Source organism: Narcine bancroftii, chromosome 2 (assembly GCF_036971445.1).
Source record: "Narcine bancroftii isolate sNarBan1 chromosome 2, sNarBan1.hap1, whole genome shotgun sequence".
Lineage (NCBI taxonomy): Eukaryota > Metazoa > Chordata > Chondrichthyes > Torpediniformes > Narcinidae > Narcine > Narcine bancroftii.
This window is the reverse complement of record NC_091470.1, coordinates 28,147,235-28,435,592: the sequence shown is the minus strand read 5'-3', so window position 1 is coordinate 28,435,592 and position 288,358 is coordinate 28,147,235. Positions and strand designations below refer to the sequence as shown.

Sequence of the window (288,358 nt, the reverse complement as noted above, 5' to 3'; positions counted from 1 at the left end):
ACTTCCCAGGTCAGATGCTCCGACAGCCCTGACGGTAGATGCCTTGGTGATCGGCGGAGTTTTGGAGCAGCAGATCGAAGGAAGTTAGCAGCTGCTGGCTTTCTTCAACAAACATCTGCGGCCTCCGGAACTGAAGCACAGCAGTTTCAACAGAGAACTACTGGCACTGTACTTAGCCATCCAGCACTTAAGGTACTTCCTGGAGGGCAGGTCCTTCTTCATGACTTCCACAAATCACAAGTCCCTGACTTTCACCTTGGCTAAGATCTTGGACACCTGGTCAGCCCGCCAGCAATGACGCCTGTCTTACATCTTGGAGTACACCACAGATGTAAGGCACGTCTCTGGCAAGGACAATGTAGTGGCCAACACACTGACCACAAAAAGCATCAACATGGTATCAAGGGGAGTGGTCTTCATGCCATTGGCGAAGGCACAGCGATGAGGATATGCCCCAATACAGGACTGCCATATCGGGACTGCAGCTCCAGGAGATCCCAGTTGGAACAGGTAACTCCACCCTCCTGTGCCATGTGGCCACTTGGGTCACATCAGACCCAACGTCCTAGCATCTTGGAGATGACAGGCTTTTGACTCCATCCACAGACTGGCTCACCCATCCAACAGGACCACAATTCGGCAGGTGATCAGCAAATACATGTAACATCGATTGCCGAAACAGGTTAGCAGGTGGGTGAAGGCATGCACTCAGTGCCAAACAACCAAGGTACAGCAACCCACCAAGAACCCCCCCCCAGCACTTTGAACCCACAGAATGGAGGGTCAACTACATCCATGTGAACATGATAGGACGCTTGCCGGTATCCTGGGGTTTCTGCTATCTGTTCATGATGGTAGATCAGGTGGCCAGAAGCAGTCCAGCTGGCAGACACATCCACAACCTCATGCGCGTCCTGGACGGCACGGTTCAGGTTACTGTCCCACATCACATCTGACAGAGTGGCCTGGTTCACCTCCAGTCTGTGGTCTGACCTCGCCAGCCTGTGGAGGCCCAGCTGCATCACACAACAGCTTATCACCCACAGTCCAATGGGTTGGTGGAGCGCTTCCACAGGCACCTCAATACAGCACTTATGACCAGACTCCAAAATGGTGCTGGCCTTGCTGTGCAGCCAACAGACTGTTATGCAGGAAAGTACCTGCGCACGGGAAACCCACTTTTGTTTTGCATGGTGTGATGTCAGCCAAGAAAGGCCATGGCAAGAACAGTGCAAGTATAAAAGTCGGGCTTGAGTCTAATAAATCTCCGAGCTTAACCTGACTTCACTACATTTGGGCGTCTTCTTTTGAGTAGCGCGCGGCTAGAATCTTGAAATAGTTGACTGACTGTCCGACCACCTTCCAGCCTGAGACATTAGGCCTTTTCACACAAGCAGGTTAACTGGGAAATTTACCCGGTTACCTACCTGGGAATTGTGCGGTGTGAAAAGGTCAGACCGGGCAAGCCGCTCAAAATTGACTGGGTTCCGAGACCTGAACGGAGCGTTTTCTCGGAGCCCAGCCGATTTCACCTACCAATCCCCTTCTGGCAGTGGGAAAGCACAAATTGCCTAGCAGGTAAGCTTCGTGATGTCAGCGCCTGCGTGTGTACGTCACATCCTATGCTCGAGTGTGGGCAACATATCATTGTTAACTATGTTAATTGAGGCACAGAATTGCAGGGCCCGCATCCATAAATCCATCCTGTTAGCCATTACAACTGCGTGATTCGACTTCCAGTGGGACTTCTTATGAGTGAGCAACGTGTCACTCACGACGTCATCACTGGGGGTGACACCCTCCCTTAAAATACATGGTTGCTGTATTTCCAGGTAAGTAAGGCTGCTGTGTAAAAGGCCTAGGAGGTGCAGATTTTCCCAGGAACTTTACCCAGGTCCTAGGATGGTCGCCTAGATTTGGCAGTGTGAAAAGGCCTAATGGTTCTTCATGGTGGCTGGGTCAATCTTCGACCACACAAATGATAGCAGTTCAATTAAGCTTGTCTACGCCCTCCTCATGCTAAATAGGAATGGGCAGTTCAAAGAAAAAAAGAGTTTCTCGCTCTTCGTGCCATTGAACTGTTGCTGTTTGTTGCTGCAATTGTAAATCCATCAAGTAACTATTTGCAGAAAACTGGAGATGCTGAAGATGTGAAGTGATATTTTTTTTTCTGCTAATATTTTGTGTAACTTTCATCTATGTCTCAGCCAGTGATGAGAAAAGGGTGCTATTTCTCAGTGTTGTTTTCCGAGATCAGTCATGCTTTAGAGATATTTCAAATCACCTGTACAGTCCTATCATGTCAGTCTTCAATTTGTTTCTCTTCATGTGATGCGGACCATGTCTTAAGCCAATTAAAGATTAGTGGTGGACTGGCCCATATCAGAGGTGCTGAAATACAAACCAGTATTTCAGTCGGTGATTTTGCTCCTCTTTACAAACATCTCACATCAGGCCCAAACTTCAGGACCTAATTTAATTTAAAATATTTCTTTGTAATATTAATGCATGAACAGTTAACAATATAACAATTAAAATAAAAAGAAGAAATATATATTGATTGTTTTCTTAATTCTGTGCGGACTAGAGGGGCCGAGATGGCCTGTTTCCGTACTGTAATTGTTGTATGGCTACGCAACAATCGATAACGTCTTGGTTCATCAGTTGCATTACTGAAGAGAGTTAGGATCATCTAGGCTGAACTCCTTCTCTGAACTTCCAAGAGGGAGAATCATTCCAAAACAAATGGAGTCAGATGAGTGTATTTGGGTAAAATGGGCTTGAGGGCCGGAAGGGTTAGTTACTTTGCTGAATCTCTATAAAAATCCGAAGTCATTCCAAATTTTCTGACCTTTTTTTGTTTAACAACTGTAATTCCATCAAAATGGCACCTAAAAGCTTGAGACAGGAAGTGCCCTGGTTTACATCCAGTAAAATAAATGAATGGAAAACCTGGGACACCTCACTGTGTGAATGGATCTTGGATTTATTTTTCTCCAGACCCCAATCAGTAAGGATTGGTAAGAACATCCCATCCACAACCTCTAACAGTAATATATCACCAGAGGTCTGCAGGCTTGGCTCAACTAGCTTTACACCTATGACTGTGTGGATCAGTACGACATCAACACCATTTACGAATTTACTAACAATATCACGGTAGTATGAAAAGGAGCGATGAGTCAGCTACTGGAGTGAGATTGAAAAATTGGCTGATTGGTATATAAACAAAATCCTTGTACTCAATGTCACCAAAACTAAGGAGCTCATTGTGGATTTTAGGAAGGGAAAACCAGAGGTGTACAATGCAGTGATTATTGTGGATCAGGGGGTAATAGGTTGAGCAAATTTAAATTCCTGGGAGTTGCTATCGAGGAGGACCTTTCCTGATCTCAACATAGTAATGTGATCATGAAGAAAGGGCATCAACACCTCTACTTCTTCAAGAATTTGTGCCCGTTCAGTAGGGCATCAGAAACCTCTGCAAATTCCTACAGATGTGTGGTGGAAAAAGTGCTGACCAGCAGAATTGCAGTCTGGTTTGGAGGCACCACTAAGCGGAAAGGCCTACGAAAGGTCTTGGACACAGTCCAGTACATCTCATCAAGACTCTCCTCACCATTGAGAATATTGACATGGAATGCTGCTCTACGAGAATAGCAACAATCATCAACGATCCAAATTTCTCTCTTTTGCATACATATCAACTTGAGTACAGTAATTTTGCACAACCGATAACAAAAACAAAACTCCGCCTGGCCCACAGGACAAAAAATCTCAGAGTTATATATGATGTAAGTATTCTGACAATAAATCTGAACTTTGAATTTTACAGCCTTACAGCCTGGGTACTGCAACTCAGTACCACTCTGCACCAGAAGAGAGTATGTATGAATCTGACCAGATTATGTACTTGATTATATTCAATGCCTTGATAATCTTGTACAGGACCTGCTCATTTTTTTTCCAGTGAGGAGACAAATTATTGCAGAGTGGTTTTATCCTTACAATGTTCTTTCTTGAATTAATCTTATAAAAAGTGCACAGACAATGTAGTTATGATCAAGTTCATTGATACAATAATTATCATTGTGGTTTTTTTTGTAGATTTTGATACGATGATTAGATAAACAGATAAAATATCTTTGAAGATGATAAGATCCTTGATGTGGAATTGATCCTCATCAGAAGGTAGCAGTGTGGATTAGGCTGCTAACGGTCATGGTTTACTCCTTTAAAATCTCTTCATCGCACTTCATGAGCATAATTAAAAATGAATCAAAGAACACGATTTGAATGATACTGAATACTGACTTTATTAAAAGTGGGGAAACGAAGACATCTGAAGAATAAGTAACAAAAAATCTCTGATTAATTAAGTCACATTTATTTCCTTAAAAGAAAACTCAAAGGGAGCACATAGACACTATTGAGATTAATAGTTCATTTGGGATTCAGATCATTCATTTATTTTATCTGATCTGATTAAAAATTTGTCTCCAAATTAAATAAAATTATATCCCCCAAAATGATTTACAGCCTTCTGGAATAACAAATAAAATTCATTAGAAATTCAAAGTTGATTTAAAAGATTGCACTTCCCTTGAAGAAAATATCTGCCAAACAAAATTATATTCAGGTTATTCCTGCACACTAAAATTCCAAGGGTGTTTTTTTTTTGCCTCAGATCAATATACATAATTACAAAATCCAATCTGAACGGTGCTCAAAACAGAAATCCACCATTAATATAATGCATGATTGCAAATGGTGTAAAATAATGTTGTATTAATCAAGCATTGATTGCCAGTGGCTTTAATCAATGATATGATACTCAACTGAGAAGTTCCAAAAAGCTGTGTAAGATGGAAATATTGCCGTAATTGAAGGGAGATTGGAGTTAATTGCATTTCCGTTCAGCGGGAATGAGTCAGGAGGTTTGTGAAGCTGGTAACACTTTAAACAGGGGGCCAGTTTTAATGCATTGGGGCAGGTAAACAAATTAATCTCAACAGGAGACTTGGTTCATTTGGTTTGTTAAAGCAGCAGTGCTATATTTTAACAAGGTTTTAAAAAAAAGAACTTCTGCAGATATTATGGTTAAAAATTTCCAATGTGACCTGTTAAGTTTCTGTGGCACATTTTTGCAATGCATTTTGATGACATTTCTATTTTTAACCCCAAGTGGTATGGGACGCCATGAAATGTAATCATTTGTATGAAAGGAGGTGAATCCAAGTTGAAGTTTATTGACACATGTACCAAGGTATAATGAGAAAATTTGCTTTCTGAGCAGTCCAACTAGATATCCCATGCATAGTACAAGTAACACATGGTGTATAAGTGCAGAGTTATAGAGAGAGATCTCTCAGTAGCCATCCATTTCAATTCCCCATCCCATTCCCTTGCTGACAAATCTTTCCATGGTCTCATGCACTGCTAGACTGAGACCACCCACAAATTGGAGGAACAAGACCCCATGTTCCATCTGGGCACCCTCAAACCAGATGGAATTCTGGCTTGCGTAAACCACCCCTCCATCCCCCATCTCCCTTCCTTGTATTTCTCTCTCTTTCTCTCTCTTGTGCTCTCTTCCCTTTTCCCTCTATCTCCTTTCACAGAGCCAAAATCAATTCTCACCTTTCCTCATCATATCTAATTAAAACCTTTTGTTTGTTGGTCTGGACTCCTCCCCCTTCCATTCATCCCCCCCCCCCTTTCTCTCCCAGTCTTCATTCAGACACCCACCTGCTGTTTGCTTTATACCTCAAAGAAGGGCTGAAACATCAGTAATATATCTTCCATGGATGCTGAGAGACTGGCTTCTGCTTTGTGTTTTTACAGAGCAGATACAGTATAAGTTTACTAGTGTGAAGTTCATTCAGGCGTCCCATGATAGCAGAAAAGAAACTGCCCTTGAATCTAGTAAAAGATGTGATCTCATTCTCCTGAATCTTCTTCCTGACGGGTGGAGAATGTGGCCGAAATGGGATGTCCTTTTTTTTATGTTAACTGCTCATCAGTAGGCAATGGAAAGTATAAATGGTTTACGGAGAGAAGATTGTGTGATGGGGGCTTCTCAAAAAGGGAACCAAAAGGTAAAAAAAAACATTATTTGGTGGCAAAGATAAGCAAGTTTGTTTGTTCTAAGACAACAGGATGCCTCCTTAAACATTGATCTGCCATACAGTCAATCCTCTGAATCCGAATCATGCTCTATCCATTTGAACTGTCATCTCCACCCAATCATGAAACCTAATTGTTCCTTTTTTTTCAGAACTGTTAGGTCATCAGATGATGCTGGCAAACACACACCTTAAATATTGTCCCACCAGGGCCTAGTTGACTGATCACTACTGATGAGCTATTTACATTTCTTTATTTGTTCACATGTCTTCATATTTTCTTGAGTACAGTTTTTCAGCTCCACGAATAAGAGGTAATTCTGCCTCGCCTGCAGGTAAAAGGATGTCAGAGTTGTATGTGACGTCATTTATATTTTCTGACAATAAATCTGAACTTCAAACTTTATTCGAATTGGATGAGAAGAGGGGAAAAGAACACACATTGAACAGATTGGTGATTGCTATGAATGAGGTGCAGGATATCTGTGGATCTCTTAAAGCCGATACATACAGAAATGGGGATAAATTTGTTGATCAAACAATTGGGTGGGTTTTTTTTTCACTGCAGGCAGCAAGTAGCAAGTGGCTACTCTTCTGTTTCATCTTAAAGTGATTTTGTTTGTCACTCATGGAAACTTCTACAGATGTGATTGAACAACTGAAATTGCCATCGTGTTAAGATAACCAACAGAGCCAGGCCCATCTCCTGTCCACTGAATGCATCTTTGAGAATTGCTGCCTCAAGAAGGCAGTGGACATCATAAAGGACCCCCACCACCCTGGTCACAACCTCTTCTCATTGCTACCTTCGAGCAGAAGGTACAGAACCCTGAAGACCAGCACCTCTGGATTCAAGAAGAGTTTCTTTCCGACAGCTGTCAGGTACTTGAACCTTGTTACACTAATCATGGACTGCTCCAACACTACAGAAGGACGGTCTGCACTATTGCAAAGTCTTTTTTCTTCCATTTAGATCACTGAATATTTAATATTTATTTTTCTATTTATTGTCTCTTTTTAATTTAATGAAGTGTTATCTTTTTTTAGTTTTTTGGAGTTGTTTTTTTTATACAAGGTACTTAAGCACCTCAAGCAAATAAGAATTTCAATTTATATATTGTATATATATATATATATATATATATATACAAAATATAAGGCGAATAGCATGTTTGGAAGACTACACAAAAGAGTCTGGAAAACCAATCACCTGAAGAAACACACAAAAATCAGTGTGTACAGAGCCGTTGTCATACCCACACTCCTGTTCGGCTCCGAATCATGGGTCCTCTACCGGCATCACCTACGGCTTCTAGAATGCTTCCATCAGCGCTGTCTCCGCTCCATCCTCAACATTCATTGGAATGACTTCATCACCAACATCGAAGTACTCGAGCTGGCAGAGTCCGCCAGCATCGAATCCACGCTGCTGAAGACCCAACTGCGCTGGGTGGGTCACATCTCCAGAATGGAGGACCATCGCCTTCCCAAGATCGTGTTCTATGGCGAGCTCTCCACAGGCCACCGAGACAGAGGTGCACCAAAGAAGAGGGTCAAGGACTGCTTAAAGAAATCTCTTGGTGCCTGCCACATTGACCACCGCCAGTGGGCTGATCTCGCCTCCAACCGTGCATCTTGGCGCCTCACAGTTCGGCGGGCAGCAACCTCCTTTGAAGAAGACCGCAGAGCCCACCTCACTGACAAAAGACAAAGGAGAAAAAACCCAACACCCAACCCCAACCCACCCATTTTCCCTTGCAATCGCTGCCACCGTGCCTGCCTGTCCCGCATCGGACTTGTCAGTCACCAACGAGCCTGCAGCAGAAGTGGACATACCCCTCCATAAATCTTCGTCCGTGAAGCCAAGCCAAAGAAAGAAAGAAAAGAAGAAATGTACATGACAATAAACCCATTATGATTATCAGTTTTTTTATTGACTAGAAAAATATTATATAGTTAAGTGTGCTTTTTTCATAGCAAATCAAGAGTACGCATTAATGTAACAATACAATAACAATAAAAAGTACATACATATATCAATTACATAATACAATTACATATATGCAGCTAGATGTATTCTGTGTACCATTAAATTTTGCAAAAGGCTCAAGTGTGTCATGCAACCTTTTAATATTTCTAAACATAATAAAATAAAGACAATTAAAATAGAATAATTATTGGGATGGATTGCACTTAGTTGAACTTGTGATTATGGATGACCATTTCTGAACACTTCCAGAGGTCAGGTGTTAACTTCAGACTTAGTCTTCCCAATCATACTCAGCTAAGAGATCGAATGCACATCATTGCTGGCCCCTTAACATAATTTCAGCCACAGCTCTGAGTTAGAATGACCCTTTTCATTTGAACACGGTTACCTACCACTATTAAAAAAAAATAAGTGAGGCTATGTGGCATGTTTTTAGAAACCGGCATTTTTTTTTTCACTAGCATTTCTCAGTCAAACCTTATTGATAAACACATTAAATTGTCATAATGAAAATCCCATTCCATCACTTTGACATGTTTCAGTGGTGTCTAAATGTCCTTGTTCACCAGAAACATTATAAAGTGGTGGAGCCGCAGAAGGCCACAAGGCTGGTCGGTGTGCTTACATTGCACTGGGTGAAGCCTACCGCCATTTCACAGCCCACTTTGCCTTTGAGGCAGGCTGCAGCAGCAAAATCTCAAGAACATTGAGACTCAGAATGCTCTAAAAGCTTAGTGCGCCTGCAGGGATGTAACTGGGTATGATCAAAAGGCATGAATTGGTTCAAACACAATTCTGACCGCATTTTTTTCAAGCTTATTGTGACAGATCGATGGATAGTATCAAGAACATTGATTAGACAAATGTTTAATTCTTCAATAATAAATAGCATCATTATCTTCAATAATAACAGTAATAAGCCCTAACTCTCCAAGGACATTCAGCAAATTTGGTGATTCATTCGTAATTAAATGATAGCAATAGAGTGATTTAATAGAAGTAATTCTCTTTTGTTTGCAATTTACCTCAATAATCCATTTAGCATATGCTTCCCTTCATTATAAGTCTCTTTTCAGGGCAAACAAAGAAAAGATTTTTGAATATCATGTGTACATGACATGAAATTGATGCTTGAATAATTAGCCTGAAAGTGTTTTCATAACAGTGAAATTAAACAGGTAATCCTTAGTTTTATTCCTGCATTGTTGTTTTAAGTCCCTTTTCATAATAAACTGAAAGATGCAAAGTGACCCTGGTGCTCTTAGATGACTGGGCATGCGCTGCCAGCACTGAACGAACATATTTCCAAAGTGGGTTGAAATAAATGTCATGGATAAAGGCAGGCTTAAATGACTCTCTTCCAAAATGTTGGCAGCAGGATTTAGAAAAAAAGAAAACGAGAAAGTTCAATTGTGAATTTAAATTACAGAATCAGTGTCAAATACAATCCCGCCCACAAAGCACAAAATAATGGAGAGTTGAGAAAAAGGGATTAAAAATATAGAAACAAAAGCGAGGTACAAATTGCTGGTCGATTAACATCTGCAGCAATAATGGATTGCCGATGTTTGATTTTTGTGCACTGTAACAGAACTGTAAATTGCCTACCTTTAGGAAGCAGTACAAATAGAAAGAGAGAAGGTAACTCTACTTACAAAATCAGGGCTGGGGAATTGTATACTATGAGATAATGGGTGTTCCACCTTTCCAGAAGTTGTCCGAAAGAGTAGGATTCCAGGGAGTCTTTGAAATACATGTGCTGCAGGAAGAAAGATCAAGAGAGAAAGTTAGAGAGAGCAAGTCTAAGCTTTGTGTTCTTTCACTGTCTATAGAAGAGGTTTGAGCATTGTCAAACTGAAACAATCAAAATTTTAGAAAGCTATCTTAGTTGATGTGTTTACTACCAAATAGAACAGTTGGTGAAGACAGTTATCAGAGCTAAGAAAATGATGTTGATCCATTGGTTAAAGTGAGCTAAAGATGAGCAAATGGAATTTAACTCTTACAAGTATGAGGTGTTTGGGTAATTTAAACCAGGGCAGGACTTTCAGAGAAAAAGATAAGCAATTGGAGAGAATTGTGGAACATGGAGAACTTAGGCCACAGAGCAATAGCTCAATGAAAGCAGGTCCTCTACATACGATGGCTGGACTTACGATTTTTCGAAGTTGCGATGGTATGCTAGCACTAGATTCGATTATTTAATTTTTTTTCCAGTGTGGAACAGAAGGTATTCAACAGTTAATTATAAAATAGGCTTTGTCTTGGATAGATTTGCCCAGCTGTAGGCTATGGTAAGTGGTCTGAGCACATTTAAGGTAGGTTGGGCTATAGTAAGTGCTGTATTCCTTTTCGACTTATAATTTTCCTGATTACCATATAACCATTTACGGAGCGGAAACAGGCCATGTCGACCTTTCAAGTCAGCACCGGTTCATTAGAACGACTCCACTAGGTCAACCAAAATGCTTCCCTGCAGTTCTTCGGGAAGGGTGATCAGGGTCCGCATTCTGCCTGGTCTGTTTATGATGCTCGCCTCGCTTCAACATAGCAAATGTCCTCTGGCCTAGATAACCAGGGAGGTGTGTAGAAATATCACCATGGGTTTATCGGAATAAAACCCCATCGTGAATTAGAAGAGCATCTGTATAAGCTGGGTTTTGACAATAGCAGAGAAGCAGAGCACATGCCATTATGAATGTTGATAATTCAGCAATGCTAAAGCTGATCATTATTTGGAAAAGACGGTAAAAGACTATTCATCAGGTTACACAACCTGGAGTAACAAATCCTAAGAGGACATCCTAAACAATATGTACTTATATGGAAAAAGGATTTAGCAAGTGTGTTTGAATGTTCTCGAAAGCTGTAAGTTTATCTGTACAAATATACAACCTAGAAAGAGTGGAGAGCACAAACTTCCTTTATTTGCATAGAAAGGACAATCTATCCTGGACCCACAACACATCTTCATTAATCAGGAAGGTGCAACAGCATTTACACTACCAAGGAAGTTGAGGAAGGCAGGTCTACTGTTCCCCACCTTGACAACATTTAATAGGAAAGCAATTACAAGTAATTGGTACGGTGGCTGCAAAACATCAGACCAGAAGTCAATACAGAGAGGCATCAAAATAGTTGAGAAGATCAATGGGGTCTCCCTATCCTCTCTTGATGACATTTACCAGGAGCTGTGCTTAAAGAGGGCTCAAAGTATTATTGAGGACCCTCTCCATCCAGCACACAGTATCGTTGACCCACTCCCATCAATAAGGAGCACCAAAATCAAGATTTTCAGGCTGGCGAAAAGCTTCTACCTGTAGGTTTGGGATTGATAAACAGTATCCTATCACCAAGTAAATCAGCCCAAAATATTTATATACTTTTATTTTAAATTATATCTTTATGAATTTATGTGATTTTTATGTGTTTTGGATTACGTGTGTGTGTGTGTGCACCGTTGTCCGGACAAATGCTATTTCCTCTAGTTGTATATGTACAGTCAGATGATCATGAATTTGAAATTGAAATTTGTTGGAGCATCTCAGCCTAACTAGACAGAAAACTGTTTCTCCAGCCATTTGGCAGTTTCTTGTGTGGGATTGTTAACAAGTTCAGTGGGTTCAAAGAGCAATGAATCTGGACACAGGCTGAGCATAGGAAAGATATTTATTAAAACACACACAAGGGAATTGTAACAGGGATAACACACACTAATACTCTCAATCACCCAATACAGTATAATCAGTCACATCAGACTTAACACTACCAATACCAGCAACTGTGTACAGACTAATAACAACCAAGGATTACAATATGCTACCCACTGTTCCTTGGCTCCAATGCCATCTATTGAACAACAGCCTTGATCTCTATGTAGTGAAAACCTTACCAATGACTCGCTAGCGTTGTCTCCAGTTCACGACTTGAAGTGGAGCAGGGTTTGTCTCAGGACCAAAGAGCAAAAAAGAAAGAACTACTCCACATGAAGGAATTCAAAGAACAGTAAGCTGGAGGGTCCAGTCCACATAATCACCAGGTGATTAAACGGGCCAGTGGTCAGTTGGGCAACAATAGTTGAGTGGTGTCCAATCTTGATTGACAGGTGATGCGACTTCCGAGAGTTCCCAACAGAAGGGTCACATGACCCTCCACAATTCATACTCCCACCAGGTTCCAGACGGAGAGATCACATGACACTCCACAAACCACATTCCCACCACATTCCAAACAGAGAGATCACATAACCCTCCATAATTCACACTCCCACCAAATTCCAGATGGAAAGGACACATGACACTCCATACCCTACACTACACAGCTTGTTATGTGCTTTTTGTAACAAAAATTAGTCTGCAGTTGATTAAAACTCGTCTCTGATATATTGTTCCACTATCGATGGTTCTTATTAAAAACCAAGATGAAATAATTAATTCCATCAGTTAACATGTGGATGGTCATTCCATAAAACACACAGAACAGCTACTTTTTTAACATTTGTAATTGGTCAGCTGAAGAAGTTAAATGGAAAGCATAATTCCAAAATCTAACCAGCATCAGATAAAAATATAATTACCTTAAATATATATACAAATTTCAGGTCTCACAATACTCTTTGTGTTCCATTTATAGAATTATTTTTGGTACAGTCTTAATGCTGAAAGAATTTTGCTTTTTATGTGTTTAGAAATCCAAAAGAGTGTAGTTTACTTCTCTGTTACTTAAGGACATCTACCCTCAGATGTTTCAACCAGCTGCAATAAAGGTTTACTTCTTGATATTTCATCCTGATGTTAAGGTCCTTTTCTTTACCATTGGCCCTTATAATTTCATGCACCTCCCATAAATCATCCTACCCTTAATTCTAACTGTAAATCCTAACCTGGTCAACAGTCTCCTCAGGCTTGTCATTTAGATTCCCACTTGGGGCTTGCGACAGGGAGGGTGTAGAGAGGAAACCTTGGCTCTCCACAGACACCATGGCACAAAATTTTCATTCCTCTCCAAGTGGCTGTACAGTTTTCATCAATAATGAAAACAATAATCAATTCTCTCCTGTCCTGTAACTGATTAAATATTGCAATCTTCTTCAGAACTTGAAATCCTCGAATACTGTAATACCCACACAGAAATGCTGGAGGAATTCAGCAGGTCTCACAGCGTCCACAGGAGGTAAACATATATAGCAAACATTTTGGGCCTGAGCCCTTCAAGGTATGAAGAAAATGCAGGCTGGCACCTGAAATAAAAGTCTGGGGGAAAGGGCAGAAAGAGCAGGAGGAGGAGTATAGGCCAAAAGATAAAAAGTGGCTAATTAGACATAGATAGGACAGGAGAGGAAAGATGAGAATTGATCGGGGAGGGGACGGCTCTGTGAAAGCAGAGCTGAAGTAATGAGACAGAGGGAAAAGGAAGGAGAGAGAGAGAGAGAGAGAGAAAGCTGAAGGAAAGGAGAAATAGGGGAGGAAGTGCAGTGGCAATGGAAACAAAAGGAGTCAATGTCAATGCCATCCAGCCAGAGAGTGTCTAGATGAAACATGAAATGTTGTTCCTCCAATCTGCTTGTGGCCCCAGTCTGGCAGTGCATGAGGCTATAGACAGACACATTGGCAGTGGAAAGGGGAAAGAAATTGAAATGGGTTGTTACTGGGAAATCCCTGCTACTACATCAGTCAGCCAAGGTGCTCAACTAAGCATTCTTCCAGTCTATGTCCAGCCTCTTTTTACACCTTCTCGTTCAAAATTCACTGTTCCCCAGGGCCTTCTGCATCTAATGTCATATTTCTCTTATGTATCATTCTTCGGACAGTGGATTATCCGCTCTTCGTGCTCTCTTCCATTTGTTCTTGATCCTTGGAAACAATTTCTAATGCTATAAATTTCACTGCTGTGGACATTCTCTGCAAGAGTTATGTTGATTGAACACTAAAATGCATTTATTGACTAACTTCTCTCTGGATATCTACTCCCACATTCTGCCCAGATACAGACTGATCTCAGCTGATTTAGGCTTATTCCTTGTATTCCATGGGTGTAACTGCTGCCAGATCTCATGTCCAGCTTTCCACTTCAGCATTAACTTTACTCATTCAATAAATATATAAACATGATCTCATTATACTCAGGAGATGAAATTTAATATAAAATGAAGGAATTATAGAAGGAAGGCATCAGGCCCATCGAATCAAAGTACAGCAGTGCAATTGGCATGTTCAGTTCAGTTGCATAATGAACTGGAGTATAAACACAGAAATGCCAGAGGAAATCGGCAGGTCTTGCTCCGCCAATACGAAGTAAAGATTTTACTACTGACGTTTCAGGTCTGACCCTTCCTCAAGGTATGAGTAAAAAAAAGAGGCATCATTTTTAAAAGGCAAGGGAAAAGGGAAGAATGGGAGGGGGAGGAGTACAGGCCAACAGTGCTCCCATTGCGGCGCCCCTCATCGAAGAGACTGGACATAGGTTGGGAGATCACTTTGTTGAGCACCTCAGCTCTGTAGACTGCAATAGCATGAATCTCCCAGTAGTCACGTTTTCAATTCTCCACCCCATCCCCTTGCTGACATGCCTGTCAATGGTCTCATGCTCTACCAGACTGAGACCACCTGCAAATTGGAGGGATAAAACCTCATATTCCACCTGGACACCCTCCAACTGGGTGAACATTGATTTCTCCGGTTTTCCCATCCAGCTCTGTCTCTCTCTCTCTTTTCCTATTTTCTCTCTGACTCCTTTCACTGAGCCAAACTTTTAATATCGATGCCGGTCTTCTTTTACTCATACCTCAAGGAATTGCAAAATCCTGCTGGAGCCTCTTCAGCACCCTCAGCAAAGCCACCATGCCCTTCCTTTAATGCAGCAACCAAAATTGCAGGCAATACTCCAAGTGGAATCAAACAAAAGTTTGTACAGCTGCAACATGACTTGCCCCCTTTAATACCTGATCACTCTATCCATTTTTGTGAAGTTTTGATCTGCAGCCCAAGATTCCTCTGCTCGTGAATGTTCTTCAGGATTCTGCCATTTACTGTCTACCTTTAATTTTGCATTTAACATTCCAAATTACATCAGCTCACATTAGTCCGAATTAAACTTCATCTGCCATTTCTTTGTTGATGATTCCAAATGATCTATATCCTGATATATCATCTCATAATCTTCCCCAATATCTTCACAGTAACTAATTTTTGTGTCAACTGCAAACTTCCCAAATCACCTACATTTTCATCCAAATCATTAATACATTATTTTTCTCTTCCATGGATCACTGACTTGCAGTTAGCTCACTTAACCCTACTGTCTTTGTAAAATGAATGAATAACATGAGCTCCAGACATCTGGTAACTCATCTGTTGCTAAAGAAGACATGTGATAGTACAGATTCTATCACCAATGTGTATATGTACAGATTATAGTGTAGGATGACTGTGATTGGCTGAGAGTGTAGCCACGCCTACTGGCAGGCCTTAAAGGATTGTTCCTAGCCAGACCAGGTCATTCTGGACTGGTCGGCCTACATGTGATATGCTCCAGTCTTTTAGTTAAAAGCCTTGGTTTGGATCAACAAGTCTTTGGTTCTTTCGAAGCAGTCTACAATTTTATTAACTAAAAAGTTTTGAAGGGATGGAGCATATGCTACGGCTGGAACGCCTTGACATTGACCCACAGTCAGCTGCCTCTCAGCCAATCACAGTCATCCTACACTACAATCTGTACATATACACATTGGTGATAAAATCTGTATTATCACAAGACACAACTATCTCTATCAGGGGAATGCAAAAGCTGCAGATGCTGGAATCTTTAGCAGACAAAGAATTGCTGGATGAACTCAGCAGGTCAAACAGCATCCACAGATAGAGAGAGTCGGTCAATTTATTCAGGTTTACCATGGGGTACTGGTTGTATCACTGTCTGGTATGAAGGTGACAAGACACAGGACAGGAAACGTTTACAGAGAGTTTTGAACTCAGCAAGCGCCATCATGTGAACCAACCTCCTCTCCATTCAGGACATCTACAAGAGACAGTGTCTCAAGAAGGCAGCCTTTAACCTCAAGGACCCACACTAGCCAGGCCATGGCCTTTTCTCACTGCTACCATCAGGAAGGAAGTACAGGACCCAATGACCAGATTTTTCCCTCCTTTTTTCCTTCTTAAGTATTTTTCTACACCATCTACATTCTTCAAGATCTCGTCTACAATTTGGACTACAATTTCTCTATCCTGTGAATTTAAGTGTCATGCCTGTATTCATGTTTATAATGGAGAGAATCTCAAAAGTCTGCAGATGCTGTGATTGTAGGAAAAACACAGACATGCTGCAGGATCTCAGCAGGTCTTGCAGCGTCCATAGGAGATATATCACTGTCGTTTCAGGACTGAGCTCTTCATCGAGTTACGAGTCAAAGAAGACCGGCATCGATATTAAAAGTTTGGCTCAGTGAAAGGAGTCAGAGGGAAAATAGGAAAAGAGAGAGAGAGAGAGCTGGATGGGAAAAACGGAGAAATCAATGTTCATCCAGTTTGAGGGTGTCCAGATGGAATATGAGGTTTTATCACTCCAATTTGCAGGTGGTCTCAGTCTGGTAGAGCATGAGACCATTGACAGACATGTCAGCAAGGGGATGGGGTGAAGAATTGAAATACGTGACTACTGGGAGATTCATGCTATTGCAGTCTACAGAGCTGAGGTGCTCAACAAAGCGATCTCCCAACCTATGTCCAGTCTCTCCGATGAGGGGCGCCGCAATGGGAGCGCTGTTTGTCTGTACTCCTCCCCCTCCCATTCTTCCCTTTTCCCTTACCTTTTAAAAATGATGCCTCTTTTTTTTACTCATACCTTGAGGAAGGGTCAGACCTGAAACGTCAGTAGTAAAATCTTTACTTCGTATTGGCTGAGCGAGACCTGCCGAATTCCTCTGGCATTTCTGTGTTTATACTCCAGTTCATTATGCAACTGAACTGAACATGCCAATTGCACTGCTGTACTTTGATTCAATAGGCCTGATGCCTCCCTTCTATAATTCCTTCATTTTATATTAAATCTCATCTCTTGGGTATAATGAGATCATGTTTATATATTTATTGAATGAGTAAAGTTAATGTTGAAATGGATAGCTGGACATGAGATCTGGCAGCAGTTACACCCATGGAATACAAGGAATAAGCCTAAATCAGCTGAGATCAGTCTGTATCTGGGCAGAATGTGGGAGTAGATATCCAGAGAGAAGTTAGTCAATAAATGCATTTTAGTGTTCAATCAACATAACTCTTGCAGAGAATGTCCACAGCAGTGAAATTTATAGCATTAGAAATTGTTTCCAAGAATCAAGAACAAATAGAAGAGTATTAGCCACAAGGAGGGGTGACCAGAGAGAAGCAAATAAAACTGTGTAAGTCTGTTCCTCAGAACACATGAGCAGGCAGGGATCAGAGCAACATGGAACTTTTGCAGGCAGATGGGATCAGTGTAGATTGGATTCATGATCAGGGCAGATATTGTGAGTCCGTGCTATTCTGTTACATGAATAAATTAAAATAAAACTGGTGACTACTCAGTGGCTTGGAAATTGAATATCTGAATATAATGTTCTGGAGTCAGCAAGATTGATGGAAATTACATTGGCCATTCACATTCCTGCTGTGAGACCCTGTTTCCTCAGGCTTCACAGATGTCAAGATAGACTGATGATGTCATCCTTGGGGAGGCTGAGGGGAGGTCCATGTAGTTTTGACTGGAAGCTAACTTGCAGTACATCAGACCACAAAGCTTTGCATAGGTTAAAAGGCAACAGATTGCACGGAGAAGTTATGCTGCGCCTCATTTTACCTACAAAAAAAATGATTAGACACGATCCATTTTATTGTATTCAAATTCATTGTGACATATACGGAAAACAATTTAATTTTTTTAATTTAATTTTGTCATTCAGGACGGTAGCAGGCCATTTTAGCCCAGGAGTCCATGCTGCCCAATTACACACAATTACCAAACAAACCATATAACCATGTAACCATTTACGGAGCGGAAAAGGCCATGTTGGCCTTTCGAGTCTGCACTGGTTCACTAGAACAACTCCACTAGCTCAAACCTCCCACTCACCGCCAATAACCCTCCAACCCCCTGACTTCCGTGGACACATTCAACCTTCTCTTAAATGACTGAAGGGACCCTGACGCAACTATCACATTCGGAAGTTCATTCCATTCTGCCACCACTCGCTGAGTGAAAAAGCCACCTCCAATATTTCTCCTAAAGTGTTGCCCCCTTACCCTTAACTCATGGCCTCTTGTTCCAACCTCCCCTGCCTTCAGGGGAAAGAGTCTGTTTATGTCTAGTCTGTCTATTCCTTTTATAATTTTAAATAACTCCATCAAGTCCCCTCTCAGATGTCTACGTTCCCAGTCTCTTTAATCTCTCCCTGTAATCCAGATGCTGTAAGCCAGGCAACATCCTTGTAAACCTTCTCTGCACCCTCTCCACCTTATCTATATATTCTATAATTTGGAGACCAGAACGGAGCACAGTGCCCCAAACAAGTCCTCACCAATGACTTAAACAGCTGCAGCAAACCCCAGAACTTTTCGAAAGGTGGGAGGAAACCAGAGCTCCTGTTAAAAACCCACGCAGACATGGGGAGAATGTATAAATTCCTTCCAGACACCGCGGGATTCGAACCCTGGTCCTGATCACTGGCGCTTTAAAGTTAATCAACTCGGCCACCCGCAAGTTCAAAAGTGAGAGAGCCTTACACCCTAAGATGGAGAGGTCTGGAACTAAGTGCTTGAATGAATGGCAGATGCAGAATCTCTCAGGAAGGTACCTGGAGCAATCTCTTGAAGTGCTCCAATGGTGAAACTGCACGTCATGTAACTGAGAGTCATAGAGACAGACAATATAAAAGCTGGCCTTATGGTCCACCGAATATATACTGACCATTATGTTTATCAATGCTAATCCTATTTGCCTGCATTAATTCTATATCCCACAAAGTCCTGCTCATTCAAGGACCTGGAAACAGAAGAGTCTGCAGGCGCTGGAATTTGGAGCAAAAAACAATTTGCTGGTGGAACTCAGTGGGTTAATTGACAATTAATTCACTATCCCGTCCACTGACACTGTTCAGTCAATTGAGTTCATCCACCAGATTGTTGTTTGCTAATTCAAATAGCTGCTCTGGAGCCTATTAAATGATGCATCTGTAATTAGGGTCAGTCCAGAGAATTATTTTTCAGTTGGTATGCCCAAGCTGAGTCTGAACAGGAATATGTCAGTAGAGCAATGGTGGGATAGTGTGTATGGTGACAGATAGTGGGTTCTGAGGGAGCAACAATGAAAGTTTGAGAAGTTATTTTATGAAATGCCTGAGCTATAACTACAACATGTACCATTAACTAAATATATCTACATTTCTCTGTGACCTCTGCTTGACAAAATTATTGAAATCAAAGAACATTGTCTCTCTCTTTTTCAACATTAACCGAATGACGGATTCCCACTAGTATAGTCCTTTCACATCAAATCAATCTTTTATCTTAACCAAAACCTTCACAATTCAGCTTTCATTGCCATTAACATCAGATCACTGAGTGTTATTATCATTACCTTGGATAAAGAGGAATGGAGAAGTGTTCAACTCACAAAAAAAACATTTTAGTCATATATTCATAGGGTGTAAAAATTGATTTCTAAGAGATAAGATGAAAGATCAGTGTTTAATGACTCGAAATGCAGGATTAGAATGTTACCTTCAATAAATTAAGCAATCAATGCACAGAATAGGATGCTTGATCATCTAATGTGATGCCAATGTCCTGCTCCAATGGTATATTCAGATGTAAATCCAGTCCACCGAATAGAATAAAGTACAGAAACAGGACCTTCAGCGCAACTGGTGCATACTGTCCACTTTTGCCAAACTTTTGGCCCATATCCCCCTCCACCTTTCATATGCACATCCCTGTATAAATGACTCATAAACACTCCAATTATATTCACCTCTCCCACCTCCTCTGGCAGCTAGCTCCACCTACCTACCACTCTCTGCCTCTCCCTTTCAATCCTTCTTGTCCCACCTTGCACTGATGTCTTCTATTTTTAGACTCTCCAGCTCCCGCAGAAAGACTGTGACCATTCATCTCTGAAGGTCAACCCTCAACCTCATGAACTTTGAACACCTCAAAACATAGTCAAAATGAAACTTGAAATTTTCACTGCCAAGAAGTATTACCAAGTTTAGGTCTACACAGTCAAGTTTCTGCTCCCTTATTTTTCTTATCATTTTGAAGCATTCTCTAGAAATAGACTGCACATTTGCATTCACTTTGCATAACGGACAGTTGGGTGCACAAACCAAAACATGGTCCCACAGTGACTGACCATTCGAGGCAGGAGGACAAATTCTATTCCCAATATATCGCAGGCTATCTTTCCCAAAGAGTCCACTATCCAACAATATCAACACCATTCAGTCTATCCTTTATCCCAAAATGTCTGATTTACTCCTATTTAAACATATCCCTTCCTATATTTCAACTGTACTTGGATAAGAATTCATCACAATATGTAAACTCCATCAGTTCTGGGCTCCTGAGACTCCCTTGTCCACCCATTCAATGCCATAACTTCAAATACCCATGCTGAGAGTTGGAATATCTTTTCAATATTGTTCTCCTTTCATTCGTTCTTTAAATCCTCTGCGACATTCTCCCATTCTTCAGTTTATTTTATTTGTGTGGGACTGTCCGTTTAAGGCAACAGATTTAACAAACTTTTCAGGTTCTGGAAAGTAACTGTGAACTAGCAGCAGGCTTTGAAGGCAGAATGTTCCGATAGTTGATACATTTGCAGAGTGAAATGAAGAAGCCCTGGAGAAGCCATGTGACCATCTTATTGTAAAGACAGGGCACAGTTTGCTCAGGGGGCCACTTTTAAGTAGGCAACACAAGAGTAAAGAGCTCTTTGACCTCCTTTGTGGGAATGAGAAACCCACTTGATCCCAATGTGTGGTTATAGACAAACTGTCAGATTTCCTTCTGTTAGTTATTGAGAAACAAGAAGATTTCTTCATGACCAAAAAGAGTGAAGGTTACTTTTGGTTCAGCTGACCCATGAAAAGGTTCTACTTGCAGAAGAAAAACTACACTTCGATGGTGACCCGAGTGAGAGTCACCTGAGTTTGGCTGACCCACGAAACTTTGTGAGAATCACTTGCTTTTGTGTCCACTACACCAAAGTAGAAAGGAATTTTTGTTGGCACTCATCTACAAAGAACACTTCATTGAAAAATTTCAACAAGGGTTTTGTGAGTTAACACATTCTGTCACCATGGTCTCTTTCACCCATTTCATGAATTGCTTATTTCATCTAAAGCCTGTGTGCCTGATCCATCTAAAGACTGTGTGCCACATTCAGCTAAGGCCTGTGTGCCTGATCCATCTAAAGCCTGTGTGCTGCATTCATCTAAGGCCTGTGCGTCGCATCAATTTCAAGCCCACGTATCACCCCTGAATTTCTGAAACTGAACTTTGAACTGCCTTCCGAGAATTGGGCCTTGAGTGACTTGGGGTACCCCACACACACCCCCTAGTAGAGTAAATCAGACATTTTGGGATAAAGGACAGACTGAATGGTGTTGATTTTGTAGGATAGTGGACTCTTTGGGAAAGACAGCCTGCAATATATTGGGAATGGAATTTGTCCTCCTGCCTCGAATGGTCAGTCACTATGTGCATAGTTGGGGGTTAAGTTAGATATGTTTAGATAAATTTAGTGTAGATAAGTATAAATCAATTAGATGAGGTGTTATATTATTGTTAATTAATTGTAAACATATTATTTTAAATATAACATTGTCTGGGCTGCTGTCTAAAACGTAACACCCCAACTGCCTTTTTCATTCCCGAACAATTTAATTCCTTGAACATCTTAAACAAATCCAAACTGTTATTGAAAATCATTTGAGAACAAATCCTGACAAGAATCGTTTTTTTTTGAGGATTTTGCCTCCCTTTTTTGTCCTTTTCATTTCCTGCAGGAGCTTTCTGTTGAGTTATCTTACTCAGAACATTGTTCCTCCACATAAACTGGTAAACCGTGGAAGTTATTTGAATTAGTTGACTACTATCCCCATTGTGGGACAGCAGTGCCCCTAGGGTGGTATGATTAGCTAGCTGCTAGTGTAAGGCTATTACAACACCAGCAACCCAGGTTAGAATCTGACACTGTCTGTAAGAAGTTTGTACATTCTACACGTGTTTGCGTGGGTTTCCTCCAGGTGCTCCAGTTTCCTCCCACCGTTCAAAACAAAAGTACACAAGTTAATTGGTGTATTTGGGCGGCATGGGGTCATGATCTGGAAGGGCCTGTAACCATGTTGTAACTCCAAATTAAATTTAAAACACTGTCAAAAGGGCTCAATTTACTTTGAAATATTTTATTCAGCTCTCCTCAATGCAAGCTCCTGCTTAAATCAATCACCTTAATCACATCTCATGTGCAAAATCTGTGCAGCATTCATTGTAAGCAACAATAATTATTTTTCTTCCTGCAGTACTCTTCTTCCAAATTGGGTTTTATACTTAACATGATTATTTGGCTGAATCTATAAAAACACCCTTGAGACGTAAAGTTCATCCCAGCAGTGTATTGCTTGTAACTAAAGTTTTATGCTGCTGTGCACTGTACATGTCAAGATCATTTATTTGTATGTCAGTGAGATCAATTTCTGACTGCCTCTCTTAACTGGTGGTTTACAAAATATTCACGCATGTCACTTTAAAGGCCAATCTTTCCGAAGCTGGCCAAACAGGAAAGTTCAAATCACTTAAAAACTATGTACTGTGCCCCATTAATATTTACTCAACATTACCTTGTTTCCAACCCAATATATAACTTGTATCTTAGTGAAGTAAAGCACCTAAAATGCTTTCAGGGTATTTTCACCAAAATGAAATGCACTGAGTTCAGGGGAGGTGATCAAAATATGAATCGGAGAGGTAAAGAGTGACTTTAAAGAGCATTTTAAAAGAGCTGGAGGATGTGAGACAGAATTCTAGAATTTAGAGCTTTAGCCTGATCATCACATGGGAGAGATTTGTTGGTTCCTGGACACAAAATTATCCCTTTTAATCAGCCATGTCAAGTGTATTGCCGAAGAAACTTACCCCATCAGGGTTTTCCAGGTGATAACCTCTTTCTTTCAAGTCACCACAGAGTTCCTTTTTGTTTCCCTTATTTCAAGTGAAATAGTAGGTAGCCAGTCCTCTCCTCTTGAATGAACAACAAGGGCTTTGACCAGATTGAACTCACAGCCCATCTTCCAAATAGGGTTTTTCCACAAGCTTGCCAGCTTGTCCTTTTGCAGTCCCAGATGCTGCTGTTGACTGTAACACTGCAGAACTGCTCTCTCTCTCTCTCTCTCTCTCTCTCTCTCTCTCTCTCTCTCTCTCTCTCTCTCTCTCTCTCTCTCTCTCTCTCTCTCTCTCTCTCTCTCTCTCTCTCTCCTCTCTCTCTCTCTCTCACCTGACCCTCTTAGAACAGCAAGCTACACTCCCAGACAGCCTGTGACTCCGAACTACTCCTCTGATTTCTTTCATGTGTTGCTTTTCAAAACAACAATCCATTAGTGAAGTCTCTTGGGCATTCTCCAAAGTTTTTGCAAAGGCCTGCAGGAGTCATCCTGTCTGGCTTGAGCAGAGCTCTAGTATTTTAAATGAGATCTGTTTTGATGTGTTTGTAAGTGACCTGCACTAAAAAACCTACCCCAACTTATCACCCAAAAACATATCTATATACAATACAAACACAACATTATCTGTCACAGTGTAAGTTGTGATGTGGGCAGCAGTGTTCCAGATAGGTTCAGAGCACAGTTCCTGATACTTCACGGAGTGAGTCAAGACAAACAGGAGAGAGTTAGAAATATCAAAAGTTCCAGTTAAGAACATAAGAAATAGGAGCAGGATTCGGCCATCTGGCCCGTCAAGCCCGCTCCACCATTCAATAGATCATGGTTGATCTGATCATTGACTCAACTCCACCAACCTGCCTTTTCCCATATCTCTTACAATTCCTTTTTTATGTAAAAATCTATCTAATTAAAACTTAATATGTTTAATGAAGTAGCCTCAACCTCTTTCAAGTAGAGAATTCCACAGATACACTTCTCTCTGGGGAAAAAAGTTTCTCCTCATCTCCATCCTAAATCTACTCCCCTGTATCTTGAGGCTGTGTCCCTGAATTCTGGTCTCACCTACCAGTGAAAACAATTGTCCTGCCTGTATCTTATCCATCCCTTTCATAATTTTATATGTTTCTCTAAGATCTCCTCTCATTCTTCTCAATTCAAGTGAGTATAATCCCATCAATGTAATCTCTCCTCATAGGTCTACACCCTCATCTCTGGGATCAATCTGTGTCAGCGTGCAGGAGGGAGATTGAAAACTTGGCTGAATGCTGTGCTAACAAGGCCAGTAAATCCTTCCACATATATGAAGACCAAAACTCCAAGTGCGGCCTCACATTGTATAGTTGAGGGCTTCACAATTCGCGTCACATTATTTCTAGCCAATTTCAAAGCAAAATTTGAAAGCTCAGATTTTTTGTCAGAGTACATCATAACAACCCTAAGATTTTTTGTTCTCTGCAGGCCAGGCAGGCTTTCTACATCAGTAGTACAAAAAAAAAATATTCAAGAAAAGATAGGTATACAAAAGTGAGAAATCAAAGAAAAAAATGGAAACAGTCTGTGCATTATAGAAAATGAATATTCAACATTAACTAATATGCAAAATAAGAGTTCTTTAAAGAGTCTCTGATTATGTTTGTAGTTAAGGAATCTGATGGTGGAGGGGTAGCAATTGTTCCTGAACTGATGGTACAAGTCTTGTGGCACGTGCAACTCTTTCAAGTTGGAAGCAGTGAGAACAGAGCATGTGGTATGGATCCTGGATGTGAACTGCTGCTCTCCGATGGCAGGATTCCATGTAAATTGTGGAGAGAGTTTTGCCTGTGATGTACTAGGCTACACGCACTATTCTTTGCAAGACTTTTTGCTCAGAGGTATTGATGCAGCCAGTCAACACACTTTCTAAAACACATTTATGGAGGTTTGCTGAAGTTTCCGATGTCATACCAAACTTCTGCACACTCCTGAAGAAGTAGAGATGCTGACGTGCTTTCTTCATGATGACATTAATGTGCTGGGTTCCAGGAAAGGTCCTCCGAGTTAGTGACTCCCAGGAATTTAAATTTGCTCACCCTCTTCACCTCTGATTTCCCAATAATCAATGGGACATGCATCTCTAGATTTCCCTTCATTAATTCAACAATCACCTTCCTGGTGTCGTCTGGAAGTTTGTAGATGGTGTTATTATCATACCAAGGCACACAGTCATAGAAATAAAGAGAGTAGAGCAGGGGCTAAGAACACAACTCTGTTCTACTCTCTTTACATTACTGATGGAGATTGTGGAGGAGATGTTCTTACCAATCCTCAAAGATTGTTGTCTGGAGGTGAGGATATCTAGAATTCAATTACAGAGTAAACTCCAAGACTTGGAGCTTGGTGATCAGTTTTGAGGGGAAGATGGTGCTGTGTGCCAAACTGTAGTCAATAAAGAGCATTTTGATGTATGAATCTTTGCAGTCCAGGTGTTTCAGGGCTTTATGTAGAGCCAATGTGATGGCATCTGTCTTAGACCCATTCCTGCAGTAGGCAGATTGGAACAGATATATGTCATTATTCAGACAGGAGCTAATTTGCTTCAACACCAGCCTTTCAAAACACTTCATCACTGTGGATGTGAGTGGCACTAGCTGGTAGTCATTTAGACAGGTTACTACACTCTTCTCTGGCACAGGTGCAATTGAGGCCAGAGTGAGATGTTGAAGATATCAGGGAATACATTGGCAAGATGGTCAGCACAGGTTTTGCATCCTCAGCTGGATTGAATGTCTTCCTTGGACTCATTCTCCTGAAGGCAGCCCGCACATCATCCTCGGACACTGACAGTAGAGGATTATCAGGGGACAGTCCTTAATGCGACCAGACGTTGTAAGTGTAATTCCTGGTAATTAAGATCAGCTCTCTATTGGGCAGCCAATTGGCTCTGTTAAGCTTTGGTCCCATTATCTGAGTCAATTAAAAAGCCTAGAATAGCTTTAATTGTAAAATGGGGAGTTCTTAGCAATCATAGAAAATACAAAGTACCTGTATATGATTGATTAGGGTCACTTCAATATATTTAAAAAAATAGAAGCTTTGAGATAAAACATGCTTTGTCATAATTAAAGGATGAAAAGGAAAATATTTACAAAAATTGCATAACTCTTGAAACACAAAATAGCTCTGGTGACCTAAATGGCCTCCTCCCATGCTTTTTGATGCTATGATAAAATTATTGCTCTGTCTAAGAAAAATCATTTGTTGATATCATGTAGTACAGCAACTAAAGGCCAGAATAATTCCTGACTGGCCAACAATTCAAATGAATTCCATTGTAGTCTCACATCCACTTACCTTTGATGGCTGATCGATTCCCAACGACCTCTACTTTATGGAGTGGAGCAGGTTGCATACGACAATGTAAGCTTCAAATAGCAGAAACGGAGACCTGTACCAGATCATCTCAATTGCCCTGTTGCTAGTTACCTTTGCCATTTTTTTCCCATCTGGCCAGCAGAGGCACTTAAAATATAATAAACGGTGTGAAACATACAGTAAAGATAGCCTAAGGCCACTACAGGATCTGCATCAAATGGGGGAATGAGCCAAGGAATGCATTTGGAATTTAGCTCAGACAAATGAAATGGATATATCTTAGAAAGTTAAAGCCAGGAAAGTGAATGGTAGTGCACTTGGTGGTGGTGGTGCAGGAGGGGGGGGGGGGGGGGTAGTGGGGGGTGGGTGTTATAGAACTGAGAGACTAAGGGGTACAAGCACCTAGTTCTTGAGAGTGGTAGTGCAGGCAGAGAAGTTGGTGAAGAAGGTGAATGTCAGGGTTGTCTTCGTTGGACTGAGCACTGAGTACAAGACTTGGAAGACCCTGTTACATCTGTATAGGACATTGGTGAGATGACACCTGGAATATTATGTGCAGTTCTGGTCGCCATATTATTGGAAGGGAGTGATTAAGATAAAGAGGGCTCAGAAAACATTCACAAGAATGTTGCCAGATCTGGAAGATTTGAATTATAAAGAGGGACTGGAGAGGCTGGCACTATCTTCCTTGGAATGAAAGACATATGACCTCAAGGAGGTCTATAAAATCATGAAGGAGATATATAAGATGGATTCTCACTCTTTTACTCCTGGGGTAGAGGAGTGTAAAAACTAGAGACCATATATTTAAGGTAAAAAAGGGGAAGATTTCAAGGAGACCTGAGAGACAAGTCCTTCACACAGAGATTGGTGGATGTGTGGAACAAGCTAACTGAGGAAATGGTGAATTGAGTACATAGAACATTACAGCACAGTGCAGGCCCTTCAGCCCTCGATGTTGTGCCGACCAACATATTCCTATCAAAAAATATAAATAATAATCCCTTCCTACCTTGTAACCTTCTTTCATCCATGTGCCTAAGTGTCAGTGACAACACTAGGGTTGGTGTCACCCAGTGCTATAACTCATGGAGTCACCTTCACCTCCCCCCTCACCTCACCCACCCATGGACCTCCTCCCAGAATACTGTAGACCTCCATAAAGTAACCGTTCGTCCTTCTTCGCTCCAAGGAGAAAAGTTCCAGCTCTGCTAACCTTGCCTCATTTTCCATTCCAGACAACAACCTGGTAAATCTCTGCAACCCTCTCCATAGCTTCCACATCCTTCCTATAATTAGGATCTTCCTACAATTGCGATGTTTCAAAGACATTTACCCATTTACGTAGTTAAGAAAAGTTTGGAGGGATGTGGGCTAATTGCAGGCAAAAGGGAATCTCTGGGGCAGGACACCTTGGACAAGTTGGACTGAAGATCCTGCTGTATAACCCTGTGACTCCACTTAATTAGCTCAATAAATACAAGGTGAAATTAAGAAAGTATTCACTAATCATTTAATATTTCATTATTCCATTCAAGTGATCGAGGTTGTGCAAGATATCTTATTTATGAAGAGTGTTAAGCTGAGAGACCAGATGTGAAATCATAATTCAGGGGCATTTACTTTTATCCTCCAATTCATTCAAAGCTTACGCTCTTCAATGAACAGTCATCAAAATAATGAATGCACTGACCCATAGGAAACATTTGATGATTCTCTTCTGACCTGCCATCCAGAGCAGAATTCATTTGGATCAAAACTTTATCAGTGAAACATGTATTTTGTTTTTTCAATTTAGTATGGAATTATGGGAATACACAATCCCAGAAATGAAATTAAGGGTAGGACAGGCAGATGTTCTGGGGTATAGAGGTTTCAGGCAGATAGAAGGGAATGTAGAAGAGAAGGGAGAGTCACCACATTTAGTGGGGAAAATATAACATCAGTGAGGATGTGCTGGAGAACTGCGCATCACACTAACTTGCTGGAGAAACTCAGCAGGTCGCACACCATCCATAAGAAGTAAAGGGGCCCCAACGGTTCAAGCCTGGGACCCTTTGTCAGGCATAAGAAAAACAGGAAGGCCTCTGAATAAAAAGGAGGGGTAGCAGGGAGGAGGAGAGGAGCGGAGGGAGGAAGGGGAGGGGTAAGAGGAGCACAGAGCAATCTTCTTTGGCTTGGCTTCGCGGACGAAGATTTATGGAGGGGGTAAAAAGTCCACGTCAGCTGCAGGCTCGTTTGTGGCTGACAAGTCCGATGCGGGACAGGCAGACACGATTGCAGCGGTTGCAAGGGAAAATTGGTTGGTTGGGGTTGGGTGTTGGGTTTTTCCTCCTTTGCCTTTTGTCAGTGAGGTGGGAGCAATAGGTAAGAGGTAAAAGGCACAAAATGCTGGAGAAGCTCCAGCAAGTCAATCAGTGTCCTTTATGTAGCAAAGGTAAAGATACCTAAAGGAGATCATTTTGTGGAGCACCCTCGCTCTGTCCGGTGCAATAGTAAGGACTGAGAGATCGTTTCATTGAGCACCTTCGCTTTGTCGGCTGCAATAACAAGGACCTCCCAGTGGCCAACCATTTTAATTCCACACACCATTCTGAAATAAACAGAATGCTGCAAATACTCAACAGGTAGCATCTATGGTGAGATTTTTTTAAAAACACTGAGTTCATGATACCATGTCTAACCACAGTATAAATTACTTAAGCCTGAAGCTGCTTTCTGACACTCACTGGCTTGAAGCAAAGTTCAAGCATTCAATGTTCAGTGATTACACCATATTTCTGACCCTATCATTACACAATCAGCGCATCACATACAACTTTCTGTCATGCGTAGGCCTTTCAAGGTAAGTAATTAAGCAACAAATTCGGAGAAAAGAAAACTTCAGAAAACCCATTGATTTCCCACAGATCCCTTTAATTTTCAATCAAATGTAATTTAAAGATTAATTTTTGTTTGGCCAATAGTCATTTGCTTTGCAATCAGTTTTGTGGGATGCATGCTCCAAGAGGAATTCAGCTGCTTAACTAAAGTACAAACTACTTGAACCAGAGAATTGATTCATCTGAGTCAATGTATTACACAAGGTTTTAAAGTTAAAGTCATCCAATGCAAATTCAGATAAATTAAAAGAAAAGAGAGAAAGAATTGAATTTACCTCTTACCTTTCACAATTCTGGATGTCTTCACGTGCTTTCAGGTTCAAGTTCAAGACTATTGTCATCCAACTGTGAATATGGAACCAGATGTAGCAGTGTTTTTACTGACCACAGTGCACACACATACTTTCTTCTTTCTTCATTGGCTTGGCTTCGCGGACGAAGATTTATGGAGCAGTAAAGTCCACGTCAGCTGCAGGCTCGATTGTGGCTGACAATTCCGATGCGGGACAGGCAGACACGGTTGCAGCGGTTGCAAGGGAAAATTGGTGGGTTGGGGTTGGGTGTTGGGTTTTTCCTCCTTTGTCTTTTGACAGTGAGGTGGGCTCTGCGGTCTTCTTCAAAGGAGGTTGCTGCCCGCCGAACTGTGAGGCGCCAAGATGGACGGTTTGAGCCGATATCAGCCCATTGGCGGTGGTCAATATGGCAGGCACCAAGAGCTTTCTTTAGGCAGTCCTTGTACCTCTTCTTTGGTGCACCTCTGTCTCTGTGGCCCATGGAGAGCTCACCATATAACACGATCTTGGGAAGGCGATGGACCTCCATTCTGGAGACGTGACCTACCCAGCGCAGTTTGATCTTCAGCAGCGTGGATTCGATGCTGTCGGCCTCTGCTATCTTGAGTACTTCGATGTTGGAGATGAAGTCGCTCCAATGAATGTTGAGGATGGAGCGGAGACAACGCTGGTGGAAGCGTTCTAGGAGCCGTAGGTGATGCCGGTAAAGGACCCATGATTCGGAATTGAACAGGAGTGTGGGTATGACAACGGCTCTGTATACCCTAATCTTTGTGAGGATTTTCAGTTGGTTGTTTTTCCAGACTCTTTTGTGTAGTCTTCCAAAGGCGCTATTTGCCATGGCGAGTCTGTTGTCTATCTCGTTGTCGATCCTTGCATCCGATGAAATGGTGCAACCGAGATAGGTAAACTGGTTGACCGTTTTGAGTTTTGTGTGCCCGATGGAGATGTGGGGGGCTGGTAGTCATGGTGGGGAGCTGGCTGATGGAGGACCTCAGTTTTCTTCAGGCTGACTTCCAGGCCAAACATTTTTGGCAGTTTCCGCACATACACACACAATATAAAGTACATAATACAGTAAAATCCCCAGTATCCATCACCTGTGGGGATTGGTGGATGACAGATATGCAAATTTCCCAGTTCACAAGATCAAAGATATAGGAACAGAAGCAAGCCAACTGGCCCATCGTGTCTATTCTGATATTCTAATCATGAGCTGATCCATCCACTCACTCAGCCCTACTCCCTGACTTTCTCCCCGTAACCTATGATGCCCTGACCTAATCAAATACTTGGCAATCTCTTCTGTAAATACACCCAATGACCTTGCTTCCGCAGCTGCCTGTGGCAACAAGTTCCACAGAATCGCGACCCTCTGACTAAAGACATTTTACCACATCTCTGGTTTAAATTGATGCCATTTTGTCCTGAAATTATGCCTTCTTGTCCTAGAATCCCCTATGATGGAGAACATCCTTATCATATTTACCCTATGCGGGCCTTTCAGTATTGAAAATTCCTCCATAAGGTTCGCCCTCATCCTTCTGTATTCCAACGAATACAGTCCAAGAATCAATAATCAAATCATTCCTCATGTACTAATCATTTCATACCTAGTATTATTCTCTGAATCATCTCTTAAAACCAACACATCTTTTCTCAACAATGGTGCCCAAATCTGTACACAATACTCAAAGTGAGGTCCCCCCTGTTCTTTATAGAGTGGCAATATGACATCCCTGCTCTTGTATGCTATCCCTCTAGAAATAAGTGCCAACATTGCACTTGCCTTCTTCAGCACTGGAGGTCAACCTTTAAGGTATTCTTCAGAAGGACTCCTTTGCACCTTGGAATTTTTAATTTCTCCCCATCTAAATAATTCTCTGTCCATCTATTTCTTAAACCAAAATTCATGACTACACATTTTCCAACATTGTATTTAATCTGCCATTCTATGCCCGTTCTCCTAATCTATGCAAGACACTTTGCAGCTTTTCGGTACCCTCAACACCACGTCCCCTACCACCTATTTTGGTACCATCTGAAAACTTAGACACAAAGCCATCTATTCCATAATCCAAATCATTTATATACAATGTAAAAAGAAGCAGTCCCAACAATGACCCCTGCAGAACACCACTGGTAACCGGCAGCCATCCAGAATAGTAACTCTTCATTCCTTCCCTCTATTTCCTGCCTACCAACCAATGCTCTTCCCATGCTAGTATCTTTCCTGTAATTCCATGGGCTTATTTAGCTGCCTTAAGTGTGGCACCTTGTCAAAGGCCTTTTGAATATAAATATTTACTTACTTTCTACAAGTGAAGATCCTCACAACAAACTTGTCCTTTGGAACATGCCTTGTTTCCATAAGCAATATTGAAATAATGTCGAGACCATTTGTAGGCATTGAACATTGGCTGGGATAAGGAAACAAATTCTCTGCTCTTCTTTGACTTGTATATTATGCAACCCTGAGAGGGCACGGGCACTCAGTCTGACTTTAAAGAGAGCAAGAGTGCTATAATTGAAACTTGGGAACAATCCAGCTACAAAGCAAAAGCTAGATTCAGAAAGATCGGAAAGTATACTCTACAAAAGAACATTAGTAAACTGGCAGAATGGTAGATCAACACAGATAAATGTAAAGCAGTATATTTTCGTAGGATGAATAGAGAGGTAAATTCCTTAAGGATCAAAGTCTAGATAATGTAAACAAACATTTGTACAAATGCACCAATCAGCATAGATTCACCAGACCACGTTAAGGAATCAAGCCAGACTCCAGGATCACCCAAAGGAAACCCACATGGTCATGGGGAGAATGGACAAATTCCTTACTAACAGCGTCAGATTGAAACCTGGGTCACTGGTGCTATAATAGCATTGTGCTCCACTAACTGTTAGTTGGGAAATTGCACTGTGTTCTGATCACCATATTATATAATGGACAAAGAGGCATTGGAGTAGGTGCAGAAAAAAAAAATTAGAAGGATGATACCAAAAATTGCACTGGCATATAGAGTCATGGAGTGATACAGCACTAGACAGGCTCTTCAGCCCAACTCGTCCACTGATGGCCCACTGTTGGCATTCTAGGCTAGCCCCATTTCATTGCATTTGCTCCATATTCTTCTCATGGTTACAATTAGAATCTAACCCCATTCTATCCATAAAGCTGTTCAAATATCTTTTGAATGGCAATATTTTGCCCACTTCTATGGTGTCCTCTGGCAGCTTGTCCAGAAAAGAACCATCCACAGAATGAAAAGGTTACCCCTCAGTTCCCTCTTAAATCTCTCCCCTCTCACCATAAACCTACCACTTTAGTTCGAGAATCGTCTTCCTGAGAAAAAGACTGTGAACATACACCTTATCTGTTCTGTTTGTGATTTTATATAGTTCTCATCCTTCTACACTCTAGGAGAAACTATTGAATTAATCAGGGTCTATTGGATAACTTAGTACAGAAATATTCTATTATTCAGCCATGTGTCATATGGATTGATGGAGTCTCAGAATGAAATCAACCAGACCATTTCTACTTCTCTGCAGAATTGCCATAACTCCGATTTCTATGACAGTCTTCTACGATCTCTTCAGTTATTTGATAAGCAAAGCTAAATAAATAATAGTTCTCACACAAGCAACTGTTAACTACATCCTCGAACTCAGTAAATTACACCTCACTGCTCCCGTTACTATTGCAAAACAGACAGCTTGGCTTAGCTCTCACCAATCAAAATCAAAGAGACGGTTTTTAAATGTCTAAAGAATTGGTTTGTTGATAAGGAGGTCTGTACACTTGAACATTTCCCCTGCCTTTCATCCACATATAAATTTCTTACTATTTAAATAGCAGTCTATGCAGAGATCAACCAATTCAATTTGTTTTGGTCCTCTTAAGGTAGAACCCAACACCCAGATTTTGTCTGGGGCAGTAGTCTGAGGGTTAAATCCCACTCCATGTTATTTTTAAAAAGAAATACAGAGCATCCTCAGACCTAGAGCATAGCAAGATGAAAGGAAACTTAATAGAGGTCTACAAGATGATGAGATGCATAGATAAGGTGAACAGCCAGTGCCTGTCTCCCAGCGCATATTCCTTGCTTCCCAAGGAAGAGCAAACACCAGAGGATGTGAGTACAAAGTGAAGGGAAGTTATGCTTTCAGGTCAAGATCATGCATTTTGGCAGAGAAAACTATTCTATCAGCGCAAGATCTCACCCAGCTTCAGGCTGAACTGGGAATGATGACTGCCTTTGTGGCATGTTGGTCACCACTCATTGACAGTATAAAGGTTTCTTTTTTGTGTGTGTGTTGGGTAAGAAGTCATATCCCACTTAAAGAAGTTCCCACTATTCCTGGCATTTGAAAAAGATAATAGTCGTTAACAGCACACTTCAGGAGCCAATTAACCCACCAACCAGCAGGATTTTGGGGGTGGGATCCAGAAAGGAAATGTATGCAGTGGTTGGTAGGAACTCTTTGCAGTCAACACCAGAGGTCAGGATTGAAATCAGGCATCAGCTCAACCAGCTGTGTCAATTACAGTTTTTAGACTGCAGACATGTAACGGCACAATCAATGAATTTTTTTCCCCTACACGAGCAGTCTAAAAAGGAATGCACAGGAATTTTGAGTCAATTCCTGCCCTGCGATTTATCCTGCAGGACCTCTACATCTTTTTGGAGGAAATTGTACCGGAAAAATCCATTGACAGTAATCCACTCTACTGTATATCCAACCATCGGGACTTTTGCGCTCAGGTACTTGCAGTTTCAAAAGGCACCCAGTGTGAATGACCACATGGGCAGTAATTGTGTTAATTTTTTTTAGGAGTTTACCTGACTTTGCAGTCTTAAAAAAAACATTAAAATCTCACACTAAATGCCAAGGTGAAATGAAGGATGACAAAGAAAAGGTTTGACATGATAGACTCAAAGTAATAGCAAGCTATAACAGAAACGCTGTAAAAATGAATAGAAAAGCAATGATCCAGTAGAAGCAATTCTGGCCATTAAGATCCTTGCTACCCAATTACTCCCAATTAACTTTCCATCAGAACTTACCCTTTGAAAAGTGCTCATTGTTGTAAAGTCAAGCAGCCAACATGTACACATGACTTTCAGAAACAGCCACAGATAATGACTACATCGTCAACATTTAAGTAAGGGATATATGAAGGCCAGCACCTCTGGGAGGAGCAGTACAATGAAATCTCACTGTGAATGCAGGCCTGCTTGGTTAGTGTGACATTATTACAGCAGCAGTGACCCTGGTTTGAATCTGACACTGAATAAGGCGTTTGTATATTCTCCTCATAACCTGCATGGATTTTCCTTGAGTGCTCCGATTTCCCCTCACCCTCCAAAACCTACAGACTTGTATGTTAATTGGATGTAATTGGGCAACATGGGTCTTAATGACCAGATATGGCTTTGACAGTGTGGTAAATAATAGTTTAAAAATGTAAATTTTAAAAATATAACATGGAGTGGGATTTATTCCTCAGGCGAGGCGAGTACTCACAGAATTAGTGGTGACAATGTACGTTGGAATGGTGACAGGTCATGCCTTAATATATAATTGGAACATGATACCTTGTAATACATAAGTGCTGGAGAAACTTACCAGGTTGCTCAACATCCAGAGGAATTAAAAGGCCACCAACATTTTGGGCCAGAGCTCTTCATCAGGAATGTTAGGTTTTATTCCTACGGTGTATGAGTAACATAATGCCAACATCAAGTTCTGAAATCTGCTTACAACAAGTACATAGCAGGATGCACGTTATGGAATATACAATTTATTTTTTTCTTAATACATGAAGCAAAAAGCTAAAATATTTTGATATTTTGGAATGCAATTTGTATTTTTGGATTACAATATAATTCCCCCCAAAACAATTTAAAAAAAATCAAAAACAGATTGGAGACACTTTGGGCCTTTCTAGTAATCTTCTCATATCCATCTACAAAGTCAGCACGGGCTTGAGGAGCTGTCTTTGTTTCCTAATATAAATCAATGAAAATTTTTGGTAAAATCTTTCCTTGACGTCTTTGAGATACTTGCTCATTAGCATGTCCTGATTCATTAATACTGGGGTTGGAACCAGTCTGAGCTCATCCTGGACCGACTGACTAAACTGGGATGGTGTTGTTGGCTTCTTCTTTAAAACAAGAGAAGCAATCAGAAATGCTCCCAGAATGGGATATTCCTATTGAGTCCCCTCCTAACTGGCGGACAACGGTAGAGACGTTTATTGAAGTGATCTTGCGAAAGTAAACCCTTGGGTGTATAATTACATCTGCTCTGATTGTGATCTGATATTGTTCATTCAATTTGTCCAAATTCCCAAATTCTGTTCAAGAGGCCATGATCCTGGTACTTCAAAAGAATGAAGAACATCTGATGTGAATTATGAAAATATCTTGACTTAATGTTTTAACATTCATTCCACTCCTTTCTGACATAGCATAAGTTTTTCCTATGGTACTGAAACTTCTGTATTGCCGTCTTTAACATTTGAATTTCAATTCCAAACTACTTGCATGTCTGCAAAATGTAGCAAATTCGGAAACTGAAAATCAAAAATGCATAGATTTATAGATTATGCATTGGCAGACAAAAGGTGAGAGCTTAGAACCTAAATTAAACCTTTGCAGTTTTGTGTGCTATTTTTGTTATATAAGCTGAAGTATGTTGAACATCTTGAATAATTGTGATTCAGCAGCTTTCAATCTTCTCTTTGCTTTTAAAGAGCTTGTTTGATTTCTTACAATAAATGCCTGCCTGTATTGAATTTAATGCAATATTCACATCCAAGAAAAAATGGATGGAACTTTCAAAACAACAAGAAAATGTGTTAATAATTTTATTCGAAGGAAATTTCTGATTGTAGACCTCACCATATTTTCCAAGGTGTGGAATTTCAGAAAGAACCAATGGTTATACAGACAGATTTTTCATCGGCCATTTCATAGAAATCCTAGAGGTTAACAAATTCCACAAGCAGCATTTGTTCTTCGTAAGAGAATGGCATGGATAGCATGGCATTTAGCGCAATGCTGTTGCATTGCCAGCGATCGGGAGCATGGTTCGAATCCTGCGTTACCTGTAAGGAGTTTCTCCATTCTCCCTGTGTCTGCATGGGATTTCTCCAGGGGGGTTCTGGTTTATTCCGCTGTCCAAAGCGTACCACGAGTTGTCGGTATATTTGGTGTGATTGGGCAGCACGGCCTCGCGGCCTGTTACTGTTCTGCATGTCTAAATTTAACAAAAAGAAACCTGTGGCTGTGGTGGGCCTGAGCTAATTGTCCTGCTCACATCTATGTTACAATGTTTAATTATTATACCCATCTTAGTCAGTTGACGCAGGATGCGAACAAACCAGTGCAATACACAATATTAATGTATTTCAGTGTGTTCATGAATAAAAACTAGCTCACAGATATCAAGGAAAAATCATGAATCAAAATTTACAATGGCTTAAATGAGGACACAAGGACAGCCTCTCAAGTGTGTACTGCAGTGATTGCTGATTTGATCTTTGGCCTTAACTCCATTTTCCTTCCTAAGCTCCATGACCATTATTCCCACGTCAACCATGGATACAGGAAAACCCCTGTCATCTGGAATTCAAGCAACTGGCAGCCTGAAGCAACAGGCAAAACTAAAAACCTTGGAAAATAAATAGTTAAAAAAAAATGAAGTTTAAAATTGGCGCAGCTCACTGTTAGTTCACCAGTCATACAACATTCAATCTCAAGCAACCAGACAACTCATTTATCCTGCGTCTACCAATCCCCGTAAGTGCCAGATATTGTATTCTCCGTATAACTCTTTCAGCCTTAAATAGACAATGATGTAACTTTCAAAACCCTCCAAGATATAGAATTCCAAAGAGATACAGTACACAACCTTTAGAGAGAAGAGATATCATCACATTTCAATCTGATATGGTTGGCTCTTAACTGGAAACTAGACGTCCTGTTCCAGAATTTCCCACAGACGTAAACAACCTCACAGATCCTGTGAAGTCATATGATTCAGTGAGGCTTCACAGACTGTTTTAATCAGATAATTTCTCATTTTTCAGGAAATGTTGAACCATACTGATTAAAATTTCCAATTGTCACAGGAATCAAGACTCTAAATTACATCATCTCTTATTTCCTCATAAAATACAGACAAAACAGTTATTGTCTCACCAAAGCTGTTAACAATTGCAGCAAGATACTCTAACTCTACCATTCTAACCCATTTGAAAAAAAAAGGCTTCTTACTTGCATGTTAATTCTGTGTTTCTTATGTGAAGTCATCCAGGTTTAATACCCTGACTTCATTTACATATGTTACCCATGCTTCTGTGAAACTTCAGTGTGCCTGGAAAGGATAACAACATATGGGGGTACTGCTACAAAGACTGTGGAACAGGAAGGCACACAGACGCACGTGGAACTTGTCTATTCACCAATTCCTTATGGTGCTGTGCACCTCCACGATACATCATTACATGTGTCACAGGTTCAATTAAGTGAACCATACTGGTTTCCCCCTTTTGAAAGCAATGATTTACTTATTTTCAATTTTCATCTCTGTTTATGGACTTAATCTATCCACATGTTTTCATCTCAAAGGAATAAATAATTCTTATTGCATTCACTTCTTGACTTGAGATCAGGTCCTGACTGAATTCATTTAAATCTTGTGTTGTTCCTTTATACACTTGTGATTCTATCTCCCTTTTGTAAAGATGTCTTATGGTGCCACACTTCCAGCTATTGCTCCAACATCCCATACAGAAGTGTCACATTTGCTCGGTAATGTTAATGCATGAAAGACGTTTGGAGGATCGATATTGATACTGATAGAAAGAACCTTATTTCCACATTCTCAACTTTTAGACTTTTACAGTCTCACACAGTACAGTCTCATGCTAATATGGTAAATATTAAACATTACATCCCCAGGTCATAGAAAGGTTATTATTAAAAGTTTTATAAGCAAATAAAAGGTTTAGTGACATCTAAGCTGAAAATGGTAAAATAATTCTGGATATAATGGCATTGGGTCAACTTCATTCCCGAATATGGGGCATGATTTTTCACCAGTCTGTAAAATACAAGTGGACACACTCCCCTGTGTTTTTGTCCTGTTGACTCATCATACCCCCTCCTTCTAACATTGTTCCTACGCAGCAGGCCAACATGGCTATCGCACGTCAGCTCTGTGGTGCATCCATAAGCAGCAATGCCCAAGGCAACAGCAAAGCTCCCTAGGATCCTAAATGATCAGTGAGCCACCTTAAGAACGATATTCCCATGCTTTTAGAAGGGCGAAATGCCTCTCCAATTGTTTCCGGGCATTGATGATGAGTCATGTTATCTTCATGTGCCTGCAGCACTTAATCCTCCCTACCTTTCCACAATATAGCCGAGTGCCATTTCACAATTCAGGAGGACTGGTCTGTGACCTTTCTGAGTGACTGTTAAAATAGGAATCTTTAAAAGTCTGGTTTGCAAATGCTGATGTGGTGTAAGTAATGTTATCCATGTGATCAGTTAGGAATGTTACTCACTGCTAAGGGATTAAGGGAATTCCTCAGTTTTCTCCTCTTTTAAGATGGAGAGTTCATAAAATCATTTTCTGTGCTGAACCCCCATGCATGCCATTCTGTCCTTATTTTCCCTTTATGTACCTGGGCTCCACACTCCAATGCTATACCTATTAAGAGCAAAGAGCATATTATAAAACAAAATAAACAAATTAAAGCATCATCTCTTGTTTTTGTACCTTCTTCAGTGATGTTGTTCATGCAGTATTTTCCTTATATCTTTTATTTTATTCCCCAGCTCATTGAACTCTCCGGCAGAGGTTGAAATGAATCCATGGTCCTGTCTCCGTAATCTTGATGGCAGTGGGTGTAGGCAAGATCACCTGGTGATCTTGTCATGGCTGTTTCCACATTCTTTTAAACTTCTTCGCGTGCAACAAGTCTTCAGGATTGATCTGCAGTTTGATGTCTTCCACTGTGCTTCCTGCTTCAGAATAATCCGACCTGACACCCAATATTAGTTCCTTTCAGGTACTTTTTAAATTCTTCTTCCAAACTTCTCAACTTAACTCATTACTATTGGTACTGACATCACCCTTCCAGTGATCATCTCACGCGGAGTGTAAAGGATACATCTATTTCAACTGTTTCTCATGAGAGCTAACGGTAAGTATCATACCATTACAAACCTGTTTGCAGACTTTTAGACCATTTGGTTTTCAGGCACTTTCTACTAGGCCAGCTAATTGTGAATGACACACGCAAGTGAATTTCTGTCTAATTTCCATAATTCTACACCACGTGTCTGAAGTTCATTTGCAAAATGAGGTCCTTTATCACTGACACACTCCAAACCTTGGAAGGATTTCTTTTGCAAGCACTTTTCTACTTTTTTGGCTTTTCCAATTAGGGCAGAAAATGCTTCAACTCACCTCGAGAATTTATACATTATTACGACGTAGTAGCATTTTTCCCTTCTGAATGTTAGACCATTGTAGAGGTTGTCGAAAGAACCAAAGACTTGTTGATCCAAACCAAGGCTTTTATTAGCATAAGACAGGAGCTCTTCACAGGTGGTCGACCAGTCCGGAATGATCCGACCTGGCTAGGGACACAACCCTTTAAGGCCCAGACAGTAGGCGTGGCTTAGCTCTCAGCCAATCACAGTAAGCACAGTCATTATACTCTAGATACTGAAACTATATACATTGGTGATAGGTCTAGACTATCACAACCATGTCTATGTAGTCCACTACTAGGTGAGTAAATTAATCCACCAGTGGTGGCACACAGCTTGGTGTGGTAGGAATTTCTCTCATTGCGATTGTTTCCTGGCAAATTTGACATCTCGCATATTCAGACAATTTTGGTCTAAACCAAGTGTTCAGAATTTCATTCATCATCTCCCCTTTTGCAGAGTGGCTCACTCCATAAGCTACTCTGCAGATTACCTGTATTAATGAGTTCAGCGCCACAATTTTCCCTGCCTTAATTTGTCCCCATAGGCCTACTTATTTGTCCAGGGTGCACCATAGAACCATAGAACCCTACAGCACAGAAAACAGGCCATTTGGCTCTTCTAGTCTGTGCCCACCATTATTCAGCCAGTTCCAATAACCTGCTCCCATTCCATACCCTCCAGACCTCTCCCGTCCATGTATCTATCTTTTCTTTGGCTTGGCTTCGTGGACGAAGATTTATGGAGGGGGTAAAAGTCCACCTCAGCTGCAGGCTCGATTGTGGCTGACCAGTCCGATGCGGGACAGGCAGACACGGTTGCAGCGGCTGCAGGGGAAAATTGGTTGGTTGGGGTTGGGTGTTGGGTTTTTCCTCCTTTGCCTTTTGTCAGTGAGGTGGGCTCTGTGGTCTTATTCAAAGGAAGTTGCTGCCCGCCAAACTGTGAGGCGCCAAGATGCACGGTTTGAGGCGATATCAGCCCACTGGCGGTGGTCAATGTGGCAGGCACCAAGAGATTTCTTTAGACAGTCCTTGTACCTCTTCTTTGGTGCACCTCTGTCTTGGTGGCCAGTGGAGAGCTCGCCATATAACACGATCTTGGGAGGGCGATGGTCCTCCATTCTGGAGACGTGACTCACCCAGCACAACTGGATCTTCAGCAGCGTGGACTCGATGCTGTCGGCCTCTGCTATCTCGAGTACTTCGATGTTAGGGATGAAGTCGCTCCAATGAATTTTTAGGATGGAGCGGAGACAACGCTGGTGGAAGCGTTCTAGGAGCCGTAGGTGATGCCGGTAGAGGACCCATGATTCGGAGCCGAACAGGAGTGTGGGTATGACAATGGCTCTGTATACGCTAATCTTTGTGAGGTTTTTTAGTTGGTTGTTTTTCCAGACTCTTTTGTGTAGTCTTCCAAAGGCACTATTTGCCTTGGAGAGTCTGTTGTCTATCTCGTCGATCCTTGCATCTGATGAAATGGTGCATCCGAGATAGGTAAACTGGTTGACCGTTTTGAGTTTTGTGTGCCCGATGGAGATGTTGGGGGGCTGGTAGTCATGGTGGGGAGCTGGCTGATGGAGGACCTCAGTTTTCTTCAGGCTGACTTCCAGGCCAAACATTTTGGCAGTTTCCGCAAAACAGGACGTCAAGCGCTGAAGAGCTGGCTCTGAATGGGCAACTAAAGCGGCATCGTCTGCAAAGAGTAGTTCACGGACAAGTTTCTCTTGTGTCTTGGTGTGAGCTTGCAGGCGCCTCAGATTGAAGAGACTGCCATCCGTGCGGTACCGGATGTAAACAGCGTCTTCATTGTTGAGGTCTTTCATGGCTTGGTTCAGCATCGTGCTGAAGAAGATAGCAAAGAGGGTTGGTGCAAGAACGCAGCCTTGCTTCACGCCATTGTTAATGGAGAAGGGTTCAGAGAGCTCATTGCTGTATCTGACCCGATCTTGTTGGTTTTCGTGCAGTTGGATAACCATGTTGAGGAACTTTGGGGGGCATCCGATGCGCTCTAGTATTTGCCAAAGCCCTTTCCTGCTCACGGTGTCGAAGGCTTTGGTGAGGTCAACAAAGGTGATGTAGAGTCCTTTGTTTTGTTCTCTGCACTTTTCTTGGAGCTGTCTGAGGGCAAAGACCATGTCAGTAGTTCCTCTGTTTGCGCAAAAGCCGCTCTGTGATTCTGGGAGAATATTCTCGGCGACACTAGGTATTATTCTATTTAGGAGAATCCTGGCGAAGATTTTGCCTGCAATGGAGAGCAGCGTGATTCCCCTGTAGTTTGAGCACTCTGATTTCTCGCCTTTGTTTTTGTACAGGGTGATGATGATGGCATCACGAAGGTCCTGAGGCAGTTTTCCTTGGTCCCAACAAAGCTTGAAAAACTCATGCAGTTTGACATGCAGAGTTTTGCTGCCAGCCTTCCAGACCTCTGGGGGGATTCCATCCATACCTGCTGCTTTTCCACTTTTCAGTTGTTCAATTGCCTTATATGTCTCATCCTGGGTGAGGACCTCATCCAGCTCTAGCCTTAGGGGCTGTTGAGGGAGCTGGAGCAAGGCGGAATCTTGGACTGAGCGGTTGGCACTGAAAAGAGATTGGAAGTGTTCTGACCATCGGTTGAGGATGGAGATCTTGTCGCTGAGGAGGACTTTGCCGTCTGAGCTGCGTAGCGGGCTTTGGACTTGGGGTGAGGTGCCGTACACAGCCTTTAGAGCCTCGTAGAAACCCCTGAAGTCGCCAATGTCCGCGCTGAGCTGGGTTCACTTGGTGAGGCTAGTCCACCACTCATTTTGGATCTCCCGGAGTTTGCGCTGAAGATGGCTGCATGCGTGACGGAAGGCTTGTTTCTTCTCTGGACAGGACGGCTTTGTAAGGTGAGCCTGGTGGGCAGCTCGCTTCTTTGCCAGAAGCTCCTGGATTTCCTGGCTGTTATCGTCGAACCAGTCCTTGTTTTTCCTGGAGGAAAAACTCAAGATCGAGTCTACAACCACCACATCAGATTCCCCATTCCCACCACTCTCTGAGTGAAGGAGTTCCCTCTCAACCTTTCCCCTTTCACCCTAAAGCCGTAGCCTCTTGTATTTATATCTCCTAATCTCAGTGGAAAGAGCTCACTCACCCTTTGCTTTTCCAGTCTTGTTTCTCACTAACTATTGTGGCCTGTTGTGCTTCCATCAAATCCTGTTTGATTTGCCTGAGGGCAGTACTCCTGCCAGTGTTGAAAACTCTCAGCTGCAATTTTTGTAGCCTTGTCAGGTGTAGACACTGGATCAGTGCCTTGTGTGTGTGCTGAACATTCTACTACTGCCAATTTGGATGGAAGTTTCATGGCCTCAAGCAAATCTCTAATTTCATGCATGTTTCTAATAGGGTTTCCTTCTGCAGTGAGAAACCACTCCTTGTCTAAACCAAACCATATGCAGAATCAGTGTAGGTGTTGGTGTTTGCCTCTTGCACAGTCTGCATGCCTTCGCCAATGGCAGAGGTGCCCATTTCCTGAATTCAATTGATCAACAATCCAGTAATTCCAGGTGTATGTATATTCAACGTTTGCACATCCTGCCTTCCTCACCCCTGTCTCTTGGTGGATAAAGGATGATTCATCCACAGACAACACTCTGACTGGATCTTGCAGCAGGTCTGTATAGAGGTCATCTCTGGCTTGGAAGTGTTATTGCCTGACACTCACCTTCTCCATCATCTGATGCCATCATCAATTCTGCTGGGTTGACAGTCTTACACTTCACAATTGTCAAACCGGATGTGTCAGCAGTGCTTTGTTGCCCATTATTCTTCTGTGCATGAGAGATGATTTTCCTCTGCTCAACAGTGTGTGAAATGTACAGGGTAACTTTCTGGCCGGCTGTTATTAGGGATGGCCTTGCGGCTGCTGCCAACTCTCTCAAAAAGGACGCAGTCCTCTCTTGACTGTGTCCATGTGCATGCTATGAAACACCACAGATTTGTATCTTTGAATTTCATTCGGGCTAAGATTATACATTGCAAATCTCTGTTCCTCTGCGCTGTAAAGAAATAGAAAGGCTTACAATAGTCTAGGAGTCCCACGTGGATGCCTTTTGCAGACCTTCAGGACAAATTCTCGGTTTTCCACGTGGGTCCAGTTCACATTCTGGGCATCGTCTTGCCATGCACAAGTCTCTGAATGCCATTTCTGCAGTCACAAATCCACTGTCATTCCCCAAAAAACTTTGCATTTCTTTCACCGCCTTTGGTTTTGGCTGCTCATGACGGTCCTGGGAGATCTGCTTGACTCCCTTATCTAGAACATGCCCAGGGTCGTTTATTTGTTCCCAGTAGAACTGGAGCTACGCTTTGCAAACTTTATGTCCTTTCACACACAGCATCTTAAGAAGAACCTTGCTATCTTCCCTGAATGCAGTAAGAGATGGGCTACCCAGCAGTAGATTATCTAGGTACTGGATTAGTACGCCCTGCGTATCTTTAATTTGCCTTTCTGACCTACTCTGGTGTTGGCTTTTATGTTACAGAAAATGGTGTTGATGAATTGAATATACATCAGGCTTAATGTCCTGTTCTCTGGCCAGAGGTTCGGATCTTTCTTTGTCCATTTCCTCCACTTATTCTTTGTCTGGCCATAGCCTGTCTAGAACAAACCCTTCATGTAGCGAAACACAAAAGTCTGCTGACACTGTGATTGTAGTAAAACATAGAAATACTGCAGGAACTCAGCAGGTCTTCCAGTGATTGCAGGATAGAGGGCAAATAAAAGCTCACATTCGACTGGAGGGAGAATGTATGCTTTTATTAGCTTACAACACAGGTAGGGTTCATGAACAAGCTTGAGAGGGGTTCTTGGTTTAGGGGGGTAAACCTGGGTTATATATGGGCCCCCAGGGGGATGAACCTGGAGGCAGGACCAGTCGTTAGTACAGCACACTTCTAGTGAATCCCAGCTCACTACAATATATAACTGACGATTTGGGTCTGAACCCTTTCTCAAGGTTTGAGCAAAATAACAGAAAAGGCTTCTGCATTATAAGACTGGTGAAAAGGGAAGATTAGTGGGGGAGGAGTGGAGATGAACAGATGAAAAGTGTTCATTGGATATGATAAGAGGACAAGAGAGAGGGTGCAGTTTGGGTCTGTGAATGCAGACCTGGGTTGAAGGAGACAGAGGGTAAAGTTCTGGGCACCTTCCAACCAGATGGAATTAACATCAACTTCTCCATCAACTTCTCCAGTGTCCATTTGCCAAACCCCACCCCACCCCAATTTTCCCCTATGTCTCCTTTCCTCCTGCTCTGTCTCTCTCTCTCCCCATCTCTCTGTTTCTCTGTCTCTCTCCCCTTCTTCCTCCATCACCTTTCTCAAAAGTTATCTCCCTCCCCAATCAATTCTCACCTTCCCTCTCTCCTGTCCTCTGACTGTATCCAAATGGCACCTTTTGTCCGATGGTCTGTACTCTTCCCCCTTCCATTCTTTCCTTTTCACCAGTCTTCTAATTCAGAAGCCTACCTTGAAGAATGACTCAGACCCAAAATGTCAATAATATATCTTTACCCACTGTGGGCACTTCAAGACCTGCTGAGTTCCTCCAGCATTTCTGTGTTTTTATAAATTCTGCATGTGCTCAGCAGGGGTTACCAGTTCTGGTATTTTTTTCCTGAATTCATTCTGCACCAATTACATTTTTGACAGACATTGGAGCTTAAATCATGTACAGAGGTAATCAGCCCTTGCTTACTCCCGACTCTATGAGGCCCTCTGATGTATTATATCCCCCAAATGTCCCCTTAACTCTTTCTTGTTTGGTGTTCTCTTTATTTTACTTCCTTTTTGTTCTTTTTTTTTCTTTCTACTTCCCATTTTTTGGAAAATTTTATTTAACGATTTTATAAAACATTACAGAAAAGGAAATGAAATATGCAAATTTAAAAAACCAGTGTAAAATACTCTCCCCCTCTACTAGACTATACTATCCCAAACCCCTCCCCAACCTCAGAGCCTTAAAAAAATTTTGAGCATTAAGGTTCGTTAATCAAAGTGCCAACTCATTTACTTAAAATCTATAGTCCTACATTCCAGATATAAACTCCACATTTTAACATAAAAAGAATAATTATTTCACAAATTATATTATTTTTTCCAAGTATAAACACGATTGTAGTTCATTGTGCCATCTTTGTATATTCAATTCTACATAATTTTTCCAAGTAACAGCTATACATTTTCTTGACAGCTTGCCCTAACCGCACAAATGCCACTTGTGATTTGTCAGCCAACCCAACATTCATATAACCCATTAAACACATCATTGGATCCAATTGAAAATCAATTTTGAATAAATATCTCAAAAATTTTATAACTTTTTCCCAAAAGGATTTAGCTTCCTTACATGTCCATGCAGAATTCATAAAGGTACCTGTCCTTTCCCCACATCTAAAACACAAATCTGATAAACTAAATCCTTATTTCTTCAACTTCTCAGGAGTCAAATACAATTGATGAATAAAATTATAATTAACCATATTATATCTCACTTAATTAATTTTGCAACACTATCAGTACATATATTTGACCATTTTTCCATTTTTTTGAGGTTGATTCCGGGGAAGGGATCGCTTTGCTCACAGCTTCTAAGCAGCCCAAGATTCTACCTACCACTTTGTTAAGCCTAGTTCAGTAGTGGGCACAGCCCACGATTTACCCTGCTTGGGCCTAGTTCAGTGTTACAACCCACGATGCACCTTGTATGGCCGAATTCACTGGTTATAACATACTATGTACCCTGTGTGGGGCTAGTTTAGTGGTCATGACTCATGATTCGTCCTTCTTAGGGCTAGTTCAGTGGTGGTTACATTTCATGATTGCATCCTCGAGCTTTGCTTTGAGGTTTGCCTGGAAGTTTCCTCTCACTTCGTTTGACTGCAAGTTTCCAACATTGAACCTCTTTCTGGGGGCTTTACTGTTCCTGGATTTTGGCTTGAAGTGAAGGTTGAGCTTGCAGCGAACCAGCCGGTGTTCAGTGTGGCATTCCGCACTGGGCATGACCCTGGTGTGGAGCACATCTCGTTTGTCTCTTTCTCGCACCAGGACGTAGTCCAGGAGGTGCCAGTGTTTGGATCGGGGATGCATCCAGGTAGTCTTCAGGCTGTCCCTCTGCTGAAAAAGGATGTTTGTAATGACAAGCCGCTGTTCTGTGCAGACCTCCAACAGGAGGCGTCCATTGTCATTGCACTTGCCAACACCATGCTTGCCCAGGATTCCTGCACATCTCCATCGGGCACACAAAACTCAAAACGATCACCTATCTCGGCTGCACCATTTCATCGGATGCAAGAATCGACAACGAGATAAACAACAGACTCGCCAAGGCAAATAGCGCCTTTGGAAGACTACACAAAAGAGTCTGGAAAAACAACCAACTGAAAAACCTCACAAAGATTAGCGTATTCAGAGCCGTTGTCATACCCACACTCCTGTTCGGCTCTGAATCATGGGTCCTCTACCGGCATCACCTACGTCTCCTAGAACGCTTCCACCAGCGTTGTCTTCGCTCCATCCTCAACATTCATTGGAGCGACTTTATCTCCAACATCAAAGTACTCGAGATGGCAGAGACAACAGCATCGAATCCACGCTGCTGAAGATCAAACTGCGCTGGGTAGGTTACGTCTCCAGAATGGAGGACCATCGCCTTCCCAAGATCGTGTTATATGGCGAGCTCTCCACTGGCCACCAAGACAGAGGTGCACCAAAGAAGAGGTACAAGGACTGCCTAAAGAAAGCTCTTGGTGCCTGCCACATTGACCACCACCAGTGGGCTGATATCGCCTCAAACCATGCATCTTGGCGCCTCACAGTTCGGCAGGCAGCAACCTCCTTTGAAGAAGACTGCAGAGCCCACCTCACTGACAAAAGAAAAAGGAGGTAAAACCCAACACCCAACCCCAACCAACCAATTTTCCCTTGCAACCGTTGCAAACGTGTCTGCCTGTCCCGCATCGGACTTGTCAGCCACAAACGAGCCTGCAGCTGACGTGGATTTTACCCCTCCATAAATCTTCATCCGCAAAACCAAGCCAAAGAAAAGAAAAAATAAACATTTCATGATTTCCCTATTTTTTTTCCTTCAAAACACTTTTCTTCTCCTATTCTCTTATTCACTCACTCTCTACATCATCTCTCATCTCCCATCACATTTTTTGTTCCAATTTTCAAGTACACCTCTCAGCCATTAATTCATCAACTTGACTCCTGGTTTTTAAATTCTTAATTATACACTCACCCACGGAAGTTCATCAGTCGCAAAAGAATGCATCGGACCGCGTGGCACCTCCTTCACACCCTTTTATGCCAAAGCTGTCATCTCATCCTAATTTGGCCTGTTATCTACTGGAGGAACCCCACAATCCGTAAGCCTTCTTCCACAGCCTCACTGAGATATTGGACTCCTATCTATCTCACCAAAGTTGTGAAGGATCAATATTAACATCTCATTCAGATTCTGGGGTGAGATTTAATTAGCAGACTACTCTCCCGAGGAATGAAGGACCCAGACGTATCCTCTTGACCCAATTCCCTTTATTTGATGCAGAAGCTTTTGGGAGGTCCGTCCTTTATGCAAAGGATCGAGGAGCTTTCCAAACAGACATATGCATGTTTCACATTCTCTATGAGATTAACCCATCACAAAATGGTCTCCTCCTATGTAGTAAACCTTATCCCATCAGCATTAAGCTACACAATCCACGCTGTTGAAGATCCAACTGCGCTGGGTAGGTCACGTCTCCAGAATGGAGAAGATCGTGTTATATGGCGAGCTCTTCACTGGCCATCATGTCAGAGGTGCACCAAAGAAGAGGTACAAGGACTGCCTAAAGAAATCTCTTGGTGCCTGCCACATTGACCACCGCTAGTGGGCTGATATCGCCTCAAACCGTGCATCTTGGTGCCTCACATTTCGGCGGGCTGCAACCTCCTTTGAAGAAGACCGCAGAGCCCACCTCAATGACAAAAGACAAAGGAGGAAAAACCCAACACCCAACCCCAACCAACAAATTTTCCCTTGCAACCGCTGCAACCGTGTCTGCCTGTCCCGCATCGGACTTGTCAGCCACAAACGATCCTGCAGCTGACGTGGACATTTACCCCTCCATAAATCTTCATCCACGAAGCCAAGCCAAAGAAAGAAGAAAGAAGAAGAAGACACAATGTCCATCTACATGTTGTGCCATATTGTGGACCAATCACAGGCAAGTGATCACATTCAGATTTCAGATTTATGTCAGCGTGCATACATGACATCACATACAACCCTGCGATTCTTTTTCCTGCAGCAAGGCAGAATTATAACTTATTGGCAGTTCAAGAAAAAACTCTGTACATAATGCACACATGGAAACAAATAAAGAAATGTTAACTAATTGACTGCAGTACAGAGAGGATGAACAAAGTGCAAATTTCAGGGTCCTTAAATGAATCCCTGATTGAGTTTACTGATGGTGGAGGGGTAGTAGCTAAACCTGGTGGTGCGTGTCTTGTGGCATCTATACCTCTTTCCTGATGGTAGCAGTGAGAATGGAACATGTGCTGGGTGGTGTGGATCCTTGATGATTGCTGCTGCTCTCCGATGGCAGTGTTCCCTGCAGATGTTATCAGTGCTGGGGAGGGTTTTGGCTGTGATGTCTGAGGCTACTTCACTACCTTTCAAAGGATTTTTCACTCGGGGATATTGGTGTCCATATACCATGCCAGTCAGCACACTTCCCAACACACATCTGTAGAAATTTGCCAATGTCATACCAAACCATTACAAACTTCTGAGGAAGGCACTAATATGCTTTCTTCATAATGCCATTAGTGTGTTGGATCCAGGAAAGATCGTCCGAGATAGTGACTCCCAAGAACTTAAATTTGTTCTACCTCCCCTCAGGCATTTTACATTTTTGAGGCTATTGTTGCCAGGCAACACATGTCCTGAAGACACCAACTGTACTTGGATATCTGCAATCATCCCAGCATAAGCATTAATTAAGTTGTTATTAATGTTTTTATATACATATCTGTTAATTAATTAGTGTTAATTATTTTGATGTATTAATCAATATCAATCTAAACGAGAAAGACCCTTATTTCCACATATATCTTGGTATTTAATCTCTCTCTCTCTCTCTCTCGCTCTCTCTTTCTCATCAGTGTCCAGCCTCAATGACCACCACCCTGTGGCACACATGTCTACCGTCATGAAGTGCTTTGAGAGTCTCGCTGTTGGGCACATCAACTCTTGCTGTGTCTCCCTCAGTGGACCCCCTGCAGTTCACATATTAAATGCAACAGCTTTACAGACAATGCCATCGCCACTACCCTCCATCTAGCCCTCACCCAGCTGGAAAATAAGGACACGTATGTTCAAATACTGTTAAATACACTTCTAAAACCATTACACTGAAGATGCCCCCCCCCCCCCCCCCCACCCAGGGCTGTGTGCTGCTTAGTCCATTGCTGTTCATTCTGCTGACTCATGACGGTGCAGCAACACACACCTTGAACTACATCATCCAGTTCGCTGATGATATGACCTTGGTGGACCTTACCAGCAAGGATGAGTCAGCGTACAGAGATGAGGTTCAGTCACTAATGGATTAGCGCAGAGCCAACAACCTGTATCTGAATGTTAATAAATCAAAAGAAAAGGTTGTCGACTTCAGGATGGCCCGGGGATCACTCTCCGTTGACCATTGATGGTTTTACTGTTGAGATTGTCAGGAGTACCAAGTTTCTTGGTGTGCAATTGGTGGAGAATTTCACTTGGTCCCTCAACGACAGCTCAATAGCCAGGAAAGCCCAGCAGCGCCGCTACTTCCTGCGAAGGCTGAGGAAAGTTCATCTTCCACCCTCCATCCTCACTGCATTCTACATAGGATGTATTGAGAGTATTCTGAGTAATGGCATCACCACCTGCTTTGGAATCTGTACCATCTCACTGTGAGACCCTGCAGAGGATAGTGAGGTCAGTGGAGTATATTATTGGGGCCTCTCTTCCTATCAACACATGATGCATGTGGCGGTCAAATAAGGACTTTTCACACCCTTCTGGTAAACCTTTCTCACTTCTGCTATCTGGAAGGAGGTACCATAGCATTCGGGCCCACACATCCAGTTTGTTCCCCCAAGCCATCAGGCTCCTCATTTCCTAAAATGGCTTGTTGCAAAACTTTGAAACCCCTGTAACCTTTATATCCCCTTTATTGAAACTCTCAAGAATATCCTACTTGTACTAGACAACCAGAGTGAAATAAATTCTTCTCATCGCTGCCCTAGATTTTGAAACTGTGACCCCAGTTTCTAGATTCCCACACAATTTCCATCAAAACTCGAAAAGTGAAGATACGACAATTATTTTTAAGGGAAGGAAGGAGAGAACAAAATGAATATCTGTGAAAGGGAACAATTTAAAGGTATTATTGTTAAAATTACTTTTTAAAAAAAAAAATTCAGAGTGAGACAAAAGAAGCATAAATAAATAGGTTGGATGATACAGCCATATCTGCATAATTAGGTGGGAAAAAAAGTAGTTACTGTAAATTGCCAAATTAAATAACGACTCTCAAGGGCTGTAATGGACTCAGGGGGAAGATAAAATGTGGTTCTCGAACTTATGTTGGACATCTTTGGAATAACATAGGCTGAACACAGAGTTGCTGGGAAGCAAAGGATTTAAAGTGAGAGGTGGCTGGAATCTCACTGTGGATGAAATGATTGTGTTCAGTGAAGCAGTCACTCAGTCTGCTTTTGATTTCTCTAACTTAGAAGTCGCCATGTTACGAATGCTGAATACATTGCACTGAATGGAAAGAAGTGCAAATGAATTGCTGCTTCATTTGGAAGGATTGTTTAGATCATCCATTCTCAATGGGGGGGAGGGGGGCTACAGCCTCCCTGTGGGACAAATCACCTTTAAGTAAAAGCCTTGTTTTCTTTTCACCTCGTGCAAAAGAAATATGTTTTAATGTAGTGGGTAACAGAGAAGTGCGGGGAAAAAAATTGACTGCTTCACAGGGAAGGGGGCCCATAAGCTTTGAGCAGAGTCTTGGTTGGGGAGGGGGGTTGTGGGATGGGGTGGGCATAAATGAGAATGACTGGATTGGATCTGTGGGAAATGAGAAGCAAAAAGTAAAAGTGTTGCATGTCCAACAATTGGATGGGGAAGTGCTATGAGAATGGGTAGGCAGATGGAGATGGAAGAGTGGACTAGGAAATCGCAGAGCAAAGAGTCTCTTTGAAATACTGAATGAGTAGCAATGGGGAGTCATTTATTATAGATGATTATCAAGTGCAATGCAAAGTGAGGATAAGGGGAACCTTGCCCTTGTTCATCACAGTCAATGAAGCTGAAGCAAAATAGGTTTTTTTTTGCAAATTATTTTTGCTTACTTGCACTGAAGTCCACTCCCTTAAGTTAGCATCATGTGTACTAACAGAGCAGTATGGAAAAGGCCCAGGGGTATAGTCGTACTCACAGTTCCTAAAGCCTGGCTTCAATCCTAACCTCCATCACTCTTTGAGTGGAGATTGTATGTGAAGGTGTGTGTTGCCTTTGTTTGCTTCAGTTTCCACCCACTATGCAAAGACCAATTGGTAGATTAACTAGTCATTGTAAATTGCCCTTATTCTAGAGCTAAGTGTTAGAGGAATGTTGATGGGAATGTGGAGAGCATTGGCTGCAAGAAGCATTAGTGGAGGAAATGGATTGCACTGTTAGTTGGCCTAGACTCGTTGGGCTGGTGTGTATGACTCATTTATGTACTCACCAGCTCCTCATTACTACACAGGGATTCATCTCATTGCTTAGATCGTACATTTATTGCTGGTAATGCAAAAATTATAATCCTGCTATTAAAAAAAGTTGAAATGATTAGCAATAGAAAAGTAGAAATTGCAAATATACCAGGAACGTGGTAAAATTACATTCTGATCACTCAAAATTTGATTAATCTTATAAACTAAATTTGCACACACAGATCATTACGGAACAGTCTGGTAGCTGGTTCGGAGTTCAGTAAAAATTATTGGAGGACTTTTTTTTCTTATCAGTGATGATCACTGCTGAGCAATCGATTTCCACCACTCTTCACCATCAACATCACAATTGATTCAATTGAAAATGTTACTTGGTTTATTCTAAATTTGTGGAGAACATTAATCTGTGCCAAGTGTGAAAATAACAGGCCCATGAAATGCATTATTTTTTTTTAACAGGGAAAGCATTTTAAGGCTTTTGTTCTGTTAAAGTGATTTCCTCTTGAACTTTCCCTCATTTCAGAAAGACAATGGTTTTTATTTAATATATATCTGAGAAGGCTGTAGAAGCTTTGGTGTCCAAATCCATAGATTTCTCAAGGTTGCCGCACAGGTTGATAGGATAGTTAAGAAATATGCTGGCCTTCATTGGTCGGGAGATTGAGTTCAAGTGCTGTGAGTTAATGGAACATAGCACATTACAGCACAGTATAGGCCCTTCACCCCTCAATGTTGTGCCAACATTTATATATTCCTTACAAAAAGAAATACTAAACCCTTCCTATGTCCTAACCCCTATTTTTTCATCCATGTGCCTGTTTAAGAATCTCTTAAATGTTTCTGCCTCCACCACTACCCCAGACAAGTCATTCTAGACACCCAAACTCACTGTATAATAACTTACCATTGATGTCACCTCTAAATGTTTCTTTCTTCATTTTGTATGGATGTCCTCTGGTGTTTGCTATTCCCGCCCTGGAAATAAAAGCATTGGCCATCTACCTTTACTATGCCCCTCAAAATATTGTGGACCTCCATTAAGTAACCGCTCATCCTTCTTCATTCCAGAGAAAAGCCCTAACACTGTTAACTTTGCTTCATGAGACTTATTCTCCAAATCCAGGCAACATCCTGGTAAATCTCATATGCACTTTCTCCATAACTTCCACATCCTTCCAAAAATGAGGTGACCAGAACTGAACACAATACTCTAAATGTGGTCTCACCATAGATTTGTAGAGTTGCAAATGATCTTTTGACCCTTGAACTCAATTCCCCTACTAATCAAGCCCAGAAACCCATAGGTTTTCTGAACTATCCTATCAACCTCTGCAGCTATCTTGAGAGATGTATGGATTTGGTCCCTCTGTTCCTCTACATTCCTAAGTATCCAACCATTAACCCTGTACTCAGCCTTCAGGTTTGACCTTCCAAAATACACCTCACACATCAGGATTGAACTCCATCTGCCACTTTTTCACCCAACACTGCATCCTGTCTATATCCTTTTGTAACCTACCACAACCACAACTCCTACAACCTTCTTCATCTCGGCCATTTCTAAAATGCAGAAGGAGCAGTAATGTTGTGGTTCCATAAGACTTGAGTTAGTCCTCAATGAGAATATTGTGTTCAGTCCAATTGCACCATTATAACATGCATATGCAAGCTTTGAAGAGGGAGCAGAGGGGATTTACCTGGATTGGAGAATCATGAAGCAAGGCTGAATGAGCTGGGGCTTTACACTTTGGAGGGAAAAAGGATAAAAGGTGACTTAATAGAGGTTTACAAGATTATGAGGAAAAGATAAGGTGGACATCCAGCTCCTTTTCCAAGGGAAAGTGTAGAAAATACCAGAGGACATCTGTACAAGGTGAGAGGAAGAAAGTTTAGAGCATATATCAGGCATAAGGTTTTTACACAGAAAGTAGTGAGTGCCTGGAATGCCTTGCCAGGGGTGGTGGTAGAACCTGTCACAACAAGGACATTTAAAAGACTCTTATACAGGCACATGGATGTAAGAAAAATAGAGGGTTGTTGGTGTGAGGTGGAAAAGGTTTATTTTATAGAGTAGGTTTATATAGGTTGCACAACATTGTGGGCTATCATTGGTAACGTTTCATGATCTATGTTCTAAGCTGATACAATTAGAATGCTCAAGAGATGTGGATGAGAAAGATTAAAGGGTATGGAGAAAATGCAGGCAAATGAGACTAGCCCAGAATGCCAACTTGGTCAGCATGGATTAGCTGAGCCGAAGGGCCATGTTGCTGAGCCGAAGGGCCATGTTGCATGACTTGAGGACTCTATGACTAAGTGGTTGAGATCAAGAATATAGCAAGGGTGAAAATGTTTCCATAAACCATTTTGCCTATTTCTCTCTGTGGCACATCGTTAGGAGACTTATAATGTCCACTGATGTAATTGAATAAATATCCTTCTTTTGATTTCTGTTGATATTGTGTATATCCAATTATACTTCCTTTGCAAAAGTATACTGCTAAAAATATTGAACTCATGAAACCAAGTGAATATATTGAAACACTGTTTTTTCCAAAGAACTTTCTATTAAGTTGTGGAAGATTAGATTTTTTTGATATATGTATGATCCGAGGTTATGCAGGCATAGTGATGGAAGGAAAAGGTAGTTCAGTTAATAATGACTTGAAAAGACAATTTGGATAAATATTTGAAGGGAGGAGAAGGTCCCCTGTGTCTGCAGGGGATGCTCCACTTGCACTCACACCTCCTCCCTCATCACCATTTTGGACCCCAAACAGTCCTTCCAAGTGAAGCAACTTTTTGCTTGTGAATCTGCGGGGGTTATCTACTCCATCTGATCCTCCCGTTATGGAGATACAGGTTGGAGATTGGGAGATTGCTTTGTTGAGCTCCTCGGCTCTGTCTGCCCCAATAGCATGGATGTCCCAGTGGTCCTTATTTCAATTCCCCATCCCAATTCCTTGCTGACATGTCTATCCCTGTCACTGCCAGACTGAGGCCACTCATAAGTTGGAGAAACAGCACGTCATCTTCCATCCTTGTACCAACCAACTGGATGGCATAAACATCGACCTTTGGCTTTCATTAACCAGCCCTACCCACCCACTCACTTCTTCCTCCATTGCCTTTCCCCAGCTCTGTCTTTTTCCATTTTCCCTCTGTCTCCTTTCACACAACCAAAATTAATTCTCATCTCTCCTCCTTTTATTGGTAAGGGCTCCTCCCCCAGACAACACTGTCTCATTTCTGACCTTTCCTATTTTTTTTTGCTTAAAAAAGGGCTCAGGTGCGAAATGTCAGCAATCTTCCTTTATCTTCTGTGGATGCAGCAAGATTGGCTGAGTTCCTCCAGTTTTTCAAAATGTTTTTATTTGTATTGTGACAAAGTATTTTGAGGTGGCTTGGGAGGAATTGCTAGAGCAGCTTGAGCACAAACACATTTCAAAACACAGAATATTTGCAGGACTTTTGCAGAGTGCTTTTTGCAGAAAGAGCCACCAAGTTGCAGCATACAGCTGGCCTGGGAGATCATGTGATCTTTGCAGGCAGGTGGAGAGCAGTTTTGCTCTCAGAGAAGGAGGGAGTGAAACAGAGAGGAAAGACACAGAAATCGGTTCCAGAAGGACAAAGCTGGCAAATCTTTAGAAGGCTGTCTGGTCAAAGGAGACTAGCTGTCTGAGGTGATCTGAAAGAAAAAGGATCAGGTCACCTGAAGGGGACAAGTTTCATCAGCAAGACTGATTGGAAAGGAATCAGGTGTGTATGTCCTGGAACAGAAGGAATCTCTCTCTGAAAACCAGCAAGAACCCTCCTGAGCGGTAACCATTTGCCTGTTAAGCACCAAAGACTGGTGAACTTTGTTAATGCTAACTTCTGTGCACAGTACAAGAATTGCCTGCAACCTGTGAGATTGGACTGTGATCCAAAGAAGTTTTCTAATCTTAAATATACATTACACACACCTGCGCTTAGTATTAAAGGGGGGATTAAGTAGGTTAGATAGGTTAAGTAAGTCGGTTAAGTAATAAGTTAAAGTTTAATTCTGTTTTCTTGTTCATTATAATTAAAAACTACTTGTTTTGTAGTGCATATCTATCGCTGCTGGTTTTGGGTGTCCTCTGGACTCCATAACAGAATACTTGAAGGGAATTTGCTTGCAAATCAGAGAGAAAAGGTAAATGGGATTATTGCATAGATGCCCCTAGGATCTGTACAGATAGTGGTGGGTTGAATGACTTCTCCATATGTTGAAACATTCAATCCAAGGGAAGAGGACAGGAATGCATTTTAAGAGCTTCCAGAACAATTCCCAGATCTTTACTTTCACCAGTGAGTTGCATGGACCAAAAATAAGAGTTGGAGATTTGGGACTGGGAAATTGCACACTACAAAATAATTGTACACAACAGAAGGATTTGCATGTGAAAAGCAACAGGACACTAGCATGTCTACACATAGAGTAATAAGTAAGTACACTCACTCAAAGCAGTAATTCTTAGAAATATTTTTGACATGAAGTGTTATCTCTGTTTTTCTTCCCGTACATGAAGCCTGATCCCTTGAGTACTCCCATTATTTTATTTTACATGATGGCACCCTTACCTCTGAGTTTGTTAATTTAGGTTTCAGAGAAATTAAATGCAAGCTTAACAGTCCAGCACAATACTGAGAGAGTGTTAGACCATAAGAACTTAAGAAATGGGGCAGGAGGAGGCCATCTGTCCCATTGAACCTACTTCACCACTCAATGAGATCATGGCTAATGTCGGACTCTGGCTTTACCTTACTCTTAATTTAGTCTATGTGTAGTCTGAGTCCAGCGCGTTCTTTGAATGAAGTGATAGGAGAAGGTATTCGGTTCAACAATCAATTTATTACACAGCACAAGAATAAAACTTAACAGAGCTCTGGGTCAGTCATTAGTTCATAGGTCACCTGCACAGTGAGCTACTCCCCAAGACTGACCCCTATTGTCCAGTTGGTTCAGTTTATATAGATCAACCTTATCATACAGAACAAAAGTTGGCTTCCTTTGCTAGATTTCATTATCATACAGAACAAAAGTTGTCTTCCTTTGCTAGATCTTTTTGCATAAGGGTTATCACAAGTTTGCAGATATCTGGGGTGTAGCACTCCCATCTTAATCCTCCAGGCCAGACTATCCTGTTGTGTTGATCAGAAATTAATTCATCCCTAGATATTTCTAATCACCATTCTGTTCTTGTCTGGCCAATTTCTGCTGTTCTCTTTAACACCTCCTCCTGCCTTAATCTTCCTCCTAGACTGGTTTTCCATTCCCTTTGTTTCTTGCAGGCCATTCTTTGTTCTGATCTGGCCTGTGTCTCCTGTGCTACTCACCACCTCCTTTAGTTTGAGCATTCCTCCTAAATCGTTTTATGCATTTCCTCTCCCTGTATTTTGGAGAGACAATTTTGCTCAGCCAACTTTGCTCCATGCTGTGATTGCCACTTAATCACATTCCTTTTTCCCTGAACCATGCAGTAAATATACACTTATTAATTAATCATTTATTTCATACTGTTTTAACCCCTAGATTCCAACACTAATCTGGCCATGGACCATTGCCACCTACCTGCCTTATTCCCCATGATCCTTCATTCCCCATAAAACAAAATCTATCTAACTCTGCCTTCAATATATTTAATGAGGCACCATCGACTGATTCCTTGGGCAGAGCATTCCAGATTTTGATTATTCTCTGGGAAAACCAGTCCCTCCTCAACTCCATCTACTCTCCCAAATCTTAAAAATATGTGTCCTGGTTCTGGTCTTACAGTGGAAACAATTGAATAGTGGCATAGTTAGCAAAACACAATTACAGGACCAGCGACCCGGGTTTGAATCTGGCAATGTTTGTAAGGTGCTTGTATGAATTCCCCATGACCTGCCTGGATTTTCTCTGGTTTTCTCTCACCCTCCAGAACAAACAGTGTCTTTGGTTAGTTGGGCGTAATTAAGTGGCAGAGGTTCAAATGGCCGGAATTGGCTTCTACTGTGTTGTGAATAAAATTTAAATTTAAAATAATTGAAATTTTCCTGCCTTTTTTTTTAATTTATCCCTTTCCTCATTTTACATGTTTGTACAAAATCCCCTCTCATTCTTCTCATTATAGTTCCAAGGAAGTTCTCTCCTCATAGGCTAACGCCCTCATCTTTAGAATCAACCTGATAAACCTCCTCTACATCACCTGCAAAGCCAGGGTATCCTTTCTCAAGTAAGGAGAGCAGAATTGCGATCAATATTCCAGGTGTGACCTCACTAGTAGCACATACAGTCCCAACAGGTCCTTCCTTTTAAATCAGTGATTCTCAACCTTTATATTTCCACTCACTTTAAGTATTCCCTATGCCCTAAGTGCTCTGTGATTAGTACGGGATTGCTTAAGATGGTAAGTGGATGGAAATAAAAAGTTTGAAAATCACTGTTTTAATCGTACTTAATTGACTGGTTATGTGCACAGTTTCATAACTCCAAAGAAAATGGTCCAATAACAATTTTTCTCAAGCAAAATATTTCAGTAACAATTGGGTCTAGAGCAGTGCCTCTCAACCTTCCCTTCCCACTTACATGCCACCTTAAGCACTCCCACAGAGCACCGATGGCATAGGGATTACTTAAAGTGGTACGTGAGTGGAAAGAAAAAGGATGAGAACCACGGCACTAGATGCTTGAAAGAATATCACTGATGGCTTCAGGAAGGGACTGGGCACCAGTGGAAAGAAAAAGGTTAAGAACCACTGTTTTAAATTCAATCCCTCTAGCAATGAATATCAATGTTTCATTTGCCTTCTCGATTACCTGTTACACTTGTAAACCAACCTTTTGCGATTTATGCACCAAACCTCGCAAGCCCATCTACACAACAAGATGATGCTATTATTCACAATTTAAATTGTAAATTGAACTTTTATAATTTTCCTTTCAAAGAAGATGACCTCACATCGATGGTATTAGCTTAAACAGGGGCCTCTCAGCAACATATGAAATATTACTGGCTGTGATGCATTTTGGGATACCTCAAAAGGATGAAAAGATACTGTATAATTATAAGCCTTTTGTTTACCTTTGTACCTTTTTGGGGTTAGATCCAATGACATAATTTTGAAAAACCACTATCGCTAATACCCTGGCACTTACCAATCCACTGTTTATCGCAAATAAGAAGATTATCTGGCTAGTACATTAGTACAGCTGCTGACTGGAGATGTTTGTGTGTAAATTAAGTTGTTTTCTATATAGCAACAATAATACACTTCAAAACTGAAATATTATTGGCTGTGATGAATTTTAGCACATCATAAAAAGATGTATAAATGCAATCCTTTCTTTTACATCCTAATGTGAACATTTCTAGTATTACAGATGGTATTGTTCTATTTAACACATTGTACTGAATCTGTTTGTGATATTTTTCTCTATTTAAAATAAACTTTTTTTCTCTATTTGAACCCTATACCTTTTTTTTTACAATTTATCGTGCATCTCAATAGGTGATGAATGTATATCTCTTTGGTTTAGTCTTGCTGCATTCATGTTTCAGAATGTGCAAAAAAAACAAGGCAAATATCTTGGGTAAATTACTCTTTCAGCTGTTATTATAATAAACAAAGATAACAATCTTGATCAATCAATACGTGGCAGCTCCAAGAACCATCAAAAAGTATTTTTTAACCAAGAGAGGGGGAGTAGCAACACTATAGCAAAAATTGCAGGATTAATGACAGCCTATACTACTGACAGATATATCATTGCATTTTCCTTTTAATGGATCTCGCTTATCATTGTGTCAATATATCTCACCCTGACTGAAGCGTTTGCTTCAATGTTGGATGCATTAACCCTCAAAATACTATTGTTATTTAAATGTATCTCAAAGGGTTGGCAATTTGGTATTTGACATCCAAAGTCCTAATGTTCATCCCCGGTCAACTCATCATATTACAAAGCAATAAGCATGACGCCTGATCCTCACCGTCTACTTTAACTCATCAGTGCACTCAAAAGCGAGAGTTGCTGTGGCCTCATCATTTTATTTACATGCATATTGGTCCCTGAAATGCTAGTGGAATGCTTAAGTGTCTCGTTAAATGAACATCACTCATTCTCAACATATCACATTTGGAGTATTGAGCTCAATTCTGGCCGCTCAGATGTCATTAAATTGGAAAAGATGCAAAGTAGATTCATGAGTAGGTTACCGGTACTGGATATGAGGAGAGGCAGGATGGGCTGGGACCTTTCACCTTGGAGTGCAGCAAGCTGAGGGGTGAACGTATTGAGTCACAAAATCTCCATAGGCGTGTACATAAGGTAAATAGCCACACCCTTTTCCCCAGAGTAGTGGAATCGAAAGCGAGAGGGCGTAGATTCAAGTGGGAGTGGAAAGATTTAAAAGGACCTGAGAGGACACTTTTGCACACAGCGGATGGTGGGTGGGTTGGATGAGTTGAGGGAGGAAGTGGTAGAGCCAGGCACAATTGCAACATTTAAAAGGAATTTGAACAGGTACATGGAGAGGAAAGGTTGAGAGAGATATGGGCCGAACACAAGCAAATTGAAGTAACCATATAACCATATAACCACTTACAGCACAGAACAGGCCAGTTCGGCCCTACTAGTCCATGCCGTAGCAAATCCCCACCCTCCTAGTCCCACTGACCAGCACCCGGTCCATACCCCTCTAGTCCCCTCCTATCCATGTAACGATCCACTCTTTCCTTAAATGTAACCAATGATCCCGCCTCGACCACGTCTGCCGGAAGCACATTCCACATCCCTACCACCCTCTGTGTAAAGAAATTTCCCCTCATGTTCCCCTTATAATTTTCCCCCTTCAATCTTAAACCATGTCCTCTAGTTTGAATCTCCCCCTTTCTTAATTGAAAAAGCCTATCCACATTTACTCTGTCTGTCCCTTTTAAAATCTTGAACACCTCTATCAAGTCCCCTCTCAATCTTCTACGCTCCAGAGGAAAAACTCCCCAGTCTGCACAACCTTTCCCTGTAACTCAGACCCTGAAATCCTGTCAACATTCTCGTGAACCTTCTCTGCACTCTCTCTCTAGTAACTTGAACAGGGTGGACTGATGGCCGTACTCTATGGCTCCACAACAACAGACTTTTCGGTTCCTTGATTTAACTATTTATTTCTTCACATCAATACATTTCTTTTCACTTTTCTCAGTATTTCTACCTTGTATTTTTCTTTCAGCAATGTTACAGGCTCTTCTGGTCCATGAGCTCATGCTGCCCAAATACATCCATGTGACCAATTACCCTCTGACCCCGTACATTTTGAAGAGAGGAAGGAAACTGGAGCACCCAGAGGAAATCCAAATGGACGTAGGGAGAACGTACAAAATCCTTAGAGACAGCACTAGATTCGAACCCAGTAATAGCATTAACTTTGTTCTACAGGGTAAATTATTGAATACTTCACTGAAATGTATTCATATTAAATACATGAATTAATCTTGCCATTTAAAAAAAATATTTAATTTATGTTTCAAATTTGCTTCCATTTCAAATCCATATCTTGATGGATTTGAAATTATATCCTCTGCCTCTGTCTCAGTTACTAATTCTCTAATAAATCCTGAATGAAAAGATCTTGTCACAGTTCCGTCTTTTAAATTGGTGATCAGAAATTGTCAAGGACTTCACCATCACCTCCCTTGACATCTCCACTGCCTCTAAATTGTCAGGTTGCATATCTGACATTCAGTTACATTATAACTGTTTGTCACAAATTTCCTGCAACGCAGAATGATGTCATTCAACCCACTGGATCTAGCTGCCTCCCACAAGATCAAGCCTGTCAGTCTCTTGTCTTGTCCTCCTGTGGCCTGCAACTTATTTTCTCACATGCCCACCATCCCTCTTGAACATTTTGACACCTAATGACACAATGGGTAGCCAATTAACCAATCAGTGCTCTTTGCAAAGTGGAGGGAAGCCACATCACCTAGGGGAATCTCATTTAGTCACAGGGAGATCATGCAATTTCAACACCAAAAACTACTGAGGTCAGAATCAAACCCAGCTCCCTGGAGCTGTGAGGCAGAAGCATTAAGTGCTGCACCTCCTTCTTCCTGCAACACCATCTCTGATCAAGATTATAGAAATCTGTTCAGAAAAAAAAAGAAGAATTCACTCCCCAAAGCAACCTTATTGCGGCCAATGCAACCCAACCTGTGGGTTTATAGCACCAAGCTATGCCGACCATCACAGGCTGCAAAACAAAATCAGGAGGGATTGCAGGCAACTATGCATCCCTCTCTGACAAGTTCAATGTATTCTGTGCTCACATTGAACAGATGGCCAGAACGTCACCCTCAATGGTCTCGTGCACATCAGTACCTGCACCTAAGGTCACAACCATAGGCGTTGGATTGGCCTTCCTGGGAGGGATCCCTGAAAATTGTCTTCTTGGGATGGATAGCATACAAAACAAAGCTTTTTAATGCATTTGAATACACATGACAATAACATAATTCATGTAACCTTTTTTTCATGTCTTGGCCTGTATCAGATTTAGCAAGGCAGTAGTCTTGTATTGCCCTGCGAACAAGGGGTGTTTATTATGCTGTGTGTATTTATTATGTCCCTGAGCAATACAACATTTAGAAAGAACCAACTTGAACAAAACAACAAGGGATTTAAATATTCTTCAAAACTAATTCAACACATAACTATAGGGTGCCTCTGCCTTAGGGTGGGGATCCAGATTTTAGGGGGAATGATTGCCTATCTCCTAGACTTTAGCAAGATCTTTGAATGGACCTTAGTAAGGCCCTTGACCAAGTCCCTCATGACATGTTAGACCAGAAGGTTTGATCACCTCGGATTCAATTTGAATCAAAACTGGCTTGGGGAAGGAGTCAGAGAGTGGTGGTAGAAGTTGGCTTTTCTGATTGGAGCCATGTGACCAGCAGTGTGATACAAGGGCTAGTACTGGCTCCACTGTTTGTTATCAGTATTCACAATTTACAGTTCACAATTTAGATGGCAATGCAGTTAACAACAGGAACCCTGTTTTGCCAACAACAGGAACAAGGTCAGCTGGGTGAGTGGACAAGGGGTGGCAAATATAATGTAATTAAGACAAGTGTGAGGTGTTGCACCTTGGTAAGTCAAACCAAGTTTGTGCTTCTACGGCAGTAATTCTCAACCTTTTTCTTTCCACTCACATACCACTATAAGTATTTCCTATGCCATCAGTGCTCAGTGATTAGCAAGGGATTGCTTTAAGGTGGGATGTGGCTGGAAAGAAAAAATTTGAAAACCACTGTTTTAATCATACCTAATGGACTCATTATGCACCCGGTTTCCAAAAGAAATGGGCCAATGACAATTTTTCTCAAGCAACATATTTCAGTAACAATTGAGTCTACAGCAGTGCTTCTCAACCTTCCCTTCCCACTCATATACCACCTTAAGCCTTAAGCACTCCCTTACTAATCACAGAGCACCGATGGCATAGGGATTACTTAAAGTGGTACATGAGTGGAAAGTAAAAGGTTGAGAACCACTATTATACAGTGAATGGTAGTGCAATGGAGATGTATTGTAGAGAAGAGAGACCAAGAGATACAGGTACATAGTTCCTCAAAGTGATGACTCAGGTGGATGGGGTTGGGGGTGGGGGGGAACTCATTTGGCAATCTCTTCTTTGTTGGGCAGGATATTGAGTACAAAACCTGGGACTTCATGATAAAACTGTACCATCACAGGATTAGTGAGACCTCACTTGGAGTACTGTGTGCAGTTCTGGTCATCCAGCTATAGGAAGGATATTAATTAGTTGTAAAGGACACAGAGATTCATAATGATATTGCCAGGAGTGATAGGCTTGCATAATGGGGAATATTGGATAAAATGGATCTTTATTCCCTAGAATTTAGGATGCTGATGGGTGCCTTGACGGAGATTTATAAAATCATAAGAAATATGGATGCAATGAATATTCATCATCTTTTTTTTACTGCATAGACAATTCTAAAACTGGAGGGAAGGTGAGAAAGGAGAGATCCAAGTGGGACCTGATTGGGATAATTTTCACTCAAAAGGTGGCCTGTATCTGGAGCTGCCAGAGTGAACGATAGAACCAAGCACAATTTTGACATTCAAAAGGGCACCATGTCTTTGTGGTGAGGCACAAATACCATCTACCAATTTGACGACGACACCACTGTCAAGAGTGAGATAGATTAGCAAGTTGTGTGGTGTCACAACAACGTTGCACTCAATGTTAGCAAAACTAAGGATCTGATTATGGACTTTGGCAGGGGGATATCAGGAGAGCATAGCAGTGGAAAAGCTTATAAACTTCAAATTCTTGGGTGTCAACATCTCTAAAGATCTATCCTGGGCCTCCATGTCGATGCATCCATGAAAACGTCTCCCCAGGATCTATACTTCATGAGGAGTTTAAAGAGATTCGGTAAGTCACCCAAGACTCTTGCAAAATTCTGCAAGTGTACTGCGGAGAGCCTTCTGCCTGGTCGCATCATGGTCTGATATGGAGGTTCCAATGCGCAGGACAAGAATTGACTACAGAGAGTTGTGAACTCAGCCACTTCCACCATGGGTATCAGTCTTCACTCCATCAAGGATATCTGTAAGAGACGGTGTCTGAAGAAAGTAGCCTCTATCTTCAAGGACCCCCACTATCCAGGCCCATACCATCTTCACATGCCTACCATCAGGAAAGAGGTACAAGAGCCTGAAAACAAACATCCAATGGTACCAAAACACCTTCTTCCCTCTGCTATCAGATTTCTGAACAGACAATGAACCACAGACACTACTTCGCTTTCTCTTCTTTTGCACTAAATTGATTTATTTATTTTTCAAAATATAATTTTTAGCAATATTTGCAACAAAACAACAAATTTCCTGACAATAAATTTGGATTGTGATTCATTTAGATGGGTCTATGGATGGGAAAAGTTTAGAAAGATATGGACCAAAGACAGTGAATAGGATTAACCCAGAATGGTCAGTATGGGTGAATTAGGCTGGAGTGCCTATTCTATACTGTACAACTCTATAACTCCATCTCCATTTTATCTCCTGGCATTGTTCTTGTATCAGTTCATCTGTCAAAATTCTGATCCTCACTTCTGTTGCCTCTTGACTATTTCCATCTCCTGTTGGCTGTTCCCATGCACTGTGGGGTAACTTTATTGGGTAATCTTTGGCTTGGCTTCGCGGACGAAGATTTATGGAGGGGGTAAATGTCCACGTCAGCTGCAGGCTCGTTTGTGGCTGACAAGTCCGATGCGGGACAGGCAGACACGGTTGCAGCGGTTGCAGGGGAAAATTGGTTGGTTGGGGTTGGGTGTTGGGTTTTTCCTCCTTTGCCTTTTGTCAGTGAGGTGGGCTCTGCGGTCTTCTTCAAAGGAGGTTGCTGCCCGCCGAACTGTGAGGCGCTAAGATGCACGGTTTGAGGCGATATCAGCCCACTGGCGGTGGTCAATGTGGCAGGCACCAAGAGATTTATTTAGGCAGTCCTTGTACCTTTTCTTTGGTGCACCTCTGTCACGGTGGCCAGTGGAGAGCTCGCCATAAAACACGATTGGGTAATAGTTTATAGTTTACCCAAAAATTCACCAGCTGATGTCTTCAATCACACAGTGTCCCACTCACCCATACCCTCTTTGCACAGAGATACACCAAGGAAGTTAATGTAATACTGTCCTTTCTTGCAAGTGGTTGGGAGTATAAAGTTAGCAAGTACTGATGGAACTTCATGGGCTGCAGCAGAGACCTCACCCTGGAGTTGTGCATCCATTTTACAGTCATCAACAGATAGAGCAAAGAAACAGGCCATTCTGCTCACTAAGTCCGTTATTTATCATTAATCACATATTTACACAAATCATACATTAATCCCACTTTCTTTATTCTTCTCACATTCTCATCAACTCCCTTCAGATTCTAGCTCTCACCAACGTATTTGCAACAATATACAGTGGCCAATTCACCTTACAACTCTCATGTCTTCGCTGTAATTTACAGTGGCTGATTCCCTTGCCACCATGCTTTTGGGACGTGGAACACCAGAACCTCGAGGAGAACCCACACATCACAGAAAGGTCATGAAAATGACACACTATCAGGACTGGAGCCCAGTAGAGAGAACCTGGGTTGCTGGATCTGTGATGCCCAGCAATACACGTCACATAACAGCCTGACCTTCTATGTCTTAAGAAATGATGAGAAATATGTCTTTTTATCAGTCCTAAAAGGCAAAAAGACCTGCCAAAAGCAGTCCAGTATTTGGTAGCATCATGAATGTTTCCCAAGTGCTTCAGTTGCCACTAAAAGTGCAGGGTGTCCTTCAAGTGAAAGGAACTTGAAGGAGATACACAAGAGTCTGCGGGAACTGCAATCTGAAGCTAAACCCACTCTGCAGGAGGAGCTGAATGGGCCAAGCACCATCAGTGAGAGAGGAACTGAATGGGCCAAGCACCATCTGTGAGAGAGGAACTGAATGGGTCAAGCACCATCAGTGAGAGAGGAATAATGGAGTCTTAATAAGTATCGTTAAAGGACTTCAGCTCGAAATGTCGACCAGGCTTCTTCTCCCATTGATGCTGGTGAGTTCCTCCATGAGAGGGTGGTTGGAGTGAAATGGTCTCATACATTGGACAAAAACGTTGGATTAAAAAAGATAGAACCATTCTGAGGGATTAGATGCTGTGGGGTCAATAAACTTCTATCAATGCAGGCTCTACATCCTCGTCACAGCAATCTGACAAACATTTGAAGGTCACTTCTGGAGGCTGAATCAGACCATTCAATCCCATGGTAGGTTTGAGACCCATTTCTTTACAATTACACAGATAACCTACTCCAAACATTAACATTGCCTGCCAAGTTGACTAGCTTTATAAATGTATTTTCCGAAAAACAAGAGACAGTGGAGCTATTGAGAGCTGTAAACAGTGTCTGTGTTTTATATGCCCACACAAACCTATCACTGCTTTATTTTGTGTGCTTGAAACAACTACATTCCTAAAAGGATTAACTACATGTTTTTCTTTCTTTTTTACCCTCAATTACTTTAGTTAATTGATATGGATCAGAATGTCTTGTTACATTATCACAATAAATATTCTTCAGATAACAATATTATAGGTTACAAAACAGATATCTGTATAAATGACAAGATAATAAAATATTATCTGCATAATTATCTTTAGTAATACAATATCATGTTAAAATAGATTACAATGAGAACATTCAGTTCTGCTTGAAGTCTGCTTTGATATAATGAAAATGGAATTACTTTAATATATGGTTGTAATCTATAAATTGGAATCATTGTCTGAGATAAGAGTTCTCCCTCACTGGTTGGTTTATTCAGTTTCAGGATAAAGTACCATCTGGGCACTCTCGAATAACATCGACCTCCAGTTTCTGCTTGCCTACTCTCCCTTCCCCGTCACTGTCTTCTTTCCTCCAGCTCTCCACCCTCTTCCCTCTCCAGTCACAGAGCCACATCCCCTCCCCCCTTCCTTGTTTCCTGTTATGCCCTCCCTCCCTTACCCACCTACCCATGGGACTGTGCTCATCCCCCAGCACCGTTTTATTCAGGCACCTGCCTACATTTTGTGATATATTGATGAAGGGCTCAAGCCCGAAATGTTGCTTATGTTTCTTTACTACATTATTTGACCTGCTGAATTTCTTCAGCACTGTGCATTTTAATTTAATGACGGTGCCTAAAGACTTTGTGTTTTACTTCACTTACAAGACAGGACAGTATGCATGTCATTTTCAAATATACTAAGTTTGGTGCAGAAACTTTATGAGAGAGAGAAAAAAAAACATGATACACAGATAGCATGCATTTGAGGAAGGGACACAAAGGGATGCTTCCGAAAATTAATATATCGGGAAGCCTACGAGATTTTGAAGGTAATCTCTTAAAGAGGACATGTGTTAGGAACATTAATACTAGAAAATATCTTTGATGTTGGAAGATTTACAACATGGGCTCTTAATTTCAGGTCCTGAACCAGGGATGAGATATAGTGAGAGGAAAAGAGTTTACACACGGTGGGAACAAGTTACTTCAGAAGCCAATGACAGAAGCTTTCTACTCATCTGGTTGCACTAAATTTTAAATTAAAATTCTAAAATTTAGACATAAAGCACAGTAACAGGCTATTTCGGCCCATGAGTCCATGCCACCCAATTTACACTCAATTAACCTACACCTCTGGTACATTTCATATGGTGAGAGGAAATTGGAGTCCCTGGTGAAAACCCACGCAAACACTGGGAGAACATAGAAACTCCTTATAAAAGACACTGGATTTGAACCCAGGTCACTGGCTTTGTAATAGCTTTGCACAATGCTAACGGTGTAGTATCTTGTCAGATAATCTAAAATGAAGTTAGACTAACCGGCCTACAATCTCCTGTTTTTTCCTATCTCCTTCTTAAGGCATGATGGCCACGTGATATAGCAAAGTAATCCCCTTGAATCTGAATGGAAATGCTGATTAATTAGTAATATGCAGGCTCCTTCTCAAACTCTAGTCAAGTCAAATCAAATGCATTATCATCTGCTTGTGCAAGTACAATGCGATGAAGCAGTGTTCTCTGGTCCTCAGTGCAAAGCATGCAAGCCTACAACCAGACATACACACACACACACACACACACACACACACACACACACACACACACACACACACACACACACACACACACACACACACACACACACACACAACAAAAAAATATATATGCAGGACAAGTATTCATAGATACAGACAAATAAATAAATATTGTTTCATGATTATGAGAGTTTTGGATGGTAAGTATGAGCAGTTTCTTTGGTCCTTCAGCGATCTCACTGCCCATGGGAAGTAGAGCCTTGATTGACCAAGCTCTGAAGTGATGCATTCCCATCCTCAACCAATTGAATGCACTTATTAACTTCTTACGGTGCATTCTGTGCATCTATAAAGATCAGACAACTTATAATATGGTATCCAGCGTCGATCATTTGCTTGAGATGCCACATATTTGTGACCCACTTCATGCCTTCAACTTGAGTGCTGGGCAAATGATAAAGATACATAACCATCGTTTCTAGGCCTGAGTCCTTCATCCATATCTTAATGAAGAACTGCATATGACCCACTGAGTTTCTCCAGCAAATTTTTGTGTAAACTACAATCAGGGCATCTGCAGATTTTCTCGTTTAACAGTTGGGCCATTGATTTTAGTGAGATAAAATTTCAAATTTTGCGCTTCTGCTCCTGTAAGGCCTGTTTTCAATGTACCAACGAAAGATTCATGGTACTAAACTGCAAACTCTGAACACACCAAGCTATTTTCAAGGTTTTGTTCCATAATAGGCAATCTAATGTCTAAAAATAATGCTTTTGGTATCTAATTTGCTATTTTCATGTCTTTGAGATATTCTATAAATGAACGGCATCATAGAACTTGTGGAGGTTGTAGGTGTAAATCTTTGGCGTAAACATGCCACACAAAGTATATTTATTGCAATTATTTGTCATCACCAATAAGATGCTTATGTCTGCAAGTTAAGAAAAAAAAATCTTTTGAAGTTACAAGATTAATGATGTTTGATGTTGACCATTTATCATGAAAGAGGATAAAATGATGCAATTAAAATATTTAATTTTAATTTATGGCTCTTTTAAAATGAATGCAAATGCATTACAAGGGTTTTGTACACGTTTCAAATATTTTATAACCAAAACAGCATTTCACATCGCCTTGAAGCACCTTCATGCATAACTCTTTAAAAACTAACTCCACAAATTAGTATTAAAGACGCAGAACTTATTGTACAACTAATAAAGATAATCTGATGGCAGATTATTGATTGAATTTACTAGAAGAAAAACATTTTCACATGGTGAAAGCATTGAGAGTAGACTTGATTTTGAGCTATATCATTCAATGGATGGTGGGAAATCAGTAACTAACAACACATTCATCAATATTTAAATCCTTGGAAGTTAATAGAAATCCAAATAGAGTTAAAAATGTCAGTGTCATCAAATCAGTGGTGAGGACACATTTAGCTTTGTGTAGACAATAGCACAATGCCATTACAGCACCAGGCACCGGGTGAATCCCATGCTGTCTTTGTATATTTTCCTTGTGTCTACATAGCAGTGGGGGAGAGTGTCTATTGGTGGTCGAGAGCAGTCAGAGGGGAGCTGTTAATGGTGCCATATCCGGCACCCATCAGAGGAGGCCACGTGGGTGTTCTGGGGGCCCTTGAACCTGCTGTCAACCACACTCCACCTCCGGACACTGTTGTCACCCATGATGCACCTATACTGCACTCCCACCACCCTTCATCCCCCCCCACCCCCCCCCAGAGTACTGTAACGGAGATGACAGACCAACCCCTTAGGCTGCTCAGGGCGCCACGGCTGCACCCCAACTTTTATCACGTCATTCACTGCAGCACATGAGACACCCCTGATAGACTTGACCTGTAAAATATGTACATGTGTAGATATTTGTTTTGGTTTCCTTTTTTTTCTCACTCCGCGGGATTCTTAAAAAGGAGAGGTGAATGTGGTAAACTACTTTTATACTGTGATTGGCTACTGGTGGCCAGACACGCTGAGACAGATCCTACCCATAACTCCTTTGCATGCTCCCCATTCACCCTGCCTTGATCAGTCGATGAGGTTGGCCGCTGCTGAAGCTTATAGTCAATAAAAGCCCATCAGTTTCACAACCTCAGTCTTTTGTGGTAACTGAAGATGCCTCAGTGTGCTTCTTCCAAGTGCTCCAGTTTCAAAACATACGGGGTTGTATATTAATTCAGGTAACTGGATGGCACAGGCTCATGGACCGAAGGGGCTTGTCACTGTGCTGTGTGCCTAATTTTTTTTAAAAAGAGAGCAGCATTAAATGGGTCATATGGCTGTAATGGAAAGGCTTTTTAAAAAATATCTAAGCTTTATGGCCCAGAGCTACTTAAATGGATTAAGAAACAACTGTAAGTAAACTGTGCCTTCCCTTTTGTCCACAAGTCTCACACATCTAGAAAGAAGCAGCGGCATTTTCTCCACGTATAAATTCATCCCGAAAGCTTTTGGAGCCATTAAATTGTTGCCGAATTAAAACATTCTTCATATTTCAAACCCAGAACTATTCACATGAATAGTTCCTCCCAGAGGACCCCAAAACCCAGCAGCAATAGAAATTCACCAAGACAAATGGTTACTAAAACAAAAGTTGCTTTTAATTATCTTTAAACATGAAAACAGGATCAAACTTTAACTTATTATTATTAACTTAACCCCCTTCTAATTCTAAGTGCACGTGTACGTAATGTGTATATAAGTTCAGAAAAGTTCTTTAATTCACAGTCCAATCTCACTTCTCTCTCCTCCAAGTTCACCAGTATCAGGCAATTCTTATTCTGTGCATAGAATTTAACATTTATAAAGTTCACCAGGCTTTGGTGCTTGAAAAGTAAATGGTTACCACTCAAGAAGGTTCTTGTTGATTTTCAGAGAGAGATTTGTTGTTCATTGCATACAAACTGATTCCTTCTGATCAGCCACGTAAGTGTCTTGCCAAATAAACTTGCTCCATCAGGATTTTCCAGATGATAACCTCTTTCTTTCAGGTCACCACAGAGTTCCTTTTTGTTTCCCTTATTTCAAGTGAAACATTATGCAGCCAGGCCTCTCTTCTTGGATGGACCATGTAATGATAGTGAACATGATTGCAAGGCAACTAGCAAGACCTTACTGTTTGATTAGATTTGGCTCCCAGCAAGGGGCTGAAACAGAGTATGCTGGATCTATAATGGAGACTTGAAGCCTCATGGTATGCCTCATAACAACTTTGAAGTGAGGAACCTTTTCCTTCATCCATGTATTGTCTTAAGAACTCACACATACAGATACAGGATTAAACATGGTGTCGGAAGTGAGATGAATGAAATTAGAAGGAAATATTTTAAAAGGTAAAATCTAAAGTCAGTAACTGATCAATGAAGAGAAGCTAACACAGTGAAAAATGCAAGGATTACATCCACCAGCGAAATTTCAGCTGACAGGTAATGTGTCTGAAAATTGGAATAGATTTAAACAGCATTTTGGATTTTATTTATTGGCAGTCAGAGCTGACAAGAAAAGTGATAAAGTGAAAGCATCAGTTTTCTTACGTCTTGTGGGTGTTGAAGCATTGGAGGTGTATAATAAATTCACATTTTCTGCTGAAGGAGACAAAATGAAACTGGAATATATAATGGAACAGTTTGAGGCATACTACATACCTAAACGTAACATGACATTTGACAGGTACAGATTTTTCACATGTGTACAGAAAATGGAAGAAAGTATTGATCAGTATGTGAAACAGAAACAAAACGTGTGAATTTGGTGGACTGGCTGATAAAAGATAGACTTGTTTGTGGTATTCCAGATAATAGTCCAAGCGAAAGACTGGTTAGAGAGCAAATTCTAGACCTGGAAAAAGCCATAGCACTCTGTAGAGCTGCATAAACTGTAAGATGGCAGGCAAAAGAGCTGTTCAGTGAAACTAGCTGCAACATGGATGTAGTGAGCAAGAACAGAAATGAACCAGTTAACAAAAAGTGTGCCCAAGTGGAAAGAGAGGTGTGACTAGTGAACAAAACTGAAAGGGACAATCGAAAGCCATGTCGTCGATGCAGTACACACCTACCAAAAAAGTGTCCAGCATATGGTAAAACATGCAATATGTATAAAACAAGCAAACCGTATGTTGTGACTGAAAAGAAGAAAGAAAATAGAGATGGATGTTGAGATTAAAAGTGAATGACATATTCTTCTTCTTTGGCTTGGCTTCGTGGACGAAGATTTATGGAGGGGTAATGTCCACGTCAGCTGCAGGCTCGTTTGTGGCTGACAAGTCCGATGCGGGACAGGCAGACACAGTTGCAGCAGTATACATATACATTTCGGTTAAATTGGATACTGGAGCACAAATTAATGTAATATCAGAGACTGATTTTAAAAAAATTTAGACTGATTCAGAAGATGTATGGAACAAAAGTGAAGGTGACAGGATATTCAGGTACTGATATACCAGTGCAAGCGGAATGTGTGGTTAAAGTGGATCAGACTTCTACCAGAGCATGCTGGATACCGCACCACGCCACTCAGTATACTATGTCACCAGCATAACTCCTTACAGGACATAAACTCAGATTAAACCTACCCATTCAGGAGAACCTCCTAAAAACAAAAGAGGGGGAGAAAGTGAAAAAGTTCAAAGAACAACAAAAAGAAAAGCAAAAGTATTACTCTGACAGAGGAACAAAAAACCTAATGGAACTCCACACTGGTGATCAACTAAGGCTAAGACAAAACAAACTTATGGACTCAGAAGGGAACTGTCCTCATTGAAGTCCAACCAAGATCATACACCATTCAGACAGATGAAGGTGCTGTTCTGCAAAGAAATTGTCGAGATCTTCAAATGGGACCAGCCACAGTAGATGCAAAGACAAATACTGTTGAACAACCTGAATACACATCTGAGAAGGCAACAACTCAGATTCAAGGACAATCAATCAGGAAATCATCAAGACATGTGAATCCTCCTAAGAGACTCATTGAGCAAATTTAAAGACACCTGTTATAGAATGAAGTAGTGTTATCTTATTCGCTCTTCAAGTTTTAATGTATGTAAATGTAAGCACACAAAACAAGTTTTAAAAATGTTAACAATTTTGATAATAATAAAAATGTAAGTTCTTGGTGTTAAAGTTAACATTGCAGAGTTGAACAAAGAAAATATGTTAGTTGAAAGTAAACTACTTTTGTTTTAAGAAAGGGAGATGTAATGATAGAGATCATGGTTGCAAGGCAACTAGCAATGCCTTACTGTTTGATTACACTTGGCTGCCAGCAGGGGGGTTGACTCACAGTATGCTGGATCTGTAATGGAGACTTGCAGCCTCATGGCATACCTCATAACAACTTTAAAATAAAGAACCTTTTCCTTCATCCATGTGTTGTCTTAAGAACTGACACATATGAATACAAGATGAAACAGACCACAAGGGCTTTGACCAGGCTGAAGTAAGAACTCACAACCCGTCTTCAAAATGGGGTTTTTCACAGGCTTGCCAGCTTGTCCTGTTCCAGTCCCATCTGCTGCTGCTGAACTGTAGAATTCAATTCTCTCTCTCTCTCTCTCTCTCTCTCTCTCTCTTTCTCTCTCTCTCTCTCTCTCTCTCTCCCCCTCACTTTCTCTCTCTCTCTCAGAGTAAGCCACATGACCCTCTTAGAACAGCAAACTGCATTCAAACAGACTACGGCACCGGACCCAATCTTCTGAGTTTGTTCATCTGTTGCTTTCCAAAACATTAATCCATTACTCCCTAGCCTATCCATTTAATACCTACTTGTGAAATACTTATAGGCAATCTTCAAAGTTTTTGCAAAGGCACTCAGAGCCTGGATTGTCTGGCTTGAGCCGAGCTCTGCCATTTTAAATGAGATCTGTTTTGAATTGTTTGTATCTGTGTGTGACCTAACTAAAAACCCCACAATTTATCTTCCAAAAGCATACCTATATACAATATAAAATATAACATAATCTGTCACATGACTATGCTCTCAATTCATCGAACTGCAGCATTAGATAATAGATGCAGAAACTAAATCACTGACACAGGAGTGGAAAGAAAAGATTTCATTAGTGGTTTTTAGACTGCAGGCATGTAACGGCACAATCAATGAAATTTGGCATTACATGGACAGTCTAAAAAGGAAAGTGCAGGAATTTTTAGTCAATTCCAGAACTGCAATTTATCCTGCAGGACCCCTTCTACATTTTGGGGGAAGCCTGCAGTCTAAATTGCACTGCAAAACTAACCTCATGAATTTGACGTTCTGCTGACGATGCAGTCCATGTTGCTCCACGTAAAAGCACCAGGACTAGTGTGCACAGGAACTTAAGGTGTAAAGTGTAAATGACCACAAGGTGAGTAATTGTGGTAAAATTTATGTTAAATTTTCCATGATAATTTTTCTGACATTGCTGTCTAAAAAACACCATTGTCTTACGAACAGACAACATTAGGATAAACAAATTTCAGATTCTGGAATCTTGAGCAAGCATTGAGCTGCTGGTTGAACTGAAAGGGTCAGGCAGTGTCTATGGATAGAAATAGTCAGTCAACCACTTCAAGCTTAAAAGCTCCAAACTCAGCCATCTGTTGAGAATGTATTTTCACCAAAGTATTAAACCTAGTACCAAGTTCAGTCATAATCTTGAATAATACCTGCACACAACAAGTAGAGAAATGGAGGAGAATGGTGAAGGGATGAGATAAAGCAGATTTTTGTACTCTCCTAGTGACTTGTAAAGGAGGTCAGGCACAGAGAAATTTACACCTCTGAATGATCTTTGAGATTAATTATGATCAGAGTTAAGTGTGAGCAATATTTAAAGTTAAAGGTCAATGTGCCAGCAAATGACAGACAGAAGGAATGACCTAGACTGACAAAAATGGGTTACTTCCGGTGATCATGTGCGAGTTGTTTTCAGAGTAGAAAGAAGTAAGTGTAAGTTGAAGAAACAGCTGTGAGTTAAATCTGTGAAAATCCATTAGAGCATACAATTTATATCTAGCATGTTTTTTTGTAAATTACATATCTTAAAATCTTTAGCAATTTCTTCTCATATCCAGCTGGATTGCATACACACCAGGCCTCAGTTGTACAGGACAAAGACCTTGTAATATTATTATAGTAGTAGCTTTAACTCAGTCCTAATAGATAATTTAGAGACTTCTAAGTTGTGTGCTCCATGAACTCGAACTCCTTCTACTCCACCTGGACTTGTGTACCCTGGATTTCATTCATTCAGGTGCCTTGCCATTCAGCATGGACGATCATGTCTCTCCATCCGTCATGATCTCTGACTCTCCGAATTGCAGTTGTTGCCTCCCCTGTTCTCCTTCGGACTAAGACCGTAGTCAATGTTGAGTTCATGATTATACAAGGGAAAAAACACTGAAGTGGTTTCCAGTTGCCTTCTTCAGTTACATTGTCCATATTGGACGGGTCACCCTGCCCATTGATTGGCAGATTCATCTGCCCAGCATTTTTAGTTTTACAACCATAAATTCCAACTTGTAGAATCTGCTTGTAAAGACCATCCATCACCTATGGCTTCACATGATCACGATTGTGAAGTTAAACAGGTACTACACCTTGTCCAAGGGTGACCTGCAGGCTATTGGATGGAAGGAGCGCCTTAGACCTCCTTTTGCTGAGCAATTGTGCATCACCAACACGGAACAGTGGATTTAGGATAAGTCGAAGAGCTGGCTGTCCTTCCTTTTTGACTTACCTTTGCCCAAATTTCATGAAGCAAAAAATCATCAACTTCTATCTGATAATGATTCAAGTTTTTAGGCAGAAATATGAACACTCAAGATTGAGCATTTTCATTTATGCTACTGAGTGTGAGCATGTGAGTTTATTGTCATATGCATGAATATGCAATGCACAGATGAAGCAAGCTTCCTACGTGCCAGCACACAAGTGTGTAAGGTACTCCAATAATAATAGAGTAAATTAAGAAGCATGAATTGCCTATGGTTACATCAAATGGTGTGAGCAGATTTGATATAATTAATCCTTTGGTATCCATTCATTTAATCTAAAACAGGCAGCTAACCCACAAGGGAGGGGAAAAATGCAAGCCAGTCATTTACCTGTAGTAACGTGGTCATGTTTATTTCATTGTTGTAGATTAAAAATAGACTAGTAAATAATATTCTAAGTTTTGAATAGTGTGACAAAACTACGCAAAAACAATAATTCCCGTTGATCTCAAACAGCCAGCAATTCTGTTTGTTTACACAAGACACTTGTTGACTCCACTTAAATTTGGGATAAGGCAGTTTCTTTTTCCCCTTTATTTGCCCATGTGCTCCATAGTTTTAAATTTATAATCAAACAATTGACATGTAATTAAAGAGCACATTATTCAAGGTGATTTTTATACGTTTTGGTTTGACCACGCAGAAATGACAGCACTTTTTATACATGGTCTCCTCATTTCAGGTCACCATTATATTTGGGACATTTGCTTCATAGGTATTTGTGAGTGCTCGGGTACATTTAATTGCTTCATTGGTGCAGGAATAAGAGAGCTCGGCTTGCTTCCAAGCTTTTGATCACCATTGGAGTGTGTAGTTGCCATCTTTTCAACACGAGGGCCAGAGTTGTGCAATGAAAGTCAAAGAAGTCAACTAAGAGGCTGAAAAACAAGAAAATAAACAGTAAAAGACATCACCCAAACCTTAGGATTACCAAAATCAATGATTTGGAATATCATTAAGAAGAAAGAGTTAACTGGGGAACTCAGTAATCACAAAGGAACTGGTATTCCAAGGAAGACCTCCACTGTTGATGACGGAAGAATTTTCATCATAATGAAGAAAAATCCGCAAACACATGTTTGACAGATTAGAAAAAATCTTCAAGAGGCTGGTGTGGATATGTCAATGGCTACTATCTGCAGAAGACTTCATTAACAAAAGTACAGAGGCTACATTATAAGATGCAAACCATGGAAAAGGTGGCATGCTTTGGATCTTGGGCAGTTCCTTTAGGCCTCCACAATTTGCCCTTGTTATCATTCTGATACAGGTTAATCTTGGTCTCACCTGTCCATAAGACCTTTTTTTCAGAATTCTGCAAGCTCCTTTAAATACTTCTTGACAAACTGTAATCTGGCCATCTTTTCTGTGGCAAACTAGTAGTTTGCATCAAATTTCTAAACTGGAGAACATCAGCCACTTATTAATCAATGAAGTAGCTCCTTACTTTCTCTTTTATACTTCTCATTGACTTAGGATTGGTCATCAATGCAGTTTATCTGAGATGAACATAAATGACCAGATGGTGAGAGATTGCTTCTGATGGCCTCCCTGTTTCCTGTAGCCCAATTTTCAGCTACCTGGTAAGATTTATTCCTTATCCAGTGAGAAGGGATTAAGCAGGTTGTGCTTGTACTCCACTGAGGGGATCTCATTGCAACACAAAAGTCTAATGGGGCTTGTAAGCATAGATGCTGGTGTAATATTTACCCTGAGTCACAATCTCTCGATAAGATGTTGGCCATGAAGGACAGAATTAAGAAGGTTATTTACACAAAAAGTGATAAATATTTGAATGTTGTTCCCAAGTGAATTGTTGAGGATCAGTGAGTATATTTGACAACTGTCAAAAGGTTTTTTTTTGGTATTAAGGAAATCAAAGCATATGGGTTAGTACAGGAATGGAGCATTGGGATAAAAGAACAGTCATGCTCAAAACAAACCGTGAATATGACACGAGTGACCAAAGGGTCTACTCTTACTTCTAGTTCTTATGCTCTTATGACCTTATAGATCACAGAGTTTGCTTCCTTTTGTATGAACTACTCCTAGGGTCACACAGTGCCATAACCATCAACTGTTGGTTGAAGACTATCAGCTGTAATCTAGATGTTGAAATTTGACAGGCATATGCTGTCCTTGACTGAATAATAGAAGTTTGTATGTTCTGACGTAGATAACTACTTGCTCAAGATCACATCAATCTATTTGTGCCCCTGGTCTCAATGGAAGAAAAACATGATTTGTAGCTTTTCCCTCGCGGTATGGTGGAAGATGAAACAAGAGCATACTTTTGAGTGGCTCAGTTAGCGTAGCAGTTAGTGCAATGCTATTACAGCGCCAATAACCCGGGTTCGAATCCAGCACTATCTGTAAGGAGTTTGTACATACTCCCTGTGTCTGAGTGGGTTTCCTCTTAATGCTCTAGTTGTCTCCCACCTTTCAAAATTAGGCAGCAAGAGCTTGTTGGATAGAAGGTCCTGTTACCGAGCTCGATGTCTAAATTTAAAAAGCAACACTTAAAATGTTTAAATGTAAAAAAATTGATATTTGAAAGAATGCATTCCAAATTACTTTATTTTCATTTTGTATTGTGTGTGGTACATCTGAATAAACGTGAGATCTAGAATCTGGCTGGGTGGTGCAAGAGCAACAATCGTGAAACACAAATTTCTGCAGACAATGAGATACAGCAGAAATCTTGAAGGAACTCAGCCAGTCTGGCAGCGTCCTTAGTAGGTAAAGATGTATCACCGATGTTTTGGACCTGAGCCCTTCTTCAAGGTATACTGATTTCACAGTTGTTTACATTCCTTTATTTGTTTAAATGTATACTTATCTTCTTGAGTACAGTTTGATGCACGACCAATAAGTAGTAATTCTGCCTGGCCCACAGGAAAAAGAATCTCAGGATTTTATGTGATGTCATTTATGCACTCTGACAATCAATCTGAACTTTGAACTTTGGTTACATCACGGTCTAGTTTGCTAATTTCAATTGTCCAGGACTGCAGAAGGTTGCTGAAGGTAGCAAATGTAGTGAGGTTGATCACAGGCTCTGATCTCCCATCCATTAAAGACATCTAGAAGGAAGCCAACATCATAAAGAACCCTCATTCCTCTGATCACCACCTCTTCTCACTGATGCCTTCAGCCAGAATTTCAGCACTTATATGCTCTTTTCCTTGAATCTACCTTTGTTACTCAATCAGGTATGTTTTTTTTAAACTGCAATGTTGGGAAAAAAATGGAGAAAATTACCATAATTAACACCTGTGTGATGGTTCAGACTGGGTGCCTTTTTAGACTGCATATTTTAGACTTTTTAGACTGCATATTGGTTGGATCAGTGGAGCCTTGGCAGTTGGATGTGGAGTAGAGTGGATGACCATCAACAAAAGTTTCTGGTATGATTTACACTGCAGGCTTCCAACAAAATGTTGTTGGGGTCCTACAGGATAAATCGCGGTGAGGGAATTGACTCAAAATTCCTGCACATTCTTTTTTAGACTGCCCCTGTAAGGGCAAAATTCTTTGATTGTGATCTTACATGGCTGCAGTCTAAAAACCACAATGAACTGCCCTGACAAAACAAGGGGACTGTCTGCATGATTGCAACACCATCTTTTCTTTTCTTCTCTGGCATTATGGTAACTGTGAATATTTATGATCTATCATTTGTATTTATTATCTCTTGTTAATTTAATGTATAAGAATGTAGATTTTTGTGACGTACCTGTTCCTCTTCAGCAAGTAATAATTTCAGTGCTTAATGTATTTAACAATATCACTATCAGATATCTCTGCAATTTCTGCATTATATTCCCCTGGACACGAACAAGCTGCAGCTGTGCTTACAATGCACTGCCAACAAAGATGGGATGGAAAACAAGAAGCTATCCACAGAAATGAAAATCTCGAGTTAAAATTCACAATTAGTCAGAACAGCAGTAACCTTGGCATAATGATAAAATGTGTGAGCTCTTCAGTTCCTATTGGAACAGATGGAGATGTTCTTCAGGGCAATCCATGCTATAGATATTGGGAACAATGGAAAAAGTATGACAGCTCCTAATAAAACTGTACAACAGTGCAGAAAAGCAATCTTACTGACACAGATAGGATCAGATATGAATGTCACTTTGGCAGATCTCCTGGTGCCAGGCAACAAAAGATGAGATGATAGTAAGATTGCAGAATCATTTTAATCTTAGAAAGCTATAAAATCAGAAGCAGATGAGAAGGTCAGAGATGTGATTGGCAAGCTGTTTAAATACGGAGTCCTTCCACTGAAGTACAGATACTTCCTTTAATCAAGCGGCGTGAGCAAGTATTTTTAGACCTACAGCATGGTAACAGGCCCTTCTAGCCCATGAACCCATCCTGCTCAAATACCCAATTAACCTACAATGGTCATATACTTTGAACTGTGGGAGGAAACTGGAGCACGTGGAGGAAACCTACGCAGAAACGGGGAGAATATACAAACTCCTTGGAGATAGTGCCGGGTTCGAACTCGGGTTTTCAGCCCTGTCGTAGCATTATGCCAACCACTACACTAATCACCCTGTCCTGGGGGCACTACTGTCCCAGAATGGGCACAATTGTCAACTAATTCAAGTAACTTTCTCGGTTTACATGTTTACGTGGAGGTAAAATGTTCTGAGTAAGACTACCCATCCGCAGGAAATGAAAAGGACAAAAAGGGAGGTAAAATTCTCAAAAGAAAAAAATTATTCTTGTCAGGATTTATTCTTGAATGATTTTCAAAAACAGCTTGGATTTCTTTAAGATGTTCAAAGAATTAAATTATTCCAGAATGAAAAGACAGTTGGAGGATTTTAAAAACATCACAGAAACATGAAAGGTGAAGCATTTTGAAAAAGCTATTCCTACTCTCAGGGTAGATATTTGAGGTTGTGGCAGCGGAACAGGGGGAACAAGAGAGTCTCAGGAAGCCAGAATTGATGGAGTTTGGATATCGTGGTGATGAGCCCGTGCTGCCCCCAATGCGCCAATGAACTTACAATCCACATATGCCTTGAAGGGTGGGAGGGAAGTCACACAGTCACGAGGAGAATGTACAAACTCCTTACGGACAGTGCCGGATTCGAACTCTTGGTTGCTGGCACTATAATAGCGTTGCTAACCGCTATGTGTCTTCACAACTGTGTAAATAAAAACTAAGTTCTTAGGTGCACCTGACTTAGTGTTCAAGCACGGATGTAAAATCACTACATAAATCGAATGGAGGTTTCAAAATGTTGGTGCATATAATAGCAGTGCCATAACTGAACATGGGCAAATTGCGAGGGGAGAGGTCTGAGCTCAATGTTAAGATAAAGTTGTACGAGTACATCTTGTGCGAAAGATAAGATGGGCATGAAAATTTGCTATTGGTGTGTAATGAAATATACTAGTTTAGAGCAAATGTAAAACAAAAGAGAATATACCCGGAGTGCATAAGTCTGGCATGCAAAGCCATGTAGGTTATAAGGGTGACACTTATTACAGAAAATTACATCAGGGCAATTTGGGAGCAGATGAACAACATGATGAGCAAAGCTTAAATTGCATAAATGACACCCATAGCAATAATGGTAAATGCAGCAATTTTAAAATTAAAGTGAAAGTTAATGATCAGTACACTAATATGTTTATTGATAGAAATATGTTCCTCTGCGCATTCAGTGAGCATACCATTAACAAAAATACACTAAATCTAAAGTAGGGTAAAATTGATGTGTAATTTCTCATAATAATCAAAGAGTGATACTACCAAACATGGTGGTTTCCAACCGCAATACATCAACCCCAAAACATTGAGGCGCGGAACCCACACAGGGTGCGGGAAACTGCGGTCAAAAGACTCGCAGCAGGCTGCGGAGATTTGGATCTTGAGCTCAGGTTGCCAATGGTTTGAACTGAGGACTCTGTGACTGCAGAGGCTGGAGGAGCGCTGGAGGCAAATCTGTGACTGGGGGAGACTCTTATTTGCTTCTCTTTCTCCGACAGTAAAGGGTGCCAGGCAATTCCTGCTGATCGCGAATCTTTGTCTGTTTTAAGGCAGAATAAAGTCAATTTTGTGTAATATTACACCTGCTTTTATTACATGACCCTAAAGGAATCTTAAATCACTTCAATTAGAAAAAGAAAATAGGGAGAATGTAAAAAGGTGAACATTTTGCAATCAGATCTAGACGAGCTTGTGAGTGGCAATGTACTGACATGTTTAAGAAATAGTATACCAACATTCAAGAACTTAAAGTTCACAGCTGAATCAAATCAAATGGCCACAGGCTAAATCTGTCCAAAGGAGAAGTTGAACAAATTGATACAAAACAATGTACTGTGGAGAACAGAGCAGAGTATTTAAATTACATTATAAGTTGCCGGGGCCAGGCGCGGAATGCCCCAGGCTGGTGTGGGAAGGGAGTGAAGAGATAGCTGGGGCAGTAGCTATAATGTTTCAATCCTCTTTGGCTGCGGGGGAGGTGATGGAGGATTGGAGAAAAGCAAATGTAGACCCCTTGTTTAGAAAAGGTAATAGGCAGAATCCTTGGAATTATAGACTGATGAGTCTTAAGTCAGTGATATGCAAACTAATTGAAAAGATTCTTAAGGATTGGATCTATGAGCATTTGGAGCACTACAATCTACTAAAGGAGAGTCCGCATGGCTTTGTGAAGGAAAGGTCATGCTTCACGAGTCTAATTGAGTTTTTGAGGTAACAAAATAAATTGATGAGGGTAGGGCTGTAGATGTGGTCTACATGAAATTTAGCAAGACATTTGACATGGTCCCCCACAAGAGACCCATCCAGAAAGTCATGAGGCAAGGGATCAGTGGAGCCTTGGCAGTGTGGAATAAAATTTGGCTTGTAGGAAGAAAGCGGAGAGTAGTAGTGGAAGGAAAATATTCTGCCTGGAGATTGGTGATGAGTGGAGGGGCCACAAGGATCTGTTCAGGGACGCCTGCTCTTTGGGATTTTTATAAATGACATGGATGAAGAGATGGAAGGATGGGTCAGTAAGTTTGTAGACGACACAAAGGTTGGAGGAGCTGTGGATTTGGCTGAAGGTTTTTTTAAGGTTACACAAAGGTTGGAGGAGTTGTGGATTGGGGTGAATGTTGTCGAAGGTTACAAGAAGATATAGACAGGATGTAGAGTTAGGCAGAAAAGTGATAGATGGAGTTCAATCCAGATAAGTGTGAGGTGATGCATCTTGGACAAACCAGAAGGCTGAATACTGGGTTAATGGTGTGGTGGTACACCACCGGCCTACTGCAGGGGGCAACCTCTGTACCTGAAGGAGTGTAAGGGGACGGACAACACCTGGCCGGCTGCCAATCAGTTGGCCTGAATGGATCAAGCCCCACCCAGTCGGGTGTCAATCACCCTCCGGGATATAAGCCTGTGCCGGCCTCTTGAGGCCTCACACTGAGTTGCTGCAGCCACAGCCAGCCTGGCTCTGTGGAAGTCTTTGTGGATTAAAACCTGTTGTAGAGTCTTTACCTTGTGTATGTCTGATTCTATCCAACAGCGCAGCACAACTGGTCAGTTACTTAATGGACAGAGGGACCTGCAAGGTCATTGCACAGTTTGATAGGATATTTAAGAAAGCTGATGGGAGAGGGAATTCAAGAGTTGGGAGGTCATGTTACAACTCTACAAACCTTTGGTAAGACCACACTTTGAGCATTGTGTTCAGTTATGGTCACTTCATTATAGAAAGGATGTGGAAGCTATGGAGAAGGTGCAAACAGATTTACCAGGATGTTGGCTGGATTGGAAAACATGTCTTAGGAGGCAAGGTTTAGCAGAGATGTGACTTTTCTCTTCAGAGCGTAGAAGGATGAGAGGAGACTTGATTGAGGTCTACAAGATTAAGAGAGGCATAGATAGGGTGGACAGATGGCACCTTTTTCTCAGGGCCGGATCAGTAAACACCAAAGGATATATGTACAAATTTAAGGAAGGAAAGTTTAGGGAAGACATGAGAGGTAAGTTTTTTTTTACACAGAAAGTTATGGGTCCCTGAAATGTCTTGCCAGGGATGGTGGTGGAGGATGAAACATTAGGGGCATTTAAGAGACTCTTAGGCAGACACATGGATGAAATAAAAATAGAGGGTTATGGGATAGGGAGAGTTTACTACATTTTTTCTTAGATAGGAATATATGGGTTGGCATAACATCAAGGGCCAAACAGCCTGTACTGTGCTGTATTGTTCTATGTTCTATATGTTATGCCCATTGCAGGTGAGATTGTCTGGCTTTGTGATAGCTATAATGGTAAAGCTCGCGGAATCAAAGATGCTGAATTATGTCCATGCCACCTATATCGGTCGATTTGTTTGCTAAAACCTTTATCAAATATAACCTGGTATGAAGGTTCCAATGCACAGGACAGGAAAAGCCTGCAGAGAGTTGTAAACTTGACCAGTGCCATCATGGGCATTAGTCTTCACTCCATTAAAGAGGTGGTGTCTCAAGAAAGCAGCCTCAAGTTCCCTCACCACCCAGGCAATGTCCTTTTCTCACTTCAACCATCAGGAACGAGGTACAGGAGCCTGAAGTTGAACACCCAACAGAACAGAAGCAGTTTCATCCCCTCCACTATCAGATTTCTGAATGGACAATGAACCATACACACTACCAAACTTTTTCTCTTCTTTTGAACTAATTAATTTCTTTAAACAGTATACTTACAAAAATATAATTTATATCAATCTTTACACCTGTAATGCACAATAATGCTGCCACAAATCAACGAGTTTTGTCACACATGTTCATGACAATAAATTCTGATTCTGATTTGATTTGGGTGGTATGGTTAGTGTAGCAGTTAGCACAATGGTTTTGTGTGCCAGCGACCTGTTTTCAAACCCAATGCTGTGAGTTTATATGTTCACCCCAAGTCTGCATGGGTTTCCTTCAGGTGCTCTGATTTCCTCCCATCAGTTCAAAACGTACAAGGGTTGTAGGTTAATTAGGTTTAATGGAGCAGCATGAGCTCGAGGGCCAGAATGGCCTTTTACCATGCTGAATTTCTAAAAGAAAGAATGTCAACACCCACTCACCACAAACACCTTTTCAACTATTTATTCATTCACAAGTTATTTTCTGATTGTAAATTATTGCCGAAGTATTTCAAGCCATCGTGGGCAAGTTATTGTGAGGAGTCCAACAGTTTATACATAACCAAGATGATATTTTGATTGGAACTGCAACAGAAAGGAAAACTCATGTTTTAAAGTGATGCTTATTGTTTGAAGAATACTGGATATATAGTAATCTCTAAATTCCTCTTTAGGATGTACTCAAATTAATGGCCTCCACATTGGTGTGGATAGAAAGCCATCGATGGATTGATTGAAGAAGTTGGGAAAGGGCTTTAAGTTGAATCCAAAAGCTCTTTGATCACATTTACTGGCACCAATACTTATATTTATACAGTAAAACTCCTGGTATCCATCACCTATTGGGATTGGTAGATGCCGGTTAATTTGCCAGTTGCTTGAGATTGTGTGTTGCGTGATCAGCAAACTGACTACTAGAGGGTGGCAATTTTAATCTTTCATATATTTTACCTATTAATTTTCTGCAATTTTTTTTGCCAGTTGCTTGAGGCTGCTGGTTGCTTGAATTCTGGATAATGGGGATTTTACTGTATTTAACTTTGTTCAACTTTTTCAAAATATAGAAGTTGTAATTTTTAAACAATCTAACCAAACCTGAGTAGAAATTTTGATAAAAAATACATAATTTAGTACCGATATCTGATGGTTTTCTGAATATAAACTCCAGCTCTGGGACTCAGCAATGATTTTGAATGGATTGCTTGTGTTTTGGATCCATTTATGAATTCAAGCCAAGCCACTTTCTCCAAATATACCTTTCTGATTACACTGGACATCAATATTTTTCATAATGTTTGCTTCCTGAAAAACAATTGGGGATTATGATAGAGAACTTCAAGCTGAACACAAAGATAATTTCAGATTTGCTATATTACATAGAAAGTTGGAGAAACATTAAATTAACTGATTGAATTTTGCATGTTTAATCACATTGGATTAGTTCTGTTACAGGCCCAGAGGACCCCAAAACCCAATAGCAATAGATATTCACCAAGACAAATGTTGTTTTTAATTTTCTTTAAACATAAAAAACAGGATCAAACTTTAACTTATTACTATTAACTTAACCCCCTTCTAATTACATAGGAACATAAGAAGTAGGAACAGGAGTAGGCCAAAAATGGCCCATCGAGCCTGCTCCGCAATTCAATATGATCATGGCTGATCTAATTTATGACCTAACTCCACCTACCTGCCTTCTCCCCATATCCCCTAATTCCTCTATCATGTAAAAATTTATCTAACCGAATTTTAAATATGTCTAATGAAGCAGCCTCAACCACTTGCCTGGTTAAAGAATTCCAAACATTCACTACTCTCTGGGAAAAACTATTTTTCCTCATCTCTGTCCTAAATCTACTCCCCCGAATCTTGAGACTGTGTCCTCTCATTTTGGTTTCCCCGGCCTGCTCAAAAAACCTTCCTATCCATACCCTTCATAATCCTATATGTTTCTATAAGATCTCCTCTCATTCTTCTGAACTCGAGCGAATACAATCCTAGACGATTTAAGCTTTCATCATAAGTCAACCCCTTCATCCCAGGAATCAACCTAGTAAACCTCCTCTGGACCGTTTCCAAAGACAGTATATCCTTCCTCAAATATGGAGACCAGAACTGGACACAGTACTCCAGGTGTGGTCTCACCAGTACCTTATACAGTTGCAACATTACTTCCCTACTCCTGATTTCAATTCCTCTAGCGATGAAGGCCAACATTCCATTTGCCTTCTTAATAACCTGCTGCACCTGCAACCTAACTTTTTGCGATTCATGAACAAGCACTCCCAAGTCCCTCTGCACAACAGCATGCTCTAGTTTTTCACCCTTTAAGTGATATTCAGCTCTTCTATTTTTCTTGCCAAAGTGGATAATCTCACACTTACTAACATTGTACTCCATCTGCCAGACCTTTGCCCACTCATCCAGCTTAACTATATCCCTCTGCAGACTCTCCACATCCTCATTACAATTTGCTCTTCCACTCAATTTGGTGTCATCCACAAACTTGGCTACACTACATTTTGTCCCCTCCTCCAGGTCATCAATATAAATGATGAACAGTTGTGGGCCTAACACTGACCCCTGCGGCACCCCATTTACCACTCTCTGCCAACCTGAAAAACTCCCATTTATCCCCACTCTCTGCCTCCTGTCAGACAACCAATTTTCAATCCAGACCAATATACTTCCCACTTTCCTGTAACTTACTGGTAAGTGCGGCACCTTATCAAAAGCTTTCTGGAAATCCAAATATACAACATCAACCTGTTCCCCTCTATCTACCGCATCCATTATATCCTCAAAGAATCCTAACAAGTTTGTCAAACAAGATCTTCCCTTTCCAAAACCATGTTGCGTCTGCCTGATTGAACCCTTACGTTCCAAAAGTTTTACTATTTCATCTTTAATGACAGCTTCAAGCATTTTTCCAATAACAGACGTCAAGCTAATTGGCCGATAATTTCCCGCCTTCTGCCTATATCCCTTCTTAAAAAGTGGCGTGACATTTGCTGTCTTCCCGTCTGCCGGGATCTGCCCAGAATCCAAGGAATTTTGGTCTATGACCACCAATGCATCAACTATAACTTCTGCCATTTCCTTCAGAACCCTTGGATGCATATCATCAGGACCAGGTGATTTGTCTGGCTTTAGTCCCATTAGTTTCTCCATCACTACTTCCTTTGTAACAACTATTTTATCAAGGCCCTCCCCAACATTCGCATCCTTAACTCCGCACTTGGGCATGCTGGACGTGTCTTCCACCGTGAAGACTGACACAAAATATTTGTTTAATGCCGCGGCCATTTCCTCATTTTTTGCTACCAGTTTTCCTTTCTCATCCTCCAAGGGTCCTATGTTAACTCTGGCCACCCTCTTCCATTTTATATATTTACAACATTTATAAAATTCTAAGTGCACATGTATTTAATGTGTATATAAGTTCAGAAAAGTTCTTTGATTCACAGTCCAATCTCACTTCTCACACCTCCAAGTTTACCAGTATCAGGCAATTCTTATACCGTGCACATTTTTGAATTTTCACTAGGCTCTGGTAGAAACGGGTAAATGGTTATGGCTCAGTAAGGTTCTTGTCTTTTTTTTCAGAAAGAGAGCTTTGTTGCTTGTTGGACACACACAAACTGATAGCTTCAGTGCCTTGCTGCAGATCACCACAGAGTTCCTTTTAGTTTAACTTATTTCAGGTGAAGCATTAGACAGCCTGTCCTCTCCTCTTGCATGAACCACAAGGCCTTTGATCAGGCTGAACCAAGCACTCACAACCCATCTTCCAAATGGGGTCTCTCTCTCTCTCTCTCTCTCTCTCTCTCTCTCTCTCTCTCTCTCTCTCTCTCTCTCTCTCTCTCTCTCACTCTCTCTCTCTCACTCATTCAGAGTCTCTTTGGTCTCCTCTCTTCTTGTGAACCACATGACCTTCTTAGCACTGCAAACTGTATCCAGATTGTAGAACCCTTCATCTATTGCTTCCAAAACAATAATCCATTATTCCACAGCATGTCAAATTAACACCTACTTGTGAAGTCCTTCAGCAAAGCAGTTTCCATTGTCTTTTCAAAGACACTGGGCCTGGAGTGCCTGGTTGGAGCATTTTAAATGAGATCCATTTTGTGTTGGTTTGTTTGTGACCTACACTAAAACCCCTCGACAATTTATCTCCTTTAAAACATATCTATATGCAATATAAAATATGATATAATCCGACACAATTCAACTGATCTAAAACTGTCCTGCCGCTAATTTTTGTTTGTCCTCAGTATATGATGCTTCTCGTGTCAATGTCCAACAAGAGTCAGCCAGCATTGATGGATTCCAGTTGCCCTGATACCACTTTTCCATGGTCGCAATGTCCTGGTGAAACCTTTCAATATGTTCGACGCTGACTGCACGAGGATCAGCCGGGGAGAGACATCCAAGTGCGAATGCGGAAAATGAATTTTCAATGACATGCTGCATTTCACTGTTTTGTAGGCTTGAAGCTTGTTAAAAATATGACAGAAAATCATGAAAAAGAAGGTTATATCTAAAAAAATTATATGTGATAGAGAAAGGCAGTTTTAATGATCATCCGCCTAAAATCCATAAAGTGTTCAGGAAGCAAAGTTGTTGTCCAGTGTTATAGTAAAATAAAAATTGTTGCAGAGAGTTTCTGTGGAGCACTTATAATTTGATATGCTGTGCAAGAGCTCCTTAAGTACATGGTCTGTAATGTGGCTTCAAAATAATCAGGCCTCATGGCTATCAGTCATTCATTTCTAAGCTATACTTAAACTGTGACATTTTCTAAAACCCACAGACGTCCATAACTGAATATTTCATTTATGTGGATTTTGCAACATGTTATTCATGATGACACCTTAAATCATTGCACACGGCTGCCAACAGTCTAACTAGGGTTTCAAGAAATATTGCAGCCATCTTATTATTATTCAGCTTCTGTCAGTCCTGTCAATTATAATTGCGACATCATATTGCTAAATGTGCCTTTTCTTTTGCAAAATGGTCAGGTGTTTAGCTTTTTGTTCCAGTTGTGGTAAAACTTGTGGCTGCGAGTTTTAATCAACTTTGTCCAAGGTCTCTCTCTATATTAGTGCAGGATAAAACATTATTAAACGTTCTTTCATTGAAACAACCAAGATTTACTTTTAGTCATTATGAAAATTAAGATGAGAAGATGAAACAATTAGTACTTGAAATTGCATGAAACCACTTTGGATGCCAGGAAGGAGAAACCATATTCATACAAGTTTCTTTCAGAAGGTGAGCTCTTTTCATTGTATCTTACAGCCGATGGAGACATTTTTAACTTTAGGAAATGTGGCACCTAATTGGTCTTTTACAATGTCCACAAAGAATAGCTAAATATATTCATTGGACAATCTGCTTTTCAGGATCAGGATAGATATTGTCCAAAAAACTAGGTACCCCAATATTTCGAGGGGGTATAGATAGATAAATGCAAACAGACTTTTTTCCACTGAGATTGGTTGAAACAAGAACGAGAGGACAGAGGTGAAGGGTGAAAGGTGAAATGTTTGAAGAGAACAATGGGGGAACTTCACTCAGAGAGAGATGAGAGTGTGGAACAAGTTGCAGGTGGAAGTGGTGAATGCCGGTTCGGTTTCAATATTTAAGAGAAAATTGGATAGGTACATGGGTGGGAGGGGTATGGAAGACAATGGTCTAGATGCAGGTTAATGAAACTAGGCTGAATAATAGTCCATAATGGACTAGGTGGACCAAAGGGCCCATTTCTATGCTGTAGTGTTCTATCACTCCATAACTCTAACCCAGTGGTTTTCAACCTTTTTCTTTCCACTCACATACCACTTTAAGTAATCCCTATACCATCGGTCTCTGTGGTTAGTAAGGGATTGCTTAAGGTGGTATATGAGTGAGAAATAAATGGTTGAGAATCACTACCCAATTGTTACTGAAGTATATTGCTTGAGAAAAATTGCCATTGGCTCATTTCCTTTGGAGATATGAAACCGTACACATAACAAGTCAATTAGATATAATTCAAAGCTTTTTCTTTCCATCCACATATCACCTTAAGCAATCCCTTACTAATCTGATGGCATAGAGAATACTTAAAGAGGTATGAGAGTGGAAAGAAAAAGGTTAAGGACTACTGATCTAACCTTAAAGTAGCACAACATGGAGCCACGCAGATATTTTCCTTAGTTTGTTGGATTTTGATTCAATTTTGGAAAGAATAATTCATCAGAACAGTTTGTAAAATATTTTACAGAAAATTCATTTTAAAATTATATTATTGAAAGCTGATAATGCAAAGAGATTATATTTCTGGAACTACAGTAAAGAGAGCAAATTAAATTTACTTTTAATTATCAATTGCATGATCTATGTTTAAGAATATAAGAGAGAAGGAAACTTCTTTGTTATATTTTAATGATTAGAAAAGAGAAAAATATTTTTTTCATTACCCAGAGTGAGGTAAGCATTTGGAAGTACTCCCTGAGAAAGCAGTAAATCCAATACCTATTTCAGATTGAAAATATGCCTCGATCTGTTGCTGAAGGACTGTGACCTTCAAGACTTGGAATCTATTTATAGAATATGCAATATGATTGGGTAAGGTGTTTATTGATATGACTATTCCAGGCGTGATGGCCAGAAGGCCATTGTTCTGTGTTTTATCCTCGACGATTATTTGAGAAATTTATAGTGTTACACAATGGTTCGGAATATAAATATATATGGGATCCACAGAGAGTTGATGGTTTGTATACCAAATTGACTAGAAGACAGAGAATTGTGATGGGACAGTGCTAGTCTGGATAGAACTTTGTGACTGATGGTGTTCTGCAGGGATGTGTCTTGGGATACCTATAAGTGATTTGGAAAGTGGGTGGGGAAGTAAATTTGCAGGTGACACAAAGATTGGTGAGATGTGGACAGTGTAGAGTTTTAACAAAAAAAAATACAACTCTTCCCAGTTTAATTCCAAATATGAGCAGAAAAATGGCAGATGGAGATTAATACAATTGTGAGGTGTTTTTCTTTGGAAGGTCAAATGCCAGGGAAAAATATACAGTTAAGACTTGAAATCTTAAAAACATAATGAGCAGGAGAATCTAGGAGTCCAAGTCCATAGAATCTTGAAATTGGTGACACCAGCAGATAGACTAGTATAGAATACTTGCCTTCATTGTGCAGGACAAATATTATAAGATTAAGAAAGTCATGTTTTAGCTAAATAAGACTGGTTGGGCCATATCATTGCGTGCAGTAGTGGATTACAGGAAGGTAAGGCCACAGAAGAGGTTTACAAGAATGCTGCCTGGATTAGAGGGTACAAACGTCGGAGAGAAGTTGGACCAACTTTGAGTTTCTTTCTGAGGGAGACCTGATGGATGTTTATAAAATTCTGAGAAACATAGATGAGGTAGTCTGTCACAGTCATTTTCCCAGGGTAAAAATATCATCCAGTAGAGGACATAAGATGATAGTGTGGTTGGGGGATGGAGGTAGGGGGGAACAGAAGAAGTTTAAGGAGATGTGCGGAGCAATTAGGGCAGCATGGTTAGTGGTTAGCGCAGCACTGTTACAGTGCCAGCGATCGGGCCCGGGGTTCAAATCCCACCCTGTCTGTAAAGAGATTGTATGTTCTCCTCATGTCTGCATGGGTTTTCCCTGGGGGATTCGATTCCCTCCCACCATTCTAAATGTACTGGGGTTGTGGGTCAAATGGGTGTAATTGTGCAGCATGGGCTCATGGGCCGAAGGGGGCTGTCACCGATCTGTAGGTCTAAATTAGAAAGAACATTATATTTAACTTTTTTTAAAAATTAAATTATTTTTTGCTGAGAGTGGTAGATGTCAGGAACTGGTGGCTAAGGATTGTGATGGAAGCAAATATAATGGGAGCATTTTAGATTGATCCACAAATGTACATGCAGTAGAGTTTGATTTAATTTGGGCATCATGTTCATTGCAGACATCATGGGCTGAAGGGTCTGCTCCTGAGCTGTAATGTATGTTCCACATTCTAAAGCAACACCATGTGAAAGCCTAATGCGATGGCTGCCACACTTGCCCCCCTTGCCCGACAACAGGATGGATTTTCTTAGTTTGCTGTCTGGTCTCTGACGCCATCATTAGCCAGATTCATCCTGTAAATGCATTCCACACAATGAGCATATCGGGACTTTTAATCAACTGATGCCACGGAAATAAACCCAAGATTCTTTCAACCATTTGAGGTTACAAGGTCTACTGGATTAGAAGCTACTTTGGCTCATCCTTGCCTCTATCAAAGTTGCTGTACAGTATAATGCAGACACGATATTCTTTGTATAGTACAATCAATGGCAGACAATGAATTACGCTCTTGTGCTCTTTTCATGTCAGCTTTTGTTAATATTATTTTGCAAGTCGTGAATTCCTGACCTCATCCAATCATCCTTAAATATAGCTGAAGAAAGGGTAGTGCTCTTTCCAGGTACAAAGTGGTTTATTATCTGAAGCATGCACAATAACAAATATATTTTAATCCAGGGTCCTCTTAAAAGTTTGTGTATGGTTTACTAATCAGCTACATGCATTTTCCAAGTGAGACAGCAGTAATACAAGGAAATGTGCTTTTTAGTTTTCCATTCTAATTTTCACATCATCGTTTCTTAACAATTGAGTGGGGGTGGGGGGGAGATTGGAATACCAGACTTCGATCATTTACACATTGACCAATTGTATCCTCTAATGGTGCCCATCAAGGAAACCAATCTGCAGTCAATTTAATGCAACAGTGGCTGTGGGATCAGACAGAACCAAAGAACTCTGCAGCACAGAAAAAAGACCATTCGACCTTTCTAGTCTGTGTTGACCATTGCTGCAATAGTCCCATTGACCTGATCCTATTCCATAACCCCCACCCAGACCTCTCCCATCCATGTAGTTATCCAATTTATTCTTAAAACTTAAGATCGAGCCCACATTCACCACATCAGATGGCAGTTTGTTCCACACTCCAACCATTCACTGAGTGAAGAATTTTCCCCTAATGTTGCCGCTAAACCTTTCCCTTTTCATATTAAAGTTATGACATCTCATATTTATCTCCCCCAATCTAAGTGGAAAAAGCCTGCTTGCATCCATTATGTTTATGCCTCTCATATCTTGTAAACCTCCATCAAATCTTCCCTCATTTTTTCACTCCAAGGAATAAAGTCCTAACCTGTTTAATATTTCCCTGTAACTCAATGCCTGAAGACCCAGAAACACCCCAGTAAATCTTCTTTGCACTCTTTCAATCTTCTTGATATTCTTCCTGTAGTTAGATGACCAGAACTGCACACAATATTCCAAATTTGGCCTTACCAATGTCTTAAACAACTTCAACATTACATCCCAATTCCTCAACTCAGTACTGTGATTTATAAAGGCTAAGATGCCAAAAAGCTTTCTTTATAACCCTGTCCAACTGTGATGCCACCTTCAATGAATTATGTATCTGTATTCCAAGATCTCTTTGAACCTCCTCAGTGCCCTACCATGTCCTACCTTGGTTTGCCTTTCCAAAATCCAACACTTCACACTTGTCTGCTTTAAACTCCATCTGCCATTTTTTGGTCCATTCTTTCAATTGGTCCAGATTCCTCTGCAAGCTTCGAAAATCTTCCTCACTGTCCACAACACCTCCTATCTTTGTGTCATCAGCAAGCTTGGTGATCCAATTTCCCCCATTATCATCCAGATCATTGATATAGACAACAAACAACAAAAGTCCCAACACAGATCTCTGAGCCACACCACTAGCCACAGGCCTCCAGCCTGTGAAGCAACCATCTACTACCACTCTTTCTATTCCTCCCACACAACCAATTTCAAATCTAGTTTACAGCCTCTTCATGGATACCTAAGTGTCTTAACCTTCTGAACTAACCTCCCATGTGGGACGTTGTCAAAGGCTTTATTGAAGTCCATGTAGACAGCATCCCCAACCTTTCCTTCATCTACATTCTTGGAACCTCCTAAAGAAACAGATCAAGATTCGTTATACTTGACCTACCACTCACAAAGCCATGCCGACTGTCATTATTCACCCCATGGCTGTCCAAAAACCTTTCTACTTCTGGCTCTCTATTCCTTAGGATGATGATGGATCCTTTCAGTCAGTTTGTGGGGTTTGATATGAGGATACCCCACTCATCTGAAAGGAACAGTGTGTGTGTGACCCACCCTCTCGACATCCCATCCCAGATCCAGCGGCATGATGAGGTCCAAAACAGATGGGGAAGTTATGTTGCAGTGAATGGGCATCAAACTTCGATGCAAGGGTTGCCCTTTCCGCGCTTCATGGCATGTGTTTACAAAATGGTCGTTGACACTACAAGAGGGTTCATCCGCCCTTTGACAGGTACTGGTTTTCATCATGCAGGGTGTTGAGCCACCCTCCGCACCAGATACAAAATATCTACCAAATACCTATATATCCTATCTCTCAGAACTCCTTCCAATAATTTACCTACTACTGACATCAGGCTCACCAGCCTGTAATTTTTTTTAATTAAAAAAAATGTTTTGGAGTATTTTTTAAACAATGGGACAACATGGACTACCCTTCTCTGACACCTCACCTGTAGTTAAGGACATTTGAATATATCTGCCAGGGCCCCTGAAATTTCACAGTAGTCTCCCTCAAGGTCAGAGGGAATATCATATCCGGCCCAGGGGATTTATCTAGTTTTATTCGCTTTGTCAGCAAGCACCTCCTCCTCCTTAATCTCGATATGTTTCATGAAACTTCTGCTTGTTTCCCTTCTTTCCTTATGCACTATCCCAGTTTCCTGAGTAAATACTGAAGTAAAAACTAATTGTTCGTCTAGCCTAGTTGTTTTGGTACAGTTACAACGTGAGTATTATAGGAAAAAAATTTCCAGATATTGCACACTCATAGAAATCAGTACAAAACCAATATCTAATCAGTTTGTTCTCAATCAGAACAAACTCTTACTCATCAGTACAGGGAAGAAAAGTGTCACAAATTAAATAGCACTAGGCACTTTTACCCTTTTCAGCAAATTTTCTGCTCTGGTGGCACTGTAAAAATGCTGAGATGGAATTTATTATGTAAATTCCATCCCATAATTCCCTTACCCAGGCCATGTAAATTGACCACAGCCACTCCGTGAGAAACAGGCCCTAATGTATACGATGCTCCCCCTACGACAAACTCCGCAGCACAGGAAGTGTGTGTAAAAGTGCCCCTGTGTAAACAACCACACTGGAGGTAAGTACGCTAATTTTTCTTTACGTAATAATTCTGAAGTTTCTATGTAAAAATGCCAACTAATGGACAAACCGTCAAAACACTGAAACCCAATCAGAATCAATCATGTCATCACTGCTTTTGCCCAAGCATTTACAAAACAATGTAATTTAAGAGGTGAGGTAAAGGTGACAGCCTTTGATAGCAATATAGTATTACTTTACATTTTTCAACAGTAGATGTGGCTCAGCCCAAGAAGCGAGGCCGCCCGACTATAAAGGACATCAGTGCCGGTTCTGGGGGGGGGGGGGCAATCATGACTTCTAGTCTGATGAAAGTTATTGATAGCGAATCATCCACTATCTACAAGGGAAAACCCACAGTGTGATGAAATTCACGTCACATTCCTGGATGAGTACAGCTCCAACGATACTCAATAATCTTAACACCATTCAGAACAAAGCAATTCACTTATTCAGGACTGCATCACCATTCATTTTCAGTCACCACTGGGCTCGGCCATTCTAGCATTTACCATTCACAACATGCTTTGCAGTTACTTTGACAGGAGCACCGAAGCACATGACCCCAACACCAAGTTGGGAGCAGGCAAGTGGAAACACCAGTACTGTGCGTTCTCCTGCAAAATGCACATCCCCGACTGGAAAATATGTCACTGTCCCTTGCCCTAAAGCAAACTGCTGGATGAACTTAGTAAGTTGAGCAGTTTCTCTGTTGTCACTGGGTCGAATTCCGGGAATTCCCTCAGGAATGGTACTACAGAGGTACTTTCACCAGAAGATGTGCAACAGATTAAGAAGGTGATTCCCAATCACTTCTACGGAAGCAATGAAGGGTGAACAATAAATGTCAACAATGCCTGGACCCAAAACAATGAATACAATTTCCTATAATTTTTTTTAAACAGTTTAGTTACTTACTTATTTTAAACTGTTTGCAAAGACAAGAGACACTTTGTGTTTAGAGGATAAATAATATAATCCTTTTGCATTTAGGATAATGTAAGAAAGAAGGACTATACTCATTCATTTTAAACAAATATCCAATTTTCTTCAGTAGCAGGCATTCACATTGTTTATTTTTTTAATGAATATAAGCTATATTTAATTTTGCCCTCATATTTTAGGATTAGTTTACCTCTGTTAACTTGTGTGTATTTTAGATGCCATTAAAACCAATGACGATAGAAGACAAAAGATCCATAAGGACGATATCAGAGTCAAGATAACATTTATGAGGAGGAGATCAGGAGACATCTGGATTATTTCCACTTGAGCAGAGAAGAGTGTTTCTTTTTAAATAGTGAAGGATTTGACACTTGGCTAGAGATAAGTGGTTTCTTCTGATTGGAGAATTAACAATGAGGAATGATCAATTTAAAGCCACTACTAAAGTAATGAGAAAAGGACTAGGAGAAAGTTATTTTCATCAAGATTTGTGAGAGCACGGAATACTTTGGCACAGGAAGGAAAGACAATAAAAAAATTACATTCCAACTTTCAAGTGAAGGATGGACAAATATTTGAAGTACAGAGCTAACACAGGCACTCAAATGGCCCCTTTTCTGGCCCGTGAATTTTTTTTATGATTTGTTGATTATAGTTGTGCCTTGTGTATTCTTAATCTCTTTATCTTTTTTTAATCATCTTTTGACTTTGTTCTACAAGTGGCAAAGGGTGAAGTTATATCGTTGCTTTTACATTGAGGTCAAACAATCTTGTAATGAGGCAAATTCATTGATTTTCCTGTCAAATGGTCCAAACTCCAGAGTGCTGCCGATCGAGGCCATGAGGTGGCTTTCACTCACTCTTTGCAGTTCTCCACTGTAATACCTCTCAATGGGAAACTGTGTTTGAAAGATATTCATGCAGGCTGTTGCAATAGTTGTGCAGTTTATGAGGTAGATGCAAAGATGCAATACCTTGAGCGATTGAGGGAGGAGTGACATGACCACGGAGGATTTATTGTTATGAACAACTCATGAAATTAGAGCAAACATGTGGTGATACGACCACCCGCCTGCTGCAAGGGGCAATCTGCAGGAAGACCACCTAAGGGGCTGACTCCTCCTGGCTGACTGTCAATCAGCCGACCTGAATAGACCACTAAGGAGCTGACTCCTCCTGGCCGGCTGTCAATTAGCTGACCTGAATATAGTCCTGAGCTGACCCCCCCCCCACCGACCACCCTGAGCCAGTCACACAAGGAGCCACCAGGGCATGAACTGGTGTTCAGACTTCTACTGGAATAAAACCTGTTGTATGGTCTTTTGAGTTTTGTGCTTGCTCGCTGCTACCTCAGCACACCACAAAACACTCATAACCATCTTAACACATTACTATTAAAAAATACAAAAAAATAACAGTGCATGAGAAGTAAGGCAGTGTCTTTGGTTTATTGATTATTCGGGAATCTAACGACAGTGGGGAAGAAGCTGTCCTTGTGCCGCAGAGTGCTCGTCTTTAGGCTCCTGTACTTTTTCCCTGATGGTAGAAGAGTGAAATATGACCATGCTTCAATATTTTTAGGTAGGCAGACTCCTGGATGCAGGAGGCGAGTTGAACATTGGCATTACCGGCAATGATTCAGAGTCTGCTCTTCCCATCTCAGTTACAAAAAGACAAATCAGTTCGGATTTCTAACGATAACTCCTGATCATTTGTTGCAATATCATTAGACAGATTGGTGAAATATTTAAGACACTGTAGCGGCAGCTACACTGCTAACTTGAATAGCACACAACCAGACGGGTTGAGCTCAGTGAGCAGAACTGATTTATTGCAAGCTGCCTGGATGGCCTTATACTCCCAGCCCGGACCTGGCTGAGAACCATGCTGGGGGGCCCCGACATCACCGGGGCGTCTCGTGGGACCCCAAGCGCAGGCTTCCGAGCCTGGTGCCGAGGTCGAAGGGGAAACCCACGACGGCGCCATTTTGGCCAGCTGCCACTCCATGTGTGTTACAAGAGGGCCCAGTTTGCCTGCCTAATGGTATGCCACCACACAACCACCCGACCCCCCCCCACCCCCCCAGAACCGACACTGATGTCCTTTATAGTCGGGCGGCCACGCTTCTTGGGCTGGGCTACAACTACTGGTTCAGTGGGGTCGAGGTGTGCTGGCTTCACCATAAACAGTTCCCTTGTACCGCAGATGTCCAGCGTGAATGTGGACCCTGAACGCTGGATGACATTGTACAGCCCTTCGTAAGGCCTCTGCAGAGGTGCCATGGACGGGCCTCACCGAATGAAAGCATACTCCATGGAGTGCTGCTCGCTGGGGACGTAAGAAGCCCGAGTGCAATGTCTGGGCAGTGGTGGGGGTGTGAAGGAGCATAACTGGGCCCGGAGGTGTGGGAGTAGCTCATGAGGTAACTGCTGGGGGTTGTGAGGTGCGGTGATGAACTCACCAGGTAGCGCTAGCGGTGCGACATAGACCAGCTCAGCTGATGATGCATGTAGATTTTCTTTGGCCATCAAGCGGATGCCCATGAGCACGCAAGGCAGTTCATCCACCCAGTTGGGACCGGTGAAGCGAGCCATAAGTGCCGACTTAAGATGTCACTCGACCAGCCCATTGGCCTGTGGGTGACAGGCCAATGTGTAGTATAGCTCAATCCCCAGCCTGTTGGCGAGTTATGCCCAAAGCGCAGAGGTGAACCGGGTACCCCGATCGCTGGTGAGGTTATTTGGGATGCCTACTGGGCGACATGCAACAGCGCTTGGGAGCAGGAGTCCGTGGAGGAGTCTAGCATCGGGATTGCCTTGGGCCAATGAGTGGTGCGTGAAAAAGTAACGGTTACCCCGGGAAACGGGTCAGGGCCCAACGATGTCCACGTGAATGTGGCTGAACCATTCCTGGACATGCTTGAACTCCTGTACGGGTGCACTGGTGTGCCTGTGCACCTTGTAAAGCTGGCAATGGGTGTAGGTTCTGGCCCAGTCCGTGATCTGCTTCCGCAGCCCGTGCCAGACGAGATGCTCTGCCACTATACAGACTGTGAACCTGATGGAAGGGTGCGAAAGGTCATGGATATAATGGAAGACTTGCCTGCGCCACTGCCGGGGAACCACTGGTCGCGGAGTGCCCATGGAGACATCACACAAGACTGTGCCCTCACTGCAAGGAGCCAGGAGGTTCTGGAACCGCAGGCCCATGATGGCAGTCCTGAAGGCTCGCGTCTCCTCATCGGACTTCTGGTCCCGGGCGAGCTGGTTGAAGTTGAGGTTGGGTGTCAGTGCGCAGATGGCCAGTCATGAGAGTGCATCGGCAACCACGTTGTCCTTCCCCGCCTTGTGCCAAATGTCGGTGGTAAACTCCAACATGAAGAAGAGGTGATGCTGCTGGTGGGCCAACCAGGGATCCTTTGCCATGGTGAATGAGGGGTTTGTGGTCGGTAAAGATGGTAAAATTCCTTTCCTCCAAGAAATAGCAGAAATGCCATACTGCCAGGTTCATGCCCAGTAACTCACGGTCGAAGGGGCTATATGCACTCTGGTGGGCAAAGAAGCCAGCTGAAGAATGCCAGTGGCATTCACTGCTCTAAGATGGCACTGACGGCTGTGGCAGAGGCATCGACAGAGAGTACCATATGCAGGTACCCGGTGTGTGGATGGGTGAGCATGGTGGCCTTCGTGAGGGCATCCTTCATGGCCTCGAATGCCCTGAAGGACTCTGGAGTCCAGACAAGCATTTTGTGTTTGGCTGCGATGAGGGCGAAGAGCAGCTGCATGATCCACACAGCACCTGGGATGAAATGGTTATAGAAGTTGACCATACCTGCAAACTCCTGCAGCCCATTGAGGTTGTCCGGGCGTGGGAACTCCTTGATTGTGGCGACCTTCTTAGCAACGGGCATGGCTCCTTCGGCCGTGATGGAAGGAACTGCATGGACCCTTTTCTGAACTGGCACTTGGCTGGGTTGATCGTGAGGCCGAAGTCGGCCAGCCGGGAGAAGAGGGCAAGCAAGTGGGCTTTGTGTTGCGCCCAATCCTTGCTGGCAACAAGGATGTCATCCAAGTAAATGAAAACAAAATCTAAATCCCTGCCCACTGAGTCCATAAGGCGCTGAAAGGTCTGGGCTGCGTTCTTGAGCCCGAACGGCATGCAAAGGAATTCGAACAAGCTGAAAGGAGTGATGATGGCCGTCTTGTGTATGTCCTCAGGTGCACCGGGATTTGGTGATATCCGCACACGGAGGTCGACTTTGGATGGTTGACCGTAAAGTCCTGGATGTGAGAGATCAGGTAACGGTCAGGAAATGTCGCCTCGTTGAGCTGCTGGTAGTCTCTGTAGGAGTGTCAGCCACTGGAGGCTTTCGGGACCAGGTGGAGTGATGAGGCCAAGGGTTGTTGGAGAGCTAAATTATCTACAGCTCCAGCAGATGCGAAAACACTTCCTTCGCCACCTGGAGCTTATCTGGTGGAAGCTGGTATGCCTTGATGTGGACCAGTGGGCCTTGGGTGGGGATGTGATGGAACACCCCATGGCACGGTAAGGCAGAGGAGAACTGTGGCTTGAGGAGGGATATGCTGGAACTTGCCCTTGGGCGTGCTGATCGTGGACATCTGCGACTGCTCTGCGCGGGAGGCATTGAGGTGAACAGTCTGGAAGGTACGGGCATCTACCAGGTGCCTACCCCGAATGTCAACCAGGAGCCCGTGGGTGAGGAGGAAGTCAGCACCCAGGATGGCGGTCGGAAGGGATGAGATGGTGAAACTCCACGAGAACTTTTGCCGGCCGATCTGGAAATGGACAGTCTTGTCTCCATATGTCCAGATCTCCATTGCATTGCCCATACGGAGGGGAGATCCTCGAAGTCTGTTCCTGGACTCGATGGCCATGGCCAGAATGATGCTGATCTGGGCCCCAGTGTGGACGTGGAAACGTCGACTGCTGACTAAGACCCGCAGGTAGAGAAGGCTGTGTCCTTGGCCAGCCGCAGCAACCATCAACAACAGCCGGCCTACTCATTTCCCTGTAACGAGCAGGGCTGATGACACTTCCAAGCCTTGGCTTCCCAGTGCTGGTGGTAGAAGCAGACGCCTGGAACAGATGCCTTGCGTCTGGTTATGCTCCTCTTTGTGGCCCCTGCAGGGACCGGGTGTTCTACCGCAGCACAAGAGGAAGACTTGGAGTGGTCGTGCCCGTGATTTGTGACCTGCTGGACTGCTGAGACCTCTGGAATCACTTGAGCCATAAGTCTTGAGCCTTCCGAGCAACCTTCCTTGGGTCAGCAAAGCTCTCTTGGGCCAGTAGCGGATGGATGTCCTCAGGCAGATAGTCGAGAAAGATGCGCTCTAAAAGTGGGCATTTGGTGTGATCACCCATGAATGCGAGCATGTCGTCAATTAGCTCAATCGGGGACCTGTCCCCCAAGGTGTCGAGGTGCAGCATCCGAGCGGCACACTGGCACCTGGAAGTCCGAGGGAGCCAGTAAGCACCCACTTGATGGACCCGTATTTATCTTCTGCGGGTGGGTGTTGAACAAGGTGCACCACGTTTGGCAGTGGCCTGGTCCAGGGCATCGACCACATTGTAGAACCTGGTCGTGTCTGAGGAAATCTGGTGGAGGTGAAACTGAGCCTCTGCATGGCTGAACAAGGTCTCCTGCTCCTGCACCCAGAAGTCAGGGAGATTGCCGGCTATAGCACTGACCGAAGGGTCGCTCATGTTGGGATCAAAGTTGTTTGAACCTGTCGGGGTCACCAATTGTAACAACAGCTACACTCCTAACTGAAATAACACACAACCAGACGGGTTGAGCTCAGTGAGCAGAACTGACTTATTGCAGGCCACCTGGCTAGCCTTATACTCCCAGCCCAGATCTGGCTGAGAACCACGCTGAGGGCACTGAGGTCACCAGGGAGTCATGTGGGTCCCTAAGTGCGGTCTTCTGAGCCCGGTGCCGAGGTTGAAGGGGAAGCCCCTGACAGCACCATTTTGGCTGGCTGCCCTGCCACGTGTGTTACAAGCGGGGCTGCCACAATACCATTTACAGCATTTCTCAGTGACATTTGCTTCCTTTATGATGGTCAATTTGTAGAAATGCCCTCTACCCCTTTCCAAATATAAACATTGGTCTTGTTGGTACAGATTTGATGGGGTGAAGAGTCTGTTTCTTTGCTATATCCCTGATTCAATGATTCTATGTGTCTCATATAATGTTGAGTGAGTGCCCATTTAAGAATCATGTGACAAACTCCTCTTTGTATATGTTGCATCAATGGTTACAGAAGTAGTCCGTAGGTTTCCAGAAGGTTTCCCTCTGTGGAGCATTTACCAGCTTTTCTTAACATTTAACATTAGAGATTAGGGCTGACACAGTTGGTAGAGGGGTTAGCCAATGCCTTTACAGTACCAGTGATGGGGACCAAGGTCTGAATCTCACGCTGTCTGTGTAAGGAGTTTGTACATTCTCCCTACGTCTGCGTGGGTTTTTCCTGGGGGATGTGGTTTCCTCCAACCAATCGAAATGTACCGTGGGTGTAGGTTGGTTGAGTGCAAATTGTGCAGCACCCACTCATGAGCCAAAAGGGCTTGTTACCATGCTGTATGTCTAAATTAAATAAGATAAAGCATGATAACAGGCCCTTCTGGCTCATTAGCATGTTCTGCCCAAATACACCCATGTCACCAATGAACCTGCTATTCCCGGAATGTGGGAGTAAACCAGAGCACTTGGAGGAAGCCCACATGGACAAGTGGAGAATACAGTCAGGGGAGGATTCGAACCCAGCTCATTGGTAGCCACAGAGAAAAGAAAGAAAGCATCCCTGCCATTGTTTAATAAAGTACCTACCGTAGGTTGACTTATGGGCAGCCAATTGCTCATTACTGATCTAAGTGGAGATATCAAAATGATGAATTCAACCTGATGACCCGTATATACTCATTTAATTGTCAATACCATGTAATTGTTGCTTCCCCTCTTTTGTTCACGCAAAATCAGTGTTTTCATATGACCCACGTAAAAGTTGACCCCTCCCCTTATTTGGTCTTGACCGCCTGCCCATCCTAGCTCCCAAGGCCACGACCCTCGACCCTTGCCTTGATTCCTGCCTACCAGAGTTCCCCGCAGCCCCACCTGCCTGCCCATCTGAGATCCTGAGGCCACGGAGTGCGCACCTCCCGGAGCTCCTGACATCCTTGACTGTGGACCCTTGCCCCGGCAGCCCACCCATCCAAGCTCCCGACACCGCGAACGTAGGCTCACCAGCCATCCGAGATCCTGATGATTGCATGATGACATGTAGGAATTAGTCATTTGTAAGGCATATCATGGTATGAAAAGAAAAAAAAAATTCTTGTGAGAGAAAAGGCCCTCACTGACTTAGATCTAGTGAATAACATTATCATAACATAAAAAGCAGAGCTGGAATCATATTTACACTGTTGTGAGGTCATCATTTACAGCATCCTGCAAAGTGACTGACAAAGGGAGAAGGTGCTGAATGAGCTAAGAGTGAGAAATAATGAGACAGATTGAAGCCTTTTAATGCAGAGGAACAGAATTCTGCATCTTTGCTGGGTGAAACAAAAAAATGATGCAGCCGCTGGGAACAGAAAAACCATTAATTTTATCATCGTGTCACTTTGCCTCACTGCAATTCTACAGATGTTTGGTGAGGTCCCACCTCATATATTGCGTGCTGCATTGGCTTCTATACTTATTCCCTTTTCTAGCACTCGACGCGAGGCATTATCCAAATTCAGCATCTTCGTCCTGTTTCCTTCCATTTCCCTTGGGCCCTCTTGGCCTACAATTTATATTTAACTACTATGGATATTGAATACAGTTTTGATTCCACAGGTTCATGATCCATTAAGCAAAAGAATTTCTCCTAATCTCCAAGTTGCATGAGCCTTACTTTGTATTCACTTGCTGTGACCCGCAGTCCTGGAATTTGCCAGCATCAGGAACATTCACCCTGCAGATAGTTTGTCCAGTCCTGTCAGGATTTTAGAACTATTAATAAGCTGGCCTCTTATTGCACTGAACTCTATTCAATATAATCCCAAACTCTCTCCGCACATCAGCCCTGCCTTCCCATGAACAGTCCGGTGGACCTCTACTTCAGTGGAAGAACAGCCTCAGAGAAAGGGATCAAAACTGTATTCAATATCCATAGAGCATTTAGTAGAATTTCAGCAAGATTCCCTTTCTCTTGTGTGCTTTGCTATGATTGCTAAGATACCTTTCCTGAAACACCTGCTGTTGCATCACAGTCCTCCACTATCCCGGCAACCCATTTGCAGACACCTACCACTGTCTGTATAAAATCTAGCTCCACACATCACCTTTAACACCCCTCTCTCTCTCTCTCTCTCTCTCTCTCTCTCTCTTTTTCTCTCATACACACACACACACACACACACACACACACACACACACACACACACACACACACACACACACACACACACACACGCACGCACATACGTATGTCAGTCATCTAGAATTCTGACTGTCTACTCCAGTGGTTCTCAACCTTTATCTTTCCACTCACATACCACTTTAAGTAATCCCTATGTCATCAGTGCTCTGTGATTAGTAAGGGATTGCTTAGGGTGATATGTAAGTGGGAAGGGAAGTCTGAGAATCACTGCTCTAGACCTGATTGTTACTGAAATATTTTGCTTGAGAGAAGTTGTCATTGGCCCATTTCCTTTGGAGTTCTGAAACCGTGCACATAACGAGTCAATGAAGTATGATGATCACAGTGGTTTTCAAACTTTTTCTTTCCACTCACATACCACCTTAAGCAATCCCTTCCTAATCACAGAGCAGCTATGGCAAAGGGATTACTTAAAGTGGTATGTGAGTGGAAAGAAAAAGGTTGAGAACCACTGGTACCCCATCTATGTTTATCATCATTTTCTAAACTTCAAACAGGTCACTCGTCACCCTCTGACACTCATGAGAAAATGACTCAAGTTTATCCAATTTTTCCCCCATTTCTCAAGTCCTCTAATCCAGGCTGCCTCCTGGTAAATCTCTCTTATAGCATAGTTACAGGCCCTTTCGGCCCATAGGCCCAAAGGCACAAATTAACCTAAAAGCCCCATACATTTTTTTGGAGGGTGGGAATGAACTAGGGGACCCAGAGGAGGCACAGGGAAACTGCATAAACTTCTTAAAGACGGTGCCGGATTTTAACATATCTAAATACCATAGAAACACAACATCATCTGTCACAGCGAACCTGAGGTGTGATATTTTTTTACACAGTGGGAGGTGAGTGCAAGGAAAGGGCTGCCAGAGGAAGTCGTTGAGACAGAATTGGAATCAGAATTTATTGTCACGTACATGTCACAAAATTCATTGTTTTATGGCAGTATCAGAGTGCAAACAATCTATAAACAATGTAACAGAATAAATAAAAATAATTGCAAGGAAAATGAAAAAAGACAAAATAAGGCAGTGTCTATGCTTCATTATTCATTCAAGAATCTGATGGCAGAGGGGAAGAAGCTGTCCTTGTGCCGCTAAGTGCTCATCGTTCAGCACCAGCACTTTTTTCCTGAAGATAGAGGCTGCTTTCTTAAGACATCATCTCGCATAGATGTCCTTGATGGAGTGAAGACTGATGTCCATGATGTCGCAGGTTCAGTTAACGACCCACTGGAGTTTTTTTTTCTTGTCCTGAGCATTGGCACCTCCATACATGATAGTGATGCAACCAGCCAGAGTGCTCTCCTTGACCCTATTGTAAAGTTAAGAAAAATATATTAGTTGGATACATGGATATAATGGGTTTAAAGGGATACCGGGAAACCAGTTGGGACTTGTGTGGGTGCTTTTGGTCAGTATAGGCAAGTTGGGATGAAGGGCCTGTTTCCATGTTTTTGTATGAGTCAATGAATCCTGATTAACACTGGGACTGCACTGAGGAAACAAAGGTATTCCCAGGTAGGCACCAGGACAGAACTGAGGGCTTGGAATGATCTTGGTAAAGTGTTGAGGCAGCTTCCAACTCATCACTGACACAGGGCTGAAGGGGTTCCGAGTCTAAAACTGGGAAAATGTTGAGGGAGCATCAGGAATTAAAATGGGATTGTGCTGAGGAAATGCTTGAGCTGATACCTGGGGAAGAGCTGAAGGAATACTTGAACTGACTTGATGCAGTGCTGAGGAAATACTTGGGCTGATATCTAGTTCTTTGGACCAGTTCTGAGAAAGACCATGGGCTGGTAATTGAGACAGTGGTGAGGAAGTATTTGGGCTGACACTGGAGCAAGTTGGAAGAGGTGCCCAGGCATATTTTGGGTTAAATGGCATATTTGATGAACTGGCACATTGGAACATAGGAACATAGGAAGTAGGAACAGGAGTAAGCCAAAAATGGCCCATCGAGCCTGCTCAGCCATTCAATAAGATCATGGCTGATCTAATTTATGACTTAACTCCATCTACCTGCCTTCTCCCCATATCCCCTAATTCCTCTATCATGTAAAAATTTATCTAACCGAATTTTAAATATGTTTAATGAAGCAGCCTCAACCACTTCCCTGGTTAGAGAATTCCAAACATTCACTACTCTCTGGGAAAAAACTATTTTTCCTCATCTCTGTGCTAAATCTACTCCCCCGAATCTTGAGTCTGTGTCGTCTCATTTTAGTTTCCCCAGCCAGCTCAAAAAACCTTCCTACATCTATCCTATCCATACCCTTCATAATCCTATATGTTTCTATAAGATCTCCTCTCATTCATCTGAACTCGAGCGAATACAATCCTAGATGATTTAATCTTTCATCATAAGTCAACCCCTTCATCCCAGGGATCAACCTAGTAAACCTCCTCTGGACCGTCTCCAAAGCCAGTCTATCCTTCCTCAAATATGGAGACCAGAACTGGACACAGTACTCTAGGTGCGGTCTCACCAGTACCTTAAACAGTTGCAGCATTACCTCCCTACTTCTGAATTCAATTCCTCTAGCGATGAAGGCCAACATTCCATTTGCCTTCTTAATAACCTGCTGCACCTGCAACCTAACTTTTTGCGATTCATGCACAAGCCCTCCCAAGTCCCTCTGCACAACAGCATGCTGTAGTTTTTCACCCTTAAAGTGATATTCAGCTCTTCTATTTTTCTTGCCAAAGTGGATAACCTCACACTTACTAACATTGTACTCCATCTGCCAGACCTTTGCCCACTCATCCAGCTTAACTATATCCCTCTGCAGACTCTCCACATCCTCATTACAATTTGCTCTTCCACTCAATTTGGTGTCATCCACATTTTGTCCCCTCCTCCAGGTCATCAATGTAAATGATGAACAGTTGTGGGCCTAACACTGACCCCTGCTGCACCCCACTTACCACTCTCTGCCAACCTGAAAAACTCCCATTTATCCCCACTCTCTGCCTCCTGTCAGACAACCAATTTTCAATCCAGACCAATATACTTCCCTGGACTCCACTTTCCTGTAACTTACTGATAAGTCTCTTGTGCGGCACCTTATCAAACACTTTCTTGAAATCCAAATATACAACATCAACCTGTTCCCCTCTATCCACTGTATCCATTATATCCTCAAAGAATCCTAACAAGTTTGTCAAACAAGATCTTCCCTTTCTAAAACCATGCTGCTTCTGCCTGATTGAACCCTTACGTTCCAAAAGTTTCACTATTTCAACTTTAATGATGGCTTCAAGCATTTTTCCAACTACAGACGTCAAGCTAATTGGCCGATAATTTCCAGTCTTCTGCCTACATCCCTTCTTAAAAAGTGGCGTGACATTTGCTGTCTTCCAGTCTGCCGGGACCTGCCCAGAATCCAAGGAATTTTGGTCTTTGACCACCAATGCTTCAACTATATCTTCTGCCATTTCCTTCAGAACCCTTGGATGCATATCATCAGGACCAGGTGATTTGTCTGGCTTTAGTCGCATTAGTTTCTCCATCACTACTTCCTTTGTAACAACTATTTTATCAAGGCCCTCCCCAACATTCGCATCCTTAACTCTGCACTTGGGCATGCTGGACGTGTCTTCCACCGTGAAGACTGACACAAAATATTTGTTTAATGCCTCGGCCATTTCCTCATTATTTGCTACCAGTTTTCCTTTCTCATCCTCCAAGGTCAAGTCAGGTATTTAGTTGATTGTCTAAAGTCTTTTTAAATGGGCTAACTTTTCAACTAAAGGAGCAGCCAAAAAAAAATTGATTTGTTTTACTCAAATATCAGCATCCGTCATTGCCTGCGCACGGTTGCTCAGATAAAGATTTACAATTTCTGTGATTTTTTTTTTCTTCGATCCTTCCATAATATACAGGTTCCCTGCTGCAAGTGGACCTTCTTTTAAACTGGCTCATATACTCACTGAGATATTAAAGCTCAGACCAATGTAACCAACAGGTTAGATTTTGTGCACTGCTAACATTTAAAAGGCTATCAGCTATTATTTCATTAACATGTAGGATTTTCAAAATCCCTCTCAGTAACTGTTATATGTGGATTGTGGAGAAACATGTGGTCTTCCAGTTTGAAAGTTATTCAGAAGTCATATCACATGACAATCAAGGTTGGACTCAGGCCACCCATGAGTGCACAGCTTGCGTTTGGCTCATTTAAATTACCTCACGTCATTATTGACTAGGTACCAAGATCATGACTTTTAAAATATCAACACAGAGCACATTCTTTCTCTCTGCCTTGTGGTCCAAGCCCCGAACATTGCTCCACGTCAGGTCACTACTGTGAACATCGCTGGAAGTGTTGAGTGCACTACATTGAAGCTGAGCCATTGTATTGGGATAGATCAGTGCTTGCTGAGAGCAGCACCCCTGTTGGTACAGGGAACTGGGAATGTGAGTGAAATACTCTGTAAAGAATGTACACGTGTGAGCGAGTATAGGTGGCCACCGGTATCAGAGTTCAACCTGTGTCTGATGTAAATGTCTATATATTTGTTTAGCAATATAGTAATTGAGTGTCATTTGATACTCTCTCCTGTTTCTCTCCTGTGTGTTCATTAAAGTTCTTTGTGATTGTTATGCTTGTGACCAGACTTATAACTCTGTGAATCCACTGAACCTGAAACTCTCCCAATCACAACATGTTGCACTGTGAGCAGGGGTGAAAGAGTTTCAGCTGGACACACATGGAGTATTAATCATGTGGGAGTTCGTAGTAACAAGTGTGCGTGTGAGTGTCCTGTTGGGTGCATGTGTTATTGCGTTCCTGCACACTGACGGGGGCAACAGAAGAGAGCCCACAGATGGGAAAGGAACCTTGGGGTTGGAATATAAAATCTGGACTGATGACCATCAGGTGTTCAGCCATTCGGTGGTGTGACTGGCAAGCCACTCCATGCCAGTCGATTGGGTCAACAGGATGGACCTCCATAGATAAAAGATAAGGCACCATGTGGTCTCCTTCCTGGAGGAATTGAATTTTCCTGGGACCAGGGTAATTGTGGGGGAGTCCTACAGCTACTGATATCCCTACTGAGGCACTAGTGGGGTATCACATCTGATTTAAGTAGTCATGGTGCCCAGAAAGGTGAGCAAATTGAATTGTTAAAACTCCTGGATGCTGGCAGGGTATTTATCAGGGGGTTGGAGTTTTGGTACACTGAAGCTGCCTGCTCATTAGTCAAAGTGCAGCAGCTTCAGGCAGCCTGGCGATCCGGCTGGCAGGTCAATTCTCAGAGGATCTGAACCATCATCATGTGTGGAGAGGAAGGTGAAGCGTGGTCAGGAGATGGGGATGTATTGCTGGATAATGATGACTTTGGGGAGGCTGAGACCGATTACATGCCCTTCCCCCTTTTCCTCCACATAGGTTCCTGAGACCTTGCAAGCCTGGGCGATAACCATGCTGTTCCAGACCCGTTACAAGTACCTCCCATTGGCCTTCCACAATGGGGAGATTTCAAGAACTGCAAAGGTTCAAATGGATGGGAAATGTCAGGTCGTAGAGACCTGGGAATACTCTGCCAAGGAGATGGCTGTGCTGGTGGACAGATAGCACCAGCCTTCAGGCGAGCATTGAGCCACATGGCTACTCTGCCCGTGGGACTAGGGAGCCCTCCCCATTCACCTTTTCCACCTAGAGCCTAGCACTTTGGGCTGTCTGTTCATGTAGCATTCCGTCTGCCACCTGAAAGGATTGAGGAGGGATGCACACTGTGGGATAGGATAGTGAACAGATTCCCCACTATTTTAGAATTGGATCTGGGATGTAGTGGCACATGGTTAGCAAGGGCACGAGGGTTATTAGAGAATGGGCTTTTTCGCCAGCCTCTATGGCGGGGGTCCTAGGTGCATCCTCCCTGAGGATGTCAAAGTTACCCCTGCCTTGTTGGTGCACTTAGTCACCACCATCTGCCCCGACCTCACAGGCATGGTTTTGCCCTTGATGGGACCGGCAGGTGGCAAAATTGTCTGTTAGAGTATTTGGAACAGGGAACACCTGAAAAGTGGGTACCTGCACATGTTCATCATGTGGAGACAAAGCATGGTGAAGGCAGGAATGATGAAGGCACCTTCCTTTTGTCCTGCAGGGGCATGCACTATGCCTCAACATGTGCTGGTGTAGACTGTGCCCACTTACATCTTTACCCCCGCTATGTTTGCCATATGGCAGGAGCACTGTGAGATAAAGCCCGCAAACCCACACCACGCACTACTTCACCCACTGTGCCTCCCACCATGCTACCCAACATACCTCCACTTTGCAGCCTTCTGCTCCTCCCCCATCTGAGGTGGTCCCTGCTGCCCTCAGGAAGTGACCAACCAAGGCACCTCATCACACCAGTCATCCCCTCACCCTGCTCCATTCAGCAGTCCTGTCCTACTTGCGTGATCCGAGGCCATTTATCCCAGTGGCCATCCACTGGGAAAAGGGAAATACCCAGCCCTGGATCATACTGGTCGACACTGGGGCAGAACACACAATTATCCCCTGGAATCCTGAGGGGTTGAGGGGGTCAGAGGTTAGTATGGAGGGCCTAAGGGGCTCCATCCTCTGTGCCAGAGAGGTCAGTTTCTTGCCTCTCCATTGGCGACAAGCCTTCCTGCCCTGTCCCGCCCCGGTCCTCGTAGCAGAATGAATGTATTCAAGGGCAGTCACTACGTACCGGCAGGGGAAAATTTATATTTGGGGTCGTAGTCAATGCGGCCAAATGGACTCCCCTTGTCAACCCCTCACCCTCAGGTAGGCTGTATCCACAAGTATTGGTTGCTGGATGCCCTCCTCCTTGAGTGGATGATAGACTTGCCATGTGCCCCAATACATCAGCTTAGTCTGGCCCATCTATGAGAAAAACAGTGCATGATTCATGACCATTGACTATCACAAATTGAAAAATTTGCACCCCACCCCCCGCCCCCCACCACCCCACTGCGGCTATTCCTGACATGTTCGAAGGTATCCCAGGTAGAGACAACAATCCTGGTCAACCCTGCCAATGCATTATTTTCTATCCCCTTAAGCCCCGACTCCCAGGATCAGTTTGTTTTCACCTGGGGTGACACACAACACACCTTTTGTTGCCTACCCCAGGGGAACATCCACAGTCCCACCCTCTGACACTAGTTAATAGACCGCAATTAAAAAAATATTGCCCGCCCCCGACTTTATGTAAACCATTACATTGAAGATATCCTCGTCCAGGGACCCATGACGCAGATAGTAGCACTGGCACTGGACTTCCTCACCTCTGCACCTCATAGTTGGGCTATTAAAAGGGAGAAAATACAGGGTCCCAGCCAGATGGCCCATTTCCTGGGAATCTTCCTGGCCAGAGGTTATTCTGGAGGAGACACGAAATAAAAATCTGAACACAGCAGTGCCCACCAAACACAAAGCTTTTTTGGCCTTTTAGAATACTGGTGGCGGCACATTCCCCACCTCACCGTACTGCTGTGCCCGCTGTATGCCATCTCTAGGAAGAAGACCACCTTTCACTGGGGCCCTGCACAGGAGCCAGCATTTGAAATGGCAAAACAAGCCATGGAACAGGCTAGAATCCAAGCCTCAGCCATCAACACAACAGCCGAGTGGAACAATAGCTGCAGAGTTCCACGCAGCTTCTGGACGAAAACCATTCCCAAGCCCACCTCCTGCTATACACCTTTCGAATGCCAGCTCCTGGCATGCTCTTTGGCTCGCCTCACCACAGAGCATCAACAGCTAACGAGACCGTTGTCGTCCGGCCTCACCTGCCCATAATGCGGTGGATCAAATCCTCCAATGCTACCCACAAGGAAGGAAGTGCACAGTGTTACTCCATGGTTAAGTGGCATTGGTATATTGCGACCGGGTAGAGGCAGGGACAGAAGGAGTTAACAGGCTGCATGAAAAAGGCATGTCCCTCCCAAAGATGCACAATATCCTTTCTGAAGTCCCCGCATGTCATTCCCTCTCCCGTATCCTTGGGTCAGCTGTTTGACTCCCTCACCGAAGAAGAAGAGCAGGAGGCAGGGTTCACAGATGGCTCCAGTCATTAGAAAAATGGGAAGGACCTATGGTGAGTGGCAGCATAATGGCCCACTGTGGGGTCAGCAGCACTGGAGGTACATCTGTGAGCAAGCTGGGCAGAGAGTGCTCATGATCCACCACGTGGATGCCCACACCAACAGGGCTACAGCAGAGTCCACCCACAATGTCGCTGTGGACCGTGCAGCTCAAATCTGCACAATCTCCCTCCAGTCCAACAATGTAGATTCCAGTGCTCTGAGAACATGGTCCCCCACAGGAAGAACGATCACTTGTAGTCTGACAGAATACCACAGTGAGCGGAGGGTTTAGGGCTGGTATTAAACCAGGATCAGGCACAGATGTTGTAGATAATTACCCTGCATGCCACCAGGTTAAACCACAGGGCTGACTAGCGGGGACACCGGGACACATTCGGCAGAGCATGGGAGCGCACCAAGCCTTGCAAGTTGATTACATCAGTCCTCCCCCATGATAAAAGAGAAAAAAGCCTATATACTGACGATGGTGTCTACCTACTGTGGTATCCTGCTGGCAGTGCCCTACGAGCGGGCCGACCAGAACAATGCCATTTGGGGGCTGAAATACCTCTCCTTCATTTATGGAACACCATGGGAAATACAGTCAAATCAGGGCTCACACTTTACGGGGCTAAGGTGCAAAATTGGGAAACAGAGGCTGGATATCTCACGGCTATTCCACATCCCCTACCATTCATAAGCATTAGTATTAGTAGAGTGAATGAACCGTCTCCACATACAAAAGATATGCACACTGACACTGGACACCATGCCCAAGGGGTGGCTTAATGTGCTACAAGAAGTGGCGGACCATCTTAATTCACGGCCCACTAAACAGGTTGGGGGAGGGGTCTCGCTTTCTAGACATTTGGCTACACTGGCACAGCAAAAATTAGATAAGATTAGCTCTCATGAACCCGAGGAGTCCGGTAGGGTACGGGTGCAGCAGGCACTGGGTCCGCCCAAAAAAAGGGGAGGTAGTTGCTCGGAGAATGGGAACCATTCGGAGCGTTGAATTCCTGGGAGAAACTGCATTAAAATGTAACCACACTAACAAACTCTCCAAGGGGGAGTGAATAAATTACACCCACCTACCCTGCAGGGCAAAGACCACTCAACATTACGGAAGACCACCCTGCTGAACAAAGTCCCTGTCAGCACAACTGGTAGCTGAGATTCCCCACACTGGTCTTCACAGACTTCCTCCCATCACACTGTTCCTTTTAACCAGCAAAGAACTGTTGTCATTGATGCACAGAACTTTCAAGCAGACATCTGAGAGCCGTTGTCATGGAAACATCCTCATGGGATGACCACAGCATCTTTTATTATGCACATTCCAAGCGCAGCTTTTGTAGTGGACCTTTTGATTTTTCCCCCCCTTTCTTTTTAATTGCGCCCTGTGCTGTGGGTGCTTCAGGAGCTTTTATTTAAAACTACTACAGTAATTTGGCCAACTTTCAGTCCTGACTTCTTCTGGCTATCGTTATAGGGAACCAACACAGTCTCTTGTGACACCCATTTAAAGGGAACACAAGCAGGAATGGCATCCTAGTGTCAGACGACAGACCAGAAAACATGGGCTGCTCCCAGGAGATACGGGCGCATTCTGGATGTATGCCTGTCAGTCTCCCCCTCCCTCCCACCTCACCATGGGGTAGCACGGAGTCAGGCATCTGGGCTCTGTGCTTAGGGAGCGCCCAAATGTGAAGCCATGGTGTGGGATAAGCAAGCCAAAAGAGGGCTCTGGCACCTTATGGATGTCCTTGCACTGCCTGCTCGCAGAGATTGGTACTAAAGGTGCACACATTTGCCAACGAAGACAGAGAAATCAGGCATGCAATTTTTTTGCTCTCCCCCCCCCACTGACAATGGGGAACAACTCCATAGCACCCTGCTCCATCTGGAACACAATGTCCTTGTTTTGTCAGGGGTTGGGAAGATGGGAGCTGGTGAAGTGTTGTCATTGAGTTTAATTACATGCCTTGAAAATGCATCATTTTCAAACATGTTTTTTTTCTCTCTCTTTTCTTTTGTTTTATACATATAAGTAAACATGTACGTAGAGTTTACTATGTAGAAACCAGTTGCTGATTGTCTTTGATGTGATTGGCGAGTGATGAGACTTCTGAGGGGTGGAAGGTTATATGTGGATTCTGGAGAAACACTTGGCCTCTCTGCCTGCCTGAAATATTGTCGATTGCAGGTGGTCACGTGTTCTCTCTGTCTGAAACTTATTCGGAAGTCACATCACCTGTCAATCAAGGTTGGACTCTAGCCAAAGATTAGTGCACACCCTGCCGCTGGCTCGTTTAAATTACCTAGGGTCATTTTGGCTTGGTGCCAGATCAGAACTGTATTTAACATCAAAGCCTAACACATTCTTTCTCTTTACCTCATGGCCCAAGTCCCAGACATCACTCCATGCTACTGTGGACATCGCTGGAAGTTTTGTGGATAAAGTGAGTACTACACTTAAGCTGAGCCGCAGTACTGTGATAGATCAGTGCTTTCAGAGAGCTGCACCCCGTTATTACCGGGAATTGGGAGTGCGTGTGGAAGTCCCTGTCTGTAGAGTGGGTACGCATGTGTGAGCATGTAGAGTATGGGCAGCCACTGGTATTGGAGTCCAACCTGGGTCCAATGTGAATGTCTATTAATTGTTGTTTAATAATCTAGTAATTGAGTATCATGTGACATTCTTCCCCATTTGTCTCCTTTGTGTTCATTAAAGTTACCTGTGATTGTGATATTTATGTTTAGACTTGTCTCTCCCTGAACCCACCGAACCTGATGCCCTTCCAAATACAAGAATTTCATGGTTTATTGTGTGTGTGTTTGTGGACAATATTGTTTAAAACCTTTAAGGAAAACAACTAACTTTTCTCTGGGTTAGAAGTTCTGCAAGCAACATGAAAGAAAGCTATGTGGGCTATCACTGGATAGTCTTTCTCTTCTAAAGTTGCCACTGTTCATAATTTGATTTATGTAAAGCTCGTCGAAAAAACCAAAGACTTGTTGATCCAAACCAAGGCTTTTATTAGCAAAAGACAGAAGCTCTTCACAGGTGGCCGACCAGTCCGGAATGATCCGACCTGGCTAGGGACACAACCCTTTAAGGCCCAGACAGTAGGCGTGGTTTAGCTCTCAGCCAATCGCTGTAAGCACAGTCATTACACTCTAGATACTGTAACTATATAATTGGTGATAGGTCTGTACTATCACAATTTACTAAATATTTTTTTCCATTTCATTATAGGGTGACTGATGGACACACAGGGTTATTTACCCCTTACTACAATTTGTGGAAGCTTGAGCACCATCGACAAAAAAAAATCAATTATTTTAATTACACCACTAGGTCACCAGGGGTCATCCCGGTGACCTTGTATGTAAAGCAGTCCAGAGCTACAGTCTAGCCTTCCAGGTTCGTCTTGCAGAGAGACAAGACCTCTTAGCATACATATTAGTTTATTAAAGCTGTCTTATACTCACACTGCTGGTGTGGTTATTGTCAGTACAGACTATAGCCCAGGTGCCAACTTTTTAGTCTCTGTCTTGGCCATTAAAATCCTGTAACATTGAGAATAAGGATTATTTTAAGAAGAAATCATTTAAAAAATAATACCTGGAGAAATGAAAGATAAATCTCATGGGCCTCTTTGCAGACAGGCAATTAAACATTTAGAAGCATAGAAATGGGCAAAGAATCCAACACTTCAAAAATATTTTAAAGTGTCAGCATGTTTTAAACTTGAATACCCATTTCCAGCATAGAGGAGGTGATGACCAAACAAACACCTCTAATTTGACTGGTGGAAAATCCATTCAGGTTTCAAGTACACTCACAAGCTAGGATGTAGTTAGAAGCTTATAATGTACGTCAGGTTTTGCTCTTCAGTGGGAAAGTTGCTGAAGTGGTAAAAGTACTTGATTTTAGAACCTGAAAATGCATAAAGTTGCAGATTTGGCCTTCCTTGCTAGATTAATGTGCCTTTATAACAGGTGAAGAGAGATTTAATTTGTGTTCTGTACATTCCTAACATAACCTTTTCCAAAAAAAAACAGTTTATTCTTATATACATATTTTGCTTGCTGTCTGCAAAATGCCGATAATGTCCAATTTTTAAAAAAATACTGATCTAGGGGCTTTGTGCTTTCTTTTTTTCTGGGATTACTAGTTACATTTCCAAGGATTGCCAAGTTTAAAATAATTTGATTCAATTTCTCTTGCATTAACCATGCTTAATTTACATCCTCTGCAGAAGGGACATTCATTGAATATCATTACCATATAAAGATACTTAGCTTGGAAGGATGACAACCCTAAACATGCCAGTTAAATGCTAGATTAAAGCCAATTAAATCAAACTCTGAAGGAAAGCTCCTATTAAGAGAGACAATTTCTAATTTCATCGTGGAAGACAAATACAGCATAAATATCAAGTTATCATTCTTATGCATATTACAGTATTTTACTGGAATTTGGAAGACATCTTAATTGGTTTCTATAAGAAAGCCAACAAATAAATGTGAGAGGAGAGATAAAATATTGGAATTCAACTATTGAAGAAATGACAGCATTGGTGAGAGCAAATCACAAAATGGTGATTATGGAGGTTGCAGTCTCTTGAACAAAAGGTTTAGAGTGATCAGGTAATAAAAGAAACAATGACAGAACAAGCAGCCGCAGCTCAAAGCACTATTGAACATATTTAGAATCATGGAGTTATAGAGATGGCAAGCAGGCCCTTCGGCCCAACTTGCCCACGCGGATCAATTTGTCCACCCAGGCTAGTCCTATTTTTCCTGCATTCACCCATCTCTGTCTATGCCATAGGTGCTCTGTGATTAGTAAGGGATTGCTTACTAGGTTGATCCCTGGGATGAAGGGGTTGACTTATGATGAAAGATTAAATCGTCTAGGATTGTATTCGCTCGAGTTCAGAAGAATGAGAGGAGATCTTATAGAAACATATAGGATTATGAAGGGTATGGATAGGATAGATGTAGGAAGTTTTTTTGAGCTGGCCAGGGACACTAAATCGAGAGGACACAAACTCATAATTCTGGGGAGTAGATTTAGAACAGAGATGAGGAAAAATATTTTTTTTTCCCAGAAAGTAGTGAATGTTTGGAATTGTCTCTCCAGGGAAGTGGTTGAGGCTGCTTCATTAAACATATTTAAAATTCGGTTAGATAAATTTTTACATGATAGAGGAATTAGGGGATATGGGGGGAAGGCAGGTAGGTGGAGTTAGGTCATAAATTAGATCAGCCATGATCGTATTGAATGGCGGAGCAGGCTCGATGTGCCATTTTTGGCCTACTCCTGTTCCTACTTCCTATGTTCCTATGTTTGCTTAAGGTGGGATGTGGCTGGAAAGAATAAGTTTGAAAGCCACTGTTTTAATCATACCTAATTGGTTCGTTATGTGCATGATTTCATAACTCCCAAGGAAATGAGTCAATGACAATTTTCAGTAACAATTGAGTCCAGAGCAGTGTTTCTCAACCTTTCCTTCCATTCAGTTCTCTATTTGCAGCCTTCCAGTCCTCTGAAGTCATGCCAGAGTGTATTGATTCCTGGAAAATCATTTCCAATGCCTCCACAATCTCTAAAGAACCCATGGGTGCACCTCATGCAGTCCAGGAGACTTATCTATCTTTAGTCCATTTAGATTTCTCTCTAGTAATCCTGACTGTACTTAATTCTATTCCCTGAGACCTCTATCAGTTATGTTGCTAATTACTTCCATAGTGAAGAATGATGCAAAATACTGATTTAGTTCCACTTCCATCACTTTGTTACCCATTATAAAGTTTTCACCATCATTTTCAATCACTTCTATATCTATCCATGTCACTTGTTTAGTCTTAGCATATTGTAAAAAAATACTTTGTATCCTTTGGTATGTTGTTTGTCAACTTCCTTTCATAATTCATCTTTTCTTTCCTAATGATTTTCTCAGTTTCTTTCTGTAAGTTTTTAAAAGTTTCCCAGTCCACTGTTTTCCACTAATTTTTGCTTACTTGAATGCCCTCTCTTTTGCTTTTATTTTAGCCACATTTGTGCCATTTTTCCAATCATAATTTTCTTGGAATATATCTACTCCTATATTTTCTTTATTTCTTGTAGAAATGTCATCCAATTCTGCTCTGCCGTCCCTCCATCTAGCTTACTTTTTCAATCAACTTTGTTCCACTGAAATATTGACAACACCTGATATCAGCTTCTCCTTTTCAAATTTGAAACTGAACTCAATCATATTATGATCACTACTTCCTAAGGGTTCCATTACTTTAGTTCCTGAATCACTTCAGGTTCATTACACAGCACCCAATCCAAAACCACCAATACCCTGGTGGGAGTATCGACAAGCTGCTCCAAAAAAACCATCCTGTAGGCATTCTACAAACTCTCGCTGCTGTAAAGATAAAATATCTTGGCCTATTTTTAAGCGCTTCACTGTTAACAGAGAAAATGCAGCAACTATTTTATTTCATTCTCAATATAATTGTGAATTCTGTCCTACATTTAAAGTTTTATCCTAAAAAGATGATTCTTCTGATGTTGCATCACTCTGTCAGTAAATTTGATTGCCAAACCTGAGTTTTTAATGCATTAAATTCTCTTGACTCAGTTGAGAGAAATTAGCATGTCACCAGACAATTGACAATCTGGTTCAAAAGATTGTCTTTTCAGTCCCTTTGAAAGATATACTGTTTAATTCGGAATGATTCAAGCTGTGACTCATCACTTACGTTTTCCTCTAAACTTTAACATTTAGATTTGTTCATCGCAGGGAGGTATTAAACTTTCTGCATGATGAATGTGTTAAAATTTTTGATTTCTTGTTGAGATCAGCAGTAAATTTACATTTGTTATTCATTCAAGGATGAAATAATGCTATTGTTCTGGTGTTAAACCAAATCCAAGATCAAGCCCAAAACTTTGTTTAAAATTGTCACCAGATTATAATGGGAATATAAAGTTCCACGTCAGTTAAATTGAATTGCAGCTCTGTTTGAGAGTTTAATTCATGTCAAATGTAAATCTGTAACCCAAACATAAAGAAGGTGAAAAAAGTCCTTCATTAAGAATTCAGAAGTGATTTTTGGATTTATTGACTTATGATAAGAGCTCCTCCTAGTGGGTAATTTTGAACTCTACTTCGTTTGTAAACTTTCCTTGTGAGTTTGCAACTTTTTTAAGACATTTATCATTTCTGGACATTTGAGAACTCTCAGATTCTGATTATAATGTTGCTGTGTTTAGTGTAGGCATTAAATACGCCATATAAAGCATCTTGTCTGTTTGCATCACCATTTGGTACAAGAACTGCTCAGTCCAAGAGGCCAAGAAATTACAGAGAGCTGAGATGCAACTCAGATCACCTTGCAAGCCAGTCTCCCTTCCATCGACACTCCATGTACAATTCCCTCTCCCTTGGGAGAGCAATCAACATCATAGAGACCCTTCCCACCTTGATCAGACTCTCTTCTCCACCCCCCTCCCCTCCCCCCACCACACTCATTGGAGCAGCACATTTAGCGTCAGAGCCCCAGCAACCAGGGTTCGAACCTGGTGCTGTCTGTAAGGAGTTTATACATTCTCCCATGTTTACGTAGGTTTCCTCAGGGTGCACTGGTTACCTTCCACCATTCAAAATGAACTGGGGTTATAGGACAATTGGGTGTAATTGGGTGGTCTGAAAGGGCTTGTTACCATGCTGTATATCTAAATTTCAATTTAAATTCCCCTTTGCCTTAGATATATGAATATGAAAGCACAACCTCGAGATTCGAGAACATTTACTTTCCTAATGTTATCAACTATTGAACAGACTGCTCATTAGCAAAATGATGTTGCACTTGCACTGTTTCAATTGAACTTTTTCTCTGTAACATTTTACCCTGTACTTTCACTTTATATTACCAATTGTACTTAAGGATACCACACAAAATGAAACATTTTCACTGTACCTTGGTACACAAGGTAATAAACAATTCAATTCAATTTTGTATTTATACCTGACATCCACAAAGAAAAGGCCTGGTGCTGCCCTTACTCTGACTGTTCCCTCTAAAAGTAAAAGTCCATTGCCAAATCCTGGAAAAAGTGAACCACTTCTTTTATATTGGTGGAATGTGTCTCCCGAAATACCTGAAAGGAAGTTTGAAGATCAAGGTCTCAAACCCTGAGCAAAATTCACTGACAGGGGTTGGGGATGATCATCTTGGAAGCAGCAGTTCTGCCTTCCTTTGCAGTGGAGATCTCAAGGTACTGGATGGCCATCATCAAAGCTATCTCTGAAAAATCCACACAGTGAAAGAAGTGAAGCTTTAAAATTTGTTTACATGTATGCGTTGAGTTTTTTTTTGCACTACCATTAAGTGGCAATTTTGCCTTGCCTGCAGGAAAAAAAGAATCTAAGGGTTGTATGTGATGTCATGTATGTAATCCGACAATAGCAAACTCTCGATAGACATCTTGTACAAGCCCACTAATTCCCACAGCGACCTTGTCTACACCTCCTCCAACCCTTTCTCCATTCCGTCTCTCAATTCCTCTATTTCCATTCAATCTGCACCCAGAATGAAGACTTCCATGCCAGATCATCAATGATGTCCTTCTTCTTCAAACAATGTGGCTTTCCCTTTACCACCATTAACTCAGCGTTCACCCGCATATCCTCCATTACATGCACATCTGGTCTGGCCCTCTCCTCACCCGCGTGCAATAAGGACTACACTTGATACTACACTTGATCTTAGCCAAAAGGCCAAAAAGCGATGTGCTACAAGGACAGGATTCCTCTTGTCCTCACTACCACGCCACCAGTCCCCACTCCAACATCTTCTCCTATGCCATTTCTGCCACCTGCTGTGTTATCCCATCATGAGACAAGTATTATCGCTTCCTCCCCTCTCTGCCCTCTATGACCCTTGTCCATTTCTTCCTTCCCACCTAACATCCTTTTGGGACTTACCCCTATGACTGCAGAAGATGCTCCACTTACACCCACACCTCCTTTCACCACCCTTTGGGGCCCCAAATAGTCCTTCCAAATGAAGCCACATTTCACTTGTGAATCTGCGGGGGTTGTGGTCTCCTCTTCATCAGAGGGCCTGGAAACAGATTGGTAGCTCTGACTGACACAATAGCATGGATCTCCTAGTGGCCACCCATTTCAATTCCCTTGCTGGCATAGCTGTCCATGGACTGCCAGACTGAGACAAACCACGAATTGAAGGAATAACACCTCATCTTCTGACTGGGAACCCTCCATCCAGATGGCATTAATATCAACTTCTCTGGCATTCATTAAACCACCAACCCCTCTCCCCGTCCACAATTCTTCCAACGCCGCCTTCCCCTAGCTCTATTTCTTCCATCTCCTTTTGCACAAACATGATAAATTCTTACCTCATCCTTTATCATATCCAATTAACCACTTTTGTTGGTCTGGATTCATCCCTCAGCCAGCACTGTCTGAATTCTGAGACTTTATGAGATTTCCTGCTTATGGCTTATTCTGCTTATTCCTTGAAGAAGGGCTCAGGCCTGAAATGTTGGCAATATATCTTTGTCTCCTATGGATGCTGAAAAGACCGGCTGAGCTCCTCCAGCATTTCTGTGCGCTTTTTCTACAATGATAGCATCTGCAGTCATTCATGTCATTCATGACTAGAGAGGGGTGTTTGGTTCGGTGCGGACTAGAAGGGCCTAATGGCCTGTTTCCGTGCTGTAAATTGTTATGTTATGTTATGTTGTACTCTGGCAATAAATCTGAATCTTTGAGGATTTGAGCATCCTCTTCTATGCAAGGTCTTCATTTCTGATCTTAGCAACCAATTCTTTTTTCATTGCCCGTTAACTCTATGAATCCCTTCTTGTGGTGAATTCATGGCTATGATTTATTTCTCTTGAATTCATTGCCGATTCCTCATCCATTTCTTGCCTTTGCATTCAATGTACAAAGCCAGCATCGGTTAACTATTTAATAGTTGAAAACCCTGTTCAGAATTAATTGGTAATTTCTAATTGGACTATGGAGCTGACAGAGTACGAATTGGTAATTTCTAATTGGACTATGGAGCTGACAGAGTACGAATTGGTAATTTCTAATTGAACTTTGGGGCTGACAGAGTATATGTAGAGATGTCTCCAATAGTGAGAGATTTCAAACTCTGAGCATGGATACAAGATCGGGGAGCAATGGTTCAAAACTGAAATGTGTAGGTTCTTGCAGAAAGCTGTCGAATCTCTGGAATTCTCTGCTCCAAAGGTTTGTAGAAGCAAGATCACTTGAAGAATTTAAAAAGGGAAATAGATGCACTTTTTAAAGAGATGAGGTCAGGGGCAGATCAGCTGAGATCATGTTCATTGGTGGAGCAGCAATAAAGGATTGAGTGGCTTAATCCTGCTCTTCACTTATGTTCTTAGCTCCGGCAGTCATGACCTAATTGTTCTCAGTTGGCTATATTTGAGAGTTCGCATGGCTGACATCAGAGTCCCAAAACAAGCATTATTCTGAGCTCTGTCGCAGGATGAGATTATGGGCCAGACAGAGACATTCCAGGATATAAGCATAGTCGCGAGTACAGTGCCAGATTCAAATCTGGCACTGCCTATATGAGCTTGTACATCTGCGTAGGTTTCCTGACGCACCTCTGGTTTCTTCTCACTCTCCAAAAACATACGGGGTTTGTGGGTTAATTGGTGTATTTGGGCGGCACAGGCTCATGGGCCAGAGGGGCTTGCAACTCTGCCTCATCCTAAATTTAAAAATGAAAAGCTGCTACATCTTCCGAAAATCTCTGGCCCGCGGCTGCAGTAGGAGTTTTCAGGACAGCGCTTGAGAATCTCAAGGTCATGTGTTGTAAATCGCAGAAGGACTGCACCATTGTACACATTACTCATTTGTATATTCTGTCATGGAGGAGCCTGTAGTTTCAACTGTTCCTGCAGAGCAGGAGTGGAAGCAAGTTAAACTTTACCCCAAGGGACTACCTAAATAGGTCAATAATAAGTAAGATAAGCGCATACAGAGCCGTTGTCATACCCACACTCCTGTTCGGCTCCGAATCATGGGTCCTCTACCGGCACCACCTACGGCTCCTAGAACGCTTCCACCAGCGTTGTCTCCGCTCCATCCTCAACATCCATTGGAGCGCTTACACCCCTAACATCGAAGTACTCGAGATGGCAGAGGTCGACAGCATCGAGTCCACGCTGCTGAAGATCCAGCTGCGCTGGATGGGTCACGTCTCCAGAATGGAGGACCATCGCCTTCCCAAGATCGTGTTATATGGCGAGCTCTCCACTGGCCACCGTGACAGAGGTGCACCAAAGAAAAGGTACAAGGACTGCCTAAAGAAATCTCTTGGTGCCTGCCACATTGACCACCGCCAGTGGGCTGATAACGCCTCAAACCGTGCATCTTGGCGCCTCACAGTTTGGCGGGCAGCAACCTCCTTTGAAGAAGACCGCAGAGCCCACCTCACTGACAAAAGGCAAAGGAGGAAAAACCCAACACCCAACCCCAACCAACCAATTTTCCCTTGCAACCGCTGCAATCGTGTCTGCCTGTCCCGCATCGGACTTGTCAGCCACAAACGAGCCTGCAGCTGACGTGGACTTTTTACCCCCTCCATAAATCTTCGTCCGCGAAGCCAAGCCAAAGAAAGAAGATATGTTATGTTAACTGAACCTTTCACAGTGAGCCCTGATTTGAATATTTAAAGATGTAAAGATTTTAAAAGCTGCTGGATCTTAAAGTTGACATAAATGATTTTTTTTTTCTGTTTGATGACTTTGTTAAAAGTTGCATGATGATTGTACATTTTCCGAAAATCAGAAATACAAAATTGATGTTTTTCATGCTATGTTTGCAGGGTGCGTACCAGTAATTGCTTCAAAGATTACTGTGTGCTTTATCTAAGGATTCAGTTTTACAGGTACTTGAAGCTTTGAGAGGTTTGTTAGCAAATATCTCCTGAATGGTAGTGTTCAGGCGACTGAGGTCTCATTTACTGCTGCCGGGCACTTTCATTTCTCAGGTGATTTTGTTGTGGGTTCAAGTCTCATTTCAAGAAGAGGTCAAAAATTTAGACTGAATTGAATTGCCTCTCATCAATCTATATCAAGATTCAGTGAAAAGCTTTGTTTTGTCTGCTATCCAGGCAAACCAATCCAATGCATAAGTGGAGGTGGTAGTGCAGTAATAAAAACAAAAGTGGTAATTCTGCCTTGCCCGCAAAAAGAAAAAAAAAATCTCAGGGTCGTAAGTGATACCATGCATGTACTCTGACAATAAATCTGAACTTGGAATTTTGAAAATGAAGTGGGTAGTGTTACAATAAGTTAAAGAGAGGAGGACAAAAATGTTCAGCATGCAGAGAAAAGTAGAACTAAAACATTCAATGAAGAGTGTTCGATAACTCAGATTGGCACTGGAGTTACCAATAGGCCTGAGACAAATTGGCATCATCCTTTATTAATGAGGGCTCCATTTAAGTGTCTTATAACAACAGGAAAGGAACTATCCTTGAATCTGGAGATCTGTGTTTCCAAACCCATGTACCTTCTTACCAATGGAAGAAAATGTCATCTGATTTGGATGGATCCAATAATTTGTTGACAGCTTTTCTGACACGGAAGCAGGTATAGATGGAGTCTGTGGATGCAGTTTGCTTTGGTTGATGGCATGACTTGTGTTTACATCTCTCTGTAGTTTCTTGCAGTCGCAGGCAGAGCAGTTCCCATACTAAGCTGTGTTGCATCTGGATAGGGTATTTGCTGTGGGGCATTAAAACAATTAGTAGGAGACCTCAATTGAGCTTCTAAGGCAGCACTATGGGAACTACGCATTACCTGAGTGGATTTTTCTGAATAAGACATTAGAACAAGTCCTGAACTACGCTTGACTGAGAACCAAAAGTTATACATCAGAATACTGATTTATCAAGGAGCAAAGGAGTTCAGTTTGTGGTCCAATCAATTAATTATACTTAGCAACAAGTAATTCCTACTGTGGTTAAACAGATTGTGCATCTCCTGTATTAAAATTGATGAGACAAAATAAATCTACAAATATGTTTCAAAATACAGTAAAACCCTCGGATTCTAGCACTTTTGGGGATTGGCAGTTGACGGATAAGTGAATTTGCCGGTTAATTGAGATTGAATGTTGTGTTGATTGGCAAAATGACTACTAGGGGGCGCTACTTTTAAACTTTCATATTTTTTAACCTACTTATTTTCCACAATTTTTTTTCCAGTTGCTTGAGGCTGCCTGTTCTTTGAATTCTGGATAATGGGGATTTCACTGTACTTATTACTAAGAACTGCCCCTGCTTTGGTACATCTGCTGCTCCTTCTCTTTCATGTGCTTTAGTCTCTGCCAAATTTGACTCATTTAATGTGGTTCCAAGCATCTTCATAAGACTGTTTCCTGTGCTTCATTTGTCCATTAAATACAGACTGAATCCATTGCTGGCTTCAGTGCAATGTCCTAAAACCCTAAAACAATCAAACTTCTTTGCACTCCTCCAATAAGGCCTTTTAATCTTCACTAGATTAATCAATTATCTCGATCATAATCCTGTGAAGCAACTTGAGAGGTATCAATAGATCAGATGAATCCAAAATGGTCGAAATCAACCCCTGTAGGTCAATAGCAGAATCCAAGGAGTTGATAGATGCCAGGGGATCAATAAATGGTAGGGGGGGGGGGGTTCAATTAAATGTTTATGGTCAAAAGCAGGAGCTACAGAAGATAGCACCTATGGTAGGGGTGGCCATCCTCTCACAAGACCTACCCTTGGTGGCTGCAATGATGTATTTGGCTTTGGCTTCTTAATCAATAGGGAGCGAAGGACTGATGGAGCAGAGAAGGAGGTATGTGTGCAAAGCTGCCACAAGACCCTCCCACCCCCATCCAGCACTTGCCACCACCCCCTGCTTCCCACTCCAGTGCCGCCACCATCCCCTGGTCCAGCGCCACCACCACATGTTCAATGCTGCCTGCACCCCCCTCTTCCCAGTCCAGTGCCACCACTACCCCAAGAATTCCATGTCTGGGGGTCCATGAGGGATCAAGAACTTCATGAAGGGGTCGATAGTCTAAAAAGTTTGGGGGCCCCTGCACTCGATGAAAACCAGTCGACAAATGCAAGTTGTTGGTTTAACTGCATTGGTTATGAAAAATAATAATGTCTTTATCTATTCTTCAGAGTTATGGTTTGACTCTAGATTAATAGCTTGGAGAACTTAAATTGAAGTTAATTAAATAAACCTGAAATGGATAGTTACTGTTAATGAGCATGAAATTACTGGATTGCAACAACAATCCACCTGGTCCATTGTTACCACTGGGGGAAAGAATTTAGCTATTGACACCTCATTTGACTTGCACATCAGACCCAACAATGTGGGTCAATCCAGACTTTTCTTTAAAATTGGTATTTATTTCAGTGATGGCATTAAATATTGGCTTTGCCAGCAATGTCCAAATTCCATTAGACCACAAGATATAGGAGGAGAAATGGGCTATTCGGCCCATCGGGTCTGTCCCATTTTCCCATTCAGCTGCACTGCCTGGCCTTCTCCCAATAATCTCTGATGCCCTGGCTAAGCAAGAACCTATCAATTCTGGCTTAAATACATCCAATGACTTTGGCATCCACAACCACCTGCAGTACCACATTAACAGATTTACCACCCTCTGGCTGAGGAAATTCCGACACGTTTCTGTTCTAAGCCAACACCTTTAAATTTATTTAGACATACAGCATGGTAATTGGTCATTTTTGCCATGAGTCCATGCTGCCCAATTAAACCCAATTGACCTGCAAACACTAGTAAGTTTGGAACAGTGGGAAGAAACCTGAGCCCCCAGAGGAAACTCAAACAGACACAGTGAAAATGTACAAACGCCTTACAGACAGCGTGGGATTCGAACACAAGTCCCAATCGCTGGCACTGTCACAGGGTTGCACCAAATTCAATCCTAAAGTTTTGCCCTCTTGTCCACCATGAGAAACAGCCTTTACACATCAACTCTGTCCATGCCTTTCAACAATCAAAATCTTTCAATGAAATTCCCCCCCCACCCCCAACCATTCTCTTAAATTCCAACAAGTACAGGCCAAAGGCCATCAAACACTCCTCATTTCCATGAGCTGGCAACTCCTATATTAAAAAAAATTCCCCCAGGATCTGGATGGCATTGGTATAGCTATGTCTGTTCCCCTCTTATGGGCTAACTCTAAGCAAATGCCAAATTTGTTTTCTTCTTCCCTTAATTGTTTTGAATTGATGAGTTACAGCTAGATTTAATAAAGAGGATTTGATCACTCAGTTTGGCTCTGAAGTTATCTATAGCCCAGAGCATAGTATGGGCTGCAAGTTTCCTTTTCCGAAAGGTATCAGTGAACACATGAAAAGATGCACATTACTTTCAGTATGCTCTTCATGTGATACTTTTAATTAGTTATGATTGACTGTAATTTGCAATTAAATTTGAGGCTGTCAAGTGAATCATGTGACACCATTGCTCCTATAGTACTAAGCCCAACACACCAAAATTTACATGTGCAACCTCAATGCCATTAAATGTCACTGGATAGAACTCAAAGACATAGAATAAAGAACTCAGAATGTGGAACATAGTACAGGTAAAAAGCCATTTAATCCATAATGTCTGCAAAAAATATGCCCAAATTATATTGAAATTGTGATACACATTCGATGATTTGCTGTGTACTTTGGTGTCTATGCAGAAGCCTCTTAAATGCTGCTGTAGTACCTGCTTCCGCCACTATGCTTGGAAGCGCATTCTAGGCATCCACTACTCTCTGTTTAAAAAAATCAGGAGACATTGTAGATATCTTTGCTCCACCTACATTTGGACACCTGTTAAAGTTTTGTTTCCCCAACTTATTGCAATGTAGCCCAAGCATTGAGTTTGGGTTGAGTACAGGGGTGGCCAAACTCTGGTTCCTGAGCCAACTGCGGACAGTTGCCTATTTTTAAGTGGCCCATTAGAGAGAGAGAAAAATGGCAGTGCTGCCAGAGCCACTGTAATGGCAGCACCGGGGCTGGTGCTGACCCGTGGAGAGCAAGGAGCAAAGTCTCAGTACTCCCCCATGGGATTCAACCATCCAGCCCGACTGGCATCAGCTCTGTACATGCTTTAAACAGCCTGCTGAAGGAGCCAACGGTGGTTGAAAACGGCCAGGCTTAATATTGTTTGGCTGCGACTCCCAGAACCAAAAAAGCTTGGCCACCCCTGGTTTTAGTACTTCAACTTTCTTTGGGTCTATTCAGTCCATTTTCAAGTTAAACCCATGGAAGCTACATCCAAATTAGATGCATATCAATGCAGCACTTGGGTTTTCATCAGCTCATAATGATTGAGACAATCCCAAAGATCTCAGTCATTGGAGAAAGAAAATATTACAATCATGAAAATTATTGTTAATTTTGTCTTTAAATTCTCCTACATTAACAAGAGACAAATGAGCTATGTCTCCTTTATTTTTATGTCTAAGCACTGAGAGAATAATTATGGAGAAAATCAATAGAAATCTGTAAAATTTAATTTGAATCTTGTACATTTCAAATAAAAGAGCAGTTTTATTCATCAAAATAGCATAACATTTCCAGCATAAAATATTCCTTTCTCTGCAATGAATTTTTGAATGCTTTGTGGCTTTGAGAATGAAACTTGCAGTGTCATGGAAAAGGAAACAGATCAAAAGCCCTTCATCAAGGGTACACTTCTGGATTCATTCAATGAGACTTGTATATCTTTAATTGAAAAGAAAGGTAAAGACACAACCAAATGTTCCTCCCATAGACTGATCACCTTACTGAATGTTGATACCAATATTTTGGCTAAAGTTTTAGCCAATAGGAGAGAAAACATTTTACTGTCAGTTGTTTCTGAAGATCTGATGGGGTTTACTAAAAATTGTTATTCCGATTTTAATATACATCGCTTAAGGAATATTATTTATTTGCCCTCTGGGAAAACTGAGTGTATTCGTTAATTGGGTGCAGGAAAAAGCTTTTGATCAGATAGAATGGACTTATCTGCTCCTACTTTTATCTTCAGATCCAGTTGCCTTCCTCCCCCATATGATGTCATTAAACATTCAGTCAATTTTCGGGATATAAAATAAATGTACATAAAAGTGAACTTCTTCCACTGAATTCTCCTGCCGCAATGTATAATGGCTCTCCTTGTGTTAAAAATCAGCTTACTGATCTTAGAACTGTAAACACATTTTTAAGGAAAATTATGTGGTTATGCTTCAACAGGCAAAGTATTCTCTAACCCACTGGCCACCTTTGTCCATAATTTTAATAGGCTGTATAAAGTCTATTAAAATTAATATATTACCTTAATTTTTATACTTTTTTCAATCTATTCCAATTTTTATTCCTAATTCATTTTTGAGTAATTTGACTCAGCTATATCATCTTATATATGGAGGGGTAAGTATCCCCACCTTAATAAAGTTTTCCTTCAAAGACTAAGAGAGATGGTGGAATGGCTCTGCCTAACTTTAGATCAGTGATTCTCAACCTTTTCTTTCCACTCACATTCTTCTTTGGCTTGGCTTCGCGGACGAAGATTTATGGAGGGGGTAAAAGTCCACGTCAGCTGCAGGCTCGTTTGTGGCTGACAAGTCCGATGCGGGACAGGCAGACACGGTTGCAGCGGCTGCAGGGGAAAATTGGTTGGTTGGGGTTGGGTGTTGGGTTTTTCCTCCTTTGCCTTTTGTCAGTGAGGTGGGCTCTGCGGTCTTCTTCAAAGGAGGTTGCTGCCCGCCAAACTGTGAGGTGCCAAGATGCACGGTTTGAGGCGATATCAGCCCACTGGCGGTGGTCAATGTGGCAGGCACCAAGAGATTTCTTTAGGCAGTCCTTGTACCTTTTCTTTGGTGCACCTCTGTCACGGTGGCCAGTGGAGAGCTCGCCATATAACACGATCTTGGGAAGGCGATGGTCCTCCATTCTGGAGACGTGACCCATCCAGCGCAGCTGGATCTTCAGCAGCGTGGACTCGATGCTGTCGACCTCTGCCATCTCGAGTTCTTCGACGTTAGGGATGAAAGCGCTCCAATGGATGTTGAGGATGGAGCGGAGACAACGCTGGTGGAAGCGTTCTAGGAGCCGTAGGTGATGCCGGTAGAGGACCCATGATTCGGAGCCGAACAGGAGTGTGGGTATGACAATGGCTCTGTATACGCTTATCTTTGTGAGGTTTTTCAGTTGGTTGTTTTTCCAGACTCTTTTGTGTAGTCTTCCAAAGGCACTATTTGCCTTGGTGAGTCTGTTGTCTATCTCATAATCCCTATGCCATAGATGCTCTGTGATTAGTAAGGGATTGCTTAAGGTGGTATATGGGTGGAAAGCAAAAGTTTTAAAACCAGTTTTAATCGTACCTCATTGACTCGTTATGTGCATGGTTTCAGAACTCCAAAGGAAATAGGCCAATGACAATTTTTCTCAAGCAAAATATTTCAGTAACAATTGGGTTAAGCATAATGCTTTTCAACCTTCCCATCCCACTAATCACAGAGTACATGGCATAGGAATTACTTAAAGTAGTATGTAAGCAGAAAGAAAAAGGTTGAGAACCACTGCTTTAGATTTTATTACTGGGCAGTCAATATACAAAATCTTATGTTTTGGTCCTGTTTACATAATCACTCTAACTGTCTAGTATGGGTATCAATGGAGTGGAATTTCCCCCAAAATTTGTCTCATTTAGCATTTCTTGGCTCTTTACTTGGACACAGTTTTGAAAACATTTTGCATTTCATAATTTCTCTCTTTCAAGATCTATCATCGCCATCATTTTTTCAACCTTATTAACATGATACTACTTTTCAGAGATGGCACAGAGAGGGTTATTGATGGATATTTTGCATCATTTTTGAGCAGTTTTCTGTTAAATTTAGCCTGTCGAAATCTCATATTTTAAAGATATTTACGTCCAGAATTTTCTTGAATAACAATTCCCAAGAGAATCAAATTTTGTAGATTTTTTTTAGTTTAACGCCTTCTCATAAAAGCTTAATACCTATCATTTATGAGAAACTGCTATGTTTAAATCAGACTTCATTAGTTAGAATTAAAAATGCTTAGGAACAGGATTTAAATGTGACTATATTGGATGTGGATTTGAATACAATTCTTAAGTTGATTAATAACTCTTCACTATGTGCTTGACATTGCTTTTTACTATTTGAAGTGGTACACAGAGCAAACATGTCTCAAGCTAAATGATCTCATTTCTGTTTGAATATGAGTTAAAGAGTGCAGAAGCATCACTAATTCATATATTTTGGACTTGTCCAAGTTTGGAAAATTAATGGACAGAGGTTTTCCATACTTTGTCAAAAAAAATTCATGGATTTAATACCGAATCCTTTGTTGACCATCTTCAGCACAATGGGAGAGATAGATTCTTCTCTGTCTTTAGTTCAGAGCTGTGCTATCTCATTTCCCTCTCTTTTGGCAAGGCAAACAATTTAGCTTGAATGGAAGGATGCTTTAATCAAATTCAAAAAAACATCAAAACAGAGAAGAGTTGGTGTGAGAGTACCAATATTCTATATTCACAATGTGGACAAGATGAAGGAGATGATCGTGAACTTCAGGAGAATCAGGAATGACCACCTTCCACTACACATCAATACCTCTGTAGTGGTGAGCACCAAGTTCCTTGGAGTTCCCTTAACAAGTGACCTATCGTGGACAGACAATATCTCCTCATTTGTCAGGAAGGTGCTCATGATCAGTGGTTGCGTGACATAATGTCCTGTTTGAACATGGAAAAGATTTGTTATTCAATTAATAATATGGATATAAAATTTCAGAAGTTGTGGGAATTATTCAAGAGTCATTATCCACTTTATAATTTCATTTTTTGATAATTAATTTGTCTGACATATCTTTCCATTTTTTTTCTTTATTTGTTTCTCTTTAAATATTAATCACATATAGCATCAGGTAACGCTGTTAGGCAGGGGTTTGAGATTTTCTCCTTTTTTTCTTCTTTTCCTCTATTTTTTTCCTCCTCTGTTATTAGTGATAGGATTTACAACTTATGTATGTTTATGTTACATTGAATGCTTTATTAATTCTATTGTAACGGTAGCAACACAATTGAAAGAAACCACAGCTCGAGGCGAGTCCCAGGTTCAACTGTTTATTTGAAACTTGCACACTGCTCTTTAAGAGTGAGCCCACGCCATGTCACCACGTCAGCTGTGACATCATGACGTAGCCAATAGGTGGCTGAGGACACGAGGAATCCCCAAAACCAACGGCGCCATCTTAACATGGCTGCTCCGCTACTGCAGCCATCACATACGGAGCCAGTTCACCTGCATCATGATGTGCGCCGCCACACTATATCATTTTATTGAATTATATTATCCATATATATTCTATATTGAAATTAATAAAAATATTTTTAAAAGAAAAGCCCTTCATCAGAACTGATAGTTCATTAACTTGTCTGATTTTCTGAGGCCTGCATTACACTTCCCAAGAGATGAGTTTAAATCTGAGCATGGTAATGAAAGAAAACGTATCTTTGGCAGCAACCTCAAAAAATAAGGATTCTCGTAAAGACATGAAGGATTAATGTCCTTAGGAGAAATTAGTGCAACAATTTCCATCACCTCTAAGGGCTGGGCCATACTTAAATGCTGCTTGATGCACTCTAATATACCCACTGTTACTTTGTCGTCCTTCCACAAAACTACTCAATTCAAATCTTGATTCAAGTCAAGTCAAATCAAGTTTTATTGTCACCTGATCGCACAAGTACCATGCTTGAAACAGTGTCTTCTGGTCCTCGATGCAAAACACACAACCGGACATTACACACATACAGACAAACAAGACATATGCAGGACAAGTTTTGATGTATACAAATACATAAATTAATTAATTTTGTTTCAAGAATATAGGAGACTTGGATGGTTAGTGTGAGCAGTTCCTTTGGTTGTTCAGCATTCTCACTCCCTGTGGGAAGAAGCTGTTCCTCAGCCTGGTGGTATCAGAGCTGGCTCTGATACTCCTGCATCTCATTCCCGATGGGCGCAGCTGAACAATGTGTGCAGAGTGGAAGGGGTCCTCAATGATTTTGTGTAGCTTCTTCAGACAATGATCCTGGTAGATCCAGCAGATAGGGGGAAGTGAGACTCAAGTGATCCTCTCTGTAACTCTTATGGTCCTTTGGATTGACCTCCGATCAATTTCTCAGTAGCAACCATACCACAGAGTGATGCAGCCAACCAGGATGCTCTCAATAGAGCTCATGAGGAACATTGATATGATGGTGGCAGGTAGCCTTGCCCTCTTCAGTATTCTCAGGTAGTGCAGTCACTGTTACACCTTCCTGACAAATGAGGAGATATTGTCTGTCCACGATAGGTCACTTGTTAAGGGAACTCCAAGGAACTTGGTGCTCACCACTACAGAGGTATTGATGTGTAGTGGAAGGTGGTCATTCCTGATTCTCCTGAAGTTCACGATCATCTCCTTCATCTTGTCCACATTGTGAATATAGAATATTGGTACTCTCACACCAACTCTTCATGGTTGTTGCTGATGAGGCCAACTGCTGCTGTGTCATCTGCAAATGTGATGACCCTGTTGGAGCTGGAGCTGGCAATGCTGTTGTGGGTCAGTAGCATTCATTTGTCATCATTGTTTTGTGTTGCCTTCAGATGTTATATCAGCCAGACAACATTTGTAGAGCTCGTCAAAAGAACCAAAGACTTGTTGATCCAAACCAAGGCTTTTATTAGCAAAAGACAGGAGCTCTTCACAGGTGGCCGACCAGTCCGGAATGATCCGACCTGGCTAGGGACACAACCCTTTAAGGCCCAGACAATAGGCATGGCTTAGCTCTCAGCCAATCACTGTAAGCACAGTCTAGATACAGTAACTATATACACTATGTACATTGGTGATAGATCTGTACTATCACACATGCAGCAATATTACACCTGGTGCAATTTGAAAACACCCATTGTAGAGCTCGTCGAAAGAACCAAAGACTTGTTGATCCAAACCAAGGCTTTTATTAGCAAAAGACAGGAGCTCTTCACAGGTGGCCGACCAGTCCGGAATGATCCGACCTGGCTAGGGACACAACCCTTTAAGGCCCAGACAGTAGGCGTGGCTAAGCTCTCAGCCAATTGCTGTAAGCACAGTCATTACACTCTAGATACTGTAACTATATACATTGGTGATAGGACTGTACTATCACAAACATGGGCTTTGCTGATTAATGGGCTGACCTCAGTGCTTGGTTCAGCTACCTTCCAAATCCATTAGCGGAAAATCCAAAAGAATCTGAGGCCTGTACTCCATGAAGATGAAAATGGTAACCAGCCCATCCCAAATTAGTCTCCATTGTGGCGAACTGGAATCAGCTTAAATTCACAATAGAAATTTTGTCCCGTATCAAGGATAAGCCCAGGGGTGGTGTCAGTTCTTCATTGACTCAGCTAGGTTCCCTTCACAGACCAATGCATCTTAAACTGGTGGTATATGTAGATTGGTGCGATGTGTAAGATCAGTAGGGTTGGTTTTGCCTTAAAATTGTGAATTAGTTGCCTTAGGAAAAACGTATGATTCTTTGAAGAACCTAAGTACACATCAAAGCTCTTTCTCTGGAAGGTAAAATCTAGCAGGGTTAGTTACTAAATTCTCTATAACAGCCAATCTCTCTTATGAATAAATACTGACTCTCTTCTCAAAATATCGAATGATTTTGCATCAAATTATGGTAATCTTACTCAAAATATCATTGCTTCATTCTGGAAAATTAACTCTTTGCCTTTAAGTTATGAATGACCCATTTCTACCATCAGTGGATAAATAAGGATGGAGCGGAGACAGCGCTGATGGAAGCATTCTAGGAGCTGTAAGTGATGCCGGTAGAGGACCCGTGATTCAGAGCCAAACAAGAGCGTGGGTATGACAATGGCCCTGTACACACTGATCTTTGTGTGTTTCTTCAGGTGATTGTTTTTCCAGACTCTTTTGTGTAGTCTTCCAAAGGCGCTATTTGCCTTGGCGAGTCTGTTGTCTATCCCTTTGTCGATCCTTGCATCAGATGAAATGGGGCAGCCGAGGTAAGTAAACTGGTTGACTGTTTTGAGATCTGGGTGCCCGATGGAGAAGTGAAGGGGCTGGTAGTCATGGTGGGGGGCTGGCTGATGGAGGACCTCAGTTTTCTTCAGGCTGACTTCCAGGCCAAACATTTTGGCATCTTCAACATTCATTGGAATGACTTCATCACCAACATCAAAGTACTCGAGCTGGCAGAATCCACAAGTATCGAATCCACGCTGCTGAAGACCCAACTGCGCTGGGTGGGTCACGTCTCCAGAATGGAGGACCATCGCCTTCCCAAGATCGTGTTATATGGCAAGCTCTCCACTGGCCACTGAGACAGACGTGCACCAAAGAAGAGGTACAAGGACTGCTTAAAGAAATCTCTTGGTGCCTGCCACATTGACCACCGCCAGTGGGCTGATATCGCCTCCAACCGTGCATCTTGGCGCCTCACAGTTCGGCGGGCTGCAACCTCCTTTGAAGAAGACCACAGAGCCCACCTCATTGACAAAAGACAAAGGAGGAAAAACCCAACACCCAACCCCAACCAACCAATTTTCCCTTGTAACCACAGCAACCATGCCTGCATGTCCCGCATCGGACTTGTCAGTCACCAACGAGCCTGCAGCAGACATGGACATACCCCTCCATAAATCTTCATCCGTGAAGCCAAAGAAAAGAAAGAAAGGATAAATAATCAATTTACTATTTGAACAAGCTTTAACAACTTTAAAATCATGACTTGCTTGAATTATTTATTTTTTCCTTCTACTTTAAATACTGATTTCTGGCTGGCTACTGCATGGGTTAGCAGCAGTAATTAGGTGCTTCTGTTTTTTTTAAGTATTTCTTCTGTGTTCATTTTTTTAATGTTACAACCAAAGTGCTTTATACTTTGCCCCTTGTTACTTATCATTCCCAATTATTTAAAAATGGCTACAAGGTGTGCAAAAGCTGTAAAGTAAATGACAATAAGGAGGAAGAGACTGCTACTCTAAGGACTCCATTCCTGATCTTTTAAATGAGCATGCACGGGAGTTCCCAGAAATAGTTAAAGGAAGTCAACGTGAAGTTAAATCTACACTTGAGAAAGTTTTGGAGTCGTTCTCATTTATTGATGTTTGGGTTCTGTGGAGCAACACTTGGAAACAGTCAATGATCGTGTTGATAAATTAGAGGATCTTCGCTCGGGACAGTCTGCTAACAACTTTGAATTAACTTTGAAAGTTATCGACGGAAAGCAGAAACAGAAGACAGTTTATTGAAATTTTTGACTTGGCTAAAAATACAGAATTTGGCCAACTTCTTTTCAGAGATGCTTTTGGAAGAATTTGGAAAAGAGTTTTTTCATTCTAAGCCCGAGCTTGACAGAACACATCATTCTTTGGTTCCCAAGCCAGCTTCGGGACGCAACCCACCTTCGGTTATTCTTTGGTTTCATCACTACCAAATAAAAGATCTTGTAATTCATGAAGCCCGTTGGAAAGGAATTCTTCAATATCATGAGCCACAGATCCGATTTGTAGGTAATCTCTGTCATGAATCTGCATTTAGAATATAAAGAAGTCATGGCTGAACTATAAAAGAAAGGATTCAAGCCTGCTTTGATATACCCAGTATGCCTCCGAATCACTCCCTTCGATGGCACAATAAGTTTTTAAATTTGGTAGAAGAAGCAAATTTATTGTATTCGCTCGAGTTCAGAAGAATGAGAGGAGATCTTATAGAAACATATAGGATTATGAAGGGTATGGATAGGATAGATGTAGGAAGGTTTTTTGAGCTGGCCGGGGAAACTAAAATGAGAGACACAGTCTCAAGATTCGGGGGAGTAGATTTAGGACAGAGATGAGGAAAAATAGTTTTTCCCAGAGAGTAGTGATTGTTTGCAATTCTCTAACCAGGGAAGTGGCTGAGGCTGCCTCATTAAACATATTTAAAATTTGGTTAGATAAATTTTTACATGATAGAGGAATTAGGGGATATGGGGAGAAGGCAGGTAGGTGGAGTTAGGTCATAAATTTGATCAGCCATGATCGTATTGAATGGTGGAGCAGGCTCGATGGGCGATTTTTGGCCTACTCCTGTTCCTACTTCCTATGTTCCTATGTTCCTATGTTCCACAAAGATTCTTGCAAGATTTGCCTTCAACATCAAATCTTGCATGAACTGTTATTTGTTTTTGATGTTTTTTTTTGTTTTCTTCAATTCTCTCTCTCTCTCTCTCTCTCTTGTTAATTGGAAGGGGTAATGTAGTTGTTTGGTTCATCGCTATCTAAGTTTATTTCTCTTTCTATTAATTTTATTACATTTTAATTATTTGTTCTTGGATGAGAATATTTAGTTAAATACATCAATTTCATCTTAATAATAATGATTGGTATATGTTACCTTAGTTAATTACTTATTAATTGCACATGAAATGTTGTATATAAGCAGTCAGGTTATTGGATGATCATGGGAAATAAGGTTATTAAAGTATAATAAATATGCATGTAAATCTTTAAAATTTGTCGTGTATGTGTTTTGGCTGTTTGTTCTATTGAGGCTGAAAATCTGAATGGGGAGTAGACGGAGATTTATAAATACATTTTTTTGTTATTTTGGATGCTTATTGCTTAGAAACAATTGAGACATTAATGTGCCAAACGTGCATTTTATCCTGTACTCGACCATGGTAAAGGGTGTATGAATACAACATTCATGCTTTTGCATTAAAGTAATTTCTTTGTCTTCCCCTTTGGTTGTAGCTTTAAATACAAGCTTATATTGTTTGGAATCATTAATAAAAAAAAACTTTTTTGTAAAAAAGAAGCTATAATTAGAATTTGCAGCAGAAAAATTTTTGAGGTTAAAATGTCATTTTTCTTAGGCCCATTGTTGTTCTCTACAGCAACCTATTGATTCTGGTGGTTTGGAAGGAAGGATGGGTATTTTGGTTTAAATCATTGGGTTTACAAGGTTGTTATGACTTTAAGTTCTGCGTATGCTTAATACTGCCCGGGCTTCAAGGTGGCACTTGGAGTTTAGTGATCATTCTTTGAAAAAAGTTAATTAAAAGACATGCGTAATTTTATCAACGTTCTTTCTTGGAATGTGAAAGGTAAACAACTGAGATCTGAGATGATTGTCTTACAAGGAACACATATTGGTAGCTGTGATCATTCTTGTTTTATGTCAAAATGGAGAGGGCAAATCTTTTGATGCCAAAACTCAGGCGGTCACTATTTTAATTCACTAAAAACATTCACTTTGTGCATCAAAATGTTATATCAGATTTAAAACATGATCCATGCATTATCATTACAGGCAAATTATATAATAAAATGGTAGTTTTCGCTAATGTATACACCCTAAACTTTGATGATGCAGGATATTTAAGAATTTTTTTTACAGCTCTACCAGACATGAGTTTTTACTCATTTGTGCTGGGTTGGGGGGCGGTGGGGGGGGGGTGTTCGCGGGAAGACTTTAATTTTTGGCTTGGTCCTGCTTTGGAACGTTCATCCTCCAAGCTTGCTACTTTGAGCAAGTTTGCTTCTGTAATTCATTATTTTTAATCAAATGTTGGTATCTCAGATGTATGGCCTTTTTTTAAAAAACTAATAGGCAAGAATATTCTTTTTTTTCTTTCCTGTTCATCAGCTTTACTCATAGATTGATTATTTTCAATAGATAATCAATGGATTTCATTGACCCAATCAAGTGAATATCATAGTATAATGATATCTGACAATGCTCATGTTATTTTGTCTATAAATTTTCCAGATCTCCCTCCCACTGGTGTTTTAATGCCAAGGTATTCATATAATGAATTTTTGAAATTTATGGAGGAGCAATCTTTTTTTCTTTAATACATATTCCTCTTCAACAATTTCTAGTTTGATTATTTGAAACACTTTAAAAGCTTATCTTAGAGTGCAAATTATTTCTTACATTGATAATATAAAGACAAAGACTAATAAAAAATATTAGATTTAATTAATCAGATTAAACAAATAGATTAATGTATATGTTAAAGATCCAGAATCATATCAAAGGAAAGTTGAACTTAAAACTAAATTTTATCTTTTTCAACCTACCCCATTAATCAACAACTTTTAAAGTTAGTTTTATATTCATGGTGAAAAATCTGGCAAGCTCTTGGGCAATCAATTGAAGGGAATTGCTGCTAAGAGAGAAAATTACTTATTAGCAAACAGATTGGCTAACTGTGTACCAAAACTAGTAAAACTAGATCAAACTGGATTTATTAAGAAGACGAACAATGGACATGATCTGTAAGATCATTAACTTGATCCATGCAGTACAAGGAAATAAGACACCACTAGTGGTGGTTGCTTTAGACGCAGAGAAAGCCTTTGACAGGGTAGAATGGAATTATTTATTCAAAGCACTACAGAGGTACAAACTACCATAGAAATATGTTAATTGGATTCAAGCATTATATAAGGGACCATTGGCGAAGGTGACAGTAAATTGATATATATTGAACCAATTTAAATTAAGCAAGTCAACTAGGCAAGGATGTCCACTATCTCCCTCACTGTTCGCTTTAGCTATAGAACCCTTGACAGAACTGATAAGAACAGAAAATAAAATAAAAGGTTTAAAAATAAAAGAGAAGGAATATAAAATCAGTCTATTTGCAGATGATGTCATAGTATACTTAACAGACCCAGAATTATCTATAAAAGAATTACATAAGAAATTGAAGGAATATGGAGAAATATTGGGCTACAAGATCAACGCAAATTAAAATGAAGCAATGTTAATGAATAATGCGGATTTCACAAAGTTTAAAAAGAATCACCATTTAAATGGCAAACACAAGCAATCCAATACCTAGGTATTAGACTAGATCATAATGGAGGACCATCGCCTTCCCAAGATCGTGTTATATGGCGAGCTCTCCACTGGCCACTGTGACAGAGGGGCACCAAAGAAAAGGTACAAGGACTGCCTAAAGAAATCTCTTGGTGCCTGCCACATTGACCACCGCCAGTGGGCTGATATCGCCTCAAACCGTGCATCTTGGCGCCTCACAGTTTGGCGGGCAGCAACCTCCTTTGAAGAAGACCGCAGAGCCCACCTCACTGACAAAAGGCAAAGGAGGAAAAACCCAACACCCAACCCCAACCAACCATTTTTCCCCAGCAGCCGCTGCAACTGTGTCTGCCTGTCCCGCATCGGACTTGTCAGCCACAAACGAGCCTGCAGCTGTCGTGGACTTTTACCCCCTCCATAAATCTTCGTCCGCGAAGCCAAGCCAAAGAATCTAGGCCAGCTATACAAATTAAATTATCAGCCATTAATGAAGAAATTACAAGATGACTTAGAACGTTGGAAAGATTAACCACTAACACTGATAGGAAAGGTAAATTGCATTAAAATGAATATCTTCCCAAGGATACAATCGTTACCAATTCCTTAACAGAGAAATTCTTCAAGGAGCTAAAGAAAATAATAAGGAAATTCTTATGGAAAGGGGGGAAACTGAGGATAGCGCTAGATAAATTAACAGAATGGTACAAACAAGTGGGCTTACAGCTATCAAACTTTAAGAATTATTATAGAGCAGCACAATTAAGATATCTATCAGATTTTTATCAAACAAGGGAAAAATCAGATTGGACCAGATTTTTCTTTTTTTTTCTTTCGGCTTGGCTTCGCAGACGAAGATTCATGGAGGGGGTAAAAGTCCACGTCAGCTTCAGGCTCGTTTGTGGCTGACAAGTCCGATGCGGGACAGGCAGACACGGTTGCAGCGGTTGCAGGAGAAAATTGGTTGGTTGGGGTTGGGTGTTGGGTTTTTCCTCCTTTGCCTTTTGTCAGTGATGTGGGCTCTGCGGTCTTCTTCAAAGGAGGGTGCTGCCTGCCGAACTGTGAGGCGCCAAGATACACGGTTTGAGGCGATATCAGCCCACTGGCGGTGGTCAATGTGGCAGGCACCAAGAGATTTCTTTAGGCAGTCCTTGTACCTTTTCTTTGGTGCACCTCTGTCACGGTGGCCAGTGGAGAGCTTGCCATATAACACGATCTTGGGAAGGCGATGGTCCTCCATTCTGGAGATGTGACCCACCCAGCGCAGCTGGATCTTCAGCAGCATGGACTCGATGCTGTCGACCTCTGCCATCTCGAGTACTACGATGTTAGGGATGAAAGCGCTCCAGTGAATGTTGAGGATGGAGTGGAGACAATGCTGGTGGAAGCGTTCTAGGAGCCGTAGGTGATGCCGGTAGAGGACCCATGATTCGGAGCCGAACAGGAGTGGGGGTATGACAACGGCTCTGTATATGCTTATCTTTGTGAGGTTTTTCAGTTGGTTGTTTTTCCAGACTCTTTTGTGTAGTCTTTCATTTCATCAGATGCAAGGATCGACAACGAGATAGACAACAACAGGACCAGATTAGAGCTAGATAGAATAGGGGAGATGGTACCAGAACATATATTTTGTAAGTGGGATGAAAACCTGGTGCAACATAGAAGTTCACCAGTACTGCACCATCTGCTCAACATTTGGAAGAAGATTCACGTAGAAAGGAAAAAAACAAATTACCAACTACCAAAATTATTACTGATGCAAAATTAACTAATCCCTTTCACAATAGATAACCTTTCCTTTAGAGAATGGGAGAGAAAAGGGATCAAAGGAATAGAAAATTGTTTTTTTGGGAAATAATTTATTATCTTTTGAACAAATGAAGTACAAATATGGTATAACAATGTTTGCATACCACCAACTGAAAACCTACTTGAAGGACAAATTGGGAAGCAGGCTGAGTTACCAGAAGGAAGCAGCTTTGAATATGTGATTACAGACATAATGATAAACGATTTATAACAAACATGTACATCAAGCTGCAAGAGAAAGAGAATGAGGAAATAAGCTGTAACCCCAAACAAAAGTGGGAACAAGATCTAAACATAAAGATAAAAAATGAAAAATGGGAAAAGCTATGCTCCGGAACTATGAGAAATACAATAAATATGAGGTTACACATGATACAATATAATTGGTTACACAGGCTATATACCACACCCCAAAAGTTAAATAAATGGGACCCCACAGTATCAGATAAATATTTTCGCTGTAAGAAGGAAACGGGAACAACAGTACATGCAATTTAGGCATGTTAAAAAGTGGAAAAGTTTTGGGAAGATCTAAATCAAGTATTAAATAAAATCACAAAAAGCAACAAACCAAAAAATCCAGAGATCTTTCTTTTAAGTAAGATAAAAAGTAAAGAATTAGGCCTCAATTTGGATGAAGCATAAAAAAGATTTATTATTTTAGCCTTAGCTGTAGGAAAAAAAATGTATAATGTCAACCTGGAAATCAGAAGAGAGTACAGCAATGGTACATAGAAATGAATAAATGTATTCCATTGGAAAAAATAACATATAATTTAAAAAATAAAGTCACATTATTTGAACAAATTTGGGAACCGTACATGGAACACAACAGAGAGGGCCTACCGCGGACCTCCACCCCCTAAAATGACAGAATGAGAAGAAGACGAAATGAACTGACCCAGTGTTTAAAAGTAGATGACACAATATTCTTGTTTATTTTCATTGTGTGATGGCATTGTTTAATGGGCTTAATGTATCGTATATGTTGAACGTTTAGTGGGTAGAGAAGGAGGGAGGGAAGGGAAGGGGGGAAAAGGGGAGAAAATGACACTGTGTATATTCAAGAGGGAAATGTTTGTGTGTATTTTGGTTAATATGGTTTATAGTGTGAAATATAACAAAAGTTTAAATGAGACAAAATTACTAAGATCTAAATGGATGACAGTAATATGACCACAGACCATTCTAAAATAAATGATGCCTCCAGGGAATGTTATTCTAGGCTCTATACCTCTTGAGTGTATTAATGATAACATTTTAATGAATTTTTTTGACCGCTTAAATATTCCCCCACTTTCTCTGAATAATCATTTAAGTTTGGAAGAACCTATTTCACAAGATGAAATTATTTTTGCTACCTCTTCATTACAGTCAGTTAAAACTCCAGGATTGGATGGGTATCCTGCAGAGTTTTTCAAATTATTTTCTAAATTCCTTGTACCCCAATTAAGTTCAGTGTTAACTAATTCATTTAGACAGTGTAATTTTCCACTATCTTTTAATGAAGCTTATGTATCCCTATAGTGAAAAAGGGAAATGATCCAGCCAATTTATTTATTGAATGCTGATATGAAAATCTTGGCTAATGTTTTGGAAGATCATACTGGTTTTATTAAAAGTCATTATTCTTATTTTAATATATGTAATTTATTGGATATTTTTTGTTCACCTCCCACTGCAGTCCCAGAATGTGTTCTCTCATCAGATGCAGAAAAAGCATTTGACTGGGTGGAGTGAGATTATCTATTTATTATATTGGAAAAATTTAATTTTATTACATGGATTAAATTATTATATTCATGTCCTACTGCTTCAATTCTTACTAACTTACAACAATCAAAATCTTTCACTCTCCAACAGGGTGCCCTTTAAGTCCATTTCTTTTTTGATTTGGCCTTAAAGCCTCTTACAATTGAATTTTGCAAGTGCAGAGATGTTTCAGGGATCAATAGGAAGGGAATTGAACATAAAGTGTCCCTTCATGCAGATGACCTTTTGCTTTTCATATCCAAACCCTGATCGCTCTTTACTTTCCATACTTTCTCAATTTAGCTGGTTTTCAGGATGTAAGTTAAATCTGCATAAGAGTGAACATTTTCCTTTAAATTCTCCTGTACTAATGTATTCTAATTTTCCTTTTAAGATTGTGAAAGATCATTTTACTTATCTTGGGAATTACAATTATGAAAAATCATAAACATCTTCATAGGTAAATTTTCTCTGCTTTACTTTAGCAAGTGAAACTGTCTTTAACAAAATGGACTCTTTGATTGGTCATATTAATGCTATTAAAATGAACATTCTACCTAGATTTTTGAATCTCTTTCAGACTATATCAATTTTTATTCCTAAATCGTTCTTTGACTCACTCGATTTGCTTATATTGTCTTACAAATGGCAATGAAAACACCCTAGTTTAAATAGAGCTCATCTTCAAAAGACTGAAAGGAACAGTGATTTGTAGCTTCCTAATTTCAGATTTTATTATTGGGCAGTCAATATGCGTAACCTTATGTTCTTGTTACAATTTCATAATCGAGTTTATGTCCTGCTTGGGTATAAATTGAATTAAATTCCACCAAAATTGTTTCTATCTTAACATTTCTTGGGCCCTCGCTTTCTTTATTTTCATATAAATTAGTTGACAATCTGGTGGTTAAATACAGTTGGAGAATATTGGTGCAGTGTAGAGCTTGTCGAAAGAATCAAAGACTTGTTGATCCAAACCAAGGCTTTTATTATCAAAAGACAGGAGCTCTTCACAGGTGGCCAACCAGTCCGGAATGATCCGACCTGGCTAGGGACACAACCCTTTAAGGCCCAGACAATAGGCGTGGCTTAGCTCTCAGCCAATCACTGTAAGCACAGTCTAGATACTGTAACTATATACACTATGTACATTGGTGATAGATCTGTATTATCACATGCAGTTTAGAAGATATTTTGTATTTGAGCACTTCTTTTGCAAGCCCCATTATGTCCAATCATCTTTTTCAGCCTTCCTTGCAGGATTCTGCTTTTAAAAATTGGCATAGATTGGGTATTAAATGATTTAAGGGCCATTTATTTGATAATAGTTTTTATCCTTTGAACAATTGGTTGGAAAATTCAACTTAGTAAATGCTTTTTTTTTTCAGTTATTTACAAATCAGGCACTTTATTCAATCTCAGATCCCCAATTTTCCTGGAGTTCCTCAGGTGAATATTCTTGATACTTTTTTTGGATTACAACCTTTCAATAAAGGGTTAATATATGTTATTTATGATAAATTGACTGGTCTAAGGCATGCCCTTTAGTTCAAATTAAGAATGACTGGGAACAGGATTTGAACCCTTTGCTGTCCAATGTGGTTTGGGACACTATTTGCAAATTGATTAGCACTACTTCTCTGTGTGCTCACCACTGTCTGTTGTAATTCAAAGTGGTTCATGGGGCCCACATGTCCAAACTCAAATTATCTAATTTTTACTCAGATATATATCCTCTTTGTGGTAAATGCAAAATTGGTGATACTTCTCTAATTCATATGCTCTGGACTGCCCCAGTTTGGAAACATATTGGAGAGATGTTTTTCAAACATTATCAGTGATTCTCAATTTAAAATTAGAACCAAATCCCTTAGTTGCTCGGTTTGGAACTCTTGGAGAAGATGAGGTTTAACTAACTTCCATCAAAATGTCGCACTTCTCCCTTACCTCGTTGTTGGCCTGACATGCTACTTTGGTTAAATGGAAAGATAATATCCCACCTATTAATGCACAATGGCTAAGGGACATAATGTCCTGTTTAAATATGGAAAAAAATGATATATGATTCAAACATTAGATTCCAAATGTTATGGGGCCTGTTCATGGACTATTACCATAATCTCTAGGTTCAGTGTCAATAGAGAATTTTGGCACTGTGTTGTCCCACATCAGACTGAGATACTTCATTTCATTAACATTAACTTTAAACCTTGTTTACAGTCAGGGGTTTGGAAAATTTAAATTTATTAAATCTATTATGTCCATTCTTTAATATTATGACTGTACATTGGGAATTCATATGTGATTATACTTGCAGTGCTTTTCTTTGTCTTTTTTTCAGTAGGTCATTCCATAATTGTACTGTACAAACTTTTTATTACTGAAAACAAATAAAATTATTTTTAAAAGAAATACTGAGAACAGAACATTACAGAAAAGTACAGGACCTTGGGGCGGCGATTTTGTGCTGACTCACACAATCCTACTCAGCAATCTAAACTTTCCCTTTCTCATATACATAACCCTCTGTATTCCATTTGACTGTCAAAGAATATTTTAAATGTCCCTATTGTACCAGACTCCACCACCACCCCAGTAATGCTTTCCAGGCACCCACAACCCTGGATGTAAAAAATGACATCTCCCCAAAGATTTCTTTCCCTCACCTTTTCAGATATCCTCTGGTATTTGCTACTGTCATCCAGGGAAAAGGAATTGAATGTCCACCATGCCACTCATAATCTTGTAGATCTTTATTAAGTCACCTCTGTTTCTTGTTTTGTCCAGAGAGAAATGTCCATCTCTGTTAATCTTGCTTCATAAAACATATTCTCCAATCCGGGAAACATCCACCTAAACTTCCTCTGCAGCCTTTCCATATACTTCCTGCAATGATTCATCAAAACTCCACACGATATTCCAAATGTGGTCTAACCAGAGTTTTATAGAGAAGCAGCATTACCTCATGACTCTTGAAATCAATCCCCCTACTGATGAAGCTCAGCTTTCCAGAAGCCTTCTTAACTACCCTATCAACCTGTTTAGCAACCTTGAGAGATCTATAGATTTGGAAACCAAGGTCTCTGTTCTTCCACACTGTTAAGAATCCATTGGCCATTGACTATATACAATGCATCACTTCCAACTTAGTTGGATTGAACTCCATTTGCCACTTTTCTGCCCAAATCTGCATCCTATCTATATCCTCCAACATCCATATTATCTGCAAACTAACTGATCCATCCCTTTACTTCTTTGTCCAGGTCATTTATAAAAATCAAAAAGAGCTGTGGTCCAAGTACCGATCCCTGTGAAACTCCACTAAATCACTGACTTCCAGGGAGAATAGTTTCCATGTACTCTGCTTTAAGCAGGCAAATCAATTCTGAATATAAACAGTGAAACCTGAAAGTTTGAAAACACTGTGATTGTTGTAAAAATACAGAAATGCTGGAGGAACAGGTCTTGGCATGTCCATAGGAGGTAAATATATAAAAGCAATGATTCAGCACTTTTTCAAGGCTCAGGCCTGAAATTTTAGTTCTATATCGTTACCTCCTATGGATATTGCGAGACCTGTCGCTTCTCTAAATTCTTGTAAATTTGTTCCCTAAGAATGCTCTCTAAGTTTACCCACCTGAGATTTCTCAGCAAGAATAATTGTGATGCTTAAGCTCTTTTTAATTTTTGTACAAATAATTTGACGAACATCAATTGCCATGCAATAGATAATTGAAGAATGTGACATTGTATTTCCCTGTCATTTTCATGTTAAGAAGTCGTGAGATTAATAATTCCTTTTGAATTTACACCTGGCTACAAGTCATCCTGGGACAGAGGACTAAAAGAACTGGAGTTATCTAGCAGAGTGGTTCAACTTTCCAATACATTATCTGGATCGACTTGCTCTTTCTCCATTGTGTGGCTCAACAGATACTGTGGCTTCCACTTCTAAGATTAAAATGAACTCAGTGAAGATATTTCCTTCTCCCACTTTTATTACCTGCATTAAAGACAGTTTGTTGTATCTCAATTTATCAAGTCCAAAAATCCAATTTACTTTCAACTCATTGCATTGCTTGCAGAGTTCTAAGTCATTGGCAATTTTAAGGCTATGCAGCTTCCACTGGAGATTTATCCTCGACTGGTTAGAAAATAAACATCCAGAATATCATACTGCAGGCTGTAAATTGTGGTCCAATCCACAATTCAGTTTCATGGTGATGATTTTCCTAATCAGGATATGTGAAAAACCATTAGCGGAAGAAGTAATTGTTCCATTTCATTCATGAATATCTTCAACTGATGTGGAAACATAATTAACTATTTTCCCTCTTTCTTTGTATCAGCCCTTCTCTTACACTGTTTAATGAGATGAGTTAATATCTGTTCAATAAACGTACTCCTTCATCCAAATAAGATAAGCAAGTGGGCAAAATACAAACAACATTTTTATTTGAATGCTTTCAACCTTAAGTAACTTGCCTATTAAATATTAAATTCTGAGCACAGTATAAGAATTACCTGCAATCAGTGAACTTGGAGGAATGAGAAGTGAGATTGGACTGTGAACCAAAGAACTTTTCTGAAATTACACACACATTACATGCACTTAGAATTAGAAGGTGGCTAAGTTAGGTTAAGTAAGTTAATAGTGATAAGTTAAAGTTTAATTCTATTTTCATGTTTAAAGTTAATTAAAAGCAAATTTTGTTTAAGTAACCATCTGATGCTGCTGGGTTTATGGGTCCTTTGGGCTCATAACAGTGGAAAGAAAAAGATGGAAAACCACTGTTTTAATCGTACCTAATTGACTCGTTATAAGCACTGTTTATATAACTCCAAAAAAAATAGGCCAATCCCAATGTTTCTCAAGCAAAATATTTCAATAACAGTTGGGTCTAGATCAGTGATTCTCAACTTTTCCTTCCCACTGACACGCCACTTTAAGCCATCCCTTACTAAACACAGAGCACTGATGGCATAGGGACTACTTAAAGTGGTATGTGAGCAGAAAGGAAAAGGTTGAGAACCGCTGTTCTAGTCTTTCCAAAGAAATATATCGAACACTTTCAAAATGTTGGTTAATTCGACAAAGTAAAAAACTTTTACCTTCAGGCCTTTAGTCTTAATCATGTATAGAGCACAATATGATCTCTTTACTAGATGAATAGACTGTATGCTTTTCCAGTGTAGAGGAATTCCACTTTCTGTTCATATGTACTCCAGGATTGCTGCTTATTTAGTTACAAGTGAGAAGCCAAATATACTAGTGAGAAGATGGTGCCATTACTGATAATATTATATTGTACCTCAATGAATGAGAATGAGAAAAGGTTACCACTCAGGAAGGTTCTTGTCAATTTTCAGAGAGAGATTTTTTGTTCCAGGACATCCACACTGATGTACTTCCATCAATCACCTCAATGTCTTGCTGATGAATCTTTCCCCCTCAGAGTTCTTCCAATGATAACCTCTTTCTTTCAGGTCACCACAGAGTTCCTTTTTGTTTCTCTTATTCCAAATGAAACATTAGACAGACAGTCCTCTCCTCTTGCATGAACCACAAGGGCTTTGACCAGGCCGTCTTACAAATGGGCATTCCATAAGCTTGCCAGCTTGTCCTATTCCAGTCCCACCTGCTGTCTGCTGGCTGCAACACTGTACAAGTGATCTCTCTCTCTCTCTCTCTCTCTCTCTCTCTCTCTCTCTCTCTGAGAGGAAACCTGCTTGCAAAACCACATGACCTTTTTAGAACAGCTAGCTCTCTTCCAGACAGAAAGCAGCTCCAACAAGATCTTTCATCTGTTGCCTTTTGTAAACAACAATTCATGAGTGAAGTCACTTGAGCACTCTTCAAAGCTCCTGCAAAAGCTGTGAGGCCCTGATATGTCTAACATGAGGCAGTGCTCCAGTATTTTAAATAAGATCTGTTTTAAATTATTTGTATGTAACCTACTCTAACAAACCTTTCCCAATTTATCTCCCAAAAACCTATCTATATAGTCTGTCACACTACCCATGTACCACCTTAAGCAATGCCTTACTGATCACAGAGCCCCTATGGCATAGGGAATTCTTAAAATAGTATGTGTGTGGGAAGAAAAATGTTGAAAATCACTGGTCTAGAAAGAGGTCGGTAATAAAAGTGAACAAATCTCCTGCACCTATTACAGGGATACAAATAAAATATTTACTTTTGAGAGCACTGCCTTCTTCCAATCATTACCTCTGATCCATCCCATTCTCTATCTATAGCTTTAACCTTTTGTTAGTAACCATGACAGGTACCTGTCAAGAATCTAAGTTCTGAAAATACCCTCCCAATCTTTCCACTTCTCTCTCTTCTTTCACGGTATTCCTCAAAACCTGTTCCTTGACTTACCTTTTGTTCCTTTGTGCGTCCTTTGATGCTTGGGTCAAAGTTTGTTTGACTGTGCCCCTTTGAAACATCTCACAGCATTTCATTGAAATGCAGATCTGAATGCAAACTGTTGCTTTAAGAAAAGGACACTTTGAATGAAGGAAGCTGAAGAGAAACTCTGGCTGGAACTAAACTCAAGAAGAAAGTGCTGCATGAAAGAGTTGTTTTTTATTTGAAATTTATTTATAGTATATCCATACATTCATTTCAAATTGACTTAGTATAATATTACATAATAGATACTAAATAATTTTCAAATTTTCACCCACCCCCACCTCCCCTAACCCCTTAGGAAACCACCTTGTGGTAGTTAATTCCCAAAAACCCAAATGGGTGTGGTATAAACCACAAGTGGCATATGACTTTCGGGAGCAGGAGTACCACCCCCTCCGCCCCACCAGGCAGACAAAATACACGTATAAAGCGAAAAATCATCATTTCTTATATCCATAAAACCCCGGTCCATCAATTTAACCAATCTTATTCATAAACTCTTTTTTTTTGAAAATCCAAACTTGATATTAAATTTTGCACCCTTTCCACCCTCTCAACACTGAGTTAAACATTGTTTACAATCAATAAAAGTTTTTTTTTATTTTTTTTCAAGTCTTCCTGAATTTCATCCACTGAATTAAAACACCTCTGAACATCCCAGTTCAACGCCAAATCTTCCATTCTTCTCAGTCTCAAGTTGAATTTGTAGCTTACTTTCAAAAAAAGTTTTTTTCAAATCTTTTAAAATTTTCTTGAACATAATTCCTTCGGTCTTGATCTTCTAAAGCATCAATGTTATTCATAAGTTCTTTCTTCTGTGTTTCCCAATTTAATACCAAATTTTCCACTTTGTCAATCTTCTCAATGTTAAGTTGAAATTATTGTTTATTTTCAAGAAAAACTTATTCAAAATTTCTAACTCTTCTTGGACATTGCTCCTTCAACTTTAATTTTATAAATCATCAATCTTGTTCATAGTTTCTTTCTACTGAATTTCCAAATTTAAAAATAAAGTTTCCGTTTTTTCCAATTTTCTCAATATTAAACTGATCTTGTTGTTTAGTTTAAAAAAAACCTTTTCAAAACTATTAAAATCTGTTTGCAATGTATGCATACTCACAGATAATAAATTCACTCTTCCAATATTCCATCCAAAAAAAAAATCACTGATAAACCTTATTGCAGGTCAAGGAGTTCCATATATATGTTTATCTTCAGAAAATATTTCAAATATTTCAAATCAACATTCGTCGCCATCTTTCAAAAAGGAGTCCGAAATCAACTTTAATAAGTTCTGTCACCAACTCCGGCTCTGTCTGGGCAAATAGGTCAAATTTCTTCCAAAGTCAAAGAATATAATTTTGTTCTGTATTTATAGATAATAAATTCATCCTTCCGATATTCCATTAAAAAAAAATCACTAATAAACTTTAATGTTATCTGGATTTTTAAAACTCACGGGCAACCAATGCCAATTACTGCAATTTATCTTCATAAAACATTTCAAATCAATATTTATCACCATCTTTCAGAGGGGTGTCCAAGGCCAGCTTATCCGACAGTCCAATTAATGAGCTCCGTTCTTAAGAAAATTCCAGCCTTGACTCCGTGGTTCTGTCTGGGCAAGTAGGCCGAGTTTCTTCCAAAGTCGGAGAGTGTAGTTTTGTTCTGTATTTGAACTCTATTTTCCTTAATCTTTGTTGCCATTTTAAACTAAAAACAATTGATAAACAAAACAAAGACTTTTAACAGAAAATAAATATTCTTAAAACGGGTATTTATATAACTGCCTGGGGGAGACCGGGAATGCACGTCCGCTCCCTACGCCATCTTGCCACGCCCCCCTGCATGAAAGACTTTTGATATGTTGAATAGATAAGATTGATTACAACCAAATAAAATTGTTGCCAACAAAATGTTCAATCAAACCTTGCCACCTGTCAAGGAAAACTTTGGAATTGGCATTGGCTCTAATATCAAAAACTTATTGACTTGGTACCTTGATAAGGAAATAAGCCTTCTGTTGCATATTTTGGTTATTCGATGAATGTTAATATACTATTGTAATTGCAATCTTCTTATCAATGGAAATAATGCTTCTGATAATCCTTCAAATCTCAGGTTAAATTGCAACAGGAATTCAGTACTAACCCTCGGATTGTTTGATGGAATCTGCAACTAAAAAATATTACAGCATTTGCTTGCTGAGAACCTTGATGAAGTCTCGATGTTTTATTTATTTTTCACACATAGCATTGCAGTGAATTTTATTTATTTCCTAGTTAGGATCATTCCAGTTGGCCCTGCCATAGCGACATATCTTGTAATTGATATTCCTTGCAACCCTACCAATTTATGTCAACTTGGATGTACACCATTCTGTGCTCAGGCATGCCAACGTCTTGTTGACTGTCAGCTACATTTACATGCAGCTCCATTCTGCATCAAGCCTTGCACTGTTGACTGACTTTCCAAGAAGATCATAAAGCCAATTGTCATCGGCAACAGTATGTTTCTTTTTGATAGATTTCAAATCATTTTGTTGTGCTCTGGAATTTTGCACCCATCTGTGATTATACACAAGTGAACGATCTGCAAGTTCAGTCCAAAAAAAAATCGAAGAGCTCAATGTTTCATTCCCATACATTCCTCTATTTCTGAAAGTCTAAGATTACGTGATTTATTAGCAGTCAACTAATAATTATGCAAAGGGCTGTATATGGTACAATGTTTAATGTAAACCCAAGAGGGGAATAAAAATAAGCATCTTTTCATATTGTGGAAACTCAATATGCACACTAAACAAAACTCAATACTTTGTTCACCTTTGATATAATTAATTGGAGAAGATTATGCTCCTGGTCTGTGGCAAAAGAGTTCTGCTGGTGGCAGATCTTTACTCCCATGGTATCCCTCTGTTTTGCACTGTAATGAAACTCTGTGGACTGAAATGAAGGCATAGATACGTTTTATGTTGAAGACTTCAATCTTTCTATCCTCACGGCTACATAGAGTCTATCGTGAAACATCAACGTTTGCATTTATTGGATAAATTTATGAGTCGGTATTGCCAGTGCAAACCTCACCAGGCAGCAGCACGGATCAGCAATTCAGGTTTTCATTTCTCTTGCACAATAGTTGGAGGTCAGGGTCTCCCAGCAACAGAGCCACATAAAATAACTTCTGCACAATCAAAACCAGGATATCCTTGATTCTTATATTTCTCAACTTACTTACAAGAGCACATCACAATGCTCTGATTTGGAATTTCAATGTCTCTAGGAATACAAAGTCCTTTTCAGAGCACCTCTCTCACAAAAGACATCTTGTCAAACCACCAGGTTGGCAATATAAGTGCACATCAAATTGCACTGACTAACTGAGAGCATCTTCATTTTTCAGACATGAATCACAAACCAGGCAGGTTAAGGACCCTGGAAATGAGGGAATACAAGCACAGAAGAAAGTCAATAAACTCATCAAAGCTGCAGCAAAACAAAACCTACTGTACTTTTAGTAGCAGTGATGCTTCTTTTATTACAATAAAGAATCTTGGGTTATTTTTAAGCAACTACGTCCACTCGGACCGGATCATGTCCATGCGACTCCCCCTTCAAACAAGCGTCGCATCACCCTCATCAGTGTCTATGCTCCAATCCTCCAGGCGGAACCAGCAGAAAAGGACAAGTTCTACACTGACCTGCGCAACCTCATTCAACGCACCCCTACAACCGACAAGGTTGTCATCCTTGGCGACTTCAACGCTCGCGCGGCAAAGACTCAGAAACCTGGCCAGGAATCCTGGGCAAGCATGGTGTCGGCAAGTGCAATGACAACGGGTGCCTCCTGTTGGAGCTCTGCGCAGAAGAGGGACAACCTGAAGACTACATGGATGCATCCCCGATCCAAACACTGGCACCTCCTGGACTATGTCCTGGTGCGAGAAAGAGACAAACGAGATGTGCTCCACACCAGGGTCATGCCCAGCGTGGAATGCCACACTGACCACGGGCTGGTTCGCTGCAAGCTCAACCTTCACTTCAAGCCAAAGCCTAGGAACAGGAAAGCCCCCAGAAAGAGGTTCAATGTTGGAAACCTGCAGTGAGACGAAGTGAGAGGAAACTTCCAGGCAAACCACAAAGCAAAGCTCGATGATGCAATCTGCCTCACGGACTCGTCCCCTGAAACACTCTGGGTTCAGCTGAAGACTACCATGCTGCAATCCACCAAAGAGGTACCGGGCTTCTCCTCCAGGAAAAACAAGGACTGGTTCGACGATAACAGCCAGGAAATCCAGGAGCTGCTAGCAAAGAAGCGAGCTGCCCACCAGGCTCACCTTACAAAGCCGTCCTGTCCAGAGAAGAAACAAGCCTTCCGTCGCGCATGCAGCCATCTTCAGCGCAAACACCGGGAGATCCAAAATGAGTGGTGGACGAGCCTCGCCAAGCGAACCCAGCTCAGCGCGGACATTGGCGACTTCAGGGGTTTCTACGAGACTCTAAAGACTTTGTACGGCCCCTCACCCCAAGTCCAAAGCCCGCTGCGCAGCTCAGATGGCAAAATCCTCCTCAGCGACAAGATCTCCATCCTCAACTGATGGTCAGAAAACTTCCAATCTCTTTTCAGTGCCATCCGCTCAGTCCAAGATTCCGCCCTGCTCCAGCTCCCTCAACAGCCCCTAAGGCTAGAGCTGGATGAGGTCCTCACCCAGGATGAGACATATAAGGCAATTGAACAACTGAAAAGAGGCAAAGCAGCAGGTATGGATGGAATCCCCCCAGAGGTCTGGAAGGCTGGTGGCAAAACTCTGCATGTCAAACTGCATGAGTTTTTCAAGCTTTGTTGGGACCAAGGAAAACTGCCTCAGGACCTTCGTGATGCCGTCATCATCATCACCCTGTACAAAAACAAAGGCGAGAAATCAGACTGCTCAAACTACAGGGGAATCACGCTGCTCTCCATTACAGGCAAAATCTTCGCTAGGATTCTCCTAAATAGAATAATACCTAGTGTCGCCGAGAATATTCTCCCAGAATCACAGTGCGGCTTTCGCGCAAACAGAGGAACTACTGACATGGTCTTTACCCTCAGACAGCTCCAAGAAAAGTGCAGAGAACAAAACAAAGGACTCTACAGCACCTTTGTTGACCTCACCAAAGCCTTCGACACCGTGAGCAGGAAAGGGCTTTGGCAAATACTAGAGCGCATCGGATGCCCCCCAAAGTTCCTCAACATGATTATCCAACTGCACGAAAACCAACAAGGTCGGGTCAGATACAGCAATGAGCTCTCTGAACCCTTCTCCATTAACAATGGCGTGAAGCAAGGATGTGTTCTCGCACCAACCCTCTTTTCAATCTTCTTCAGCATGATGCTGAACCAAGCCATGAAAGACCTCAACAATGAAGATGCTGTTTACATCCGGTACCGCACGGATGGCATCTCTTCAATCTGAGGCGCCTGCAAGCTCACACCAAGACACAAGAGAACCTTGTCCGTGAACTACTCTTTGCAGACGATGCCGCTTTAGTTGTCCATTCAGACCCAGCTCTTCAGTGCTTGACGTCCTGTTTTGCGGAAACTGCCAAAATGTTTGGCCTGGAAGTCAGCCTGAAGAAAACTGAGGTCCTCCATCAGCCAGCTCCCACCATGACTACCAGCCCCCCCACATCTCCATTGGGCACACAAAACTCAAAACGGTCAAGCAGTTTATCTATCTCGGCTGCACCATTTCATCAGATGCAAGGATCGACAACGAGATAGACAACAGACTCGCCAAGGCAAATAGCGCCTTTGGAAGACTACACAAAAGTGTCTGGAAAAACAACCAACTGAAAAACCTCACAAAGATAAGCGTATACAGAGCCATTGTCATAGCCACAGTCTTGTTCGGCTCCGAATCATGGGTCCTCTACCGGCATCACCTACGACTCCTAGAACGCTTCCACCAGCGTTGTCTCCGCTCCATCCTCAACATTCATTGGAGCGCCTTCATCCCTACCGTCGAAGTACTCGAGATGGCAGAGGCCGACAGCATCGAGTCCACGCTGCTGAAGATCCAGCTGCGTTGGGTGGGTCACATCTCCAGAATGGAGGACCATCGCCTTCCCAAGTTCATGTTATATGGCGAGCTCTCCACTGGCCACCGTGACAGAGGTGCACCAAAGAAGAGGTACAAGGACTGCCTAAAGAAATCTCTTGGTGCCTGCCACATTGACCACCACCAGTGGGCTGATATCGCCTCAAACCGTGCATCCTGGCACCTCACAGTTTGGCGGGCAGCAACCTCCTTTGAAGAAGATCACAGAGCCCACCTCACTGACAAAAGACAAAGGAGGAAATACCCAACACCCAACCCCAACCAACCAATTTTCCCCTGCAACCATTGCAACCGTGTCTGCCTGTCCCGCATCGGACTTGTCAGCCACAAACGAGCCTGCAGCTGACGTGGACATTTACCCCCTCCATAAATCTTCATCCACGAAGCCAAGCCAAAGACGAAGAAGATTTATTAACTAAGCAAACAGCATAAGAACAGAACACATAAAACAGGTCCTCATGTGGAGGTATCCATTTTTAATCTACCCAAGATGCATCAGCATTCCCAAGAGGCAACATTCCTCAGATGCCACACACTCTGTCTCTGACTCCTCCTGGTGGTAGCACGCTATCACTACATCCCCTTTCCTTGAGATGTTTAATTTAACATGGCAACACTAATAAACTATTTTTTTTCAATTTAAAGTTCAACTCAAACTTAACACGAATATCAGCAATAGGCTTCTGAGGGGTTCTGGGTTTAGGCGGGAAACCAAGGTTATATACAGGACCCCAGGGGAGGGGCAAGGAAGTGGGACCATTGGTTAGTACAGCACATTTCTAGTGAATCCCAGTTCACTACATGCCATCATTCAGTTGAGTTCCTGCTTGAACATTTCTTTTAGTAGTGCTGGAATCTGCCTCGGGGCATGCACTACTGGCTGTGCATCCTCCTTTAACTGGATCTTATAGGTGAATGGTAGAACTCAAATCCCTTGAAGATGTCAGTAAATTCATCCAATAGTTTCTCTTCGCTGTTCAGTGCATGGTCACTATTAATGTAAAAGACCCTCTTGACTAAGTTTAAGTTTTCACATGCTTTGTCAGGAAGCAGTGAATAATGTCCATTTTGGACTAATGTGAAACTGAGGTGGTGATCTTTATATTTACTTTTCACTGTGAGTTTACATTTTGATGCTCTGTCCATTGTGCACTCTGAGCAGTACAGGATTTGCATGGATGTACAGCTTTATCTTCATTGCCCTGATGTTATGCTCAAAGATCAAATTGACTTTTTCCTCTGTGTCTAACTTGAAAGGAATATTTGTTCCATTTGTATGACACAGTTCATTTATCCTGCTTGACACTGTTCACTTCCATGCCCACAAAAAATGTATCTCTGAGAGCAGTTTCTTCTATGGTGTGTACACTTTCACTTCTGTTTTGTTTCCCTTTGGGAAAAAACAACATTGATCTGCATAGTGTTTCTGTCCATTGCACTTATTATAGCCTTTTCCATAAGCTGGGCATTACTTTGATGCATCTTTAATGCCACGTCAATTACAACTGAATGTCTCTCCATCTTTTTGTTGTTTGTTGTGTGTCTCCAGATACTATGGTTATGACTATGCCTTCGTTTTCATAGGCTTTTAAACTATCACTGAATGTTTTTACAGGCTGCAGAGCTAATTCACTTGTGTGGCACATCTTCACACCTCCAGCTAAGGTAAGCTCTGACTCTTGCAGCAAACTCTCTCTTATGTTTTTGCTTTCTTATCATTAATTCTGAACACAATTTTGTCACAGGTTATTGAACCTTGCAACGATCCAAAATTACATGTTCTTACTTTTAATTTTAAGTCTGTTAAAAAGTATCAAAGATCTTTCCCTGCAGTTGCATACATGAGCAAAACACAGACCTCTAGACAGTTTTATTTTTGACAGTGCTGTCAAATTTGCTCTGTTCTTGTGCCTCAACAAAATTAAATGTGTTGAAAACCTTAAGCTTTTGGTCCCACCACAGTATGTAATATTTCTTTTGTTATCTTCTGTGTATCTGGTTTGCTATTAATTCCAATCTCTTGCAGGTACAGCATAAATCTTTGTTTAAACAGCTTCCACTAGTGGTTGACATTTCCAGTCCATTTTACAGTGACAGTAGTTTTTTAAACTCTCCATATTTTCCCTGCTGCTATTGACATGCACACTATGTACACTATATTGTTTCTTTCACTCCTGTTCACACTTCTGGTGTTTAGTCAACTCTTGGCTATTTCTTCCAGTCCTAGTACCATGCACACTCCTGGTACCATGTGATTTCTTTTATTGCAATAAAGAAACTTGTTCTTTTTAAACAACTAGATTTATTAACTAAGCAGATATCACTAAGAACAGAACACACACAGGCAGTACTGGTCTTGTATCAAAGTTTGGACAAATATTTGTTCAATTATCTCTTAAAAATGCCCTCTTTTCATTTTTCAGTTATCTGAAAATAACCTGCAGAAACAAGTACATACAGTAAAATTCCTGTAATCTAGAATTCAACCAACTGGCAAAAAAAAAGGCAGAAACCAAATAGATAAAATATACAAAAGTTTGATAATTGTCCCCCCTAGTGGTTAGTTCTCCAATCACGCAGCACACAAACTCAAGCAACCACAACATTCACTTATCCGGCATCTACCAATCCCCACAGGTGCCGGGATATTAGCGGATTTACTGTATTTGAGTTTTAAGCCTTTCTCTCTGTGACCAGGTGCAGCTAAGCAGGAAATTAACTCTGCTTATTCATTCAATAAAATTTCCTCTTTGCCTTCCCTAATGTTGTGAAAATACTCCCAGTAGCTCAAACCACTCCTGAAAACCATAATTTATGGGTGATATATGCTCTCAGTAGGTTAAATATATTTCTAGTATGCTACTCCCGAGACTCACTGTTGCCAAAGAATATTTTGTATTTATGTACATATTTTATGGTCATACATATAAAACCCAAAATGGGTTGACTTTTGTTGGCCCATAATGGCATGGAATATTCAGACCCAGAATCTTTCTGTTCTTCCATTAAAATCAACATCTTTAGTGTGCAACATACCTCATCAACCCCTCCCCTCAAAGCCCACTGCCAACCAATATATTAAACAGTATATTCCACCTGTCTACCCCTCCTATTAGCTTCTCTAAATCTTTCTGAAGTCTGACCTCAGAGACTTGAGCCCTTAAAATTTCAGCTGGAACCCAGTGAAGTACAGAGAACGTATTGTATTATTAGAGTTGATCTTAGATGGTGGAAAATAAAATCCTTTGAACTATTCGAAGAAGAAGAAATATGCCCAGATATCCTGACCACACAGCTGCTTGTGGAAGCTTTCCATGTGTAAGTTGTTTCTTTTTCAGTTGCATAGCGACTGCATTACCAACATATTTTATTAGCCACAAATCATTAAGGGGATAAGCTTTAGGTGGTGCATAAATGTTGGTCTTTTGTTAAAAAATATAGTAATACTCCCACAGTTGATTAAGATAAATACTTTGTCTCACATCCATTTTATGTCCAAGGAATAAGTAGAAAAGAAATCAGTTTACTACAGTGGTTGTCAAACTTTTTCTTTCCACTCACTTACCACTTTAAGTAATCCCTATGCCATCGGTGCTCTGTGATTAGTAAGGGATTGCTTAAGGTGGTATGTGAGTGGGAAGGGAAGGCTGAGAATCACTGCTCTAGACCCAATGTTACTGAAATATTTTGCTTGAGAACAATTGTCATTGGCTCATTTCCTTTAGAGTTCTGAAACCATGCACATAAGGAGTCAATGAGGTACGATTAAAACAGTGGTTTACAAACTTTTTCTTTCCACCAACCTAGCACCTTAAGCAATCCCTTACTAATCACAGAGCACCAATGGTATAGGGACTACTTAAAGTGGTATTTGAGTGGAAAGAAAAAGGTTGAGAACTACTGGTTTACTAGAATGCATCCATTATGAAGTCTAGATTATTCCATATTTTTAAACCCTAATCACAATTTTTCATCTGAAAATGTTGATGTTCTTTCCTGTCAGTTGCTGGAGGGGTTTTGATGTTAGAAATATGGATGGAATCAATGAACTTTAATTGTAAAATGCATCATGTACCCATGATTATGCAAAAGAGAAATTTATCAAAGATTTAAGGCCCTTGGGTTCAACAATGTTGAGTTGTTAATTAGTCACATCCATCAACGATAACAAGAGACGTTTCTTTTATATTATTTTCAGTGCTGATTGTTCTCAATGAAAGTTGTTGATTGATCTCAATGGAAGCCTTCAATCCCATGAACTGGGGAGCAGCACAAAATCTGAGATGTCTCCACCAAGAGATGAGAATGGGATGAATGATTTGCCTTATGAATTTCTCTGTGTAAAAACTGTAAAAAGGTTCTTTCACTTTGTTTATGTGGGTCGATTAGGATACAAATCCCACAGAGACATTGTGAGTGTTTGAACTCTGTCTCCAGTTCCCAAAAGTGAATAGGTAAATTCAGAATATCTTTAATAGACCAACGCATTGATTAAAATTCTCTAAAATATGCACATCATTGAAGTAAGGCATGATTTCAAACCTTTGATATTTGTACATGATTTAAAGGCAAAATAATTTAAAATTACTCCTAAATCTTAAGTGCTGCTCCATGGAATTGAAATATATAATTATCACTTCCACTTTCATACAGTGGCTGAAGTCCAAATTGTCTGTCTTTTTTCTAACATGTGTATTTCAATTCTGCAACTCAGTCTTCAATTACCTTCCATTTGACTTTTGAATTTCATGAATTATTAACAAAGTTGGGAACTTGCCCGTAGTTAAGTAGTCCGTGATGTCCGATCGCACTTGGGACAATAAAAATGCAATGCCTCTGCTGCTTGCAAATGCTTTTTAAAACCATTAATCCATCATGTTTGAAAAATATTGAATGGTTTATTCATAAAGTTGCACTACTTAAATGTCACCATGTGATCTTTAAAGTTTTGATGCTTGAAGAAGCAAAAAGGATGGCTTCCAAGGATGGCTTGGAAATATTCTTGTCATTCTTTGGTGCAGACATGAAGCAAATGCTCAGATGGTTGGACACACTTAAAAACACCTCATAATATTGTGATGAGGAGATTGCTGTGGGGGGGGGGGTGGCTGGGAGCTGCAAAATTATTGAACACTGAACAAATATAATTGTGGTATGCAAAATGAAGAAGAGAACAGGTGGAGTGGATGGTATTAAATTTTTCCTCACATTCGGAGGTGTCATGAAGTTGAGGGCATAGATTTTGGGGAAGGGAAAGAAGTTTAGAAGAGATAGGAAGAAGGATATTTTCACCCAGAGGTTGATGGAATCTGGAAAGTTTTGACTGAATGGATAGTGAATTTGAGAACTTTTACAACATTTAAAAAGCAGGGGCACTTGAATTGGAAGGGCATGGAATGTTGTGGACCAGTTGCTGATCAGTGGGATTGGAGATAATAGACAATGAGGACATGTTGTGCCAAAGGGTCTGCTTCTGTGTGGCATGACTGTTAGTCTCATTATATAACATGTTAGTGTTCCCTAGTGATCTTATTGCATTTGACCTATGGTGAAAACAGTATGAGAAACACCATGGAAAATTGTGAACAACACTTCAGAAGTAAATGGAGGGTCAACCTTCCAATAGGTAACATCTCTGGTTATCAGCAGAGAGATAATGGCATGAATATACCAGTCTGTAAGGACTGTACATCTTGTAATATATTGGAAAATAACATTGGACAATGAAGATTTTGCTTCCTGTAAATATTTGGATGTATTCTGTGGTTTGGGGCTGCAGATCACGAACATTTCCTTAAATTTTTATTTCGTATACCATCTTTTAGAAATTACCCATTTTTGTGACTTCCTCTCATATATTTATGTCTACTTCAAGCATGCAAAACCATGAAATCCAACATGTCATTGAAAATTCATTTTTTTGCATTCACACTTGGACGTCTTCCGCTGTTTTTGGTGCAGACAGTGGCGAATATAGCGAAAGTTTTCACCAGGACATTGAGACCATGGAATCACGGAATCAGGATAACTGGAATCCATCAATGCTGGTCAACTATTGTTTGAAACTGACGCAAGAGGCATCAGATGCTGACTGCAAAGGAAAATAAGTGGCAGAACATTTTTTAGGTCACTTGAACTAATGTAATGTGTTAGCATCATTATGCAATTAAATATTACCTCATGGCTCTTGAAATTAATTCCCTGACTAATGACCAACATGCTATCAAGTTTGCAGATGACATGATCGTTGTTATTCTCATCAGTGACAACATTGAGTCGCGCTACAGAGGTAGAAATTCTCGTGAAATGTTGTGAGAATGACAACCTATCTCAACATGGACATCAAAGGAGATGATTGTTGAAAGTGGTGCACCACGCCATTAGGTTCCCAATCATATTACACGCAATGTCAAGCAATTGGAAAATTCCATCCAGTATCTATCAATCCCCATAGGTGCCAGATAACAGGGGTTTTGCTGCATTTGTTTAATAATATTTAGTTATTTTAATATATATATATATACATATATATATATATATATATATGCCTGCTGCATATGTTTCATTTCACTGTATGTGTGCTCTGTCTGAATGTGTGTTTGCATGCGTTTTCACTGTTGAACGGAGAATGCTGTTTCGTCGGATTGTACTTATGCAATCGAACGATAATAAACTTCAACTTGAGCACACTCTGCCTTCGTGTTTAACCTTCCAAACTGGATTATTATGATCTCTTCCCATATTCCACCACTCTCGTGCACATGGGAGGCAATTGACAGTATCCAATTAACCCACCAACCCACATGTCTTAGGATGTGGAAGGAAATCAGAGCACCCAGAGGAAACCCACATGGTCACAGGGGGATTTTGCAAACTCTACCCAGATGAGACCCAAAGTCAAGACTAAATGTGAGACAATTACTGTCCTAACTGTTCCTCCCTTGTTTCATTTAATCCAGTGGTTTTTAAATGTTTTCTTTCCACTCAGATACGATTAAAGTAATACCTACGCCATCGGTGCTCTGTGATTAGTAAGGGATTGCTTAAGGTGGTACGTGGATGGAAAGAAAAAGTTTGAAAACCATTGTACCTAATTGACTCATTTTGTGCATGGCTTCAGAACTCCAAAGGAAATGGACCAACGAGAATTTTTCTCAAGCAAAAATATTGTGTCTAGAACAATGGTTCTCAACCTTTTTTTTCCACACTCACATACCACCTTAAGCAATCCCTTACTAATTACCGAGCCCTTATGGCATAGGGATTGCTTAAGATGGGTTGTGGGTGGAAAGAAAAGTTTGAAAGCCACTGATTTAATCCATAATTTTCAGTTCAGTAGTTTACAATGGCACACATGCAAAAAATGTCAAGTTAATCTGTTCATCTCCACTGATGAGTGCTTTATCTGTCATCCTGGTATTGGGAAATATGTGGAGAGAAACAATGAAAATACTCTTAATCTGATATTTCAGAAATGTTGTAAAGCATCATGAGGCACATTGGTTTTTTTTTGTGCTTGTAGCTGAACATAATAAGAAGAGTACTTTATACTCAATAATTGATCAAGGATGTGCAATTTTCTAATCCTCAAAAACTTGCTTTATCACAATAATGTCATTCATCAAAAAGTCGCTTCAAAGTGTACAGTCATCTTGTCTAAACTGTTGGTTAAATGCCCTCAACTTTTGAGGAAATATTAATGGAACTCGAGAATTGGTGAACAACTTCCTTTTTTAAAATAAAAGAGCAAGTGAATTTGCTTATTTGATGCACAATCCTATTTTAAGTTCTACTTTTGAGAGTGCATTTAAAGGTTAAGAAGTTACTCAAGCCATTTCTACATTGACACTGAATAACAGTAATTATTGTTGTTTGTTTAATTTAGTAATTTATTTTATATAAAGATTGTTGATTTGTGTCCTGCTCTTTTATTCCAAGAAGATGAATGTTCGTTATATTCCAAGCTGAGGTAAATAGATTTTAGATTATGGGAGATTCCAGGAATATGGGGAAGAGGTAGGAAGTTGGAACTGAAGCCAATATCAGATGAATTCTGAAAGGTCCAGTCCAGAAAAGTTAACTGATCATTTCTACCGATGGATTCTGTCTCACCTTTTGAATTCCTTCAGCGATTCTTGGCTTAAGATTCCAGCATCTGCAGCTTTTGTGTTTTTGAGCCCTGATCTTATTGAATGATTGAACAGACTCCAAGGCCTGCTTCTATTTATTATGCCTGTTTTTGACATCGAGAAGTGCCTTTTCACTCCCATATCAATGCCTGTAGAAGAATGGCTAAGAATACCTACATTAACGGGGCAGAATGCATGAGTAGCTGTAAAGGCACCAAGAGGCAGTTTGTGCTGTACATTTACAGAAATTGTCTGACAGCGTAGTCACGCACCATGTGCTCTGAGAGAAACAATGTCCAATACAATGGATGACCAATAAAAATATAGAAAGTGAGAAAGAGAGGGGGGGGGGGGGAGAGAGAGAGAGAGAGAGAGAGAGAGAGAGGGAAAACATAAAAAGCTCACCTGAGGCATTTCTCTGTTCATTGCTCTGTATTCATAACATAAATTCTTTATGTCTGTCTTTTATCCTGAAAGCTTTTAAAATACAAACACAAAAAAAAAATTAAGGTCAATATGGAGTTAGTATGATTCAAATCAGAGTAGCAGTGAGAAAGGGTGACTTGCTAGGTAACCACCTGATCTAGGTTGGTCACCCACTGATAAAGCACTACAATCAAGGAAGGGTGGCTTGCTAGGTAACCACCTGATCTAGGTTGGTCACCCACTGATAAAACACTATGATCAAGGAAGAGTGACTTGTTAAGTCATTTGAAGTCAGAATCAAAGTGCTGGAGGAACTCAATGGATTCAGCTGCCTCTGTGTGGTGGGGGGGGGGGGGTGGGGGAAGGAATTGTCGATGTAAGGTGTGGACTTTCCCCACCACCCTGCCCAACAGAAGTTGCCCAATCAGCACCTGCAAACTGACTCTGGAGGCTTTCTTGAACAGCATTGCACCCCCCAGAGGATCTCCAATCAACTGACACGATACTAAACAGCAGTCTCCAATATTTGGATACTTCAGTTGGGACCATTTGGGTCATTTTTATTCTTCAGCAACTCGAACCTCGCTTTTAGACCCATTGATTCTCCTGAGAATTTCAAGTTAGCTTTTGTTTTAATTACTTGAAATATACCTCAATCAGTGTGCAAGAAGAGTGCAGTAACCTGCTTAAATGGCTACCGACCAGGGGCACAGTGATGAAGTGTTTGAGAGGCTTGGTATTGAAGCGAATCAGCTCCTGTTTCCATTCTAATTTGCCCAACGCAACAACAGGTCTACAGCAGATGCCATCTCACTGGTTCTTCACAAATCCCCTGGAACACCTGGACAACAAAGATGAATACATCAGCAGGCTCTTTAGCGACTACAGTTCAGCATTCAACTTCATTGTCCCCTCAAACTGATCAGCATATTCCAAGACCTGGGCCTTAATAACCCACTGTATAATTGGATTTCCTCACCTCCAAACCCCAGTCAGAATGGATTAGCAAGAAATTCTCCCACAAAATCTTCAACACCAAAGCACGACATGGTTGCATACTTAGCCCACTGCTCTATTCACTTTGTACCTACCCCTGAGTGGCTCAGTACAACACCATTTATAAATTTGCTGTTGATTTCACAATAGTGAGCTGTTAAAAAGGGGTGATGAGTCAACATACAGGTCCACCAAACCTCTGTGCCCCTCCCCCATATCCCTCACCCTCTCCATTCCCCTACCCCTATCACTTCCCAGATGTTTTTCCCTTGTGCCCTTTCACCTCTCTCCACCTTTGAGCTTTTACCTGTGGGCTCTGTGCTCCTCCCCCGCCACTTCCCTGCCACCATTTTATTCAGATATCTGCCTACTTTTAGCTGATACCTTGACGGAGGGCTCAAGCCCAAAGTGTTTGTTACATATTTTAGCTTTGCTACATAAATAATGTTCCATGACTTGTTGAGTTTATCCAGCAATTTTATGTAAAGGGAGTTTGAAAACTTGGCCGAGTGGTGTACTGACTATAACTCAATGTCACTAAAACCAAGGAGCTGATTGTGGACGTTAGGAAAGGAAAACAATGGTGATTATTGGGGATCAGAGGTGGCGAGAAAGAGCAAATTTAAATTCCTGTGAGACATTATCTCGAAGGACCTTTTCTGGACACAGCATACTAATGGCATCAGGAAGAAATCACATCAGCGGCTCAACTTCCTCAGCAGTTTGTGGAGGTTCATTGTAACATCAAAAACTTTAGCAAACTTCTGCAGATGTGTAGTGGAAAGTATGCTGACTGGCTGCATCGTAACCTGGTATGGGACCACCAATTCCTCTGAGTGGAAAATCTGAAAAGATGCTGGACATCACAGGCAAAACACTCCCGATAATCGAGAAAATCTACATGGTCATAGAGCAGCAGCAATCATCAGGAATCCACAGCACCCAGGACACGGTCTGTTTCACTGTTGCCATCAGGAAAGAGGTATAGGTGCCACAAGCCTTGTACGACCAGGTTCAGAAACAGTTGTTAACCCTCCACTTCAGACACCTGAATAACACATTCAATCAGAGACTCATTTAAGGACTCTTGCATTATTTATTACTGATTTCTTTTCACTGTTTTTGCTATTAGTTTGTTTTCTTTCTTTGTTTATATTTTTCTCTTTTGCATACACATCTTTTTCTTGAGTACAATTTACACTACCATATAACCTTATAACCACTTAAAGCACAGAACAGGCCAGTTCGGCCCTACTATTCCATGCCGTAAAAAATCCCCACCCTCCTAGTCCCACTGACCAGCACCCGGTCCATACCCCTCCAGTCCCCTCCTATCCATGTAACGATCCGATCTTTCCTTAAATGTAACCAATGATCCCGCCTCGACCACGTCTTCCGGAAGCTCATTCCACATCTCCACCACCCTCTGCGTAAAGAAATTTACCCTCATGTTCCCCTTATAATTTTCCCCCTTAAATCTTAAACCATGTCCTCTAGTTTGAATCTCCCCCTTTCTTAATTGAAAAAGCCTATCCACATTTACTCTGTCTGTCCCTTTTAAAATCTTAAACACCTCTATCAAGTGCCCCCTCAATCTTCTACACTCCAGAGAAAAAAGCCCTAGTCTGCACAACCCTTCCCTGTAACTCAAACCTTGAAATCCTGTCAATATTCTCGTGAACCTTCTCTGTATCTCTCTATTTTGTTTATATCTTTCCTATAATTTGGTGACCAAAACTGTACACAGTACTCCAAATTTGGCCTCACCAATGCCTTGTACAATTTCATCATAACCTCCCTACTCTTGAATTCAATACTCCGATTTATGAAGGCTTCTTCACCACACCATCTACCTGAGTATCAGCCTTGAGGGTACTATTTACCATCACTCCTAAATCCCTTTGTTGCTCTGCACTCCTCAATTGTCTACCATTCAATGTATATGACCTATTTAAATTTGCCTTTCCAAAATGTAACACCTCACACTTATCTGTATCAAATTCCATCAGCCATTTCTCAGCCCACACCTCCAGCCTTCCTAAATCACCTTTTAAAATACGGTAATCTCCCTCACTGTCCACAACACCACCAATCTTTGTATCATCTGCAAACTTGCTTATCCAATTCTCCACCCCTACTTCCAGATCGTTAATATATATAACAAACAATAGTGGACCCAGGACCGATCCCTGAGGAACTCCACTAATCACCGGCCTCCAATTGGACAAACAATTTTCCAAATGGACAAACAATTTTCTACCAATATGTATAAATTCTGCCTGGCCTACAGTTAAAGAATATCAGGGTTGCATATGATGTCATATAACCCTATAACCATTTACGAACAGAAACAGGCCATGTTGGCCTTTCGAGTCCGCACTGGTTCATTGATTTTGTGCGCCCTCTTCAGGCATTGGTCCCGGTAGATCTTCATTCAAAAACGATGGGTGAATTCAATGCAGGTGGAATCAGTCGTAGAAACGTGCAGTTCAAAACTTCTGGGCACATTCAATAAAGGGTCAATCAAAAATTTGAACCTCCCTGATTAAACTCCCATGAGGGACCTTGTCAAAGGCCTTTCTAAAGTCCATGTAGACAACATCCACAGCTTTTCCTTCATCAACTTTCCTGGTAACCTCCTCGAAAAACTCCATAAGATTGGTTAAACACAACTACTACACACAAAGCTATGTTGACTATCTTTAATCAGTCCCTGGCTATCCAAATACTTGTAAATCTGATCTCTTAGAACACCTTCCAATAACTTACCTTTTACTGACGTCAGGCACACCAGCCTACAATTTCAAGGGTTAGTTTTGGAGCCCTTTTTAAACAATGGAACAACATGAGCTACCTTCCAATCCTCTGGCATCACAACTGCAGTTATGAACATATTTACGTTGAGCATAAATTTGAACTTTAAACATAAATTCTTTATCTTTAACATTCATCTTTAGCTGCTTATTTTAATCAAACCTGTTTTTAAATGACTGAATTTCATTTAAAGATTGACAGGGAGTATCTGCATACAAATAAATAAGTAAGTATTGTTTCATGAACACGAGAGTCTCGGATGGTTAATGTGAGCAGCTCCTCTGTCTTTCTCTTCTTTATTTCTCCTTAAATTTGAATTTTACAAGTACTGCCGGAGAATCCAAAAATCCAGACCAACCCAAGCAGTCTTTCACTCAGTGTATAACCTGCTGAGTTTCTCCGGCGTTATGTTTTTATTTCAATCAGTGTCTGCAGACTTCCATGTTTTACTCCTGTCTACTGTTAAACAAATAGAGCTGGTGTCACTCCTGATGGAAATTGGAAAATGCCACGCCACGATGATAAATAGGTGCAAAAAGTTTTAACACAATTTGTAATTAAATTGCTAAATTAAGTCAACAAACATGTGCAGTTTGTAATTTATTAAACTGGCAACAGCTCTTACAGCAGCTGTGTATGAAGCGTTTCAATATCTCTGCCTTCAGTGCAAAGCTAGTGGGATTCCTCTCTGATGGAGATTGGCACATCTGCTGCAGTAGTGAAAGCTGACCATGCATATCTTGTCGGCATCTGGTGTATGCTAGGCAGGTGATAGTTCAATCACTTATTTAAGGAAATTATACAAGCAGCCAAGTCCGCCGGTCAATATTGGAATGCATCTGACATTACAACTCAATCCTGCAGGAGGCTTTGATACGAAATGAGCTAATTGTGCTGGATCCTAGCTGACAAACATTTGAGAGATTATATTTTGCATAATGTACAGCTTGAATATTTATCAGTAGTCTTTGTGATTCATTTATTCCATTGCATTATCTCGCCACGCACGTTCATCCTTACGGATAAAGCAAAAGCTATTTAGTGCAAAGCATTTTGCCATTGAATTTCTGGGGGAATTATCCTTACTTGGAGATTTCTTCCTCTTTCCTCTGTGACCCCTGTTTGGGCTGAAAGGCCAGAGTGAATTTGCACTCAAATGGAAGGTTACACTTGAAGCACCGTGTGCATATCCCCAGAGTTTAGGGCTGCTTTCAGTTCAGGCTGAGTCGAGAGATTTTGTCAGCATTTCAGGTGGAAAATTGTTTGTTGGCTTCATTTAATCAGCTCTGCTTCTGTGACTATTTTAATTGCTCCTCTGTCACCATTTCACATCATAGCTCTGTTAGATTCACTGGAGAAAACACAACCTGGCAAGGATGGCATTAAAGTGTCAATGCAGCAGTATGGCGAACCTTAATTCTCCTCATTCCTGCCTTCAATTCATCAGAAGATCTTTCGAGTGACTTGCTTCCACTCTGCTCCTCAAAGGCGACTGAAAAGGCCAGCTTGAGATTTGCAGAGTCTTCCACAGATGGGCCAGAAGGTCCTTGTGGGGCGGTTTGGTAGGTGGTGTATTCCTTTCTGTCTTTACCCTTTTGCTTTGTGTGCGCTCAATGAATAAAAGAGAGGACTTGAAGGACCTTCAAGTTTCAGCTAGTTAGATTTGGATTTCAAGGGAGGGCAGCCAAGGTTGACCAGAACTGATTCTGGAATTTAGATTAGTGGGGATCTTATTGACATATACTGGCAGGGCTAGACGTGTTAGATCAGTGGTTCCAAACCTTTTTCTTTCCACTCACATTCCCGCTTTAAGTAATCCCAATGCTATTGGTGCTCTGTGATTAGTAAGGGATTGCTTAAGGCGGGATGTGAGTGGGAAGGGAAGGTTGAGAATCCCTGCTCGAGACCCAATTGTTACTGAAATATTTTGCTCAAGACAAATTGTCATTGGCCCATTTCCTCTGGAGTTGTGAAACTGTGCCCATAATGAGTCCATTAGGAATAATTAGAACAGTGGTTTTCAACCTTTTTCTTTCCACCCATATACCACCTTAAGCAATCCCTTACAGAGCACCTATGGCATAGGGAATACTTAAAGTGGTATGTGAGTGGAAAGCAAAAGGTTGGGAACCACTATGTTAGATGAAGGAAGAAAGTTAACAATGTTGGCAAAATCCCGAACAAGGATAAGGCCAAGTCATTTCAGACTGAGGTGAAGAGAAAGTCACTCACTCCGAGAGTTGTGAACTGGTGGATGTTCCCACCTCAGAAAGTTGTTGAGATCAATTTGTTAGATACAGATATCCCCGTATCCGAAATGCTAGGGACCAGATGTTTTCTTGGTTATTGTGTTTTTTTTTAAGTTTTCGGTTCAATGGAACTAAGCAGCGCAGGAGCATTAGCAGAAATACCTGTATCAGTGGTTAAACAACACACAATGGCAGGGCTTTCTGAGTGCCAACAAAATGAGAATTCACATGAAATAATATTTAGTACTTACCAAAAAAACAACTTGATCTCTGCTTATAAAAGAAGATAAATTCTCCTCAATGGCTTTTGCAAGTGTTTCCTCCCGTGTCATCTGCCTCAGTAACAATGGCTTTCGTCTTCTTCCACCACCGGTCCTGCCACCTCCCTGTCTCCAGTCTTTGACCCTGCCCAGGAGCCTGAGGTGACTTCTTCGATCTGGATGGCACTGCTTCCGGTTGAGAATGGAGTCTCCGTCGCCGATTCCAGCGGCATCTGATGCCGAAGACTTGGACCCAGCTCTGTTTGTCACCTTCCCGGCCAGAGGCAAAGATCTCATTTTAAAAAAATCTCTTATTGTAATCAAACTGGTGCCAACAGAGCGTCAGAGCTCCACACGGGAAAGTCAGCTGTTGATTTTCTTTTTCCCTCTTATGACATCGTATCAGAACAAGTTTGGTTTTTGGAACTTTTTGGTTTTCGGAACTTCAGATACAGGGAACTCGATCTCTCTATTAAAAAGGGAGTTTGATGTAGCTCTATTGGAGCAAGGGATCATGGGGTCTGGAGAGAATGCAGGATATGGATACTAAGGTTGTTTGATCAGCCATGATAATATTGAATGGTGGTGTAGCCTTGAAGGGCTGAATGACCTACTTCTGCACCTTTAATTCTATGACTATGAAGAATGCATATTGGATTCATATTGTTATGTTTCCAAATGAAAAACAAGAAATATGATGCTCAGCTTTCAACACCATCATCCCCTCAGTAATGGTCAGCAAGCTTTAAAACCAGGGCCTATGCTCCTCCCTCTGCAACTGGATCTGAGACTTCTTCATCGAATGAGCATAGTCAGTGCAGATCAGTAACAACGCCTCCTCCTCACTGACAATCAATGTAGGCACTGTGAACTATGTGTGATTAATCCACTGTTCTGTTCTCCCTTCACACATGACCATGTGGCCAGGCACAATTCAAATGCCATCTAATAATACCACAGTTGTCAGCAGAATCACAGATGGCAATGAGAAAGCATGCAGGAGTGAGATAGGTCAGTTGGTTGAGAGGTGGCACAACAACAAAGAAATTGATTGTCGACTTCAGGACAGGGAAACTAGGAGAACACAAACTAGTCCTCATCGAGGTGTCAGCAATGAAGTGGTTAAGAACTTTAAATTCCTGGGCGCCAACATCTCTGAAGCTCTCTCATGGGGCCTTTATATCTATGCAATCACGAAGAAGACACACCAGATTTGGTACATCAGAAAAGACTCTTGCACGTTTCTACAGGTGTATCGTGGAGAACATTCTGACTGGTTGCATCAATTATGTCTGTGGTGAAGATACGATCCACAAGACAAGAGAGTTGCGTATTTGGCCAGTACCATCATGGCCATCAGTGTTCTCTCCATTAAGGACATCTATAAGAGGGGGAGCCTCAAGAAAGCAGGCTCTATAATCAAGTACTTTCACAACCCAGGCCTTGCCCTCTTCTCACTGTGACCATCAGCACGGAGACACAGGAGCCTGAAGCTGAACACCCAATGGTACAAATACAGCTTCTTCCCCTCCTCCATCAGATTTCTGAATGGACAAAAACCCATAAACACTACCTCGCCCTTTTTCTTTCTTTGCACTAATTTATATTTTTTAAACTATTTTTTAATTAGTAAATTTATGGAAAAGAACTTTATAGCAACTTTTCACCTGCAGTGCATGATAACGGTGCCGCAAAACAATAAATTTCGTGAAACTTGTTCATGACAATAAATTCTGATACCAATTCTGAAGACAATTAATTATTTGTACAAATCAATTATGAAGTGGTTGTCCTAAAACGGTAATGGCACTGATTTACCGCACCTTACAAACAAATAAAGAATACTCGTTTCTTTCAGCATATCATGAATTCGACCTTCTTTTTATTATTCACTAGACACAACATTGCATTCTTCAACTTCCCAAACACCACCCACGTAAACTCGTCTGATCTTCTGACTGGCTCTTCGCCATATGGGTGATCCTGACACTCTCATTCTCCTCCCAACAAAGGTAAGTATGCAACCATGACAGCTGCCCCTCAGCCTCCGAGCCGTGCAAGGAGGCAACCAATTGGAACCGTCCCACTACGGCTGACAATTCAGCCAGACCTCCTACGATAGTGCAAAACGGGGAATGCACGGTCCAACTGTCAAGGGTGCGTGCCTTCCTCCGTGGTTGGAGGGATCACTGAAATCTCTGCACCTGAATTGACAAGAAATTGAACACACGAGACATGGTCTTTGAGGAAAAGACAGTGGCTGACCTGCCCATGGGCAGCAGTTGCCTCTACTGCTGGGCTGGTTGTTTCACGGCTGCCATTTGGAGAAGTCACAAGTGGCTGACAGGACCAGGCAGCAGCACCAAATTTCTGATGCTTCCAACAAATATGTCATCTATTGCCTCTACCACGTCCTTGACCACCACAATTTCAATTAGGTTAATGGAAGGAATTCTGTTGAGTCCCCAAAGCAAGGACCTGCTGCCATTTTCTGCCCCAACTCAGTCATCTTTGATTGGTATGGTACTTGTGCTACCTTCGATTGAAAAGGTGCTGCCGCTGCCTTCTCAAGGCACAGTTAGCAGATGTTCCAGTTCTATTTATTCTGTTGACCAGGGGAAGAAGCCAATCCTTCTACCTTCAATGCAAAGGTTGTGGACATAACGAAGTCAGCATGATCTGCCAACTGATCGAGGGTAGACATTCGAAAGATACTCACCAAATGCTCTTGAACATGTCGAGGTAAACATTGAAGGAACCTCTTCTTCCAAAAAATTGCCTTCGAAGGATTTGTTCCAGCTAGCCTGAGCCACCTCCCCAACATTTGTAACAGTTGTCTATCACATAGGATGTCAACAGCTATTAAGTGGGCAAGAAGAGTCTCCTTAGATGGCTGAGTATGCCACAGAAAAAGCTGACTTAAACATGTCATATAGGAGATTACCACCCAGATCCTTTATTTCACAGGCAATCTGCTCTGGAATACGCTCCACAAGTAAACCTTACTTCATCTTCTGACTCATCACACTGAGGGCAAGGAAATGAGGATCATGAACCATGCTGATGAATTATTAATAAAAGGGGGAAGAATCTTTAGTTTGACCTCCCCAGGCTTATCTGTATCACTCTCCATTTTAAATTAGAAGGTACTGTGAACTCACAGAGTCACCACTTGTAACGGAACTGATATACCGCAGCTTACAAAGAAATAAAGAATACACTCGCTTGTTTATTTCAGCATATCATGAAGTCAACTTTCTATTTATTATTCTCTAGACACAACATTGCATTCTTCATCTCCCCAAACACCACCCAGGTAAACTCCTCTGACCTTCTGATTTGATCACTGCCACACGGGTGATCCTGATGCTGTCACCTGACGAAGGTAAGTACGCGGCCACGACAAAACCGACATATCCTTTCATGAATGAACAGTCAATTTGTAGATGCGTTTATGAAGATGGAATCAGTGGACTGAAACTTATTTAGAAAGTGTTTCGACATGAAAGAATTGGACTGCAGGTCTGTGTGGAGCTTGAAATTACGCTGTGATAGCTTTACAATATTCCATTCAACAAGCATGTGAAGAACTTCAAAATATATAATAATGCATTTCTAAGCTATTATTCCACATCATAATTTGAAAACAGCAGTGGTTTTAAGCGTTTAACTTTTAAAACACAGCCATTGTCCTTGTTCCCTATCCTCTTGTCACTAATTCAATTATATCCCCAGATTTCTGATTCACACTGAATTAAATGGCTAAGCTTCTAACTCAGTAGTTTTCAACCCTTTTCTTTCCACTCACATACTGTAATGGATAAATATTGGGAGAATTTGGTAAGATTTAGAGTAGGTTACATACAAACACACATTTTAAAACAGATCTTATTCGAAAGACTTAAGAATTCAAATTCAGTAACATTGCAGGATCTTTGGAGACTTTTATGCACACTTCACAAGTAGGTGCTAATTGAAATGACGTCAAGAAATGAATGACCATTGTTTGGAAGAAACAAACTGGCTGTTAAAAAGTACTTACACTGTGCTCACAGAAAGGTCACTCCTGGGTTTTGTTTATCTAAGACAACATCTTGACCAAGGAGAAGAACTCCTGTTGTTTGCTGAAGAAGGTGGGGGTTTTGCAAGTGAGAGCGTCACATGGCCTTTCTGGCAGTTGACAGATAGAGAGAGAGAGACAAGGTAACAAGCAATCTCAGCCAGTGTGGGTGACACTAAAGGAGCTGAACAATGCAAGCCAGGAAGAGCTGGTTGGAAACCAAGTTCCAGAGCAGTGGATGGCTGGAAGTGATATCTGTCTGATGTTTCTCTTGGAATAAGTGGAACAGAAAGGAACTCTGTGGTAGCCTGAAGAAAGAGGTTACCATCTGGAAAACCCTGATGGGGCAAGTTTCATCAGGAGGAATTGAAGTGACTAATGATGGTACCTCAGTTGTGGAAATCCTGGAACAACAAATCTCTCTCTGCAAACCCTACAAGAACCTTCCTGAGCAGTAAACAATTACCTTTCGAGCACCAAAGCCTGGTAAACTTTATACATGTTAAGTTCTGTGCACAGTATAAGAATTGCCTGGATCCAGAGAACTTGAAAGAAGGAGAAGTGAAATTGAACTGTGAAGCAAAGAACTTTCATATACACGTGTGCTTAGAAGTAGAAGGGGGTTAATTTGGGTTAGTTAAGTATAGAGATAAGTTAGTTTGATTCTGTTTTCATGTTTAAAGTTGATTAAAAACAACTTTTGTTTTAAAAACTACTTGTCTTGGTGAATGTCTATTGCTGCTGGGTTTTGGGGTCCTTTGGGCTTGTAACAATACCACTTTAAGTAATCCCTATGCCATCAGTGCTCTGTGATTAGTAAGGGATTGCTTAAGGAGCTATGTGAGTGGGAAGGGAAGGTTGAGAATCACTGCTCTAGACCCAATTGTGACTGAAATATTTTGCTTGAGAAAAATTGTCATTGGCCCATTTCCTTTGGAATTATGAAACCGTGCATATAATGAGTCAATTAGGTACGATGAAAACATTGGTTTTCAAAGTTTTTCCTTTCCACTCACATACCACCTTAAGGAATCCCTTACTATGGTATATTTAAAGTGGCATGTGAATAGAAAGAAAAAGGTTGAGAACCATTGTACTTATTCCATAATCCTTCATCAGAATGTCTCCTAACTTCTACTTTCTCAATATTGTCAGCCTCTCTAAGTTTGTCTGCCACTGAAATCCTCATCCAAGTTTTCAATGAACCCTGGCTTCGATCAGTTGCTGTGCTGCAGATGATGAGACCTGGACCTCCAGCACTGTCTCGACCCTCTGGGGTGGCGTGGTGACTAGGACGGAGATGAGGTTGGCGTACACTAGTATGTAATGTACGTCCATGAAAGTTGTGGGGGGGGGGGGGGGTTGCTGTTTGGTAGGTTTGCTCCTCGGGTGCCCCCATGCGCATGAGTCCCAGATGGAAACAGTTTCCTCACACCACGTTAGGCTACATACCCATATTGGGGGTTTGCATGGAGGAGCTGGACCCTTTCAACCAGTGGATCAGTTTTATGGCCCCTCATGACCAGTCCTGGTAATGTCAACCAGGAAGGCAGGGTGGTCCCTGACATGGACTTCCTGGGGAAGGAGAAAATTTGTTTGTGAGGGGTAGCATTGGTGGCAGTACATAAGAGCAACCTGATTGTCATGGAGTGCCTCGGGAAGGACCACCTACCAGTGAGAAACTGGCAGTCCCCTGGACTTAAGGGCAAGGATGATGGCCTTCCACACAGTAGCATTCTGCCGCTCTACCTGGCTGCTCCCTCAGGGGTTATAACCGGTGGTCCTGCTAGAGATGATATCTCTGGCCAGCAAGCATTGGCACAGCTCATCACTCATGAACAAGGACCCTGTGAAAAATAAAGGGTACCCAAAAAGGGTGAACAAGTTGTGCAGTGCCCCAATGGCTGTGGTGGTTGTCCTGTCTGGGGAGGGGATGGCAAAGGGGAAACATGAATACTCATCGATAACTGCAATGAAATACACATTGTGGTTAGTGGAGGGAAGGGGACCCTTGAAGTCCATGTAGCCTTTACTAGATATGCCCTATCTAGTTGGCAGGTGCAGTTTTCACTCCGCGCAGACTCGACAGTCCCTTGTCATGTCTCTGACTTCCCTGATGGATTATAGCAGAATATGAGATTTGATGAAGTGGAAAATTCTCGTGACAAAGTTCATTGAGGAAGGTTTTAAGTCTATCTGCGCACTGGCACATGTCCCTTGGGACAAGGAATCTGGGGGCTTGTTGAGCTTCTCCCTGCTGATACAGGATATCATAGTTATAGGTGGAGAGTTTGATCATTCTTTATCTTACCCACTCTTTGTCCTTAAACATGAATGCCATGGCCTGTTGGTTCGTGAGCAGGGTAAAACGTCTGCCAGCCAGGTAATGCCTTCAGTGCCGCACGTTTGATCCCCATCACTGTATCGCATGCTTTTGGTAGCAGTTGGGGTTGGGATTCACCAACAGTTGTGTGGGGGGGGGGGGGGTGGTCGATACAGAGAGTAGAAAGATCACGTGTTGGTTGGGCCGATGGGGGGTGGGGTGCAGAGTGGCTGGTTGATGAGCTGTGTGTTGCCGACCATGGTTGGAGGGGGGTGTGTGTGGAGAGAAGACCGACCTATTGTATCATAACCCTCTTGAGGTGGCACTGAAAATCCAACCTCAGCAGCACTGGTGCACAGAGCTGCAACATGATGAAGAGATTAAAGTCCCTGTAAGTGGTCACCATCACGGTGGTGTAGATGCAGATTTCGGCGAAGAGGGACTTTGAGGCCAGAGCAACTTTATAGCTACTGGCCTTGCTTTAAGGGAGTGACACTGCACTGTATTGGGGTGGATAAAACTCTCAGTGCTCCTGCTATCGAAAAGGTATCTGGTCACCTGATCATTGATCGAGATGTCCCTAATATCCAGGAGAGTAGATGCGAGCTGGCCAGTGCTGACTCATAGTCTGGAAACATAATACCAGCGCCACCCATACAGCAGTGTGGTTATCCCTGGAAGTTGGCGGTATCCAAGATGCCGGTCCTTGTGTCGTGGCGTGGTCATCTCCGGAAGATGACAGCACCCAAGATGGTGATCCCCAGGCTGTGCATGCAACAGCGCTGGGATTGGAAGGTGGCTGTGGTCGACATACCTTTGCATTGTGTTCCTTCTTTCTGCACTTTAAGTACGTTGCTCCTTTCATCAATCAGTGTTTACGGGGGTGCTTTTGGTGCTCCTGTGAGACCATGGCTGTGGTGGGCTCATTCATTGGACACGGTGGCAGACTGTTGGCCTGTAAACCCGCATCCCAAGATGGTAGCACCTGTGTGGACCTCATACCATTTGCTGAGTAAGCTTCCATGTTACAGAGGGTGATCTCCAGCGATTTCACGAGGTCGATTGCCCCTTTTAAGTCCAACTTACCCTGCTCGAGTAGGCTCTAGCATACATAGTCAAACCTGACGCCTATGACATAGGCATCATGGATTATGTCCTCAGTGTTTTGGTTGGCCGACACTGACTGCAAGTTATACACTCATGCGAGTCCCCACAGGCTTGGAGGAACTTGTCGCTCAATTTACCCAGTCACTCTCTACAGGTAGTCAGCATGTCCCTGATGAATATTTCATTGCCATTCTCCCTGTACTGGTATGTCCATTGTCTCCCCGTTGAGGTGTCCCCGATCATTACGAGTACATGGTATCCAACCTGAGAGAAGGGTAGGTGCCTCCGTGCCCACGATTCTGGAGGAATTTGGCATAAAGACCTCAAAGCAGCATAGCCAAAGTTCAAAGCAGCCTGAGGCTTCTGGTGATTGTGGGTCGATCTCCAGTTTATTGGACTTCAAGAGTTGTTCCATTGTTGGAAAAAAATTGGAAATAAAATTGATGTGCTATCAATAATTTGAAAGACTGGAGTTACAGACAATAGACTTTTATTTATAACAAACTTGAAGGTCATCCTGTGCTGTGGCCCAGGCTTTTGGTGGAGGGATTATGATGTTAGAGCCTTTATACAGGGTTAAGAGTGAGGGGCCATGGGTGCAGTCACAGAGTAGGGTGGAGCCAGATAAATGAGTGCACAACCGTTCACCACACATGCCTTTCTTGCATCTGAATGAACAAACCATATGATTTACATTTTGTGATTTCGGGAAAATGCTCCTTGCAGTCAGTTGACTCAAAAGCTTCTATGTTTTGTATCTTAAGTGATGGGGTAGTCTATTTTTGCACTTTAAGGCCACTGTAACAGCTGTTAAAAAAATGAACTGATAAAAAACTGAAAGACTACTTCTGTTCAAATGAAACATCATTGATGTTTCTCCCACCACAGATGTCGCTGAACATTCACTTTTCTGTTTTTATTTCAGATTTACAACATCTTCAATTAATGAACAACTAATATGTTCTTGTGATTTTGATTTGATAGGGTGTTAGAAAGTAGAAAATATTTCTGCACTGTGTTAGGTCTGCTTTGTTCATGAATGAGTGAGACAAACACCAGGCTGAGTCGAAATCAGGGTTCTTTGTTCTTTATTACCGGATTGTAACACTTGCGACTAACCATGTTAGTCGGAGAATGCATTCTGCCGTTATCAGCAAAATGGTGATTTTTTATACCCTTGGATATGTGCTTAGAACATCATCATATCATTACTTGTCCAATGACTAAAACTGTTGCTATCCTTTCCCTGCTAGCTTCCTGCCTCTCAATCCATCAATGTCTCTCTTATCTTGTAAGTACAAGGATGCATTCACATCTTGTTACAGCCCTGCACATTCCCATCTCATGATATTTTACCTAACAGGAGTACAAGGACACCTCCCCTTCTTGTTACAGCCCTGTACAGGGTAACTCCTTACACATTCCCATCTCATGATGTTTTACCTTACAACTGTTGGAAAGCAAAGAAATGGAGACACAATATTTGTTATTGTAAGGCATTTAGTAGAGCACATTATTCAATATTTTCCTGCATTTATTCCCCCATAAATTTTGGAAGTGCAATCACTGACTGTTTAGTATGGCCAAGGCGCTATTCAATAGCTTGGTGGATGAAAAATTGCAATATAAATAAGGACTGAAACATGAAAGTTTGCAAACGCATGATTATATTAACAACAAGAATGCTGGAGGATACTGGAGGAATGGTTCGATATTTTTGTATTTTGTATTTTTACTATGAATAAGGATGTGAACTTGCCAGTGTAACAAACAATTAGAGGAACAAAGCAAATTAGAATGGATGAACTAGAGTCAAATCAGATGCAAAAAAAAGGAGAAATAAAGCAGTAAAATGCCAATCCACCTGTGGATCTTTTACACAGGTAAGTGGAGTGTCTTAAAGATGAGGAAATCAGTCTTTACAATTCACTGATTTTCCCTATGAAAGGTCCTGTTAAGATTGAAAGAGTGCAGAGAAATTTTCAAGGCTGTTGCCAAGACTTGGAAGAGCTGAGTGAAATGGAAAGTTAGAATAGGTTTGGACTTGATTCCGTGGCGTGTCAGAGAATTAGGGGAGGTGGATAGAATTGTGAGGGGTACAGAGATGGTGAATGCAAGTAGGCTTTTTTTTACGCAAAGTTTGGATGAGACGAAAGCGAGAGGAAATGAGTAAAGGGTGAATGGTGAAATGCTTCAGATGATCATTTGGGGGAACTTCTTCACACAGAGAGTGGTGTAAGTGTGAAACAAGCTGCCAGTGGACGTGGAGTATGCGGGTTGGATTTTGTCATATCAGAGAAGATTAGGTAGCCATATGCAGGGATATGGTCTGGGTGTGGATTGATAGTTTCGCGCAGAATATATGTGCAATAGTGTTCCATGGTTCTAATATTGGATTTGGATTACTAGCAAGAAAATTAAAGGTTGCAGATCAATTTCTTATAATCTTTTCCAAGGATTTACAACATGGAGAAAGAGAATCCTTTGATTGAACTACTCCCTTCCTTGGTTGGACACACTGATTGGCATCACAGGAACAATGATCAAATCATTAAAAGGGTATTTCATACAATTTCGATGGTGAATTTAATTTGTTCTTAATGTACAAATTTTGTAGGTTCATAAAATTGGAAGGAGTCAGGGTAAATCCCCATTAATGCTAAGGAACTGGCATCTATCGAACAGCAAATTTTGGTGTTATACAACATTCAGTTTCTCGCGATCTTACCAGGGAATCGCTACACTATTAGCAGGATTCATTGTGAGCTAAGCAGTTACTGGTTTTGTGCAGAAAACTTGCCTGTTTCGGAAGATTATGCCAGCAATGGATCTGAGACGGAGAGAAATGAGCAAAACTCATTTCAGTGAGATTCCAGTTTAACTGAAGCGCATGTCACACCAATAATTCTAGGGAGAAGGAAAGAAAACAGGTCATTGGCACAGCTTCATGGAAGAACAGCAGTGTGGCACAGTTAGCGTAGCAGTATACATAATGCTGTTACAGCGCCAGTGATCAGGACGTAGCTTTGAATCCCACGCTGTCGGTAAGGAGTTTGCACATTCTTCCTGTGTCTGCATGGAATTTCTCCAGATGCCCCACTGTTCAAAATGTACTGGGGGGTTATAGGTCATTTGGGTGTAATTGGATAGCATGGGCTCATGGGCCAAAATGACCTGTTACTGTGATGTACGTCTAAATTAAACACAAATTAATTTACTGCTTCCACCTCTCATTGTCTCCCAATTCCACCCCAACTAATACCATCTATCTGTCATCCTTCACCTCTCTTTGATCCACCTATCATCCATTGACCTCTCCCCTCTCTTTAATACCACCCATTGACTCACAGTTAAATAACTTGAGAGGCTGAATCAATGATTTTCAGGCTTTTATTCACAATGGACAAGGACCTCATCCTGTGCCGTGACCTGGGCTTTCTGGGGAAGGGACGAGGTGTTAGAGACTTTATACAAGGACAAAAGAGGGAGGAGCCACAGGTAGAGTCGTCGAACCAGGTAATCAGGAATACTGCAGTTCAGCAGTTCACCTCTCTGTCTAAGTCTGATGTAGGGTTTTGGCCCGAAATATGGTCTGTCCTTTTCATTCTGTGTTATCAAACTGTATGTCTAATGTATTAAAATATCAGCTGTTGCTCCAACCCCATAACAAATGAGTTGTTCCAGCCAGTGAACCTTCATGTTGTTGCTGTTGTCCAGGATGTAGGAAGCTTCCAGAAGATCCTAAATAACCATGGGCCAGACCCCTCATATACTTAAGATTAAATCACAAAGCAAAAGTAAAATATTAGAGAAACACAGAAATGCCCACTCACCAAAATCCCAAGTTTTCTACTAATTCAAATTATTCCAAGCAAAGAGTTTTCAAGCCACTGAATAAACTTTCTGTATTCGATCCTCCTGGTGTTTCAAAAGGCTGAGTCGGCCTTTGCTGAGTGAAGTGATTTGAATAAACTTTAGAAAACGTCAAACCCTTATGCTTCCTGATGTTAGGATAAACAGACAATTATTTAAGGGAGCTTCCACTTGTAGGATTTTAGATTTTGATAATTTGTGAATAATCTGGCCCATTGTATGATTATTAGGGAAAACCTATGCTTTTTGCTTGGCTAAATCTCAATGTTCAATTGATTAAAATATAGTTAGTTTCAAGGAAGCATGGCATTCTCCTGCATGGAAAATTCCACACAAAAGAACTTAAAACTATTGGTCTAAATGCCTTTCTTCTTTGGAATATGTTCAAGGGCGTAAACAGAGCATCTAGCTACTCTACAAATATATTCTGCTGAAGGTAGATAGTGGGGATTATATTGGGGATAAAAATAAATTGTTGGTGATTATTCCTAATATCTGATCTTGACATTTACCAAAAGGAATTTAGATCAAAAGCACCTAGTTGAAACAGGAATGCATGTGTTTCACCCATGACTCTAACAGCAGCGCTACTTCCTCGCTTGTTACGGAGACGGCATTGACTAGGTTCAATTCTGGTTTTAGAAGTACAGAAGTCATACACGGGTCTTTGATTATCATCCTTTCCAAACCTCATTGTGTAGTAAGCACACTGCAATCTTGCTTGTCTGAGAAACAACGGTACATCATTGCTTTCTACTTTCTGTTTCTGAGCCAGTCTTGTATCCATGCCAACGCTGTCCTTTCAGTCCCATAGGTTTCAATTTTGCTAACAGGTCTATTAATGTGGAACCATCAAATGCCATTTGAATACCCACAACACCAACCATGTTCCTCTCATCAACCTTCTTCATTGCTATTTCAAACTCACAATCAAGGTAGACAAACACCAGCTGACTATAACAAGTCCCTACTGGCTGTTCCTTACTGAATGCCCAGTTAATTTTATCATTGGTTTATTTCTTAGCTTAGATAGTTTATCTACTGCCATGCTGATTTGTAGTCAGTGATATGATCCTACTCTATTTCCTTGAACAAGAGGTGCAATATTATAATGCCTGTTTTCTGGTGTATCTTCTGAGATGAAAGGGGGAATTGGAGGGAACCAGAATCTTTGTAATCGTCTCCCCTCAAGGCAAACAAGAAGTTGACAGAGCCTGGGGAACTTCTGAGTCCTGTACAGAAAGACTGCTGGAGGCACTCTGTAGGTTGTGCAGCATCCATAGAACTTAATAGGCAGTCAATGTTTGGGGCCTGAGCCCTTCTTCAGTTTTGTGGATAAAACGTCAACTGCCTTTGCTTCCCGTGGATGCCGCAGAGCCAGCTGAGTTTGTCCAGCACATGTGTCTGCTCTACTCTCCTTCCTTGTTTCCATTCAGCCTGAGACATCCTCCTTCAGGCCTGAGCATTTCATCAAGGTATGAGAGCAACAAAAATAAAAATCAGTCAGGTGCTCATATGTAACCTGTTCCGTTTCTCCAGCACTTTTGTGTAATGCATGACAATCACAGCACCCACAGACATTTTTTTTGTTGTTAACTCCTTCTGGAGCACTTTCCAACTTTGGGTGCCTGTTTTATTAATTTATTGAGTGCCTGCCTTTATTTCTATTCTGTCCTTTGTCTGAACTGTATGCAGGAAGGGGGTGGCCTGAAAAATAGATGGGTAACGCCCATGGTCTGGGTGCTGATGATGTGGAAGTTCATTTGAGCAAGAGAAGATCAGGTCAGCAAAATCTCTACCACTGCAAAACTAAACATGACTCCCAATCATGTGCCACATTATTGAGCCTGATATTTCCAAACATACCAGGGTTTGGGAGGTGGGGGGAGGGGGTAGTGTAGGTTAATTGGGTGTAAATTGGGTGGCATGGGCCTGTGGGCCGAAATAGCCTGTTACCATGCTGTATGTCTAAATATGAATTTAATTTAAATTTCCCGGGTCTCAGGTGCTCGCTCAAATATGCTGTTGTTCACACATCTTCACCTGAACCCCAATGACAGAAAATGGGAGCCAGAAGTGGAACTATAAAAAGGAGAGATGGTGGGCAGATGGGAACGATAGAAGAAGGGGGAATAGGGGACCCATTGGGTTGAGTGTAGAAGAGTAGATAGGGGAAGGAAAATAAACTACTGCTAATTGGTATTTGTTAATCTCTTAGAATGGATTCCACAATGAGAATGACAGCATTAGATCCCCCAACGCAATTGGACTCGCTTGAAACCATTAAAAGATCCAATACTCTCCCACTCACAATTTGAGCAAGTAAAGAAGCCCTTTGGCCCAACTTATCTATGCAAATCAAGCTACTCCCATTTACCTACATTTGACCCATATCCCTCTAAACCTTTCCTATGCATGTAACAGTATAACATCTTTTTAATGTTCCTGCTTCTTCCACTTCCTCTGTGCCCCAAATAATCCTTCCAGGTGAAGCAGCATTTCACTTGTGAATCTGCAGGAGTCATCTACTGCAGCCAGTGCTCCTGTTGTGGCCTCCTCTACATCAGAGAGACTGGACGCAGATTGTTCCATTGAACACCTTCACACTGTCTGCTACAATATAAGGGACCTTCTATCTCAATCATTTCAATACCTGTCCATTCCCATGCCAATATATCTGCCCTCATGCACTGCCAAACTGAAGGCTTCTGCAAAGTGAAGGAACACCATCTCATATTCCATCTAGACACTCTCCAACAAGATGGCATTAACATTGACTTCTTCCATTTCTGTTAGGCCCATCCCTTGCTTCTCTCTCTCTTTCCCTAGCTCTCGGTTTCCTTCCCTTCAGCCCTTCCACCCCTCTCCATTAGAGAGCTACCCCTCCCCCAATCACCCTAGTTTTTTTCTCTCTTCTGCCATCCCATCTCTTTGCTTGCGCTTTTCCCCTGCCCCTCCTTTCCTACTCCCCTCACCTTTTTATCCAGACAACTGCCTGCTTTTCACTCAGACCTTGACGGGCTCTGGCCCAAAATATCTTTGCCTCCTATGTGAACATTGCGTGACCTGCTGAGTTTCTCCAGTGTGTATTAAACTACAATCACTGCTTCTGTACATTTTCTTGTTTAATTCCATATTATAATTTGCAACAACTCCACCTGCAACTCCACTTTTACGCTCAGCTGCAGACTTGTGGTCTACGACACTGGTTATCACTACAGAGTAGGGCAGAGTGCAGGGATGGGTTCCAACTGCGATACCAGACCAGATCAGGCTGACTCTAAGCCTGGGGTGTCCAGCGTCACTGCTCCATAAAACCCCTCCTTCTTCATATTTCGAAGGTTGAGAGGGGATTTGATAGAAGTATTTAAGATTATGAAAGGGATAGACAGAATGGATGTGGATAGACTATTTCCGTTAAGAGGAGGAAAGTTTAAAACAAGAGGACATGAGTTAAGAATTAAGGGGCAGAGGTTTAGAGGTAACATGAGGGGGAACTTCTTTACTCAGAGAGTGGTAGCTGTGTGGAATGATCTTCCGGGAGAAATAGTGGCGGCGGAGTCAATTGTATTATTTAAGAAAAGGTTGGACAGGTCTATGGATGAGAAGAAGATGGAGGGTTATGGGCATTGTGCAGGGAGGTGGGACTAGAAAGGGGTGTTTGGTTCGGTGCGGACTAGTAGGGCCTAATGGCCTGTTTCCGTGCTGTTATTGTTATATATGTTATATATGTTATATATGTAGCTGCTGCCTATGTGTCTGCAATGGAGAGATCACTTTAGCAGCGCCAACCTTTCTCCCTGCTGCAAGTTCAGCAAGTGGCTTCATCTATGAAATTGCCGCTTACATGATTCTGTGTGGCTGCTAGAGTACTGGAGGTAAATCCGCAAACACTCGGTGACTCTGAGGGAACTCTCCTTTCTCTGCCTGTGAGGTGCTTCAGGCACTTTCTGCCGATGGTGAATTCGTCTAATATTGCACTCTCTTTATTGCATGAAGGTCCCTAAAGGGATCTTGAACCTTGAATCATGATTTCTTAAAGCAATGTATTTTTATATGGCTTCCTACATGGCATGAGTACAAAATGTAGTAGCCATTTATTGCACCAAAAAGGCATTTTTTTTTGCATTCAATTGTACCTTGAAGAAATTTACACAAGATTCAAACAGAATTGTTCAGTACCAAAAACAGAAACAGATGTTGGAAATATCAGAATCCATGGAACATCAAGCCTTTGACCTGAGACATTAATACTGTTCCCCAGCTGCTTGAGATTCCCAGCATCTGCAGTTTCCTTTTGATGTGCAGTCTTCTTGCTCAGTGCACGTTTAAAATGGATTCCTTCATTAACCACCATCAACACAGTCTTTGAAAACTCCAAGACTGTCATATTCAAGAAACAATACTTACTTATTTATTTGCATTTATGAATACTTGACCTGTATTGTTTGTAGGTATGCGTGTTATATTTGTGTGTGCACTGAGGATCGGAGAATGCTTTTTTCAGCCAGTTGCACTTCTACAATCAGATGCGAATAAATTTGACTTGAACTTAAAGTAGCAGAAAGAATGAAAGATGTAGTTACTAGTCAGAGCAGCTCTGCTGTCTCAAGCACTCCCAGACCTAAAGGGGGAGGCATAGAATCGTTTTTCCACCAAATTTGGGAAAATTGATAAAGTGGCATTGTCAGGAAGGACATGGATTTGACTTATTCTCCACCTGCCAGCGTTACTTCACGATGCCAGTGAACAGAAGCTGCCATCAAAGTAATCGCCACTGCTCATCTGTGTCAGGCTTCCCAGGTACATCATTAATGCTCAAGTAGTGTTCCTATTTCATTTAGAATGCCATAGTTGCCAACAAATTTAACAGCATTAAACAGCCAGAATTATCCTCATGCTACACGTTTAACAGTAGGTAAAGCATAAGTCTGCAGATGCTGGGGAATTGTATAGCGCCCTCTAAAGTGCTGAAGGAGCGCATTGATACATCATAGAATCATAGAACACTGCAGCACGACCTCCAATTTCATGCAAATCCCTCCTCCCACGCTCTCTCTCTTTCCCTCATCCCTCTGATTTCCTTCTTCCAGCTCCCCAGCCCCTTACCTTCCTGTCTCCTATCAGAGAGCATCTTTCCGAGCCCTGACCCTCTCTCCCTATCACCTCCCAGCTCCATTCCCCTCCCACCTGTATCCACCTGCTAGCCTACACTCCTCGCTGTAACCCTTTCCTTTCCCCCTTCACATTCCCCCCCCCCCCAACTTGCAGGTGGCCTCAATTTGGTAGCGCATGAGGAGGCCCCACTGCCTTCAGATGCTCATGATAGACTTGACAGCTTTTATACTTAGTCCCTTGACCAATGATGGCAAGCACGCCAATGTTTATACAATGTCATAATTTCTGGCCTGATGGGCTGGATAGAGGGAGCTTTCCCTGGCTTGAAGTTGAGAACTGAAAGTCTCAGGATATGAGGTGAGATATTTAGAATTGAATTGAGGAGAAATTTATTCAATAAGATATCTGTGATATGGGGAATTTTCTACTACAAAGGTAGGGTTAATCACTGAATATCATTAACTATGATATAAAGATACTCTCCACACACAAGGCCTCAACGGACATCATGAGCATAGAAATATTGTATTCAGGTAGATCAGCTATGATCTCATTCAATCTATGCAGCGCTCACTATGTGCAGAGTGATTCATGAGCACAGCTAAGGTATTTGTTAACAAATCTCTAAATTTCTACAGCTGTGTGGTGGAAAGTGTGCTGACCGGTTGCATCATGGTTTTTTTATGGGGATGTCAATACCTCTGAGCATAAACCCCTGCAAAAATGTAGTGGACACAGCCCAGGACATCACAGGCAAAACCCTCGCCACCATCAAGAACATCTTCAGGGAATGCTGCTGTCAGAGGGCAGCAGTAATCATCAAGGATCCACATCACCCAGCACATGCTCTGTTCTCGCTGCTGCCATCAGGAAAAGACGTATAAGTGCCACATGACTCACGCCACCAGGTTCAAGAACAGCGGCTACCCCTCCACCTTCAGACTCCTCAACAACAAACTCAATCAAGGACCCATTTAAGGACTCTTATTTTTGTACTTTTTTGGTTTGTTTTTCTTTTGTATGGCCTAGTCAGTTTGTTTACATTTCTTTAATTGTTTACACATATATGTTGAGTACAGTTTTTTTTGAACTGCCAATAAAGTGATAATTCTGCCTCAGCTTCAGGAAAAATAATCTCAGGGTTGTATGTATTTTTCATGTAGGTACAATGACAATAATTGTTTTTAACACATCCAATACACTTTTCCACCTGTTCTGAATAAATATCTTGCATCCCCACAATGTACTTTTCAAATGGATAAAGTAAGTGAACTGGGCATAATGTTTACCAGCATAAAATAGCCCATCTGGAAACTCACCACCATGCGCTAGGTTTAGTTTGAATTGAAATCATGTTGTTCGATGACCAAGGTAGTTGTGACTCTGGGTCAGTAATCAAGGCTTCAAGCCATTAGTCTGTCAATATAGCTACTCTCCTCATAATTTCTAACTGACCAAAATACCTAGTTATGCATGTGTCATTATACAAAATCAAACAATCTGTCAATGCACAAACAGAAAAAAAATTGTGCAGGCCCTGACCCAAAATGATGAGCCATTTCTCTTCATAGATGCTGCTTGACCTGTTGAATCTCTCCAGCTTGCCTCTGTTTGCTTAGTGTTGTTACGACATAGACCAGCAACAATAGAAATTCACCTCGGCAATCAAAACAATAATTTTTATCAATAACTATTAATAATATAAAATATTACTTAATTCTAAACTTAACCCCACTAAGCACAAATATGTGTGTGTGTGTGTGTGTGTGTGTGTGTGTGTGTGTGTGTGTGTGTGTGTGTGTGTGTGTGTGGCATAATTCTGAAGAGATGATTTTAAAGTTCAGTTTTAGAAATCATTTGTGTAGAAACTCAGAGTCTTTAAACTGCTGTTCAAAAGTTCTCAATCTCACAAATACTCGTAGATGTGCTTTCAGAGAAATATTTATTTATACAAATGATTTTCTACAAATTTTCCTCTCTTGCATGGAGGTTTCAGAACTTATGTTTCATACAATGATTTCACAAACTTACGCAAGGTTTAAATGAAGTGACCATTGAAAATGGACCTCTCTTGACAAAGAGACAGTCAAAGTGGTCCTTCCCTTTTTGCCACTGATTTTGTGCATCTCGCATGATAAGGAGAACACCACAACATGAGACCTTTTTTCCTGAGAATGTCTCTGCATTTCTGACTTCAGATAAAGCATGGTTCAATATTAAAGATGCCTTCAAGTGCCTTTAATCAGATGACATGCCATCAGCACTGGTTTTGCTTGAAAGTTCATCTCTTCCAAAAGTTAACAGGAAAATACTTCCAGGCTGTCTGCTCAGACCAACAGGCAGAATGGCTGTGTGGGCACACAGATGCTTTCTGAGTAAACATCTTTGGACTTTTAATAGCACAATTCAAAATTCTTACTGTTTTGGATTAAGAGACACTTTGAATCCAGAAGACCTCTTTAAGTGTCCCTGTATCCAACCCACAAAGTCCCTACTAAAAATAATATATTTATAACTTAAAGATTACTAATAACATAATTCTTTAACAGGTGTCCTTCCTAAATATCAACGAGACAAAAATGGAAAACCAATTTATAACACCTTGCGGTATTGTGTGCACCTGGCCATCCCATTACAGGAAGGATGTAAATGTTTAGTAGATGGTGAAGAGAGATTCAACAGAATGTTGCCTGGAGTGGTTTTCTTTGGAGTGTGAGTGGTGAAGCGGCAACCTGAAGTAGATAAAATTATAAGGGGAATAGATAGGGCTGATATTCAGAGCCATTTTGACAGGGTGGAAAGCAATGAAGGAAAGTCATGCTCATATGCCTCAAGTGGATGAATGTATTGTGCTCCATCCATTGGAATAAGAGAGAAGGGAAAACCTCACGGCAATTAACTTAAAAAAAGAACCATAAAATATCAACAGGAGTAACCTCACCTCTGGGAACTGGTCTAACTTAAATTTGACTGTTGTGAATTATCATGTTATTTGGCAGTAAAATTATAATTCATCCTCATGGAATTATTAAGTGCCGACAAGATTTTTATTATTAATGATGGAAAACTCCTGAGACTAATTACAATTTTTATAGCTCATTAACAGCGCTCATAGAGTTGCTAAATCATGGAATGAATTCTTTTTTTTTCAGCTAAACAAGTGACTTTTATGATTTAAAAATGGAACCTATTTTCTGACTTTGATCCATTTTTTTTTAAAAAAAAGCATAATTTATCTTACAACTACTTTTTCATGGCATATCTTCCAATTTTTAATGCACACTTGGAATTGAAAATATGAAGTTGCTGCCATCTACTGACTGTTTCAATGTGAAATTAGTTTCTATATGTGGCTTTCAACTCACTTGAATCTTTTTTTCTTATTTATTAATCAGATTATTTATCAATTGATGATATATTATTGCACATTATAAAATGTTTGTGATGTAATTTTGCTATTCTCAAATAATATCCTGAAGCATTGATTTTATTTTTACTGTTTAAAATATCATTTCTATTTTTATTCTGCTAATTCATTGTCTTAAAGTTCCCAGAAAATAAATGAACTTTGAAGCAGTTGCATCTGTATGTCATTGCTTTGAATACACTAAGCAATATATGAGCTCCATGCAGATTATTTGTCCTCGTCTCTAACTTCTTGTATTTAATTCTAAACATCTACAAGAAATCTGATTCCATCCTGCAATTTTGCATCTGGATTCAAGAATTGATTAAAGGTGTTTATGTTTTCCCCATGTCTGCGTGGGTTTCGTCCTGTACTCTGGTTTTCAACCACCCTCCAAAAATATGTACAGGGTTTGTAAGTGAATTGGTGTCTTTGAGTGCCGCTGCTTCGTGGGCTAGAATGGCCTGTTATCACGCTCAATCTCTAATTTTAAAGAAACATCAAAATTATGGTTGGCAGCAGTCTCAGACAAGAGTAAGCATAATATGATCTCTGGTGAAAGATAATATTGAAGCCTTGGTCAATATCGATATAGAGCAAATCAATGACACAAAGAATAGAGGTGTGGCGGACAACAAGGAAAGCTTTCAAAGCTTGTAGCAGGATTGGGTCCAGTTGAAAATAGGTTGCGAAATGGCAGATGAGTGAGAGGTGCTGCATTTTGGAAGAATAAGCCAAGGTAGAACATGCACAGTAAATGGTAGAGCACTGAGGAGAGCAGTTGAACTGAGAGTTCTGGGAATCAAGATGCATAATTCCCTGAATTACAGATAGGGTCATAAAGAGGACATTGGCCTTTGTAAATAAAAGTGTTGAGCCTAAGAGTTCAGTTGTTACATTAAACTTGTGCAAGAGTTTGGTGAGGCCACATTTTGGTCACCTAACGACAGGAAAGAAATCGATAAGATTGAAAGAGTACAGAGATATTTTACTAGGATGTTGCCGGGACTTCACGTACTGAGTACAGGGAAAGGTTAAACTGGTTAAGACTTTCTTCCTTGGAGCTTGGAAGAATGAAGGCATGCGTATAATTTTCCCCCATTTTTCCAGCCTAATTTACAATATATATGGTGTATAAGTCAACCCCAATTTTTTGGGCTGTCTGGGCCTCTCAGACAGCCTGGACCCTATTTACCTTTAAGGAAATTGTGTATCAGATTTTCCTTTCCTGAAGTCAAAAAAATCAGGTCCTTAGTTTTGGTGACATTGAGTGCAAGGTTGCTGTTGGTGGACCATTCAGCCAAGGTTTCAATCTCCACTTCCTTTATACAACCCACTACAAAAGTATTGTCAGGAAATTTGTAAATGATGTTATGGTCGTACTGATCTTGTCCTATTTTCTCAAATTTAGATATCTTTTGCAACTCATAAGAGCATAAGAAATAGGAGCAGGAGTCAGCCATCCGGCCCATCGAGCCTGCTCCGCCATTCAATAAGATCATGGCTGATCTGATCAATGACTACACCAACCTGCATTTTCCCCATATCCCTTAATTCATTTTTAATGTAAAAAATCTATCGAACTGAACCTTAAATATGTTTAATGAAGTAGCCTCAACTGCTTCCTTAGGTAGGGAATTCCATAGATTCACTTCTCTATGGAAAAAACTTTTTCCTCATCTCCATCTTAAATCTATTCCCCTGAATCTTGAGGCTGTGTTGTCTTTGTTCGTCTGCTACATGATTGCATGCAGGTCTTGGTCTATCACAGATGGACTCCCAGTGCAGTTTGCCCAGTTAAACAAGACATGAATGCTATTCCCATTTGTACTCATTTCAGTTTTACACTTCACTTCATTCAAGGTCCTTGGTCAAATGAAGCTGATCTACGGGATGCATGAAAAACTGTTCAACTTTTGTTATCTCCACTCTTAAACCAAAGTCGCTCCAACTTCCTATAATGAACAGCAGTACGTACAAAATTGGAGGCCAGGCACCAAATCTCACGTGCATCAAAGGTCTGGAGGATGTACAGTGGGCACCTCAAAATGCTGGAGGGTTACTCAGCAAATATATGTTCAGAAATTTCTCCAAATCTTAACCCTAACCCTAACCAGCAGCTGTACCCTCTCCAAGGCTAGCTTCTCCTGCACCAAGGCTTCAATTAAACTCTGCTGGCTTCAGTAGAGAGGTGGGAAACTCTGGATATCTGATACCAAAAAGAGGGAGTCTATTCTAAAACCATAATGACAATAGTTTGCACGTAGGGCTAAGGAAGCAATTAAAGTAAGTTCTAAAATCATCCTTGCAAAACGTAACTGATGCATGGATATCCTTGACAGATGACTGCGGACAATGGATAAGGAGCATTTTGGAAGATATTAACAAAAGTTAAGTTTCCTTGTCAGGAGCACAAGGATGTCCGTGCAACAGTGGAAGGAGCTCCATCTCTCAGACTTCTCAGCCACCTGCCCCGTCAAGTATTTCCTGGCTCATCTGTACCAGACTCTACGCATCTCACACCAACCACCTTAGAACTATGTGTTGCAGTTCCTGGAAGTCTGATTCTCTCAGGAAACAGCCGATTGGAATGCTGAAATGCATAGTTGTGTTCCCCCCAGAGAAAATTACTTATAGCCTAAGGAATAAATACAACAGGATTTTGCAGGTATGGGAACCTTACTTACAAAATGTAAGGTTCATAAATATGATACTTATTCTATTTATTTTTCTTCACTCTATTTTTCTTCCTTTCATTGAAATTTAGATAAAAACAATTGGGCCTCTTTGTTGAAAAGGATTTCAGATCTAGATAGCTCCTTCTTTTTCTCTTTTCTCTTTCTCCTTATTTTTTCTTCTCTCCTTTCTTTCTCCTGTTTCCTTCTCTTTCTTTTACTTTTTTTCCTTTATCACCTTTTTCTTCTTCATTAGGGGGTTTTGTTTAGGGGAGGGGGACAGGAGTCATGTTTGGAACATGAATTAATGATTCACATTTGATTATTTATCTGTGATGATACTTTGGCATTGCTTGTTGATAAAATCAAAAATAAAATATTCCAAAACAAAAAACCCACCTCAGAACTGGAGTGGAAACACCAAAGTTTCATTGTGAAGTAATTGCTCTTCTAATCCAAGTCCACTGGTGAAATCCAAGATTTTCCAGTGTCCTGTAATCTGCCTTATGTTTTAAAATGCTTGATGTGAAGTTATCATAGAGCTCTTCCGAACCCTTTAAAAATTTTTTAGTTTATGTTACCAATTCTCGGACAAAGTTTCAGTGGGAAAAACATACTGGGACCAATTTCCTTTCCACATTACTTTTTATTACAACAGTGAGTATGTTTATAGGTACTTTATTGGCTGTAAAAGAACAAACTAATATGTATTCCTTCAAGCAGTTTGTTGCATTCCTAAATCATAAATGTTGCTGTTTCAATCATTTACACAAAATTCATGCAAACTCTCCTTTGATTAAAAACCCTTGTGGTATAGAATTCTACCTTTTAATCATCATTTTGGTGAAAATATTATCCTTTTCGTATAGAATTTATTTTCAAATATGCGTTTTTTTGTTACCATCTCCCACACTTTCCACTGCTGGTGAAACTGAAATGAATAAAGATGGTGAAAGATCCCTCTTGCGGAATTTCTACTGTTTAAATAAAGGCCACAGAGGAATCATTCCTAGACAGTAACATCACTTTGGTTTACATCACAATTGTATGAAATTTCTCTGTTCTGATTTATGGTTTCATCTTGACACCCCAATGAGACGTGTGTCTTTGAGTAACTCCCACGTACCCATGATTGTAAATTTGATGAGTGCTGTAGGTTTGTAGAAAATTGCGCCACAAACCAAATCTTTTTCTAGTCCTCCACTGTTTATTCAGGGGGAAAACCCTGAATAGCTTGCCAATAATTTGTTTTATGTAAATGTACAGTATGGTGGTGTCGGCTGGAAGAGAGAAGACATGCAGATAGTAATAACACCGGACATCTTTTTTTTTTCAGAAGGTTTGCTTCCCGAATAAAAATTGGGGATTGTGGTCGACAACTTCAAGCTGAACACAAAAGTAATTTCAAATTTGCTGCACCCGTAGGAAGTTGGAGAAACATTAAATTAACTTATATAGAATTTAGCATGTTTAATCACATAATGGTACTGACACATTGCTCTCAGGTTGACTGCACATGTTGCACACAACAAACGTGAGGAGCTTCGTCTTGGTCACCAATTTTACAAGCAAAGTAGAGCTCATAGGCTTTCTTATTAAGTGGAATCTTGCTCCCTTCCAGAGCCTTAAGCATTTACTCGCCACAAATATAAGGGTATGCATCGCTTCCGTTGAGACATTGACGAGACATTTTTGCATGTATTAAATCTTCCTGAAGACAATAAATGCTATTGTTAAGAACGCTTACTATGCTATTTCCCGAAGAGCATGTGCATCAACCTGCACTCAATCTATAATCAATGTAATGCACAGCATCTGCATATGTTAGCTGACTGGATCTATCCTGACTAAGCATGTCCAGACCTAAGACAATATTTAACCATATAACCATATAGAGCACAGAACAGGCCATTTTGGCCCTACTAGTCCATGCCGGAACAAATCCCCACCCTCCTAGTCCCACTGACCAGCACCTGGTCCATAACCCTCCAATCCTCTCCCCTCCATGTAATTATCCAGTCTTTCCTTAAATGTAAATAACGTCCTTGCTTCAACAACCTCTGCCAGAAGCTCATTCCACATCCCAACCAACCTTTGCGTGAAGAAATTTCCCCTCATGTTCCCCTTATAATTTTCCCCCTTCAATTTCAAACCATGGCCTCTGGTTTGAATATCCCCCACTCTAAATTGAAAAAGCCCATCCACGTTGACTCTCTCTGTTCCTTTTAAAATCTCGAACACCTCCATCAAATCCCCCCTCAATCTTCTACACTCCAGAGAAAAAAACCCCCAGGCTGCTCAACCTTTCTCTGTAACTCAAACCCTGACATCCTGTCAACATTCTTGTGAAACTTCTCTGCACTCTCTCTATTTTGTTTATATCCTTCCTATAATTCGGTGACCAAAACTGCACACAGTATTCCAAACTTGGCCTCACCAATGCTTTGTATAATTTCATCATAATATCCCTAGGCCAACATTCCAAATGCCTTCTTCACCACTCTATCTACCTGATTATCAACTTTGAGGGTACTATTTACCATAACTCCTAAATCCCTTTGTTGCTCTGCACTCCTCAGTTGTCTACCATCCAATGTATATGACCTATTTAGATTTGCCTTTCCAAAATGCAACACTTCACACTTCTCCGTATTAAATTCCATCAGCCATTTCTCAGCCCACTCCTCTAGCTTTCCTATATCTCTTCTAAAGCTATGGTAATCTTCCTCACTGTCCACAATACCACCAATTTCTGTATCATCTGCAAACTTACTTATCCAATTTACCACCCCTTCTTCCAGATCGTTAATATATATAACAAACAATAGTGGACCCAGGACCGATCCCTGAGGAACTCCACTAGTCACCGGCCTCCAATTTGACAAACAATTTTCTACCAGTACTCTCTGACACCTCCCATCCAACCATTGCTGAATCCATTTCACTACCTCCTTATTTATACCTCATGCCTCCACCTTTTTTCCTAACCTCCTGTGGGGAACTTTGTCAAAAGCTTTACTAAAGTCTAAATAGACAAAATCCACAGCCTTCATTAACCTTTCATGTAACCCCCTCGAAAAACTCTATAAGGACTTGCACTGAGTGAACGGGCAGGCATGCTTGGACTGAACAAAGCAGCTTGCTTTGTTGGCGATGTACTAGTCGACTTAAAATATGACAGCAAATCACAAAAATAGGCTATATCTAATAAATGGTACACAATAGGAAAAATGTAAGTCGATTTTCATGGCCAGCAGCTCAAAATCCATAAAATATACCCAAAGATGTTTAAGAAGCAAAATCTTCAATGTCCAGTGTAATTTGAAACTTCTGCCAATACCTTCTTCTCTGGCATGGAATTAAATGTTGACTGACCATGTGACAGTTTAAACTCCATTAAGGATGCTGTATTAACACAGGTTATTGCTAGTAAATAATCTGGTCAAGAGATAATTTCAGCTCTAGTTCTAGCAATAATTTTCTCTCACTAATTATAGGGAAACATTCTCCAAAGGAGCAACAGAAAATCTGCCACTGTGGGAAGCTTGAACAAGGCAGGCAGCCTCCATGAAGTAAAATGATCAGCCAATCCTTTAGGTAGGGACACTTTGTCAAGACTAAGGTGGGAAAGGAAAATATCAGGGCATAAAGAAAGAGAAAAGAAAACTTAAAAGAGGAGTGGGGAAGGGTTGGGAAGTGCCAAGAAGTAACAGGGCATTGGACAGAAGAAAGTGGGAGAGATAGACAGACAGGTAAGGCAAGAGACCAATGGAAGGGAGGGTGAAATGAGTTAGAAAGAAAAATGAGAATGGGAGTAATGGAAGAAGAGATGGAAACAATGGAACCAGAGAGAGGTGGGATTAACCTCATATCTGAAAAAAATCTATGTTCATGCTGGTAAACATCTGCTGATGTTGAGGGGTCTACTGAAGCACTCAGAAATGCTGGAGAAACTCAGCCGGCTACATATCATCCATAGTAAGGGCTCAGGCCCAAAGCATTAACCGCTCTTTACAGGCTATGGATGCTGCATGACCGGCTGAGTCTCTCCAGCATTTTTGTCAACGTTCGCACCATTGGGTTGTCCAAGGAATATCATGTTTAAGTTTAGCCTCACCTTGGCAATAGATGGGGCTGATCAGTGTTGGAAAGGTGAGGGGATTTAAAATGGGTGTTCCTCCAACTTCTCTTTGTCCACTCATTATCCACTGAAGGCTATCGTTTTTTCTAATGACCGTGTAGACGCTGCATACAGTGGCCCTAACTCTCCAAAGGCTTGTGCACATGACGTGCGAGATTTTCATATTAATATAATGAGAGACATTAATGACACCCTGAAGCAACTTCCCATTCTTTAAAACAGATTGTGCCATGCACTGAGCTAACCATTTGATGAAACAGAATATTTGATGCACAGGGGGTTCTTAATGAGGCAGACACGTTTGCTCCTTTTGTTTAAAATGATTTTTTTTACCATACGATCTTTTATTCTGGATTTTAATTTTATTCCAGTTTTATTTGGGGTGCTGACACCTAAGCATGGAGGTCACTTTAGTAAAACAAACAATTCATGCATTGTCTATAAAAATCCGCACATTGCTGAATGCCATTGAATTCAGTCAAATGTCATTGAAGTCAGTAAAACTCGGAGGTCTGCAGATGCTGTGATTATAGCAATGCTGGAGGAACACAGCAGGACACTCAGCATCCATAGGATGTAAAAAATGTATTACTGACATTTCGGTCCTCAGCCCTTCTTCAACAAATGGATTAAAAGCAGGTAAAAGGATGGGGGGAGAAGGAGAGAAATGGTAGGGGGGAAGAGATTCTGGGTGGTATATGGTTGTCATATGTCATTATATATCAGATGTTACTGAAGTCAGCGGAATGAAGTTCAGAGGCAGAGTCCAACACACAGAAATATCAACACAGCACATTTACAATCCAAAGGTGTAAGATCAAGTGATACTTGGGGGATCAGAGGTGGAGAGAGTGAGCAAAATTAAGTGTTTGGGAGTCACTATCTCAGAGGATCTCTCCTGGAACCAATACACTAATGGCATCATGTAGAAAGTACATCAGCGCCTGTACTTCCTCAGGAGTTTGCGGAGGTTTGGTATGACATTGGAAACCCAGGCAAGTTTCTACAGATGAATGGTGGGAAGTGGGCTGGCCAGCTGCATTATTGCATGGGGACACCAATACACCTGAGTGGAAAGCCTTCCAAAATGTGGTGGACACAGCCTAGGACATCACAGGCAAACCCTACCAAACATCGAGAACAGGGTATGCTGCCATCAGAGAGCAGCAGCAATCATTGAGGATCCACACCACCCAACGCATGTTCTGCTTCCCTGCTACCATCAGAAAAGAGGTATAAGTGCAGCAAGACTCACACCATCAGGTTCAGGAACAGCTGCTCCCCCTCCACCATCAGAGTCCTCAACATCAAACTCAATCAGGAACTCATTTAAAGACTTTTACTTTTACAGTTTATTGTTTTTCTTTCTCTCTCTCTCTCTCTCTCTCTCTCTCTCTCTGTATTGCACAGTCAGGTTGTTTACATTTCTCTATTTGTTTTCATGTACATGTATCTTCATGAGTGGTTTTGTGTTCTACCAATAAGTAGAAATTCTGCCTCACCCACAGGAAAATGAATCTCAGGGTTGTATGTAATGTCATGTTTGTATGTGGTGATACACTACTAGCTTACTGCAGGGGGTAAAAGGTTTACCCTGTTTATCTGCAGGATGATCACCGGAGGACAGATCACACCTGGCCGGCTGTCATTCAGCTGACCTGAATGGACCAAGCCCCACCCAGTCAGCTGCCAATTACCCTCCAGGATATAAGCTAGATCCAGCCCTTCGAGGTCAGTCTCAGAGCTGGCAACAACATTATCATAGCCATCTCTGGAAGATTATGTAGAATAAAGCCACTAGAACAGACTTTATGCTTTCTGTGTTTGCTTCTGTTTGATAGCGCATCACAATCTACTCTTAAAATAAATCTGAACTTCGAATCAGACCTCTGAACTTTAATGGTACTAGCAATAAATCAATTTTAAAAATTTAACTACGTTAGAGTTTTTAGCTTTTGCCCCAATAATATCAAGGAGGAGTTAACTGAGAAGAAGATTACAATGGAATAAATTACAAGTGCACTTTGGCTCTGCTATCCGTCAGTAAAATTTTAACTAAACTTTCATGTCAACTCTCTTTCCCTGACCTGATTTTATTTTTCTTTATTTCACTACTCCTTAAACATGTATGCAACCATCCATAATGGATCCCCTGATTGTGTGTTCATTGCTCCAAGGTTGAGATAAACCACCCTAAGTGCAGACATCTCATCTCTGTTCTAAATGGCTCTTATTTAGAGTACGTGACTCTCATTTTTGAACTTTCCAGTATCTAACAAGGAGAGAATCACTGTCATAAAGTCATACATGAAAGTCTATGGATGTGGAGATTGTAGTAAAAACATACAGAAATGCTGGAGGAACTCAGCTGGTCTCGCAGCGTCCACAAGAGGTAAAGATATATTACCGATGATTCGAGCCTAATCCCTTCAGACATTTCAGGCTTGAGAAGGGCTCGGGCCTGAAACGTCGGTAATATATCTTTACCTTCTATGGATGCTGAGAGATTGGCTGAGTTCCTCTAGCATTTCTGAATGTTTTTATTATAGTCATAAAGTCGTACATCACAGAAACAGACCCGACAACCCACCATAATTCTGCCAATCTACTCTACTTCCATTTCCATGCATTAGGTCTGTATCCTTCTTTGCCTTCCCTATTTAAATGCCTTTCTAAATGGCTCTTAAACATGAGGATTTTTACCTCCTCTGGCAATAATTTCCAGATTTCAACTACTCCAGTGTAGAGAACTTTCACCTCAAAACAACTTTAAAACATTTTCCTATCACTTTAATCCTATGTCCTTTTATTTTTGTTATCCTTCCCATGGGAAGCACATTCTGACAATCTTCCCGATGTGTGTCTCTCATTATTCTACATACCTTTATCAGGTCACTCCTCAGCCTTCTTCACTCGTGCTAGCATCCAGGGTTCAAATCTGGCACTGTCTGTAAGGGATTTGTATGTTCAACCCATGTCTGCACAAGTATCTTCCAGGTGCTCCGGTTTCCTCCTACCCTTCAACAAACTAATGAGGGTGGGTTGTAGGTCACAGGTTACTTCGGTGTAATTGGACGGCACAGGCCCATGGACCATACTGTGCTGTACATCCAAATTTTAAAAATCAAAGTCTTTGAATGAAGGCAACATTTTGGTTATCTTCACTCTAACACAATCACATAATTTCTTTAGTGTGGCAGCCAGAACTGCACACAATATTCCAAATGCAGCCTAGCCATTGTTTCATAAATATGCAATATTATTTCCTAATGCTTACATTTTATGCTCCAACTTTGAAAGCAAGCAGCCATATGACTTAGTTACCACTCTATCTACCAGAAGAATGGACATCAATACCAACTTTCCTTAGTTCATCAACATTCCTTACTGCCTACTAGTTTTACTGCACAGGTCCTACCCCGAAAGGTCCACACTTCATCTTAAATGCACAAGTGAGAATTTGGGGATAAAGGAAAATGTGACTGTTGTGGAGAACTTGTCAACACAATCACATTCAGAATCAGAATTTAAGGTCTTCAGCATGTCACACAATTCATTCTTTTGCGGCAGGATTACAGAGTAAATATCGCTATAAAATTACATTTAAAATTAAATAAATTAGTGCAAAAATAAGAGAAAGTGAGGTAATGGTTCATTTTTTCATTCAGAAATCTGATGGCAGAAAGGAAGAAGCTGTTTTTTTTTTGTTAACCACTGGGTGATCATCTTCAGGCTTCTGTACCTCCTTCCTGAAGGTAGCAGTGTGAAGATGGCATAGCCTTGGTGGTGAGGGTCCCTTGAGGATAGAGACTGCTTGCTTAAGGCACTACCTCTCGTAGATGTCCTCGATGGATTGGAGGCTGATGCCCGTGATGTCGCTGGCTGAGTTCACAACCCTCTGTAGTTTGCTTTTTGTCCTGTGCCTGGACACCTCCATACTAGACAGTGATGCATCCAGTCAGAATGCTACCCATGGTACACCTGTAGAAATTTTCAAGAGTTTTTGGTGACCCTACCAAATCTCCTAAACAAAGTTTAGCCTCTGGTAAGCTTTCTTGATGAGTGCATCAACATGGAGGCCCCAGGTCAGATCCTCAGGGATGTCCTTAAGGTTGGAGCCTTTTGCTGGGGTCTGTACTAGAGATGATGTGAAAGCACTGGAGCATTACAGTGAAAGGATTCAAATCTACAGTTAGTGGCACAGCACGGAAAATGGCCTTCTGGCCCATCGCATGCATCCTAACCTTTTGGTTCAACTTTTCAAATCCCATTTACCTTCATTAGTTCTGTGTCCTACATCTTGACTATCCAAATATCCTTCCAACATAGTAATTATATTCAATCAACCATCTCGTCTGGCAGAGTTCCAGATATCATGCAATCTCTGTATAAAGAGCTTTACCAAAATCCTCACTCCAGGCAACATCATAGTGAATCCCCTCTGAATTCTTTCCACCTCCTATGTAACAATAATTGCACATAATACTCCAAGTCTAACTGGTGTCTGTTGTATTCTGAAGACACCAGTTTTTATTTTAGTTTTCATTGTGAATAATAACAGCATAGCATTCTGCAGATGTAAAAGACATTGTAGATTTCTAGGATTTAATTCATTCATCTAAAGCACCATCACCTGAGGAAAAAATTTACAATTATGAAAGTATTTCTGACCAGTGATTGTCCCATCAATTTCAGATCAATTTGAGACTAAATGCATGCAAATTGGGAAGAACTTTTGTGTAAATGAAACCATTATTCGAGCACTCATAAAGCATGATTTAAAGTACTCTTGTCTCGAGGCATTCAAATTCAAATAAATGCTGTTCCAATTATTTGCACTCTACTTCCAAAAAAAAAGTTAAACCTGTCCGTCACTGGGAAGCTCAAAACTTCACATTACTAAAGTTGCCTGTGATTCGTTCTTTCAAATAACAGTCCTACACTGATTATCCGAAATCGGATTATCCAAAATCCTCAGTTAACCGAAAATTATTTGGACCGGAAAGTGATGTCATTTCACCTCCAAAAGTTTTTTAGATAAAAATGAAAATATCTGAAACAATCAGAAATCCTCGGTTACCCAAATTTTATTTTCAGAGCCGAACTGACCTCACAGGTTGAAAATTGGTGAGAATTAAACATTATTTCATGCTTTAAAAAAACATCCCATGTTGTATGTGGATGTTTAAACACTGTTACAAGTGACTTGCTGTTGCTACAGGCTGTTTTTTTTTAAATGAACAGTTATCCGAAAACATCATTTATCTGAAAAAGGCCCATTCCCGATCATTTTGGATAATTGGAGTTATATTGTATGTAACTTATCACCTTAATAATTGCAGCAGCATGTGTCTAAAAGATCCAGTTAGGAAAGAAAGAAGTTAAATAGAGGGATTTGGATTTACAAAGGTTTAGATTCAAGCACCACACTCCCTTTATGGAAATATTAAACAGTTTTGTTTACTTCATGATTGAATGGACAAAACAGATATAGAGCTATTTAAGAAAGTATTAGATGGATACAGAGATCGAATGGGGTTTAGAAGGATATGGTCCTAATCCTAAAAATTTAGGAGAAACGTTAAAGGATGCTTTTTCACTCAGAGAGTGGAGGCAGAATGGAATGATCTTCCAGAAGAGATAGTTGCGGCAGGGTCCCTTCTGTCATTTAAGAGAAGGTTGGATGTGTACATGGATACGAGGGGGCTGGAGGGTTATGGGCAGAGAGCGGGAGGGGGGAGTTAGTGGAGTTGTTCAAGTGAACTGGTGCAGACTCAAAGGGCCGACAAGGCCTGTTTCTACGCTGTAAATGGTAATATGGTTATATGCTTCATCAGAGAAATCCAGGTAAGCAAGAAAATCTGAAGCCTCGGGGTTCTAGTCCAGTAAACAAAATGTTGGAGAAGCTCAGCATCCATAAGAAGTCAACGTTTCTGGCTTTAGGGAATGATAAAGAGCTTATGCCCAAAACGTAGGCTGCCTTTTACTTCCTATGGATGCTGCATGACCTGCTGAGCTTCTCAGCACTTGTGTGTACTGTATGAGAGAAAAAATATATAAGTTGGAGGAGGGATGCGCGGAACAAGGGGATATCTGTGATATGCGGTCGCTAGTTTTTCTCTCCCCATTACATATATCCTGTACCAACACATGTCACGACTTTTGCTTTGCTTTGTGCGAAGTTTGTTCCTATTAAGTGCTGCATTGATCAGATAACTCCTGCAACTTATCTGCACAACAATCTGGTCCTCACTTTATCTGTGACATTCCTTTGGTCCCATCCAGTCTTCCCCTCCCTTCTTTGCAACATAAAACTACTTGTTTTTCACTCTCCCTCTCTTCCCTGATATGTTAACTCAATTTCTCTTTCCCCAAAATTATGGAATTTTCCTCTTTTATTTCCGAGTTATGGCATCTACAGATGTTTCGGTTTCAACAGCAAGCAGTGCGAAGTTGGGAGAGAAATAATTGCCAGAGATCAAACAGAATTACAATGTATTTTGGTTTTATGTAATTGTCATTCGGGAAATGGATGAGGTCTGGGCCTGATGTCCTGCTCACCCAGGGAAAGTGCACGTGCCACACGTCGCTTCTCCTTTCTCAGTGTATGATCACGGCATGACCGCTGTCTGGCTTGCCAGGCAGGAGGTCACTGCAAATGGCCTCTCCTACATTGCTGCATCCGTGGCACCACCTTCTCGTTGGTGTCCCCTGTTTCAACCGAGATCGTTATGTCAGGGCGCGACCGAGTGTCCGACGGTATAACTGGATGGGTAGGGTGGGCTCGTTAGTCTTGATTAGCGGCCAGCCTAAGAGAAGGAAAACCCTGATTTCAAACCCAGGCAGAAGGGGCTCATTACGCTTATCAGGACATCCATCAAGGAAAAGGACACTCCAACGTAACACTTACAACCCAAGGACCTGGCTGTCACCGCCCCGGTTTGCTAGACCGTGGCAGATAAACCCCAGGTGTAAAGGGTGGGGCCAGTACTGCACACACTGCACGCCACCTAAGAAATCCATTGTGCAGGCTCGAAGGACATGCCCCTGTCTATGATCCTTCCCAAATCTTTGCCCACAAAGCCAAGCTGTGATGATGCATTGTCAATAAAGCATCATAAAAAAGCACAAAAGAGAAATTATGTAATTTTAAATAATTTCCTGATAAGATACAAAGTCACAGCTTACCCTTTCAATTAGAACATTCATAATTAAAGCTAAAAATGAAAGCTGTGAACGTTTTATTTTAGTATTCAATTGGAAGCTAGCATCGAATAACACTGATGCAGTGTCAACAGTATGGTCTTTTGTCATTTTAGTGCCAGACTTAGGGGAAAACATTCTTTCATAAAATTCATTTGATGTCCTATTATCTGTTTGACCCAGAACAAATAAGTCATTGAATAAACCATCCTGAAAATATCAGCTATTTCTCCAATGGGAAATTAAAATTGAAAACTAAATTCGCAAATAAAAGAAGAGCAAGAACCTGGTGAACTGGAGCTTAGCTAGAGTGAGGCAGATTTCTGCCAGTGTTCCATTTCACAAGGATCTTTTACTGAAGGCAACCTTCTGTTCATATACTGGATTGTCTATTGAAGCTTCAACACAGCTGAAGGAAATAGATAGCTTGCCACAGCCACTTAAAGAAAAAATTCATTTTCTTATTTCAAAAGTAGAGTGCACACCAAGGAATGGATGAGAGGAAACAAGGGAAACGTCCATAAAATTCTGATCGGGATAGAGCTGTTGAATGCAATCCTGAGTGTGCGAAATTGGTGTCCTTTTTATATCAGATCAGTTAGAGTGTTTCTCATATTTATCTTACAAAGTAGAAGGAGGCCATTTAGCCCATCAATTCTATGTTAGCGATGAATCCCACACATTTCTGGACCAATCCCACACATTGGACCAATTTCCATTCGCCTAAAGAAGAAATTGATCTACTGATGATGCTACAGCCTTGTTCCTTCCCTCTGTCCGGATCCACCTGGAAAACGACACCTCATCGACTTTCGCTCAGAATTTCATGTGATCATTCCCCACAGGCTGCTGGAGAATCTGTCCTTGCTGGGATTCAACACCCCTCTCTGTGACTGGATTCCAGACTTCCTGACAGAAAGACAACAGTCCTTCTGCATTGGTAGAAAACACTGAGCACTCAGGGCTATGTACTCAGTCCACTCCTGTTCACGCTACTGACTCATGACTGCATCACCAGATCCAGCTCCAACCGTGTCGCCAAGTTTGCAGATGGCACAGCAGTCGTCAGCCTCATTAGCAACAACGATGAGTTGCACTACGGAGAAGAGGTGGAAAAACTCGTGATTTGGAGCAATGATAACAACCTGAGCCTCAACATGGACAGGATAAAGGAAATGATCGTGAACTTCAGAAGGACCAGGAATGATCAATCTCCACTACACATAAATAACTCGGTTGTGGAGAGAGTAGAGAGCACCAGGTTCCTCAGAGTCAACTTGAAAAGGGGCCTATCATTGATGCATAACATCTCTTCACTTGTCAGGAAGGTGCAACAGCGACTGCGTTTCCTGAGAAGACTGAAGTGGGCAAGGCCACCGGCCACCATCCTGTCAACTTTCTACAGGAGCTCTCTCAAGAGTGTCCTGGCCGGCTACATCAGTGTGGTACAGTGGCAGTGTGGAAGAGAGAATCATTGGAGTTTGCCTCCTCATACACCATCGATGTGATCTATCAGGATCATTGCCTGAAGAGGGCACACAAAATCACTGAGTATCCCTTCCACCCTGCACACACCATCTTTCAGTTACTCCCATCAGGAAAGAGTTACAGGAATATCAGAAGTAGCACCACCAGGCTGAGAAGCAGCTTCTTCCCATGAGCAGTGAGAACGCTGAATGACTAAATGAACTCTTACCCTAACCATCCAAGAATCTACTATTTATTAAACAATATTTATTTATTTTTATATTTTATATTTGTACTTTTCCTGCATATATTTTGCTAATCTGTGTGTGTTATGTCTGCTTGTGTGTTTGCATGTTTTGCACCGAGGACTGGAGAATGATGTTTTGTTGGTTGTAATTGAGCAGTCAGATGATAAATAAACTTGAACTTGAAATTGATATGCAAACAGTCGATTCAGCCACAAGAATGTCACAGGTAAACCCATAAAGCACAAACTCAATGAACTTCTGTGCTAGAAATACATGATAACCCCGTTTAGACAATGTTGTTTCAGCAAGACAAGTTTGCAGCCATGAAAATTGGAAGCATGCTGGTTAAAAGCTTTATCAATGTTAAATTAACATTTCTCAATCAAGGTAATTGTTTGTTCTAGGTCAGGTAATAGGACATCAAATGTATTTAAGAAAGAAGGTTTTCCCAAATGTCTGGGAAAGTCTAGCACTAAAATTTGGGTGGCATGGTTAGTGCAAAACTGTTACAGCACCTGAGATTGGGGCTGTGTTTCAAATCTCGTGCTATCTGTCAGGAGTTTGTACCTTCTCCTGTGTCTGTGAGGGTTGGGGTTGTAGGTTAATTGAGTGAATGAGCTCGGGCTCCGAAATGGCCTGTTACCATGCTGTATGTCTACATTTAAATTTAAAATGACAAAAGGCCATTCTATTGACACTGAACCATTGTTACTCAATGCTGGTGACCAATTGAACACTAACACAATGTTCATAGATTTAATTTATAGATTTAATAATGAATGCATTAATTCTAAGTGTTGGAATTCTAATCAATGATCGAGGTTTCCAGAAAGGAAACATGTGGGATTAGGAGGCATGTGGGACTGAATTAGCAGTGGAGTTGGGAGATAAAAGGTGGATTAGGAAATGAGCGAATAAAATTAATGAAATGAGAATGGACAATTTTGAAAATTAATGTGAAACTCAGATGACCACCAGGGCAATGAAGGGACAAATCCATTGTCCATTGTCCACATACATTTCAGAAGATATTGGGCTTGATCAAAGTTACCTTTGATTGGCAGCTTTCAGAGAAATAACATTTACATTTTTTTTCTATTGGTCAATTCCTTCGGTATTTCTGTGCTGGTGTACTGCTGTACGAAAAGAAACTGAATGGGGTGGCAGTCTTGACGCTGATCCCTTACTACCTCTGGACTTCAGGATTGAAGAGTGATGTGGAGAAATTTCTTCCGCCAGAGCGTGGTAAATCTATGGAATTTATTGCCACAAGTGGTTGTGGAGGCCCGGTCATTGGGTGTATTTAAGGCAATGATTGATAGGTTCTTGATTAGCCAGGGCATCAAAAGTTATGGTGAGAGGGTTCGGGTAAGTGGGGCTGAGAGGGAAAGTGGATCAGCTCATGATTAAATGATGGGGCAGACTCGATGGGCTGAACAGCTTATTTCTACTCCTATGATTTATGGTCTTATCATATGACCATTGAAGGTTGCCTTCAGACTGACCATCGAGCCCAGTGGACACCTCCACTTGTAGTCTGTGGTTAAAAACACAAACTGCTTGAGAAGCACTCCAGGTCAATGTCCTTTATGCAATGACCACATGGTGTCTAGTTGCTGGCATAACCAACTTATTCTTATACATTGGTCAACATGACTGATTCATCTTCATGACTCTACTCATTCAAATAGCTAAATGACCTTTAAAAAGAGAAAAAAGAAGGCTGTGTTGTTCCTTTTATTACAATAAAGCGGTGGTTCTCAACCTTTTTCTTTCCACTCACATACTTCTTTAAATAATCCCTATTCCGCTGATGCTCTGAGATTAGTAAGGGATGGCTTAAGGTGGGATGTGAGTGGCCCATTTCCTTTGGAGTTCTGAAACCGTGCACATAACGAGTCAATGAGTGCTTTTCAAACTTTTTCTTTCCACCCACATATCTCCTTAAGCAATGCCTTACTAATCACAGAGCACCTAAGGCATAGGGATTACTTAAAATGGTATGTGTCTAGAAAGAACCACTGGAAAAAAGAAAATTGGGTTCTTTTTAAACAACTAAATTCATCAACTAAGCAACTGCACTTAGAAAAGAACACACACAGGTAGGTCCTCATGTGGAGGTGTCTATCTTCCCATGATGCAACAGCATTCCCAAGATGCAACATTCCCCAGATGCCACACACCCTATCTCTGACTCATCCTGGTGGTAGCACTCTATCACTACAAAGGCTAATGGTTGTGGTTTTGTTTAACTTTACATTTATGCTTGTAAATAATTTACCAGCATTAAAAAAATAATTGTTTAATTCAATTTAAACCATTCTTATTTATCTTGTTTGTAGTTTTTGTATTAATTGCATGTATTTCAATTATTTCAAAATTTCTCTGTTGACTGGACACACTTAAAATAGCTGCTTGCAGCATGAGTTGATCGAAGATCGTCAGAGATATCGGAGGGCAGAGTCTTTGGATTGCCCGTCAGTCACTCAGATGGCACACACGAGCTACTCTGCTTCACAGACAGCAAAGGTAGCATTTTCCTAAGGGAGCTGTGTGGCAGCAAAAGATAAGTTGAAGCATTTTGTGTCTAACACTACAATCACAGCATCTGCAGATTTTCCTGTTGATCTCCATTCAGCTGCACTTAGTGTCTTTGAAGGATTTAAGTCAATTATTATTTATTTTCTTTCCTCTTTCTCAGTGATCACCATTAAACAATGAATTAGAAGAAGTGCAATCAATCATCTATAATATATCATTAAAAATAGCATTTTGATCCAATTATTGAGGGTGAAATCCTTCCTTCTGGCTTCATTACAAGTTACCTAACATGAACCATATGCACAGTATCTGAATTCACTGATTACAATGGGCTAATTCTGCAACATGCCCTAACTTTACTCCAATAATTACACAAGTTATCAATTAATAAGACATAAATATGTGCTCTATCTATCCTCAACAGCCATTTTAATTGTCTTCACTGATGCTAACATTTCTTGCCAATTCTTCTTTCTTTTCTTTGGCTTGGCTTCGCGGACGAAGATTTATGGAGGGGGTAAAAAGTCCACGTCAGCTGCAGGCTCGTTTGTGGCTGACCAGTCCGATGCGGGACAGGCAGACACGATTGCAGCGGTTGCAAGGGAAAATTGGTTGGTTGGGGTTGGGTGTTGGGTTTTTCCTCCTTTGCCTTTTGTCAGTGAGGTGGGCTCTGCGGTCTTCTTCAAAGGAGGCTGCTGCCCGCCAAACTGTGAGGCGCCAAGATGCACGGTTTGAGGCGTTATCAGCCCACTGGCGGTGGTCAATGTGGCAGGCACCAAGAGATTTCTTTAGGCAGTCCTTGTACCTTTTCTTTGGTGCACCTCTGTCACGGTGGCCAGTGGAGAGCTCGCCATATAATACGATCTTGGGAAGGCGATGGTCCTCCATTCTGGAGACGTGACCCATCCAGCGCAGCTGGATCTTCAGCAGCGTGGACTCGATGCTGTCGACCTCTGCCATCTCGAGTACCTCGACGTTAGGGGTGTGAGCGCTCCAATGGATGTTGAGGATGGAGCGGAGACAACGCTGGTGGAAGCGTTCTAGGAGCCGTAGGTGGTGCCGGTAGAGGACCCATGATTCGGAGCCGAACAGGAGTGTGGGTATGACAACGGCTCTGTATACGCTTATCTTTGTGAGGTTTTTCAGTTGGTTGTTTTTCCAGACTCTTTTGTGTAGTCTTCCAAAGGCGCTATTTGCCTTGGCGAGTCTGTTGTCTATCTCATTGTCGATCCTTGCATCTGATGAAATGGTGCAGCCGAGATAGGTAAACTGGTTGACCGTTTTGAGTTTTGTGTGCCCGATGGAGATGTGGGGGGGCTGGTAGTCATGGTGGGGAGCTGGCTGATGGAGGACCTCAGTTTTCTTCAGGCTGACTTCCAGGCCAAACATTTTGGCAGTTTCCGCAAAGCAGGACGTCAAGCGCTGAAGAGCTGGCTCTGAATGGGCAACTAAAGCGGCATCATCTGCAAAGAGTAGTTCACGGACAAGTTTCTCTTGTGTCTTGGTGTGAGCTTGCAGGCGCCTCAGATTGAAGAGACTGCCATCCGTGCGGTACCGGATGTAAACAGCGTCTTCATTGTTGGGGTCTTTCATGGCTTGGTTCAGCATCATGCTGAAGAAGATTGAAAAGAGGGTTGGTGCGAGAACACAGCCTTGCTTCACGCCATTGTTAATGGAGAAGGGTTCAGAGAGCTCATTGCTGTATCTGACCCGACCTTGTTGGTTTTCGTGCAGTTGGATAATCATGTTGAGGAACTTTGGGGGACATCCGATGCGCTCTAGTATTTGCCAAAGCCCTTTCCTGCTCACGGTGTCGAAGGCTTTGGTGAGGTCAACAAAGGTGATGTAGAGTCCTTTGTTTTGTGTCGCTGAGAATATTCTCCCAGAATCACAGTGCGGCTTTCGCGCAAACAGAGGAACCACTGACATGGTCTTTGCCCTCAGACAGCTCCAAGAAAAGTGCAGAGAACAAAACAAAGGACTCTTGCCAATTACAGTCAATTAATTACAGCATCTAATAGCCTGAATTCCCCTGAGATTGTCTGTCCTCAGAAGTTAAGCAGACTCAGGCCTGGTCAGTACTTGGAGGGGAGAGTGCCTAGCAACACCAGGTGCTGTAGGTTTCTGTGAGGGGCACTGGACAAAGTGGCTTACAAGAAATTTCATGTATATTACATTCTAAATGTAGTATTATGTGAACCTTTACCTTAATATTCATTATAACAATTATTCTTTAAGTATCAACTGTGTTACAATTTTATAAAATGAATTTGGTGGCCATAATGTTCTGCTACTTCTTAATAGGCAGGCTATCTCTCCTATAAATTCAACAAGTTTAACTTGAGTTCAGCCTTATGAAACAATTCTGTCTGCAGGAAACCATATCCATCTTTTGTAATGGTCTAGAATCAGTGGTTCTCAACCTTTGGCTTTCCACTCACATACCACTTTAAGTCACCTCTGTGCCATCAGTGCTCTGTGATTAGTAAGGGATTGCTTAAGGTGATATGTGAGTGGGAAGAGAAGGCTGAAAATTACTCCTCTAGACCCAATTGTTACTGAAATATTTTGCTTGAGAAAAGTTGTCATTGCCCCTTTTCCTTTGGAGTTATGAAACCGTGCACATAACGCATCGATTAAGTACATTGAAAACAGTGTTTCTCAACCTTTTTCTTTTCACCCACATACCACCTTAAGCAATCCTTTACTAATCACAGAGCACCGATGGCATAGTGGTATGTGAGTGGAAAGAAAAAGGTTGAGAACCACTGGGCAAGAATAAAGTCATCGTAACACCTTTATGCCTAAAAACTAATTATAAAATAGATTATACATTCCTAAATTAGATGATTTGGGATAAGAAGATAGTTTCTCTGCACGATGACTGATTCTTGGTGTTACTGATAATTAAAAGTTCTTCACAATTTTTGCTCTTATATGGAAAGGGATAGAGGTTCATGATACTTTCCAAGACCAATATAGTTTGGTGGCATGGTTAGCACAATGCTATTACAGCACCTGTGACTTGGATTCGAATCCAGTGCTCTCTGTTAGGAGTTTGTATGCCCCCCAATGTCTGCGTGGTTTCCTCGAGGTGCTCTGGCTTCCTCCCACCCTTCAAAAATGTATCAGGGTTGTAGGTTAATTGGTGTATTTGGGGGGGCATGGCTTGTGGGCTGGAAGAGCCTGTTTCAGTGCTATGCGTTTAAATTCTGCCAGCACACATCAATGCACTTTGAAAAAGGAGAGCAAAATAATGGAAGGTGGAAATGATATTGCAAAGTCAAAGGCAGCATGACAACTTCTGTTTCCATGGTGACTAGCCATTGGTGGCTGCAGGGTTATCTGGATACAGAGCAGGAATATCCTGGTAATATACAGTTAGCATCCATGGAATACTGTTCTCTTCTGTCCTCCCATGCTTCAAAACGTACAAGGATTGTAGGTCAATTTGGTGTAATTGGGCGGCACGATCTCGTGGGCAGAAGGGCCTTTTATCCGGCATCACCTACGGCTCCTAGAACACTTCCACCAGAGTTGTCTCCGGTCCATCCTCAACATTCATTGGAGCGACTTCATCCCTAACATCGAGATGGCAGAGGCCAACAGCATCAAATCCACGCTGTTGAAGATCCAACTGCGCTGGGTATGTCACGTCTCCAGAATGGAGGACCATCGCCTTCCCAAGATCGTGTTATATGGCGAGCTCTCCACTGGCCACCGTGATAGAGGTGCACCAAAGAAAAGGTACAAGGTCTGCCTAAAGAAATCTCTTGGTGCCTGCCACATTGACAACCGCCAGTAGGCTGATATCGCCTCAAACCGTGCATCTTTGCGCCTCACAGTTCGGCGGGCAGCAACCTCCTTTGAAGAAGACCACAGAGCCCACCTCACTGACAAAAGACAAAGGAGGAAAAACCCAACACCCAACCCCAACCAACCAATTTTCCTTTGCAACCGCTGCAACCGTGTCTGCCTGACCTGCATCGGACTTGTCAGCCACCAACGAGCCTGCAGATGACGTGGACGTTACCCCTCCATAAATCTTCGTCTGCGAAGCCAAGCCAAATAAATGTCTAATTTTAAAAAAAAATTACTTAAGCAATGCTAACATATTTGAAGTATCTGTACTTCCTATCTGCTTCTGTTCAACTGAATCAAAATGAGATCACACATTTGGGAAACAAGTCCCAAACCTGACAATGGCCCACAATTGTTTGCAACAGTCGATAAGCAATGGTCTGCAAATTGCAATTACGAGCATCTTTAACGCAGCAACACATCCTGAGGCATTTTGCACTTGAGGTTCTTGAGAGTTTGTCACCAGCCGACATATTGCGGAATTAGGATACATGAATGCAATTCAGGTCAAAAAGCTGGAATTTAAGTGTTGCATGAAAGGAAGAAGTGTAGCTGGAATTAAGTTACAAAGCTCCTTGCTGAGACTGGAGTCACTGTCGAAAGAGATGATACAAGGGGCAAGTCATCACATTAGTGCCCAAAAAGGGTGAGATCAAAAGCTTTTCATTAGAACATATCTTTGGATCTGCTGAAAAGAAATCTCCATCAGCAAGACCCCCTTCACCTGCCACCTTATAAAATAGAAATTCAATGATGACAATTCGAAACAAACTAATAATAATATTTTGAATTGGCATCTGTTTTCCAGAATATGTCACAATATCAATGGGAAAAATTGTGCCTTGAACACTAATAATATTTTAAATCAGACCTACATTTTAACATAAAGCAAGATAAATTGGTCAATCAGTGTTTAAATTAATAGATCCATTAAAAGATTCACTATTAATGTGACATGCAGCTAATAACTGCATTTCAATTAAACCATATATATTGCATTGATGACCACAAATGAAGAGTGGTCAATGTTATTCCTATTTAATAACATAACAAAGAATTATATTCATAGATTACCTATCCGTGCTGACTGACCGCATCACGGTCTGTTATGGGATACCAATAACTCTTTTTTTTTTAAACTTTATTTAAAATTTTATGACATGAATAAAAATAAAAATTACATTTAAAGAAATAATAAAAAATAAGATAATAAAATTTAGAATACTACATCATTAAACTACACAAATTAACCCCCCCCAATAATTATAACACAACATTAATCGTCTAATTTAAAATTAGTCCAACCCTCCCCCCAAAATAAAGAGTGAAGAATTAATTAACAATGTTGTAAATAAAATAGCAAAAACCCCACTTACAAAAAAAGATAAAACTTAACAACAACAAAAAATTATTAACAAAAAAAAATCAATACTAAAATAATACCCTTAAACATATATTTAAATCAAACATAATACATGTATTTAACAAATAAATCCACTTTAAAACTAAGTTCAAATATTAAAATCATATATCAACCACATATCTGTTATACAAAAAATCATAATTAATAATACATAAATACAGAATTTGTGTAGTTTCCTTTATAATTCATCGAGAGAACAAAAACATCCCTTAGAAAAACAATCAGATAAACTTTTTATTCTCTTCCCCTCCCCTTATATAAAAAAAGAAAAAAAAAGAAAAAAAAGTTCAAACTCTGATAAAATTCTTCATATTCTTCATTTATAACATCTTCAAAATTCTCTATCGGAATTAACTTAATTTTATTAAACTCTTCTCCCTCAATGTATTTGTACTTGATTTTATTCTTTTTCTTCTTATCACCTTTCCCCTCATCTTCCTCTTCATCTAATTCAACATCCTCAATTTTTTACTTATTATCTTCTGTGACATCATCCTCTTAAAAGAGAGAAAAAAGAGAACCCCCCCCAAAAAAGAGAAAAAAAAGGAGAGAAAGAAAACCTCCTAATTCCCTCTCAATTACAATCAGAAAACAAAAAGAGTTACAAAGAAATTATTTATTTAAAAAAAAATAAAAAAAACCTTCACTTCTTTACCCAAAAATTAAAAAGAAAAAAAAAACAGGTCGGAGGTCACAACTACCTCCTCCTGTTTAAACCGCCCAAAGCGGTAACTCCCCCAAACTATTGGGTGTGAGATAACTCACAGGTAGCTGATGACTTCTGGAAACTAGTGCCCACCTAGTTCCCTCTCCCAACTCCCATTTCATTAAACTATCATCATTATTTAAACTATTTAAACTCTTCTCAAAGAAAAAGATAAAAATTTTTTTTTTTTTTAATCAACGTTACCACTTCGGTCACCATTGCTTGCATTTCTTTTAAAAATCTGGATCCCACCTTACATCTCTACTCTCTTTGGAGACCTTGAAGGACTACATCGTTCCTGAAACTGCATGACTGGTAGAGACTGAGCAAAGTCCATAACCTCTTTAGGATTGTCAAAGAACTTTGGCTGATTTCCATCCTGAAAAATCTTCAGTACCGCAGAATACCTGAATGTTGCCTTATGTCTTTTTTTCGTTCCTTATCTGTTAAATGAGTTTCTTTGCCATTGCGACCACCGTTTCTTCCATTTCTTCCAGAAATCAGATTCCCTTCTTGCAGCTCTGCCCTCTTTGGAGACCGTGGAGGACTACATTGTTCCTGGAATTGCGTAATTGGTAAAGACTGAACAAAATCCATAGCTTCTTTAGGATTATCAAAGAACTTTGGTTGATATCCATCCTGAAAAACCTTCAGTACCGCAGGGTATCTAAATGTTGCCTTATATCCTTTTTTCCACAATAATTCTTTCACAGAATTAAATTCACGTTGTTGAAACCTAATTTCCTGACTCAAATCCGGATAGAAGAAAATACGATTACTCTGAACCATCAAAGGAGATCTGTTTTGCTGTGCATTTCTAATAGCCATACGTAAATTAGTCTCTCTATCACAGTCATTTAAACAGCGAACCAGAACAGGTCTTAAATTCTGTCCTGAAAAAGGTCTCCTTCTCAAAGTTCTATGAGCCCGTTCCAATATTAAACGTTCAGGAAACTTATCTTTTCCCAACACTTGTGGAATCCATTCAGTGAAAAATTTTCTTGGATCTGGCCCTTCTATGCCTTCTAGCAAGCCGACAATTTTCACATTATTCCGTCTGGATTGGTTCTCCAAATAATCAACCGTTTTTGCTAAATTTTTATTCTGAATCTGTAGCGTTTCAATTGTTTTATTCACATCTTGCAATTGATCTTGTTCATCAGATGATCCTTGATCACACATCTCAAGTCTTTCAATAGTTTCAACTTTAAAAGCTCCATAATCAGCCATCTGTTGAGTATTGACATCCACCAATGCATTAATCTTAGAAGTAAGATTATTCATAGAATCACCTAAATGCTTCATTGAAGAAAATATCTTATGTTCAAGACTCTTGAAAAGTATATCAACATCAGTAGATCCAGAGGGATACCAATAACTCTGAGTATAAAATCCCTCCAAAAGATAATGGACATGGCCCAGCACTCAAGAGAAACTTGAAAGTCTGCAGCCGCTGTGATCGTAGTAAAAACGCTGAAGAAACTCAGATGGTCTTTTCAACGTGCAAACAGAACAAAGATATATTGCCGACGTTTTGGCCCTGAGCCCTTCTTCAAGGAATGAGAAGAATGAGCCAAAAGCAAGAAATCTCAGAATTCAGACGATGCTGGCTGGGAGAGGAATCCAGACCAACAAAAGGTGCTAATCGGATAGGATAAGGGATCATTTAAGAACATATCGTGTTTGCAAGCAAGGAGTCAGGGAAAAGGCAGAGAGACAGAGCTGGAGGAAGGCGATGGGGGAAAGAATGGTGGGGTGGGGGGTGGGATATATGTACTCTGACAATAAATCTGAAATCTAAAAATCTAGAAAGTATGACTCGTTGATCAATAAGCCTTTGACCTGAAACATTATCTCTATTACTCTGTGACACATCAATAGTACTTTGATTTACTTCATATTTTCATCGTGTGCTGTATTTTGCATTTATACGAGATCTTGTGAGGTGATGCGAGAGTAAAAACCTGAGTCTCAATATGGGTAAGAAGAAAGAGATGATTGTGGACTTTGGGAGGTCAAGGAACAACTACATTCCACTATATATTAACAACTCTGTAGTCGAGAGAGTTGCTTGAAGTTCACTAAACAAGTGACCTATCGTGGACACACAGCATCTCCTCACTTATCAGGAAGACGCAACAGCGACTGCACTTCCTGAGAAGACTGAAGTGGCAAGGCTACCGACCACCATTATGCCAACTTTCCTCAGGAGCTCTATCGAGACTGTCTTGGCTGGCTGCATCACAGTACAGTACAATTGCTGCAGAGAAACGGATCAGAGGCCAATCCACAAGGACATAGAGTGGCAAAGAGGATCATTGTTTTTTTCCCTGCCCTCCATCGACATGATCTACAGGGATCATTGTCTGAAGAGGATGTGCAACAACATTGAGGTCTCCTTCCACCTTGCACACATCTTTCAGTTGGGAAAAGGATGCAGGAGTATCAGAACCAGTACCACCAGGCTGAGAAACAGCTTCTTCCCGAAGGCAGTGACAATGCTGAATGACCAAAGGAACTGCTCACATTAACCATCAGAGACTCTCAAGTTCATTAAACAATATTGATTTACTTGTATGTATGAATACTTGTCCTGCATGCGTATTGTTTGTCTGCATACCTGTGATGTCTAAATTGTGTGTCTGCATGTTTTGCACTGAGGACTGGAGAATGCTCTTTTGTCAGGTTGGATTTATGTGATCAGATGACAATAAACTTGACTTGGCTTGACTAAATTTGCATTGTCTGTTCCATCAGAGCAGCTGCAGATCATAATATAATGTCTTATCATAAAAACACAATAGAAACTCTGACATTGACAACAGAATGGAACTGTAGCGGCGAGCTGCTTAAGTCAACAAACCATTGAAATCATCCATCATGTGGGAAAACGAATCACAGACACATCAAACCTCCTTTATCAAATCCAACATCATTGATTTTCAGATTTTGCAGATAATTGGCAGGAACAAAAATAGAGAGGGAGGAAAAGAAATAAAAGTGACAGTGTTTTACAAAGTTTGGTGATGCATTGCTGAGATTTGTGATGAAGCCACTTTCAATGAATGGCCCCCTCTGTGAATTCAGATCATAAATATATTAAGATACAATTATCCACAGTCCCAAAATTTTGCATATAACCCGTCTCACTGCCTCCATTTCTGGACACAAGTTTATAAACTCACTAACATCCACAGTAACTTCAAGTGCACTTCCTCCCACTCTATCGCCTGTAAAGATCTTATTCCTTATTCCTCTCTCTCTTCCACACCAGCCTCCAGGATGAGGCTTTCCAATCCATGTCCTTCTTCTTCAGAAAATGTGGCTTATCTCTACTGTAATTATCTCAGCCCCCACCAGTATCTCCTCTATTACCCACACATTTGTCCTGGAACCTTTTCTTTCCTGGATGCAGTGAGACAGGATTCCCCTAGTCCTCACCTACCACCTCTCCAGCCTCCTGAATCAACATCTAATTTTCATCACCCACAACAGGATCCCACCATCAAACATATCTTCCCTTCCCCTCTTCATAGGGAATGTTCACACTGGGACTTCCTCATCCACACCTTGCCTCCAATTTCTGCCTTGATACCTACACCTGTGACTGCAAGGAATGCTACACATGCCACCTCCCAAACAGTCCTTCTAAGTGATGTAACACTTGGGGAATGTGCAGGGTTCATTTTCTGTATCAGGTGCTCCCAATGTGGCCTCCTCTACATCGAGGAGTCTTACTCAGATCTGCAGGATTGCTTCATAAGCACCTTTATTCTGTCTGCTGCAACAGCCAGGACCTCCCAGTAGCCAACCACTTTAATCCCAAACCTCATTGCCACACTGATAAGTCTGTGCATGGCCTTGTGCACTGCCAAGTTGAGACCACCCTGAAATTGGAGGAACAACATCTTGTATTTCATATCAACAGTCTCCAACCAGACCCCTCAATATTGATCACCAATTTTCATTAATCCTTTCCCTCATCCCTCTGTCTCCTTCCCTCCACCTCTCTACCTCCTTTGCTTCATATCAGAGATCTTAGCCCTCTCACCCCAAGACCTCAGCTTATTTCTCCTTCTACCCTCCCACCTGTTAGACTGTGTTCCTCCCCTCCTCCTCGTCTCACCTCTTGATTCAGGACTTCCTCAAGGTTGCTCAACCTGTTGAATTTCACCAGCAATTTTATGTACTGCACTAGACCCCAGCATCTGCAGATTCCTGTGTTTGCCTGTACATAACAAATATTTTTAAGATATAAATTATAGCTAGATATTTTCCAAGAGCTTTTTCAGAGCTTTTTTGCTTGCTATACGCTAATATGTATAACATACAAGATATCACATGTATTAGAATAGCAATACAGGTCTTTGTGCTTATATCAGTGCAAAAATATACGTGGAAGACCTAGAGAGCAAGGGAATTGACCATTAATAAAGTTCATTAAAATTTTATGGGAATTGTGACCTGAACAGTTGGATGAGTCTTTGGGCAGATGTACCATGAGTGGTCTGAAGACATGGGAAAAGTCTCCAAATGTAGGAAATGTCTGATGGAACACAGCAACACTGAAGTAAGTACTCAGACCAGCAGAGGGGTAGGCAAATTACCAAGACACAAAAAGAAGAAAATGATAAAGATGACCGAGGGCCAACCAAATGGAAGCTACACTACTGAATTCCTAGCTGAAATCAATGTATGGAGCAGCCAACTTAAATAATACAGAAACAAGCTCTCGCTCTTTAGGAAGGGCCTATTCTTGCAATCGAGACCCGCACTCGGCCTAATCCAAGAGTTTGAGACAGGAAAGTCTAAGAGTAATGCACGCTGATTCAGATAAATTAAGCATGCTGAGTTTGCCTCCACCTGTAAATGCATGGAAGAGTGTAATGGAAATTTAAAACCATGTTAGACCTACCATAAAAAACCTAGTCACATTTCATGATTCCTTTTTTATGCAAAATTGAATTGTAGACACATATTACTGTTTCTCAATGGAATAGAATTTCTAGTCCAATATTTTTTCAAGATTAAGACAGTAACGGGGCCATTTCTGTTCTAATTTCTTAAAACATTAACTGTAATATGTGTTAAATTGGTTCTCCAAGACACTAAGGTTTGAATCAAGGGCATCATTCCCTTCTAGAAGCCTGTTAAGGTGAGATAGCAGCTTATGAATGATGGAAGGATTATTATCACTGGAGTGCCATCTTTATGACAAAGACATTTGATGTCCACTTTATTTAATTAGGCCTGCACACCACTGCAATAATTTCACAATACACCACTTCCATATTGTAAGAGATGAGAGAGCATTCATGCCTTAGGCACCCTCTCCATTTCCCCTCACTTTCCAAAGTGTCTTTGGAACAATACATGCATGCATTTAATGTGCCAATCACTATAATTTAGAAATTATTTCCCATAAAGTGTAATCAACCATACATTATATTCAAAAATGCAGAAAACTGTGGAAGTCCTGAGTATTGATAATCCCTCTAGGTATGTCTCATCTACTATTTGTAATGGAGATGACATTTGTGAAGTTTTAAAATATATTTTAGAAGCCACAAAGGAAAAATATTATGAACTGCAAATTATAGGCTATTTTTGTGAAGTTTATACTTTTCTAGAATATTCTTTGACAAGACACTTATATGACCAACGAGATCAATATTTAAATGACATTTAATTGTCTGTGAACCAAATAATTTATTTGGCTATTTCAGTTTATAATTTTTTTTAAGTTTCAGCTGGATCAGGTAACTATAGTAGATATCCTTCCCAAAAAGGACATTGGTAAAATAATTTGTATTTTAAAAACAATTCACTATCATTTTTATGCAATTCCAGAATTCATTTAGCAAGCCACGGAGGGATATGAATTTATTTTTAAGGATTATCAATGTTTCTAAGTCTGGCAAAATGGTTTGCATGATAAAGAGAGCAAGATGTTATGAGAATGTGGGTTCCTCTCATTCCTGATTCCAATCCACGCTCGTAAAATTGAAGAACATTGAACTCTTTTACAGTTCAGGTTCTCTCTCAATGGAAGTTTATTCTCACAATCTGATGGAGTAAGGGAAAAAAAACCCCAGACCAGCATGGTAAGTCAGTTGCTAAATTGAATGTCATTGATTCCAAAATTGGAGCTGAATTGCCCATTGAGGCCAAGGCAGTTGTCCTTTACACTCCTGAACAGCCAAGATTCCCACCTATTTCTATCTGTGATCAGCTCAAGGATTGCTTTGTAGTGACACCTAGTTACAGATATGGAAACTTGACTCCCTCCCCAGTATCTACATCTTTCTCCATGATCAACAAGAACACTTGAAAGAATAAACTGTCCAGGGTGCTAAATGATTCTACGCCAGCCCAATATGTTTATTTTTGTATGTCGTTGCCATCATATTGAGTATGAGCAGGAATGACAATCAAGAGGACAAGTTTCCCTTTAATAGTTACTCTTTGATGGCAGAAAGAAAAACCAAAATGCAGTGCCTTTGAAAGACAAAGGTTATTAGGGAGAAATCATGACACAGAATGGAGAGTGAATATTAAAAATACAGCTCATAATGTGGAGAAAGTGAAATTTATAATTGTCTTCCCAATTCTCTCAACAAGCTATAAATATCTTGATGGGGTTCAGATTTATATGAGTGACAATTTAATTGAATTTCCAGCAGTCCTTCTTATATTTGCGCAGGCTTCATTTAATGAGATATTTGAGGTGACACATGTAACTGGAAACTCTTTGATGCCATTGGTTTCTAGGTCAGTCATTTTACTGAAGCTCTCTGATGTAAGCTCTCCACATTGTCTTCCCCTGTCTTCGCTGACAAACCATTTCTAATCTTTTATGCATGAATTGTATTAAAATGGCTCATACTAACCTGGATCAAAAGCATTTTTAAGAGCTTCACTTCAACTTGTAGTTGTCACCCTTTAATCCTACTTGGCAACTAGTAAAATATTTATGCATTTTTTTTTGTCACACAAAGAAAAAATTGGCTTTGATTTATGAAGTTCACAGAATGTGTGTGTTTTTTTTCTAATGTTGAAGAGTGGCGAATGCACCAGACTATCACACAAATGCCCTTTCCTCCATTGGTTCCATCTACCTTCTGCCTCAGAAAAGTAGCCAGCATTGTGAAAAGCTTATCCCACCCAAGCCACATTTTCATCTACCTCTTTCAGTAGGAACAAAATTCGCACATCACCAGATTCAAGAACAGTTGCTTTCCAACTTCTCTCGGACTCAGAAGACCAGAGGAGATAGGAGCAGAATGAGGCCAGTCACCCTATTGAATCTGCTCTGCCATTCGAAACATGGCCGCTGTATTCCTTCTTTCAACCACATTTTTCTGCCCGCTTCCCACAACCTTTGACACCCTTATTAAATCAAGAAGCTTTAAATCTACCTAATGACTAGGCCTCCACAGCAGTGGCAATGAATTCCACATATTCACCACCCTCTGGCTGAAGGATTTGCTCCTCAACTGTTCCTTTTGTTCTGATTCTATACGCTCTGGTCTCAGACTCTCCCATGACTGGAAATATATTCTCCATGTCCATTCTGTCCAGCTTATTCAATATTAAGTACGCTTCAATGAGATCCCTTCCTCCTGAACTCCTGAATGAACTGCTTGCAAGTAAAATAATATTGCTTTTGCTCCATTGTAATAGATCTCTCTCTGTAACTCTTCCCTACATACAATTTTTCATTTACTGTGCTTATGTACGAGTTGACTTGCTGGATAGAATGTAAAGAAACCCTTTCTCTGTACTTTGGTACATGTGATAATTGTTACGTACCAGACAACATGAATAGAAATCAGCCTAGACAGTGTTATATTTTTTTAAATATTTTTAATTATTAATTAACAATAATATAACACCTTATCTAATTAACCTCCAACTATGCACAAATATAATTTTGTGTGCATGTATGCGGAATACCCTTGCCACTACAGCTCAGGCCTAATTCTGGAAAGGCAGTTCAAAGTTCAGTCTCATAAAATTCAATGTTGACACGTAGGTTTTAAGTTGATGTGACATGCAAGCTTTAGATGGACGCAACTCACAGGCTTTAGATGGATGCAAAAAAGTTTACAAAATAGCTGGGAGAAACTGTTTATTAACTCACAAAATCCTTGTGGAGAGGCTTCCAGAGAAATGTCATTTTATTTTAGCCATGGTGGGATTCAGCAATTCCCTTCAGAAGTGATTTTTCCTTTTGTCATGATGGCATTCAACAAGTTCCCTTTTTCAAAGTGACCTTTCTTTTTATTTTGGAGGAATCAGACAAATTGTCTATCAACACATGAGGTCACATTCAGCACAGTATCCCTTCAAAGGATGCTTCTCCAAATTCTGTCTCCTTAAAATAGCCTATAACAAGGGGGAATCAGACGGGGCCACTTCAGTGCTGTCTTACTTCCAAGAGCTCAGCTCCCCACCATTGCTTCCTTGAAATGCCCTCTGACCAAACTGTGTATTGTCTTGAATCTGTTGGTCACATGATCTCTTCACCTGGATTTTCCAGAGCCCCTTCTCCTCTCCTCAGATCTATCCAATTTAGGAACACTCCATCCTCAGCCTGTCAGCTCACAGTCAAACTCCAAACACTGCAGGGTTTTGATAAATTTGATCTCTTAAAGTGAAAGTCACACTCAATTGAAAACAAAATGAAAAATGGTAGCACATAATACAATAAACTTGAACTTGTTTTATTTTGCTATTGAAATATGTAAGCCATAAACACAAGGCAAAATGTGTTCTTCCCTTTAGTTTGCATGCCTACCTCTCTTCAGCAGCACTAATTTTGTTGTTTGTTCATTGGATACGAACATAATTGACGAGGTCAGCATTTTGTTGTCTGTCCACAATGACCTATTTGAGAATTTTATTGGGTTACTTCAAAGGGTAATTGTGATGGTGAGAACAAGTTCAAAGATTTCAAGAAATAACAAGTCCTGAACTTGTTAACAAACAAGGGTCTTTATTTACGCATGGGGGAAATATCGCAACAGGAATCACACACAGAATCCATGTAGATTGGATCCTGCTTAATCACTGATCATCGTAATTCCTGATAAATCACGAATAATTGCAACTCCCTGTTGTGAAATGAGAGTTAAACAAATGGTACCCAAAAGCAAGGCATCCCACTTAACTTCAGAATCTAATCACACTGATAAACAAGAATAAGGCACTATAGTCCTTTTTAGGTATGCATCACAATTCCCCCACCCCACCCCACCCTGCACTGGCACACACCTTACAACGGACCCATCAGCATCGCCCACAGCTTGCAATCTGGAGTGGAGCTAGGGTTCATTCTGAGGGGAAAAAGAGATTTCTGCTCCATGTGGTGGCCCTTATTCTGCAGCTGACTGGAGGGGCTGGCTCAAGTCTCCCCAAATGAGGCAAGGTGTTCAAGAGAGCCAATCGTTAAGATGTGGGCAGGCTAACCTTGATTGCCTTTTCAGATCCCTGTACCAAGACTCAGTGCGAAGAGGGATGATTGCCAGTTCAAAGCAGTATGCAATGGAGTTAGGTGAGAGGCTGGTATGTGATAGATGGACAGGGAAGGGATGATGGGTAAATGAAAAAAGGCAGAGAGAGAATGAGAGGAATAAACAGCAGGAGAAAAAAAAACTAGGTGAGTGGTTGTGTGAGAGGAGCTATGGATTATCTGAAACTGGAACATTCAGTATTTATACCATTGGATTGTAAACTGCCCAACCAAATCATGAGATGTTGTCTATCCAATGCATTACAATGAGTGGGAATGGCAGATTGCAATCATAAATCGTATTTGTCTTCAGATTCCCAGAAGCAATGACTGAATATAGTTTCATATTCCATATTTGTGTAATTCAATGGAAATTCCCCAGGTGGTATCTGAAGCACACTCTCTCTGGATTTGTCATACACGCTTCTGTATCCCAACCTATTAGGTTATCGGTGCACAATTCAATTACATGTGGGAAATCCTCAGGACGATTTAGCAAAGATTAAACAATGCCTTGCCAAATCCAATTCTACCAAACACTAAGTGTAGCAGCTTATACATTAAAACTGTTCATTGCAGCAGAGATTTGACAGATCCCAAGGATCACTTTTTGTTTTTTTTTGCATTCAAGGGAGGGAATAAAATTAAATAAAATAAAATTAAATAATAAAGTAAAGAGGCAATGAAGAAATATAGTATGTCCTCACATTACAGCAATTTGGGTGATGGAAATTCTCCCTCTTGCAATTCACAAATCATAGTTTAAAAAATATGGAATTTCTTAAGTGATTCGTGTCTGGAAAAAAAAAACAACAAACTGAAAGGGACGACAAATTCTGTTAATTTTTGTTAAAGATTTGGGTTATGGAAAATCATTATATTTTGTAGAAACACAATCTTCTGTAATGTACGAATGTACAATAATTTTGAATCAAGGATTCCACTGAATATTATATTACTCCAAGAGCATATCGGAAATCCTGTGAAACCCTGTAAGCATGACAATCCAAAATAATTCATGTTGTTTGAATGGAGACAAACATATTCCTTTCAATAGTTAACTTTCCAGATAGTCAGAAAGCACAGCAGATATGAGATATAAATAAAATAATCTAAGTAGCAAATTCTTGTTGCCAATTACAAAATTACAAAATACAGTGTGAAACAAAGTTTGGGGGTAAAAATCACTACAGATGTTGGAAATCTGAAATAAAAACAAAGAAATGGTGGAAACTGCCGACAGATAGAGCCACACCTGTGGAAAGTGAAACAGAGGGAATGTTCTAGATCGAAGACCAATGGTCAGAACTGGATAAGAGATAGCAAGTTCATGAGAAACTTTGGATTAGATGGGAGCTTTTATTTGCCCTTCCATAAATACCCATACAAGAGATTTCCTGGACCATTTCAAAGGGTGATTAAGAACCAAGCATATTTGGGTATGGAGGCACATGATGCCAGATTGTATGAAAATGCCCCAACCACAATATATAAATTACAGTGCCCTCTATAACGTTGGGAACAATTACCTATTTTTCCTTTCTTTGCCTCTGAGCTCCATAGTTCCAAATTTGTAATCAAAAAAAAATCACATGTGATTAAAGTTCACATTCCAGATTTTATTCAAGGTTATTTGTGTACATTTTGGTTTGACCATGTAGAATTAATATTTGGGACATTTGGCTTCACAGGTGTCTGTGAGTACTCAGGTATGTTTAATTGCTTCATTGGTGCAGGTATAAGAGAGCTAGGCTTGATTTCAAGCTTTTGATCGCCTTTGGAGTCAGTAGTTACTATGTGTCAACATGAGGACCAGTTGTGCCAATGAAAGTCAAATAAGGTATTATAACCATATAATTATATAACAATTATAACAATTATAGTATGGAGACAGGCCATATCGGCCCTTCTACTCTGCACCAATTTAAGTGAACTCCACTAGTTCCACCTACCTGCTCCCTGCCCAGAACCCTCCAAACCCCTCACATCCATGTATTCATCCAACCTCCTCTTAAATGACAAAATTGACCCTGCTGCAACCACCTTCTTCCAGAAGGTCATTTCACTCAGCCACCACTCTCTGAGTGAGGAAACTTCCTCTTAAGTTACTTCTAAAGTTTTTCCCCCTAACCCTTAACTTATGACCCCCTCATTCCAATCTCTCCAACCCTCAAGGGGAAGAGCCTATTTGTGGTGGTACACCACCGGCCTACTGCAGGGGGCACCTCTGTACCTGCAGGAATGTAAGGGGACAGGACAACACCTGGCCGGCTATCAATCAGTCGGCCTGAATGGATCAAGCCCCACCCGGTCGGGTGTCAATCACCCTCCGGGATATAAGCCTGCGCTGGCCTTGCAAGGCCTCACTCAGAGGTGCTGCAGCCACAGCCAGCCTGGCTCTGTGGAAGTTTTTGTGGATTAAAGCCTGTTCTACAGTCTTTATCTTTGTGTGTGTCTGATTCGGGCTAACAGTGCACCACACTATTCACATCTACTCTATCTGTTACCCTCATAATTTTAAATACCTCTATCAAATCCCCCCCTCAACCTTCTATGCTCCAATGAATAAAGACTCAGACTACTCAATCTTTCTCCGTATTCTAGATTATGAGGCTGAAAAACAAGAATAAAACATCACACAAACCTTAGGATTACCAAAATTAACTATTTAGCGCATAATCAAGAAAAAAGAGCAGATGAGTGAGCTCGCTAATTGCCAAGGAAGACCTCCACTGTTAATGACAAAAGAATTCTTATCATAATGAACAAAAAAAACCCAAATACATGCCCAACAGATCAGAAACTTTCTTCAGGAGGCAGAGTGGATGTATCGATGATGACTTTCGCAGACGGTTTTATGAACAGAAATACAGAGGCTATACTGCAAAAAAGCAAATCACTAGTTAGACACAGAAACAGGATGGCCAGTTACAGTGTGCCAAGGAGTATTTTAAAGAGTTTGCAGAATTCTGGAAAAAGGTCTTGTGGACAGACGACACCAACTTTAACCTGTATCAGAGTGATGGCAAAAGCAAATTGTGAGGCGCAAAGGATCTGACCAATATCCATACCATCTCATCTGTGAAACATGGTGGTGGGGGGGATTATGGCCTATATATATATATGTATATATATATGGCTGTTACAAGTACCGGTGCAGATGTCTTCATGGATTATGTAGAAAAATGGCTGTAGAAAAATGAATTCTGAAGTGTATAGAAACATCTTATTTGCTCAAGTTCAAGAAAATGCCTCCAAACTCATTGGACATTGCTTCACCCTACAGCAAAACAATGATTCCAAGCATGGTTGGTGTAGAGGGGTGGCACAATTGGCATGGCGGTTAGCTCAATGCCTTTACAGCACCAGCGATTGGGACCAGGGTTTGAATCCCATGCTCTCTGTAAGGAGTTTGTACATTCTCCCATGTCTGCGTAGGTTTTCCCCGGGGGTCTCCCGTTTCCTCCAATCATTCAAAATGTATCAAGGGTGGAGGTTAATTGGGTGTAAATTGGCCAGCACGGACTTGTGAGCCGAAATAGCCTGTTACTGTGTTGTGTGTCTAAATTAAAAATTAAAAAATATTTGTCTTAAATTAGTATTATGCAATATGCAAGGCAACTTAGAGCATAAGAACATACAAAATAGGAGCAGGAGTTGGCCATCCAGCCCGTCGAGCCTGCTCCACCATTCAATAAGATCATGGCTGATCTGATCATTGACTCAACTCCACCGTCCTGCCTTTCCCCCATATCCTTTAATTCCATTTTTTACATAAAATCTATCTAACTGAACTTTAAATAAGTTTAATGAAGTAGCCTCTTCGCTGGGCAAAGAATCCCACAGATTCACTACTCTCTGGGAAAAAAAAACAATTTTTCCTCATCTCCATTTTAAATCTACTCCCCTGAATCTTGAGGCTATGTCCCCTAGTTCTAGTCTCACCTACCAGTGAAAACAATTTTCCTGCCTCTATTTTATCTATCCCTTTTACAATTTTATATGTTTCTATAAGATCTCTTCTCATTCTTTTGGATTCGAGTGAGTATAATCTCAGGTGATTTAGTCTCTCCTCAGAGAACAACTCCCTCATCTCCGGGATCAACCTGGTGAACCTCCTCTGGACTGCCTCCAAAGCGAGTATATCCTTCTACAAGTATGGAGATCAGAACTGGACACAGCCTTACCAGGACCTTGTACAGTTGCAGCATGACCTCCCTGCTCTTGAATTTAATTCCTCTAGCGATGAAGGCCAACATTCCATTTGCCTTCTCAATAACTTGTTGTACCTACAACCCAACCTTTTCCGATTCATGCACAAGCTCTCCCAAGTCCTTCTGCACAACAGCATGCTGTAGTTTTTCACCATTTAAATAATAATCTGCTCTTCTATTTTTACTACCACAGTGAATGGCCTTACATTTACTAACCATCTGCCAGACCTTTGCCCACTCACCTAACTTAACTATAACTTTCTGCAGCCTCTCCACATCCTCTGTACAATAAGCTTTTCCACTCAATTTAGTATCATCTGCAAATTTGGCTACCCTCTTCCAAGTCATCAATGTAAACGGTGAACAGCTACGGGCCCAGCACCGACCCCTGCAGCACTCCATTTCTGCCAATCAGAAAATAATACCCACTTATCCCAACTCTCTGCCTTCTGTCAGTTAACCGATCCTCAATCTATGCCAATATACCTCCCCCAACTCATCTGTACCTTATTGATAAGTCTCTTGTGTGGCACCTTATTAAACATCTGGAAATCCAAATATACAATATCAACCTGTTCCCCTCTATCAACCTCAACCATTATATCCTCAAAGACCTCCAGCAAGTTTGTCAAACAAGACCTGTCCTTTCTGAATCCATGCTGCATCTGCCTGATGGAACCCCTTTGTTCTAAATGTCTCGCTATTTCATCCTTAATAACAGCTTCAAGCATTTCCCCGATGACGGCGTTAAGTGAACTGGCTGAGAGTTATTCATCTTCTGCCTACATCCATTCTTAAAAAGTGGTGTGACATTTGCTCTCTTCCAATCTACTGGGACTTGCCTAAAGTCCAGAGAATTTTGGGAAATTACTAGAAATGCATCGACTATAACTCCCTTTATTTCCTTCAGTAGCCTGAGATCCATCCCATCAGGACCAGGGGATTTGTCCACTTTCAGTCCCATTAGTTTGCTCATCATTATCTCTTGGGTAACAATTATTTTATCGAGTCCCCTCGCCTCCCTTCACATCCCTAACACAACCCTTTGGCATTCATTTGGAGCAATGATTATTTGGATTATCAATAAAGATATACCAGAACATGCAGTCAGAAGATATTGCCATTGATTGAACAGCACTGTTCTGTAGCCAAGCCAATGTAAAGCTTCCTGTACCTAATTCTTCCATATGACTTGAGCTCATATTCAAAAGAACAGATAAACTCTGACAGTGAGCACATGATGTCATGACTACTTTTCAACTATTATAATCAATCACAAGCTAAAATGGAGGATCATTTCTCATGTTTACTCAATAAAGTGAACAAAAAGTACAGAGGTCTTCCCCCATAAAGTAGTGGAAATTTAAGGCCGTTTTATTCTTGATTAATTGTTGTCATACCTTTTTCTAATTTGTGACTTTTAATGATATAGAGCTTCATTACCAAAGTATTTATTCGAATCTGTCACTCTAAATACCAAGACCAAATAAAAAGAGAATCCTTGGACATCTTCATACTCCAGTGTTTCCCTGTACAGGCTTTATACAGCCTGCTTAAGGAGCCTATGGTGTTCATCAGTGAAATCCTGCTACCGATCGCGGAGGTCAGTGCCCAAGATGGCGGTGCCTGTGCTTGGCAGTGGCCACAAAGGGTTGCAGTCTCTGGGGGAGCAGCAGAAGAATGGCACAAGGCACCAGAAATAGGAGGAACAACCCCCTCCCCTCCCCTCCCCTCCCCCACCCCCCCACCCAATTGAGAAGGAAAAGCATTGGGAGATGACCCTTAAGGGCAGGTGACTACAGCAGTTGATCAGTGATCAGTGAGGGGCACCATTGCCAAAGGACTCTACAGAGCTGTGACCATGGCAGCAGACCAGTGAGGGATTCAGCAGGTGAGGGGACCCAAAGGTTGCAGGCTACTGGAATCTGGTCCACGGGAACTAGGTATTGGAACTGGGGTTCAAAAGCGAGAGCATGAAGGGCTCTCGAAAGGGCTTGGGTACTAAAGACTTCCTAATGGTGTCAGAGGGTTGGAGCTCAGGTTGCATCGAACAGGAGACTGTGTGACTGCAGAGGCTGCGAGAGCATTAAAGATGAGTCCACCGACACTCAGTATCTCTGAAGGGATTGTCTTTTGCTTCTCATTCTCTTTTATTGTAATGTGTGGCAGCAATATTAATGGACATTTTGTCTGCTTACACTAGGCACAAGGCAATTTTGTGTAATATTACACGACACTAAAGGCATCTTAAAACTTAATTTACAAGCTTAGTGGTGGCCATGGGAGTTTTTGAAAAAAAAAGCACTCAAAAGATATTGAAGTCTTCAGATATAGAACATTTCAGCAAAGTGCAGGCCCTTTGGCCCACAATGTTGGGCAAGCCTCTATAAACCTACTCAACAATTGGAGCTCACATCAACCATCCAACAAAGTTTCACACTAATGCCACCCTAACCCAGTTTGCTGGTTAATCAAATTTATACAAATTTGTAAACTGTGGATGGGATCTATAGAGCTGTAGTAAATGGAAACCTCAATAAATTGTGAACTTTCAACATTATGGTTCTAAGTTAAGTAACAAATCTGCACTGAAAATGAGTCGTTAGTCCTTATTATTCATTTAAAAGGATTCATTATTGAAAATAGAAAAATATTCTGCATATGTTCTCTTGATTTCTTCTGTTCTTTAGTTATGAAGAAAATGTACTATTGAATATTACAAGCAAAGTCAAATCTTTCTCTGGAAAGCACTGATATATCTTCATTTCCCAGACACGATCCAACAGGAAGAAAGGATGGATCACCACTAAGATGGGACCTGCACCTTACATCACTTGCATGGTCCAATTCTCCTGAAGAAAGTGGTCCCAAGCCACTGATATCTGATCTGGAAATGATCAGTAGTCACAATCTAATGAGAACAAAATAGCTTTTATGTGCAATTTGTGCATAAAAGTATGTGCGTTGAGTCCAATTTCCTGGCATTAATCAACATGTTAATTTTTCTGATAATTGTGGGAATTGTTTAGCCAGAGGGTAGTAAATCTGTGGAACTTGTTGTTACGGCCAGTTGTGAAGGCCAAGTAATTGGGTGTATTTAAGGCAGAGATGGATAGATTCTTGATTCCCCAAGATGTCAAAGGTTATGGGGAGAAGGTCGGGCTGATTGGAAAATGTATCACCTCATAATTAATTGGCAGACACAACGGGCTAAATAGCTCGTTTCTGCTCTTACGCCTTTTGGTCTTATTTTCTACTTATAACTAGTGATACAATTTAGAATAACTTTATTGATTATAATGCACTTTAAGAGGTTCTCAGCCTATCAAATGAATAATGAGAGCTTATTGTCATATACACAAGTACAAAGTACAGATAGAGCCAAATTCATATTTTTTTAAACTTTATTTAAAATTTTATGACATGAATAAAATAAAAATTACATTTAAAGAAATAATAAAAAATAATAAAAATTAGAATACTACATTATTAAACTACACAAATTAACCCCCCCAATAATTATAACACAATATTAATCTAATTTAAAATTAGTCCAACCCTCCCCCCCAAATAAAGAGTGAAGAATTAATTAACAATATTGTAAATAAAATAGAAAAAACCCCACTTACAAAAAAAGGATAAAACTTAACAACAAAAAAAATTATTAACAAAACAAAAATCAATACTAAAATAATACCCTTAAACATATATTTAAATCAAACATAATACATGTATTTAACAAATGAAATCCAAAACTAAGTTCAAATATTAAAATCATATATCAACCACATATCTGTTATACAAAAAAATCATAATTAATAATACATAAATACAGAATTTGTGTAATTTCCTTTATAATTCATTGAGAGAACAAAAACATCCCTTAGAAAAACAATCAGATAAACTTTTTATTCCCTTCCCCTCCCCTTATATAAAAAAAGAAAAAAATGTTCAAACTCATAAAATTCTCCATGTACTTCATTTATAACATCTTCAAAATTCTCTATCGAAATTAACTTAATTTTATTAAACTCTTCTCCCTCAATGTATTTGTACTTAATTTTCTTCTTTTTCTTCTTATCACCTTTCCCCTCATCTTCCTCTTCATCTAATTCAACATCCTCAATTTTTGACTTATTATCTTCTGTGACATCATCCTCTTAAAAAAGAAAGAAAAAAAGAGAAACAAAAACCCAAAAAAGAGAAAAAAAGGAGAGAAAAAAAAACCTCCTAATTCCATCTCAATTACAATCAGAAAACAAAAAGAGTTTAAAAAAAATATTTATTTAAAAAAAATAATTTAAAAAAACCTTCACTTCTTAACCCAAAAATTAAAAAGAAAAAAAAACAGGTCGGAGGTCACAACTACCTCCTCCTGTTTAAACCGCCGAAAGCGGTAACTCCCCCAAAATATTGGGTGTGAGATAACTCACAGGTAGCTGATGACTTCTGGAGACTAGTGCCCACCCAGTTACCTCTCCCAACTCCCATTTCATTAAACTATCATCATTATTTAAACTATTTAAACTCTTCTCAAAGAAAAAGATAAAAAAATTATTTTTTTAAAATCAACGTTACCACTTCGGTCACCATTGCTTCCATTTCTTTAAAAAATCTGGATCCCACCTTACCTCTCTACTCTCTTTGGAGACCTTGAAGGACTACATCATTCCTGAAACTGCATGATTGGTAGAGCCTGAGCAAAGTCCATAACCTCTTTAGGATTGTCAAAGAACTTTGGCTAATTTCCATCCTAAAAAATCTTCAGTACCGCAGAATACCTGAATGTTGCCTTATGTCTTTTTTTCCACAACCGTTCTTTCACAGAATTAAATTCGCGTCATTGAAACATAATTTCTTGACTCAAATCTTGATAGAAGAAAACAAGATTATTCTGAACCATCAAAGGAGATCTATTTTGCTGAGCATTTCTAATAGCCGTACGTAAAATTGTCTCTCTGTCACAATAGTTTAAACAACAGATCAAAACAGATCTTGGATTCTGTCCTGAAAAAGATTTTCTTCTTAAAACTCTTTAAGCACGTTCCAGTATTAAGCCTTCAGGGAATTTATCCTGTCCTAACACTCGTGGAATCCATTCAGTAAAAAAATTTCTTGGATCTGGTCCTTCTATGCCTTCTGGCAAACCAACAATTTTCACTTTGTTCCGTCTAGATTGATTCTCCAACCTTTTTTGCTAAATTTTTATCTTGGATCTGCAATGTTTCAATTATTCTATTTTCATCTTGCAGTTGATCCTGTGCATCGACTAAACCTTGATCACACATTTCAAATCTTTCAATGGCTTCAAGCTTAAAAGTTCCATTAATGACTTCCGCCATCGCATTAATCTTGGAAATAAACAGGTTCACAAAATTAGCTAAGTGACTCGATACAGAATATATCTTATCTTCAAGATCCTTAACAGACATTTCAACAGAAGTAGATTCAGGCATAATGGGGTCTTGCTGTTCCTTAGAGACCACGGGATCTTCTGTCCCTTCCCTTAATTTAGTGTCTTTTCTAGCAGTTTGACTTCGTATAAAATCCCTCTCAAAGTCCCCCCAGCAATGCCAGGAGACTGAAGATCAGAGTTATCTTTAAGCCAAATCTCTTAATCATCTTCACTGAATCGATGTCTGGAAAAACCGTTGTAATTGAAAATGCATTTTGCAGCGCCACCACTGTAGCAGTCGAATGACAGCTCTTTAGCTCTCCAGCTGGTGGTGCCCCAGCTAATTCAACTGTTAAAGTCTGAGTAACAGCACTCACAGTGGCCGTTGTGTGAAATACTGGCACCCGTCCAGCTCTTTGGTCTGAAAGCTGTTGAATGCGACCTTCAAAGAGCCTCGCCGGCTTAAAACGGAGTTTCAATGCCGAACTCTGTACGTCTTCCTCTGGATCCATTCTACGCTGAGTCCTGGCTTCTTGTAAACAAGTAGGCTCAGACAATTTCGGAAAATGTAGTTTTTTAACAGTCTGTTGATGTTTTCTTTTACCCTTTTTTTTTGCATATAAACCATTAGGCACTAATCCAACACCTCTTATTATTTATAAACGTTTAAAAGAACTTTAACGGGTACTTAAAGACAAAACAATAAATCAGGGTCAGGAGAGGTGTGGAAGGCACGTTTGTTCCCTACGCCATCTTGCCACGCCCCCCGCAAAATTCATATTTGATGCAACCAAACACATATCTAAGATATACCAAGCTCAATAATATATGCCAGGTCCAAGAAAGAGAAAATAAATCAAAGCATAAATAAATAAATATTCATAATTGCAGTTTGTTCAAGAAAGAAAATGTGATATTTCAATTGTTCAACGAGATTTTAATGTAGCATCAATCTAGTTTATGGTTAAGGTTGTGGGAGTCTGGCAAAGCTCAAGAGCCTAATAGCTGTTGAATTAAAACTGTTCTTGTATAGGGAGGTCAGGGTCGGTGCTCTGCAATTACTCAGGAAAAGTAGCTGTAAGGCGCTCCTTCCGTCCTATAGCCTGCAAGGCACCCTTGGGCAAGGTGTAATACCTGTTTAACTCCCAATCAGGGTCATGTGAAGCCATGGGTTGCAGATGGTGGATGGTTTTTACAAGCAGATTCTACAAAGTGGAATTTATGGTTGTGAAACTAAAAACATTGGGCAGATGAATCTGCCGATCAATGGCCAGGGTGAACCGTCCAGTATGGACACTGCAACTGAAGAAGGCAGCGGGAAACCACTTCAGTATTTTTCCCTCGTATAATCATGAATTCAACATCAGCTACAGTCTCAGCTCGAAGATGGAGCCTTCACTGTATGAATCCCTAAATATTGGCCATTTAAACTGGGTATTCCTTTGGCATCGACTATGGTTCCTATCAGATTCCAGAGAAACTCCATCTGCTTCTGCCTCTTAAATTCTTCTTGAAATATCAGACTGACTAACCTGTTATTCAGCCCTTGTTCTGTTGCTTGAAGCAAGATTTTGTCTCATTATCCTGTTAAGCTATTTCTCCATATTATGGTGGCAATGTAGATTAAACTATTGTTGCAAATGAATCCAAAGATATGAGGGAAATCTTTGGATATTCACTAGATCTTTTTTTTAAACTTGAAAAGGGACAGGCGGTGTCTATCCTCAAGGGCCCTCACCACCCAGGCCATGGCCTTTTCTCTCTGCCAGCCTCAGGGAAAATGGTACAGAAGTCCGAATACTCAGTGGCTCAAGGACAGTTTCTTCCCCTCTGCCATCAGATTTGTGAATGGACAATGAACTGATATGCTTCATATCGGCCGACCTTCTTGCACTATTTATTTATTCTGAAATGTAATTTATAGAAATATTTGCACCTGTGACGCTGATGCAAAACAGCAAATTTCATGACACGTTCATGACAATAAATTCTGAATCCGAAGTGAAGTCTTTAGTTTATTACTCAGTGCAAACATCAATGCATCCTTGCAAACCATGTACAGGCTAGAGCATAAGTGGATGGGATCTATTGAAGAAAGCTGTTGCAAATGGAAAGCAGAATAAATCGCAATGTAAACACAAGAGATTTCAGATGCTGAAATCAGGATCAAAATACGATTTGTCAGGGAAACTCCATGGGTGGAACTGCAGCAGTGGGAGAAAAAGAACTGCCAACATTTCAGGATGAAGCCCTTCATGAAGTCTCGATGAAGGTTTTTAAAAATTTTCATGATCTAGCCTGATAGAATGGCCTTCTGACCCATAAACCTCATGCCACCCAATTAACCTACATTTAGGAGAATGAGAGGAAACTGGAGCACCAGAAGACAACCCATGCAAGTCACGAGGAAAACGTACAAACTCCTCACAGACAGCACCTGGCAAAGCAATTGTGTTGTGTTAACTGCTATATTAACCACGCCTCCCGTTAAGACCCAACAAGTGGGAAGTTTCTTTTCCTCCTGCTGTTCATTTTACAACCAGCCAGTTGTAAAATGCATTCCGTACTAGGAGCTTTCAACATCTTAGCTCTCAGTTGGACAATAAATCGGCATTGAGATTTTGTATGCTATCAATTTTGGTTTCCATTCACTGAACTTGCAAAGGGAAAAAAATTCTGCATATTTTCTTTTGATATCAACTGTGCTGTTGAACTCAATATTGCGAGCAAGGAACCAAGGGTAAATTTATTCCCAGGCTAGACCCAGGAAGGAAGATTTTATTTGATATCTTAAAATAAAGACATAGCTCCCCATTATGGAAAAACTTGGCCCTCTGTGGAAGATTGCAGAAAAATAAATCTGCTCAAACGGTATTACTGCAGAAGAAATGAAGAATGCTATTCACTTTAATCTCGATTTCCATGAACACCTCATTCACATTTTCTCAGGATGGCGCCTGACAATGCATGAATCATCGGATCATTTGAAGCATCATCTTTTTATTGATAAGATCTTCATGGTAAGTTAGCCATGGAAATAAGAATCTTAACCCGCTTTCAGGGAGAGTATTCAGTCATAAGGGAAGCTATTGGATGACTTCAGTCTACCAAACAGCATTTGTCAAAGTAATCTGGAGACATCTTTGGTAAGGCATCGTTTCACGAATGCATAAAATAAGTCAGAGTGATTAGTATTTATGGGCATATACTAATGATGAGGCCACATCATGGGAAAGTTTACAACTTTCAAAAGGATTGAACTGACAACTGGAGCAACAGATGAAGGAAAGTGAAAATGCGACAAAAGATTCTTGGGCTGGAAGGATTAACGTGGTTTCTCTCCCCACAGGTGCTACCTGACCTGCTGTTTCTAGCATTTTGCGTTTTCATTTCAGTTGAAGAGAGGGGATTTTTCTGAGGTCAGTATTTTCCTGGAAAACTTTAAAGCAATAAACAGCAATGCTAAATACTTCCAAGATGTTATAAGCCAGTCCAAGAAGTGATTGAACAAGCAAAATCTACACGAATTATGCAAGCAGAAGGGTGGAGGAATAAATCAAAGAAACCCTTCAAACATCATCTGATACCAGAATAAAGAAGACATTCAAACACTAAAATAAAAGTAATGAGACTGATCGCTTGTTTCAAAACCTTCGGTTAAAGGAAAACATGAGAAAATTCCAAGCATAAGAATGTAACAACATAATAAAAAAGAGCACAAGAAGACTTTATGCCCAATCAATCCACCATTCATCTGATTCTGTCACCTCCCCACTAAATTCCCATCAACTTCTCCCGTCTCTGTAATCCCTTACCTCGATGATGGGCTCAGGCCTGAAACGTTGGTTACCCTTTACTTCATATAGGTGCTGTGCGACCTGCTGAATTTTAATGTATTTTTAAAATTTATAGATACAGCACGGTAATGGGTCCTTCCCGCCCTCAAGCCACCCAAATACACCCATGTGACTAATTAACCTACTAACCCCGTATGACTTTCTTTAGCACTTTTGAGCATTTCTGCCACCAATCTTGATTTTCCTGCAAACCAAATACACAGTTGGTTTCACCGTTTGATCTAATTAATACATCGATATTTATAGCTCTTTGTATTAAAAAAAATACCAGCAATTTACAAATGTCTGACAGAAGAAATCCCTCCCCAACATAGTCTTAAATGATTTGCCTTTATGCCGAGACAAAATCTCATTTCAGATTCCCCACCAAGCGCAATCTTCTCATGGCACCCAACTGGATACAACATATGAAATTCATGGATGTCAATAAAATTGTTGTTCATTCTTCCAAACCTCAGAGAAACTGAGCAAGTTCAAGCTTCTTTCTTTCATTATGCCAGAAACGAACCTTGCGAGCCTGAGAAATCTGAAGCCTAGAACAGGAAGAGTCTCCAAATCCCTTACTGAAAAAAAAATTGTTCAAGATGGGTTAAAAGAAGAAATTAAAAACTAAGCAATGGATTTTTCATAGTCAAACATGCTAAAAAGTGCAAGAATGGTCGACGATTGGGGTTGAGCCACAGATCAGCCATATGCAGTAAGTCGATGAATTGCACAGCAGTTTTTTTGAAGTGTATGGCCTTCCAAAGCTTACGTGAAATCACAGGTGAAGGTCACCAGGGTCAAAGTTCAACTAGGAAAATAAAAATTTGGAATAAAATATATGAAATCTTTCTTTGCCACAGAAAATGTATTAATTCCAGTTGGAGCCAAGGAAAAGCTAAGAAGGATGTTAGCAGCAATTCAAAGTCCAAGGAAGAAAACTTAGAACCATTTCCTTTATCCACAACTAAACCTGTGACTGGAACATCACATTATGTGACGAACAGTAGTGACCATTTAAGATGGAACGTAAGCTTCTCGTGCATTAACCCAATGGATGGAAAAAGTCGATGTTTTCTTTCCCTTGCCAAGCAATCATGCTTGCTTAAAAACAAAATATTACAGATGCCGGGCATCCAAAATCGAACAGAAAATGCTAGAAAATCTCAGGAATCCTGATGGCATCTGTAGCGTTAACCTTTCAAGTAAATGGCATTTCATTAGAACAGTTAATTATGTTTAATCAACAAGGAAGAGACAGTCATACTAATTTGGTGCAGTCTTACCATCTAAATCACTGGTTCTCAACCTTTTTCTTTCCACTCACAGACCACTTTAAGTATTCCCTATGCCATAGATGTTCTGTGATTAGTAAGGGATTGTTTAAGGTGGTATGCGGGTGGAAGGAAAAAGTTTGAAAACCACTGTTTTAATCGTACCTAATTGACTCGTTATGTGCAGGGTTTCATAACTCCAAAGGAAATGGTCCAATGACCATTTTTCTCAAGCAAAATATTTCAATAACTATTAGGTCTAGAGCAGTGATTCTCAGCCTTCCCTTCTCACTCAGATATCACATTAAGCAATCCCTTACTTGTTCAACTCAGAAAGAGCAATAAAATTTTAAAATCCAAGTTATTACCTCTGCAGTAATATTTGGTGAAGGACAAAAATAGGTTTTGAATAATTCTTCAAACAATTGTCTTGACACCCAAGCTTTATTATTTGATCACCACATTACAGCAAGTCCACTTTTTGATTATTACTATATTAATATTATAAACTGTGTAATATCAAATGCCACGCTATGCAAAACCATGTTATACAGGTTACGGCTCAAAGAATTATAGAAGAATCTTTCCATCCAGCACCCAGTATCTTTGACATCAAGAAGGAGGAACAGTTGCACCAAAATCAGGATTGCCAGGGTGGGAAATAGTTTCTTCCCGCAGGCTGTGAGATGGATGAACCATATGCTGAAACCAAGTCAATCATCCAAAAATATTTATTTTAAATGTTATCGTTCTGTCCTTTTTCTTTGTAGATATACATGGTTTACCAAAACATCATGGGCTGAAGGACTTTTACTGTGCTACAATGTTCTATGTCCCACTTACTGTGTGATTATCATGTACTATATGTGTATACTTGTGCACCATTGTCCGGTGAACTGCTATTTCGTCGGGTTGTATATGTGCAGTCAAATGATAATAAACTTGAACTAGAACATCACCCACTTGCTTATTAATTGTCCATGCCTGGCTTAAAATATTCAGATTGTTTCTACCATCCATTGAAAAAAAGGACTCCAAAATGTTATGACTCTCTGAAAGAAAACATTTTGCCTCACTTATTTTTCAACAGTGACCTCGATTTCTGGTTTTCATTTACTCCTGATTGCCGCAAGTCACTTGAATCTCGATTTCCAGTTCCCCCGACGTGAAAAAAAAACATACTTGTCAAGATATCCCAGAAACCCATACGCTTTGATCAGGTACCTCCTCTCTCTTTTTAATTCCATTACACACAAGTCTAGCTGGTCTTTTTACCCTCAGAAGACAACCTGTTGATTCCAGGTATTAATCTAGTTAACTTTCTCTGAAATGTTTCAAGAGCAGTGTCATTTTCATAGTGGTTGATGCAAGACTATTACGGTGCCAGCGACACTGGTTATAATGTACCGCTGTCAGTAAAGCGTCTGTGTGTTCTCCCCAAGCTCATGCGCGTTTTCTCCAGGGGCACGGGTTTCTTCTCACGTTTCAAAGACATACAGGTTTATTAGGTTAATTGGACACTTGGGTGTATTGGGGCAGTGCGGTCTCGTGTTACCATGTTGTAGAACTAAATGAAATTAAATTGTTAAATTAGGAGGCCAGTAATGTACACAATAGTCCAGATAATGACCTCACAAGGTCCTAAATAAATCTCACTTATTTTGTGAGAAGCTGGAGGAACTCAACTGGTCCGTAGGTAGAAAGGAACCGTCAATGACTCAGTCAATGACCTTTCACCCAGTCTTGAAACAGGATCCTGCCCCAAAAGATTGATTGACAATTGCTATCCATGAGTAATGCTGACACACGGAGTTCCTCCAATAGCTCATTGTTTGCTTAAATTCTCAGTACCTGCAGTTGTTGAGTTTCTCAATCTTTTGTATTTGGTCCCCCCCCCCCCCCCCCCCAACAATAATGTCCCATAGACATCCCTAATACCTCACTTTCCCTGCGTACTTACTTTCTGTAAATCTTGTTCTCTGACACCCAAATCAGAAATCTCTGCAATATCCCTTCATGAAAATAGCATACTCATTTTTTTTCACTGACCCAAGTGCTCAAGTTCATGTCATGCAAGATCAGAAACTAAATTGCTCCTTTTAATTCTCAGCCATTGATCCACTACATATTTTGACGTGACTTCGTTGTAAGGGCTTTCATTGGGCTATTTTTAGTGTATGCAGCTCAGGGAAGGACTGAACATATCTTCCCAGTTGCAATGGTTCTGACCAATAATACAGTATTACGGAACCTGTGAGTTCTCAAAGAGGGCAGGTAAATATCATAACGAAAACATTGCTTCCTGAGCACCTTTGGTGTATTTTATGGATTTTGGGCAGCTGATCAAGAAAATCACCTGAATTTTTTTCCTATTCTGTACCAACTTTTAGACATAAACAGTCTTTTTTTTTTAAATTTCCTGTCATAATTTAAGTCTATTCCAACCATACAAAACCGTGAAAATTCATTTTCTGCCTTCGCACTTGGACGTCTTCCCTGCTGATCTTGGTGCAGTCAGAGACGAACCTGGTGAAAGGTTGCAACGGGACATTGTGACCATGGAAAAGTGGTATCAGGGCAACTGGAATCCATCACTGTTGGCTGACTATTGTTGAACACTGACACGAGAAGCATAGGATGCTAAGTATAAATGAAAATCAGCACCAAATCAATTTTTATGTCGGTTGAACTAGCGCAATGTGTCAGCATCATTGAACATGCAAAAGTTAATTTAATGTTTCTCCATTTTCCTACGTGAAAGAGCACATCTGAAATGATCTTTGTGTTCAGCTTGAAGTTGTCTAGCATAGCCCTGACTGTTTGCTTCAGGAAGCCAACCTTTTTTTTTAAATGAAATGTTGTCCAGTGAAAGTCCATGTTAAGAGTGTATTGCTGAAACACTTACTGCCACAGACACTCCGAGAAGTCGGTATTTCTTTTCTCTATCCTGCACTATGTTTTTTGTGTTTTTCTCTTTTGCCCTATTGGACTGACAGCAACACTACTCTCTACCAGGTTACCTTATTTATTTGTAATGTGACGGGCCCTGAGGACCCCAAAACCCAGCAGCAATAGAAATTCACCAAGACAAATGGTTACTTAACCAAAAGTTACTTTTAATTTTCTTTAAGCATAAAAACAAGATGAAACTTTAACGTAACCTAACTTAATCCCCTCCTAATTCTGTGCGCATGTGTGTGTAAGGTCAAAAAAGTTATTTGATTCACAGTTCAATCTCACTTCTCACTCCTCCAAATTCAGAGGTATCAGGCAATTCTTACACTGTGCAGAGAATTTAGGAATTTTCATCAGACTTTGGTGCTTGAAAGGTAAATGGTTATCACTCAGGAAGGTTCTTGTTGGTTTTCAGAGAGAGAATTGTTGCTCCTTGGACACACACAAACTGATTCCTTCTGATCAGCCACTTCAGTGTCTTGCCGAAGAAACTTGCCCAATCAGGATTTTCCAGATGATAATCTCTTTCCTTCAGGTCATCACAGAGTTCATTTTCTGTTTCCCTTATCTCAGGTGAAACATTACACAGCCAGCCATCTCCTCTTGTATAGACCACAAGGGGTTTGAACATGCTGAACTCACAACACATCTTCAAAATGGAGTTTCAAACAAGCTTCCAAAAGCCACTGCAGAAAACCAGACTCTCTCTCTCTCTCCCTCTCTCCCTCTCTCTCTTTCTCTCTCTCTCTCTCTCTCTGTCACACTTACAGAAAAACCTGTTTGACTCTCTCTGCTTGCAAAACCACATGACCTTCCTAAAATACCACAGTCCACCAAAACGGCTTGCTGACTCCCAAATTCAATTCATGAAAGAGCTTCCATTTGCACCTCATTGTGAAAATCTCCAGCACATGAATCTATTGTCTTTACAAACTTGTTGGCACTGCCTTATGCATAACTCTTGCATTTTGAAATGAGATGTGTTTTGAAATGTATCTTTTTGTGACCTAACTAAAACCCCACAATCTATCTACCAAAAACAGATCTATACATAATATAAAATATAACATAATCTGTCACAGTTCATTTGTAATTATTGCACTGAGTTAACTTGCCTGGAAAGCACGCAGAACAAAGATTTTTACTTTATCTTGGTACAGGTAACAATAAATAATTCAATATATTTGATTTCTGCTGTACAAAAGACTTTGGAATGACCTTCAGCTGCCAAGGCCAGCTCTGAGCATCTCCTCTTTAAGAGGTACACCCACAATTTCAATTAAACCGTTTGGTGCTTGCAAGTCCTGAAATAACACTGTGTTGATTTGCTTCAGTACCACAATCAATGTGTTTGGCACTCGTTGACCATTCTAGTTATGATAATGCAATGGGACCATGATTTTTAAATGCAGCTTGAACACATTGTTGTGGCAGGCATGAACAACGTGGTTCCTGCATATATTTTGTAATGGGAAAATACAGTCCTATATTTCTCAGTAAAATACTATCAAACATTTCTCTGTAAAATTTGTACATAAATAATAATTAATGTTATCATTACTAAGTTTTATGGCCTACATTTCTTATTTTGAACTAACTGCTATGCACTGTTGGGCAAAAGCTCAACATCGAACAATTTTATGAGTTAAATATTACGAGACATGCTCAATAAAATGAAAAATAATAACCAAGAACAAGCGACTCCATGATACAAATTTCACTCGATTGGGAAGGAACCACATAAAATTAATGTGAGTTTGTGAATCATTTTAGAGTTATTAATGCTGTCGTGGGTCAGCTCGAAATCTGCGGTGATGCAAAATTTACTTTAGTGCGTTTAATTCAAACACAAAGTCCTTTCATATTTTAGACATTCAGAACCTGCACTCCATCAATTTGATTTCAAATGACAAACTCAGCCACTTGCTTAAATGTATCGGATACTGACTGCACAACATCTAAACACAGAATAGGTATGAGCAAGCAATTGTCAATGCTGGAATCTGAAGCTGGAGGGTCTCAGTGGATTGAACAGCATCAGTGGATGAAAAATAACGATCAATGTTGATAAAGTCAATCTTGATGAAGGATTCCAGCCCAAAACATTGACCATTCATTTTCTTACATCAATGCTGCTTGACCCAGTGAGTTCATCCAGGAGACCTCAAAGCAGAGCATGGGCAAGCTAGAAATGAGAGTCACGCCTTCAGTTGGTGAATCTCACTCTGTGTTTGGGGAGATATCAGAGATGGAACAGCTAGTAGAGTTGCTGCTATAGTACTTCAGTGACGTATATTTGAGCTAACTTCAGACACCATCTTTCACACAGGTCCCATCTCTTGACAGATGAATTGTCCACTATAAATTGTCCACTACAAACAATGTCTCTTCCTCACTGATCATCAACACAGGTGCACCTTAAAGATGCATACTTAGCCCACTGCTCTACTCATTATACACCCATGATGGTGTGGCCGGCACAATTCCAAAGCTATCTACAAATTTGCCAAGGACACCACAGTCACAGAATCATAAATGACAATAAGGAAGTGTACAGGAGGGAGATAGATCAGTTCATTGAGTAGATTCATACCAACAACCCTGCACTCAATGTAAGGAAATGATTGTGGACTTCAGGAGGAAGTCAGGAGAACATGACCCAGTCCTCATCGAGGGCTCAAATTCCTGGGTGTCAACATCTCTGAGGATCTGTCCTGAAGCCTCCATGTCGATGCAATCACAAAGAATGCTCGCCAGCAGCTATACTCTGTGAGGTGTTTGAGGAGATTTGGTATGTCACCAAAAACTCTCGAAAACTTATACAGGTGTACCGTGGAGAGCATTCTGGCTGGTTTCATCACTCTCTGGTGTGGAAGTGCCAATGTTCAGGAAAAGAAAAAAACTCCAGAGGGTTTTTAACTTGGCCTGCAACATCACGGCCATCAGAATTCACTCCATCGAGAACATCTACAAGAAGCGGTTTCTTTATAAAAGCACCCTTCACCCTCAAAGACCCCCACCACCCAGGCCATGCCCTTTCACTCTGCTACCATCAGGAAAAGGTACAGGAGCCTAAAGACAAGCACTCAATGGTCCAAGGACAGCTTCTTCCTCACTGCCATCAGATTCCTGAATAATCAATGAACCAAAGAACTGCCTTACTTTTTGTGCACTTTTTATTTATTTATTGTTGTAAAATATTCAGAAGCAGGATAATAATTTTATATATTGCCTGAGAGAATAAACAAACATTCATATGATATGGGAGACGATTCAGCCCTACCCTCTCAGAGCAATCCTATCAAGACTATTCTCCTGTCTTGGAGAATTCTCCTGTCTCTCTCTCTCAGTCCTCAAACTCCACCCAGATTTTCCTATCACTCACTTAAGGGGCAATTTGCAGGATCCAATTAAAACCAACAGCTTGCAAATCTTTGGAATGTGGGGGCAAACGAGACCAGTGGCGAGGGGAGTGTGTGCAAAACAGCATCATAAGACAAAATTGAACTTGGGTCACTGGGGCGAGAGGGAGTAGCTGTGTCAGTGACACATGACCGCTCCACACAAAATCAGACCAAATAAAATATAGTCACTTATACTTGGTTCTGGTGAAATCCTTTGTTTTTAAGAATAGTTAAATAAGAGTTCCGAATCTTATTTTCCTCAGACATTGTTGAGTTGAACTTCACAAATTGTGGATGAGGGTTTAATTTCCTAGAGTCCTTTAATGCTCTGGTTGTCCAGTCAATTGGATGCTTGGAATTGCCTGCGGCAGCCATTTGTTCTGTCAAAATAGGTGAAGCTCATTGTGGTTTTTTTTTGCTGTGATCACTCTTCCTTTGATTAATATAACACATTAACTGTGCTATGAAAATATGTCCTGCCAGGAGCAAAGATCATGGACAGGGATAATTAAATTTAATTTTTAAAAATAATTTATTTTATTTACACCACAGTAGAAGTTGACTCCCAACCATTTAAATCCATGTCGCCCAAATTCACCTACAACCAATGTTCTCTCTGATTTTGAGGAGTCGGTGTGTGCAAATATCTGATGTTGTGCAAATTGTTTCCCTGTGACAAATGTAGGTGGGGAGTGAATGCTTGTGCATTCACTTGGAATTGGAATTGTTTCAATATAATTTTGGCATAGCCTCTCTCATGGCTAATAAAACTGTATTGGCATGTTTTAATATAATACGTCTGATTGCATTCTACAAAGTAACATATTTAGTTACGATTTTATTCCATACTTTGAATGAGGTGACTAACCTTTGGTGCACACGTTAATTTCCTTTGTGGGCTGGTTGCAAAACAGGTGCATACCCTCGAGGGAACAGTGCTTCAACCCCGTACATTTGGGAAGGTGGGAGTTAACATAGAAGATAGAAGCAGGAGTAGGTCATTCGACCCTTTGAGCCTGCTCCTCCATTCAACGAGATCATGGCTGATCTTAAAGTTCAGTACCCCGTCCCCGCCTTCTCTCCGTAACCTTTAATACCCATTCACACACGGGAAGAACATGCAAACTCCTTACCCACTGCTCAGGATTTGAATCCATGTTGCTGTAATACCACAATGCTAACAAATATCCTAACCATACCGCCCTTGATCAGTTATGCAGTACATGTACCAAGGCAGTACTAAGCATCAGAAACTTTGCTTCGCAACATTGATGCCACGTATTAACCAAGATTCCTTGAACTTCTATAAACCTCATCATGTTACAATATTCCCCTTGGGCTTCTTCAAAATCTGCTTTACGCACCCCAGCTCACCAGCAACCATTCATCCAATCTTCCAGACTATGTAAATAATGGGACCACTATAGTTAGGAATTATGGCATATTTCATAAGACCTGACATAATTATAAATCTATATTCAATGAGATGGTTTATTATTTTAGGTTTCTGGGATTCATCAGAAGAGCTGGCATTAATTGCCCATCTCTCAATGCTATTGAATTTAATGGCTTTGTTCGGCTAGTTTGAGGGCTCTGAAGGGGAAATCACACAGGATAGATTTGCAGTCATATACAAGCCAGTTTTCCTCTCCCAAAGAACATTAATGAACCAGAGATAATCCAATCATCTTTGCACACTTCATTACGAAGCCTCTTTGCTTTCTAAATTTCAGATTATTAACCGAAATTCTATTTTACAGATGGAACAGTGGGATCCAGACTTGTGTTGTTGGTAAATAGTTCTGAAGTTCCAGCCTGGTAACTTTAACCCCTGAACCATTGCCACAAGAGTTTCACATCGTGATCGGAGCCTCACAAGAATCCAAAGCCAATGAAAGTTTCCATTGAGAATTCAATGTCGGTCTGTGAGACGCCTGCAATTTGTTGAGGTCTGCTTCAGAGGTTATTTGGAACCTATGTCCAGCTGCAGTTTGAGAGAGCCTGGTGCAGAAATTGAGATTGTAATTGTTGGCATTCATTGATGCTGTCCAAAAGCTAAACTGAAGAATTACAGATGCTGCACGTCTGACATAAAAAGAGGAAAATGAACAAAGGCTCAGTAGACAATTCAACATCTATGGGCAGTGAAACAGCTAATATGTTAGATCAATCAACTTTTATACTCAGGCCAGAAGAGTTTGATGTTAAGCTGCATCAGAGGCCAGTTCATTGATCATGTTGGAGAGTATGGGGGAGGGGGAAGGGAGGAGGTTGGCAAAGGGAATGACAGAGGAATGTAGTCACAAGCTTAAGTGGATGTGGTAGTGAATGTCAAAGGAAAGTGCAGTGTCATCTCTACACATTAAACCTTGAATAAATGAGAGCCAATCTGAGGTTATCACCAACCACTCACACTCCAGTTCCCTCTGTGAAGTGAATACAAGAAGGTTCACAGCTTTCTCAAGTACTACCCAGTGGTTGATATCTTGAGGAAGTCGGAGAGTGATGAGACAATGGTCAATTCTCAGCGAAGCGCCGGTAAGGTTTCTCTCGTGATCACAATACACATATAATGGCAGTCAGAGGAACACAGACTTTCATCTCCTAAACAGAGGTCCACTTGCAATGACCATTTTGTGAGGGCATCCCGAGCTCCATTTCAGCATTCTCTGTGTGGCGTGATGGTGACCAATTTAGATTAACGTCCTAATGAGCAAAGTCCCCACAGGAGTGGATATTAAGAGCTGCGGGTGCTTTTAGATTACATTATGATGCACTCTATGCATCTGGCACTTAGAAGACCTGAGCAACCTGCTAAACAGCCAGCTGTTCTCCAAATTGCAGCAGTTCCGTGAGAACCAAAGGCTGCATCATCAATTCCATTGTGGGCTCTGTGCCACATCCCCAAGTGGCAGAATTTTGATTTATGTGTCGCCTCTATGTAAGGACAATGTTAAATTGCTGCAGGTTAATTGTTAACGTGCAATAAGATATTTTATGCGCAGCTCAGTCTCTTCTCTGTTGTCATAATGAGTTCATAATGGTTGGCTGGGCATTTCTTCCTGGCCAGTTGTTCAGAGCTCAGTGGTCAAATGCTCAGTGCTTACATGTCCTTACAAAGATGAAGGACGTTGTGCATTTCTTCTATTTTGGGCAAAAAAAAAACAGGGCAATTGGATAATTGTTCAATTAACCATAAGCTCCCCAAGAACTATGCAACTATTAGCTTCCTGCCATAATATGTTAAGGTTGGCATTTCATGAGATGAAATATTCAGTGATCATTAAACTGCATTACATTATAATAAAGAGTTATTAAATAGTAGAAATTTTTAATTGGCACCATGAAATAAATCACCATTCTATCCATGGATAGAAAAGGACAGTCAATAGTTTGGGCCAAAATCCTACTTCAAACTGAGAAAGAAGAGAGCAGATGGGTGGTATTAAAGAGAAGAGAGAGGTCAATGGTGGATCAAAGAGAGGTGAAGGATGATAGACAGATGCCAGCACATATATTTGTTTAGAGTTTCAATTAAGTTTCCCTTTATTGAAGTAGCTTTGGCATCACTCCATTCTTTGACCAGATATGTTGTTTGGTTTTAAATGTTCTGTCTTGTACTATTTCCAATGGATTGGTTCCTGGCGAGTTTCCTTTGCTGTGGGGTATCCTAGGAATACGGTGAAATGGCAGAACTGGCCAAAATTGGATTGTCCTGGTATCTTTATCAAACTAGAAAATGCAGCTCATTGCTATCAGAAAGAAGCTGCAGATGGTCCCAGAAATACCCATGTTTCATCCAAATAAAATTCTAAAATCAAGAGGTGGCAAACAGGGCATGGCCACCTACTCTTACAGAAGCCAAATGTTGAGAGCCTACTAAATTAAATTAATCCCCTCTCCCCTCCCCTCAGCAGTTCAAGCAACATCAGTGGACAGAGAGAAATATTTCAGGTTCAAAATCTAATGGCTGGAGGAGATTAGCAGGTGAGGCAGTATCCATGGATAGAAAAGGACAGTCAATAGTTTGGGCCAAAATCCTACTTCAAACTGAGAAAGAAGAGAGCAGATGGGTGGTATTAAAGAGAAGGGAGAGGTCAATGGTGGATCAAAGAGAGGTGAAGGATGATAGACAGATGGAGTTAGTTGGGGTGGAATTGGAAGACTGTGAGAGGTGGAAGAATTTGTTTTTAATTTAGACAAACAGCACAATAACAGGCCCTTTCAGCACATGAGCCCATGCTGTCCAATTACACCTAATTGACCTACAACCCACATTACATTTTGAACAGTGGAGGAAACTGGAGCCCTCGGGATAAACCCATGCAGACACAGTGAGTACGTACAAACTTCTTACAGTGTGGGATTCGAACCCAAGTCTCGATCGGTGACGCTGTAACAGCGTTACACTGACCACAATAACCATGCCACACCATTATCCTTAAATTGCATCCCCTCTTGTTTTGCAGTATCCCTCGATGCATCCTTTTTTCTTTATCCCACACTTTCCAAGTCACTGGGTCTGTTTTCGCCACTTCCCTATGATCTGAAATTCCCATCTGCTCCAAATGTCATCAATGACCCTATTTCTCAGTTTTTCCATTTTGTCCTGAACCACTCCTTCTCCATGTCAGCATTTTTTGTTTTGCCAACATCTACCTTCCTCTGGCCTTTTGGGATCTTCTACCAGAAATATTAACCCGGTTTCTCCTTCCACACCCGCTGGGAATTTCCTGTCATTTTCCCCTCCCTTTCCTGGCCAGTTGTTCAGAGCTCAGTGGTCAAATGCTCAGTGCTTACATGTCCTTACAAAGATGAAGGACGTTGCGCATTTCTTCTATTTTGGGCAAAAAAAAACAGGGCAATTTAGTTTTCCCCTCCCTTTCTCCTTCCCATCTTGTCTCTGTCTTTGAGTGAGCTTTCACTTTCCTTATTAAATAATCATGTTCCCCTGACTAATTGTGGAGTAATCTCGGAGAGTGGGTTGCTTCAAAGCTGGTTTCCACCTGCTGATGTGAATTTTTGCTTTTCCCCATAGCCAGAAACTCACTGAATCATCTACAGACAATGAACACACAGCATATGGAGGCAGAAACTTTGATGTGAAACTGCAGTCAACTCTGCCATAAGCACTTTGATGTCCTGGTCTTATCAGAAATACTGCTATTTTCTTACTTAATCATTCACATTCCATGTGCCTTTCTCCTTTGTCCACTTACTGTAAATATTCGTGTATAATGTGTTTCGTGTATAATGTGACCCCGCCCCTATATTTGAGTTGAAAAAGGGGGAAACATTTTAACCCCGTGTATAATATGACCCTACCTCCCCTTGCCTGCCCGAGTCATGCTGGCGTCTCTCTCGCCCCCTCGCCCACCCGATTCGCGCTGGTGTCTCTCTCCCCGTCCGAGTCACGCTACCATCTCTCTGCCTGCCCCCCCAGTTGATCTGCCATCTCTGTAGGCAGCTACTGATAATCTTATCATTAAAACTGGCAGAATTTTTTTTTTAATTTAACTCCTGTGTTTAATGTGACCGCCCCCCCCCCCTATTTTGAGCTCGAATTTCAGTACAAGATTTTTCACATTATACTCTAATATTTACGGTAACTGCATCCATCCATAGAATTCACTGTCTTGTAGAGATGCCATTCTTAAATCCTTCTATTTCCAAAATCCCTTCTGTTGTAAACTAATGCGGTTTACCCACATTCCCTATTTATGATGCCAGGGTTAAGTGAATCCACAATTCAACATTCAGGTCACATGACCCCAGTAATAGTTTCCATCATTTGTTGGGCTACTCATCTCCCACTTCAATTATCCCATTTGTTTTGCTGTGATTTCTCGGTTCTCTTGAAGCTTTAACATCCTCCATAGCTCTGGGACTGCTCTGCTTTTTCCTTTCTCTTTAGCCACATTCTCCACCAAGAATGTGTCTGCAGAAGCAGATGCAGACCTATGGAATGGTCATTCAGGTGGCAGTCCTGAAAGTGCTGCGCTGTCCACCTGAAAGTGACAGCTGCAGGAGAGACGCCTCTGAGCGCACTCCGGCTCTTGTCCCTTCAGGATGTCGGGGCAAGGGCAGCCGGTGTGAGACGTCGGGGCAGGGGCAGCCGTCAGGGGACTTCGGGCCAGCGGCGGCTAGCCCCAACGTCCCACGCCAGACACCCCTGCCCTGATGTCCTGCTCCAGGGGTCAGAGGCAGTGGGGAGGGGGACTGTCAGGTGTGGGGTATTGGGTCACCAGCTGATTGTCATCAGCCCACCCCTTAGCATCCGCTTTCAGGGGGCTGCTTTCAGGTGCCAAGGGGGACTTATTCTGGCAATTATCCCTCTCAGAGGAGGGTTAGAAAGTGCGCCTCGGAGATGCTTCCTGCTCTTTCAGGTGGCCTCCCGACAGCAGCATAGGGGTAGAATATGCGGCTTTACATCGGGGTATTCTGGCCACCTGAAAGAGTCTCTTGTCCGAAACCAAGCCCAAAAATGCCACTTCCCTCTTTACTCCCTGAGGCCTTTTAGAGTTTAGCTTTTGCCCACATTATACGAGGAGTTGGGAATCTCTGTAGCACTCTATATCTTATGCAAAATCTTTTTAAGTTCTTGGCCATCTACAAATGGAACCCTTGTGGCAGGTGTATTGCTACTCCTAAATAAATAGGTGGTGGTCTTTTTTTTAGCTCTGAATAAACCAAAACCTATTAAGGATAGTCTCTTCATTACACCGGCCTCTTCAGCACCTCAAAACACAGAAGGAACAGAGTTGAAGTAAATCATCCTTGTTAAGGCGGAGGTTGGGGAAGAGGAGAAGAGATAATCATAGAGCTGATTAAATCTGCCACTGTTGGAGAAAGTGCTGGAATGTTCTTATTTAAAAGTCCATTGTCAATTGTTACTCCCTTTGATTTGAACAGACCAAGTCAGGGAAGCTGCCATGAGTCAAAACACCACAACGTCCATAAAAACAAGCACAAAGTTGGAGAAACTCAGCAGGTCAAACAATGTACTTTATAGAGCAAAGATAAAGATACATAACCAACATTTTTGGCCTGAGGTCTTCATCAAGATATGCATAAAATTCTCTTCAGGCGTCTGTCTGTATTTTTCTCATACCTTGATGAATCACTCAGGGCCCAAAACATTGCTTTAATCTTTGCTCTATAAAGTACGCTGTTTGGCCTGCTGAGTGTCTCCAGCATTGTGTGTTTACTTCAATCATGGCGTCTGCAGAATGTGGTGTTTTTCCCCTCCCGTTCGGTCCATGAAAGACTTCACTGCCATATCCAAGCTGAGGTAAAGCAAGAAAATCAGCTGATACTGGGCTTGAGTGCAATTTCCAAAAGCACAGGATGCTGGGCGACCTGTGGAGTTTCTCTAATGCTTGTGTATTGCGCCGCTCTGACTAAATCACCAGATCCATTGCAAGTTCTTCTATCCACCCACTGTGAGACCCAATTCAAGAGGAAGTACAATATCGTTGTACTGCATGATCAATATTTTCACCCAGTCCTATTACACCAATTTCAGATAACCTGACAGACAGGTTATATATTTTAGTGTTTTGAGCACTGGAAGTTAGGCTTAAGTATCTTCATCATCCCAGCCATTAGGAGGAGGTGACCTTTAATGCACTGCACTTTCAGTTTTTATCTGTTCAATCTCGCCACACAGCAGAACTGATTATTTTTCCGAGCTATCATTTGACCGTCAGAACTAGTGCTCTATCCTGTTCTGATGAAGTGAATGCAGCAAACAATATGACACTTTTGGTACTGACTCAAGGTGACCTGTATCAATATCAACACTTGCTTATTAATGATTTAATCTTTGCAAGTCTCAGATCAAAACAATATGAAGACTGTCATGATATTTCAGGATGTTTTGGTGGTTGTGGCTTTACCAATCATTCTTGTCCCATTTCTAGTGCTCCGTAAAACTAATGAGCCGTGTAGCTTTTGGATGGATCTGTGCTGTGATGCATCGAGTCACCTCCATACAAGTCAAAGGCCACCTCACGTGTTCATAAAGTTGGAATCATTTATAACATAGTCACTCTTAATTAAATATTAATGCTCAATAAACTGACAGTGAGGTCAAGGTTTTTGACTACTTATTCAAGATTCTTTTATTGTCATGTAATAAAACAGATGAAATATTACATGAAATTGTATTTCATCGGCCATAAGCCAGACAAAGATTTGCCATCAGCAGAAATTGCCTGATGCCCCTTCCAGACAAAGAAAAAGAAGCAAATAAAGGTTCTCCCAGACCCATACAGAACCCGTGGATTGTCCTCCAGCGTTCCCGAAGCCTCTGCAATCACACAGACCAGTCCAAACAATCGGCAACCCATGCTCCAGGCCGTAACTTCTGACACGATCAGGAAGCCTTCAGCACCCCAGGTCCCCAACACCAACCAAGCTAACTGCATCATTTACAACATCATACAAATCTCAATTTCAAACTATGAGAGATTTAGGTGATATCTTATTTCTTATTGACAATGTAATCAAGACTGAGAAACCTTCATGCAATTCAATTCCAATTACTTTGAATATGCAGATTAGTATCGATTGGCTGGATATGCAGGAGCTTTATCTAGAATTTGTGTACACTGGTGTCCATGGTTTGCATACTGTTTGAATTTATTGTATCTGAGCAAGGAAAAGTATTTCACAAACTAATACAAGCATGTTGAAAAAGAAATACATTTTTTAAAAGGAGTGTCTCACCAGATCAAAACACTGTTTCACATGATGGAAACCAAAATTGAATCATTCTCTTCTACCCCTCCACAGACCATGATTTATATTAATTATTAACATATAGAAACATAGAAGATAGGAGCAGGAGTAGGTCATTCGACCCTTCGAGCCTGCTCCGCCATTCAACGAGATCATGGCTGATCTTAAAGTTCAGTACCCCGTCCCTGCCTTCTCTCCGTAACCTTTAATACCCTTATTCTGAAGAAATAGATCTAATTCCCTCTTAAATATATTTAATGAACCTGCCTCTACTGCCCTCTGTGGCAATGAATTCCACAGATTCACCACCCTCTGGGTAAAGAAATTCCTCCTCATCTCGGTCCTAAATGGTTTGCCTATTATCCTCAAACCATGGCCCCGGGTTCTAGATTTTCCCATCCTTGGAAACATCCCATCTGCATCCATTCTGTCTAGTCCTGCCAGAATTTTATAGGTCTCTATGAGATCCCCTCTCAATCTTCTAAACTCCAGCGAGTACAATCCCAATTTGCGCAATCTTTCCTCATAAGTCATTCCTGCCATTCCAGGTATCAGCCTGGTGAATCACCTCTGCACTCCCTCCATTGCAAGAACATCCTTCCTTAGATAAGGTGACCAAAACTGCACACAATACTCCAGGTGGGGTCTCACAAGGTATCCTTGTTCCTATACTCAAACCCTCTTGATATGAAGGCCAACATACCATTGCCTTTTTAACCGCCTGCTGTACCTGCATGCTCGCCTTCAGAGACTGGTGTACAAGTACCCCTAGGTCTCTCTGCACTTCCCCATCTCTTAATCTATTGCCATTCAAATAGTAATCTGCCCTCCGGTTTGTATTACCAAAGTGGATAACCTCACATTTATCCACATTGTAGTACATTTGCCATGTATCTGCCCAGGCCCCCAATTTATCCAAATCACACTGGAGCTTCCTGACTCCCTCTTCCGTGCACACAACCCCTCCTAGCTTAGTGTCATCTGCAAATTTGGAGATATTACATCCAATCCCCTCATCCAGATCATTAATGTAAATTATGAACAGCACAGATCCCTGTGGCATCCCACTGGTCACCGCCTGCCACTCAGAAAATGAGCCATTTATCCCAACTCTCTGTCTTCTACCTGCCAGCCAGTTCTCAATCCACAATAATACTTTGCCCCCAATCCCATGAGCCTTGATTTTGGAAGCCAGTCATTTATGCGGGACCTTATCGAAGGCCTTTTGGAAGTCCAGGTACACCACATCCACTGGCTCTGACTCAAAGCACTGACTTTGGTTAAGATATAGTAATGTTGCATTTTTTGATCATTACTTAATCATCTTGCCCAAAAGATAACAAAAAAAATTAAATATTAAACCATCAATGAGAAGCTGGAGGAACTCAATAGATCAGGCAGCATCCAAGGGTAGAAATGGTCAGTCAACATCTTGTACTATATTATTATTAAACTAACTGGTCTCTTGTGAATCCAAGGAAAATAATTCACATTCACATTCATCCATTGTAAAGTGTTGATCAAAAACTTCTGTAGGAGCCACAAGTGTGTTACTTGCCTTTGTTGGGTTGGTTGTGGGAATCGGTGACGTCCCAGGGTCCGAAGGCTGCTGTCTGGTGGCTGCCGTCATTCCAACGGCTGTTGTTGCATCCACGCATGTGCTATTCTCTTTGGACATTTGGCGCATGCGTGGTGAGTTTGGGCGCGATTCCTCAGAGTTCGTTACCCCATCAACTGGGGTGATGGGTTAAAGACTAAGAGGGAGAGTCGGGCTCGAATATTTTTTTGTTTACTGTTACTATGGACATTGTTACAACAGATGTTATCATTTTTATTGGTATGTTACATCATAATAGATCACTACAAGTCTTTTGTGTTTATCAATAAATAGCTAAAAAACTTATTTGGACTTACTAATGAAATAAATTGAAAAGCATCACAAACAAAACCCCTACCTAGCATGCAACCAGTTTTTTATGGATAGAACTCATTACATTTAGTCAACAAAAAACATTGTTGGAACAGAAAATGATTTCAAACATTTGGGGGGAAATAGTCCTAACAGACATCCTTTGTTTGGAGGATATTGAAAATAATATGGTGGCCATATTGGAAGTGCTGAGTTCAGGCCGCTGACAGTAATCCACCTCCATCGGTCCGTATTGGCTGTAGAGAGATCCAGGGCTTCTAATCCTAGAGACACACTGTTAGAGCCATTTCCTAAGAAACAGCGATATTATTGACTGCAGCCACGGTGGAAACCTGCTTGTTGACAGCAACGCATCACAGCCACCTGAAATGGTAGGATTACGTTTGCGGGCTCCTTCTGTGTATTTATTTACTTTGAATACAGTTTGGATGTGCTGCTGCTTGTCCATTGGGACTGCCAGTTTTGGGCTTGTGCGTGCTGGATGCTGGAGCTCAACGGACGGTTGGATGGAGACACGTACAATGGTCACCGCCGCTGCAGCCGATGTCGCCGCTAAGGCATCGACTGAAGTTAAATGCAGCAACTTGTTAATGGCTGAAGGTGTCTCACGTAATGGTGGTGAAGTGGATGAAGGTGCACAGGATGTACAGTTCCAACTGGAGAAAAAAGGTCAATTATTAAGGCAACATTTGCAGGATGAAATACAGCCAGGTTACAGTGTGTTGAAAGCAGGAGAAGCAAACAAAACCCTTCTGGATCAAGTACAACAGATGTTCTAGTACAACATCTGCACATTTCAAGGCTGAGGAGGATGTGGCTCCTCTTGTTACACAACAAAAATTGCTTAAGGGCATGTTCCCTTCGAAAAACAAGAGGAGGAGGAGCAGCTAAGGAGGGAAAAGGAGGAAAAACTGGACGCAAACATTGCTGCTAATGTGGGCAAGGCAAGGGCACCAGGAGCCCCAAGGTGTTCGAAGTAATTTATCTGAAGTGAAATGTATGGGGGCATATATTGAGAAAGGACAAGAGGGAAAACAAAACACTTAATGCTAAGGCAGATCCTTTTGTACCACAGTTACAAGACATGCATACACAGGGACAATTCCTCCTAAAGCACGGTGTTACCCATCCTCCTTCTTATTTGGCTTGGCTTCGCAGACGAAGATTTATGGAGGGGTAATGTCCACGTCAGCTGCAGGCTTGTTTGTGGCTGACAAGTTCGATGTGGGACAGGCAGACACGGTTGCAACGGTTGCAAGGGAAAATTGGTTGGTTGGGGTTGGGTGTTGGGTTTTCCTCCTTTGTCTTTTGTCAGTGAGGTGGGCTCTGCAGTCTTCTTCAAAGGAGGTTGCTGCCCGCCGAACTGTGAGGCGCCAAGATGCATGGTTTGAGGTGATATCAGCCCACTAGCGGTGGTCAATGTGGCAGGCACCAAGAGATTTCTTTAGGCAGTCCTTGTACCTCTTCTTTGGTACACCTCTGTCTCGGTGGCCAGTGGAGAGGTCGTCGCCATCCACAAACACCAATAATAACAACCGCAGACAGAGCTGAAGCTCAAATCCATTCTTCCACCACAGCTCCCACGACCTTCCAGACAAGCGTCAGAAATCCGGGTGAACATGCACACGTGGACATCTCCAGCTGCATTACCTGCTACAAGCAATGGTGAATAGAGCAACATATTCTCAGTCATGGTGTTACAAGATCAAACCAGCAACCACAAAGAAGGAATATCACACAGGGGTAAAGATGAAAAAGTACTTTATTAACAAAAAATTCTCCTTCAAACTTTAATTCAAAATCCCCCCTTTTATAACAATGCCCACTGGTTACTATGCAAATTCCTATAACAGTGTAAAACTAATAAATTCCCCAGCCTAAATATAACATATGTAATTAAAGTCTAAGTTATATTCCACCAGCGTTGTCTCCGCTCCATCCTTAACATCCATTGGAGCGCTTACATCCCTAACATCGAAGTACTCGAGATGGCAGAGGTCGACAGCATCGAGTCCACGCTGCTGAAGATCCAGCTGCGCTGGATGGGTCACGTCTCCAGAATGGAGGACCATCGCCTTCCCAAGATCGTGTTATATGGCGAGCTCTCCACTGGCCACCGTGACAGAGGTGCACCAAAGAAAAGGTACAAGGACTGCCTAAAGAAATCTCTTGGTGCCTGCCACATTGACCACCGCCAGTGGGCTGATATCGCCTCAAACCGTGCATCTTGGCACCTCACAGTTTGGCGGGCAGCAACCTCCTTTGAAGAAGACCGCAGAGCCCACCTCACTGACAAAAGGCAAAGGAGGAAAAACCCAACACCCAACCCCAACCCACCAATTTTCCCCTGCAACCGCTGCAATCGTGTCTGCCTGTCCCGCATCGGACTTGTCAGCCACAAACGAGCCTGCAGCTGACGTGGACTTTTTACCCCCTCCATAAATCTTCGTCCGCGAAGCTAAGCCAAAGAAAGAATATTTCCAACCAGCCCACAGAAAAACTTAGAGACAAAACAAACACAAAATTCACAAACTCTCAAAACTTCGATCTTAACCGAAGCAAAGATCATAAACAAAATTCAGTTTGTTTGGTAAATTGAAGTCAAAAGATCTTTGAGAGAGAGAGAGAGAGAGAGAGAGAGAGAGAGAGAGAGAGAGAGAGAGAGAGAGAGAGAGAGAGCACAAAATTCGAAGTTGTCTTCTTGTGTTGCTTGCAGAGAGAGGAACCACTGGTCCAGATCCTTCTCACTGCCTTCAGAATGTTCATTCTTTTTGAATTCCCAACATTCTAAACTGTCCTCCAGACCATGCTCTGGGCCTCTCCACAGTGCCATCCAGTGGTGGTTTATTATCCAAGTTCAGAAATTTTTAGATAATTTTCTGCACATGCTCAGTCTGTCTCCCACCTTCACCTTGGCTCTTGGCAAACTGTCACTTTTTTAACATAAAACCACACAACATCTAGGCCAATACACAACAAAGGACTCTGTAACAATGGAAAGACAAAATCAAATTACCCCATCACTAATTCAGAGACAGTGTCTCTCTTCCATGCTCAAGAGGGAGGTTCAAGTTTTGATGGTGACCCACTTCAGTACCAAGCATTCATTAAATATTGAAAGCAAGGACAAAAGCCCACAGATATTATCTGGAACAGTATGCAAGTGGACAGCCAAGGGAACTTGTAAGGAGTTGCCTACATATGGCCTTGGACAGAGGATTCAGGATGGCTAAGTCTTCACCAAGGGAGCATTTTGGCAATAAGCATAAAATTGTTACAGCTTTTAAGGAGAAAGGTCTTTCATGGTCATCGATAAAACCAGAATACTCAGGAGCTCGACAAGCATATACCCTATTTCTAAGAGGATGTTGTAATGCCATCAAAGATATCGTCAACATGCATAAGCTTAACATGTCTGGTAATGTGCTAGTCATCATAAGGAAGTTGCCCTACCGACTGACAGATATAAGGAGAACAGTGTGTGGTGGAACTGTTAATACTGTTTGCATGTGTATGGCTGGCCCGCCCCTTGATGGTTGTACCTGTGGCTCCTCCTCCTTGATTCCCCTAATAAAGGTTGAAACACCATAATACCTCCCCCAGAACAAACTTGGGTCTCGGGTCAGCAACATGAGATGTGCCTTCTATTTACGGTAATAAAAGCCTGTCAGCCAGGTAACTTTTAGTCTCTGGAGTTATTGATAGCGCATCAAATTTATTACCATAATTATTTTGGAATGGACAAGTTTCTGAGAGCATAGAGGTTGGACACAGACCCGTGATCTCTGGAAGTTTGAATTCTGGCTACGCTGCTTCAACTTGTTTCTGCAGGCCCCCACCAAGATCGTCCAATTTGATGCATGCAAGCTGCACTTACTGTTCTCACGGGCCGGGCACTGTGTTTACCCAATAGTCAGAGACTGTGAGACATTCACCGAAGCAATGGACATTCTGAAAGGCCAGTATCTGTCCCAGGTGAATGAATGGACTCATACCCCCCTCCCCTGTATGGTAAACCAAATTGCTCAATATTGGTTATTTTCCACCATTGACTTAAAGGCAGCATACCACCAGCTCCCTATCCTCTCGGAGGACCACCAGTCAACACATTCAAGGCAGATGGCCACCTCTACCACTTTCTGAGGGTCACCAATGGAATCTCCCTCTTCTAGAGGGAGATTAACTGAATGGTGGATGAGCACGGGCTGCTGGCCACATCCCCCTATTTCGATAGTCACTATCTGCGGCCGTGATCTGCAGGACCATGACGCCAACCTCCAGAAATTCCTCCAGACAGCCAAAAGCCTTAACCTCATCAACGACAAAGATAATTGTGTATTCTGCTCATCACGCACATATGCAACTGCATAATTGAGAATGGAGTTATTGGCTACATGTCTCCCCTGTTGGAGCTCTTACTTTCCCACAGCCTCTATGCCCTGAAAAGATGCCTGGAGTTTTTATCCTATTCTACCCACCCACTAATAAAGGTCACCTCCTTTCCCCTGTCAGTGGAGGCCCTAGAGGCCTTCAGCCATATCAAAGATGATATTACCAAGGCCACGATTCGTGCTGTGAATGAATCCATTCCGCTCTAGATTGAGAACAGTGCACCCAACTTTGCCTTGACCACCACACTTAACCAGGCAGGCAGACCTTTAGCACTTTTCTTCTGCACCCTCCAAGGCCCCACGATCCAACACTCCTCCATCGAGAAGGAGGCCCACTTCATTGTTGAGACAGTAGGCGCTGGAAACTCTATCTTGCCAGCAAACAATTTACCCTGCTGACTGACCAATAAGCAGTCACTTTCATGTTCAATAACAAGCAGCGGAGTAAAATCAAGAACGACAAGATTCTGAGGTGGAGAATCGAACTCTCAACCTACAACTATGATATCTTGTACTGGCCTGTAAAGCTCAATGAGCCTTCAGATGCCCTGCCCCAAGGGACATGCCAATGTGCAGATAGACAATTTAAAAGGCCAACCCGGGGGTCACTAGGTTCTTCCATTTTGTCAAAGCCCACAATCTCCCCTATTTGTTTGAGGACATCAGGATGATGACCAGAAACTCCCAGGTCTGTGCCGAGTGCAAACCACACTGCTATCAGCCAGAGAAGTCGCACCTGACCACCAGCTACAACCCTCGAAGGAATAGCCAGGTGGAAAAGGAGAACACCACCATCTGGAAGGCTGTCCTCCTAGCCCTGTGATCAAAAGGCCTGCCTGTTTCCCACTGGCAATAGGTCCTCCCTGAAGCACACCACACAATCAGATCCCTCCTGTGCACTGTGCACTGCCGCCACATGAAAGGTTTTTTTTGTTCCCCAGGAAGTCCGCATCAGGGACCACACTGCCATCCTGGTTGTGTTTCCAGGGCCATTCCTGCTCTGGAAGTATGTGAGTTATAAGTCCAACTCACTGGTTGAGAGGGTCCACCTCCTCCACGCCACCCCACAATCTGCCTATGTGGCATACCTGGATGGGCACGAAGACACTGTGTCTGTTCGGTACCAAGCACGTGCGAGAGACCCCGAGACTCTGGCCAACCAACTAGTACATCCACTCACCATGATCATCCATATGTACCACGTCACCCTACCTCAGCCCCTGCCCCAACTGTCTCAGATAAGTCGCTAGATACCCCACCCACCGACAACGACCAGACCGTCCAAGAGTCAACAGCTGAGGCACAGCCGGTGCTACAATGGACATAACAGTGGACAATTCCACCGGTCAGACTGAATTTATGAAGGACATGGAATCCACTCCATCCCACCAGATTTCTTTTAAAGGAGGAAGTGAATGTGCTGGAACCACTGCTAATGCTGTTTGAACGGGTATGGATAGCCCGCCCCTTGCTGATTGTACCTGTGGCTCCTCCCCCTTGATCCCCCTAAAAACAAAAGGCGGCAACAACATAACCCCTCCCCCCCCGAACAAGCTCGGGTCCCGGGTCAGCAACGTGAGACATGCCTTCTGTTTATGGTAATAAAAGCCTGTCATTCAGGTAACTTCTAGTCGTTGGAGTTATTAGTGTTTTTTAAACAGCAATGTTGGAAAATTCTGTGAAATATTTAACATAAATTAACATAATTACTCACCTTTTGGTCATTTACACTGCACCCCTTAAGTTCCTGTGCCCGTTGGTCCCAGTGCTTTTACATGGAGCAACATGGCCTGAGTCATCAGCTGGATGGTTGAATTCACGAGGTGAGTTCTACGGTGCGATTTAGACTTCAGGCTCCCCCTGAAAAGTACTAGGAGTCCTGCAGGATAAATCGTGGTGCAGGGATTTGCTAAAAATTGTCCATGTAACGGCAAATTTTGTTGATTGTGCCATTACATGGCTGCATTCTAAAAATCCCTAATTGATAATACATCATTGTGGTCTGTGAATTACAGGAAAAAAACACAATCGTGAGGTTACCTTTACGGATATGGTAGATTTCCTTAAAAGGCAAGTGAGGATTATAACACAGCTGGTATTTGGAGATATCAAAGACACTGTATCAGGGAGCAAAAATGTAAGGAGATCCGAATTACAGCTTCATCCAAGATTACAAGGAAGTGCCTTGGCTACCACTGTTACAGTTGCAGATAGTGAAAATAATAAAGGAACTAAGGAAAAGGAGAGTTTCCCTGCTGTGAAGAGCTGTTTTGTTCTGTGAAGATGGACACGTTTTAGAGATGTGTCTACGGTTGGAAAAGAGGGCACATCGTGATAAAATCACCTTCCTAAAGGAAATTTGAATATTTTGGCTGTCTGACTAGAGGACTCATGAACAAGGAAGTGACTTAGCTACAACATATGCGGTTTTAAGCATCCCAGAATGCTATATATTCACCAAAACAAAAAAGGAAAAAGAGCAAACAGCCATGAAGAAAGCAGCTGAAAACAGTGGTATAGCCTCTGTTCAGACAAGTGGTCTTACTGGGGCCTGTGAGGATAATTGCAAACTCTCCATAGTGCCTGTGCACTCAAGGTCGGGAAGGGGAATGCAACAGTGAATATTTATGCATTTCTTGACCCAGAGAGCTCTGCGTCATTTTGCATGGTGGAGCTAATGAATAAGCTTAATCTTAGGGAAGAAGGTCACATATTCTATTGAGAACTATGGGTCAAGAGAAGGTCATTGAAACCAGCATTATTTCGGACTTAGAGGTCACTGGACTGGACAGTAGTGGTTTTGTGATCTCCCAGGCATATACACTCAGAAGACTATGCCTGTACAGAAAGGAAACATCCCACATCAACATGATGTCGATCGGTGGTCTCACCTGAAATTGGTTCTGAGATAGAGATGCTGATTGTTTTAACCTAACTTTTATTTCCATATGTAGTCATATCATATGAGTATACAAATCAAATACATAGATCACATAATTTTCCGTAATTGGCTTCATACAGTTTTATGGATGTAGGGAGTGATAGAAACACCTAGGTTTCTGAAGCCCTCCCTCTAAACCAATGGAACCTGACCTAGTTATCTAAGTGTGATGGCCATGTGCCCAACAGGATCATTGCTTCCAATTTTGTCATTAATTTTATGACCAGGTATATATTAAACTTTTTTTTTACAAATAACAACAAAGAAAAACAAAATGGTCCCTCCCTTCCCCCCCCCCCCACCCCCCCCTTCCATACATACAGATCCACACACCGTCAGGGCCTACATATCTTTTAAATATATAGAATACAATGGGGGAAATCAAGTTTGGATAAGTATAATAGTAACATTTATAGTTTTGTTTCAATACTGTACTTGGGTCCCTTTAAGATCCAGGTACGAATGCCAGATGTTTACAAAAGTGTCATATTTATTCTTTAAATTATATGTGATTGTTTTTTTTCCATAGGTATAAAGCTGTTCATTTCTGCTGTCCTTCATGCTATAAGAAGAGGGGAGTCAGACATCCAAGTGATCACAATATATTTTTTTGCTACCGCCAGTGCTATTTTTTTAAATGATATTTGATATTTATTCAATTTGCTGCTTATTTTCATAAAATTACTCAGTGGATACAGCTCCAGGTCACCTGTGAAGGCCACTCCTGTTATTCTAGTTACTTTTTCTGTGATGTCTTGCCAAAATGGCCTCACTTTCATGCACGACCACGTAGCATGTTTTGAAGTTCCGGTCAGTCCCACATATGAAGCACACCTCTGATATTTCTGCTTTTGATCTATGTAACTTCTGGCATAGTTTGACCTGATCCCCGGAGACGGAGGCATCCCAGATCAGGTCCTCTGAGTACTCCACGACGGACATGGCCTTGCATTCACACGCCCCGCCGAGTGCTTTCAGGGCCCGAAGATATTCAGTGTTGGACTCACCGTATCATTGTTTTCGAGTCACTAGGAGTTTACTGGCATCAACAACATTCATTTTTCACAGGTACTGCCCTTTGAGTATGTCCATTGCTTCCTAGTATGTTGTAGCTTCCCTGATAATGGAGTACATGAGGGTACGGACCTGGGAGTGCAGTACTTGCAGCTTGTCGGTCTCCAATCGCACAATGGTAGTGAAGGCCTGCAGGAACGCTTCGAAATAGGGCTCAAAGTTAGCAGATGGCTCAGGCGACTGAGGGTCGATCTCCAGCTTTTCTGGCTTCAGGATCTGCTCCATTGTAAAAAAAAACTTTAAGTGAACAAAATTAATGCACCATCAATTACTCAAAAGACTATTGTAGAGAAGCGAATAGGCTTTTGTTCATTTAAGAACACAAGCACATCCATACTGTTCGGTTGAGCTGACACTGAGCTGTCGAGGGCTGTAGAAAAGTTACCTTTATACAGGAACTCTTGGGGAGGAGCCATAGATACAACCAGCCAATGTATGCCCAACCAGACAATTATACATAACAATAGCTTACCCCAATCCCATCCACCATCACAAACATCCATTCCTCATATCATTAATACACAGTAGTTACAGTGGATAACAACCATAAAATACACTGCATTTTCTGACCTAGGACATAAAACACCTCTCAAACCCACTACACAACAAAAGTAAGGGCACATCATTGTTCATAGCTCAATACACTAAGTCTCCTCCAAGATACAGACAGGCCAGAGCTGGGACCTCCGTGCCAGAATCACTTATCCAACCTCAGCACGTGAGGACATTTACTGGAAGGTTCAAGCAGTTCTCAATGGTAGGCGGCTATCACCTCTTCAGAAGCAATTAAGGATGGTGAATAAATGTTGATCAAGCCAACAATGGCCTGATTCTGAAAATTGATTTTAAAAACATTTTTTTTTACATTATATTGGTGTTGATTGAACAAAAATGCTGAAGAACTTTGGATCTGCCAATCAGTATATCTAATGAACCACCAAGCAAGATGTTATTGGGACAACTTTCCTGGCAACTGAATCATCCCATATATTTAGGATCAGATGCTCCTGTTCATTGCATTAATTAAAAAAAACCACTGCATTACATTTTAACCCATTTTGTTCAGATTTTAGTCCAATTTTGAAGAAGTAAAAATCAAAGTATTAATTAAGCTAGAAAGAGTTGAGATGAAAAAAACGAAACGGAAATAAAAGCCAAAAATCATGTAAACATATGCTGAAAATGCCAAGCATGTCTTTTGAAGACTAATCATCATTTGTAAACATTTTTTAACCATCATTAGGTAATAAACATTAACTTTGTAGCAAATATTTTCAAGACTTAATAAATGCACAGCACATTTGTTTTGAACTTCCTGGTGCCTGAATCGTAGATCCAGGCAGTATGAAAAATGGCCCTTTTATTCATCATTCTAAGCATTCATTTTCTAGCATTTGGACTATAGCCTTCCGTACCGAGGTATTTCAGATAATTATCAAAAGAATTCTTGAATGCTGTGAGAAAGCCTGCTCAGGTAATGTCTTCCAGATTTCAGCCACGTCCTGAATGAAGGAACTGCTGAGTCTGGAACTTGCCAGAGAGCTGAACCGTCTCTGCAGAGAAAGTAGTAAGAAAACAGTCTCTTGATACTGCATAGCTTTTTGTATTGAATGAAATAACCTTTTTGTTAGTTTGATTACTGATTATTTTTGGCTTCATACAGAGAGGAACATATTGATAAGGTTAATGGAAAGAGCTCAATGCGGAGTACAATGTGTTGATGCAAACTAATTGGTATTTAGTATGACTGATCATGGGTGAAGCTCTGAACAATTATGTTTGCATGACCTTGTGCAAAAATTGACTGCTTTATTTCATGCACTCACTCTGACTCAAAAGTAATTCATTAATGTGACATCGCAGGCACATTCTGAGCAGATGCTGAGGTTGGAGTAATAACGCACATTGCTCTACACGTGATTTCAACAGTACCTGTATAAAATGAAAGAGTCAAGTAAAAACACAGATAAATGCTAGAGGAACTCGGCCCATCTCATAGCGCCCATAAGAGGTAAAGATACGCATATTACGGACATTTTGGGCCTGAGCCTTTCTTTACCTCCTATGGAGGCTGTAAGACCGGTTGAGTTCCTCCAGCATTTCTATGTGTTTCTACATAACTGTGTAATTCTGTACTGTTGAAATCATGTATAGGGCCGTAGGTCAGATGACACATTTCTTACCAAGCAATATTAGATATTCCAAATTCCTTTTCAAAACATTTTTATTAATTTGATAGAAAGAAATATTACATTGTTTAGATATAAACTAATTATATAGCTTTCATATAATGCAATATGAGTTGCATATCAATTATATTTTGTCTTATATAATTCTCAAAAAAAGTGAAATATGATAATATTCTAATATTGAGATAGACAATGTGATTATATAAATAACCAATCTCTTCTAGTTATATATATAAAAAAAAGAAGGAAAAAACACCTATTCCTTCCCCCCACCCCTATAAAAGACAATCACCAGCAAATAAATTGTAAAGAATCGAGTATCGTCTCTCAGACATCGGATAGAAAACTCCCAGAGCACCCTTGCCTAAGTAATCAAATTATGATAATAGTCCATGAATGGGCCCCATATCTTTTCAAATTCAATTTTGATCTCTTTAACATTAACATCTAATTTTCTACCAACTCAAGCAAGTCATAACATCCTGTAACCATTGCATATGAGTTGATGCTCTGCTGTCGTTCCATCTGATCAAAATTGCTCATCTGACCATTAATGAAGTAAAAGCTACTATTCTTTATTGAGATGAATTTAAAGAAATCTTCTCTTCTAGAGAATAACCAAATAAAGCAATGAAAGGGCACATCTCTAATTTACTCCTGTTATGAGCCCAGAAGACCCCAAGACTCAGCAGCAATAGATATTCACGAAGACAAATTTTTATACTGTGCACAGAATTTAACATTTATAAAGTTCACCAGGCTTTGGTGCTTGAAAGGTAAATGGTTACATCTTGAGAAGGTTCTTGTCAGTTTTCAGAGAGAGAGATTTGTTGAACACTCGACACCCACAACTCATTCCTTTTTAATCAGCCACTTCAGTGTCTTGCCAAAGAAACTTGCCCCCTCAGGGTTCTCCAGATGATAACCTCTTTCTTTCACGTCACCACAGAGTTCCTTTTTGTTTCACTTATTTCATGAAACATTAGGCAGCCAGTCCTCTCCTCTTGCATGAAACACAAGGGCTTTGACCAGGACAAACCAAGCACTCACAACCCATCTTCCAAATAGCATTTTCCACAAGTTTTCCAGCTTGTCCTATTCTAGTCCCAGTTGCTGCTGCTGGCTGTAGCACTGTAGAAATTATCTCTGACTCTCCCTCTCTCTCTCTTTCTCTCAGAGAGAAAAAAAGCCTGTTTGACTCTCTCTGCTTGCAAAACCACATGACCCTCCTAGAACAGCAAGTTCCACTCCAGACAATCTGTGACTCCAACACGTTCTTTCATCTGTTGCCTTTTTGTAAACAACAATCCATTAGTGAAGTCTCTTGGGCTCTCTCTAAAGCTTTTTCAGAGGCTCTGGGGCTGACATGTCTAGCATGAGCAGAGTTCCAGTATTTTAAATGAGATCTGTTTTAAAATGTTTGCATGTGACCTACTCTAAAAAAGCTGTCCCAATTTATCTCCCAAAAACATATAGATATATATATATATATACACTGTCACACTCCAAAGAATCTGTGATAGAGTTTTAAAGAATGGTTCCTAATATTGATATGCCACATCCCACTAAGAGCCAATTATGCTTGTTAAGGGAATACATGAGGCAACTTCACGATTTTCCAAAATAGTGTCACCCCATCTTTATCACTCTCCTGAGCAGACTGATGGTCCATGTCATTTGACTGCACGTTTACCCTAGATCTTGTTCTCAAGTTTTTGAAATGGAATTTGAACCACAATTTTATTCCTCAAAGGAATGAACTATCATTGATTTAGTGGCGGACATGCTGAAATTGAAGCTTTATTTTTGTTTTAACTAAGCTATAAGATTGACCTTGTAATACTAGCTCAGAAAATTTGGTATACTCTCCTTCAACCGACCTTCTTCATTGCAAAACTGGAAGATGGCCTTATTGTGGCTCTGTCCTCAACAATAGCATGGATCTCACAGTGGCCTCCCATTTAAATTCCCTGCCCCATTCTCTTGCTGACATGTCTGTCCTTGCTCCCATGCACCCAGATTGAGATCACTCACAAATTGGAGGAACAATGCCTCATCTTCCATCTGGGCACACTCCAAATGAATGGCATTAACATGTCTTCTCCAGTTTCCTTTAAATCCCCTCGTCCTTTCTTCTTCCCCTTGTCACCTTTTTCTCAGGTCTCTCTCTCTCTCTCTCCCTTCCCTCTTCTTATTTCCTTCTATCACCTTTCACAGAGCTAAAATGAATTTTCACCATTCTTCTTATCATATCCAATTAACATCTTTTGGCTTTTGATCTGAACCCTTCCCCCTCCCATTCTTCCCCCTCCCATTCTTCCCCCTTTTTCTCTCCAGTATTTATCCTGGCAGCTTCCTGTTTTTTGATTATTCCTTGAAGAAGAGCTCAGACCCTAAATGTCGGTAATATATCTTTGGAGACTGCGAGACTGGTTGAGTTCCTCTAGCATTTCTCTGGGTGTTTTATGACAATCACAGACTTTGCAGACTTTCGTGTTTCACTCAATGATGTATGTGCAATCCTTGGTATTGCTGCCCTATGTAATTTTTACCATCACCTTAAAACAAAGAGTATTTCCAAACATGTTGGCACTTCAAAACACTTCATGGAGAAATGCATGAAATTTAAAGGAATAATTAACTTGTGCACAAAAATGCCAAATGTTGTCATAATATATTATGAAAAAATATATATTATTGATTAGAAAACTGATAGTTCCCTAGGTGGTATTAAGAAATTATGGGAACAAGCCTTTCAACAAGTTGCCAAAACTACATGGGATCTTATTTTGAAATGTGTTCACTCTCCTTCTCTCTGTGCTAGGCATTCATTACTTCCATTTAAAGTAGTCCATTGAGCACACTTTTCTAAGGTTACATTTTATCCTATTATTTCCCGGAAATGTGATAAATCTAGAACTGGCGAAGGTACTTTGTATCATATGTTTTGGCTATGTCCTTCTCTCTTTAATTTCTGCCAAGGGGTATTTCACATCTTTTCGTTAGTTCTTAATATTAACTTGAATCTTAGTCCTTTCATTGCTATTTTTGGGGCCAATGGATTCAATACTGACTTTCTCACAATCCACTGGAGTGGCTTTTGCTTCCCCCATTGTTAGGGGGGCCATTTTGCTGAGATGGAGAAATGCTGCCCCTCCCACTCATACCCAATGGCTGTCAGATGTGATGGCATGTCGTTCTCTATAAAAAAAATAGGTGTTCTACTACTGCAATGGATCTTTTTTTTTTTTTTTTTTTTTTTTAAATTTTTTATTTTTCACACCATAAATCACAATAGCCATGATATACACTTTTTCTTTTCCACACATTTACAGTGACTTTTTCTCCCTCCCCCCTCCCTCCTCCCAAGCCACCCCCCCATCCCCCCCCCCCTCTCATCCATTTTAGTTATACAATCTAGGTTGCATTAATTCAGTTAGACAATGTTGTCATTCAACAAAATTACACCAGAAATTCTACTGAGTCCATTCTTTTCTTCTCTTCTCCTTCCATCAACTTAGGTAATGTTTGTTCCCGGTAGGTTTTCGCTATTGTATTTAATGTAAGGCTCCCATACTTGTTCGAATATTTCAATATTATTTCTTAAACTATATGTTATTTTTTCTAATGGAATACATTTATTCATTTCTATATACCATTGTTGTATTTTCAAATTATCTTCCAATTTCCAGGTTGACATAATACATTTTTTTGCTACAGCTAGGGCTATCTTAACAAATCTTTTTTGTGCATCCTCCAAGTCAATTCCAAATTCTTTATTTTTTATGTTACTTAGGAGAAAGATCTCTGGATTCTTTGGTATATTGTTTTCTGTTATTTTATTTAATATCTGATTGAGATCATCCCAAAATTTTTCTACTCTCTCACATGTCCAGATTGCATGAATTGTTGTTCCCCTTTCTTTTTTACATCGAAAACATCTATCAGATACTGTTGGGTCCCATTTATTTAACTTTTGCGGTGTAATGTATAGTCTGTGTAACCAATTATATTGTATCATACGCAGCCTCGTATTTATTGTATTTCTCATCGTTCCAGAGCATAACTTCTCCCATGTTTCCTTTTTTATCTTTATATTTAAATCTTGCTCCCATTTTTGTTTAGTTTTACCATTTGTTTCCTCATTTTCCTTTTCTTGCAGTTTAATATACATATTTTTTATAAATCTTTTGATTAACATTGTATCTGTAATCACATATTCAAGGTTACTTCCCTCTGGTAAACTCAAGTTGCTTCCTAATTTATCTTTCAAGTAGGATCTCAGTTGGTAATATGCCAGCGCTGTATCTCCCGTTATATTGTACTTATCTCTCATTTGTTCAAAGGATAAGAATCTACTTCCTGAAAAACAATTTTCTATTCTTTTAATCCCTTTTTTTTCCCATTTTCTAAAGGCAAGGTTGTCTATTGTAAAAGGGAGTAGCTTATTTTGCGTCAATATTAGTTTTGGTATTTGGTAATTTATTTTATTTCTTTCTACATGAATCTTCTTCCATATATTGAGGAGATGGTGTAATACTGGAGAAGTTCTATGTTGTACCAATTTTTCGTCCCATTTATATAATATGTGTTCAGGTATCTTTTCCCCTATTTTATCTAATTCTAGTCTCGTCCAGTCTGGTTTTTCCCTTGTTTGATAAAAATCTGATAGGTACCTTAATTGTGCGGCTCTATAATAATTTTTGAAGTTTGGCAATTGTAAGCCTCCTTGTTTATACCATTCTGTTAATTTGTCTAGTGCTATCCTCGGTTTCCCCCCTCTCCATAAAAATCTCCTTATTATTTTCTTTAACTCTTTGAAGAATTTTTCTGTCAGTTGTATTGGCAATGCCTGAAATAAGTATAGTATCCTTGGAAAAATGTTCATTTTAATACAGTTTATCCTTCCTATCAGTGTTAGTGGTAGCTCTTTCCAATGCTCTAAATCGTCCTGTAATTTTTTCATTAGTGGATTGTAATTGAGTTTATATAATTGGCCTAGATTTTTGTTTATTTGCACACCTAGGTATCTTATTGCCTGCGTTTGCCATCTGAATGGGGATTCCTCCTTAAATTTTGAGAAATCCGCGTTATTCATAGGCATTGCTTCACTTTTATTTACGTTTATCTTGTATCCCGACACTTCTCCATATTCCTTCAATTTCCTATATAGTTCTTTTATTGATAGTTCTGGTTCTGTTAAGTACACTATCACATCATCCGCAAACAGACTGATTTTATATTCCCTGTCTTTTATTTTTATTCCTTTTATATTATTATCTCTTCTTATCGATTCTGCTAGTGGTTCTATAGCTAGCGCAAACAATAATGGTGATAGTGGGCATCCCTGCCGCGTTGACCTGCTTAAGTTAAATTGCTTTGATACATGTCCATTTACTGTCACTTTCGCTAACGGTCCCTTATATAATGCTTTAATCCAATTAATATACTTCTCCGGTAAACTGAATTTTTGCAATACTTTGAACAAGTAATTCCATTCTACTCTGTCGAAGGCCTTCTCTGCGTCTAAAGCAACTGCTACTGCCGGTGCTTTATTTCCTTCTACTGCATGAATTAAGTTAATAAATTTACAAATATTGTCTGTTGTGCGTCTTTTTTTGATAAATCCAGTTTGGTCTAAATTTACCATTTTCGGTACCTGTTCTGCTAATCTGTTCGCTAATAGTTTAGCTATTATCTTATAATCTGTGTTTAGCAAAGATATTGGTCTATATGACGCTGGTGAGAGTGGATCTTTCCCTTGTTTTAGTATCACTGTAATTATTGCTGTTTTACATGAATCTGGTAAGTTTTGTGTCTCATCAATTTGGTTGATTACATCCAGGAGGGGCGGTATTATTAGGTCTTTAAATGTTTTGTAGAATTCTATTGGGAGTCCATCCTCTCCTGGTGTCTTATTATTTGGTAAATTTTTTATTATCTCTTGTATTTCTACTGTTCCAAATGGTTCTGTTAATTTATTTTGTTCCTCTATTTGTAGTTTTGGTAGTTCAATTTTAGTCAAAAATTCATCTATTTTCCCTTCTTTCCCTTCGTTTTCGGTTCGGTATAATTGTTCATAGAATTCTCTGAAGTTTTCCTTAATTTCTTTTGGATTATATGTAATTTGTTTGTCTTTTTTCCTTGTTGCCAATACCATTTTCTTAGTTTGCTCTGTCTTAAGCTGCCATGCTAGGATTTTGTGTGTTTTTTCCCCTAGTTCATAATATTTCTGTTTTGTCTTCATTATATTCTTCTCCACCTTATATGTTTGTAATGTTTCATATTTTATTTTTTTATCAGCCAATTCTCTTCTTTTGGTTGTATCTTCCTTTATTGCTAATTTTTTTTCTATGTTTATTATTTCCCTTTCCAACTGCTCTGTTTCCTGATTATAGTCCTTCTTCATCTTGGTTGCATAACTTATTATTTGCCCTCTAATGAATGCTTTCATTGCGTCCCATAGTATAAACTTATCTTCCACTGATTCCGTATTTACTTCAAAGTACATTTTTAATTGTTTTTCAATAAATTCTCTAAAATCCTGTCTTTTAAGTAGCATGGGGTTTAATCTCCATCTATACATTCTTGGAGGGATGTCTTCTAGCTCTATTGCCAATAACAGGGGTGAGTGGTCCGATAATAGTCTAGCTTTATATTCCGTTTTCCTAACTCTCCCTTGTATGTGGGCTGATAACAGGAATAGGTCTATCCTTGAGTATGTTTTATGTCTAGTCGAGTAGTATGAGTATTCCTTTTCTTTTGGGTTTTGTTTCCTCCATATGTCCACAAGTTTCATTTCTTGCATTGATTTAATTATAAATTTGGTTACTTTGTTCTTCCTGTTAATTTTTTTCCCCGTTTTATCCATATTTGGATCCAAATTCAGATTGAAATCCCCTCCTATTAGTATGTTCCCTTGCGTATTAGCTACCTTCAAAAAGATATCTTGCATAAACTTTTGATCTTCTTCGTTAGGTGAGTATATATTAAGTAGATTCCAAAGCTCTGAATATATCTGACATTTTATCATAACGTATCTCCCTGCTGGATCTATTATTTCCTCTTCTATTTTAAATGGCACATTTTTGCTAATTAATATAGCCACTCCTCTTGCTTTTGAATTATACGATGCTGCTGTTACATGTCCTACCCAATCTCTCTTTAATTTCTTGTGCTCCAATTCAGTTAAATGTGTTTCTTGGACAAATGCTATATCTATTTTTTCCTTTTTCAGTAAATTTAGTAGTTTCTTCCTTTTAATTTGGTTATGTATTCCATTAATATTTAGAGTCATATAGTTCAGCGTAGCCATTTTATATTTTGTTTATCTTCTCTTTCCGTTTTTCCATCATTACCTTTCCTCCTTTTCCATTTCTGTTTTCTTATTTTCAACTCTTTACCAGACAACATTCCTACAACATCCAACATTTTCCTTATTCTCCTATTTCTATCTTCTTTATCCCCAATCTCCCCTTCCCCTCCTGAGTTGCCCTTTATCCCTTGTCGGACAACCACATCTCCCCTCTCCATTTGGATTTGCGAATCCACTCGCAAGCGTCAACTGATTTTGCAGTGACCGCTCTTTTCCCCCCACCCAGCCCCCCCCAGAAAAGATTTCGTTTTTTATATGTCACAAAGGTCACTCTTTTAGTTCCCTCCTTATTCTCTCTATTCCATTACCTTCCCTTATTAATTCTTGTCTATACTTTCTATGTTTTCCTCTAATTACAGATACTTTCACATATGCCCATTGTCTCTATTCACTCTTATACCTCTTTACCCGCATACATATCAATCGTGGTCATTTTTACCCTCCTTACCCGTCTTCATCCCTCAGTCTATTTTTGTCTTTACCCACATACATATCAATCGTGATCATTTTTGCTCTCATTACCCGTCTTCATCCCTCAGTCTATTTTTGTAATTGTTCTGCAAATTTTCGTGCTTCTTCTGGATCCGAGAATAGTCTGTTTTGTTGTCCTGGAATAAATATTTTCAATACCGCAGGATGCTTCAGTGTAAATTTATATCCTTTCTTCCATAAAATCGCTTTTGCTGCATTGAACTCTTTTCTCTTCTTTAGGAGTTCAAAGCTTATATCTGGATAAATGAAGATTTTTTGCCCTTTATACTCCAGTGGTTTGTTGCCCTCTCTTACTTTTTCCATTGTCTTCTCCAGTACCTTTTCTCTTGTAGTATATCTCAGGAATTTTACTACAATAGATCTTGGTTTTTGTTGTGGTTGTGGTTTAGGGGCCAATGCTCTATGTGCCCTTTCTATTTCCATTTCTTGCTGTAGTTCTGGACATCCTAGGGCCTTAGGGATCCATTCTTTTATAAACTCCCTCATATTCTTGCCTTCTACATCTTCCTTAAGGCCCACTATCTTTATGTTATTTCTTCTGTTATAATTTTCCATTGTATCTATTTTTTGGGCTAGTAATTCTTGTGTCTCTTTAGTTTTTTTATTAGATTCCTCCAATTTCTTTTTTAAGTCTTCTACCTCCATTTCTGCTGCTATTGCCCGTTCTTCCATCTTGTCCATTTTTTTCCCCATTTCTGTTAAGGTCATATCCATTTTATTTATTTTCTTTTCTGTGTTGTTTATTCTTCTTCTTAAATCATTGAATTCCTGTGTTTGCCATTCTTTAAATGACTCCATGTATCCTCTAACAAGAGCAAGTACCTCCTTTACCTTGCCTCTCTTTTCTTCTTCTATTTCACCATACTCTTCCTCTTCTTCTTCCTCTGGGTTGACCATCTGTTGTTTCTTTGCTGCCCTTTCCTCCTCTTCTATCTTGTTTCTATTGTCTTCTGTGGTCTCTTCTTGCTGCAGGTGTTCTGCAGCTGTCGTTGCCGGCTGTGGAGATCGACTCCCCAGCTGGTCCCCCCTCCCGTCGGTGTGTTTTTTTGTATGCGCATCGCGCATGCGCGAGGAGTCGCGCATGCGCGGTTGCGCACTTTTACTCGGCTCTGTGAGCCATTGTTGTAGTTCTTTTTCTACCGACCTGAGGTAGTGGGGTCTTCTCTCCACAGCGGGCCTCTTCGGACAGGTAAGGCCTTCACCTTTTTCCTCCGTTGTCTTCTCTTCCTCTCTTCTTTCCGTTGATTTTGATTTTTCTCCTTTTGTCTCCATCTTCTTTCCACCTTTATACTCACTTTTCTTTAACTTGTATTTCTGTGCCTTTGTATTTTCTCTTGTTTTTCCCGACTTTTCTGGAGAGGGCTGGAGTTCACCGTCCGGCCACTACTCCATCACGTGACTCCTCCTACTGCAATGGATCTTAACGTTCTTTCTCTTTGGGGTCCTTTTTTCAATTTCTTTCAAAATTTGTAGATTATTCATCTCATGGATTTTTTTAATGACCCCTGTAGGGATCTGGGATTCACTAGAAGTGTCCTGTACTGTGTCCTGTCCTGCCTCCCGGCTCCTCCCCCAGGAGCCTGTATATAATCCTGGTTTCCCGCCTAAACCCCGAACCTCTCTGAAGCCCGTTCATGAACCCTACCTGTGGTGTAAGCTAATAAAAGCATTAGTTCTTCTTCCAGTCGAGTGTGAGCTTTTATCTACACTACAACCCCGTAGTCATGATTAATAGTAGTGGACCCCTTAACTTGGCCAGCAGCCCTCATAGTTTAGGAATAGATGTTTTTTTTTTCATTTAATAATATACCTTGTTTATTGTTACTTCATATTTGTAACTTGATATTAATTTATTTTATTAATATTACTATATGTAGCTATGTATATTGCAAATGTTAAAACCAATAAAAGGATTGAAAAGAAAAGAGAAAATTGAGTCTTCAGCAGTAAGTGAGTTTCAAATTAATTAGCATTGAACAAATGATCCACATTGCCTTACCAAACTGTTACATTCAGTTATATGGCTCTCATGTAGCCAGTTGACAAATCGAAATCTTTTTGCTAATGTGTATTAAGAAATACTCGACAAAATAAGGCGATGATTTCAACATATGCTCTGGACATTAACAATACCATGCAATTAATGTGCGTTGGATATTAGAGTTGCGAATATTAGAAGTTTTCTGAAAAAATATGGAAGTTTTTCTGCTGTTGTAATTAACGGCACTGGCTCAGCAGTACCACAGGCTTGGAATATGGGAGCACAGCTGTGAGTACATCTGCTGTGACTGCTGTTGATGAGCAAGGTATTTTATGCAGAAGATGAATGATTATCAGCTCACAAGTTGACAGCGATGTTGGAAGAGAGTATCTGGTGCATTGTAATTCAGTACATATCTGTTGGGCTCTCTGTCAAAAAGCTATAAACTTTAGAGGAAATAGTTACCCTTTCCAAATCCCAAGGAGCTTGAACATAAGGAATGGTATCTTGCAAATCTCCTCAAATCTGTGCAATATGTATTTGCCCTATCCATGAGGGAGCCTTATTCAATAACAATGGTATGGTCCACTACCTTAATGAGGTTTTTGCAATTGTATTGTCTATTGGTTGAGGTCCAGTTGTCTTAACTCATTAATCCCAACATGTGCATTCAACATTCTTAAACAACATTTGTGTGCTTTAAATTGATTTCTGTTTAGTGGCAGACCATTTGAACTCACTCTGTGGACTAATTTAAGCCAATATCAACAGTCATCCGCATCTCAATATTGTGTTGTGGTGTCCAACTCTTGGTCTGTTCTGTTTTATGTAAAGATGGTGTTTTTAAATGTTTCAAACCAACAGGGGAAAAAAGATTGGCTTTCCCTCATTCATGATTTAAAACCAAAGTTTCTGACTTGGGTGCAAAGTTTCTGATCATAGAGGGAGGATTCATTTATTCCTTTGTCAATTGTTCACGTTTTACTTTCAGTAAAACTTAGCAGGAGCAAAGAAGAAGAGAAACATTGCCAAATGCAATCAGAAATGGTAGAAAATGTGAAAAAAGATAACAATATGAGATGATTTGAGCTAATCTCCGAAAGCAACATGAACACAATGAAGGGCAGCAGATTTTGCAGAACTATTGCAAAACATTTGCAGGTGAATTTTCAGTGATGGCACATTCCAAACTTGCTTCCCTCTGATTGATAGCTAGCTGCATTAACAAAGGGATTGTGCAATTCCCAAGTAAATATTTTTGATTTAAATATAATGTTAACATGATGTGAATGATGACAATGTGGGCACCACTGCATCCACTGTTTGGCTGCATCATTATGAGGGATGGTAAACATATAACCATATACAGCACAGAACAGGCCACTTTGGCCCTACTAGTCCATACCGGAACAAATCCCCACCCTCCTAGTCCCATTGACCAGCACCTGGTCCATACCCCTCAAATCCTCTCCCCCCCATGTAATTATCCAGTCTTTCCTTAAATGTAAATAATGTCCCTGCTTCAACCACCTCCGCTGGAAGCTTATTCCACCCTTTGCGTGAAGAAATTTCCCCTCATGTTCCCCTGATAATTTTCCCCCTTTAATCTCAAACCATGGTCTCTGGTTTGAATATCCCCCAGCCTATCCACGTTAACTCTCTCTGTCCCTTTTAAAATCTTGAACACCTTCATTAAATCCCCCTCAATCTTCTACGCTCCAGAGAAAAAATCCCCAGGCTGCTCAACCTTTCTCTGTAACTCAAACCCTGACATCCTGTGAACATTCTCGTGAACCTTCTCTGCACTCTCTCTATTTTGTTTATATCCTTCCTATAATTTGGTGACCAAAACTGCACACAGTATTCCAAACTTGGCCTCACCAATGCTCTGTACAATTTCATCATAACATCCCAACTCTTGAATTCAATACTCCAATTTATGAAGGCCAACATTCCAAATGCCTTCTTCACACTCTATCTACCTGAGTATCAACTTTGAGGGTACTATTTAGCATAACTCCTAAATCCTTTTGTTGCTCTGCACTCCACAATTGTCTACCATTCAATGTATATGACCTATTTAGATTTGCCTTTCCAAAATGCAACACTTCACACTTATCCGTATTAAATTCCATCAGCCATTTCTCAGCCCACTCCTCTAGCTTTCCTATATCTCTTCTTAAGCTACGATAATCGTTCTCACTGTCCACAACACCACCAATCTTTGTATCATCTGCAAACTTATTTATCCAATTCACCACCCCTTCTTCCAGATTATTAATATATATAACAAGCAATAGTGGACCCAGGACCGATCCCTGAGGAACTCCACTAGTCACCGGCCTCCACTTTGACAAACAATTTACTACCACTACTCTCTGACACCTCCCATCCAACCATTGCTGAGTCCATTTCACAACCTCCTTATTTATACCTAATGCCTCCTCCTTTTTTCCTAACCTCCTGTGGGGAACTTTGTCAAAAACTTTACTAAAGTATAAATAGACAACATCCACAGCCTTCCCTTCATCAATCATTTTTGTAACCCCCTCAAAAAACTCTATAAGGTTTGTTAAGCATGATCTATCCCTGACAAAACCATGCTGATTGCTACCTATCAATCCCTGTTCTTCCAAATATTTGTAAATGCCATCCCTCAGAACACTTTCCATCAACTTACCCACCACAGACATCAGACTCACAGGTCTATAATTTCCAGGCTTACATTTGGACCCTTTCTTAAACAGCGGAACAACATGAGCTACCCTCCAATCCTCTGGCACTACCGCTGTGACCAGTGACATCCTAAATATCTCTGTTAATGACCCCACTATCTGTACACTAGTCTCCCTGAGTGTCCTTGGGAATATTTTGTCCAGACCCAGAGATTTGTCCACCTTTATCTTTTTTAACACTGCCATCACTACCTCCTCAGTTATCCTTATATGATTCATGACCTCCCTACTATTTTTCTTTACTTCAACTGGTACAATATTTTTTTCCCTTGTGAATACCGAGGCAAAGAAATCATTCAAAATTTCCCCCATTTCCTCTGACTTCTCACTCAGCCTACCCTCACTATCTACAAGGGGTCCAATTTTATCCCTCACTAATCTTTTACTTTTAATGTACCTATAGAAACCCTTTGGATTTATTCTTACTCTGCCTGCCAAAGCCTCTTTGTGCCTCTTTTTGGCCTTTCTAATTTCTTTCTTAAGATTTTTTCTACACTCCTTGTAGTCCTCTTTCAATTTCTCAGCACCCTGCTGTTTATACCTCTTGTACACTTCCCTCTTTCTCCTAACCAAATTTCTAATATTCCTCAAAAACCAAGGTTCCCTATGACTTCCAGCCTTTCCTTTGATCCTCACTGGGACATATCTACTCTGTACTCTCAAAATTTCTTCTTTGAATATTCTCCATTTTTCATTTACATCCTTTCCCAAAAAAAATCATGTCCCACTCAATACTCCCCAAATCCATTCTTATTCCTTCGAAATGTGCTTTTCTCCAATCCAGAACCTCAAGTTTAGGCCCTTCTTTGCTCTTCTCTAAAACTACCCTAAAACTAATAGAATTGTGATCACTAGACCCAATTGGTTCTCCAACATAAACCTCAGACACCTGACCTATCTCGTTCCCTAACAGGAGATCAAGTATTACACCGTCCCGAGTCAGTTCCTCTACATCAGGGGTCTCAAACTTAATTTACCCCAGGGGCCGCTGGAGGTAGAGTCTGGGTGAGGCAGGGCCGCATCAGGTTTTCCACAAGAAAAGCTCTTACAAAAATATTCCAATGTTATCAAATGTCTTCATTTTTATTTTTTAACACAAAATAAGATGAAAAAATAAATAAATTAACAATTCATAAGAAAAAAAATAAAATCAATCAGTAATAAATAAATAAAATGAAAATAATAATAATGAAAATAATAATAATACAGCAGATATAGAAGACTGAAGAAATCACATCTAGTTGTTGACTGGAGAAATGTAATTATTATTATTCAGATTCAAATGTCTGTATTAACAGTTCTTTAACCTTTAACTTTCTGAACATGAATGGAACATTGAACATAAACTGTTATGAACATGTCTTCTTCTGCCTACTTCTTACTGCTAGAGATCTGGCAGCGCTTCCTCTCGCATAGCTGAGCCACATTTGGCTTAAGGGAGGAGGCAGTTGAGACCTCAGTAGGGCTTGAAGATGCTCATCAGTAAGTCTGGACCTGTACTTGGACTTATTGAAGTTCAAGGTAGAGAAGAGCTTTTCGCACAAGTATGTGCTCCCAAAAAGACACAGGGTCCGCTTGAACTTTCGGGAAAGCTCAGGGAAGCTGGGGGGCAATTCTCTCAAAAATTGCCCAAGCTTGTCTGCTTTTCCACTCACCTCCCTGAACTTGGGTTTGAGTTCAGAGCTGCACTGCAGGTCAATGAGCTCCATTTGAAGCACAGGAGGGACATCTTGCACATCAAAGGAGAAGGGGTCCGCAAAAATTTGAAATGTGGCTCTGTTTCAGTGTTCAGCCGATGCATCTTTTCCGCTTCTTTTTTTTGTCCTGCTGAGCAACAACTTCCGGGTTCAGACTGGACGTCGAAGCGCGTGAAGCGGGAGCGGCCGCGGAAATTGTGCATGTGCCGCGTGCATATAATGACAAATAGAAAATGCACACAAATATGCTTATATTCGCAATAAGCCCAGCCGATGTCCCACCCCCAAGAGCAATATACCCCACCGTGATTGGTAGCTTCGTTTAGCTCCGCACACAACACTGAAAAGTGCCAATCATATCAAACTCGCGGGCCGCACTAACATTAAACTTTCATATTAAGGCGGGGCCACAAACTATCATCCCGAGGGCCGTAGTTGGCCCGTGGGCCACAAGCTTGAGACCCCTGTTCTACATATTGATTAAGAAAACTTTCTTGTACACATTTGACAAACTCTAGCCCATCCAGCCCTCTTACTGCATGGGTATCCCAATCAATGTGAGAGCAGTTAAAATCTCCTATGATCACTACCTTATGTTTATTAGACAATATGTCCTTACAAATTTGTTCTTCTAATTTTCTTGGCCCATTTTGTGGTCTATAATACACTCCTATTAGCACCCTCATGCCTCCTCCACCCCTCAATTCCATCCTAAAAGCCTCACTGGACGATCTCTCCAAACCATCCTGCCACCTCACAGCGGTAATGTCCTCCTTAACAAGCAGAGCAATTCCTCCCCCTTTTTTACCCCCTGTTCTATCACATCTAAAACATTTGTATTCTGGAATATTCAGTGGCCAGTCTTGTCCCTCCTGTAACCAGATCTCACTAATTGCCACAACATCATGATTCCAAGTACCAATCCATGCTCTAAGCTCATCTACCTTGTTCACTATGCTTCTTGCATTAAAGTACATGGATTTCAGAGACTGACACTCACATATATTCCCTATTCTACCTTTTACCTTAACCTCCAAAGCTGCAAAGGCTTTGGACTGGAATGTTCAGGATCACCCAAAACAACTGCAAAGATCAGTGGGGGTCACCTTTCCTCTATTAATGACATTTATTGGGAGCATTGCTTTAAAAGGTCTCAAACAATTATCAAGGAGCTTTCCATCCAGTACACCGTATTTGTGACCCACTGCCATCAAGAAGGAGGTACAGGAAAATCAAAATTAGGGCTGTCAGGTTGGGAAATATCTTTTTTCCTGCAGGCTGTGAGATTGATGAACAGCGTTCTCTAACAGAGTAAATCATCTCAAAATTTAAAATTTTTAATTTAAATTATATCTTTATGTTATTATTATGTACTGTGTGTGTGCATAGGTGTGCACCATAGTCTGGAGAAACATCGTTTTGTCAGGATGAACCGGCCCCGCGTATTACAGGCGGTCAGCGGGGCAGTTGCTGCAAATAGGGTGGCGCACATCCATCTCTTCTGGTCCAGGCCGGATGTTGGTGTGTGCGCTTGCGTCAGTGCGGTGCAAGTGGCGGGATGTATGTGAGGTCCGACTCACGGCCTGATAAGCAAGCGCCCAAGTTGTAAATAAACAGCCCGTTGTGATATTCAAGCTAGCAGCCTGTGTCTCCAGTCTGTACAATCACACTCTCACCACTCACTATAAGATGATAATAAATTTGAATTTGAATCCAGATGATATTAAACGAATGCAAATCTATTTAGTCTGCACCAACTCTTAGTATAGATAAAGTAAATTGTCATAGCCTTCTTCCCCAGGTAGGGAAATCTAAAACCAGAAGGCATAGATTTAAGATGAGTGGGGAAAGACCTGCAAGCCACCTTTTTATGAAGAGGGTGATTAATTGTCACAGGAACTGGTAGCAGTGGGGATGAGAGCAGCTTTAAAAAAAACATTTAGAAAGTATATGAACAGGGAAGGTTTAGAGGGATATGGGATGAATGCATGCAAATGCTATTAGATTGATCAACAAAGACAAGTTGGACCAAATACATACATATTTACACACATACATACATATATGTGGCATTAGTTAATACTTAGGTCTGTAAAGAGGCAACACAAAACCACAGTAAATTTTTGAAAACGTAGGTACTTTAATGGTGCAGGACTAGCAGATTATTCTGAATATTGAATGTTTGTAAAAAGGTTCAAATTTATAATTTTGTAATGGTTCATCTTACTGGTTTACAAATCAAATCATGAGTTTATTTCCCACAAGATCATGAACATTGTTGGATGACACTGAGAATTTTGTCACTGGTCACAGTTCTACATGTTACCCAACACAGAGCTATAAAAGGGATTGAAGTTTAGAGCTGGAGTGAAACATACATACATGGTCCACTTTTGATACAGACCAAAGATACATTTCTAGTCATTTTTAATATTTCACTCACTCAACTAAGTTGTTTCAACTGTTCCTAATATTATGAAACAGCTTGGAAGGGACTTACTGGCAGATATCTCCCTGGCTACTGGTAAACTGTGTTCATGGAAGTGGAATATCTCCATGCCACATTGGGTGAGTTTCTAGGGGCATTGTGCTGCACTGATGCCAATTTGATGGGATAAAGACAACGGTCTTGGTCTTCCCAATACTTACTACAGCATGTGCGAAGTTTGAAATTGAATGCATTTCTCCAGGTGTGGATCAACCAGCACTTTGTCTTGCTGTTATTAATGTAGCTGTCGCATCCTCAATAAAAAGACTGCATTTCCTAAGAAGACTAAAGTAGGCAAAGCTACTGGCCACCATCATGTTAACGATCCACAGGAGCTATACCAAGACCCTCCTGGCCAGTTGCATCACAGTGTGGTATGATTGCTGTAGAAAAATGGATCAGAGCTCAATCCACTGGAGCATAAGGGAGGCAGAGAGGATTACCGGAGTCCCCGTCCTCCTCCATCAACATAATATACTGGGAATTTGGTCTGAAGAGGGCACGAAAAATCAGTGGGGACCCCTTCTATCCTGTACACAGCATATTTCACCTGCTACTGTAATTTATTAAATAAATCTATTTATTTATATGTATTTATATATATGAATACTTATCCTGTATATGTATTGTTTGTCTGTATGTGTATTATGTCTGGTTGTGAATTTGAGTGATTTTGCATCAAGGACCAGAGAACGCTGTTTCATCAGGTTGTACTTGAGCATCAGCTGACAATAAACTTGACGTTAAAAATATCCTCCCAACTTACACTGATATCTTTTGGTTATGGTATAATGTTTCCTTGAATTGCTTTGACCCTGCAACTCTTACAAGAGTATCGGTCATTTTGGCAACCAAAGAGAAACCTATTGTGTGCCTAAGATTCTATTAATATGCCACTACAGCAAAAAAATTGGAGCAAGTTGGTAAATGAATCAATGATTTTAATTATTCACAAGGTTATGTGAAGAGAATAAAAGACATGAAGTCATAAAAACCTCTATCATTAGGCATCAGAAGGCACTCACTACTTTGGAGAGACTGGGCACAGACTGGGAAATTGTTAAGATCCTCGGCTTTGTCTGCCACAATAGCATGGATCTCCCAGTGGCCACCCATTTCAATTCCCCCATCCCATTCCCTTGCTGGTGTGTCTGTCCATGGTCTCATAAAATGTCAGAGTGAGACCACCAGCAAATTGGAGGAACAACACCTCATGTTTCATCTGGACACCTTCCAATAGAATGGGATTAACATACAATGACTTCTCCGGTTTCTGTTAAAACCCACCTCTATCTTTGTACCCACCCCCCCTCCTCTCTCTCTCTCTCTCTCTCTCTCTCTCTCTCTCTCTCTCTCTCTCTCTCTCTCTCATTCTCTCTCTCTTCCCTATTGCCTGTCTCCTTTCACAGGGCCAAAATGAATTCTCACCTTTCCTTTATCGTATTTAATTAACAACTTTAGTTTGTTGATCTGGACTCTTCTCCATCTCATTCTTTCCCTTTCTCTCCACGGTCTTTATTGAGATGTCTGTCTGCTTTTGGCTTGTACCTTGAAGAAGGACTCAGGCCTGAAACTTCGGTAATATCTTTACCTCTTTGCTGCCAAACTGCCTGAGTTCCTCCAACATTTACAAGTACATAATCTTTTATTCAGACATCTAAAATCCGGAAAGCTCCAAATC

General features: G+C 40.9%; 1 long non-coding RNA gene across 2 annotated transcripts; it reads right to left on the bottom strand.

Annotated features, from left to right (window-relative positions):
- Positions 1–139,311: 139,311 nt before the first annotated feature.
- LOC138752278 (uncharacterized) lies at positions 139,312–259,157 on the bottom strand. 2 transcript variants are annotated; one of them, XR_011350474.1, is made up of 5 exons: positions 258,943–259,157; positions 184,186–184,292; positions 167,556–167,627; positions 142,201–142,289; positions 139,312–139,662 (listed from the first exon to the last, which is right to left on the bottom strand). It is a non-coding gene; the product is annotated as an uncharacterized lncRNA (long non-coding RNA). The 2 variants fall into 2 exon arrangements; XR_011350473.1 differs by having other exon boundaries at positions 142,201–142,286.
- Positions 259,158–288,358: the final 29,201 nt, after the last annotated feature.